Source organism: Microtus oregoni, unplaced genomic scaffold, assembly GCF_018167655.1.
Source record: "Microtus oregoni isolate MIOR12 unplaced genomic scaffold, Mior012 000037F_ref0000500, whole genome shotgun sequence".
Classification (NCBI taxonomy): domain Eukaryota; kingdom Metazoa; phylum Chordata; class Mammalia; order Rodentia; family Cricetidae; genus Microtus; species Microtus oregoni.
Genome location: NW_024543096.1, coordinates 12,309,097 through 12,597,454, shown reverse-complemented (window position 1 = coordinate 12,597,454; position 288,358 = coordinate 12,309,097). Strand labels below are relative to the sequence as shown.

Genomic DNA, 288,358 nt, shown 5'->3' with positions numbered 1-288,358 from the left:
CCTGGGCCATGTAGTGGGCTCCAGGCCAACCTGGATTATAGTGAGGACTTATCTTGACTTTTTTTTAATTAATAAAAATTTAATTAATAAAAATTCTCTTACCTAAGAATCACAGTGAACAGAAGTTACCTGTCTGGGTGTACAGAACTCAAAGGGTGGGAGATTGAGAACGCTGTTTGCTTTAAGGACTTGGGGACAGGGAGGCCATCCGTGGGCAGAGACTGTTTGCAGACAGCAGTTAAAAGCTCTTCTTATGCTTTGACAGAAAACGAAGGTCCTCAATCAGCTGCTCAAGTGAGCAGAGAGGAAAGGTGAGCCCAAGGGCAGAGTTCAGGAGAGTTCCTTATTTAAAAGGCCAGAGAAAAGAAAGAAAACAGAGAAAATGTTTTAGCACAGCTAAGAATGTATTTCATGTAAAAAAAAATAAATAAAACATAGAAACTGTTTTCGAAGGAAAACAGCCATCAGTAAGGCACTGATGTTCAGAAGGACTCAGGAAAGAGGTCTGCCTTTCGGCTTCTTCCAATCCTTGACAATTGCCTCCAAATGAATCTTAGAAGCTGTTCTTGGGGCAGCTGTTACCCTTGCCTTCAAATTATCTTCAACACCGTGGAAGATATCAGAGGACAAAATGTGTGGGGTAAAAGTCAGTTCTTTCTGAGATTTACTTCACTGAGAAACATTGTATCTCAAACCTAGATAGACTTTCAAGGTCCTTAGCATGACCTTCTCATTAATAGACACAAAAATGAGGCAATCACCAGCTTATCTGTCAATTAATTTTACATTTGAAGAGAATTAGTACTGAGAATTTTGAATGCTCCCTACAGAGCGAATTGGTCATGTGTAAGGTGATGGAAAAGCCAAGTACCTGATCTGCTCATTATACACTGTATACTTGCGCTACTCAAAATCCTATAAATATGTACAATTACTGCCCACTGAAAATTTTTAAAATTTGGATAAATAAATTAGCCACACTGATCATTCACATGGTAATGACAAACTTGCTTCTAGATTGCATCCCATTTAGATAAAAATTTGAAATGATATCTTTCCGTCCCTCAAATCTGTGCCATGTCTTGAGTCAGGCTTTGCAACACTGGCAGGAGATCTGGTCAATTTCTACTTCCCATGTAGATTAAATCCATGTATGTCTCTCTTAGTGCTATCTTTGAAGACTACGTTCTCTGGGATTGTGAATTGTAGGCTGGTTTTTCTTTCTATATGTATAAAATCCTCTTATGAGTGAGTACATATTATATTTGTCTTTCTGGATCTGAGTTACCTCACTCAATATGATGTTTTCTAGATCCATCCATTTGCCCACAAATTTCAAGAAGTTATTATTTTTTCCCTCTGTGTAGTATACCATTGTGTAAGTGTACCACATTTTCTCTATCCATTATTCAATTGAGGAGTATCTTGTACCCTGCTTGCTACATTACTGAAAGTGTTTATGAGTTATAGAAGCTCCATGGTAGAATTTTGGGGGGTCGCTTATGTAAACTATCCTATCATCAGCAAATAGTGAGTGTTTGACCTCTTCTTTTCCAGTTTGTATTCCCTTGATCTCTTTTTGTTGTCTTATAGCTCTAGCTAGAACCTCCAGTACTATATTCAATAGATATGGAGAGAGTAGACAAGCTTGTCTTGTTCCTGATTTCAGTGGGATTGCTGTGAGTTTCTCTTCATTTAGTTTTATGTTGGCTGTTGACTTGCTGTATACAACTTTTATTATGTTTAGGTATGTTCCTTTTCTCCCTGCTCTCTCTAAGACCTTTATCATGAAGGGATGTTGTATTTTGTCGAAGGCTTTTTCAGCATCTAATGAGACAATCATGCGGAGGTCTTTTTTTCCAGTTTGTTTATATGGTGTATTACATTGACAGATTTTAGTATGTTGAACCATCCATTCATCTCTTGGATGAGGTCTGCTTGGTCTTGGTGGATGATTTTTCTGATGTGTTCTTAGATTAGCTCTGTCAGTATTTTATTGAGTATTTTTGAGTCAATGTTTATGAGTGAGACTAGTCTGTAATTCTCTTTCTTGGTAATGTCTTTGCGTGGCTTGGGTATCAGGATAATTGTAGCCTAATAAAAAGAAGTGGGCAATGTTGCTTCTGATTCTATTCTGTGGAACAATTTGAGGAGTGTTGGTATTAGTTCTTCTTAGAAAATCTTGTAGAACTCTGAGCTGAAACCATCTGGTCCTGGGTGTTGTTGTTGTTGTTGTTGTCATCATTGTTAGAAGATTTTGATGCTGTCTCTATTTCATTAGTAGTTATAGGTTTATTTAATTTTATTATCTGATCTTGATTTAATTTTGGTAAATGATATTTATTCAGAAAATTGTCCATTTCCTTTACATTTTCCAATTTTGTGGAGTACAGGTTTTTGAAATATATCTTGATGATTCTCTGGATTTCATCCATGTCTGTTGCTATGTCCTCTTTGTGTTTCTGATTTTATTAATTTGGATATTTTTTTTTCTGCCTTTTGGTTAGTTTGGATAAAGGTTTGTCTATTTTCTTGATTTTCTCGAAGAAGCAAGTCTTTGTCTCATTGATTCTTTGTATTATTTTCTTTGTTCCTATTTTGTTGATTTCAGCTCTCAATTTGATTATTTCCTGACATCTAATCCTCCTAGGTGAGTTTGCTTCTTTTTGTTCTAGAGTTTTCAGGTGTTCTCATTAGTATGACGTTTTTCCATCTCCTTTAATGTAGGCATTTAGTGGTATGAATTTTCCTCTTAACACTGCCTTCAATATGTCCCATAAATTTACATGTGTTGTGTGCTCATTTCCATTGAATTTTAGGAAGTTTTCAATTTCCTTCTTTATTTCTTCCTTGACCCATTGGTGATTCAGGTGAACAGTGTTTAATATCCATGTGTTTGTGAGCTTTCTGAAATTAGTGATGCTGTTGAATTATAATTTTAAGCCATGGTGATCCAATAAGATATATGGTGTTATTCCATTTTTTTTATTTGTTGAGGTTTGCTTTATTACTTAGTATGTGATCAATTTTTGATAAGGTTTCATGAGTGCTAAGAAGAGGGTATATTATTTTATGTTTGGGTGGAATGTTCTATGGATGTCTGTTAAGTCCATTTGACTCATAACATCTTTTAGTTCCCTTATTTCTCTGTTACGTTTGTGTCTGACAGACCTGTCCAGTAATGAGAGTGGGGTGTTGAAGTTTTCCACTATTAATGTGTTGGGTTAATGTGTGATTTAAGTATTGGTAGTGTTTCTTTTACATATGACAGGACCTTTGTATTGGGGAAATAGATGTTCAGTATTGAGACTTCTCCTTCTTCTATCCTTATTATTCTTATGTTTGATCTTCTCCTGGTGTCCCATATTTCCCAGATATTTTGTGTTAAGCTTTTGTTAGATTTAGAATTTTCTTTGACTGATGAGTCTTTTGTTAGATTTAGCATTTTCTTTGACTGATGAGTCTATTTCTGCTATCGTATCTTCAATGTTTGAGATTCTCTCTTCATCTCTTGTATTCTGCTGTTTCTGATTGCTTTCTCATATTCATTCCAGAATTCCCTTGGTTTGTGTTTTCTTTATTGTCTCTATTTCAGCTTCCAAGTCTTGAATTGTTTTTCTCACCTGTTTGATTACTTTTCCTTAGTTTTCTTTAAGTGATTTGTTGATTTCTTCTAATTTTTTGTTTGTCTTTTTCTTCTTTTCTTTGAGATAATTTTTCTTTAAGGACCTCAAATATACTCCTAAAGTTATTTTTATATCATTCTGTTTCATCTATGTTGAGGTGTTCAAGTCTTGTTGTTGTAGATTTCACTAGGTTTTGTTGCTGTCATGATGTTCTTTGTGGTACTGAGTATGTTCTTATCTTGTCTACCCATCTTTTCCTCTGATTAGTGTGGTTGGGGCCATGTCTCTGGGGAATCACTCTTCTCGTGATCTAGTGCCATTGGATCCAAGACTCAGATGGTTGATCTTCGTGGTAGAGTTGGGGCCATGGTTCCAGTCACCTCGGAGGTAAAAGGCATTTCCTGAGGTCACTCAGCCTTCTCAGAGTTTGCTATGCAATCCTGTAAGTCATTTGGGCCTGCTCCCACAGAGGTTGCTTGCTTGGGCCTACTCCCGTGCTGGCTCCTGGTTTGGGTCTGCTTTGGAGGAGGTTGCCAGCTCTGATCTGCTCCAGCAGAGGTCACTAACTCAGGCCTGGTCCTGCCAAGATGGCTCACTCAAGCCTCCTCTGGCTGAGGTCATTGGCTTGGGCCTACTCCTGCAGAGGTCACTGTCCTGAGTCTGGTCCTGCAGAAGTTCCTGGCTCGTGGTCCAGTGGAAGTCACTGACTCAGGCCTGCTCCAGTGGTTGTCACTGGCTCTGGCTTGCTTTGGCAGAGGTTGCTGGCTCAAGCCTGCACTGGCAAAGGTCACTGACTCCGGCCTGCTCTCCTGATGTCCCTGGCTCTGACCTGCTCCCTTGGAGGTTGCTTGCTCAGACCTTGTCCTGCAATGGTCACTGGCTCTGGCCTGCTCCCTAGGAGGTTGCTCCCTTGTACCTGTTCCTGCAGAGGTCGCTGGCTCAGGCCTGCTCCCATGGAAGTCCCTGTTTTGAGCCTGCTCCCACAGAGATTGCTGGCCTGGTGCTGGTCCACAAAGGTTGCTTGCTTAGGCCGGGTTCCGTGGAGGGGCTTGCCCTTCAAATTCTGTATGATCCCTCAAACGAAGATCAAACCTTGCTCCTACTATATTCTCAAAACTTTCAAAATTGTTAATATTAAAAGTAATGTTTGAAATTTAATAGCAACTCCAGTTTAAGAGAAATCAAGCAATAAAGAATAGTTGATTGCAGGAATCCCTCCATGTTTACTTCTCAGACTCCAAAGGGAACCAAAGTGATATTTATTTACTTGCAAACAGGTTCCTACTACATGTTAATTTCAGAGAGCTTTTGTCAAATGCATTATTATAATGAATAACTTTTCTAACCAAAAAGAAATAAAATAAATAAAACTACCAAGAGAGGTTCTGGTCACTCACTCCCCTTCCTACCTAAAGGACTTCACCTCTGAGGAACAAGATTGTCTCTGTCCTCTCAAGAAACTTGAAGAGCAACATAATAACAACAGCAAACAGTACTAAGTGGAAACAAAGCCTTTCATGACTTATTCTGTGTGTAGGTACTTCATCCTAGAAAAATCTACAAAGTAAGACAACATGGTGATATTTTGTTTGTGCTTTAACAAATAAAACTTACCTAAAGAGGGAGGAGCTAGCCGCTTGTTAACCAAAGAGGTCTGGAGATTTGTACAGGCAGGAAGTGATATGGCTAGGCACAGAGAGGAATATAAAGCAGAAGGAAACAGGACTTCAGACCTTTTCTTTGGCTGAGGAGTTAGCGAGATAAGAGTTGCTTGTGGCTTTCTCCTTTGTCTTTCTGGTCTCTCAGCATTTACCCAGAGTAAGAGCAATTAGAATTCATGCTCCAAGACAACACAGTATTCATAGACATAAGATGAACTGCCACTTTGATGACAAAGTAGAGTTATTTCTGCTGAGAACCATAGAAGGCCTAGGCAAGGTAAGTTGTGAGGCTTTCTCTGGCCAACTCATCCTTCAGGTCCATTAGAAGAGACAGCAATAGCTGATTCACAGACGCTTGCATCTAGGGCTCAGAAGTTAACTTATTGTTCTCAGGTGTTAAAATTTGTAGAAACATAAAGGTTAGATGGTAAGTTCCTTTTTCTTAAAGTACAAAATTGTTGCACGTGCATGCGTGCACACACACATACACACTCTTTAAAATGGGTTAATTCTAAAGGATACAGAAAACAGAGAAAACACCCTCCATGTTTTCATATCTAACCAAATCTCCATCTAACTAACTTTTGAGTTTTGCTCCCTTGCGTTTTAAATGTTTGGAATCACTTCCTAACAGACTGAAACTTCAAAGCAACTGCTTGGTTCCATCTTTTCTATATATTGAACCAGTTAACTATCTTTTAGGAAATGATCTTCTTTTTCATATAATGATCTTCTTTTTCATATAATGATCTTCTTTTTCAATGTGATTACAAAACGCAGTTTCCTGTCACATCATTTGCTTAGTTCTTTGACTGTTCTTTGGTAATCATAAACTTCGATTATTTCTTTACCCATTCATTAAACTTAATCTTAATGCCATGCTTCTAGACACTGAAAAAAACTAAGATTACAGAGACAAGGAGTACCTGAATTTGCTTTCAAAAGAAATAAGTGCAAAAGCCAAGAACCATGCTGACGGACTGGAAACTGGTATCCTTCAGTGTAACTAAGCATTTAGAATGCATGTTTTTTTTTATTATTATTGTTTTGTTTTGTTTTGCTTTCCATAGAGTTACCATCCCAGCAAGGGCTTCAATGTCTGATTTTGGTGCATTGTTATGTCCAGATAAAGCAAGAAAAAGATTCAGCTTTTACTGCTTAGTCGTTTATTTTCCTTTTTACGTATGTCATTAAACTAATACCTCAGTGATAAGTTCTCTTTCTCCTACAGAGTCGGTTCCAGTCATTAACACACATGCTTCTTATTGAGGTTTATTTAGAAACTGCTCATCCAGGTCTGTGCACTTCAAAGCCCTAACTAGAAAATCAAATTTCTGGAGCCAAGTAAGAAAGATTGATTTCCTTGCCAATTAGTCTTCATCGCTTTAGCCAAGAAATGGTGGTTTTAGTACAATGCCTCCTAAACAAGAATTGGGACCCACTGATTTAGGAATATTTCTCATAGTGTCCTGTTGGGGCCACAGGTCTGGAGTTCCAGTTCCCATTGCTTCCTCATCAGCCCTCTCGTCAAAAATTACACCTTAAAGCTTAAACCTAATATCACAGCCTCTAACTTCCTAATGCCTAATCCATGTCTTTCCTTTATTTAAAGCATAATTGGGTTTGAATGAAATTTCTAGCACACAGTAGAATGAGTTATCTTTGCCTAGCTTCAAAGCTACCATGGAAGAGGGAAGAAACAGAACAGAAAGGCCTCATCCGTCTCTTTTAAAATGGCTGGTCTGGGGAGAACACTTGCTTTCTGTTTGTTTGACTCCATGGCCCCACTCCTGGCTTCATCAAACTTGACTTCATAGACTTTGTGATCCACCCGAGTGCAGCCTGTCATGGTTTCCAATGACGGATATTATTAAATATACAAAATCATTTTACCAGATGATAAAAGAAGCTGCGGTGTCTAAAAATTTCATATATCCAACGTGTTGTATAAACAGCCTAAATCCCTATACATTTTATAACTTCAGCAGTCTAAAGGTTAAAGCCTGTCAGTTGAATTTCACGAATTCCGGGAAGAAATGAGGAAGTAGCCCCAACTCTTCATTGTGTACCAGTGATCAAACATCTCCTCATTACACTTCAATATTGTTGCCTGTAAAGGTCACCATTGCTGAACATAATCACACAAAATCAAAACTGCAAACTTTATATATCATCGAGGTAGTAAATAGCTTGGAGGTTTATTTCCTGGTGCCTGAACAACATTCTGAACCCATTTATAAATTTCTGGGAACCATGGCATGAACCAAACATATTTGCAGTGTGTAACAATAGCTTCAATTAAATCAATTTCTTGTAAAGCTTTTTCAGTATTTTTTTAAAAAGATGGAAAATATAACTTCCCTATAGACAAAACAAAAATCACACTGTCTTTTTTAAAATGGATTTCCCTTCTCTTATCTTCCTCTAAAAATGGATGTGATAACTGTTTTTAAATTACCTTCAGGATAGAATATCCAAAAGCCTAACTCAGGGAGTCATGAAGTCATTTAGTAAAGGCTTGGTATGCCCAATAAATCACATATGTTCCTGCCTTCTCCCTCCATTGATTTTTCCGTGCAGTGTTTGGACAGCCTGCCACCTTCTAAGATCTATAGGCCCAAAGTTGAAGGCTGGCCTCGTTCACGCCAGCATCCAATGTTGCCTGCTGCAGTTCCAGCCAAAGCACCTGCACTTACTTTTTTAAACCTGTACTTTTCAACCCTTTGTTCATTCTCTGCTCAAAGTCAAAATTATCTCTTGAGCGTGTATTATGTCTCATTTACACAGAAAGGCTTCAAATTCTCCACCACCAGCTTGTTCAGACAAAATTCTAGCTGTTCACATGGTTGACAAAGCCCAGAAGAAAATGACCTTTTATCCTGAACTTATTTGCGTTGATCATGACAATGGCCATTGATGCCTAAAGATCTGTGCTCGCACCCATTACCCAGTGCAGGTGAATCCTGTTCCCGGGCATGACACGACAGTTTCTCTTATTTTCTTTTCCAGAATGTTCTTCCTTAGGAAGCATGTGTCCACCCAAACAAGTTATTTCTTGCTCAGGCAGTGTCCTTCCACCCCCTTGCATTATTTGTATCATAGAACTCACAGGCTACAAACATGAATGAATATTGAGGGTATATGCTAAGTGAGGTAAGTCCATCACAGAGGAACAATACTACTCAGATCTCCAGTAGTCAAATCAAATAAATAGAAAGTAGAAAGTTGTTTGGCAAGAACTAGGGGGGAATGTAGCAGGATCGTGTTGAATGGACCTAGAGTTTCCGTTTTGCAGGATGGCAATGTCCTAGAGACCTACTATACAGCAATGTGAATTTACTTAGCATAATGAACTGTTCGACCGAAAGCATTCAATGACAAGTTTTATGTTGCACATCTTTGATCACAATAAAACAATAGCCATAAGCTAGAAGAGAGCTTTCAGGTCTTGTCCCCTGAACTTTATAGAGTAAATAAGAATACTTCATGATGTAACTGATGCCGATTATTTTTCTACACTGTTTCTGTTGACAAAACCTTAGTAACACCAGAATGCACTGGTCACTCACAGTTTCTAATGGAAAACCATAAAATAAAAATTCCAAGAAAGTGCTGCACAAACATGAGCACCTGAGCTTGGATTTTTCTCTCCCTCCCATGTAAAAGGTGGTGTGTATCCTGTGGTGCTAGTACTGGGGAGGCAGAGCCCAGTGGGTCCTCCGAGCTTGCTGACCAGCCAATCTAGTCTGACAATAGGCTCTTAGTCAGTGACTGTCAACCTTCCTAAGGCTGTAACCCTTTAACATAATTCCTCATGCTGTGGACCCACAACCATAAAATTATTTTCATTGCTACTTCATAACTTTAAGTTTGCTATTGTTAATGAATTGTAATGTAAATATCTGTGCTTCCTGACAGTCTTAGGCAGCCCCTGTGAAAGAGTTGTTTGACCCACAAAGGGTTGACGACCAGATGGTTGAAAACCTCTGATCTAGGTTCAGTGAGAGGCCCTGTCTCAAACAACTTAAGTGGCCAGTGCTTGAGGCAGAGACCTGAGGCTGACCTCTGATCTCCCCATACATTGGCACACACACAGGAATATACATGTTATACATATCTTAAAATGCTACTCACCCCTGGTCATATCCCCTGGCTTCACTGTGGAATTGGTGGATGTTTTCATGTGTGCATGTTGGACTGTCAGTGCAAGAAATGGGAAGTATTATCTAGGGATTTCCAACAAACACCCTGCAATCTGTCATCAAAGAATTTCACCTTATGTGTCGCAAAGCATCTTCTCACTGATTTCATTTGTTCCTTAATGTTGTGAAAATGGACATTAGAGAATAAAATTGTATCTATTCCTTTACTCAATAATTTTATACATATATGCAATGAAATATCTCCCTTTTCCCCCCTCCAAGTCGCCTCAGATCTCTTCAACATACCCCCATTCCAACGCGATGATTTTTCTACATTGTTTCCTATTGGGTTTTGCTTGTTTATCTGTTTACCCACTAATTCCCACCAGTGCTATCCATATGTATGCAGACGTAGGGTCATATGCTGGATCATGGGCAAACATCAAGTGTCACAGCCCTAAAGCAAAACGATTCTCCTTTCCCCGCCAGCTGTCTGTTTCAAAAGCTCCTCAATGAGAGGTAGGGTACTCTTTCCCATCCACGCTGGAATTTTGACTTGCTTGATCTCATTTGGATCGTTGATAAATATCCACAGCTGTTGTCAGGGTTTCTGTCCTGCCCGGTTCCCACAGTCGTTATGTCCCAAAGAAATCACACAGAGGTCTACATTAACTATAAACTGATTGGCCCATTAGCTCAGGCTTCTTATTAACTCTTATAACTTATATTAGCCCATTATTCTTGTCTAAGCTAGCCACATGGCTTGGTACCTCTTTTCAGCAAGGCAGTCACATCTTGCTTCTTCTGTGGTAGGCTCACAGTGCAGAAAGAGTTTCCTTCTTCCCAGAATACTCCTGTTCTCATTGACCTGCCCTCACCATTCTCCCACACCACACAGCCGCTATGAGTTTGTGAGTATGATAGCCATATTGTGTCTAAAAGACAGCACTTCAAAACTCCCCCCATTTCCTCTTCCACAGTGCTCCCTGAGACTTAAGAGCATGGTTACTCCTTTCATTATAACATTAGATGATCACCTGAGAGAAATCTAAGGCCCTATATACATGTATGAAATTGCCATGCAACTAATTATAGTCCTTCCATTATAACATTAGATGATCCCTTGAGAAAAATCGAATGCACTGTACACATGTATAATATTGCCATGGAACAAATTTAATCAATTTTAAAAAGGAAAAAAAAGAGAATTCTAAAAATACATTTCTGAGCACAGTCTGTCTCTCATTTCCTGGTTCTTAGAGCATATGTGTGCTCACATGCAAGAGCGTATCTTATTATTCTTCACGGATATAGACCTGTGCCTGTAACTACATTACTCCATTCTGAAGAACTTGGGCCCTCGCCCTCTGTTGACCACACGTTATCAACAGTCAGCCAAGCATGAGTCCTCTTTGACAGCAGAATTTCCCTGGAACTCTCAGACTGACACACTTCTGACATATGGCTTTTGCTGTCTGTGTTACTTCCTGGGCCTGTGCACGTGGCGGCTTCATGATCAGGCTGGCTGTAATTGTGGGAATGAGAGACTTTCACGTGAGGGCAGACCCGAGTTTCCTGTAACCTTTGACTTCTTTTCACCCACCAGATACGTTCAGCATAATGACGTAAAACTGGGCCGTTACGCTTCCCACAGCTGTTGAGCAGTATTTCAAGGCGTTAGGTAGTTTTATGTGTCTTCTCTTATTTATATTTGTTTGGGGAATTTGCAAAATGCTTTTTGATCTGCAATAAGACGGGTTTCTTTTATATTGCAAAATAATAAGACTGCATGCGGCCTGAACTTCCTTAGCTTTGGTTCATTTTGTCCATTTTATTATCCCCAGTGGTAGCCAATAAATATGCCAACATGCTCTCATGTGAAACTTGCCGGGCTTCTGAGGCATGACTCCCCGTCATTGGATAGAAATCTGAAAACAAATTTCTCCCTGAAAAGAAATGACAGATAGGTTTGCGTATTTAAACCAGAAAGAAAATGGTAGCAACAATTTTCTTAAATGGCCGTATTCAAACACAGAACACTTTTTTCTACTTCAGAATTATTAAGAAAATGCAATCCATCCGGAAATATGAAAAGGAAGCACTGTGGGCTGAAGGAAAACATGGCTCCTGGGTAATCTCCCAGAGGCTAGAGTCCTGGACATCAGACTTCCATGGGTTTAAGTTACCAAAAGACATGGCAGCGCGGCATTAGTAATCACGCTAATGTTGCACTATCCAAAATAGGTCAGTTAGATGCTCAGTAATCACACTGTGTACATTTCAAGCCAGTCTATGACTAGCAGCTACTATATTGGACAGCAAAAAGGAAATTTTCCTCAACGCAGAAAGCTCAGCTGGACAGCACTATTCCGAAGCATCGTGTACACACCTTGCCATCACTTTTAACCTTGAAAATGTGCTCCAGCGTCCAATTGCTAAATGCCACTTGTCTCAACCTGCACCTGTCCGGTCTTACAAAGAATTTTAAGAAATCTCTAATTTGAGATAAAGAACACATATGAAGCTGCCTTGTGAAATCCAGTTTGAGAATTCCGAAACACTTTTTTTTTTTTTTTTTTTTTGGAAAATGCCTAATAGTCCATTTTAGACAATTGTTAGCCAATCTCATCTTTTTTTTTTCTGAATTCTAATTACCCGAGGGAAGAAACAATAAATGTGTTTCCTTTTAAATATCCAGAAGTTTGAGCCCTAAAAGATCTGGTACTAAGGAACTAAAATGTCTGCCATTCAATCCTTACCATGTCTTCATTATCTGAGAGTTAACTCCCTTCCTTGGCCAGAAAATAATTCACCATTTTAAGACGAAGTGCAGAATGGCTTTCTTTCATAGATGAAGCAAGTGGATTTTTATTACTCCTAAATAAAAATGTGGGGTGTGGGAAATTGTAGTTAATTGTAATGCAGGGACAATATAAAAGTCAAAAGAGAAATAAGATTTTCTCAAACCATTACGGGAAAGCTGCACATTTGTCACCGAAAGAGACATGCTTCTTCCTGCACACCTTCACAGCCAACCCTGATGTCCAACCGACTTCTCTTTGCTTCCACTCTCAGACTTGCAACAACATCTGACCAATCAGCTCTCACTGCCAATTTGTCAGGGGGAATCCATGTGGACCCTGAAGTGATGAGTGTCTGTTTCAAACCTGTGTCCGTACGGAGTATTTGGGGCACGTTATTGGTCCTCTTAAAGTGTTTCTTTTCTTTCTTTTATTTGCTTTTATTTTCAACTTAGCATACAAATATTTGGTTTCATTGTGGTAGATTTTTAAAAAGGGGGTGTGTGTGTGTGCTTTGTTTTGGTTTTCTCTTCTGGGACTGCCTCCCGAAAGAGGAACAGATTCTGGCAAAACACTCAGGGCTTATCAGATGACTCTTTTTTATCTTGTTTCTATTGAGCTATAAGTCTTTTTCCACTCTTCTCCCTTCCTTCCCTCTCCCCTTCTACCCTTTCCTGTGACCACCACACTCCCAGTTTACTCAGGATATCTTGTCTTTTTCTCCATTCTATGTAGATTCATGTGTGTCTCTCTGAGGGTCCTCTTTGTTGTCTAGGTTCTTTGAGGTTGTGGACCGTAAGCTGGTTTTTCTTTTCTTTATGTCTAAAAGTCACTTATGAGTGAGTGCATATTATATTTGTCTTTCTGAGTCTGGGTTACCTCACTCAGTATAATGTTTTCTAGCTCCTTCCATTAGTTTTGCTTCTCTTTCCTCCCTTCTCCTGGTCTGTCTCCCTTGTACATCCCAGCTTTCAAGTCAATGATTGTCCCTTTGTTGTACCCACCCCACCCTGCTTCCTCAATACCTTTTGATCCTCTCCTGGCCTCCTACCTAGTCTCATAGCCTATAGCCACTTTTACACCCCTTTATCTACTTACACACAAGTGCTGAAGTTATGATCTAGGATTTATATAAAAACTCTTTCTCTGTAATCTGAGGGATAAATGTTGAAATACACAGAGATATATAATATTCTCCCAAGCTATGAAATTGCCTTTCAGAGTTGTTTAAAAACATAAAACATTAAGCAATAAATAAATAATATATATATATATATATACACCCCTTACACGATTTCTATTATAATATCATGCATTTTAATTATTTAATAGCCACTCTTTAAGAAAACTCAATTTCCATTTTGGCAAATAGCACACTAATATTTTGAAATTCCTGCTACTTATCTGCTTCCATGTCAGCAGTTTCCCCCCCTTTATTTTCTGGAAGTGAGTAGTAAATCAGTAACAAATAAAAATTTGGCCACCACCTGCCAGAATTTTCCTTGTGCAACACAAAGATTCAAAAGAGATGAGAAAAATCAAGGCTAATAAGATTATCACCATACTTATTTATTTATTTATTTTTGTATATATGTATCTAAATCTGTGCCTTTCTTCACTGAGCATAAGATTGCAATCATTGCCAAAGTCTCAGGTTTTTGCTTCTCTGCACAAAAGCGAAGTCAGTGGTGTGTGCAGTTGAATGCGTTCCAGACAGCAATGGCATAGCATTAGCATAACAGCGACAGCAAGGAGAAACACAGGCAAACAAAACCTCGCATACAAATGAAGGAAGAAAAGGGTTCTCCGTGGAAGGGAAAACTGTTTAAAACAGGTATGTTTCCATTATCATATGAGAACCTGAGTATTCAAAACCTCGAAGCTTTAGGAAATTGATAACTGGGAAATATGGCTTCACCCATCCTTAAGTCACGCTGTGTAACTTCCTCGGACTCTTCAGCATTCAATTGACCAAGGCTAAAATTCCTTTTTTTTTTTTAAAGCAGTAAAAAAGGAACCCAATGAAACACAGAATCAGTATTAAAAGCAAGTGTATAAAGCATAAACTTGTGTGTGTATGTATGCCTATCTCCATGTACACACACACACACAAAAGCGGTTTCTCAGAGGCCAAGGCTGAGCTAGTTTTGCTAGACTTGCTTTTCCTGTGGCAGCTGACTGAGTGGCCATCATTTCAAGATGGAAGAATCTTCTGTCTTGTGGCTCTCCAATGTCCAGGAGTCTAATTGTCATCTGTACCCTGTAAGCAAAGAGTTTGAAGAGCAAGGGGGAGCCTTTGTAGGGGTCTGTGGACACTGGCACTTCTAGAAAGTAGGTATCACTCACGTTCCATTGACAAGGATGAACTCACGTGTCCACACCCAGCTACAAGACAGGCTGGAAAATGTAGACAAGCATTTGTCTCCCAGAGGAGGAGGTGACAGATTTATGGTGAACAACTAACACTATATCCTATATCTGAGCTTTCAGTACCTTATCCCTATGGCAATTTCCTTCAGCATGGAAAGCTATATTTTTTCCAATGGAAGACACACTGCTAGGAAATCAAATATGAGTCATGCTACTTACAGATGCTTTAGAGACGTCACAAGTCTTGACAATCTTCGTGATGTGAAGCTCCACAGCACTATCCGTAGACTTGTAAATATTGCAAGTTTGACTGTATATATGTGAATATGATTTAACAGATTACACAGAAAAAGATCTATTGCATTCATAAACACTGGCGATTCTTAAATATCATTTATACAGGATCCCTTTCCTGAATACTATTAAAGAAGGGACTGGAATTTGTTTTTGAAATTCGTTTCTGAGTTATTTGTCTGTATTTCCAACAAATAAACAAAGACTAGGAAAATATCCCTCGTGTCACACGAAAACAATAAAAGAAAGCTTTTCTTCAAATGTCATTTGGAGTTTATGATGGGACTTTAACCTGAAATTAGAAATTAGTAATATTTTCTCAGTGTGGGCATGACCCACTTTAATCAACCATAAAAGAAATGTTTATGAAGTCAAAATGCTTTTATTCTAGTGCATTCCCCTTCAGCTAATTAGACTTTATTTCTGAATCCATGACGTGAGCTCTGAACATTCTAAACTATTCATAAAATATATTTAAAGAACAGATTGAGGTTTCATTATTTATAACTCAGTCAAGATACCCAACTGGCTAAATTGTAAACCTGCTGATCCAGTAGCTTTTCTTACCACTCTTTAAGTTGCTGCTACTAGTTTCTAATTTATGTGCAAATTGAATTTGCCTAATGCTTATCGTAAGCTTTTTTTTCTCTGCCCCCTTTAGCAATTTCTATCAGTAGGGCTTAAAGCACCTTTCTCCGGCATCTTACAAAGAGATGTTTCACCAAATAGATTTGTTCATTTTCTTGTGTTTTATGTTACTCTTCGGATACCCCATCTATAGACTGGAAACACTTCCTCTTACCATGAACCAATCACGGGGAAGGAAAGATTCCATTGTGCTAACCAGGTTTAACTCATAGAGGACAATGAATTTGACAAACCAGGACTTCAGGGTTCCACTTGCCCTATTAGTTCCAACTTTCTCGGTGTAGCAATCTGTCTCACGGCATCCACTTACATTCTCTAGCAGGAATAGAAATAATTTTCTAGGATGGAGTTGCCTGATTTCTTTATGTCTGCATGATTTCTCCTTTTTTACTTGTGTGCATTTGTGAGTGTGTGTGTGTGTGTGTGTGTGTGTGTGTGTGTGTGTGCAGCAACACACACATGTACAGAGACTAGGGGTGGTTGCCTGACTTCCTGCCTCTCACTACTTCAACCCTGTCTCCACCCGCCTATGGACAGTTACCTTTGCTTTTATATGAAGGTGGGGACTGAACTCGGGCAGGTCCTCGTGCTCCCACAACAGATGTTCTTCCCACTGAGGAATCTCTGCAGCTCGTAGTTTGGTAATAGAAACACAGTGTCACTATGTAGCCAAGGCTGACCTCAAGCTAACAGCACTGCTGTTCCAGCTTCCCCAGTGTGGTCATTACAGATGGCACCATTGTACCTACCTCTGTGTTTTTTATTCTTGCTAGTATCTATTACCTTAGGTCTTGGGAATCAAAGAAAAATAAGGCATTCTAGAAGAGTGGCCAGTTCAGCAGACAAAACAGAAGTATAAAGACTCTTCTAGCAGCCTCTCTGTGTCTTCAGAATCTTGTGAAACACGACAGTCATAGATGGGATACTTAAAATGATGGAAAGCCTCAAAACATGTCACAAATCTTTTCCAAGGTGTCACTTATACTGAATAACAATTTTGCAGGACTGTAGGCGAGTTTTAATTGTATTTGCTTGGCAACTATTGAATTCTGTTGGTGTTTAAATAGACTACCCTGACCATATTCTCTTACATATTCACTAAGAAATTCTAACAGGAATTCCAGTAAACATAGAAGTCATTTGTGGGCCTCGGCCACCCACCTAACGGAGAAATGAACCTTAGATAGTGCTGAGCACCGTGAGTGTATGTTTGTTCTAGTCCAGTCATTGTGAATTTCAGGTCTGCTTGCGATTATTGTTTAACCTGCTCTAATACAACTTCCTAACTTCTCCCCCTTACACCTTTGCTTTCATATCATCCTTGTTCAAGCCACCCCAAGCAGCTAGAGTGGGGAAAAGGCTAAACAGCAGGCTTAAAAGGAAAGGCCGTCCTCACCTGGTCACTGAGACCCTTCTTGAAAGAGCTGTACACACACCGCCTCAGCCTAAGCCTCCTGAGCAACTGTCTGGTTCATACAGTTCCCAGATCCTCCAGTCGGTGGAAGGGGCATGCCTTTCTTCCGTTCTCTATCTTATACCGGGATAGGCAGAAGACGCCGAGAAGCCCAGCTTCTGTCCCTGGTTGTGGTACCGTGACTATCCTAAAACTCTACACTCTGCTGTCCTACATCAGTCCTGTGTAGGGTTGCAAGGCTACCATGGTGAACTCCAGACAGTATCAGCTTTAAGTGAGGTGGATATTTTTGTTCTTCTTTGGTATACTAGTGACAAGAGGTCACCGATAAGGACAAGGAGCTGTCTGAGGGACAGAAGTCAGTGCAGCTTGAATAAACACACCGAGTCAGAGCACCACTCTTTGCCTTTTCTCTTATATTCAGCCAGCTGAGGTTATTATTTTATCATATAAATTGTGCAAATTCACTCTAAAAACTCACATCCAACAAAACGGCATGCTTCCCTCTGTGACCAAGAACAAGAGGCCCAGCCACCACTTCTGTTCAACAACATATTAGCTATCTTACGTCATAAAATAAGAAAGGGAAACAAAGCCTATAAACATTGGAATTCTAAATAAAACTGTCTTTGCAGGTGATATGACAGAATAAACAACAAAGAAAAAAAAACTCTCTTGGAACCAATACTCAATTGATACAAGGTTGTAGAATACAAGGCTAATAATATGCAAAAGTCAGTTACTTCCTTATGTATTTAGTGATAAACATTTGGAAGAAAACGGAAAGTAAAACACACCAACATTTACATTAATACTCTCCAAGTGAAATATGTAGTTATAAATTATAACCATAACAAAACATGGTCCACACTCTTATTAGATAAACCTCACACTCTGATGGGGAAAAATTCAAATAGCTAAATAAATAGAAAGATGTTCATAGATAAGAAGGTTCAAAGTCATTAAAGTCAAAGATTTCTAACTCAACATTTAGATTCAGTGTAATCACAAAGTTCCACACTATTATTAAATGAATATTGACGAACGTTTTTACATTTTATATCGAAAGGCAAAGGATACAGAATTACTGGACTAAGAAACTGCAGTCCAAGTAGTTGACACTACCCAACTCCAAAGCTTCCTATAGAACTACTGTACCCAAGAAGATGAAAAATAGGCAAATAACAGGTTAGTGGAACAGAATGGAGAACCCAGGGGAAAAATACATCTATATGCACACAAATGTCAGTGACTCTTTGGTAAAGGAACAGTCTGTAGAAAAAGACTTGTTTCTTCAACAAGGTGTACTGGACTTCCGCATTCAAGAACCTGCATCTGGACAGGACGTTTAGCGCTCTCCCAAAGCATGACTCCACCCGAACTGCAAAACCAAAGGAAAGTGAAATCTAAAGCAGGAAAACGTCTAGATGACAGAAATAGGAGGAAATCTAAGTGACCTTGAGTTTGACAATGACATTTCAGAAATAACACCAAGAGCACGGTGCCTAGGAGAGAGAAGATTGATTAGTTGGACTTCACTAAAATTAAAAACTTCAGCTTTGCCAAAGACTTGTTTAAAGATTGAAAAGACATGCCACAGACCGGGAGAAAATTCTTGCAAAACACATATCTGATAAAGGACTTAGAATCAAAATATCCAGAGAACGCTTAAAACTCAACAATAAGCAAACAATCCAATTAAAAAATGGGCAAAGGATCTGAACAGACACCTCATCAAAGATCTACAGATGGTAAATAAGCATATGAAAATATGTTCAACAGCACATATCAGTACAAAGCTGCAAATTAAAACAACAATAAGATGCTACTACGTGTATTTTTAAATGTACAAGGACTTATTTTAATCAGATATGTTAAGACACGCAGGCATGGAAATGACTACCACAAAAAAAAAAGCAGTTTTTATACTCTCAGATCCTAGAAGCAGGAGGCACATGGTACATTACACATGGCCACGTGGGGGACACCAGGTCAGCAAGGAGCAGAGGGAACAAGGAATACACACGCAAAAACACTGGCTGTGACCTCAGCACAAAGAAACAGACACGTTAAGGCAGACAGGTTTAGAATCGACATATAGATAACAACTCTAGTAGGCTCTGGGGAAAAGAAGCTGGCCTGAGTTAGCTCATACCTGGCATTGGGTGGCTTGGGGCACAGGAATATTGACATTCAATGCAAGCACTCAATAAAGAAAGTGTTCAAAAGTCAGGCCGAGGTGGGTTGTTTTCTGTTGAGTTCAAGGCCAGTCTGGTGTACAGAGCAAGTTACAGGACAGCCATGGTTACACAGAGAAGCTCTGCCTCAAAAGAGAGGGGGGCAGGGAGGGAGGGAGCAAAGGAGAAAGGGGGCGAGAGAGGGAGGAAAGGAGGAAGGGCTCATTCTACTGCTAGTTGTCTTTAGGTGTTAGCCAGCTTTTGAATGAGTACTCTTCCTAAGCAGCAAGGGCCTGAATATCAAAACAAATGTAAATTACAGAAAAGGAAAATTGGTCTAAGACACATATAAGAATAACCACTGTCAGTGCTGGCAAGAATGTGGTACAAGATCAGTTCATTTGTTGGAGGACCACAAAGGTTCACAGGCACTTTGGATGAGAGTGTGACCATTTGAAAAACCGAACATAGGTTCTTCCAATTGACGTTAATGAATTGAATGTTTATGTCCATACAATGGCTTGCACAAGAATATCTATAGGATAATGTTTGTCAAAAGTTTGAAACAAACAAGATGCCTTTCAATGACTAACTTGATAAAATAAATTGTGATACAGTCATAAAGTGGAATATCATCATTCATGGATAAGAGACATGCTATGGGGCCACAAAAAAAATATAGAGAAATCCTTTAAATGTATTTTCCTAAGTGACAGAAGCTATTCTGGAAAGGCTACTTCATATAGGATTGCACTCTATGACATTTGAAAATGGCAAAACTATAGAGATGGCTAATAATCAGTGATTGCCAGAGATTTGGAGGTGGAGAGGAAAGGAATAAATAAGTAGAACTTACAGTATCTCTAATGCAGTGAAGTTAGTAAATTCTCAATAGCATGATAATTATACATATTCTTTGTATTTGTCAAAATGAATGGAATTGTACAAAGCGAAGAGTAAGTCCTGATATAAATAATGATCTTCAGTTAACAATAGTTTATCAATGTAGATTCAATAAATATAATAAACACACCACATTAATACTATATATCAATAATGAGGAAAACTATATAAGTCCACTATACTTTCCTTTTTCCTTCATAATTTTTTATAGGGGAAGGTTCAAAACAGGGCTTCTCTGTGTATCCCTTTCTGACATAGAACTTGCTCTATAGACCATGCTGGCCTCAAACTCAGAGATCTGCCTGCCTCTGCCTCTGGAATACTAGGATTAAAAGTGTGTGCCACCATGCCCCACCACTTCATGTTTTTAATCAACCCCAGTCCACCATAAATTATGTAGTCAGGTTTTCCAGTTCACTGTAAGAGTCATCATATCCAAGTGCAATAGATGAGTCTAGCCCTGGGAAAACCACCTTCTTGACCATAGTATCTCTGCCACCAAGTAAGTATCCCCTTATGCTCTCTGGATGATTTTTTTTATACTTAGCATTGCTCAGAGCTGGATACTATGGCATGTACCTGTAGTTCTAGGTATTCTGAAGGCATCCAGCACCCCAAGAGCAGTCTGGGCAACATACAAAGACACCATCAAAAGAAGAGAAAAGGGGTGTTTTAACAAAACCAAAGAAGCATTACCTAGAAGACATTTACATTTCAAAGAGCTGACAGAAAGTATATATTCCAAATAGTCAGGAAACAATATCAAATTAATAAGGATAAAAAATTTAAAGAGAAAGATTAACAAGAAACACAAAGAAAAGAATCCCAAAAGGTCATAGATTGAGTTCAACTGCAGTACTCAAAACAAAACAGACTTTGTTTTCATTGCTCAGACTATACAGATTAGATGATGTCAAGGGCAGGACATCGTGGAGCATCAAGTAGTCATTTGGATTTGAGCGTTGTGAGATGTGGTTTATCGCAGCTTCTGTGCATCATTTAACACATCAACTCCATCCCTTGAAGACACCCAAGAGAAATGCTTGAACAGGTACAAAATGAGAAGCACACAAAAGGTTTTGTGACAACATAGAGTTGGCGATATTGAAAATAAGGAATTAGCTAAGAATACCGAATAAAATATGTACAGTGTAATATAACAAAGCGTTGTCACTAAGTAAAGAGCTCATTCATTCATATTATAAATATGAAGAAACCCCAGAATAAGGCTGAATGGAAAAAAAATCTATAAATGTATTTTTGAAAAGGCAAGTGTTTAAGATGTAATTACCTGGTAAAACATGGATACAAATGATAAATAACAGGTTTGGTGAAGCAGATTCCTCTAAGATGAAAGAGAAAGGGGGTTGACAGGCATTCTAAAAAGACATATTGCTGATATTGGAGCACCGGACATAAATCTCAAGGTCCAAAGAAGGAGAGAGAGCACGAGCAAGGAACTCAGTGCACCCACACACTGAGACAATGGGGATGTTCTACTGGGAACTCACCAAGGCCAGCTGGCCTGGGTCTGGAAAAGCCTGGGATAAAACCGGACTCTCTGAACATAGCGGACAATGAGGACTACTGAAAACTCAAGAACAATGGCAATGGGTTTTTATCCTACTGCACGTACTGGCTTTGTGGGAGCCTAGGCAGTTTGGATGCTCAACTTACTAGACCTGGATGGAGGTGGGGGTTCCTTGGACTTCCCACAGGACAGGGAACCCTGATTGCTTTTCGGGCTGGGGGGGGGACTTAATTGGGGGAGGGGGAGGGACATGGGAGGCGGTGGAGGGGAAGAGACAGAAATTTTTAATTAATACATAAATTTAAAAAAAAAAGAAAGACAGTTGAAAAGAACTTACATGGAGGCCCAAATTGTACTTTGTTAGACACTGATGATAATATAAGAAATAAAATTAATATATTTTATATATCATTAAAAAAAATAAAATAAAAAGACATATTTACTTGTTTAGAGGAAACTAGAGAGCGCACTGGGAAACCCGAAGCTGGCTGGAAGAGGACTGCTTTGCTCCCTGGTTGTATGCTTTCCTGTGCATTTGATGTACTTCACTTTAATTAGTCATCAGATAACAACTCAGCTCCTCGTTGTTTATCTTAGAGATGATGAAGAGACAGCAAGTGAAGGACGTTCATTGGGACAGTACGCCCATAATAATATAATGAGCCCAGTGGGCTGCATTCAGGAGACAGTGATGAGCGCTCTGCTGTCACAAACACACGGCAGAAGCAATGTTCCCTAAAATTAGCAGCAGTGACAGGGTCAGAAACCCTTACACCCTAACTGTCCCCAGCAGGGAAAGCTGTCCCAAATCACTACTTGTGATGTTCTGATGGGAATGGGGGGCCTTCTCCCTATAAGGACTCCCCTGTTCTCAGAAAACACTGTCAACTGAGCCTTCACTACTAACAAAGCCCAAGAGGAGCCAGAAGGCTTTGTCTTCACCCACCCTTCTAACACGGATGAAGCTCCTCTGCTGTTAAATAGGCTCGTGAGCTGCACATTTGTACTGTGCTGGGAGGGAAGGAAGCGGAGGGTACTGTCTGTAATTATGAAGGGAGTGAGGGTGTTGTGATGGAGACAGCTTGGGACAAAATAAACTGATTGAGGAAGCAAACAGATACTTGACACGGCTTAGGGTAGAGAGATTAAGACTTAGAGGGTATTTGGCTTCTCTCCAAAGAAATAACCCATTTGTATCTAAAGGGGAGGGAAGGATGTCTTGGAGATCAAGCTGAAATAGAAAATGAGGCAAGAGCGAGAACTTGCAGAAAGAGCAGGCTTCTGAATTGACCTACATGAGGATCACAGAATAAAGTTTCGCTAAATGTGGGTAAGCCTGAAGTGGAATCCTGACTTCAGTTACTACATGTGGGTAATTCAGTCACTGCATCTCTAAAGAGAGGACTGGAACTAGATCAGTGTCTCTTGTGTGTGGTCCTTAACACTTGCACTGGAATGATGTAGGAAGAGTCAGAACACATAGCAGACTAGGCTATACAAGCCAGAGTGAAAAGATGCATTTAACATCTTCTCTGTAAACCTAAGTGTTCAGTTTAAAACCCAATACTGAGAATATCAAATCTTTTTCTGTTTTACATTATTTTAGTGTGTGTGTGTGTGTGTGTGTGTGTGTGTGGTATGTATGTGTGTCTGTCTGTCTGCTCCTCTGTGTGTATACCCCTTGCAAAAGATGACATCAGATCCCCAGAAGCTAGAGTTTCTACAGTTATGAGTTGCCGTGTAGCTGTTTGTGGGTCCTGTGTGAGAGCAGTAAACATTCTCTTCAGACACATATACAAAGTTTAAAATGCCTTGGCTAGGGCAGTCTTTGGTGATTGAACTTGACTCCTTCTGACAATCATTCTAGACATAATGGCATTTTCCGAAATGTGTAAGAGAATGAGAAGAGTAATTTATTTCCTTCAGATTTTGATGTAATTTTCTAAAGAATGTAATATGGTCTCTTCTTTGAGTAAAAATCTGTCCATTTTTCCTGCTATATAGAAAACTCTCTAAATATTGATGGAGATGGGGACAAATGAATATTTTGGAAACGTGACCATTTAGTTTCCTGGAGAGGAACAAGATGGGGGTCCTGATAATAGCTCTTGGAAAAGGGAAGGTAGGATTTTCATAGAAATACCTAGCATTTACATCTTCCATGTGCTCTGTCCTTGTTCATCTGCAATATTGCACTGTTGATTCTGGTTCGGTTTCTATAAATTTGCTTTCGATTCCTTTTCTCTCTTCAAATATTTGCTGAATCCTCTAAATACCAGGACTTTTGCTTCTTGCATGGGATGCTAAGACTATAAAACACACCACTCCTGTCTCCAAGAACTCATGAGTCGGGGGCACATATAGTATATTGTATAGTAGCACTGTGGAGTTTGTAGACAGATGTGAACAAAGTGACAATATCACAAAAAAGAAGCCACTTGCTTCATTTGGAGGAGTCAAGAGTCTTTCCACCACCTAGGTTCTGCTGGACCTGAGACAAGCTAAAGGAAGAAGACGAACAGAGAAGTCAAGGCTCATGAACAATATCCAGGAAGCACAGAGGCCTACGCAAACACAAGAAGATTCCTAGCGGCACTTTCTGATTGGGAAATGACGCTTTGTTCCTTGGTTTACGGAGAAAGTGGAACGTGAGTTTAGATAGTAAATCTGTACTCAAATTAGAAAGATTGTACAGGCTGGGGAGGTGGCTGGGTTGTATACACAAGGTCCCTAGGTTTAATGACCAGTGCCAGTATCTTCAAAGGGAAAAAGAAAGGGCTAGAAAGGCTTGAAGGTGCTAAAGGTTACCATGATTTTTAATTCAGTGCGATGGCACTGGTGTGAAGTGCTGGTAATATGCCCCTCCCTTTAAAAAAGAACACTCTCTGGAGCAAACAGGAAAAGCAGAGAGAAGGATGGAAACACAACGTCAATGGTAAGTCAGTCTTGAGGCCAGTAGAGGAACCCAGGTGTCACTAGCTTCAGGAAAGGAGCGGCTGCAGTGAGGGGAAGAGAGGTTAGAGGCTTTCCCAGAGGCAGAACTCGGAGGGGCTTAGAATCAGTCACCAGTGAGGGAAGAAGAGGAAGAGCTAGAGACTGTTAAAGATGTATCTGCGGCTTCTAGGTTTGTTGGTAAACGGGGCGAAAACACAGATCAGGTAAGACGGGGCAGCAGCATGCGCTGGTTGAACAAGTGTGAGTGCTGGGATGGCCCAGGGATCTGCAGAGCATGAAGCTGTGGACATGGCCATCGAGACTTGGAGATAGATGCATAGAATTAATACTGACATCTTCGTAATGCACAGCACCACCATTGGGAAGTCAAAATGCGATGGATAACCAGAAAGAAGCTAGAGACTTAAGGGTGTCTGTATACACCCCATGTTTCCTACTGCTAGCTATGCTGATAGATACGTTATGATGGGACAAGAGAGGAAAAAGTACATCTAGTGACCATGGCTAAAAGCTCTGTAGTGATAACTGCACAGAAAAGACATTTACTGAATCACCAGTTCTTTTTTCCTTTTTTCTTTCTTTTTTTCTTGATTATTTGGGAGCTCACATCATGTGTCCTGATCATGCTCACCTCCTAGTCTTCCCACGTCCACCCCATTTCCCTCATGACTTCCCCACCCTCACCCTGAGTAATTCCATTTTGTGTGGTACATATGTTCACTGGAGCATGGTCACATACCTAGTGATCAGTGCCCCCAAAGGAGAATGAATCTTTCTCTTCTTAAAACCACTCCCAGAAGCCATGCACTGAGGAGAGCTGATGGCATAATGCCTATAATGCCAGCACCAGGGATTCTAGGGCAGAAGCACAGCTGGTGCGGCAGAATTGTCTGTATTCTGTCAATCATGTTTTAAATAAACGCTGGTTGGACAGGCAGGACCTATAGGCGGGCCAACCAGACAGGAAGTATAGACGGGGCAATGAGAACAGGAGAATTCTAAGAAGGAGGAAGCCTATTTCTCCAAATCCTGTGCAGATCACAGAAGAAGCAAGATGTGACCTTCCCCTCTGAGAAAGGTACCAAGCCATGTGGCTAACATAGATAAGAATAATGGGTTAATGTAAGTTACAAAAGTTAATAAGAAGCCTGAGCTAATGGGCCAATCAGTTTATCATTAATATAGACTCTCTGAGTGATTTTCTCTGGGACTAAATGGCTGAGGGACCGGGTAGGACAGAAACCCCAACAAGCAACCCAGCCCTCATGTTACACACAGCAAGTTTGAAGCTCGCCTGGGCTACATCAACAGATACCTTGTTTATAAAGTTTTTAACAAAAACCAGAGTGAGAACAAGTAGAAAGTAAGGAAGTCTTGGGCTGGCATTGCAAACTATGAAAATGGCAGGAGCCACACAATGAAAAGGGAAACAATCACCAAGATGAGATCAGTCCAGTTCTGCCACAAATGAGGAAACCAGAACCTTAGGCTGCCATCTCTGCACCACATGCTACTGGATTAGTTCAACCACAAAAATCAGTTGGGCAACAGACTCTTCCCAGAAGACCCAGAGGCTTCTACAAAGAAATGGCCATCTCATCATCTTGATTTTGTATTGTAAATTATGGAAATGAAACCCAACTAGACAATACTTTGTATAGATTTCTGAACTATAAAACTGGAAGATAACACATACGATTTATGTTAGACGTCTAACTTGTGACATTTTGCTGTGGCAGCAATAGAAAACTAAGGGAAATGTGAAAGACCATTTTACTGGGAACAAAACTGGCACTTTATTCTCCTGTGAAAATGTTTTTTTATTCACCCTGCCTTTGAATCACTAGGTTCAGAAAACCCAAGGAGCAGCCAACAGACTGGAGAAATGACCATGTGTTGTTAAAGTGAGAAAACAATAAATGAGAAAAAATAGCTTACTATGGAAAAATTGGGTATGATGTCACATTCCAAATAATTTTCATTTTAATAGATTCAGAAAACCTAAAGGTCCTTAGGGGGAAAAAACAATGCATTTTCTTATGAGGAGTGTATGAAATAAAATGCTACCATAATATTCAAACTACAATCAAGAACCCCTAAGACTACAGAGTTGTTGGACAGAGAGGATGAACTCTCTAGCTCCCCCAAATGTCACCAGCTGTGGTCTTATGTATTTGTGGTTATTGTACAGCATGGAAGTGAAAGTTGCCCCATGTCTTGATAAGATTTTTATGAATACTTTGTAAACATGGGTGATCACTGACAATAGCCTATTTAAAACATGAAATATTCTTATCTACCACAAGTCTTGCTTAAACCACAGTGCTAGCTCCCTTCTGAACATCACAAACACAGGGCTAGATCCTTTCTTTCTGGTACATTGTGTGCACGTGTTGTAAGCCCAAGTCACTGATGTCAAAACACAGATCTAATGTTTCCCGAAAGATGACCAGGCCATTTTAAGACCTATCTAGAAAGAGAGAAAGGGCTGCCTTCACAAGTTCTAGTCTTTAGTGGTGATGAGGAAATACGCTCAGAAATAAATAGCTTCATTCAAAATAGACCTTAAGAACAGTAGATTGATCCATGAGTTTTAAATGGGTTTTCAACAGCAGCTGACAGTGGCATCCTGTGGAGCTCAAAGGATGCTCTTGTCTTACTTGAAACCGGCCTTTCAAACACAGCCATCATTTAGAGGACTCCAGAGAGCCCATCTCTTTCTCCCCATTTGTTTGACTCCATCCTCTCCTTAAATTCCCCTATGTACTTAATCAACTCAGCAAAATGCAGTCTAATCATCCAGATAAATTTCTTATACTTAGACAACCATTTATTGTATGACTGAACACACTACAAGCATTTACTAAGCTTCCTAGCTTCCTGAAAGTACCAAATATCATAATAATAAATTATAAATACATCTTTTGCTTTTGGATCATTTTAATTTAGACTATTGCATCTTCCCACTGCAGGCATGAAGTGCCTCAAAGAATGAATATCACACTTCACTACAATTGCCTATTTTTTCACTTCAGTGTAAATAATTTAATAAGCTTCTATTGACTACTCACTAACATGTACCAGGTTCTGAACTTGACACTGGGAATAAACAGATTAATAAAATGTATTCCTTGCTCAAGAAAAGTTTATAATCTACTTAATAAATAATTTCATATACACACTAATAAACTGATGCCTACTCAAAGCTATTTCTTCAAGAAAGACTAAATTCACTGTGGTCTAAAAATAGGAAATTTCTCAATAAATTATGACCTATCCCTTTCCCCTACTCTCAAACTGTTTTTTTTAATCATCTATTATTTATCAATGGATCTCTGAAGATGAACTAAATGTTGCTGTCTTCTTAAAGGCAATCATATTTCTTGGAACTGAAATGTCCAAGGCCCTGACCATTGTAATAATTAAACATTTCTTGTAGAGCACATAAAACTTCAACACCATTTCCACAAGGTCAAAATAAGTACCAGTAGATATGACTAGGCTAAGTGGAGCTAAATTTAAAAGTAGAGTAGTGTCTACTAAACTAAATATGTTTGAAAAATATTCCTCATAACTGCACATAAGTGTGTTCTCATATGAGTATTTTTAGTGTGTTGGTTATTCAAAGGGGGGAAAGTGTCTCCTCTCTCTTTCTGAGAAGAAGCAAAGGAAATGCCCTTCATAATTATGATCATTGTTTCTCAAGAAAATACTGCAAATCATCAAAATTCCTTTCTTTTATGTTGCCAAAGTTTTATAAGACTAGAGTTATGTGATTCATGCTTTTACATAATTATTGCTGCATTTGCCATAACCTAATAAAGGACTTCATTTCAATAAAACACTAAGCAGACCATATATGATTGTTAGGTTCCATATCAATTGTCCCTCATTAGTGTTGCAGAAAAGCGATTAGCATTTTGAGGCAAACAAGGTGTACTTAGTTAGTGGGACATGACCCTGCTGTCACTAAATTATATCTATGATTAATGATCTTCTCCAGTTTAAAGTTTGAATCACAATAAATAGATTACAAATGAACACGGAGGGGGAGGGAATAGAGGAATAAAGGAAAGATGCACCTTAAGACTTAAATCATACATGCTATTGTTCAATATTGAATTCAGCTCATGGTACAATTGACCTCAAGGTTGCTGCTCAAATTCCAAGACACATCAAAATAACCCAGGAAACATTTTGCAAACCCTAGTGCTTGGGTCCAGCTTAGACTAATTAAATTCTCTAAAGGTGAGACCTGGGTGCTATGAGGTTTTCAAAGAATAAATGCCATAATACCCACATTTAAGAAATGAAATTAAATTCATTACAAAAAAAACAGAAAACCAGGAGAATAGTACACATTAAATAGAGAATGTTTGTGCATTAGGTGTTGGATATTTTGTCCATCAATGGAAATTTTGTTCTGTGTAAGACAAACTTATTTCACTTTACAATCCCATTATAATCACAGAAAAACCACGGGAAGTTGAAGCCCTTCAGGGTGAGAACAATATAAGAACTGCAGAATCAGTGTGGGAATTTTACCCTGTAGGTGTGTCTGTGTGCACACTCATGTCTCTGATACACTATGGCTTTCTTTTACTTCTGATTAGGGAGGCATGCAACCTGATAACAGGTTTGTTTGAAAGAACCTTTGAAAAAAAGACAAAAAAGAGAAGACAGAACAAAGGGAAGGAGGGAAAGAAAGAAGAGAGGAGGGAATAGAACAAAAGAGAGAGACTAGAAAGGTTGAGATCAGATAAGAGAGAGGGAGCAAAGAAAAGGCCAAAATGGTGCCAACTATAATTTACTCTTCTCTTTTACCCCTACCTCTCCCAACCATGCAGGTTGACTATTTCTGTCACTTACTCTCCATCCCCCTTTTAACAAGCATCCCTAGCAATGTCTAAAGTTGGTGGATTGCTCATGTACTCAATGAAAGTTTCACACACACATAAGCACACATGAACACACATGCATACACATGCATGCCCACATGCACATGTGCAAAATAATGACAAACTAGATTCATGAGCAACTTTTTAACATTTTATGTGTGGGGGTGTTTTGCCTGCTTGTGTCTGTGCACCATGGTGTGCAGTACCCTCATATGCCAGAGAAAGGCAATGAATCCCCCGGAACTGGAGGTACAATTGCAATCTACACTGTAGATGCTGGGAACTGAACCCCTGGCCTCTGAAAAGGCAGCCAGTGCTGTTAATCATGGAACCATCTCTAGCCCCAGTATATATATCCTTTAGTAAAAGATCAGAATAAGATTTTCAACCTACCATGTTTCCTAAACCTTGTTAAAGAACTGAGAAGCTAAACTTCCAACATGTCAAAAAGGTCATTTTGGAGAAGATAGGAGAGACAGCTCGCTGGCTAAAAGCATGTACAACTCTTGCAAAGGACATGGACTCCGTTTCCAGCACCCACATTGGCATCTCACAACTGCCCATAACTCCAGCTCCAGAGGATCTGAAGCTATCTTTTGGCCTCATCAAACACCTGAGCTCACATGTACAAAGCCACACTCAAATGTACACATACACACATCATTAAAAGTTTTTTTTTAAATTTTTTATATGCCTGGCCTCCCACTTCAGTTCCTGTAGCAGTGATACTCAATACACCACACCAAGGCTCGTGGATCCAATCCATACAATCATCTCAACTACAAACTACAGACTAGGAGGGAACCGAGACATTAACTACAAAGTCACAGAGCCTTCTAGTATGAGGATGCCAAACTCCCAAGCCAGATAGTCCACTCATGGCCTGCAGGAGATCCAGCAGAAAGGCCTGGGATCAAATCAAGCATTTTAAACTCATGGGAAAGTTGTAGAGGACTGGCAAGATTTTCATCAGTCGCATGTGACGTGGTCTTCCTTGAAGAAATATCAGACTATGTTGATGATGATAAAATAAGAAAGATGGAGTGGACCGGCTCTCTGAGGCCTAACATAATCCTGCACATCTTGCTTACATCACATTCTGAGGAAGCTTCATTAGAGGAGGAAAGACCATTGATCCTGCCTGAGTCCTCACCTGAGCTATTTTAGCTGCCACAGATTGGGACCATCCTGATCATGGTTTTTCAGAGGAGCCTTCAATCACCAGCTGTATGCAGAGAGAGTGGAGAGAGTTTAACCCGTGGAGAAAGTTTAAGGCCAAATGGAGTGTGATCATAATAGCAAACCAAGGAGGAAGGCAGGGCAGCATTCCCACCCAGACGTTGGTTCTGAAAAGGGATGCCCAATAGAGACACCACAGGACAGCACAGTGGTAGAGGTCAGCAGAATCTATGCCAGAAGAAAGGGGGGGGGGTGAGGGTGGACCTGCCTTCTTTTAATTAAAAAAGCAAGTAAATAATTTTAAAACATTTAAATTCTGAACAATGAATGCAGATCATAAGCTAGAATTTGTATTCATGTATAAAAAGGCACAGGTTTCTTGGAATTTTGTAAAAAAAAATGCACCCTTTTAATTAAGAAAACAATTTTATTTATAAGACTAACAGAAAAATAAAGTGTTTAGGGCTGGGCAACAAGTACCTATACCTGCTGGCGATTTTGCCCACCCCTCACCTTACATTTTATTCAAAACTCAAAGTAGATTGCATATCTAAATTTGAGACTTAAATGTTTAAAACTCTTAAAAGAAAATATAGTGATACCTCTTCCGACTCCTAAACCACAGGAACCAAAGAAATGAAGAAACTGGGCTTCTTCGGTATTCAGAAAGGATATACATCAAAAACACTCCAAGAGAGAGAAAACAACCAACAGAACCGGGGGTGAGGGGCTGATAAAGGTAAAAACACCGTACACCATTCCTGAACTGTGAGTCAGTGCACCCTGCAGATCATCAGCTTCAGCAGCCCTCTTTCCGCTCATGCCCTCCTATAGGACCCAACTGACTCATGCATCCAAAACGGACCCTGAGTCGCTCTGCTTGCCTTGCTAAAGCTCCCTCCTAACAGAGTGTGCTGAACTCAATTCAACATGAGTCTGCTCTTCTAGGTGAATTCTTATGACTCTGAAGCTATGAGACCCTTTCCTGAGTCTGTATTCGACCAGCTTATTCCTTTTTTTCTGTCTACTGTTACCCAGAAAGTGTGGTATAGAACTGTCTTGTGCATGAATTGCCAACTTGATTGCAGGTAGAGAAGTCCTGGTTCAGGAAAATCAGTCTTGGGGCATATAAAACACTCAGGGCTTTGGACTAGAAATTATAAATAACTGATAATCAGATGGGTTTGATAGAAGAAAACTCTTTTGAGATTGGGTCTTGCTATGTAGACAAGACCAACCACAAACTAGCAGGAACCTCCACCGTGCTTCTGCCTCCCAAATGTAGACTGGATTGCGAGAAAGTGCCCCCGAGTCTGGACAATACCTTTATTTTCCAGTAATGCTTTACAGTTATGCTGAAAAAAAGAGTGAGGCCATCATTTAATTTCATTTAACAACAATAGAAACAACAAAATACTTGGGCGTGTAACTAGTTAACGTATTACAGAGTACCTTTATAAGAGACAAGGCCATTTAATTCGCAGTCTTCTGCACCTCGGGAATATATTAACTTTGGAAATCGTGGGATGAAAGTGTGGGCATATTGGGAAGGTAACTATAATAGTGGTATGTGTTATATAAATATGGGAGTAAATATGTAGGTAGAAATCAGATTTGGAAATGGTTGCAAGGGTGCATTTTCTTATCGGTTATGACTTTTTTTTTTAGATTCTTAACTTACTGCCAAGTTTTGTGCTTCGTTGGAGAGAGTTTCATATGATTTTTTGTATGTTTATTTATGGTATTTTTTTCACTAAAAATGCATCATTACCTTAGCAGCTGCTACACCACATGGAGCAGCATGTGTGCTTTTTAGAAGCCATCCAGTACACCTTCCCCCAGAATCCCTGAACCAATCTGCTATGGGAAATCACATTTCACCAGCAAGAGAGCGCACGCACGATTCAGATATTTTTGCAGGTTTTTTTCCAATAATAATTTTCTATACCATTTCTTCTCTCCTAAATTTTCTATTTAAAAATACTGTTTCAAAAAAGGAACAATATATACAGACATACATGGCGGTTCAGAGTGAGAGAAATCTTAAAATACATTCTCTCCTGTGCTGGGAGCCATTTTGAAAGAAGCTTGGGACTGAATCTACTTACAACAAGACACGAGGATGAAAAAAAGATATAGAAATGGGTAATGGCGCATTTTCATGAATGAGCCTGCCCTTTTTCGCGTAGTTAAGGGATTTTTTTATCCTTCCTTCCTTCCTTCCTTTCTTTCCTTTTTCTCTTTCTCTCTCTCTGTCTTGCCCCCCTTTCCCTCCCTCCATCTCTCTCACTCTCTTTCTCTCTTTCTGCTCTTCTTTTGTATGGTATGTGTACATGAGTGTGTGTTCGTGTGTTTGTATAAAAGTGCGTAGGTATGTGTGCATGGGTTCGAGTGTGTGTGCATTTGTGTGTGTAGGTGTGTGCACCTGTCTGTTTTGAGTGTATGTGTGCATTTGTGTGTGGTTTGAGTACTGTGAAAGTGTGTGCGTGTCTGTCTGTCTGTGCATGTGTGTGTGTATGTTAAAAGTGACAGGGGAGCAAAAAGGAGTTATTTCAAGTATACTTAGTCTTCTGCCAAGGGAATTGTGTTTCTATCCCCTTTTGCATTAATTTCCTGGCATCCTAGTTCAACCCCCAGTCTCAAGGCCTTCATGAGTTTTAAGACTTTTTTTGTTGCATTTTCTAGATTGCTTTTGGACATCTTCAAAGCTTCTGCTCAGGTCAGGAGTAAAGATCAGAAAACATCAATCAACAAAATCATCCATAAACTAATGCATTGTGTATTTTTGAACTTTTGTTAAACTTTTATGAAATTATATGCTTTTTACATAAATTTTTGAGATAGTGTTTCATGTAGCCTTGTATTAACCTCGAACTAACTGCACAGCTGAGGATGACCTTAAACCTCTGGTCGTCTAGGCTCTAAATCTCACGTGCTTGGACTCACAGGTATGAGCCACCTCACCTAGTGTGCAGTACTAGGGATTGGAATTGGGGCTTTATGCATGCTAGGCAAGCACTCTACTAACTGAACTATATCTTCAGTTCTTACATAAATTTTATTCTCATATATTCATTGTGTATAATTATAATTTTCATAAAGAGATTTTCATATTTTTAGATCATATATTTTGATCATATTTACCCCAAGTCTCCCTTTTCTCACTCTTCTCCCACTTATTATGTCCCTTTGGTTTGGGACTCTATGTCCCAAACAGTCTCATGATACTTTTATGGCATGTATATAAATGATTTTATGTACCTATATAAAACCTACAATCTACACATGAGAAACCACATATTTGTCTTTGAGTTTGACTTAATTGAGTGCTCTCCGGTTACATCTCTTTTTCTACAAATGACGTCGCTTCATTCTTCTTTAGAGCTGAGTAAAGCTTCAACATATATATGGGCCACATTTTATTTTCCTCTTCATCTGTTGACAAATAACTAATCCGATCCTAGTCGTTGGATATTGTGAATAGTTCTGAAATAAATATATGTGTGTAAATGCCTTTGTCGGATATTTTGAAATTTTTAGATTTATTTCTGTTTCTATCTTTGTGTATGTGTCTATGTCTGAGTGTCGCATATGTGCCACAGAGGCCAGAAATGGACATCAAGTTCATGGAAGTTATAGGCAGCTGTGAGCTACCTGCTGGGAACAAAACTCAGGTCATCTAGAAGAGCAAGAAACATTCTTAAGCACCAAGCTATTTCCAGTCCCTCCAGTGCATTTTAAAGGAAATATTTGTTTGTTTTCAAGTCATGTAGGCTTTAAAGATAGGTACAAATTTATTTTCTCAAAATGCATTAATTGAAAAAAGGAAAGTTTTTGCAAATTCCTCAACCACTATAATTCCCATGGTTTATAATAGCTATATCTATGTTCATGGAAAGGAGGGGAAAGATACAATTTTGAAGGATTATACCATAAACGTATAAAATAAATATCAAGATTTCCAAACCTGCTTATGTGTGATCAATTTTAATAAAGAAAATCAGTATATGAAAGTATTTGATTTGAGGTAACCATTGTTATTGCACAGTTTTCATTACTATACTCACTGTTGGGTCAGAATCTGCCCTGTAAATTTGATCCATCTGACACCACTTGTGTGGGCTTCAGACCCCCCAGTAGTAAAATGTGCACATGGACTACTTCCTGATCAACAATTTCAAGGACTGAGCAAGAAACAATAAATGGATGAAGGCTGGGTTGATGGTTAGAAAGAAAAATGTGAACTAATGCTTTGTTCTTTGCAGAATTTTAGCTCTTCCAGGATTAATATCTTTATGCCCAAATCCCGAGTGTGATGGTACTAGGAATCCAAGAGTGATGGCAACTTTGGGGACACAGTGAGTTTTAGACAAGATCATGAGTTTGGAGGCTCCAGAATAAGAGTGGTTTGTTTTTGTTTTTTTGGTGTTTTTTTTTTTTTTTTTTTGGTTTTTTGAGACAGGGTTTCTCTGTGGTTTTGGAGCCTGTCCTGGAAGTAGCTCTTGTAGACCAGGCTGGTCTCGAACTCACAGAGATCCGCCTGCCTCTGCCTCCCAAGTGCTGGGGTTAAAGGCGTGCGCCACCACCGCCCGGCTATAAGAGTGGTGTGCCTATAAGTAGAAACACAGAGTTAGCAACACCAGAGGAGAGAGGAGGGGAAAGGAAGGAAGGAAGAGAGAGGAGAGGGGAAAGGGAGAAAGGAGAAAAAAGGGAGGGGGAATGGGAGAGATCCATAGAGTAACACAACAAATGTGCCCTCTGTAGGACTGAATGGAATTCAGAAGCCAGCGACTCCAGCATGGACCTCAGATTTCCTACACACAGAACTGGTACTTTCTAAGGTACCTGATCGCCTGTTCTCTGGCATGTTGCCATGGTGGTCTAAGCAAACCACAACAGATCCTCTATCAGATAGTCAGTAGGATGATTCGGTTTGGAGAATTAGGGAGAGATTGTTTGGCTAACGTAGGCTAAATCCACTCTGCTTCCATTACTGTGCCACAAGGGAAAATGAATTCAGGTGTTGCACATCGACATGTTAAAGGAAACATAGAAATCCAAATTAAACATGAAATCTAAACTCTGCAAAGTGATCGTCAATGTAGTTCACTCTGTTTTGTGGGAAAAAAAATTATATACGCGGTATGGTAGTACAGGCCTATATTCCCGGTACTCCGGAGGCTGAGGCAGAAGGATGGAGAGGGGCAGGCCAACCTGAACACATAGCATGGGCCTATCTGAAAACCAAAAACAACAGAAACAGAAAGAAAAGCATCATCTAAGTCTGTGGTGCCTACCCAACTCACGGGTTGTGTGCACGTAGTAACTTTCACACTGGATTGTGGCAAGAATGCCGGCCAATGTGAATGTCAAAGGGCAAGAGTAGATGGACTGGTTTGGGTTTAGTATTTTTTAAACAAACAGTATTTTAAAAAAGAAAACAAAACAAAAAAAAAAAAACCACAGCCTTGAGCAGTACTGAAGTTAAGAACTTAGTGTAGATCTGGCTCAGTTAAGTATAAACAGAGTGAGCTGACCTGGCCACCATCTGGGCCCCAACAAGGGCCAGCCTTTCTCCTCAGGGATGACCCTCTCCACCCTTACCGAGAGCTCATCAGTGCTAAGCAGCTGGTTTTGTTGCTGGGGCTTATAACTGCAGTGTACTCTACCAGATCACCACCAGTCTGACTTTGGTCCTGCCTGGCCCTTCACAAAGCTTGCCAAGGTGGAAATGGAGTTCAAGTGAGAGCTGGTACTGAGAAATTGGACGTGGTTCTTGGCTTAGTCTGTGCTCCAGGAGGTAACCAGGGCCAAAAGGCTAGTGGCTGTGGGCAGGGGTGCCAGAGACACAGTCTAGCCAGAGCCAAGTCACAGACAGCAGAAGTAACCCCAGCTATGGCTGTGCGCCACAGGGCAAGCTGTTTGATTCAGATGGATCAACTCTGTGCCCACAGCTGCTGTGACCAGGTCTTGTGTTTATATTCGATTTCTTTGTTCAAGTGTTTCAGTGTGGCCTTTCCCTTGTTAGTAGAGTCACCTGCTTTTTTAAAAGTTATTTTATTATTTCATATATATGGGAGCTTTAGCTACATATATATCTGGGCACCATGTCTATGCCTCTGAGATATCAGAGGCCAGAAGAGAACACTGAACCTCCTGAAAATGGAATTCCAGAGTGAGGCACAGTGTGGGTGCTGGGAATCAGAGCCAGTTACTACACTGTGTACCCTTAACTGCTCAGCCATCTCTCCAGCTACCCTCCTCCCCAGCCTTTTGATTTTTTTCTGTTTTATTTTCTTTTTTAATCTGTACAATGAGAATAGCTTTACTTTTCAAAGAAAGTTGTAAATTCTAAAGGAAATACTGTGTGTGATGTTAACCATAGCATCATTAGTCAAGAATGAGTGTTCACTTGTGCCTTTCAGAGGGAAAAAGCTGACACCGAGAGAAACTGCTGTACTCTAGAACCTGTCTTACACTTCCTCACTGTGCAATCTTGGTCATTTACCGTCCCCCCCACCCAAAAAACCCCAGACTTCCCACTGGAAAACTGAGTATCCTATATACCTAAGGGAGTTGCTAATATATGAACATGAGATGAAAGAACTCTTCAAATAAAAATGGTTATCAAGTCTCTGGAAGATTCTTATAGGTCTGCTGTTCCTTTCATTCAAATAATGTTTCTGTCCATTCTATTGTACATTGTTGAATTTTATAGATATTATATATTTTATATATTTATAGATATTATGCAAATATGCTCATTTGGAATCATTTGTGAGCCTCAATATTGCAATGATTGCCCCCAAATACAGTCACTAAAATAATTAACCTAGTCCTATCTCCGTAGTTGTCACTAAAGCAACAGTGGGCTAGATGTATAAAATCGTTGTTATGGTAAACCATGTGACAAACATGTAGATTATGTGATAAGATGTTGTATATGAGACCATTTTTTTGCTAAGCATTCAACCACCATCTCATCATTGAGTCACAAATGCATCCTGTGGGGGTTTTGCTATGGGATAATGCTCTTGTACACTGTAAAGACTTGCCAGCCATATTGGTTATATAAAATGCTGATTGGCCAGTAGCCAGGCAGGGAGTATAGGTGGAGCAACCAGACAAGGAGAATCCTGAGAAGAAGAAAGGTAGAGATGCAGTCACCAACCAGATGCAGAGAAAGCAAGATAAGGATGCCTTACTGAGAAAAGGTACAAAGCCATGTGACTAAACATAGACAAAAATTATGGGTTAATTTAAGTTATAAGAGCTAGCTGATAATAAGCCTGAGCTAATAGATCAAACCATTTATAATTATTATAAGCCTCTGTGTATTTATTTGGGATTGAACAGCTGTGGGACCGGGTAGGATAGAAACTTCCATCTACTGGGTTTGAATAAGAATGGCCCCCAAAGGATCATGTGTTTGCATACTTAGTCCCCAATTGGTGAACTGCTTAGAAGGATTAGGAGGATATCGCCTTGTTGGAGGGGTGTGTTGCTGGAGGTGGACTTTGAAATTTCAAATGCCTTTGCCAGCTCAAATGCCCCTCTCTGCTTTCATGACTAAGAATCTGGAAGTAAAGCTCTTAGCTACCATGCTTCCATGCTTCCTGCCCTTATTAATGGTCTTACATTCTGAAACAATAAACAAGCCCCCAGTTAGTTTATCAGTTGCTTTGGTCATGGTGTCTCTTCACAGCAATAGAACAATGACTAAGACACATCCTCAGCCTAAATTCACTGGACACAAAAACATATCTTTCCTGGCTCTCTCTAGCCAGGATTATCAGTCATATCACTTTCTAAATAATACTGGAACACACAAGTATATATTGAGAACTTCTTGGTTTTCACTGAAATTTTTTGCAGTCAATGGCTGATAAGTTGTGTATTTCAGAGTTTTAAAGCCCTGAAAATAGGTTTGCATTCAATTCCTTGGCACATACATCAATAATTCAAGTTTGAGCATATACATGTATATGTACATGTTTGCATATGAACATATGTGTATGTACACATGTATACATGCATACATATTATTTACAGTCTATTAAAATTCAAGTTGATTTTTGTTTTCTGTGTGAAATAACTGCCAAAAAGTAAAAGAACTGGTCTCAAAACAGCAGGAGGGCAAGAAACAGCACACGTAGAGTAATAATTTATCAGGTTGAGCTGTGGCCAGAACGTTGGTGTCTGGTGTCTTGATCTTATTATTTAGTCACACAGCATGACCAGAAAACCAAGGGGGTGCAAGATAGGGAGGGAATGAATGGCCTCCTAGGGAGACAGACAAAGCCAGTCCTTGACTGAACTGTACCTGATTGTCCAGAGTTCTGCAACACCTGTGCCCTCTCCCACCCCTTTCCAAGCCTCCTTGGTCTTAAGGGTTGAACAGTGCTCATCTTGGAAACAATATCCAAATTGAAATCAGAAGAGAGATAAGAGCTAAATTTAGCCCGACACGTTCTTCATTCCAAGCTCCTACTTTCCTATGACGCACAAATGTCCTTTTCGATAAAGGAAGAAAAGCTATTTTCAATAATGAAAACTGGATTCCCCTGCCTACTGGTATCAGGACAACAGCATCCCACAGAAGGATCGCGTATGGAGCCACAGGCAGGAAGGCAGATGTCATTGTGCCCTCTCATATGCTTATTTTGCGTGGAGATTTTTCAGCAGAGGAAGACGAGAAACAGGAGCAGGGGAAGACTGTTGCAGCCTGACAGGGAGCATTTTCCTAGTCGCCCAAGAAGAATCGGCTTTTCCTTGGGGGGAAAAAGGCAAGGGACTACCTGTGGAATCATTGCTATGGCTCTGAATTTCAATCCAATTTCTATCAGGCAAGATTTTAAAAGAAAAAAAAAACCAACAGAATCAATTCTAGCTCAGTAAAAAACAAGTCCAAATAATCACAGCAAGTTACTGCCTGCCTTTGATTTGGAGTGACTGCTGTTTGTCTCCACAGTTTGTCCTCAAATCACATTCTTCTTTTTCTTTCAAATCGGGGTCTCTCTGTGTACCCAGACTGACCTTAAACCGGATCCTCCTGGCTCAGTCTTCCAAGCAGTACCACACCCCATCAAATGCTGGTAAGTGCACAGGCACTGTACGCCCACATCTAGCCCAAACAAGCTAACACAGTCCTCAGTCAGCTCTAAGTGAAAGTATTGTACTCAGACCTGAACCCTCTTAAGCCCAAATCTGGAAGTCCTAAAGCCAGGGAAACAAGGAACAATACGTTTCTGAAGACATTTACTACGAGCGTTAACATTGGCCTTGTGGGAAGAGGAAAGAAAGTTAACATTTATGTCCCAGCTGGCTTTACTTCACTTGTGTATTTCCAGGAAGAATGTGACTTTTCAAGCCGATGCACCCAGACAAGTAGAGATTTGACACAACGTCATCCCATTCACTTTATTCACCAAAACATAGTAATGTTGCTGAGGGTTGTTGAGACCAGCAAGTGAGTTGATAAATATGATTAATATCAGGCATTTTAAAAGCATTATGGTCTTAGTATTACTTTTATGAGGAACAATGTTAATCATATCACTAACAATATCTGTATTCCATGTGATTAGAATTGTGACAACTATTATTATAACTAATATTTTTCTAGTGCTTTAAATATTTAGTTTGACTCTGCAATGCTTTTCAAACAGAACTTCTACTATAATATTCTGTTCTTTCAGAAAAAAAATCAAGGAGTAGAAATTGAAATATGATGAATAAGAAAGAACTTTTTCCAGTGCTACATATCAAAGAAGTCCAGATTAGTCTAATAGACATAATAATTGTGCTCCAAAGCCTGTAATTTTTCTCTAAGAAGGCAGAGTAGAAAGAGAAAGAAATAGTCAATGATGTATAAAAAGAAAATCTCTACTCTTGGTTACTCCTTATTCAACCCTATTTCTTATAGCCACGCCTGAGTACACACAAGGAGACCTAGTGGCTGGCAGTAAAATCCTTTCCTGTTCCTCTGACAAGGAATGAATGCAGCAGGCTGTGACCAGGCTCCCAAGTCCTGAGAGGGCAAGGACACACTTCAGATTTTCATGAATTCTTGACCTCAGTCACTCCTCTCATTTGGGAAGAGACATCTTCAAACAGCTGCTGCTGGCTATGAGAAGCTAAGTTGGAAACAAAGCTGAGCTTACCGAAGTGCCCCTTCAACCTGCTCCCCAAGAACTGAAAGTGTACCAGGCACATAGGAAGAGCCAGAGGGAGCAGAGGATGCATTGGAAACCTCAAAATCGGGTCAGAGCAGCAGACCAGAAACTCAGAATGGAACCAATCAAAGGAAGAGCATCTAACTTTCCAGACAAGGATTTGTAAAACTAAGAGCACCCACAACCCACAAAGCTCAGATTAAACCAAAGATTACATTAGAAGACCCTTGAGACCAAAAATCCTAGTAAAATATGCCTGATTTCCCATGAGAGAGCTTAAATCTATTTTTAAATGAATTGGAAAGCTGGAGATGTCTTCAAAGGAGAAAAAAAGGATTAATTGACAATGATTTACATAACTTTGTGTATTTCCACAATTCTATAGAAAACTTCTCAAAATTGTCCTAGTTTTCTTTTACATTGTTTTGAGTTCTCATTAAAGCAGGGGGAAAAAATGGAAGAAATCTCCGGAGTAAAGCTTCTTTGCAATTTAGATTAGACAAAACTAGAGAAGAAAGTCTGTTTTGTCATTTGTCAAGAAATACCCAATTGTCGTATTTAATCAATGATCCATTTTGTCGAACAAGCTAGAAGGTGTCAAACTGACTCTGCAGAGGGCATTGTCAAGCCACACTGACAACATGGATAAGGGGCTTAGAAGGCAGGACCAAATGAGTAGACCATTTCAAAGGCCTAGCCTCAGTATCAAGACAATAACAGTGGTGAGGAGGAAGAGAATGCATGTCTGGAGCTTTCAGTGCCTCGTCCCAAATATATTCTCTGACAAGAAATATACAGGATACAGGCCCTGTAAAAGCCAAAGTCAAAGCAAGCCACTGTAAACTGTTTTTCACGGGGAGGTTCCCTGAGCGCCATGACCCTGTACAAAATCCAGTCCCAAGTTGATAAGGTTAACTCTGTTTTATATAGTCTAATTAACAATCCCATTAGCTGATGTGGGAGGAGCCACAATAACCTCCAAAGAAATTATCTGAACTTTAGAAACAACTTAATACTGCATATTAGGAACAAACAATTTTGTTATTTTTAAATATTTAGCTGACAGATTGTTTATCTTCAATCACAGCTCTGTATCTGCTGTTTAGTTCATAGAACTAAAAATATTCACTTTTTGGCACATTCTGGTGAAATGGTTGGCAGAAATTTCAAATTAGGTAGAAATCTTATGTTTCGAATGTAAAGGTAGGCTGAGTGTTCGGGGGTTGATTTTGTTGGGATGGAGAGGTTGTTGTTATTGTTTCTTCATTCTGGGGAGTTTCTAAAGACACTAGCAGGAAGGAACATGGAGACACAGAGAGTAGAAGAAGTAACGATTGCCAGATTATTGGGTCATATTATGAACCTGAAGTCATGCTTTCTAAGCAACAGATAAGCCAGGAGTTCTCTTAACCCTTCCTTACACTATGTTTTTAAGCAGCCCCTTTACTCCCTGCCATTTATAAGAACCCATGAAGATTTTGAAAAAGCTTGATATTTTTCAGTGGCTTTCATATATTCATAACAAATTCATATCAAATTGAAGCCCCCATCTAAGGGATCATATGCCCCTTAAGTCTGTCTTCTTCAAGAGAAAGACAACTTCCAGCTATGTCTTAAGCAGTAATTCACTCACAGCAACCCTAAGGAGTAAGTAGGTGCACTCATGGCCAGAGAACAGAGAGCGCAGTTACCTGTTTCTTCTGTTGAATTCCAGAAGAGTGGGGCAACCGAGCCAGAGAGCATGAGAGCATGTCTGGGGACTCAGCTGTCTGTATATTTCTGATATATGTATGTGTGACGTGTGTGTGTGTGTGTGTGTGTGTGTGTGTGTGTGTGTGTGGTGTGTTCCTTCTACTTCGTGTTGTTATATTATTGAGATGCCCAGTCCTCCCTCCATATGAGTGTTGATCCTAAGTGGGCTTGTCTGTAGCATATATAATCTTAGACACATGTTGTATTTCTTTTCCTCATGGCAAGCCATTTGCAAAGCACTTGCCCCACCTAGTACCAGCTGTCACTCTGGATTCTTGCTGCTTCCTGAGAATCCCTATCTCTGTTATGGGAAATAGTGTGGGAAATCTTGGTATTCTTACAAAATATCTATATTTAGTATCAGAAAAATGGGAGGTATTGTGGAAAATAAAAGTGGCATTAAGTCCTTGGACTAATCATAGTTAAATTGTATTTTTTTTTTTTACTATCAAGCACCTGAGGGTTTTAATAATTTATGTTCAAAGCTAACTGCGTGAGAGGGCCTCGAGGGAAGGCTGTTCATGGTTGAGTCGAAACAACTACTTCAGAGCTTGCAGGCTACGTACCTCTATGCTCATTTTCACTACTAAAGACCCTCATCCCTCTCCACCGCTAACTGAAATTTCGTTTACCGTCTTGTTGACTGGAGAGAAACCATTCTCTCCCTCAAATCTAACCAACAGGTAGAGGCAGCCAGTGAGCTCCTCTTTCATTTGCAGTAGCCAATCCCGAGCCTCCGAGCCTCCGGGGCACCATCTCTTCTAACAGACTCTCATATTCAGATCAAAATTTCCTGTCCCCAACACTACAGTATCGCATACCAGACAACATGAGATGGGCCTATACCACAGAGCCCACTAAAACGAGTCAAACCAAATGATTCAAACGGGAATCCCATTATCTGTTTTTCCTATTCTATCCCCAGAGAAAGCACAAAGCAGGCTCATGCTGCTGCAGGTCCCCCCCCCCCCCCACGCCCTCTCCTAGATGACTGTCCTTAGTGCCTGCCTGATGGCCCTGATTGGTCCCTTTGTGTCTCCTCTAGAAACATAGGAATAGCAACTGTAATTGTTTCTGTTGGACTTATCGTTATATCTAAAGAATAGATTTTTTTTTTTCAAGACGAGGTTTCTCTGTAACTTTGGAACCTGTCCTGGAACTAGCTCTTGTTGACCAGGCTGGTCTCGAATTCACAGAGATTCGCCTGCCTCTGCTTCCCATGTGCTGGGATTAAATGCGTGCACCACCACCACCTGGCGCTGAAGAATAGATTTTTAAATCATGACAAAGCCTTAGTGTCTGGGGCTTTCTGCAAAGACTTGGAAATACTAGAGATATCCGGTTCTGCAGAGTAGTGGCAGATGCGCCTCTTGCTGTCACATGTCAGGAGGTATGAAAATGTATAATCCCACCCCACCCCCCGCCGCGCACTTTAGCAAAAGTGGGGGGTGGGGGGCTCAGTGTCCTTATTTAGAAAATAAAGGCTCTGATGCTGATGCCAGGGGTGTGGGTCACCCACTTGGAGCCATGTTGGTGCCTGAGGGCCACACTACCACTGGGACCATGCCAATATAAGTGGCCTGTGCTGCCTATTGGGGCCATGGTGACATCCAAGCCTGGACTGTTGCCAAGGACCATGTCTGAGTCCATGGTCCTACCACAGTCAGAGGTTGTGTTGATGTCCGTGATCCAAGATGCCACCAAAGGCTACACGGATCCCTGGGGTCTAGGTTGCAACCTGTGGCCATGTTGGTGTCCGGGAAACATGTTGCCACTGGGGCCATACTGGTCTGGGTATGAACCAAACCTATGACTCACTGCAATAAATATTTTTATGGGGGGCTGATTTAACAAAAGTTTATACTGCATAACACACCTCAGCTTCCAGTGCACTAGGATGAATGGGCATTGGACAGATGGGAAAGACTGAGGAGCAGAGTGGATCTTTTGTTGGTTTTGTTTTGTTTTTAATTAATTGTGGGAGTTTCCTTTAGGGAAAATGCTTCAGGGTGACAGGTAGATATGGAGAGACTGGGAGGTGAATGGGATTGAGTGCATGATGTGAAATTCCCAAAGAATCAATAATAAATTTTTATGTATGTATGAATATATATATTATATACACACATACACATACATATGTATATATATATATATACACATATGTATGTAAAAAATGAGGGATTTCAGCTAGATAATCACTTAAAATTTTTCTGAATATATAAATTCCTTATGTTTATATTTACATAATGTTGTTAATTAAATCATTTTAGTTAATGCAACGCCACCAATCTAAAGAACAATGAAAATATTTCCTTGGTTACTTCCAATTTTGCCAATAAATTCAATTTTCCCCGTGACAAGCACTGGGTCTACTAGTTTTTCTTATCCTGATCCCTATTGTAGCCAGTATTAGGACACCAACCAGTAACACAGTGATTGGCTGGATCAATTTATAATGTGCTTCATGCTGGAGAAGCAGGACGTAAAATTATGAGAACCTGTATTTGAACTGTAGGCTTCAATAATCTAAGCCGTTCTTGCTTAGTAAGCAGTTGGCTATTTGGGAAGTGAAAGACTTGGTCATCTCCCACAAGGAATGCTCTCAACACCTAAGAGAAGTCAAATGAGGAGCCTTTTGGAAATTTGACTTCTGGTTTCTTGGTATTTGCTCTTAGCATAACTGGTTATGGGTTTACAGTATTATTTCATAGACTGGTTTAAATTTTTTCATCTACTAAAAAGCAACAATGGGCATTTTTAATTTTATAGAAAAATGAAAAAAAAATTAATCTTTAGCCATGCCAAAAAGGCAAACAAAAAGAGCCGGTTTTAATTAAATCCGGGGGATAGACGTCTTAGCACACTTTTTTCATTTCTCTCTTCATTCCTCTCGCAATCACTAGCGAATGCTGCATTGTAGCTGCTCCTGTCCTGATTTACATTTATCTCTCTTCAGAAAGAAGAATATTAAAAGTCACAATAGTATATATTTTAGAAGAAATTTTTAATTACTAATTCATAAAAAGTAATATTCACACACCAAGCATGTTACATGATTTAAATTAAAACACTAAGTTGAATTTGCTCTGGGTAATTTTAATACCAGGTAATAGAGGGGAGAGGCTATGTAGATGTATTCAGTGTACTGTAAAAAAAAATGTAAGTTTTCCTCTGAATGGATTTCAGAATCTGACTTACGGATTCAATACCCTCTATATTTAGGGAATGACTGCTCTCAAGGAAGGTCTGTTTAAGGGATCTGACCAAAGACCTGGGGGCATTTGGAACCTTTGTTTTTGTTTTTTGGTTTTTGGTTTTGGGGTTTGTTTTTTTTTTTCTGGTGGGGGAGGTTGTTTTGTTTTCTTTTCTGAGAGATTCTTCTCTTGGTTTGTCATTATGATTTACACATACAAGCTAAAGAGAAAATAGAATAATAAAGTAAGTAAAGCCAAGCCAGTGGCTCCTTTTGTGTAATTGTTTTAGTGTCTGAGTCTTTCAGTCAATAGCCTATACTTAACACTTTAAATAAGAATGGAAGCTACTAAAATAAGAATAACTAGCTTGGCTTTTTAAAAAAATTAAAGCTACAGAGAAACCCTCATTTGAAAAACCAAAATAAATATATCAATAATAAAAAACTTAATAAGAAACAAACCACTAACGGCAGGAATTCTCTGCATCTTCCTCAGCCATGCAGTTCAGTCAACTAAGCAGTTCCTTTATTTATCAATGGTAATCCCAGCATACAGATGGAAATCCCACATTACCTCCCCTTTTTTGTTTAAATAAAAAGGAAGGTTTTAACTTTAACATAATAAAATTACATATAACAAAACAGGTATCAAGCAAGAATTGTAGTTATAATATTTATATCTACTTTATCTTTTATCATAACTAAGGAAAACTATAACTATAAATTCGTTGACTCCATTAAAGACTCCAGAAGTATATAATATTACCTAAGTAAACAGAAAACAGATTGTAAGCAACTTTCAAAACTCTAGAAATGACAGAGACTTCTCATTTCCTGGACAGTCACCCAAAGTTCTTCTGTACCACTGGGACATCCACCTTCAGCTTACTGACCCATAATAACCAGCAGACTTTTCCATGAAGCATGAAATTTCAAAGACAGGTCCACCTATATTGGCAGTTTGTCAGCCACTTTCTCTGTATTTTGCAGAATGTCTAGCAGACTCTTTTTATTCTTTCATGAAGCAGGAACCCTGAAGGACCATCTCACTTTTAGGCAAGTTCAGCTGTCATTTCTCTGTGGGTCCTGCATGTCCAGTTCCTGAAGCAGTCCAGGAAAGAGCAGTTTCTTATCCAAATGGCTAGTAAACTTTGTGAAGAGCCTCTTTGATGCCCATTTTCCTCTTGAAGTAATTGGTGCTGCCAGGAACAGATGTATCTCATTGTTATGAAAAGTCCTAAGTTTTTAATACATTTTAAATGCCATATTCTGAAGGTCTTATCTGAAGAATCCCTATCCATCTGAAATACATTTCTGTACATCTTGAATCTAACTAACATGACTACAAACGACTATTATAGATGATTATCTATTAACCTAAATTTCTTACTTATACATTACATTTTTAAATGAACTACAGAAACACAATGCCTTAATCAAGAGCAGAAATATGTATATAACAAAATTGACCTTAAGTTTGTATCAATAAACCAAGATCCATACCAATGAAATCTCTATACCAAATAATCACACAAAACTATATTAATTACAGCACTGTTTGGCCAATACCTTAGGCATATTCCTGAATAACTCATATCATAAATTAACCTATTTCTATTAATCTGTATATTGCCATAATGCTGTGGCGTCCAGGTAAGGTTCTAGCATTCCGGTATCTTTCTCCTTTGGCACCTACATGGTGTCTCTTGACTCTGCCAACTCTCTCTCTCTCTCTCTCTCTCTCTCTCTCTCTCTCATATATATATATATATATATATATATATATATATATATATATATCTTTCAGCATAGCTATATTCTGCTCTGCCATAGACCAAAGCAGCAGATTTATTCTTTCACCAATAAAAACAGCACATATACAGAAGGGCATCCCACATCAGAAAAAGAGAAAGAAGAAGAGAAAAAAGAAGAAGGAGGAAGAGGAGGAGGAGGAGAAGAGCTAAAATCTATAAGTCTATAAGTCCTGGTATTCAACACATTTGTGAGGATGGCATGTGAGTTCCCAGTTTTAGTGATACCCAAGTTCCTTCTGCTATTGTTTGTCCTAACTATGAATCAGTCTTTTTGTCATGAACTTTCCCTACTGAGTCTCCTGAAGATAAACTTAAACATTATACTGTGTGTCTGAGCCCCTTCCTCTCATGGCAATACCAGATCCATCACTACTCACCAATGCTGCTGTTTTACTTCCATAGCATGGATTACTAGTGCTATGGATCATACAGGATCAATATTGTGCTGTAGAAAAATTTTAAAAACTCCTTCTTGAAACTTTCTTCACCCAATCATTAATGACTTACCCTAAGTTGAGATGTACAAATCGTAGAGCTTTCTATAAGAAAATAATGTTTACCTGCAGTCATTTCACAAGAGTATTGGCAGGAATACAAAGCCAAAACAACCCCATTTTTTCTTCTTCAATATAATATTTTAATAATTCTTTAAAAAACTCATGCCATGTATTTTGATCATATTCACCCTTTTCAGGTCCACCTTCTACCTGTTACTCATCCCAACAACATAGCATCTTTTTTTTGTTTTTTTTTTTTTGTTTTTTTTGTTTTTTGAGGCAGGGTTTCTCTGTAGCTTTTGGAGCCTCTCCTGGAACTAGCTCTTGTAGACCAGGTTGGCCCCGAACAGTGACCCACTAAATGCAGTTGTGCTGTCAGTGTACTCATGGGAATGAGGCAAGCTAAGGGAGCATGATCGAGCTTGTAGGGACCATACTCCTAAAGAAAACTGATTCTTCCTCCCCAGAAACCATCAACATTTAGTAGCTCCTCGGTTGAGGGTGGGGGCTTGTGAGCCCTTCCCTCTCCATGATAGAATGATGGCTGTCATGACATGTGCCGGCGACCACAGTTGCTGTGAGATTTTGAATAGGGTAGTCCTGTCATGCCCAAAGGATACGATTCAGCTCCAATGATCCTCCCTGATCTCTGGCTCTTACAGTATTTTCTCCCCTTCTCCCAGAATGATTCTCCTGAGCTTTGTGGAAGGTGGGAGAGGGTATAATACAGATGTACAATTTGTGAATGAGCACTCTATTCTCTCCTCTTTGATCAGCTGTTTGTGCATTCATAATTAATGTTTCCTTTACCTAATAAATAATGCTCAAAAGAAATGCAAACTGATGCTTTTATTTTTTTAAAGATTTATTTGTATCGGTGTTTGCCTGCCTGCATGTATGTGAACCATGAATATGCAGGAGCCCATGGAGCACAAAAGAGGACATTAAATTCCTTAAAAGTGAGGTTACAAATCTTTATGAGCTGCCATGTGGGTGCTGGGAACTGGACCAAGGTCCTCTGCAAAAGCAGTCAGTGTTATTAACCAGGGTCAACTTCCCAACCTATAAATTGATGCATTTCTTCCAGAGCTCAAATATGTTTCAAGAATCACAACACTTTTTAACCTGGTACTTCTGACTCAGGGAATTACTCCTGAAGAAAAGATGCAATATGTAGAAAAATTTAAATAATGAAGTTGTTCCTTATAGCATCATTTTTTTCCTGTGAGAGAAACAAGCTGACTGTAAACAGGGGAAGGGTGGCATTGATTCTGAATGCTTCACTTCGTTTGCCTTGTGTAAGAACTCCAATAGAAAGCTACAGAAAAATAGCACATAACTGAAGAGAATACTAGCATGTTTCTAGGCTTGCCCACATGGATATGAAAAGGCTCAAAATGAAACATATAAAAATTTTATGTGCTAATACTTTTTGCCTCTAGTTTTGCCTTTATAGAATTATTTCTTCACTTGGTAAATTATAACTTCAAAGTACAGAATAAATGACTATTATAAATTTCATTAAAGAAATTATATCCTTCTTAAGCTAAGAAGGCTCTAGTAGCTTAAATCAAACATATCGCCAACAACTAGCCAGTTGCCAACTTTCACAGAACAGTTATAATTGCCCCTCATCTAGTGTCACTGAAGTTTGACTGAACATCTCTTAAAGGCCCTGTCTTTCTCACCAATCACAACTCACTTAACAGGAGTGGTGGAGTGGAGGAAACACAAAGACCCTCCTCCATGGCCTTCATTTGCTCTCTGAATCCCAGCCAGAAGAGCACAGCTTCTATCATTGTGAATCACCTTCCAGGCCACTGATGAGAAGTCAGTGTGAAACACTACTGCTGGAAACCATATCGCAGAGCTGGTTGGGATATTTAAATCACACTACACCACAGGAAGGGTGACTTGAAGAAGAAGGGAGTTATAATGTCATGTTTCAGCTGACACCCGGATCATGTGAGGAAGAGATTTGTGGCCTTTGCTTCTGAGTGGCTCTCGAAGATCCTCAGGGATGAGAAACTTAGAGACAAACGGCAAGTTTGTAGGTAAGAAGGCTCCAGCAGTGTGAAGGCTTCCTATCCCATCCCAGGGAAACCGCTGCCTGCAAACATGCAGAGCCCAGAGTGTCCCCACAGGCAGACAACTTGTGTGAGGGGCCGGTCAGAGCACTGTTGAGCAGGGACAGCCAGGACTGACAACCGTTCTGAAGACCAAGGTGACCAGGGAGACCTGGGTGATTTCTCTGTTGTCTAAATCTAGCCCAGTTACTCCAGGTCTTTCCGTTATTTGAGCTATTTAACTTTAGGGGAAATCACCTGGCATTTCTGAATCTGTTTCTTCCCCTGCTATGTGAGGTCAAAGACTGGAAAATGTGTAAGATCCTGTAATCCCAAATACTCTGGATCTCTTATTTGACTTTATAACTTCATAAATATTTTAGGCCACTCTCTTGTTTCAGAGTACAGAATGCAACCAACTTGTAACTTGCATTGAAGCTTCTCTTTACTGTCATTTCAATGTATTTTCTGGGTCCTTCCTTCCAATTTGATCAGAAACTTGTAATCAACGCAATGTCCACAGAATATAGTACACAGTAAATGGATACTCCATGAAGGAAATAGAAAATGAGTTATTACACTGTCTTGTGCATCGGTTATTGAAAGACAAAAAAAACAACAACAACAACAGAGGAATCACCACTTAAAAGCTCATCCTTCTGTGTGTGGCTGGGAAATGACACTGGGTTCCCCTAGAAGTAAATTCGAGGGCACATTATTGTGTGTAAAACATAGTAAGCCTTGGTCTCTGGATGAGCACCTGTGGGCAGAACGTAGGAAGTGCAATGCAGTAGAAGGACAAGGAAATGGGGCAGTTTGTAGCCCCAGCATGGGACAGTTACTCCCACTGGGAAGACTCAGAGTGGAGAAGGTGCTCTCCACTTGTTCTGAGGGAGGACAAGGAGCATTTATGCCCACCTTCTCATCGCTGCCCATAGTAGTCTATGTGCATTAGGTACAGGTTGCCTCACAGAACTCAACCTCAGATGAGGCCCCCCAAGTACAGTTCCTCAAGAGGGCTCAGAGCTATACAACTTCGCTACGAAAAACTTATGTGAGCCGAGGGAATAAGTGGTTTACTGCTGAGAGCTAGATAGACCAGGCCAGGGAAGCCCAGCGGGCATCTGCTCAACAAGGGGATTCCATCCCACGCCACATTGATTGTTCTACAGAACTTAGCTACTTCCTATGTGTTCAGGAAACCTAGCCCTTCCATTCAGACAAGAATCAGGTGGGATATGAATGCAGTTGTCTCCAAATGAAGGTGATTGCTGGGAACATCAAGACCCAGGGGGAGAAATGTGGAAGTCCTGGGCTGTTGAGGAAGACTCATTCGTACTGACAATTGCAGATCAGATGAGTCCTCAAGCTGGCCTGTTCGTTCTTCTTGTCATCTCCTTCTGTTTACTCGTTTTCGGTTCTGTTCGTGTGTTTCTCAGCACTTTGACACATGAATAAACACTAAATCCCGTATTTGTATAGAGCGCATTTTTAGAAGCTGACAGCAGCTTTAATATTTACTCACTGTTATGGACGGAATATTTGTGACCCTGTCTGCAAAATTCAAATATTGAACTCCTAACCTGTTGCCAAGACTGGAGTTTGACTTGATTCTTTTCTTGTTAAAGGAAAAAGTTCAGCCAAGAGAGCTTGTTTAAGCATAAATTTATTTAGCAAAGCAAAGCAAAGCTAGAGAACACTCCAGAGAGCTTGGAGCACACTGGCTCAAGGATGGGCAATTTCATGTCTGCTATTTGTAAGGGTGTTTCATGAATATTTAAGAGGTGGTAGAATATTGATGAGGTCACCCTTTTTCCCTCCCAAATCATGATAAGCCCGATCTCCCTCTTAAGGTATTTTTTTCCCTATATTCCTCATAAAAAGCCCAAGTGGGAAACAAAACTGGAATGAAATGATATAATAATTAGGTCCAGGTCTTTGGGGACCTAAATGCTTTGTTAGTACGCATATGTAGCAATCGTAAACATGCCCTGGTACCTTGGTCTCTTTTTAATAAATTGTTTAATCAGTTTTGTGTATGTGTGTGTGTGCACACACACATGATATGGCTATGTATATTTGTATGTATGTGTGTGCACATTCATATATATATGAATGAATGCCAACAAATATGAGCCGAAAAGTATGTATGGAGCAAGGAGGAGAATGTAGGTGCCAGCCCTTGCCTTCCATCTTATTTGAAACATGGTCTCTTTATCATTTTTCTACTGGACGTGCCAGGCTAGCTAGCCCAGAACTATAACCTCCAAGATCCTTAATTCTAAAGGACCATTTGACTGTCAAATCACCTACAGAATACAGCTGCAGTTTCCTTGGTTACCTCACATCTAACTCCCTACCTACCTTGCTCAAGTGCAATTATATTTGGAGACAGGGTTTAGTGAGGTTGGGGCCCCATGGTGGAACTGATGTAAATATAAGACAAATAAATGCCACCAGCGTGTACCTTCTGCCTTGTGTGAGTTGGGAAGGGGCGGGGGCAGGGAACTAGAATAATGAGAAATGAGCATTTGCTGTTGATGCTACTCCAACTGTGATCTTTCATCTAGTGCCTGTGATGAGCGTGTTAACTGTCAACCTCACAGAAACTAGACTCCCTGGAGAGATGGGGCTCTAAGCATGCTGGGGTGGGGGGTAACCTTGATTACATTAATTGACATGGAAAGGCCCATGTTGACAGTGAGTTGAACCATTTCCTGCATAGGGAATCCTGAACTACATCAAACGAGGAGGTGGGTTGAGCATTAGCATTTATCTTTCTCTCCTTCTTGACAATGGATGCAAAGCTCCCTCAAACTCAGGCCACTGTGACTTCCCCACCATGACGGACTGTAACCTGGAGTTTTGAGCTGGAACAGACCCTTTCTCCCTTAAAATGCCTTGGTCAGAGTGTCTTATCACAACAGCAGGAAAAGAAGATTTGGCACAACCAGACTAAATGTCCATTAACATGAAAAGCAAAATTATAAATTCAAAAATCCCTTCAATTTAGCTATAACATTTTTATCTGAGGATGTTATTTTAGTCTCGATTTTGCTCTCTAGATAAAGCATTCTCGAGCATTTCCACCCACAGACTCTTCTCACCTGAGAAATTTTTACCTACACTTGGATATATAGGTATATTAAATGAGTATGCAAATCACGTTATTTCTGAAAATAAATTACAAAGAAATTACTCACTATACGTACAATTTCACCATTCAAAGGAGAAAGTAAACATGTAAGAAAGTAAAGACTAATGTGAAGGGTTCGTTTGTTTATTTTGACATAAAGAACTAAATCCTGGCTGAATGCTTGATACTGCAGGACGCAGAACATCTTCAACAGTCTACAGAGTTGGTCAATGTCTCAACTTTACTATCATCAGTCCTGAGAACACCGTTTGCATAAATGTGTACTATAAGATGACAGAAGCATGTTCAGGCCCACTTCAGGAATTGTTGTAATTGCAGCACTAATCTCAAGCCAAAACTCATTCGATGATTTTGTGTGTCCGACACAAGGCAGCAGCTCACGTTTAAAATCGAGGATTCTAGCACCATACAATCCTAACTTGGTACATCTGAGAAAGAATGGAAGGGAAATAGGAAGTCTTTGCTCTTATTAAATCATTAGGATTAAGAGAACAAAGCTTCCCATGTACTGTAAAAATAACTGCAGTTCAACACAATGCGGCCTCCAAAGCTACCACGGGACAACAGAGGCTTCCATTGATGTTGTGTGGGATGACGATGCAGGCAGTGCAAAGTGTGAATATCATGTGTTCAGGACCAAGGCTGCAGTGACGTCCCAAGGCAAGTGCTTCCAGGAGCAGTCCAGACACGATTTGGATCAACCCCATACATATTTGACTTGGATTGTTGTATGTTCAGAAGTTTTTCACATGTTAGAGACTTCTCGCTCTTGTTGACTCATTCAGAACCCTGACAGTTATGACCAAGAGCTTAAGAAAGCTGGAACTAGATGTTGCACTCTGTTCCTTCCTTGCTACATCCATATACATGGCAGTAGGTTCACCTTCAATAATTCATTAGGTTTTAATGGTGAGGAGAGTGGATTGTGGAGATTCCCTTTGACAGGAATCCACAGTAAAATCGTTTTAGCAAATGAATCTTACCTTCCGACATGAGACTCTGGTGTTTGTCATCGGAGATTGATTTTAGTAATAACTTGATTGACATAACATTTGTTTCAAATGAAGAAATACAAATAGTTGAAGGCAGAGCGATTCTGGTGCAAGGTGGTCTGGACTAAAGGGAATAGGTCTTGCCTGCTTTACTTCCCTATAGCAACTGATTTTTGAAAGAGCACTGAGCTGTTACCGTGGATACCCAATGGTCCCCAATTTGTACCAACAAAACTATTACACAAAACCCAAACTCACTCAAAAACAACAGCAAGAAGATTTTAATTTAGTTTTATTTACATTGTGTATGTGCTATGTGGGCTAAGGGGTAAGTGGTTGTGAATGCAGGTGTCTCCAGGGGCCAGAAAAGGATGTTGGATCTTCTAGAGCTGGAGTTACAAGTAGTTAAGAACTTCCTGGTACAGGTATTAAAAACTAATCTCAGGTCCTCTATGACAAGCAAGCACTCTTAACCACTGAGCCATCTCCCTAGCCCAGACATGAAGTTCTTCTTAGGAACTTTGTAGCATGTATCACTGAAATATACTGACTTTCTTTTGACTTGTTCAGATAACATACACACACACACACACACACACACACACACTTACACATACTCACACACATACATATACATATTCACTCACACACACATACACACACTCACACACACACATATAAACACACTCATACACACACAGTGACTTCCATTATTTGTTCTAAAGTCTGCTCCAATGAAGAGACTAATAACTGCTATCTTTTCCAAATCACACATCACTTCCCTGCAGATCGTACTTAGGAAGAAAACCAATCTTCTTGTTCTCTAGTTTCCAAAGCTCACATTTTCTACATTAAAATAAATAAATAACGTCTCTAGTTTCTCTCACCTCTTCAGTTCCTCAACTGTAACACCTGTGAGTTCTTCACAAATCCTGGTATATAGTTAATTTATCCAGGGCAGTGCTTTTCAAAGATGACCGCACATTAGAGTCCTCTGGGGAGGTGTTTTTAATAAGCCTGGGCCCTTACCTTAGACCAATTCAGTTAGAAGCCCGGGAAGTATTTTTCAAAACTTCTCCTGCAGTTGTAATGTGCAAGCTGGTTTGCGAGCCAGTGGTCTAGGTCTGGTTTCTCTGTTCCGTGTTTTGGCTCACCATTTCCTTCCTGAACACGTCTGCATCTCAAGGCTCCAATTTGTCCTTGCAAATCCTTCTCTGTAACTCCTGGGCCAAAGTAAAATCTGAGTTCGGTGGCTTTATTTCCTGCCCCTAAGTAACAGCTATGCTTAATTGCAATGTCACTTAAAACTCTGCTGTAACTATGAGAATTCCTCACAAGCCTCAGATGAATCCTCTCAATACACATTTATGGGGGACGGGCCCTTGGGGAAAGTCTTGCGGCTTGAACCCAGAGCCTTGCACATGTCAGGAAGCTACCCTTCCCTAAAATGGCTTAAGTTCCTCGTTTGCTCTTTCTTATCTCACCTGTTCCTCTTGGTTATGCTTGTGCCCCACAGCTCGTGAGAACCCCTTTTTGTTCCAAAGTTACTGGTCTGAAAATTTTCAGTGACGGCAGCTTTGCCCTTTTCCTGGCGTGTTATAAACCTTGCAGTTTTGCGGCCATTTTCTAGCACCGCGTCAATATCCCACCCGACGGATAGGATATTGACTCTGGATTCCATTCATCACGTATTCTCTTTAAGAATATCTCAGCATAGCCGGGCGGTGGTGGCGCACGCCTTTAATCCCAGCACTCGGGAGACAGAGGCAGGCAAATTTCTGTGAGTTCGAGGCCAGCCTGGATAAGAAAAGCTAGTTCCAGGACAGGAACCAAAAAGCTATGGAGAAACACTGTCTCAAAAATTAAAAATATATATAAATAAAAATAAATAAATAAAAGAATATCTCAGCCTGTCTTACATGTTGGGAGATTCTCTGTGATGCTTTGGGATTCTGAATTCCATTTACATGTGTGTGGGACTCCCTTTATCCCTTGTTTGCTGTTCCAGCTGGACAATGGTCTGCTTTCTCCTTGAATTTCACATGCCGTCATTTTTACTCAACTAAATATATCACGCTGAAAAATACTCTGTCCTTTTCCTAGAACCTTTCAGTCTGGAAATTTAAGCAATAGTCCGGAAATACTACCATCTTCTCGGCATCCTGTGGCTCGCCAGCAACTCCTACAGCCCTCCTGCTTTTTATTGTGTTCCTTGTATTACTACTATGCGTATGTGCTATGTATGTGGGCATGCGTGTTTGTCATAGACTCAGAGGCCAGCTTTTGAGAGTCCCTTCTCTTCTTTCACCACAGGATTCAGGGTGTCAGGTCTATGGAGTTATCCCCTCAGCCTTCCTTTTCTTGTAAGAGATAACCAAAAGTCCTTCCAATTCCCAACTTCAAAGCCTGTAGAGTCTTTAGCAAACCACCTAATGCTCTCTGTGGCTTTCCTACTGCCTCCTCCGAGAAAGGACAGAAGTAAGGTATGGTTGGTAGATGTTCTTTGGAAAATACATATTCAAGAAAGATAGGGCAGCTTTTGCAATGTTGTGTTGAGAGTGGGGGCCCTTTGTTTGTCCCAGCCACCCAGCTAGCTTACACCTGAAATAACCACACAGAAATTGAATTAATTAACTCACTGCCTGGCCCATTATCTCTAGCCTCTTATTGGCTAACTCTCACATCTTGATTTAACCCATTTCTAATAATCTGTATATCACCATGAGATTGTGGCTTACTGGGAAAGATTTAGCATGTCTGACCTGGCATCTCCATGGTGGCTCTCTCTCTCTCTCTCTCTCTCTCTCTCTCTCTCTGCTTTCTTTCTCCCAGAATTCAGTTGTGTCTTCTCCACCTACCTACATTCTGCCCTATCAGGCCAAGCAGTTTTTTTATAGAAGTAGAGCGATGCAATGATCACACAATGATCTGTGTCTGCCATGGTTTATCTCTACTATCAATGTGAATCACTTGGGAGATAAGCTTTCTGGACATTCCCGTGCAAGGTTATCTTAGCTGCTATGGGAAGGCTGGTCCACCGTGGGTGGCATCATTCCCTGGAATAGGACCGTAGGTTGTAAAGAAAGGAAAATGTGAGCTAAGCACAGCATCCATCCCTCTGCTTCTGTGCTGTGACTTCCCCTACGACAATAGACTCTTACCTCAAACTGTGAGCCAAATTATACTCTTGTTTCTTAGGTGATTTCACCAGAGTACTCTCTCACAGTGACAGCAATGTGCCTACGGCAATGCCTTACTAACCCTATGAGTCCTGAAGTCTCTTCTACACTCTTGAGGAAAATACAGTCTACATAGCTCCACACCCACAGTCCAGGTCTCAGTGATCCAGGGAGAAGTAGAAAACGTCACTGTCTTCATCTGTTAAGTGAACATGGTCATGGCAAAAAGCACCCAAAGGACTGTCACCAAGAGTCAATCTCTGATTTGCTTCAGGCATACCTGACCGTTTCTGCTCTCATTGTGGTCTATGGTATCTACTTGTATGTCTGCCTGTACGCAAGTGTGTTTGTGCAGGGTTATATGGGTTCCTGTGTGCGGGGGTAAGCACAGATGTGAGTGTGTAGGACAACCTCAGCTGCCCTCGGATACTGTCCATCTTGTTTATTTGAGACAAGGTCTCCTATTGGCCTAGACTTGCTCTGTAGGCTACGTTAGCTCTCCAGCAAGTCCCTGGGCTCCACCTGTCAGCAGCCCCAGCAGTAGCATTAAAAGCAGGATCCAGCACTTCTTTGTTTGCTTTTCAGCGTGAGTGCTGGGAGACAGAACTCAGTTCTTCACACTTAAAAAGCAAGCATTTTACCAATGGAGGTACCTCCCCAGCCCAAAGCTGTGTATTTCTGTATGTGCCTTTGCTTGCCCATCTGTACAATGGGAGTACTATGATTCAGTCTATCCAAGGGGATTATCAGACCCGGAAGAAAGAAAGAGTTCATTGCTGCTCATGGTGCTCACAGACCTTTAGAAGAAAAATGCACCAAGCAGAGTGATTTGGATATTTAGTGTGTTAATAGAATTTTCATCACCATCTTAGAAGGCTGGTTTTATTTATGTACACAATTAGTGAGATAGCATGTGGGAAATGGTGGGTAGTGCTAACACACAGGCCATTTCTCTGAGTGAGCGAAGGGGGTCATAACTCACGGGAGATGGACTGAGATGTGAAGGTCACTCACTTATTCACAGGAATAATTTATATTATAGCATCAAGTAAGTTTCTTCGGCTCGCCATAAAGAAGAATACGGCTACGTAATTTACTCGCAAATGATAGTTATAAACCACTCACACGCTAACAAATCACATTACACCAGACAAACCACATAGTCATACTTACACGAATACTGGCCTCCATGGGTGTGAGGAGCAGAGCTCCTGGCCACCCTGGCCACATCTCAGTTCACAAGAAAGATCACACCCAGTAACGGGAAACTGATACTTCAGGATGAGCCCACCCTTCTCTGCCTCCCATATTGGAGACTCCCACCTCTGAAGCTGAGGGCATATATGAGGATGAGTGTATTATTGGCCTGGGCACTGGGAGGTGATGCTTCAAGCAATCTGATAAACAATCCAGGTGCGAAGTGATCAATGAGAGGATCATTGATTTCGGAAACTGAACATACAGCAACAACAACAACAAAACAGGTTGTAGCCTTAGTCCATTGTGTTTCTATAACAAAACACCAGAGACCAGGTAAATTCTAGGGTACAAGTTTTTATTTCTCACAGTTCTCCTGGATTGGAATTCCAAAATCAAGGGGCCATGTGTCCTCAGGTTAACACTTTCAGCTGTGCTTGCTGTGAAAGAGCAAACGAGAAACCAGCAACTCGCTCAGACTCACCTGAAGCTTCTCTTGTAAATGCCCCAAGTCCATTAATGCCAAAGGAGGTTTGATGGCCTAATCAGATCATAAGCACTACCATCTTATGCTGTCACTTCAGCAGTGCCTGAATTTTCGAGTCATTAAGGTAGTGTTCCTCCTTTGCGCTCAGATTAAAATGGCACAATTCTATCCGTTTAAAACAGTAGCTAAAATTGACCCCATGCTGCCTATAGGCTAACTCCCCACCCCTCATTTTGCCACAGCAAGTTCAGGAGATAAAAAAATGTTGTCCCCCATTTTGAAGACAAAGGAAATAAATCTCGGAGAGGTTAATTCACTTGCCTCAGATTGTACAACTCAGTAAGGGGCAGTGAAGACCTTAAAGCCAGGTTTGCCTGTCTCTGAGGTCCAGGAGCTTTGTAAAACCATTATGGCTCTCTAAGTAACCTGAGATGACAAATACACTTTTTCAGGGATGCTAATTTTGATTGGCAAAATATAAATTTTCAGCACAAAGAGAGTGATGGTGGGCCACCATTGGTTGAGGGTTTAGAGAACAGGACTGTGTGCCAATTGCCTGTCACCCTTCACTTAGCCTGGTCCCCTAATGGAACAGGTAAGAGACCCAAGAACTGGAGGACTAAAGTCACTTCCCAGGCTCCCAAGGCATGAAGCAGCACAGTTGAGGTCGGCATTTACATGTAACATATGAGCAGAAACCTTCTCCAGCCACCAAGTGCTGCTGGTGATAAGGAATAGATGATCTGCATACTGCAAACTTATTGTGCCTGGTGCTCCCTTCCACCAGCTCACCAAGTTAGCATATTGTCCGTGACCCAGACGTGAAGGCAGTCTTACGTCACTCTTAGTATTCTAGTAAAGTTTTCTTAACTGTAGGCATATTATGTTTCCATTATCAAGAGCTTAAATACAGAGGTGCAGAGAGAAAATGATGTGGGAGTGTCTTTATCTATCTGTTGCTTTCATTGGTTAATTAATAAAGAAACTGCCTATGCCCATTTGATAGGCCAACCCTTAGGTGGGTAGAGTAAACAGAACAGAATGCTGGGAGAAAGAAGCCGAGTCAGGAGTCGCCATGATTCTCCCACTCCAGACAGAAGCAGGTTAAGATCTTCCCTGGTAAGCTACCTCGTGGGCTACACAGATTATTAGAAGTGGGTTAGATCAATATGTAAGAGTTAGCCAATAAGAGGCTGGAACTAATGGGCCAAGCAGTGTTTAAAAGAATACAGTTTCCATGTAATTATTTCGAGTGTAAAGCTAGCCGTGCGGGCAGCCGGGTGCCAGGGAAGCAGCCCGCTGCTCCTAATACAACAAGAAAAGGGGAATCCTCTCGCTCACATTCATTCCTCTTTCCCTCCCTCCTGCGCCATCAACAGTCTGGAGTCTTCATGAGGAGCTTTGTTAGGCATTCAGGCACAGAGACACAGCATAGTCGATCCTGTTGTGCAGTTCTGAGACTGACTTCAAGTGCAGCTCTGATCCAGAGAGTTCACTAAAGTGTGTGTGTTAATCACTATTTCACTGCATCATGCCTTTCAGAGGCCAGATTGGGGTGGGGGGGAGAGGTTGGGAGTGGTGTCTAACAATTTCCAGTTTTAACCTGGTCTGTCTCACATTGCTATAACAATGAAGTACATTCTGATCTTCTTCCCAAGACTATGTCTGCGTCCCCAGCTTTGTGGGACACATGAATGCAGGGAAGTGACTCTTACCTCTCGTGATGAGGCACAGGGCTATCTCTGAGCTGTGACAATTGTTGGTCCTCAGGGGGTATGTACTTATTTTATAACATTTCTTTCTAACAATGTGGATGCCCGTTCCTCTTGTGTAGTGCTAATTATAATCAAACCCATTGTCTGAAATGGCTGAGGTAATTATATGTGTATGTATAAATGCACACAAACACATTGCAATTATTGTTTACGTATGTCATTGATTGATTTTTTTTCTTCTCTGCACACATCTATAGCTGTTCACTTATTTCTACAAACTGACATGCTCAGACAAGGACCAGAGGGGTGGTCGCCACTTCTTTTTCCCAGTGGTGAGATTTGGGAAGTTCCATTTTCTAATTTATGGCATACTCTAGTAGACTTTGCTTCATGCCCACAGAGCTGCCTCTCTGGCTCCAAAAGGTGGTATTGTCATGATTGATGAATTAAGATCAGCTGTCGCTTGAAAAGTGTAGGTGGCTACAGGAAAGTACCAACGAGCTGCCTGGTGCCAGCAAGCTAGCAGAGCAAACCTGTATTTAGAAAGAACATAATTTATTACATCCTGCCTAAACTACTAAAAGTAGGAAAACAAAGCCATTGCCTCCAAGTGAAGGATGAAGTATTCTCCAAGATCCTTTAAGGCAGACTCAGTGCGGACAATCTGGAAGGTTCCATGAGAGGAGCTTGTCCTAACTGACCACAAGGCTCCTCAATACTCAGTCAGGTCGGACAAGAGTTCACTTTTGTGATGTGGGAGTGATTTTTTTATTAATAAAGAAACTGCCTAGACCCATTTGATAGGCCAACCCTTAGGTAGGCGGAGTAAATAGAACGGAATGCTGGGAGAAAGAAGCTGAGTCAGGGAGTCGCCATGGTTCTCCCACTCCAGACAGAAGCAGGTTAAGATCATTCCTGGTAAGCCAGCTCATGGGCTACACAGATTAATAGAAATGGGTTAGATCAGGATGTAAAACCAAGCCAATAAGAAACTGAAACTAATGGGTCAGGCAGTGTTTAAAAGAATACAGTTTCCGTGTAATTATTTCGGGTAAAGCTAGCCGGGTGGCGGGACACAGCCCGCAGCTCCGTATTTCAACTTTTGCTCTTAGTTTTTATTTTTTATTTTGAGATGAGGCCTCATGTAACCCTGGCTGGCCTCAAACTATAAGGCTGGATGGGCTTCAGTCGCTGTTCCCCACAGCTCCTGAGATTATGGGCATGTATTATCGTGCCTAGCTAGAACAAATGCACTACGATATTTGAAGAAATGATTAACTGATTTAAAAAAAAAAAACTACCCTTTAGAGCAGAAGCTTTCAAATATTTTCCTTCAGTGTTGCCAAATTAATGTTATTTAATTATACACATCATAGAACATTTATGATATATAATATAGTTCCATATGATTAATTGCAAAAGATGCTATTTCTGGCATGTTATAAATATTGATAGTATAGAAATAAAATGTTGCACAATTCTTTGAGTGTGTTTAATGAAATAAGAAAACACTGTAACAATTTGAGATCCATGTTATCCACTTAAAAAAAGAAATTTTATGATTCCTTTTTACTCTTGAAATGGTCTTTTTATTCTGCTTCCATTGAACATCATCCTATAGAATCTCACATCATGAATACAATTAAAATATTTCTTCAGGTTTTAGTTGTTACTTGGTCATCTAATAAACAATTTAGTGAAACCTCAAAGCATAATTATTAGAAGTGTTAATCCTAAGAAATAAAATTTTAGTGCAAACATCTCTCTTAGTCAGTTGTTCTTAGGATGCCTCTGCAGAGGAGTTCTCTAGTTTGCTTTGCTTTGATATGAAAGGATCTATACTTAGGACCCTTCCACTTGGAAGCTCTGGATAGTGTCAAGCTTTCCTTTAAACAACGTAAGAAAGGAAAAAGCACCATGGGTAAGAGCAAATCAGACCAGCAGATATGAAATAAGAGCAAACTGAACACCAGGAACCAAAAACTTATCCTTTTGAAATATTAACGCTCAGATTCCCCTGGAACGTTTTTTATACCTTGAGTTGATGACCACCACTTTATATTGGTCCTTCTCCAGAAAACTTTCTCCCTAGCACTAACCAGGATACTGTATGATCAGATGTCATATTCTCTTTTTAAATACTTATTTAACTTTTAAAAATTATTATGTCATTTCTCCCTACCCTTTCATTCTATGTAATACCTTCCATGGCTGTCCTTCAGATTCATGGCCCCTTTTGCTTCCATTGCTGTGACATATATGTGTGTACATATTTGTGTTTCAAAATAGATATTTGTAGTGTGCATATGTATGTGTGTGTGTGCTTCTAGATGCACAAATAAGCCTGCTCAGTTTGTATAATGCTCTGTGTGTATTTGTGTTTTCAGTGCTGATCTTTGATATTGGATAACCAAGAGGTATACTCTTCTCTGAGGAAAACAATTTGTCCTGCTCTCAGTATTCAGATGATGTCTCACAAGATGCTCTAAGAAGGACCTGACAAAGACAACATCCATAGACTCACTAGTATGGATGGGAAAAGCTTACAAACCCTAGCAAGGTCTCCCAATGCCTTAACCCAAGAAGAACAACTATAGGCAACTATCTTATTTATTAATGTGCATCTCCCTGAATGAGACTGGCCACACTCTCCAAGAAATATTGTCTCTCCATTGTAACAACTATTCTACACTATTCATAGAAGGCCACGTACCTTGTGAAAATGAAATGGTTGATCTATGGCTATTTCCAAGATAATTCCATCATTGAAAACTTACCACCATAGCAAGGTACACAGTAAAAAAACAAAGCCATGTCAGCAAGAACTCAGGTTGCGAAGGAATCCTTTGGATTTGTGAAAATATGAAAGAAGAAACAGGTGGGTATGTAATATATTTAGAATTCCTTGTCTGCTGACTATTGATTATGTATCATATATTCACACACACACACACACACACACACACACACACACACACACACCTTAAGTTGGGTAGCTCAGTGCCAAGCAAAGTGAAGAAAGTCGGAAAATAACAGGGCAGAGATTACAGCCAGGCTTCAGGTGGGGGAGGGGAGAGTAGCCACCACAGAATAATAGGTTTTAAATTGGAGGTCTTTACTTAAAACCCCCAGGAAATAAAACAGGCCAAAAAGAGGAAGTGATTGAGAGAAAGAAAATTGCACAAGGGTTATATTACTTTAAAAGACAATCTCGTTTCTCTTTCAGAAATTGCTGTATTTTTTGGAAGATGCCTCTGACAATGAATGTCATCACTTAAGGGCCATTGCTCAATAAAAGAGTACTCAGGAATTCTCAGTATTATGGCACTTAAAATGTTTCGGCCGGTTTGCAAGAAAATGGCCAGGTTTTGATCAATTTCCTTGAAAAAACTAAAAACTCTGAAATGTAAATGAAAAAAAATTAAACAACTGATTCTTGGTGCTTTTTTTCTACCTAATAGGAATACATTTTTAAAACATTGTTTTGAAAAAAAGAATAGAAATCTATAAACATAGTCACGTGGTGTGTCCCAAAAAGGTATAGGAAAAAGAAACAAATGTGTTATCAGGGCCAGTGTCCTACTGTTTCATATTTATATATTCATTAGTATGTATAAAATAGTATTATGTATATATAAATATTAATATGTATATACTTATTACATATATTAATATGTGTAAAATATGGTGGTAGCATAACCTAAAATTATGGTGTGGACTCAGGCTTCTCAATGTCAATCAGAAAAGAATAACATGTGTCCTGGTTAGTTGTTTGTTGTTGTTTGGTTGGTTGGTAGGTTTCGTCTGCTTATCACAAGCTGCAGTCATCTGGGAAGAAGAAAGATCATTGAGAAAAAGCCTCCATCAAACTGGCCTGTAAGCAAGTCTCTAGGGCATTTTTTTTTCATTTATTATTAATGTAGGAGGGTACAGCCCATTGTGGGCAGTGCCACCCCTGGGCAGGTGATCCTGAGGTGTATAAAACAAGGAAAGTGAACAAGTCAGGAGAAACAAGTAAGTAAAGAGAGTTCCCTCATGGCCCCTGCCTTGGCTTCTCTCCATGATGGACAGTAACAAGTAATCCATTCGAACCCTTTCCTCCCAGGTTGCGTTTGGTCATGGCCTTGATCAGAGCACTAGAAAGCAAACTAAGACACTGTATTTAAATTATTCTGCATGGATTCAACATGTATTACCTTAATAAGAATTCAAACTCATCCATAAAGTTCCATTCAGAATAGTGACAGCAAAGACACGGGCTATGGAACACCTTCCACATTGTTTCCTAACTAGATATGGAAAGGCTTCCTTTTTAAAAGTTATTGCATGAATCGTATGCCTTGTTCATTAATAAATTATCTTTTCCTATAATCACTAGCTAGTCTACTATAACTGTACCAATTCAAAGAAGTCATATTAACGTAAGTGATATACTAAAAATCAATTAACTATATTTCAATTAGGACTTTTTTTTCGTATAGTCATCATATTATTTATTCGGTGGGTATGAAGTTTGCATTAAGTTTGAAAAACTGCAGCAGACAGTCAAAGTGAGTTTTCTACGAATTCACTTACACTTCTTAGAGAATAAAAACAAGAAACAGAGCTAAGTCAGAGGAATCAGAATGGCCGCAGTAAAGGGTGACTGGTGAAACCCAAGCTTCAGGCGGCTTCAGGATAACTTAACACATGCTACGTACTCTCCCTAGGGAGGCAAAAATTGGACTATGTGTCTATAAGACAAACTGAAAAAAGCTGAGTTGATGTGGAAAGCAGAGGGAACCAGAGGAATTGAAAAAAGGCCACTCATCAATAGAACAACAATGAAAGAATTTGCCAGTTATTTTAGTAGATATACAAAGAGCGAAAGAAATTAAACTCCAACCACTTAATTTTGTCTGTGTTTCATAAAAGTTTTTTTTTTTTCGGAGATGGCCCATGAATTGCATTATAAACTTTGGTGGCTGCTTTTTCTGAACTGAAATGATTGACATTTGAGGACAACTTCCAATAAATATATACTAGGATCATTGTATAGCTCTCATTTCTCATTTGATCCTCAGACAATTTGAACTGGGAGACAGTATCACTCTCCTTATTGTTCTTGTCATTATTCCTTTGACTTCTTGAAACTGGTTCTCAGAGGTAATGCGGTTTGGCCTTGAACAGGCAATCTTCTGCCTCTGACTCTGAGTGTGAAGATCAGATCTCCACCCCACTCTCTTCTGCCCGTTTCACAGTGAGGCACCTGAACTTAAGCGTGTCAATGAAGCAGTGGCAAAGTTCTGTGAGTCAGTGTTTGCCACACACACCTGACAACCCGAGCTCAATACCCTGGGCACACAAACAGCTGGGTGAAGCGGCACGCATCTGTAATCCCAGCACTTCGATGACCAGATGGGAGGGAGACACGGGAAAACCTTGGGCAAGCTAAACTGGAGTAAACTTAGCAGCAGAAACAAGAGCCTTTCCCTCAACAAGATATAGAGGATTCCTCTGAAAGTTGTCCTGCCACACCCACCTGACATTTACACATGTCTTTCTACACATACAGAAACACACTGGGAGCTTAGTTAGGGTTTCCAGTGCTGCAATAAAACACCATGACCAAAATACAGGCTGGAAGGAAAGAGTTTATTTGGTTTACACTTTCAGATCATAGTCAGAACAGGAACTCAAGCAGGCCTGGAAACTGGAGGCAGAAGCTGATGCAGAGACCATGGAGAGAAACTGTTTACTGGCTTGCTTCACTTGGCTTGCTTAGCCTGTTTTCTTATAGAACCTAGAACTACTAGCCCAAGAATAGCACCACCCACCATGGACTGGGCCCTCCCTCGTTGTTCATAATGGAATATGTGGAGCAGTAGCTGAGAGCTCACATCTTGAGACACAAGCACAAGGCAGTGCTCTAACTAGAAATGATGTGGGCTTTTAAAACCTCAAGGCCTGTCCTCAAGACATAACTTCTCCCATTCCTTTTCATACAGTTCCACAAAACTGAAGATCAAGCATTCATATTTACGGGTTTATGGAGGCCATTCTCATTCAAACCACCACAGTGCCAAGATAATATATATTGTGTAGAAATTTTAGTTCAAGTTTTCAAATTTACACCCATGGAATGGTCCTTCTAGGGTGTGCAGGCTCCTCCAGCTCCCAGTCAGGTTAGTGGTTCACTGTGTGCCTGCTGTGTAGCAATTATCTCTAAATTGAAACCATATCCTAGAGGGAAGCCCCTTAAGTAAACGTCACTGCCAAGGCTCAGGAAGTAATCAGCTCACAAGTGTTGGGAAGTTCCTGAAACTGAAGAAATCCAGAAGGCTTCTACACAAGATTACATAAGCAGTAACTTCTAGGGACTGTAAACGTTCCAACTGATCCACCTGCCTTCCAATTGCACAGCAAGTCATAGGATGAAGCTTTTGGAGTTCTAGAAACCTAAAATGAAAGACTCTCTTCCGTCACGTAGCTGTTTTTGAGTCATCTGTGCTACTGTGAGCAACTCCCAGCTCATGCTCTTATAAGCAATTCCAGTAAGTCCACACATTCGCCAAGACTGACATAGGTGGAGTGTTTCTTTAGTCTCTCATAGGTGCTCCATATGGATGAATGAAAACTGGTTCATGTCTCCCCAGGTCAAGACACAATTGTTGCTCTGTAAAGTTAGGCCAACTAGGTGCAGGTTCAGTTTCTGATGGGCTTGTGAGCATGTAACCCCAACATAAGTTGAGATGAATCAATGTTCCCCCTTCCCTGCGGAGGAAGGCTTTTTTTTTTTTTGCGCCATTTTTCTAAATTTCTTTTATTTATTTTATGTATGAGTGCTCTATCGACTTTAGGCCAGAAGTGGGCATCAGATCCCACTATAGATGGTTGTGAGTCATCATATGGTTGTTGGGAATCGAACTCAGGACCTCTAGAAGAATAGCCAATGCTCTTAGTTGCTGAGCCATCTCTCCAGCCCCTGAGGAAGTTTTTCAAAGTAATTGTTATTGGGAAGGAATGTTACTTGAATTTGCTGTATTAGAGAAAGATTTATTTTAGCTAAATTTATATGCCTCTCACATCCCCCACAGAAACTACTTTAAATTAAGCTGATAATTTTAATCTTGGTTCCTGAACATAGAGAGCATATGTTATAAATATATTTCTTCAACTCAACTTACCATTTTTATATGTTGTATTTTCTCTTACTGGCATGATGGTAATTTTTTATTATGAAAAATTCAAACATAAGGAAAAGATGTGAGAATTGTATAATGAACAGGCATACATCCATAATGTAATTCATGGTAGATTTTTAAATTATTAATAGTTTGATTTTACGTATTTATCTTATCTTATGGGCATGAATACTCTGCCGACATAAATGTATGTGTACTATGTGTCCAAGGAAGACAAAAAAAAATGTGTTGACTCCCCTGGAATTAAAGTTACAGGTGGTGTGAGCCATACTGTGTGTATACTGGGAATTGAACTCAGGTCCTCTGCAAGAGCAACCAGTGCTACTAACTACTGAGCCATTCCTCCAGCCCCTAGTCTGCTTTTCTTGTTGACATATTTTGTATTGTCTCTTATGAACTAGTTAGTGTACCTTACAACTGGACTATATGAGATAGTGTTTTTACTGAAAAAGACATATTTGAGACTTTCCACTAAATTGCTATGTTTTAGCTAGACATGGTGGCACATGCCTATAATTCTAGTATTCAGGAGGCTGCATCAAGAAGATCATTAGTTGAAGGTGAGCCTGGGATATACAGCAAGACCCTGTCTCGAAACAGAGCAAACAAACACACCCTAACTTTTTTACGTCACTAAGTTCTAAAGTCAGGAATTGATAAACTAGGCATTGTATTCAAGATCATCCTCAGCTATCTAGTTAATTAGAGGCTTTAACTACATGAGATCTGTTTCAAAGCAAAACAAAAGGAATAAGAAGAAAGAGCAGGGACAGAAAGGAGGGAGGACTTGGTGACAGTTCTTATGGCCAGTAGCAGAAAGGAGGATATTATGACTGTTTGCTTTTTTGTTAAGCATCATTATAAGCTTCCAGATTTTAAAACATTAAGTTGCGCAAATCAGTTATAGATATTATTACTTTAATGCTCTGGTTTTTCAACGAAGCAATTCAAGACGGCCTTGCTTGTCTGCTTTTCATAGGGAAGACGTGATTTGCCAGGAAGGGCTGTAGTCACAGGGAAGAGGAAATTGGGCATGTGCTAAAGGCTTACAGGTGGAGCAATATCAAACACGACCACATTTACCAAACAGATGGCAGGGAGAGCAAGCTGCGACGAAACCAGAAGGGAAATATGAAGCTTTATTTTGACATGCCGCTGTCATTTTTAGATACAAAGAATGATTTTTTTAATGGCTACCTATAATTATTTTGTTCTGCTACCCATTCATTGGCAAAAAGTTGCCTGGAGCTCCATGTTTCTAACTGGATAAAGAAAGAACTATAAACATTCTCAGGAGCTTTATGATTTCATAAAGCAAGGTGATCTGTAATAAAAACACAACTCAAAATAATGGTAAATATCCCCCAATAAATACTAGTTCATCCTCAATCCATTCCTAAGTGAAACAAATATATACTATACTTCTCTCCTGCCTAAGGACTTTATGTATGATTACTCTCAAATCCTTCACCACAGTGACTGGTTTCCAGTAAGTGGGCCAAAAGGAATCAAACTACTAGGTCATTTGATATGTCAGTAGCAAGGAAATCAATATTTTTTAGTGCAGATAAATATAAGCTATCGGAACAATCCAAACAAATTATAAGACTAAAAATTAAAATGTAAATCGCAGTAATCTTTAAACTAAGCACTTAAATGTTCTAAGCCTTAAAAAGAAACTAGGAACAGTTTGCTAATACTTATTAAATTTGCTTTAATTATTTGTACTTCTTATGTGGGGCATATGATGCTGCCCTTACAATATCAACCGAATACAGAAAATGATTGGTAGAACTTCAACGCACTTAAGTGAGATTGGAATAATGTTAGACTAAAAGGAAGGAGGGTATACCAGAAGATAAAAGAAACTGGTCCCCTAAAGCATGGCCTCGCTGTCTCTGGAGATGTGTGTTTGAGACTTGGAGAGAAGGCTTGGAATTCGTTATTAAGAGCAATAGCAAATCGTTTTTAAAGTGTCAGCACGTTGGATCACCACATTCTGTTCCTAACATTTATAAACACAGTCTCTAAATTACAAATAATTTACCCCGCATCAAATGAAGCTTAACAAAACAAATAAAAACAAAAAATATTTATAGTTCATTTCTTGACTTTCAAAATTCTTCCTACTTTTAAACAGCACATGGGCATAAATGGGTTGACTGAATAAAATGTATTCATCGATTTATACATGTATATGCTTTTTGATAGAAATAGGGGAATTGTAGAAAAGGAGAAAAAAGAAAGGCAAAAAGGACAGCCACCCACCTGCCAAAGGTCAATAAGAAGGACTGCACTCTATAACTTTTCTTTGGTGACATCTCACTAAAGTTCACCATTACTTTATTATTACAGCATATGGGTCCTCCTAAGAACACTAACAGTGTGAAATAAATGAATGTGGTTTCAGATGCTATTGATGGCAGTGGGAGACCAGGTTTAATTCACTCTTACAAAGTCTTCCTGAACTGTGTCACTTGTAGAATTTGTACTTGACTTTCGAAAACATAAAATGTCCTTGCTGGTGAGAGCTAATTAAGATCTCTGGCCCTCTGCGACTGAGCTCATTTTGTTCAGGTTGACTGCATGCTAGAGTCTGACTCAAGATGATCATGCAGTGTACAGAGCACTCAACTTTTTCCGTTGAATTACAGAAATTGCCTAGCTCGGTGCTATCCTGATACATTTCACAAGAGTGGCATCATTTGAAAACCATTAGACAAGACTTCTGCCAAACCACCACTGCAGGCTTGAAAGCAGCTACAAGTTCAATAGTTCTACTTTGGAATGAATGCATAGTAATGCCAGGAAACTGTTAGCAAATCAAGAAAAAGCTATACTCCCCGTTCACTAAGAGGATGAATCTCACAGACATCGTGTTAAGTGAAAGAAGTCGTACACAAGAAGTAGGAACTTGGACATCTACTTGTATAAATTTCAAAACCAAGCAAATCTAATTACCAGTGACGAAGGTCAAAATAATGGTCAGTCTGAGTGGTAGGAATTGATAGAGTGTGCATGAAAAATTCCTCAGGGGCGCTGATATCCTTTCCATAGATGGTTGAAGGCACTTTCCAGCCTGAGGTGGTGATTTGGCGGAGGTACTATTTGATGGCTTATAAATAATGCCATTCAACCTCAAAGACAGACATTGAATCAGAGTAAAGGGTTGGGAAAATTTTTCCAATCAAATGGACCTAATAACCAAGCTGGTGTAGCTATCCAAATATCTAACAAAATAGGCTTCAAACTAAAATCAATCAAAAGAGACAAAGAAGAACATTTTATATTAGTCACAGGAAAAATCCATCAAGAGGAAATCTCACTACTAAACATCTATGCTCCAAATACTAAGGTACCCTCCTACATAAAAGAAACACTTCTAAAGTTTAAATCACACATTAAACCACACACTCTAATAGTGAGAGACTTCAACACCCTACTCTTACGACTGGACAGGTCTGTCAGACAGAAATTTAACAGAGAAATAGGGAACTAACAGATGTTATGACTCAAATGATCTTAACAGACATATATAGAACATTCCATCCAAACATAAAAGAATATACCGTCTTCCCAGCACCTCATGGAACCTTCTCAAAAACTGACCACATACTAGGTAACAAAGAAAACTTCAACAGATACCAAAAAATTAAAATAATCTCATGTATCTTATACCATGGCTTAAAATTATAATTCAAAAACATTACTAATTTCAGAAAGCCCACAAACACATGGAAATTAGACAATGCTCACCTTAATCACCAATGGGTCAAGGAAGAGAAAAGTAAAGAAATTAAAGGCTTCCTAAAATTCAATGAAAATGACCACACAACATAATCAAATTTATGGAACACAATGAAAGCAGTGTTAAGAGGAAAGTTCATAGTACTAAATGCCTACATTAAGAAGCTGGAAAAATTCCACACAAGTGAATTAACAGAACACCTGAAAACTCTAAAACAAAAAGAAGCAAACTCACCCAGGAGGACACAACAGCAGAAAATAATCAAACTGAGAGCTGAAACGAACATAATAGAATCAAAGAAAAGAAGACAAAAAAAAAAATCAATGAAACAAAAAGTTGGTTCTTCAAGAAAATCAAGAAAAAAGGCAAACATTTACCCAAACTAACCAAAAGGAAGAGAGCGAATATCCAAATTAACAAAATCAGAAAGGAAAAGGGAGATATAAAAACAGAAACAGAGGAAATCCAGGAATCAAGAAAATTAAAAAGACCAGCAATTCAGGCATAGATACACAAAGTACTCTCAGGTGGTGATAATTGCTGTGCATGCATGGCGAAGGGCACGTTAGATGGAGAAGTCAGACAAGACCTCTCTAAAGCCATGATGCTTGATCTATAACCTGAATGAAGAGGCAGCGCCAGCCATACAGAACGTCTGGCAAACAGAGAACCAGTGCAGCAAACCAAAGCCCCATGGCAACGGCAAGCTTGATAAGCTTCATCACTGAAGAAGGCTGGTGTGTCCTGACCCCAGGAATCTAGTGGAGACACTCCATGGCAAACTAGAGGAAACGGTCTTGAAGTAATGAATATCTAGGTTTAAAATAAAACAGCAGGTTGCTGGACGGTTTAAAGGGTGGGTATGGTTCAGATGAGGAGGCATTAGATGTCATGTTTCCTGGGACTGATAGGATCCATCTATTAGAATATGAAGAGGAAGGCAGTGGAATTTAATGCCACAACTTGGTCTTAGCCTTGGAGCAACAATGATGGGGTTGTAAGGATAGTTCCAATCACCACGTTCTAAGAGATTTGAAGGACTGACAAAGTTGGGAGGAAAGAAAGTCATTTTGGATAGATTGAGTTCAAGCTTCCTTTAGAAGCTCTTTCACAAATGAACATGGGTTCACCAGATGAAAGTGCAGTGATTTGATGAAAGCTGAAAACAATCATTCGGGTGGAAAAGAAGCTTGAAGTTTAAACCAGGAGATGGGAGTGGGCTAACTGTAGAGTTAGCTTTAAAAAGAAAATGGAAATATATAGAGACAGACAGACAAGACACACACACGCACATGCACGCACACAGGAGAGGGGATAGAACCCAGGGTCCACACGCACTAGGTGGTACTCTCCCACTGCGCTAGGCCAGACATGAAATTTTTGAGAATTTTAAAAATGGAGGTATTTCTAACATAATGTTGTTCAGCTCCTTAGAAAGGGTTATTATATCTTACAATATCTACACATGTCGTTGTCTTATCATTTATGGCAATACGCTACATGTTTTGGCAGATAGCTAAGTGTTAAGTTCTGAAGTATTTAAAATCTAGAAGTAGTGATGGTAAATTAACTGTTGGTAGAGACACCTGTTAACTGATAATACATTTTTTAAAGGCCAGGAAGCTGCTACAAATTCAAATTTAAATATGCAGGCCTTTTGGCAAGGTATTCTCACTTCCATTAATATTTGCACAAATGGTTTTTTTAGAATTCATTGGGAAACAGTTGTAATATATAACTAAAATACTGACTAAATAAGTTGTTTCTTAAACAGAATAATATAGTATAAAACCATTAAAAATAAGTGACATCTAAACTTGCTAGCATTTATACAAATACACACATACAAACATATAGATATGTGAATATGTGGGATATGGAAAATATAGTCTAACCTCAATTTAAATGATAAAAATCAAAATTTAGAAGATCAAATTATGGCACTTTTTTCTAACTTGCATGATTAAGACTTTTCCGTGTTGTTTAGATTTTTGTAAAAATCATGCATCATCTTTATAACAGAAATGAACCATAAAATATGCTTCAAGGCTCTCTGATGTAGAACTTTTTGGAATATCTGAAAGAAACACAGTTTTCTGGCATTAGGAGAGCAGATAGCAAAAAGCCATAGGAGCCAATGTAGTTTTGAAGAAATTGTAGTTTTTGAATAAACAAGAAGTTGGGGTGAAGCAGCAGGGGTTTGTTTGAGTCTAAGTTTGGCAGTTAGAAGAGTTGTAGGCAAATTGTATTCTTACCCATGTTCTTTCTTCCTTCCCCTTCAACATTATTTCCTCTGACCAGACTATGAAAAATTACAGGGCACAAGAGTTTCTCTCAAATAGTCAATCCCTGTGAGATGACTGTTTCATATCTCTTTCCTCTCGTGTGTGTGTGTGTGTGTGTGTGTGTGTGTGTGTGTGTGTGTGTGTGTGTGGAGAGGGTATGAGGGTCGGGGTAGATGCGGGTAAGGATGCACTTGTTTGTACAGCACATGCATATACATGTATGGAGTTGTGTGTGGAGGCCAGTGATTGACATCTGATTTCTGGCCTCTATCCCTCCTCACTTTTGTTTTTGACACAGAGTCTCTCATTAAGCATGGGGCTCACCAGTTCCTCAGGCCAGCAAGCTTTAGGGATCTTCTTGTCTCGGCCTCTCCAGCACTGGCATTGCAAGCATATACTCCTATGTCCAGCTTTGAAAAACAAGGTCAAGAAACCCAAACTCAGGTCCTCATGTTTGCATGGCAATTACTCTACTGACTAGGCCACTCCTTAGCCCCTAGGTTTTACAAATTATTTTATACAGGATTAAAGAGGTACATTAGAAAAATGCTACCAATACACATGAAGGCCTCACCTAATAAAAATTATTTTCAAGAAACAAATCATAAAAATGTCAATTCTCCCAAAATTAATGTATAGATTTCATGTAACTCTGAGAATCTTAAAAGCACTTCTTTTTACTAAGTTGCTTTTGGAAGAGTAGATCTGTGAGAATAATTAGAGCCAACTGCAAATAATTCTTGATAATAAACATACTATCGAGTGATTATATTCAAGAGTATTTCCCTGACTTGGGAATGAATAATACATTACTGGAATGAGAGGATGAAGAAATAAATCCCAATATACTTCACTTGTATTTCCTTTCAATAAGAAAAATGTGTTAGATATTAATAAATGGTACTATCACAACTGGCTTTTCACCTGTAAAAAATAAAGTTGGATCCCTACCTCACCACATGCACAAAAATAAGCTCCAGATGGGCTGACTGCTTAATTGAAGAGCAAAACGGTTAGCAAGTTTAAATAAAGTTAGTATATACATATCAATTAATGGTTGAAGAGTTTTACAACAAAATGAGAGATCGATGACCTATAGAAGATCTGTTTAACTGCATAAAATTAAAATAGACCACACTGCTCTAGTGACTGTCATACACCCATGAATGAGTATATGGAGAGCACCCTTTGGACTTGGTGGGTCTCATCGGTGGCTTTAGCTGTCAAATTGATACACCTGGGATGAGGAAGCCTCAGAATTGCCTCTACCGCATCGTCTGTGGACATGTTTGTTTAGGGATTTTCTTGATTGCTGCTGATGTAATAGGATACAGCCCGCTGCTGTACAATGACTAGGAGCTGGACCTGGGCTCTATACAAATGATAGCTAAAAATGAGCCAAGCAAGCCTGTATGCGGGATTCCTGCATGATTTCTGCTTCAAGTTCCTTCCTTGAGTTCTGGCATTGACTTCCCTCAGTGATGTACAGTGAACTATAAAATCAAATCAACTTTTCTTCCCTAGTTGTTGTCAGTCATGGTGTTGTTTATCACAGCAACAGAAAGCGAACTATGACAATGGGTTATTAAAAAATTATGAAGTTGGGAGGCGGTAGGGAAATGGTGGGATTTATCTGAGAGGGATTTGGAGGAAGAGCACAGTGTGAAGGTGATCAAATTAGAGTCTTCATCACAATACTTTCTCCAATGAGGCCTGATGGAGGAAGGTCATTGGCTAATAAAGGAACTACCTTGGCCCATTTTATTGGTTAGAGGATAGGTGGGAGGAGTCAACAGAACAGAACGCTGGGAGGAAGAGGAAGTGAGCTCAGACTCCACAGCTCTTCTCTCGGGAGCAGACGCCTGAGAGAGACGCCATGCCCCGCTCCCGGGATGAAGCTCCGACCCAGGATGGACATAGGCTAGAATCTTCCTGGTAAGCGCACCTTGGGGTGCCATACACAGATGATTAGAAATGGGCTAAATTAATATGTGAGAATTAGCCTAGAAGAGAATGGGCCAAGCAGTGTTTAAAAGAATACAGTGTCCATGTAATTATTTCGGGGCATAAGCTAGCCGTGCGGGCGACTGGGGTGCTGGGGACGCAGCCCCGCCGCCACTCTTATTACTACAGAGGCCAAATCTCATATTCCTTGTAATCCTTCCCATATAGTACCACTGCTTGATGACTAGGCATTCAAATATATGTATGGGCCTCTGGGAACCATTTTTATTTAAACTACCACACACTATGAAATTCTCAAATAATTAATAAAATATATTTTAAAAGAAGCTGAGAACAAACTGGGAAAGTATTTTATATTATAAAATATAATTAATATAGCCCAAAGATAAAAGTTGAATGTATTAAAAAAGAAATCTGTCATAAATTCATGTTATTGAATTTTTTACTAATTTTATTGGGCTATACATTTTTCTATGCTTTCCTCCCTTCCTCTCCCCTCCCTTTCAATCCTCCCCAAGGTCCCCATGCTCCCAATTTACTCAGGAGAGCTTGTCTTTTTCTACTTCTCATGTCAATTAGATCCGTGTATGTCTCTCTTAGGGTCCTCATTGTTGTCTAGGTTCTTTGGGATTAGAAATTTTATGCTTGTTTTCTTTGCTTTATGTCTAAAAGCAACTTATGAATAAGTATATATGATGTTTGTCTTTTTGGGTCTGGATTACCTTACTCAATATGATGTTGTCTAGATTCATCCATTTGCCCAAAAGTTTCAAGATGTCATTATTTTTCTGGTGTGTAGTACTGCATTGTGTAAAGGTACCACATTTTCCATATCCATTCTTTGATCAAGGGCATTAAGGTTGTTTTTAGGTTTTTGCTATGACAAACAATGCTGCGATGAACATAGTTGAGCACATGTCCTTGTAGTATGATTGAGTCAAAAGTAGTATTGCTGGGTCTTGAGGAAGGTTGCTTTTTAATTTTCTGAGAAATGGCTATACTGATATCCAAAGGGACTGCACCAATTCACACTCCCACCAGCAATAGAGTAGTGTGCCCTTTACCCCACATCCTCTCCAGAATAATTTGTCATCAATGATTTTGATCTAGGCCATTCGTTCAGGTGTAAAATGGAATCTCAGAGTTGTTTTGATTTGCATTTCTCTGATGGCTAATGATGTTGAGCATTTCCTTAAGTGTCTTTCAGTCAATAAATTCATGTTTTAAAGAACAGAAAGTCCCAATAAAAATGGGGATAAGGGAAAGTACACCAGGTGTAGTGGTTCATACCTTTAAACTCAGTACTTGGGAGACAGACAGATGGATCTCTGTGTATTCAACGTCACTCTGATCTACATAATGATTGATAGACCAGCCAGGCCTACGTAGTGAGAGCCTACCTCAGCACATGTGCATGCGCACACATGCACATCACACACACACACACACACACACACACACACACACCATGATAAGGCAGCAAAAGGAAGCCATTCGAGCTGAAGCAAGTCCAAATAGCCAATGCTTATATGAAAATTGCTTTAACAAACAAGCTCAAAGCGCCAAATCATCTACTATTGATTTTTATTACCGAGTATAAAAAAAATGCTTCCTGAGAAATAGCTCGTAATGGGCAGCATCATTTTACTAGCTATGTAAGGACAGAGTTAGTAGTTAGTAAAAATATAAAACGAGTGCTCATAAGAACAATGTATGTGATACATAAATCAGTACAAATATACAATAGAAAAGTGATACGCTTAAAACATGGTCACTAAAATGTTGTGTTTATCTATAGACAATGGGATTTTACCAGAGTTTAGCACTCTTGTAGGTTTTTTAATATTTAGGATTGTTGTTCTAATAGTATATAAATAATAATGTAGCAAATAAATTATATTACTTTCTTAAAATCCAAGTAAACCATCCCTTTAGTCTTTTCTCCTTACATTCATTTGTAATTCTAGCCTGTTTTATGTTCATGGGAGGGGGATTGAGGGAGAAATGGGGGCTTAGGAATAACAAACATGTCCAAAGAAGAAAGAGACCAGTTAGCTATCACTGAATGAAATTCAGATAAAATGACATAATGTTCTACTCCCCAAGTTCCATTTCATCTTTCCTCATTTGTGTTTTAGAATATTCTAGTGACCTTTGACATTTGGTGGAACAAAGGCCTACAGTACTTTTGCTCCTCTTTCCCTTTTCAGAGAATATTCTGGTGCTGACAGCCTCTCACCTGTCCTCCCTTGCTATCCCGGAGTTCAGGACAGCACAACAGAATTGGGGTGGGGGGTACCTTTCTGCTGAAGAAGCATCCTCCTGCTCTACTCCTAGCTCTACTCCTTACTCCACATCCATCCCCAAGCCAAAATCTGAATCAACGTCATCCATCCAGCTTGCTTATCTGCCTATAAAGACCAGTTGTAATTAGGCACAATGTGGGCGACAATATGAGCCTGTGTTGCTAATAACAAGTGGGACGCAGAGCAAAAGAGACAAGAAGTGCCCTTTATCCCATTCATGTTACCAGGAAGAAAAGACAGACATAGAACCACTGTCATGTTACGGTTTTTTTAAGGCAATAAAAGCGTTTTGAATTCCTAGACATCCTACGAGTTTCAGTTCTATAAAACATGCCATCTATTTTCATTCTTTCCCTTTGAATCTTCTTAGTGTCACACACTGAGCCTGGCTCTTTCCCTTGTCTGGAGGCCAGGGAGGCTTCCCAGCAGATGCTTATGCAGGAGGAGAGATGCTTGCCTTCTTTCCAACCTTGCCCCCGCAGTCTCTGCATCCTGGGAAGACGGGAAACAGAAACACTACACAGAGCCTGCAGAACCTCCTGTGTGCAAATTCCAAAGAAGTGTAGAGTTCTGGTGGGGGGTTGGAAGCATGATCTTTCCTTAGGAAAGTGTTCCCAGGGCAAATCCCTGTCTCCATGGATACCTTTCACTATGCCCAGAATGTGACCCCGTGGTCTTTCTTCCCATTGCTGAAGAGAAAAGAAGCCCGTGCACATAGCAGCCAAGATTGTATGGAAAAACTGCTGCGCAGGCACCTGCTGCTTTAGGATGCAAGTCTAGTTTGTTTAAGTTCTTTGCACATTTCCTGAGCAATACGGCATTGAAGGTAACTGGATAATCCTTGACCAAGAAAACATGGTTTCCTATCAGGATAGACTATAATTAGACCTGATGATTACTACAATAGAAGCAAAACCAAGGTTTGATAGATAATAGGGAAGGATGATTTATAAATTAGGAGAAAGAGACTTTGGAGTAAGAATTAATATTTGAAATGAGATTTAAAATATAGAAACTTATATAATTTAAACAAAAGGAACTGCTTAAGCTTCCAGAACAGTGTGCAAAAACAAGCAGGAAGTGGTGACAACTGGCCCAGGGGTGATTCTGGGTCACTGTGGTGAAGGGCAGTTGTGGGTGCCTGGATTCACAGTCAGAGAGTAGACTGAAAACTATCTCTTCATCTTGTTAAAAAGATGTTGCAGACTTTTGAAGATGTGAGAAACCTAAATAGTTAGTTAAAAATAAAGGAATAGCCATTCTGAGGGAGGCTCACCAGAGCAGTCATTGTGATGAGGTGCTGGTGTCTTAGAAAGTGTTAAGGAAATAGTTATAGGCACAGCAGATTTCCATTAGATGGAGATGGTGGAAACCAAATAACCCCTGGATTCAAATATGGGACAACTAGTGGAAATAGTTACAAAAAGAATGGACTTAACATACCAACAAACTAATTATAGCAGGTACAAAGGGGTAGAAGTATAAAGTAGCTTTATTCTCTTATTGAATAGGCCATTTGGAAGATATTGCAAAGATTTTTTTTCAACTTATGACAAAATAAAATTTATGCTTCATCTGTCTTGAGGATCTAGGAGACTATTACAGAGAGAATAAATTGGGATTGGGTAAGATTTTATCCACTGCTTAGTTAATGCAAAATAAATATGTATAATTCAGGGGTATTCATAAATAATATATTTTCTATGAATGTTGTACCCCCAAATAAAAAAAAGAGGCCCTCAGTTTGGGAAAATGCACAGCTGTTAGGTGAGATAGCGCCAAGCATTGCTATTTGTTTTCAGAACTGCTGATGAGACGATGTTGGGCTTGAGATATCCCATGTAGAAATAAGACACCATTCACATCAAATTTCAAAGTAAACACAGTGCGGGAGAGGGGTGCTGGTTTTGTTGTTGTTGCTCCTATTGTTTGTTCTTTGTTTTGTCAATGTGACAAAAGCTAGGTTCATCAGGGAAGAACGAACCTCAACTGCCTCCATCACATTGGCCTGTGAGGCATTTTCTTGATTAATGAATATAGGCCCATATATTTAAATGCTTAGTCATGAGGGAGGATGACTATTTTAGAAGGATTAGGAGGTGTGGCCTTTTTTGGAGGAAGTGTATCGCTGAGGGTGGGTTTATTTGGGGGGAGGAGTTTTTTAAGACAGGCTTTCTTTGTGTAGCCCTGGTTCTCCTGGAACTCACTCAGTAGAACAGGCTGGCCTCCAATTCACAGATGCCCATTGCAGGTGGAGACACTGCTCAGACCCAAAGAATCAAAGAGAAACTATATTAATTACAACACTGCTTGGACTATTAGCTCGGGCTTCTTATTAAATAACTCTTGCATCTTAAATTTAAAAAATCATTTCTATTAATCTGTGGCTTTCCAGTAAGATTCCATCATCTATCTCCTTTGGCAGTTACATGGTGTCTCCCAGACTCTTTCAAATGGACGATTCAATAAAGGAAATGAAGCTATTTTCTACTTCTACCCCTTTGTGCTCACTAAAATTAGTCTTTTGGTGTGTTAAACCCATTCTTTCTGAAATATTTCCTCTATATCTTTATATATCTTCCAGCCTGGCTATACACTGCCCTGCCTAGGCCAAAGCAGATTGATTCATTAACCAATAAAAGCAACACATACATGGAAGGACATCTCACATCATCTCCCCCTTTCTCTCTAAATAAAAAGAAAGGTTTTAACTTTAACATAGTAAAATTACATATAGCAAACCATGAATCAAGCAAGAATTACAGTTACTATATTTCTTTGTGAATCTAAAGTTTTATCTCTACTTTATCTCTTATCATAACTAAGGAAAACTATGACTATCTATTCTTCAACTCCATTAAAGAGTCCAGAAGAATATAATATTATTTAAGTAAACAGAAGTGCATTTGTAAGCAACTTCCAAAACCTTAGACTTGATAGAGACATCTTGCTGCCTAGACAGTCACCTGAAGTTTTTCTGTAATGTAGGGGCACCTATCTTCAGCCTACAGGCCCATAGTATCTGGCAGACTTTTCTATGGATCAGGAAATTTGAAAGTTTTTTTCACCTATTTTGGCAGTCTGTCTGTCACTTTCTCCTGTATCCTATAGAATGTCTAGTAGGTTTTTTTTTTTTCTGTGAAACAGAAACTCTGAAGGACCATTCTGTCTTTTCAGCAGTCATTTTTCTGTGGGTCCTGCATGTACTGGATACCATACAGCATACCAACAAGCAGTCCAGGCAAGAACAGTTTCTTGCCCAAATGGCTAGTCTTGTTACATTGAAGGCAAATTCCATAATGAGTTTCTTCAATGCCCATCAACCTCTATGAAATAATTGGTGCTGTCAGAAACAGACATGTCTCATTGTTGAAAAAAAAAGTCAAGTTCTTAAAACATTTTAAATGTCATATTTTTTAGGTCTTTGAAGTATTGAAGAATATCTATCAAATTGAAATGTATCTCTCTATATATTTCTACATATCTAGAAAACCTAACTAACCTAATTAAAAGTTTGATTATTGTAGATGGCTATCAACTAATCTGTATTTCTTAACTATAAATTACATTTTAAAATGAGCTGCACAAACATAATACCTTAAGCAAGAGCAGAACTACATATATACATTGTAACAAAATCAACCTTAAATCTGTATCAATAGACCAAGATCCATCCCAATGCAAAGTATTCATCTCTGTATAAATAAAAGCAAACATTTATAAACAATCATTTAGGGAATTTGGGCATTGTTCTTTAAACTACTTCCTGCTGATTGGGGGCACTGTTAGTCAGATATTTCGTGGGGTATCATGTATGATAGGTTCATCTCAGATAGCAGTCCTGAAGCTTTCATGGATGATAGGCCATCTGGGTCACTGGGTCAGGGAGACTTGTTTGATCAAACCATGTTAGCTGGTAAGAAATCCATAGCTTTCTTTCCTCTGTGGAAACAAAAGCAGAACCTTTTTTCCCAAAGCGACATATACTTTGATCCAAATTTTGAAGTCAAGATATCTTTAAAACATACATGTTGGTTTCTCTTAGGAGCCTGTACAATGAAATGTCTCTCTGTACTTAGCTCATTCATAGTTAAAAATTTAAATAAAACACAATAAGATACATAATCCAGACACTATGTATTTTCCATCTTTGTGTGGCTTACTTTTCTCTATTTCTTTAATCTACGACTGTCTGCAATGTTTTGCATTACTCTTATTGTCTCTTTAAAAACTGCCTTATTTTTTAAACCTATTTCTTTTTATGACTCTATACTCTTTTCTTCTCTCTCTCTCTCTCAAGCCTTCATACATTTATCCAACACTGTGACCTGTTCAGATAGTTTTTTAAATCTGAATCTGTCTTTATTGCATATCTATAATCATTTTCTGACCTGGATTGCCTTTTTGTTATAAAAAAAAATGGTAAACAGTCATGGCTAGGACCAATGCCACAACACTCTCTGCTTGTTCTACCCAGTCCAACGTAGTGGAGGTATGTTTATTGCCAACTCTGTGAGCCATTCTCCCCTTCCCAGTTCCAGGGATGCAGTGGGTCTATGTCTCCATTAAACAATTTATAACATGCTGCTAGCAGACCCCATTTTAAGTGCAGGACCTCCTGAAAGAGCCAGAGCTATTTGTGCCCCGAGTGCCAGTATAAACCAGGAAGCTGTTTCTTAATGAAGTCAGGAAGTATTTTGCTGTGAATGCTAAGTCAGGAAGCCTTCTCATAAAGGAGCTGTGCCTCTGCTCACCACCAGCAAACAGAACCTATCTGAAAAAAAATGTGACTGCCAAGAAGCTGTGCTTAGCTCTGTTCTTTTGTGCCTAGAATTTCTTCCCAAGCTCTCTCAGTTTTTATGTGGATATAGTGACCCCACATTGGTGTGCCATTTTGTAGGTAGAGACTACTTGCCCATTTCCTCACTGCTCAGACCCAAAGAATCACACAGAAAGTATATTATACAACACTGCCTAGCCTCTTAGCTCAGGCTTCTTATTAACTAACTCTTACACCTTAAATTAACCCATTTCTCCATGACTGTGGCCTACCTTCCATCCAGCATTGTCTCCTTCAGTGGTTACATGGCATCTCCATGACTCCACCTACTCCCTCTTTATATCTCTTCTAGCCTGGCTATAATCTACCTGCCTCTGACTCTCATTAATGCTTGCATTAAAGTTGTGCACCACCACTACCCAGCTGAGGGTGGACTCTGAGGTTTCAAAAACCCACACCAGGTCCAGTGTTGCTCTTTCCTGTATATCAGGAAGGCACTCTAAGTTACTTCTCCAGCAACATGCATGCTGTGTCATGTTCCTCACCATAGATCAAACCTCTGAAACTGTAAGCCTGCAATTACATATTTTCTCTTATAAGAGTTACGGCGAAAGTGACAAAGATAATGACTGATGTGGGAGGATCCAGCCCACTGTAGGAAATGCTACCCTTGGGAGGGTTGTCCTGAGTAATATAAGAAAACAGAGAGAGCAGAGCTCCTCCATGGTCTCTGCTTTAGTTTCTGCCTCCAAGTTCTTGCCCTGACTTCATGACTTCATGATAGACTACGGTTGGGATAAATAAACAAGCTGTATTCCCCCTGAATTGTTTGTGGTCATAGTGCTTATTACATCAGAAAGCAAACTAAGACAAGGTGAGAAGACAGGCCAAAGATACCAGACTAAGCAGAGCTTTGGCAACTGAAATCTTTTATGCTATAGCATTGTATTGAGAAGGTAATTAGTCAAGTAACCAGACCAGAAAAAAACACATTTTGTCCCTTGATCTTTTTATATGTTTCATATGAAGAAGGCATTGAGGTGAAATTGTATACAACTTAAAATACTGGCCTTAGATATTCCTGAGAAGGTAAAATTAGGCAGTAGCCATCACATTTCTGCCATAACCAAGGTTATTCTTTTGAAAGCGGATTATGTCTTTTGATATTAAGGTCACAACATTCTTTGTTTTCCATCTGTCTGAAAACTCAATGCTTCCATTTTCACTACTGTAAGAATATCATGGACCATACAACCATGCCTGTGATGAGGCAGGCTCAGGGCCTCCATCAGCCAGTCTTTTCTCCTTACCTCAGAAAGAGCAAATGAGGCCACCCCAAACCTCGCTTTGTCACTAGGCACATCTGTGATCAAGGTCACTCAATCTCTTTGCACCTCAACAGGGATGGTGGTGATAGTTACAAAGATTAGAGATGATATGTATAAGCCTTTAGAGAAGGGCTGATGTGAATGATGCCATGAATAGCACCTGGCATAATTCTAAACTTACTTCCTTGACCCATGGCTTTTTAGTGTCCAGCAAGACTTTTGTGGAGTTAAGACAACTGAAAAATAAATTTTATTTATTTATTTTTTTTAAAAGAGGAAGAGATAAAGAGGAAGAAGGAAAAAAATGCTATCCCTTGTTGCGGGAGGTCCTCCCACTCCTCCAGGTGTGGTAGCACACGCCTTTAATCCCAGCACTTGGGAGGCAGAGGCAGGCGGATCTCTGTGAGTTCGAGACCAGCCTGGTCTACAGAGCTAGTTCCAGGACAGGTTCTAAAGCCACAGAAAAACCCTGTCTCGAAAAACAAACAAACAAACAAACAAAGACTAGGGCGGAAGGCTGGTCTGAGAGACAGAGGAAGGAGGTGTCTGGAGAAGGTGGTGTCTTAGAAGTAGAAGAGAGAGAGGAGAGGGAAGTGGCCGCTTTTTTGAAGGGAGAGAGACCACGCCCCATGGGCTGGTATCTCAGCGGTGATAGGCTGGAGGAGTGGGAGGACCTCCCGCAACAATCCCTGTTCTTCTTTCCCTCCCTCTTTTTCTCCCTCACACACACACACACACACACACACACACACACACACACACACAATTTAGGATTGAACCCAGGGCCTCATACTTGCAAATCAAGAATGTTTCGAATTGCTCCTGCCATAGATTTTCGTTTGTTTGCTTTGTTGTTTATGATTTGGGTTTTGTTCTTTTAAAAAAGATATATACTTTTTTATTATATATGTGTATGTCACTTTGTAAGTGTGTGCCCATGAGAGCACATATCTGACAGAGGGCAGAAGAAGGTGTCAGGACCCGTAGATATCTAGCTCAGGGAGACCTGAGGTGCCCAATGAAGGTCCTTGACAAGAGTACTATGCACTAGTAAGTGCTGAGCCATTTCTCCAGCCCCAACTGCCCCTTGGCATTTTTCATCCTAATCCATGGTGTATGGTTTCTATCCCCACGGGCCTTGGACCTACCCTCCGCAAAGACAGAAGCCCATCATCCAGAGAAGCCATGGTGAAGCAGTCCCAGCCTTGGTTCAGTATGGTTTTCCTCCCTTGGTTTTAATTTCATTTTGTAACAGTATAATTATTCAAAATGTTTATAGACAGGAAACTTGTTGAAAATGTATTAAAAGGTATGAGATTCTGGTTTATGTAAGAGAAAAAAAAGTGTCCTTCTCTTTAAAAAGAATTATCTTTGTGGCTAAATTAAAAATTTTGAAACAAGACAAAATTATGCCAGCTGTGTTGACATATCACAATGCTGCAAGGAGTCCTCTGAGTATGAATTTCACATTTTTGGTTTACAGTTTCAAAAGTCTATGTATCTGGAAAGTACTATAAGGGAATTTTTATAGGTTGTCTCACTGCAATTGGTTGATTATGTATGTGTTGCTTCATTCAGAACTCTGTGTGATTTTATCACAGGAAAACGAGTATGCTTTAGACCCTCAGATCATCTCTGGGCATTTGAGAAGGGACCAGAGGTCATGAGTGAGGCCTAGAAGCCAGGATTCTAGCCTTGGCCTTGTTTCCATTTATAGGGTGAACAAGTCTCTGACCTCCCTCCTTTTCTCTCCATGGAAACAATAAGGATTTCAGTGCTCCCTCTGGCCTTCACAGGGGAGGTGAGTGCATTAGGAAATAAGCAAACTAGTTTCTTCCCATGTAACCCTTTAGGAAATGAGAAGTTAATCAAAATATTCTTAAGTGTGCTGAAAGCAAAACCAAAAGAAGTGATGGGTACAGAGGACAGAGATTATATAGTATGTAAGACTTGTAGAAATAATTTGTTAATTTTAACCAAGCAGGAAAAAAAAAGAAAATGAAGAAAAATCTAAGAATATTTAATTCTAAACAAGATCTCTCTCTGTCTCCTCTCTCACACAGAAACACACACACACATGCTTGCTTACACACAATTCCTTTCTCATTCATACCTATTTAAAATATTTCAAGTATCTTGTCTCAAAATACGAGCCCCCAAATAAAATCATCAGCCTTTAATAATGTTTGAAACAATTAAGACACAAATTCTGGAGCCCTTGGAAGTGGCTACAGCTTTGTGACTCCCTGTGCATCCCATGCATGGCCCTATTAAATGTCCCAGGCGCCAATGTTGCCGGCTGTCAAGAAGCAAAATGAAAAATAGTTTTAATAGCTGCTCTTTGACCTGTTTTATATTTTATGTCAATTATAACAGCACACAACCATGCATAATTATGAAGCATAGATGCATTAAAATGTACACATAATTTGTGTTCTTATGGCAACCACTGCATTAGGCTCTAGAAAACAAACCTATTGTTAGAAGTCATTTGTGCATTAATATATTAGTATTAAATATCAAAGACAGATTTGTCTGTCCATCTGTTTTGAGTCATTGTGAGTAAATATATCTTTTTGGAGGGGTGGACAAAATCTCTACATAAATGCACTGTAGGTGCCATCTGTACCATATATTATAATACAGAGCTATGCACCATCGTGCATAGCAACTCAAGCGAAGACAGTGCCATGTGATTGTCATTTGAATGTCATTTTTAAAAAATGATCTGGTATATGGACATAAGGAGGAATTTTTTTTTTCCTGGCACTGCCATGAAAACTCCTTCATTTGACTATCCTGCGGTTTTTGGATTTTTTTTGTCTCAAAAGCTTATAGTTCCCAAGGATAATGGAAAATAATCACCGTGATACTGAACAGCGAGCAACGACAAAATATTTCCTTGTTTTATATACCGGGAAAAGTCGTGTAAGATAACACAGTGTCTATTGGGGACCCTGAGAAGCAAATGGCAAGCCAGAAAATGACCCTGTCTCCGCAGCTCATGGAGAAACCAATAGTTGTTCAATTCGATGACCCTACAGAGCTCTCACAGCACTAGGAGACTACAATTCTTACTTTTTAGCATTCTCACGACTTTGCGGGGAAGGGGTAATAAGAGGCCAATGGCAAATAAGAAACAGAATGTAATCCTTGGTGGGAAGGATTGGGGAGGAAGCGAGCCTCCCGATATGTCCACTTCAATTCCCTTTCCTTACTTCTGAGCAGCTAACTTTGGTTGTCCATCTGACTTCCATGCTTGCAAAGGGTGGCCTGAAAACGGAGAAATCAAGAAATCAGTCTGAGGGTGAGGGAACTTAGGGAGCAATTGGCTGTTCTCCCAAAACTTGGCCTTGAACCCATGGCAATCCTCCAGCCTCAGCTCCCAGGGGCTGTCACATCTGCAGTGTCTTGGTCTCTTTGTTTATCTCCCTGAATTTGTGTAAGTGTGGACGTTAAACATCTTGGTGCAGTGTCTGCGTTACTGGACACTGAATTCAGAGACATTTTGCCAGTGACATCTATAGTTCCTTCATCCCTGTAGTTAAAGATGCAATTTCCACTGAAAGGTATTATCCAGATATTTTTAAAGCTTTATTATTGTTCATTTCTGAGAAGTTTCTCTAGAATCATTAAAAATCAGTCCCTAAATGTAGTGTTTCAGTTTTTAAATAATCATATCAGACAAAAGCACTTGGAAGGAAACTGCAAACATCTGATTTCAATAAACTGTAAACGCAAAACAAAAAACTTGTGCCAGGTGTGGTCACTGAAAGAGACCCTCCCTCCCCCTCACACAGCCAGGGCTCCCTCCTGGACCCCAGGATTAGACTGAAATCGCACAGACACCTGTTTTCCCAGAGATCCTTTATTAAGGATCCTTTATTAAACAGGTAAGAAAAATTAAAGCGGATGCTTTCTGACTCAGGCAGAAAAACCTCAGCAAATGACCTTGCAGATGTACTTTTTAAGGGGAGAAAACGGGAAGGTCTTTGTAAGAATGGGTAGGATGCAGTGCTATGTTTTGATTGGGCATGTCCATTAGGTGAACCAAAGGGGAGTTCGATAGCTGGACTTTAATACACTCAGGAGGCCAAGGCAGGAGAATCATGAGCAACAGGACATCCTAGGCCACATACTGACATGCTAGCTTCAAAGAAAGCAAACATAATGCAGTATAGAAAGAAACACTACTGCACACCAATATTCTTCAATAAAGAGAAGTGACTTTCTGAAAAGAAAGCTATTGATGATGGAAAACAGAAACAATGAGAGAACGAGATTGGTGGGCGATGACGCCACGAATCAGAGCCACAAAGTAAGAAACTGTACAGTGAATCTGAGGTCCAAAGTTCCAAAGAGCTGGGAAAATTCAGATAATTGATGTATAGGGTATTGGAATTCCTGCTTCCTTCAACACTGAGATTAGAGTCAGCCCAGAGCTTCAAGAGCCGCTAGGAGTGTTTAGGGGACCAGAATTTGAGACCCAAGGGCATTAACAAAGGACTGGGGAAGAAAGGGGAAGAGCAGCACGCAGGTAGGCCAGACAGACAGACAGACAGACAGACAGATTTCCTTGGGAGAGAACTATTAAATGTTGGGAGATCAACAATTCCTGGAAAATAGGCCATCTTATGCCTCAGGAGGTACAGGTGGTGTGGCCAATCTTGACAGCCTGAGTTTGACTCCAGGGCCCACATGGTAGACTAAGAGACTGATCCCCACAAGCTGTCCTCTGATCGCCACGTGTGTGCTGTGGGGTGCACCCGCACTTTAAAGAAGTGTACTTACTAGCGTACAGAAAGTTACAAATGGTAAATTCTTTGGAGGATACATTATTGACTCCTGTCTTTGGAGTAGAAAGAACACAATCCAGTGTCGTTTATTCACGTCATTTGGACACTGTCTCCTCAAATCCGTTTTCACAATCCCATTTCCCCCTGTATTTAACTCACACCGGCTAAGGAGGTGGGCGGTCTAAACTTTGAAAAACTGTCACTACTGACTCATCCGCACCATCTCAATCCCGCAGGAATTGTCTTGCCTGCTATTGTGCCAGGGGATATCATGTGCCAGTTTGACAAAACAATTCACTAGCTTCCAAGGCTGCTTCGTTTTCTACACCTAATTATCCAATCTAACTAAAATTAACTTTTCAAAATAACATTCTTTCGCATGCTAGCTATAATGCTAACTACAAAGAAACTTCTCTACATTTTGGTGGGTATTTCAGACCAAACTGTTTAAATTGATAGGACATCTTTGCCATTATATTTAAAAGGCTTGAATTTTTTTTCTTCAGTTTGTTTTTCTTAACATAATTTTTTTTCCTTTGCTGAATATTTTATTCGTCTATCGCCATTTCTACCTTTGGTCATGAAAAAAACAGGATAAAGCTATTTCAGTTTAAATACAAAATCCTCAGTCACAAGTTCTTGTCCAAGTGCTACATTCTTAATCTCTAATTCTCCTTGAATTCTAAAGAATTTTAATGAAAATTTTTTTATTTCAAAAATTTTTTGAGGCCAGGCATGGTCCCACCACAATAATCCCAATGCCTAGGAGTCAGAGGAGGGAGGATCTCTGTGAGTTCAAGGCCAGCCAGAACTACACAAACCCTGCCTTAAAAAACTACACAGACTCACAGACACACACACACACACACACACACACACACACACACGCATGCACGCACGCACACACACAAACCCTACCTCTTACCAATTGAACTTACCCAGTCAATAACTTACCCATTCCTCTTTTCAGGGCTCAACTTCACGCTGAGTCAAGTTCAGGCTAAGATAGGAGACCCTATGACCAGGCCCACTGTTCAAGCTTGCAGCACACAGTAACACTTCTTATTACTCGGAGCTTGAGAAGTGGTACAGTATTGAGAAGCATACCCTAATTTCATTAAAAATTACTTACCATACAATTGTCGGAGAACTGAACCAAAAGCAAATAAGATTTGGGGAAAAGAAGGTATGCCCCTTTAAATATCTTTACAAATTTTGTGAAGTGCCAAGATATTTTTCTTATTTGACAAAGAAGAACTTTATTTATTTTTTTTTTTTATTTTATGGGAGTGAGTGTTTTTGCCTGAAAGGTCATGTCCATGCCTGGTGCCCACAGAGGCCATAAGAAGGTGTCAGGCCCCCTGGAACTGACAATTGTGAGCCACCACGTGAATGCTGAGAATAAAACCCAGGTCCTTAGGAACAGCACAGCCAGTGATCTTTAGCGATCTTAACAGCGGAGTCGTTTCTCTAGCCCAACAAGTAAGAAATTTTTATAAGATTACATGTAATTTGATCCAAGTGTTCTGATCATCATTACAGAAACAATGAATGCATTGGTATCTTTTCCATTTTCATCTGCATTTGTATTTTGCTTGCATGTATGTATGTACACCATATGCACGCAGTACCCACAAAGGCAAAGGGGGGTGTGTTGGAACCCTGGAACTGTACCTTGTGGGTGTTGGGAACCAAACCTGAGTTCTCTGAAAGAGCTCTTAACCACAAAGCCATCTTTCCAGTCATCATATGTATATTTGGGTAACTACCTGTACATGTGAGAATTTACTCAATAAAAATCTGAGGTCCTTGCATGTATTTCAGCTGAATGAAGTACTTTCCATAGCTTTATTTACTTCTTCAAGATCAAAGCTTAGAACCACTAATCTAAGGAGCCCTATTTGGTTCCTAAGAGAAAACATTTTGGAAATTGTAACTTTAATTTTCCAAAATAGCAAAAATAACTGTTGACTATAAGTATCAAAAAAAAGGAGTGAGTTTTATACTGGTCAGGTCTTCCACCTAGCTGTCCAGCTTGGGGGGGGGGGGGGGAGGTATAGTCTTGAATGAATTAGTCTTGAATGAATTTGAGAAATAGGCCTTTGGTTAGGTTCTGTTGTACTTTTATAGAGGCAGAAATTTCTAGGGTTGATTCAAACATAATTTGATCCTGATTTATCTGCAATATGCAGAAATTAATAAGTTATTAATCCCCTATCAAATCGTCGCAATTGTGAAACACTGTTGGGTCAGGAAAATGGAGCAGGCTTGCTTTAGATACATGCTAAAAAGTCTGCCTACACAACAGAGAGCTGCAGCCTCTGATGAGTCAAGTGTGGGAATTTGTTACCGCTTATTGGGGGGGAGGGGTGAAGACTTCCATAATCCTTTGCACTCTCCTCCTTGGGTTTGAACCTAAAAGGGGCAAGTAACAACTCTGCCCTGGGTCCTAGCCAGCTGACTGAGCAAGGGGAAAGGTGGCAATCACCCACAATCCCGTCCGGTCAAACCAGACTGGGCCAGTCAGTGGTACACACCGCTAGCATTTGAGAGCTGTGGTCATGGGCTGCAGGGCGATTTCTTCTTCAGCTTGGCGCGGCTGGCCGGCAAGCTTCTGCAGGGGTCCTTTCCTCCTAATCCTTACTGCTCAATTGTCAGGAAAGCTTGTAAACAGGGGCCTCCATCAGTTACCTCAGAGTGGTTTGAACAAACTAACATCATAACAAGAGTGTTTATGGAGAAATGCTTAGGCGCTGAAGCGGAAAGGGCTTAGCACCGAGCAGACCCCTCTCCCACCTTTATTCTTCACTCTTCACATTGAAATGCAAATACCAGCGCAGGGTCTCCACTGGCATGCCACTCACAAATTGAAAAGCAGTTTTTATCTATGCAAATGTAAGCATGGTAATTGAAGTTAATCAATCAATGCTAGCTTTCACTAAAACCTTGAACATGATTGAATAAAGTAATTATCATTCAGTAGAAAATGATGAAGTTGTAGACAGCATGAACCTTATTAAAGGAGGATTTTGAGTCACAATGGCTTAATTTAGCTAACAGCCCAGCCTTAGCCCAAGCCACATACTACTCTTGCTGCCGAAAATGGTTTTAAGATGAAGCAGCCACAATAATGAGGGTGGGGAAAGTAGGTTGAGGTGAGAGTATGGGAGGAGATCTTATTTTCATACAGTAGATTCACTTAGAAAAAAAAAAATACCTGGCATACTATGAGGGGAAAGCCATAATTGATACCTAAAAAAAACCCCACGAACTACATCAGCAAACAAAGATTGCTGTGACATTTTTGATTTGCCCGACAGCAACAACAAACTCCTAACGTTACTGTGTTTAACACAAATACACGAAATAGAATGGAATTCTGAGAAGTCTCTATGAAACAACATAAAATCAGAAAATATTTCTCCTGCATATAATCTCTCTTATAAATCGAGCCATGTATTCTTAAAAGCGTGATATGAAACATATTTGCATCTTTTTTATTCCACGGCTTTCAATAATGGACTGTTCACTGAAGTTCCAGCCTTTCAAATGTTTCATTTTTCTGAAGCTATACACAAAGAGATATATTTAAATTTATATTATGTTTATATACCTCCATATTCAATTACTTGTTTTGATTTATAAGCAACAGTCTAGCAGAGGTACCTCAATATAATTCTAGGGTGATTTTTTTTCAATTTCCTTATATTCATCTAGTCTCACTGATTACATAAATGTTTTAAGAAGCCCCCCCCCCCCAACTCAAACCAAGATGATTTTATTTAAGCCAGTCTATTAGTACTGTCAGGAAAAAGTCATTTCAGGTGGCGTAAGGGCAAGAATCCCTCTCTGAAAGATGCAATCAACAGTTAGTGGGTAACATAATGTAAACTGATTACGGAAAGAGGCACCATTTAGCTTTTTCCTATGTATTTTTGAAAAACAAGGTTAACTAGCAATATTTAGATGAGAGTAGCCCAGCAGGATACGGCGACTCTTAAGAACCTACAGTAATTCTATTGGATTCAATTAGACTGAAAAAAAATTAAAGGCCTGTAATCCTGCTAATATTATTGTACACCCTTAGGGAAGCCGCCCCCTCCCCCTTTCCCCATTTTGGTTGATGCATTTTGCAGTTAGTGTATTTTGAATAACAATTTGTTGGATTAAAGCCACATTCCCAACTGCACAGTACAAAAGAAAATAGCATGCATGTGTGTCTGTGTTGATAGACACATATTTCGTGAGCTACTTAATCATACACTGTCTCAACCTACCCACATTTCTGAAAGCTTCAGGAAGTGCATGTCCCAACACATGTACTATGAACTTCGTAGGCAAAACAGAAATGAATTCTCCAGTTTAGGTACCAAGGTGGACTACGACAAAAGCAGCTGAGATTTCCCTGGCTGCGTTTCCTCTGAGAAGAACACTTCTCTCAAGTCCTTATTTACTGTCTTCTGTTTCATCCACAAAGCACGTAAAGAATCAGGGCAACGGTGGCAAAGGGACATTACAGGGCTATATAAAAACAGTTAAATAGAATCAAAATGTCATTTTTATTTGGCTAGTAATGTACGTTAAATGTATGCTATTGACTGTTTACCTTAAAGGCCCTAACTGCAGCAAATTAGTCATTTCTGACCTTTTGTGATTATTTCCCACTGCAGCACCAGTCCAAAACATAAGTGAGTCTATCTCGCTTCTTATTTTTGCCCAGACATGAAACTAACATGAGCAAGAAAGATCATAGTAGAGGAGTAAACCTTTATAATTCTGATCTGTCATTTTCTACAGCAGCCTAGAGTTGTCATATTCTGGTCTGTTTCTAAAATTAAAAAAAAAAAATCCTAAGTAATAATCCAAATTAGTATATTAACAAAAGATCCAAAGTCAAGAGAATACTTGTTTTATTTTCCTTAGAGTTAATATAGAGTAATAAGAGCATTCTCATGGCCTCAGGAAGCCCGACTCCATGAAATGACATCCAGACTTCTGGGAAATGACGGTCTATTGAGTGAGGACATTCTAGACAGCTATATATATATGTGTGTGTTCATGAGTGTGTACACACGTGTTTGTTTTCCTAGCTGTGATCTGTGATGGCTGCGGGTCTTCACTGCTACAGGAATTGAGACAGTATAAAGTTTTGCTCTGGCGCACTTCTCTACCCTTGTTACGTTGCAAACTCAAAAGGGACTCTGAAAACTCCAATACGTGCAAATTAAAATTGATTTGGAGCAAGTCAACGGCTCACATTTTTTGTTCCAAAGATACGTTGCATGGCCAAGCCATCCCTGCTGAGGGTTTCCTATTAATTGAGCTCTCGGTCCAATAGTGGGACTCTCTGGCTCTAGCCTTCACTTGTCTACCATAGCTGTGATGGTTAAAAGCTTCTCCGGTTTGTCACAGAGTTTAATATGCACCCTACATAATTATGCAGGATTCACTGTGCTATCAAACTGCAATTCAAATTAGTTCAGGATTAAAGGCACAGAACAGTACTGCTTCCTTAATTGCATTGTACTGTGCTGATCACATTCAAATACCCATTACTCATTCCCTCTGTGGAGCAATAAGTCAGGGGGATTAATATTCAGGCAGGTGACAGGGCCAAGCCATTAAAAGGCAGTTATGCAGAAAGCATGGCTGGTTTTATTCACGTTAATGAAATCAGTGAAATGAAACTGTAATAGATTTATCAAAGCTCAGATGGATTTGCTGTAAATCAGTTTGATTCAAGCAATCAAACTGGACAATAGAGATAGTTTTCAGCCCTAGCAATGGGTGTCAGAAAGCAGCACGTGAAAACCGCTGATATTCTTCACGTATGGATTGGAGAGCCACCTCGAGCGCAGGCCTATTCCCAAACCGCGGCTGCTAATTTTTTTTTTGTCTTTTGAACTAGGTGCCAGTGGCTGATAAAACATACAGCATATCATCTTAATACAGCACTTACACTGTTTTTATTCCTCATTTTTAAGTACCCTAGAACATCAATTCTTTACAATTGCTGGCAAGGAAAAAAAAAAAAAGGAAAGTTTGACAGAACACGCATTAGCATTTGCTGTCTCTTTACTGTCCAGATGAGGAACGCAGCTTTGGCCAGGGCAGCAGGACACAATTAACACAAATGTCTCCTACACCTGAACACGTGCAAAGGGCAAGCAGGTCAGATCACCATTCCCAAGACTGATGGGCTGGCACCGGGAGCCCCAAGAAGCTGAAAATTTACTTTTGTTCTGGGTCTAATGAAATAATTTGGTATCCATTAGAGGGCAGCATAAGAACAAAAACTCGACCCAGCAAGGGAGACCTCCCCTGCAGACAGACAGCACCTCAGAGGTCACTGGAAACTTCTCCAGTGTAGTCACATTTCAAACGAATGGAGAAAGCTAAGTCCCAGCGATGGAGATGCAACGACTATTAGGGAAATGTGACTCCGGCAAGAGCACACAGCAATTGAGTTTTCCTGATCTCAGTGTATACATTAATACCTCTACACACACACACACACACACACACACACACACACACACCTCACAGGTCCTTTTAGGGCTAAAGGAGAAAGGCTCCAGGCTTGGGCTCAGTGATCTTCTCAATCTTGTGTGCTTTTGTGGCTGAGATCACAAGGAATTGAGAAATAGTGAGTTAGGTTTTCCTTTTCCTAAAAAGTACATCATGGCGACCAGGTTATATGAAGACTACTCTAATTGGTCTAATTTTTAATTATTAGAAACAAATTGTTCCAGAACTAGAGCCAGTTTTTAATGACCCAAAACAGAAGTAAATGTTCTGGTCTATTAGCGTCCTATATGGAATAAATCAGTATTAAAGCTAATTAACCCTTTTCAAAAGCATTTTGTCTTGGTTTTTATTTAATGGTTCAGTGCTGCTTACGGCATGCATCATGCTGGAGGAGCCCCATTTCAAAGATAGCCCATTTTGATGGAGGGCAGCAACTCACTGGAACACACCTCTTTACCAAGATAAACTTGGCTTCTCAGAACAGACCAAGGCTCCTTAAAACCCAACCCTATTATGGCGGTTAAGAGTAAGGGCCAAATCCATCCACTCAGGGACGCTATGATACGGTAGCTGATTTCATGTGTTGCTCTTAAAAAATATTTATCTTTAGGAATTTCAGGGTCTTTTTACTCTTAAGGATACTTCTTGCTGGAGACAGGGTGGGGTGGGGTGGGGGTGGGGCTCCTGCAGAAATTATTTCACTCTATATGTGAAATACAAACCCAAGATTTGGCCTTTTTGGAAGAAGCTATGATTTTTTAATAGTGTTCAAACACATAGTGCCAAGCACCCACCTTTCAGGACATAAATGACTACTTTGACATATGAAACCAATGAAAATTATATACATTATTTAAAGAACTCAATACCCATCCCCCTTTTTGATACAAGCAATTGTGGGGCATACTTTCATATCGAGCTACTTTTTGACTTATAAAATAAATGATATATTTTGTACACGAATTAAGTTCTTCACAAAAGCACAGGAATTAATTTGTAATGTTATGAAATTTTGATTAGCCTGCTGCAAGACCCGAGATGTTTACCCCACGTGTCTACAGTCTGACTCCGAGTCTCCCCCACACAGATAATGAAATGACCCAGCGCAGTGGGGTGGGGGTGGGGAAGGGTAATTTATGAAAACATGGTACACCATAATTTTGCCATTTTTCTGCAATCAGGATGGCAAATGATTCATGGGCTAAAATGAAATATTTCTCACTGTCATTTCAATGGATCTAAGATTTACAGCTTCTTAACTTGGATAGGAAAAACTCCGTGTGCATAAAAATGAATTGTAAATCAATTAATGATGGGGATGTGGGAAAAAATGGGGAGTGAAGCAACGGTGAGAAAACCTAACAAGCAACATACAAAAGGGAGTGGCTGTTTACTCTACCTCTTCGAGGAAGGGACCGGCAAGGGCAGAAGACCTCGATTAAAAGAGGGCACTGAGGTCAGGCAAAAGAATAGTGTGATGTTAATTGAGTTTATTACATTTAGATTATTGAGACAAACAAAATCAAGTAAGTCTAAGTTGGAGTTAAAGAAAAAGCTAATAAAAATTAGACCCAGGTGTTTAGGATATGCTAAAAGCTAACAAAGAACGCTGAGCATGAAGTATGAAGGGTGTGTGTGTGTGTGTGTGTGTGTGTGACTTCCCACTTCCTCGCTCTTTGATACAATGAAAGAAAGCTAGCAGCAGCTGATAAAGAAGCAAGATGCACATTGCCCTATTGGAGCCATTTACCTGATAGATGAGTGCAGGGATGGCTTGCTTCAGACACATGCCCACGAGTCTGTAAGGCTCAGACGTCTGTAGAACAAACCAACTGTACCATGTACCATCCTCCAACATCCACGGCACATTCTGTGCACTTCAGTCCTCCCCCGATTCCACTGAAATACAAAATGCAATACAATACCTTCCTAACGAAGGTACCACACAGCCTTCCCCTCGGTTCAAGTAACTACAACGTGAATACTTCCAGTGGTAACATACGCTAAGCAAAAGGGTCGAGGCCACACGTGGAGCATAGGGGTGACTCTACTAGCAGCATTGTTCTCAGATCACGTCCGTTCCTGGGCAGGTATTTAAGGAGATGGAAGGACAGCAACTGGCTTTACGCCGCACCTCTCAGCACAGGGCTGTCTGTGGCATCATCAGGGCTCACACACGTCATATTCTATGCCTGCATTGCACACGTTGGGTAGCTAATTAGAGACCTAAACCACAAAGTACAGGCATAAAATGCTCATCATTTCTGCCTTCTTACAGAACTGTCTCATTATGAGGAGCCAGACCAACATAAAGCTCCTGTTGCTCCTCCTCTCCTTCCTAAGTCACGTGTCGTCAGATGCGGTCTGACACCAGACAATATCCTGTTGACAAACACTGCAGAATACTGAGGCCACTCTCAAGCTTCCTTCTTTTGAAAGTAACCATCCATTTTACATAGTTTTGAAAACTATGAGGAATATTTTGACAAATTTTAGTTAAGTCTCATCAAATTGCATAAGCTGGATCAATGGAAAACATTTTGAACTGCTCTGTATTTTTTTTTCCCCAGATGTATTGTTGCATGTCTGTCTGGGAGGAAACCTTCTCTCGGGATATAGTTTTGAAGGATTGTAAGGGACTCACAAATGCACGCTCAGCCTGGAAGTAGCACTTCTAAGTCGCAAATGGAGAAAGCACTCCCTGTACGTGTGCAAATTAAAACCTATAAAATAACATGGGCATTATAAAATTGGGCCAGTATTAAACTGATAACAGCTTTACTGACTTACTGACAATGAAAATATATAGCATTTTTTTCTGTCAGAGCATTTATCAACGCTTGGCAACCCTGCACTAACTTGACATGTAAGATGATCAAAATGGATTATGTAATCTTTTCCATTCATTTCTATTGATTTTAGTTATGATAAAATTCATCAGCAAGCCTGGAAACGTAAAAGCTGAGAGGTTCTGGCCTATGGGGGTGGGTGGGAAGGAATTCGATTGAGCTGTAATGGGATAAATGCAGACTAGGGCCACGTAAAACCGAAGCAACAAATTAATAAATAATTTGGTAGTCACATAAAATAATATCTGTCTACAGACACTTCACTTAAGATAAAGTTACAAAATTCTAATGTAAAATAATTAATGGGTGTCATTTAAAATACAGTTTCTGAAAATATTTTCAAACTTTTAAAAACTTCAACAATAATTAAAGTTATTTGTCTGACCACAAGCAACACAGAAATGCCAGCAAATGGACCATTTTAATCAGCTTTTATTGATTCATGCTTTCGGCTCTTACTCAGTTAAAAACAAGGCACATTAAATACATCTTCTTATTGCTCTATAAATGCATGCGGCTCATTCTGTATATCAAAAGTAATAAATAATGGTGATAAAATACCAAGACAGTTATAAAAATGACAACCCAGCCTCAAACACAGCATTTAACAGTCCAGTCCAGAACGATAACCCAAACACAATACATAAAAGTGTGACAGTATAAAAGCATGCAGTGAGGGAGGATGTCCTCTCTGGGGCTGGACTAAGACTTGATAGCCTTTGAAAACACAGTAGGGCTTTTTTACTCCCTAGAGTCAAATGCAGTGAGAGTTTACAGCATCAGCGAAGTCAATACATTATTACATTCATATGCAAAAGACCTTTTAACAAAGAATAAAAAAGAGGGTAAGAAAAAAATCAGTGACAATCCCTAAGCTGTACTGAGTTAAAAATCAGAAGGAACATTTTTGTTGTACATATTTTGAAATAGACCAAAATCAAGCCGTAAACGAAGGCAGAATACAAAGCATGCACTCGATGGCAGAAATCGGAAGTTACCCTCAGTGGGAACAGACTGAAAGCAGGAATACGCAGCATGATGGATGTGAGGCAGACAACCTTAGCTAAACAAGTAATCCAGCCTTATCACTGTTATTACCACCGAGGCGGAGGCTAGTTAAAGGGGTATGCAGCCCTCCAGCACAGATGCGGTTCCTTCACCTGAATCCCCTCAGAGGCTCTTGAAATAAATCACTTGATAATAAAAGGTAATCCCCGCTCACCCACTCCCACACCGGAACAGAGTCAACAAATACCAGGGCTATATGAAAAGGAAAAAGTATGTTTCATTTTCTGAATTAGTTTTAAAGGGGCTTGTTCCCCTATTTCCTTTCTCCTTTGCTTAGCTGTCCAGGCTTAATGAGACACTCCTAGGGAAACGCTGGGGTGCTTTCCTCACAGCGATGCCATTTCCACAAGGAGTGAGTCTCTGGGATTGGTGAAGGAGCATGTCTTAGAACAAGCAGATTTTTAAGCCAAAGCAGATAAGCGCAAATGAAGAAAAGTGCACTTCTCTTTGTCCTTAAAGGAACTTCATCCATAGCAAAGCATGTACAAACAAGACCGGCTTTCCAAACACAGATTGGCCTGAGCAAGTCACATTCTAAGCCCAGTCCCTACTGTAAGAGAATCAGGGGTGACACAAGCCATGGTTATCTTGATCTAACTAGAAAGAGAGAAAAAGAAAAGAGAGAGATGTAGAGTATTGTGATATATCATTTGGGGTACCTTTTTTTGGGGGGAGGGATGTCTTAAAGGACAGCTTTTCTGCCATCTTAACTGTCACGAGGTATAAAGTGAACTTAACTGTCATGATAGAAAAACAATCGCAAAGCCACGTGCTTGCATTTATTAAAAAATAATTTTTTTTTTTTCGAGACAGGGTTTCTCTGTGGCTTTGGAGCCTGACCTGGAACTAGCTCTTGTAGACCAGGCTGGTCTCGAACTCACAGAGATCCGCCTGCCTCTGCCTCCCAAGTGCTGGGATTAAAGGCGTGCGCCACCACCGCCTGGCAAAAAATAATAATTTTAAAACAGTGTAAAATATTAACACTTTGAAAGAAAAACTTCAGCGACACCTGCTATGATGTCACTTGCTCTCTGTCAGGTTATCCTGCAGAAATGGAAGTATCTAAACTTCATTTAATAATAAAATGAGTTGAGCTGTCCCTCCCTGCAGTTTCTGCATATTTGGGGGGAGGGGCTTAGGTAAGTGAACTTCCCAGTTTATATTATGATATGCGGACTCATAACCCATACTGAACGAAGCAGAAAAACATGCCCGCATAAGCAGAAAGAGTAGCACGAAGGTGCTTTATGTACCAGTTCACACAGCCTGCCCCAACCTGCCTGGAGAGGAGTATGAACCAAGGGCTGCATCTCCTCTTATGCACACAAAACCATCATTGGCAGCTTCAAAAAAGGGAGCACAATTAATAAATATTAAGATTACTAGTTATAATGCCAACAGAATATAGCAGAAGTATCTTCCAACTGGCATCTCTATTCAGTGCTTTATTTGTTGAATTCAATGCACATTCAGTTTTGTTTTTTATTTGTGTGTGTGGGGGGGGAAGTGTCTTTCTTTGATTTATTTTATTTTTTTTATTTTTGGTAGAATGAGAATTTTTTCCCATTGAGTACACAAAGAGAAAGGCTTTGGCAAGCAGATTGTCCTTGGATATTAAAGTGGTATGTCTTATTTTGATGTTATAATTCATGTTAACTAAAGTCTGCCCAATTCTTTTGTATTATCTCTTTGCAAATACTGCCCACCCCAAGAAGAACAGGTCTGACGATACCACCCACTGCAAGATTCAGGACTTGTGGGATTGAAAACTGTGTTTTATCATTACTCCCATAAGAAATGGAAAGATTTGGTCTCATCCCATTATATCCAACTTGCCACTCAAATGCTGGTTTTAAAGTAAAAAAAGCAAGGATTTTTTTCTGGCAACTATAATAGTCAAAGAAAGCCAGCAGTGCCTGGGGAAAAAAATGAACTGTTGAGAAGCAACTATCACTGTACCTCCCGGCAAATGTCAGTGCTGTCTTTATATTACTCCTGTGATTCTGGAAGCTTTCAGACTTTTTCTTTTAGAAATGTAACCAAATCTTAACCAGATCTAAACTTTGTCTTCCCTCTCCAGATTAGGCAGTGTTACCCTAAACAGGAAAGTGTGCAGGAATATTTGGAAGGGGAGGTAGAAGGAAAGGGTTGAGAAGTCTCCCCAAACATGATTATGTCTAAGAAGAAAACCATAATGCTATCTGCGTGCTCACATTTTCTAGCTTCTTTTCAAGCTTGTAGAGTCTGCCTCCAAAACTGATGTGAATGAATGAATGAATGAACGAATGAGTGAAAAGGCAGAGTGTCAAGTCTAACAGGTTACACAATGGATACACACATTAAATCAGTGTGCTCTAAAAATGAGAAAAGCACTTTTTAGAAGCTAGACTGAATAACAAAAACAAAGGATTGGCAAATTAAGTTGGCAAATACACCAACATCTTCAAAGTTTTGGAATGTTTTCCAGTGTTTGTTGTTGTTGTTGTTTGAAACACGCTACCATAGCCACTATGTTAGAGCGGTGTGAGTCGTCTCCGCTCGGTGCATGGTGCTGGCTGTCCTATGCTTGCTGGCTGTGGACTGACTGGTCAGACTCACAATCCTCCACAACTACGATCCACAGGAATTGGAACTCTTCGGTCCAAGTTCTCTTCAGCGGTTTTCATCAGGATGGCAAGTCGGCTTCCAGACACCCTTCCTTTCTGAATTGCGCTCATCAGCTTTGAATCAAAACAGAGAACACACTCAGCAAGCAGGCCAGCTCACATCAGGCCCCTCTTCTCAGCACCTACACGTCACCACCATGCCAGGCAGAGGCGCAATGAAGGCTCCATCACATCCCGAGCACACACCCAACCTTTCCAACAGTTCAAAAAGAGGTGAAGGGAGACAATGTTTCACACTGCTGATAAAGACGGCACCAGCTAAGTAGATCAGGCTACCCTTAACGAGCACCTTAGGCCATAATGTGCCTATTGGGTCACTTGGATCTTGAATTCTATTTTTAAATCATAAAAAGGAATCTCAGGGATAGAGCAAAGATAAACCACGACCTCCTACATTTAGTTATGATCTTCTCAGTGTTATTATAGTTGACAACTTCAAGTCTCAGTCTCTCTCTCTCTCTCTCTCTCTCTCTCTCTCTCTCTCTCTCCCCCTGAGACAGGGTATCTTTCTAGCTTTGGGGCCTGTCCTGGAACTAGCTCTTGTAGACCAGGCTGGCTTCAAACTCGCAAAGATCTGCCTGTCTCTGCCTCCCGAGTGCTGGGATTAAAGGTGTGTATCACCACCGCCTGGCCAACTTCAAGTCTTTTAAAACCCAATTTTCTTAGTCTTTTTAAACAAATTATTCATGAGTCATTAAAAATGGACTAATAGACCTGCCCTAAGAATGAAAGTACTCCACCACCTAGATTGTAGCTAATTCACTTTTATCCAATGGATAAAATCAGTATTAGCTCTGAAAATGCATGCAGAGAGCAAGCAAGCGACTTTAATCTGGAAAGCACCTTCCAATTCTCAGTAAAAGGTGCGGCCCCTCCTTCACAACCATGTGGAACTAAATCTTGGCTTTTCTTGATTTGTTTCTCCTATTAAAAAAATGTACTCAGTAGAGTTAGTTATATTTAAAATGATACATATAAAAATATTTTTTAATTTAAATTTATTTATTTATTAAGGATTTCTGCCTCACATATAAAAATATTTAAATCATTTCAGAGTTAGGGTTTTAGCCTAGGGAGATGCATTTTAAAAAACATCCTCCCCGAGGGCATCCGGGGCAGCTGCCCAGGGGTTGGATCTGAATCTCCTAACCTTATTCAAGGCTGCTTCACTAGCAACTGCTTACGAGAGGCCGACTTCTGCACGCACAAGTGTCATCAAGCCCAGACAGGAAGAAACAAAGTCCTTCAACCAGGCACTCTCCATAGTACCCCCCATCACAATGATTGAAACTGCATACCCATATTCGAAAGCAAACCCTTACCAGGGTAAATGTGGACTCTATCTCTTCAGAAAAGGACAATATTTCATCAACAATAAAATGTGAAAACAGACTTTACATCTGAGAAACATTTACAATTTTCTGTTTACTGCTTTCTGATTCTGGAAGATCTTTGGAATTTAGCAGAGGTAACAATGGTCAGAGATAGGCATCTCTCACAGCCACCAATTGGGTTTCTTGTACCAACCTCAACCAACTAAAAGTTTTCCATCAAGTATTATGTATATCTGAAAACCATACTACAAGAAAAAATATCTAGGTCTGAATAGATTGCATGAGAAAAGGCGCCAGTGTTTTATAAGCTGGAAGTTATGCTGTGTACTTATTGAAGGCATGAATGGTTGCTTTCATTTAGAACTGGACAGGAAATACTCAATTATTTAAGAACTCTACACGAAAACCTGCAGGTGGTTTAAATTATTTTCTATGTGTTTAACTCTACTACCGTCAAGAAATCTACTTAAAACCCAAGCCACACAACTTATCCATTAAATTAGATTCTTATCATCTCTAAAACCCTGGGTTTTTTAAAGTTTAAATGCTGTTGATTGTTTACAAAACACAGGAAACGAAGGATAGCTATTCCTTTGAAGAAGAGTTTTCTAAAATTCTGAGACAATAAAATATACCCCAGAAAAATTATACAAAAGAGGCATTAGATGTGTTCTAATTCCTAACCATAAATCTCAAATTCAATTTAAAATTGGCATGCAGTGAAACCGTAAGTTAAAGAACTAAACATTCTTTTTGTGATGCTGGACACAACCTGTAAAAATGTTCTGCATTTAGATTCCACAATGCTCTTATCTGTGGCTCATCTCTGGAGAGACAATTACCATTTCCTTTGCCTTGATCTTGTTTGTTTAAGTTGACACAGTGAAGAAAGGGATGACATTGACCAAAATCCCAGCATTAATTTATTTCATGTTCAGCATTCATCATTGCCATGGCGCAAGCAAGACCTGGCATTCATTTGAAAGAGCTGCCCAAGAAACGCTACAGAAAACAACCTGGCTGATTGGAAAGCAATACATTCTTCAAATGACCGGAGACTATGGGCAGCTAGGGATAGTGTTCAATATCTTTCCTTTACAGAACTATAAGGGGTAATGTAGAGCATCGAGTGTGAAGTTACAGTAACAAAACATATTTCCTTCATGGCTATAATGACTGAACATTTGAAACTTTGGTTACTTCAACGACAGAAATAGAAATGTTTAAATTTGCCATCTTGATGTTTCTTCTCATTTGCTTTTCTGGCTCTTCAAAATGTAACAAGTGAATAATTATATTCTTAAGTGAATATGATTCTTCAATGAATAAAACCAGAGGTTGTAATCTCTCCCATTAAAAAAAAAAATGACAATGACTTTCCACACTGGATATATGTCGCCTCTCAGTGTGGCAATGGTCCAGCAATCATATTCCATGGAATCAGTCTGTAAAAAGCATAGTTCTTGTACAATTCTGTAAGCCACAATGAATTTGGATTTAATCTAAATTAGCCAAAAAAACTGATACCTCCTATAAACAGGAGGAAAACGAGCAGGCCTGAACAGAGCCTCATCCTTGAGGGCAGATAAGTCCACTGTTGCTGGCTACATTTTCAAGATGAAGTGACTAATTGGGAGGTGGAAGAATTGCATCTTACGACAGTGATAAGCAGGAGCAAACACAAAAGCATCTATCTATCCCATCACAACTCACCTGCAGGAATTCATTGAGTTCAACTTGCCCATTCTTGTTCAAATCTACTTCATTGAGAATTTCGTGCAGCGTGTTTTCATCCATTTGCACATTGATGTTCTAGACAGAAAATCACAGGAGTGAGGTTTAGCTAAACGTAATGCATAGCCTTCTTCTGATGTGACTAGACTGTCCAAGAGTTGAAAGATGGCTTGTGAAAAATGCTAATAAATATTATCTTTATCCATCTATACCTGAAGCTGATAATGAAAATAAATGTATTACCTCTAGTACACGCTGAACATCAACAATGGTAATAAAGCCCTTCTCGTCTTCATCAAACTTAAGAAATCTCTTGGTGTACCTGTAACACACACATTGAATAATGGAAACAGATTTACATAAAAGAGGGAAAGAAAGAGGACAAGGATATGGAAGAGGAGCAGAAGGAGGAGGAAGAGTTATTAGAAGTACCTATCAATGTCTGAAGGCAGCAGGCTGATTTCAGAACGATCTGTGAGCTGTTCTGATCGAGATTTAGAGCCCATTTCATAATACAGAAACTTTGTGGCTATTTCAAGTTCTTCCTGAAAAAGAAAAGACACGTACACAGAGTTCACAGATTTATAGGAGCTATTGATATTTCTCTCTTTCTCTTTTACTGCCAGAAACTGATTCTCACTGAACCAGCATCCAGTTTCGGTGTAGCGCTACCATTCCTTCTTAAGCAACTTAAGATGCAGTCTAACACAGATCCAAAATACTGCTGTAACCTGACACATCCAGTATGCCCAACTGCGTGTGCCTGATTCTTCCTGCCCTCTGGTTCCAGGGACCCGCTGGGGGGCCCTGGGCTTGGTTCATCTTTTCTTCCATGTCATAGAGCATGTGTCACCTGTGTTGGTTCCCCACAGTATAAGGATGCCTGTTCTACATGCGCTAGCTCTGTTGTTCCTTTTACGGTAGTGGACTCTCCTACGCTATTGACTACCAAATTCTACAAGATCAAACTCCTACAGCGTGATGGCAATGAAAGAGAAGAAGAGTGAAACAGATAGGGCTTGAACCCCCAGTGCGCCACACTCGACTTACCGTGTCTGTGGTCAGCTATGTGGAAGTTCTCTTAGAAGCTTCCAACAGCCACAGTCTCCACAGTCATTCACACTGCTTCCAGTATCCCAAGTCGCTACTGCACATGCGCTGCCATTAGCTTCCATTTCATTACTGTTACATCTAACTACCTCAGGCAACTATAGTACAGTGTATACTGTATGCAAATCTCTTTTCTCACACGTATAAATGCACACACATGCACACTCCTCCCCCTTGCATATATTTCTTAATCCCACTTTTATGAGCTTTGGTCATGTGACTTACTTTGGCCAATAGAATAGGAACAGATACAAGATATTCCCCTTTTGAGTGGCAGCTTTAAAAGAGACATCCTAGTTTTCTCTCTTGTTCCTGTTTCCTGAGAATGAGCATGGCTTAGACAGACACAAGGCAATCTAGATCTGAAGGAGAGACATCAAATGCTGGCTGAGCTCGATGTGGAGGGACACACCTTTGATCCCAGTGTTGGGGTGGGCAGAGGCAGGCAAATCTCTGAGTTTGAGGACATTGTGGCCTACATATGGAGTTCCAGGATAGCAAGGGCTACATAGAGAGAACATGTCACAAAAACAAACAAACAAACAAAAACTGATGGCTGTGTTAAGCAATTGAGATAGATTTCAAGATTTATTTTCATTATATTTTAATTATGTCTATATGTGTGTATGGGTAGGCGCACGCGTGGGGTACCCATGGTGTCCACAAGAGGGCATCAGATTCCCTGGGGCTGGAGTTACACAGTTGTGAGCTGCCTGCCCAAAGTGGATGTGGATGTGTTCTGCAAGAGCTCCAAGTCCCCTAAATTGCTGAGTCATCTCTACAGCCTAAGCCACTGACATGTTCTCACGCAAAAGCAAATGGATACCTTAAATTCCCAACTTTACATCAAATCATGCTACAAACTCAGCAGGTCCCAAATACTGAATGTGAACTCAAATGCCCATGAAGTGAGGCATAGGAAGCTAAGCCACTGTGTAGACGATGGTAGTAACCAGGCTCGGTACTCTGTTTTCTTAGGAAGACAAACTGGTTTTAAGATTATTCTTTTCCTACTGCCTTTCTCTTCAGAAACAGATGCAGCAAAAAAAATAACATCAAAAACACCATGAACGCTGCATTTTAAAAAAAGTAAAATGTATCCACACCAACATCTGTATGGTTAAATTAAACATGAAGTCTCTATCTCCAATGACAGTCTTCTCTCTTCACACAAGAAAATGCACCAGTTGTGGTTTAAAAATGTTTTTTTTTAATCAATTGTTTCCAGCCATCTACTAAAAACTATTCTAACATTCACGTCCCTGGACATGCTGCCTCTGAGCCTTGCTCAAATGTAATTTCTTACTCAATTCATATTGCCTCATTGCTTGTAAAGTTTATCCACATTCCATCAAATAACCACGATATTTCTAAGAAAGCAGAAATCTTGCCATCCAGGTCACAATGTAGCTCCCTGCACAAGCAGAACGGAGGAGCCTGTCTAAATCACACTACAGTAGGACTTAACTCTACTCAGTGTGGCTCATGAAAGGACGGTGTGCCTGTTAAGACATCTGATGCTGAGATGCAATACACCTCTTTCCAACTCTTCCAACTCGCTTGGGATGGCCAAGCCTTTGCTAGGTAGAGCCAACCGAACATGTTTCTGTATCACAGGTTACATATGAAAGCAGCATCAATGACTTTTCTCTTTAGAGATTTTCTAGCCAAAAGCTTCAGCAGAAGCGACTTCAAAGCTCTATGCCACGTTGGATGTTTTCTTCCAGACCACAAATTCTGTTACATAATCCAAGAGTTAGAACAAAACATGTTCCTACAGGGATGTACAAGTACCTAGATGGGAGCAGCAAGCCTTTCCACCTCTCTAGTTACATGGCCTATGTTAACACAACGAAAGAATACATCAGAGTAGGGGACAATCGTGGTCCACTGTCAACTGATTGGCAGTCACAGTAAACTAAAGCCTCCTTCTTTTGCTTTTTTCATGTGTGCTATATTGATAAGCCCTGGCAAACCTAGCTTAAATAAATGAAGTTAGCCTAACCTAGCACAAGGTTTACCATTTGCTTCTACAGAAACATTCCTAGTACACTTTTGGCTATTTCATTTTGTCATCAAATAATCACTCCTCTGCTTGCTGGCATACCAAAGCAGCACCGCATCAGCACTGTATGGAAATGCTGGAACCAAAGACAGGATGGACATGCTGGAACCAAAGACCAGGATGGACATGCTGGAACCAAAGACCAGGATGGACAGGCTGAACCAAAGACCAGGATGGACATGCTGAACCAAAGACCAGGATGGACATGTTGGAACCAAAGACCAGGATGGGCATGCTGAACCAAAGACCAGGTCAAAGGACAGAGTACTTACAACCTGCTATCACAGACCTCTTCAGAGGTCAAAACTAGCGATTTAGCCATAAAACCACTCGTGTGGCAAACACTTATGGGGCTGTATGAAATACCCTATGGAGTCCCTATGTATCGCCTCTATAGAATTTTCCTGATCTAATAATCCTTACTCAAATATGAAAATGACATATATGAAACATTTTTTCCTTGGTGACCCCTTATTAACCTCCCATAGCACACAATTCTTGATAAATGACAACAAACTTAATGAGCATAATTTGGAAAATCAGTCTGGGTCAATATGAAGACCATTCCTAGATCATGAAGATATATTTTGCTTTCTACTTTTTGAAACTGGTATTGCATTCCCTGACTAGAATGAAACTCATGGAGAGTTGCTTCTTACCTGACTATGCATTCTGTTTTAAATTTGAAATTTAGAGTCTCACGATGAAAATAAAAACGTACCTCATATGAAAATTACAATATCTACCTGTCTCTGTGGACAGCGTTAAATATGTTCTAAGTAAGGCCCGTGCCCTTTCCTGCTCAGCCCTCCCTAAAAGCAAGTTACTCTGAGGTCTCCAAGGAAATTTCTGTTGGAACTGACAAAACACACAGCATCTCAAAAGTTCCAAATCATCTGAACTAAGTTTCTTTTGTTTACTTGATGCGAAATCTCCCTTGCTTGACCATGTAGTCATCCTCTCACACACATTAATTCATCCCCTGGTGTACACAGTTTGGCAAGGGCACTTGACTTCACGTCCGTTCCTGTTCAGTCACTCCCTATCTCACCAGACAGTGCTGTCCTACCTACTCTATCCTTCCCGTCAGTTGACTTGCAGTCCCCAAGAACGACATCTCTAAGCATATCTGTAAGCTTTGAAAACATACATGCATTTCTGACAGATGCATGGGTTTTATCCACCCATTTAGAGTTCAAGGTCCTTGAAACTATGAGCTATTCATTATCCCCCTAAACTATTCGGCACCACATTCAGTATACGGGTCACTCATTAGGTATTGACTGTAGAAACAACACAATTCATCTGCGCAGAGTTATTTATCACCCTGTTCCTCTTTCGCTTTTGCAGGTTAAATAATCCCAAAGCTTTTAACCTTTTCTCAGAAGGACAACTTCCTAACCTTTTCACTCACGCTTCCCCTCTCCTCTGTGCTCTCCAGACTGTCCACTCTTCTCATTAAGCTCCTGTACCTCACACGCTGAGTGTCTTTAGCTCTTTAGTTTTTGCTACTTTAAGGAAATTAGGAGTGTCCCTAAAAATGTCTGTCTACTCATAAAGTTTGGAATAAAGTCAAATCTCAGTTTACCTGGAAACATTAAGCATAACAGGTTTTTAGAATTTTATCTTTCCTACCTCCTAGCACAAAATATGTTCCTATCTAATTGTTGCAACTATAATTTTTATAAGAACATACCTCAGATTCTTCTACACAGAAAAATGATAAGACAGTGGCATTCTTGTGTTGTCTCTATGAAGAGCTAAGTTTCAGAAACTGGAGGAGTTATACGCCAGTTCTGAGGCAACAGGAGGGGATTGGGGAACAGGTTTCAAACTCAGCTCTATAGTTTACTACTTGGAGAAACTGGGTCTGCTTCCTCAACTACAATCTTAAGAGGCAGTAGAACAATGAGTTCCAGGTCAGCCTGATCTACCCAGTGGAGACTGCATTAGCAGTCCAAGGGCAGGCCTGCTCTTCACACAGACACAATGAGGTCATCGAAGCACTCACCAGAGATTTCTACCATCAGTTCATTTCAGAAGAACCACTACAGTAGAATTTTAAAGACATAGGGCCACTGTGCCTTTGAAGAACGTAATAAAGTCAAGCCATTAAAACTACCCTTGCACCCAATCTCCCAGTTATTCCACCTTTAGGAATCTACATCCTAATACGAACACTTGAAGGTTAGGCTAAAAGCCCAATCCTGTCTGCATGATCAACACGTGACAGATGCTCAATAACGTTCACTCACTACATGTGTGAATATGCCAAGGAGCCTCCCATCCACGAACGATAAAAGATGGTTAGACCTGGGTCTTGACCTTGGATTTCATGTTAGAAAGTGAAGAAGTGAACTTGAGAAATAAATGTTTGCTATTCAAAGCACCCATGGACAGTATTTCTGTTACAGCAGTCCTAAGGTACTGTTACCTTCTGATACACAACTCCCTAAATCCTCTTACACCTCCCCCAATATCAGCAGCCACTACATTCTATTTCTCTTCTATCCCTCCTAATTGCTCCAGTTTCTACACTTTGAAGTGTTCCTAGGCAAAACTCAGAGACGCCTTCCTCACCTACCAGCGTTAAGTCCTTTCATGATCCTATCTAATATATCAAAATATATCTAATAGGTCAAAAGTCAATTTAAAACATACATTCAGCTAAGAACTCTGAAAATATCCAATTGATAAGTCTGGGTTATATTCTCTCAAAATCCTCAAAGTTGTTAAGATGGGAAGACTGGCTTCCCTGGAGAGAAGCCAGGAAAATGATCCCGAGAGACCACCAGTAGCCTACATCAAAGTGACAATAATGAATGCGATAAGAAAGGGGAGACTCAACCATGATCTGAAGATGATTATGGTAAGATTGTCTGAATGGCTTTAGATGGGATCTGAGTGAACCTACAAAGTATGATGCTAAAGCTGAGACCTGAGCAGCTGAGAGGCAATGAGCTGTTATAATGTAGAGAAGTCTCTAGGGACAATACTTGAAGGAGCTATAAAGTGACTCAAAAGAAATATTTCTGAGCATAAAAAAGTAGTTCAAGCCAGGCATTGTGGACACCCCTACTCTCCTAGTACCTCAGAGGTAAAAGCAGGATGGAGACCTCAAAGCCAGTCTGGACTACATTGCAAACTCTCTCTCTCCCAACAAACAATTCAAAAGGAAGAGTTGAATCAACTTGCGAAAGGCAAGTACCTCGCCAAATACAGTAAGCATGGAAAGCTGACATGTGTATCATGTCATGCAGTATGGACATCTTCAATGAATTTGTCCAGGGTTAATCAAGGACATATTGCAAAAAGCTGCATAGATTCAGCTAAAGGAAGAACAGGACCCAGGAAATGAAGAAAATATTTTTTTAGTGTTTGTAACTAAAGTGTATTCCTTTGAATATGAAAATAGTGTGGGCTAATTAGGAGGAGGACACAGAGAAGGGAGAAGATTTTCTGTGTATTACCATAGCCCAGGTGTGTGTGCGTATGTGTGTGTGTTGTTTGTGGGAGGGTGGGGGAGTTATGTATATATGTATGTGTGTATGTTTTTATGCATTACTGGAATTATTTTTTAATTTGGTAATAAATATAAGACATCAAATGCTACTTTGCTCTTCAGATTGTAAAGGTCTCTCATCTTTTAAAATATTACAATACAAATAATAAGCCCGTGGTGGTCAGGCAGTGAAAGCACTATTTTTATCAATGGATTATCCAGAACAGAAACTCCACTGATTATGTCCTAAGAGTGTTTTCAATGAGACCTAGAAAGGGCTGCACCCTACTATTTTTTGTTATCTTTCTTTTCCAGGAGTTACGACCAGGGATTAAAAAACATTCTCTGGATTTCTGTAACAGTGAAACTAATAAAATATCTCCTCATTTTCTTAAGAAAATATTAGGTATGTATAATATAGAAGTGAGCAGGAAACCTAAAACCATCAACAGTTATGCAAGCCTTTTACAAACAGATCAAGCTCTTACACGTTTATAAGCGGGACAGTGGTTGCAAAGCTTTTCTACAATACCTGTTTCTTAGACTCGCTCCAGTTCAATTCTCTGCCCATTAATTCAACAATCCTGGGCAGGGCTTCCTCTGCAGCCTGGACATTGAGGAAGGCCAGGCGGGTGCGACGTGAAATCATGTCAACTGCGGTGCAGGCATATTCCTTGATCCCGTATTTCACCTAAATAAAAGAAAAATTGCTGGCTTGACCCTTTCTTTTAAAATATGCTTTGAGAAAAGCTGATCTTTTTCTCTAACTGTTCTGGTTCTCTATTAGGCACAGACACTCTTGTGGTGCACATGTGCCCTCCCTCTGCCTTCTACAGTAGGCTGGAAAATGGGGTGAGTTGAGTAAGAGTGGATGCCTTCTTCCTAAATAGGAGGAGGCACGGACACGCAAACTGCATCACTTCCCTTTGCTAATGCGTAATGAAAACATTTATTCACCTAGCTAAATATGCAAAGGATGAGGACAGAAAAGTCAGTTTCAATTCATCAGGCTGTAAAGGTTTCCGTCTTAGAGACCAACAAGAGGAGCTGACTGGACACTATGATTTCAATCACAATGAATTACAAATACACAAAGCTTGGTGTCTGGTTTCATAGTATCAGAAAGAAAGCTGAGACAAATCGAGAAATTATCAAAGCAGGAGGACAAGGAACCAGTCAAGATGGAAGGAACATGAACTTAAAGAGCTACAGTTTCTGGGACACACAACCAGATTTACAGAGTTGTGGTTCTCTGAACAAACTCTGGAATTCACACTCAAACTATTCTCACTATTAAATGTCTAGGAAAAGCAGACACTTGACTGCAGGTTTTGGCTGACGTGTTAGCAGTACCTAACTGGTAGAGGTAGGATGAACAGAGATGAAGGGCAGATCACAAGTACACAGGACGCCCCTGTGACCATCACATACCTCTGCTTCGATGTACGGAAACTCTGACACGAGACGCACTCCCACAACAGGCCACCGTTTTCCAGTCACACTTGCCATTTTGGCCACCTCGAAAGCTTTGTCACCGTAGGTGGTGGCAAGATGCTGTGCCACCTACAGAAATAAGACCGCATTAGACAGGCACTCTGGGTGTGGCTCCTTTAAGGCACAGGACAAAACGCTACGTCCTTAGGTTGCAAGTTTTCTCATGGCCTGTAAATAATGGTCCTTAGGGAGAATTAGGTTCGGACTCTGTGGGAGGAAACCACTCGGGTTTGGAATGCTTAGGCCAGCACTGACTCAGCATCCATGCGGCACCAGAGCAGTGACGGATGGAGCTTCAGCTTCACTTTGGTCCTGAAGAGCAGCAGCCCTTCTCACACTCATGACATGAAGAAGTTGGGGGAAATTTGTACACTTGAAACAACGCAAATAAATTGCAGATTTCAAAGAGAAACCAAATGTGCATCGCTTTTTAGGCAACTATCATAAAGCTGGATTATTATTTTTTTTTTGCTTGTTTTCTTTTGCAGAGCCAAGAGTAATAATAAGCACAGCAAAGGGTCCCTCTAAATTAGAGAGGTCACACCCTGGCCACTGAATATGATCTCGGCAACATGAAAGCCAGGTAGTGTGGCGGTGCCCACGAACCTCACTCTCAAGCCCGTAGTCCTGGACAAGCCTGATGTAGAGTGTGGGGCTCCAATCTTTGCCTCCTTGAAGGAACAGCCCAACTGTCCTACTCGGGCCTGCTTTCAAGTTGTGGACCTTGATAGCTGCATTCACAGTGTCTTCTGCCATAGAGCGATACGTCGTCCACTTCCCACCTACCAAGAAATTGGTAAGCTGTTAGGTTGGCATTCTGAATTTTTCTTATAATTAACCATTTGCTAATAATAACAGTGGCCACCTCTTGGCAAGAAATTGGGCAAAAAGGTTCTACGAGGAATCATAAAAACAAAATACTTGTGAAAGAGTAAGTCAGCCCCTCCTCCCATACCTGCTATTGTGATGAGGCCACTCTCACTGACATCGACAACATGATTTCGGGAGATGGACTGAGTGTCTGCAGACTTGGGATCAATGACAAGGGGACGAATGCCACTCCATGCTGCCAGGACATCCCCTCTTCTCACTGGCAGGAACCAAAAACATGGAAACAAAAGTATGAATGCAGAGGAAAGCATTAAGTAGAATCAGAGGCACAGGTAAGATCAGAGAAAGAAACCAGAGATGTAATAACTAACTATGAGTGTAGGAATTCTGTGACCCAAAGATAATTTGCTTAACGGAACAAAGGACCTGAAAATCACAAGCAAAGGTGTCAAAGAGTAAGCCACAAAAGTCAGTGTCACCAACCCCAATAGGGAAAAAAGATTACCATCAAGAGAAAATAAGACGTTTATAAATTGTTGCATTCCCTTCTAGCTCTTTCCTCAAGAATTGCAAAGATCTTCATTAGGAAACCCTGTAACCCTCCAATCCAGTCACCTATGAGCAGCTGCAGCAAGCCCAACTCTGTGAAAGACAGTTGTTAGACCCAGCCTCTTCACCCACTGATCCCCACGCACTGGGGATTATTCTCCTTAACCAACTATCATGAGTAACAAACACATCCTGGGCAAACATCCTTTTATGGTGTACCAGCATCAAACTCGGTTCTTTCTGGCTTTATTCCTCAATATGATGTGTTCCTCGACTGCTGACAACTTCTATTCTCTGGTCTTTTCTCAATCTTAACCTCTGTAATTGACCCAGGCATGGGCATACTGGCTCTACCCAGGAGCTATGTAATCCTTGTATTGTAAGGAATAAAAGCAATATTCAAGAAGCTATAAAATTATTCTTTCTTATCTCTGGCAAAATACTACTACTGATACCAAAAAATCATTTAACTGCCAAAAAGCATTTGTTATTGAGGCGAGGAGCACAGGTCAGTGGTATCTACCATCAAGGCAGGAACCTGTAACCCTTACTCGGGAAGTTGAAGCAAGAGGATTAGTACAAGCTATAGAGAGGCCAGCCCACATATCTTAAGTTTCAGACCAGTAGCAACTATGTAGATCCTGTTTCAAATGCAAGCCAGCTTTCTGGTAATGATTAATTCAAATAAAGTAAGGCTACCATATTTTAATGTAGTTGATTAAGGGCCAGTCTTAAAATGACTATACTCGGAAAGAGGGAATGCATGTCCAACAGTTCTGCCCCAACAAGGGAAGCAAGGACATATTGAGTTGCTGAGGAAGCCTACAGCTTCAGTCTGCTCAACCAGACGCCACATAGGACCTTATGCTAGGACTCTGGCCCCAGATCTAGTCCTCTGGTGCTTGTATCTTTTTATTTTTACTTCATTTATTTATTCTTCTCTCATGTATTACATCCTGACTGCAGTTTCCCCTCCCTCCTCTCCTCTAAGTCCCTCCCCTCCACCTCTCCTCTCCCCTAGATCCATTCCTCCTTTTCCCTTCAGAAAATGGTAGGCCTCCCAGGGATATCAGCCCAACATAGCATAACAAGTTACAATAAGACTAAGCAAAACCCTCATATTTAAGCAGAACAAGGCAACCTGGTAGGAGGGAAAAGGTCCCCAAAGCTAGCAAAAAAGACAGAGACTATCCTCAACCCCACTGGTAGGAGTCCCACAAGAACACCAAGCTATACAACCCTATGTAGACAGCCTAGGTCAGTTTTATGCACACTCCTGATTATCACTCCAGTATCTGTGAGCCACGCGTTTTCTCAAATAGGTGTGATCCTGAGATTCCTGTGGCCTAGGGGTAACCCAGCTTCACAGAGTTCTATAGGTCTTAAAATTTTTCAACATAAACAGTGTAAAGTGCTTTAATCCTTATAAAATACCTAATTAGGAAATTACTATGATTTCCATTAGAGTTTACACAGTCCTCAGACGCAGAAATAAAACAACCAACCCACCTCCAATGTCACTGGGGCCAGTGCACAGTCCCACCCATGCCTGTAAAATTTCCCTGGTAGCTACAATGAACGGGAATCTGGTTTAAAATCTTGAAGCTCTGTGACTAAATTCTGAAGCACTTTCAGGAAAATTAAGAGTTTCCTTCCTGAGAAAATGTAAAGCATATGCAGAATGGCTCTCTGGTCAAGGCTTTCCGTCTTCCATTCTAATGGACCAAAAACCCCACACATCCAAGGCTATACTGTCTGAAACAGAGGAACACGGAATTCACTCATGAAGTTGGGTGGAGTAAAACAGTGAGCAGATTAATCTCACCTCCATCCTTACTCCTGGGACTAGTCCTAACTCACCATCAAGGACACAGAGCAGGTGGATCTCTGTGAATTCAAGGCTAGCCTGGTCTACAAGAGCTAGTTCCAGGAGACGTTCCAAAGCTACAGAGAAACAAAGAGGAGGAGGAAGAGAAGGAGAAAAAGTCGATGACCAGGAAAGTTCTTCATGCTTAGTATCTTAGCATTCAATTTTTTAGCTTGAAACTTTTATTACAAAGGGAGTAGGTGAGGTACAAAGCAATTCAAGGGGAAATGGGGTAGAAGAAAGCATCTATTATAATCATGTATAAAATTCTCAAAAATACAATCTAAGTTAAAAAAAGTAGGTAAATAGATTAAAAACAAAATAAAAAAAGAAAATTTATCAGATGGACATTGGAATTAAATTACTCAGAAAGATACATTTTAAGGATAATAAAATTCTACTTAAAACATGAAATATTCCTTATGACCTACAGGATTTTCATGCTACTAAGCCAGAGCTTACACTCACGTCATCTACCTAGCTAACACAAATCTATCTATGTATCTATCTATCTATCTATCCACCCACCCACTATCTGCCCATCCGCTCCAATGCTTGACATAACAATTTTTCTGGATTTTACTCAAAATGTTACTTGCTCAAAAAGTTTGTAGTCTGTGGCCACTATCACTCAAACTCAGCAGTACTGGCTAAGCTCACACTGCAGCTGGACGCTCTATCCAGGGAGTACAGAACAGCTCAGCATAGAAACATTAACTCTAACCTTCAAGGAAAAGAACGGCAGCTAACTACGCTGGCAGACATCCCAAGTGATGATCCATTTAACCAACATGTAAACCTGGCACAAGTGTGAAACAAACCCAAACAAAGTTCCCTCACGAAAGGAGAGTCTAAGGGAAATGGGCAGTGGGGATAACAGGTCCCCATTAGGTCTTCTCGTCTTCCCTATGCTATGCAGTCATGCTGTAACCAGGAGGGAAGCAGTGCTGGGGAAGTGCGAGGAATACTTAGAGGTGGGAGAGTTAACATCCACCTAAGTCATCGCTCAAGCACTAAATTAACCACACTTCTTCTGCCTTCTCATGTCTGAATTTCTGCTTTATAAGCTAGTGAGTTGTAACTGCCTCCCTCAGTTCAGTGACTCCATTAAACTGAGCATCTCTTTCTCTACAATATTCAAATGTTCTAGACTCTGATGAGCAGGACAGTTCTACAGACTGGCTTTGAAGTGTGGGGAAGTCCGCTATTGGCACTGTCCAGTTCCCTAGCCAATTACAGCAGCAAGCAGCAACTAATCCATGGGAATATGATTTAGGCCAGTAGGGAAGTAAAACTGCATTTAATTTAAATAGCTAACATACATGTCTCTAAAAGCTCCCTAGAACATAGGCAGGCTGATCCCAATAGACCACCAAGATGGCTGGACCACCTTGTCCTCATCTCTAAGGCATAGCCACCCACTGACACTTGAGTAGTTTTACTCAGAAGAGTGTGCTTTTATACCTAATGCTACCAGCCTTCATGGTCCTAATGCTACCAGCCTTCATGGTCCTAATGCTACCAGCCTTCATGGTCCTTCTTTTCCATTCCAAACAATCCCCTTTCTTACTAATCTCATGAGATAAAAGAAATAAAAAATATTTATAATCAACTATGTTGTGGTTTGAAAGAAAAATGGTCCCCAATGGGAGTGCACTATTAGGAGGTGTGACTTTGCTAAAGCTACCATCCGTGTGACACCCAGTTGCTTCTGCTCCCAGGGGATCAAGATGTAGAACTCTCAGCTCATTCTCCAGTATCATGTCTGCCTGCATGCACGCCATCAACCATGACAAAAGTGGGCTAAACCTCGGAAACTGTAAGCAAACTCCAACTAAATGTGTTCTTTTGAGCCGAGCGGTGGTGGCACAAGCCTTTAATTCCAGCACTCGGGAGACAGAGGCAGACAAATCTCTTGAGTTCCACGCCAGCCTGGTCTACAGAGAGAGTTCCAGGACAGCCAGGGCTACATGAAGACACACTTGTTTCAAAAAACCAAGAGTTTTTGTGATCATAGTGTCTCTTCACAGCAATAGAAACCTTAACTAAGACACTTCCTCTCAAATTATAATTCTGAAACTACTAAGTGTCCACAGGAAAATCTGTAGAAAACACAGCAAATTGGGGCTTTTGGATCTTGGAACTCAGCCTCATCCTACTCACACGGCTAAGCAGAAGTTCATGACTCTCTCATATCTTGTAATGTTACTTGTCTTTAGCACTAGAGATTCTAAGATCTCTCAGTATCTTAAATGTTGTGCCATGGACAGTTGCTGTAATACTGAACGGTTCTCTGGGCAGCCCAGAGTGGTGTCTAAAGTATGGTATCTCTGTACTTGGGAGGTTGAGACAGAACTACCTTGAGTTCAAGACTAGCTTAGGCTACAAAATGAGATCCTGGCAATAATGATACTAATAACAACAACAACAACAACAATAATCATCTGGGAGCAGGGCTGTACACTTTTAAATCCAGCACTCAGGAGACAGAAGTAGGCAGGTCTCTTAGTTGGAAATCAGCTTGGTCTATATAGAAATTTCCAGCCAGTGTTACATAGTGAAACGCTGTCAAATTCCTTTCTATTATGTCTTCAATAAACCACTTGGTTCAGTTTTCGTTATGATCTAAAGAATAAAGTAGAACTAGGAAAGGTGGACAGAACTTATCACAGCTCCTAAAAAAAAAGTAAGATCAATGTGATTGTTTCAGATTATAATTAATTCTTTTCCTTTCATATCCTGGGCAAGACAAGTGTTTGTTTTAAAATTAATAGAAAATGAAGGCCAGAGGAAGTGACAATAAAGACTAAATGTGTGATTCTGCTTAGTATTAGTTATTGAGGTGTGTATTTCGGGGTGTTCTTTCTCATGCTTGCCACTTTGAAGAGAAGAAAAAAAGAAATCTGAGCGAACGATATGAAAACATCTAAGTGAATACAGGGAAACAGTGTCAGAAATCAATACTTCTCCACCAGCGTGTTTAACCTGCTGGAATGAAGTGTTAATCACAGAAATAAGATACCATATTACATTTATAAACTAATGAAACTAGAAAAAGCAAGGCGCATGACACTCTAATTAAACAGCTGGAAGACAGCCAAGCCTGTGTAAGTTGATAACCCTAGTACAATCTCTGGCAGGGAAAAGGCAGGTCTGCAGTGAGTTGATATGGCCAGCTCGGCTGTTAATTGAATAACAGGCCATCTATAAACACAACTAATTGCACATGTGCAAGCCCGTGTGCAAGTGCAGAGGCTGCCTCGAGAAGCACCCCAAACGCTGTGCGCCTGGAGGAAGCGCCCAGCACGTCTTCTGTCTCTCAGTCCGCTGCGGTTGTAGCTCGACACCCACCGCGGCATCCCTCTGATTAACCTCCGCACAGTAACTTAATGATACATTTCTCAAAAGATCATTTTCCTTCCCAACTCAACACGCGCGGCAGAACTATCAATTACCCATTTCAACAAAGAACAAACAAGCAATCTAGAAATTTCAGCCTGTGAATGGAAAGCTTTCTAAACTGTAAAGAAAGACATAGACTTATTCCCAACAGGTGAAATGCTCTGCAGAAATGTTCCCAGGCATCCTGCAGAAGCGCAGCAGTGGCTGTGATCACCATGGAGTGATAGAATTTGACACTTTTCTTCTCCCTCTCTCACTTAAGGTTAGAGCCATTTGAGGAGCCTCAGAACTTACTTATTCATTTAATGAAACCTTTTCATATGATTATATCATCTCAATGAATGTAAAACATCTTAAAACTGCAGCTCTGAGCTAGCAAGATGGGTCGGAGGGCAAAGTCAAATTGCTGTGCAAGCCGGGGAATCTGAGTTCGATCCCTACAACCCACATAAAGGGAGAGAGAGAAAAAACATAACCAAGTGGTCCTCTACCCTCCATACTTGTCCTACACACACACACACACACACACACACACACACAGGCACATGTCATCATAAACGTATCTGACAGCTTCCTTGAAATGAACAAAGAAGCTTAATCCACTCTGTACTGGACCCCATATCATACCGTATAATCCAGAACCACTAACCAAAGTACTGTACAGTAGTTAGATGGTCATATCAGAGCAAGATTTACTTAAGATTCATCATGCCCCAAAAGCACCAAGTTATGAGGGGGAAAAAAAAAGTCCCTATCACTCAGCTTCAACAAATGCAGGAATTACATCTCTCTTAGAAGCAGGGGGAAAGATTGACAATATGCTTGCCTAGCAAGTGGTCTAACACACACGGTACGGTCCTCAACGACAGAAGAGCTGGGAAAGACAGCACAAAGGGGCAAAGGGTTGAACATTTCAAAAAGTGACTGGAGAGTGGCAACGCTTGCATCTTTCACATTTTATTAGTACATAAGAGGATATGGGACTCTACCAAAATACCTAAAGAAAGTCCACAACTCTGAAAGTCTTCACCGTAAGCTACAGTGAGCTCCCGCTAATCCTTTTGCCAGTCTAAGTGTGACGTCTCAAATAGGGGAGTCCAGTCAACTAAAAATGAGAAAGCAAAGAAACCATGAAGAGCTGCTCCTAATTAAACTTTTAAAGTATAAATTTAAGAGGAAAGATGCATACAGCTGACAAGCTGTCACCTCCTGGAAACTAAACCTAATAGACACCAAGTCTCTTCAAGATGGTGCCTACGCCACCAAGAGAAAAGCCTGCTCAGTTGTATTCTACCACTTTTGTAAACATTAGAATTAAGAAAGTAGACTTTGTTTCTCCACTTCCCTGATCACCACAGGATAAGGGATTTGAAGAGGACTCTAGAGACCAAGCAGGAATGGCCAAATCTTCTCTCTACTTATAGGCAGAGTAAAAATGCCAAGGCTCCTATCTGGAACCTATTTTCACATTCATCCTGGATCCACGGCTGCCTCCAGCACGGTGAGCAGCAGGGCTTCTTGTCCTTACTGCATTTACACGGGAAGGCTCAAGAAAGTGTCCATATTCTTGTCTCTACTCTTGAATTCATTCTATACTTTGTTCTGACCATCTTAGAGCACATCTGTAATTCTGTTTGTGACAAACTCTATATACAACAAATACAGAACAACAAAGAATATCATTATTATATTGAAATGCAATCATGGCCAGACATCTAAGCTCCATCCAGATCGACAATGGACAAGCAAAGTATCAAGTTTAAATTACAAAAAGGTTTAAGATACATAAATAGAGATGTTAAAGAAAGCAAGGCTGCCTCCAGGTAATATGTGTTGAACATAGATACTGGTTGAGAAAATTAATTATTTATTTAATAAATAAAAGTGTCTACTAATGCTGCAACTACCCAAAGAGATTCTATTCAGAGTAGAATCATAATGTATATTACTTTAAATTAGGAGGAACTAATAATATACAATACAGAGAAATCAATTAAACTAAAACAGTAATCTGAACCCTTCTCTAAAGCTCTTTGATGTGTTCAAAAATACATGATCACACAATGGAACAATCCTACAGGGGAAGAAGGCTTCATAAATGCTAGTGAGCTGCATCCAGACAAAAATTAGCTAACAAGCTTTGTAGATGAAGACTCCCTTCCCATGGGGAGTTCCAAGAACACATCTTAGACTAGCACATATAGTCATCATATGCTAGCAGGATGACCACTACCCCTGAGAGACCACTGACTTCTGAAGTATAAATATTTATGCCAAGATGAGATGTGGTGATGGTACGAAGGACAGTTCAGAAGAAGTCATTACTAAAACAAAGGGACAAGGGCTTAAAAGTATATGGCCTCAATTGGCAAGGATAAATAATAGAACCAATTAGACCACAGAATACATGGAAAGGGAGGGTTTAGATGCAAACCAAGAGGCCATTTAAGGGCCACTTCCAACTGTCTAAGTATGAAATGGCACAGTTGAACCAGACATGATAGCATACTCCTATAATTCCACTAGAGAAACTGAGACAGGAGGATGGTTATGAGTTCAAAGCATGCCTGGGCTACCAATAATACTCTGTCTGGGAGTAGGGAGAGGAACAGGTATAAAACTGGGCAATAGCCAGAGATAAAATGGGAAGGGGGATACATGGTGTTCTAGGTATCCTAGCTAGTTTTATGTCAACTTGACACAAGCTAGAGTCATCTGAGAGGAGGGAACCGCAAATGAGAAGACGCCTCCATAAGGCTGGGCTATAGGCAAGCCTGTAGAGCATTTTCTTAATTAGCAATTGATGGAGGAGGGGGGAGGGAGGAGGGAAGAGGAGGGGAAGGCACAGAAAGGAAGGGGATTGAATGAAAGGGAAGGCTAAGGAAGGCTAGGGAAGGGAAGGGGAGGGGAGGACGGGAGGGGAGGGGAGGGGAGGGGAGGGGAGGGGAAGAGAGAAAGTTAAGCATTATAGTATGGAAGATATGGTGATGTTTCAAGTTGAAGGCAAGAAAGGTCTGGAAAAGTCTGGGAGATACCAAAGATGGAAGAAACATTGCAAGAACATTTATGTTACCTTCAACATCACAACTTAAGTAGTTCCGCACTTCATTCAAGATAAAGTTGATGTCTTCTTCTGAAGGAATAGGATGGCTAGTGATGTCTGTTGGTGAATCGGTAGTGCCAGCAATAGTCATCTTCTCCCAAGGCAGGAAAAAGATAACTCTCCCATCACTGGTTGCAGGATCAAGAAGTCCCATGTTCTCAGGGCTGGAATAAAAAGAAACGTATTTCTTTTCTGTTTGACATTAATGTTCAAATAAGTAAAATAAGAAAGAAGTAAACTATTATTTATTATTTCATTCTAATTGAAAGACATTCCTAAAATTTTTACAAAATGGGAAAAAATAAGGACCTGAACAAATGTGGTAATAGTATCTTGCAACCCTCCCCATCTAACAGTGCAAAGCTAATTAATTATCTTTCAGTTGTTTTGGTTTTTATACTTGGGATCATTCACATTAGATAATGTCAGTGGAATAAACGCCTATAATTTCTTTTATTATGGCCAATTAACGATGACTCTTCAACCTTTCTTGGAGTCTATGAAAAGTATTTTCCTGGGACATTTGACATTTTGTACAACCCACAGTAGAAAACCTGGAGTATGTGAGAAAGCAGAGCCAAACTTTGGAGAATCTGAAAAAGAATCACAAAGTAACTCCTCTGTTCCTTGATGCTTCCATGAACTCATGTCACTTTGTCAAATGTGAGACTTCTCACCTTATTTCAAGGTGACAGGAGTGTCAACAAATGCATGGAGAAGAAAAGAGGTTGGGTTTTTTTTTTGTTTGTTTGAGTTTTGCAATTTGCTAAACAACAGTGTTATTGAATGGGCCAAATGGAGAGAATAGGTTAGCAAGGGGAGTCTTTCAAGCAGAGAACACTAATGTATTATGTCAATAATTAAAGTAAAACACAAGCCCCTCACACAGATGCAAGAATCTTTCTAAAACCTAACCATGAATTTTTACTAACACATAAAAAGCAATCTCACAAACACACTTGAAAGAATGGGCGACTGTAAAAAAGCATTAATAAAACTTGTAGATGGGGCTGGAGAGATGGCTCAGCAGTTAAGAGCACTAGCCCCTTTTTTAAATGATATGATTCAATTCCCAGCACCTATGTGGCAGCTCGTAGCCATATATAACTCTAGTTCCAGGAGAAAGGATGTCCTCTTCTGACTTCCTTTGGCACCAGCATGCTCAAGGTGCACAGACATTCATGCAGGCAAAATATCCAGCCCCATAAAATAAATAAATTAAATGGAAAAAATAAAATCCTTGGATTGTTAACTAAAAGTTATTGCTTGAATTAAACATTTTCAAGAAAAAGTGAAGTCGTTAAAGAAGTGGGAAGGAGCTGAAAAAGTGGCATATTCAAATTGAGTAATAGAAATCTTTACACAGCTGTTACATTTGACTGAATTCTCCCAGTTAGTGTTAAAGGTATGTTCTACAATGAAATTCCTTAGGGAGGAAACAACCACATTTGTTTTAAGTGATTTTCAAGAAATCTCTCCTACACAAGTAGATTTAAAGAGAATGTAGTAGGCTTCTTATGTTTATTATACCCTTAAAACATTCCAAAGATTTGTTCAAATGGGTAAGGAGATGAGAGGCTAATATCTTTATAATAGCAAACCAAAAATATTTTACATAAAACAGAAATCATTTATCAACTTCGTTAGTGCTTCTTCCCTATGTAAACTACAAAGGCCAGTCTTTCTCTGCAAGGCTGCCAGCCCTGCCTAGCTCTCAAAGAGCCAAAGCAAGAGCACCAGTCATTCTAAGTCTAGCCTTTAAGGCTCTCACCACCATCCGAGGTCCCAGAGGAGAAGTGAATTTCACTCTAACATCCTGAAAAACAGTGTCTGATATTTTATCAGCTATAAAATGGATTAAATCTTTTGAAACCACAATTCCTGATCAATCTCATGTCAAGCTCCAAATTGATACCCCCTTCGATTAAACCACCAGTCACTTTAGGTTGGAGACTAACTTCAAATTCCAAGATTTGGTTTGATATATGGCTTTTTGTTGAAAAAAAAGCATTTGAGAGATTTCAGAGACATTTCATGTTGGCATAATTTATATACAACCATCTCACAGAGTAGACAACTCCTGACAGGTTTCAAATAATGCAAATGACGAACGTAAGCACAAGATTCAGAGCTAGACAGGAAGCAAAGTCAGAAAAGCACAACTACTGAGACCCTCAGAAACTTCCGCTGCAATAAAAGCCATTTAAAGGGTGAAGGTGACAGTTACCAGGCGACATGTACCTGGAACCTGTAGAGAATCAGCTGCTTAAGTGAAGACATATGTGTCAAGCATAAAGTTAACAAGCACAGAGGGAAGACAGAACTACTCACAAACGGTATAAAATTTTAAGAATCCACTTGGAAGTACCTTTCATCAGTTCTAAATTACCTAATTCATAGTCTCCCTGGAGGGAAAGTTTGTTTTCTTATGAAGGATTAGTTCTGCAAGGTCACCCTAAAGAGTCAGCTCTGGTGACGATCAGTATAAAGTGAGAGGCGCCCGGCTCTGTTCAATCTGTATGATTCATGTGGCATCGGCAGGGGAAGCTTACTAATTTATGTGTGCGTCTAGGATTAAAGGTAATGAACATTTTTCTCATGCAGACCATTGCTTTCCTGAAGAACCCTTAGTTAAACTGAAATCAATTTATTGTTAACCACTTAGCAATCAGTGTTAGAGCTAACAGTATGTACACACATTACAGAAAAAAAAAAATTGACCTCTTGTCAGGAGTAAAAAGCAGGCTAAAAGGAAGAGGTGATTGCATTAGCGCACCGCAGTCAACTGGAGTGCTAGTGTTGCTGTAGGAAGAAAGCACGGTTCTGAGGAAAACTCTAGGCTGGTTTTTAAAATTAAATTTACAAAAATGATTTCTGTATATTGAGTTTTCTCAAGCTGAAATAATTCTTCTGGGGCTGGAGAGATGGCTCAGTGGTTGGGAGCACCGGCACTCTCCCAGAGAACCAGAGCTCTATTCCAAGCAGTTTTATTGGGTGGCTCACAGCTTGGAGCTCCACCTCCAGGGGTTCCAATCCTTTTGGGCACTGCAGGCGCCTGCATTCATGCGTGCATACACACTTTACACTGACACACACACAACTGAAATAATAAAATTAAAATACTGGGGCTGAAGGGATGGCTCAGTGGTTAACAGACTGGTTGCTTTTCAAGGAACCCAGGTTTGATCCCTAGTACCCACATGGTGTCCCTAGTCCATCAGTAACTCCAAGACCAGGTAATCCAACACCTTCTTTTTGACTTCCATGCACAAGTTCTAAGAGTGCATGTGACGCAAAGACAGACATGCAGGCAAACACCAACACAGATAAAAGAAAATACATCTCTTAAAAAAAAATACTAACCATCCCTACTTCCCCCAAACACACGCCTAAAAGCTGTTCATGGTAACAGCTTTTGGAATTTATGGTCATTCCACATGTGGAATATTAGTTAGGGTTATATCAAATTTTACTATTCCATAAAGGTACTTCTGCAAATAATCCAACAAGAGTGCACACGGCTTAACTCTTTATCTACTAGCCTATACTCAAAACGTCTATGGCTACCAAAGTTAGCAAGCTTCTACACTAACCAGACATTAAGGATATAGCAGCTAAGAAAACAAGATAAAGCTGAGTGCGGCAACAGATGCCTGTACCCAGTTCTAAGCAGGTTGAGTCAAGAGGACTGTAGGAATTCGAAGCCATTCAGGACAACAGATTAGATGCTGTCTCAAAATGGATCCTTGCCAAACCTTGTACAAGTTATGTGCTAAGATGAGGCAGGACCAGAAGTCCACAGTAGTTTCATGAGGGGTCGATGCTGAAAGGAAGGTAGTAACCAATCAGGAGGTTCAATAGCAAGTAACAACTGCCGCTCCTTAGCTAACCACTCTACAAGAACATGGCAATTCCTTTCCCAGTAATGGGTAAACTAGAGTTCAGGAAATAAGATTTGCCTGCCAAAGACATGGCTGAAGTGTCAGGATAGCCTAAGACCTCTGTGGGTGAGTGATACAACAGAGAAGGAAACCTAAGCCCACAAGGCTGCTGCTGAACAGAAAGCTTGCAATCCCAGCACTCCGAAGTTGGGGCAGCAGGATGCAGAGTTGGAAGCCAGCCTGGGCTACAGATGAAACTCTGTTTAAAAAGAAACAGAGAGGCAAGGGAAAAAGAAGGAGGAGAAAGATGTAGAAAAATCTCAGCAGTGAAGATAAAAGCTGCGTCTGTGTTCTCATCTTTTAAACAAGCTAGTAGGCCAGAAAAACGTGGGTGGTTAAACAATGCAAGGTGCTTCCCACAGATCTACTTCATCAGATACTTCAAATATTTAAAGAACACTTTCATACAAAATCATATGATCTAGACATTAATCTCCAACATATTTCTGATCTTTCTGCAAAAAAATCTGTAGACACATGTATGTCTTAGATCCTACTACACAATGTCTAGGTATGTATTTTGAAGGACCATTGTATCATTAGACCTTTTCTAGTCTACTAAAGTTATTTGAAGTTATAGTTTTAATATGAAAGTAAGCCATAATCAATTTATTTCTCCAAAATAGAATGGAAGTAGTTTCTAATCTTTCTTAATAATGTCAAAATGAACAACTTTGTATATAAAACATTTCATGAAGAATTACTAGTTACTAGATGATCTGTACTCTTAGCATAGTCTTACAGACTTTTTCACAGATATATTACATATTAATGGTGTTAATAACAATAATTGAGATGGAATATAGAGAACACAGATTAAAACCTACTCAGATACAGTCAGGTGATCTTTGACAAAAATGCCAAAAATACACACACACCAGAGACAAGATGGCCTCTACCACAGATGGGAAAACTGGACATCCACATCCACAAAACAACTTCAGATAGGTCAAAGACGTCAATGGAAAGCATGAAGCTAGATACAGACACAGGCAAGGACATTCTGAAGAGGACTCCAGTTGCTCAGAAAATAATGCCAACAGCTGGCAAATGGGATTTCATGGAACTGAAAATTGCACAGCAAAGAAGACAGTTAATCAAATGAAAAATGTCTGCAGAATAGAAGAAAGTTCTTGTTAGTCATACATCTGACATAGTGCTCATTTTTAGAATATACAAAAACTCAGAAAAAAATAAATAAACAAACCAGGAGCAGACAAAGGTGTCTACTGCCAAGCCTGATGACCTGAGTTCAAACACATGGACCTACACAGGAGAGAGTAACACACAAAGTGTCCTCTGACCTCCACACACATGCCATGGCATGCATGCATTCACACTTGCACATGATCACCTGTAGGCATGTGTGTGTCTGTGCGTGAACACGTCTACGCATATGCACACAACATGCACACACACAAATATGTAAATGTGATAAAAATGTTTTGAAATCAATCAAGGAAGCCAGTCAATAAGTTGACTGGGCCAATGATGGAGAAAGTTCTCAAAAGACAAAAAACAAATGCCAATAAATTCATGAAAAAAAAACATTCACTGTCATCAATTATAAGTGAGAACTGCAGTTATTAAGAAAGCAAATAATCACAAATGCTGGCAGGAATACGAATGGGGAGCCCTAGTCACTCCTAGTAGGAGTATAAACTAGTCTAGTCACTATGGAAACGAGCATAGAGGTTCTGAAAACCAAAAAAAAAAAAGCTAAAAACAGAAAAATGTCTACTATATGATAATTCCATTTCCATAATGATAATTGTTGGATATTTATCAAAAGACTCCAAGGCAACATGTGACAGACGCTTGCATATCCATATCACTGTCACACTGTTCTCAATAGTTAAGAAGCCAAGCTAGGTGTCCGGCAACAGAGGAAAGGGGATGAATACACGCTGTGCAGTTTCTTTCATCCTGAAGAAGGATGAAGTCATGTTGCTTACAGGAAGAAGGACGTGATTGGACAGAATCGTATCACACCAATTCCACCAGTCTCAGGAGCACAAATAGCGTGTCTTCTCTCGTGTGTTTCCTAGATTTTTATAAAGATCCTTAAAATTGTGTATGTATATACAACATGAGAGAATAAGCCAAGGGGGACGTGTGGGATGGGGGGGAGGGGAGAGAAAGCCAGAGGACACAGGAGGAACATACTCAATGTACAATGAATGTCAGAAAGTGTCCCTCATGTATCAGAACCATAGACCAATATACACAATGAAAAAAATGTAAATAAACCACAGCAAACACTTCAAAAAAATTCTAAGAGTGTAACAGAAGACACTTAGTGTGTTGCGAGCCTTTTTCTTGGGCGATGGGTGTCATCACTGAATGGTGTTACCTGTAGTACCCGGGCATCACAATGTGGACACCTGCACTGGCCTGGCAGATGACAGGGGCATTGCTGTCATCCATTTTGCGCACGGAGTCTGTGAAAGGTCCGGTGGCATTGATAACACATTTGGCTCTCACGTCAAACTCCTGCCCTGTGAAGAAAAGTGGCATCGATTACATACTCCATTTGTTCTTTGCTCACCAGCGCTGGATTCTTAGTCCATCTATTAACTTAACTGATGGCGAGGAAACGCACATTCCACACTACGTGACATGCACATCCACAGTTACTGAAGGAGCCAACCAAAAGTCTCACTTCTGAGTAAATTTACCCCAAACAAGTCTGAATTAAAAAGGAAGAAAGCCAACCACCTTTCCATTGTGGTTCTCAGTCTATTCGTAAAGAGCCTATGATCTGGAGGGAGGGGATATAGCTCGGTGGTAGAGCTCTTGCCTGGTATTTGAAAAGTGGGGATCAATCCCCAGCACTGGGAAACAAGAGCCATATAAAGTGCCTATGACCAAACTACTAAACACAAAGAAAGTGGCAGGACTAAATGGTGTGTCCTTAAAATGCAAAAGCAAAGAGAAAGAGAAGGAAAGGAAGGAAGGGAGAAAGGGGAAAGGACATGAAAGAAACAGCTGGCTACAGCAGGGGATTAAGACACCTGACACCAAGCCTGGCAACCTGAGTTCGATCCAGAGAATCTACATGGTGGAAGGAGAAAAAGGACTCCAAGCTTGTCCTCTAACTTCCACGTTCACGCTATGCCATTGTCCATATGGGCACACATGCAAGCGTGCATGCACGCGCGCGTGCGCGCGCGCGCGCGCACACACACACACACACAGAGAGAGATGAGATGAGAGAGAGAAAGAGAGAGAGAGAGAGAGAGAGAGAGAGACAGGAAATGATGCGGTTTTGCAGCTGCCTACCCAGGGCTAGGGCTGTGGCAAGAATGGAAATCTCATTGAGTTATAAGTGATTGACTCAAAGGACGTGTAAATGCCCTGCCTGTGCCACCTAAGTGATGCTCAAAGACTTGGCACATTGATTTAATTTTATTAATCACATGTTTCTGCAAGGGAAATGAAAAGCATTCACAGCTGTGAGAGTTCTGCGGGCATTTATTATTATCCTTATCATTAGTGTTACTATTTAACACAAAAGGGAAAAATTGGCAAGTCCCACAAGGGAAAATTTTCATGTTAAACCAGGCATTGTTGACAATAAAGAATATAATTAATATGACTGAAGTCTGCCTTCACTGAAAGAAAAGTGACAGAAAAATCCTAGCTCAGTCATTATACAAGCACAGCCAAATGCTAAGAAATGCCTCCCTTGTGGACCCTGGCATACCTGTGAGGACATCCTTGCACCGTGCGCCGCTCACACGCTCTTTCCCAGTTTCGGGGTCTTTCTTCTTGAGCAAGCTCACCACCTCCATGTAATTGGCTGTGGCAGCCCCATACCTGGCAGCGGTGAGGGCAATGGCGAGGTTCATCCGTGCATCGTTGTGTTGTCCTGCAGCAGAGAGAAGCACAAGGGGAGGGACAGGAGTCACCTCGAGCCACGGACTTGTGGTAGAGAAGTGTGTCACAACAGATATGTCACGAAGGTCCCTGTCACCTGGAATCTATGTGATGGCTAGGCAGCTCTACAGGGCACCATCTGCAGATCTGCGCTCAATCCCTGGGCAACATTTACCTGCTTCCTGAGCAAGTGCATGTTGTGTGAGATTAAAGTGATGGGACTCGTCCTTTCCTACCGAGCTGACACCAATTATCGGGAAGTTTTAAACTTATTTCTCAAATAAGTAATTATTCTCTCCATGTGGGAACATATGTATGTGTCAGACTTTTTCTAATACAGAGAAGCCATAAACATGGAAGCTAAGCAATTCAAATCCTTGGAATATCTGACACCCCAACTGGTGTTGACGAACAATTTTTATGAGTGCATGCCTATCTAATATTCAAAATGAAGACTTTCCTCTTCCGTAGAGAGTCTCAGTATTCCATAAAAGGATTTCTCTTGCTTTGAATTTTGATCAGGGCTCCTTAAAATGTAGCATTTTTTAATAGCACATAAAAGGTAAGAAATTAAGCAGGGCAAAATTTAATTACAGAACAATTCCTACCTGTGTTGTTAGAGATTTATTGCTGAAAAATCCTAGTTAAAGAAAACTAAGAGGGAGGAGAAGGGGGACGAGATGATTAATCACTTTAAAATACTGGCATCACTGGAGACTTTTCCTATTTATTATTGCCAGTGGAGTTAACGCTGACCAGGAAGAATTACTCTACATCGCAGGGCCAGGTTCTCTGTGCCCTGAATAATTAATTATCCAGGGCTAGATGTATTGAATCAGAGTTCAAATTCCCACACATCGGGCCCGGTTCTATCAAGATAATACTGATACAGGGAGGAATCTGTAATGGATATTGTTGTTGATTTATGCCGCCAGCATACCAAACATGTAGTATAAATGGTTTATGTAAAGTTTCTTCCTTGTGATTCAGTCTGGGAGCCCTGCACGAGTCATCTGTTCCTGGGAAAAGGGCAAAGTTATAAAGAGAGAATCGATGACTGAAGATCCTGCGGCCCCTCCCCTCAAACATCTTATTCGAAAACCGCCTGAAGAATGCCTGGAAGAAACTCTCCACCTACGTACAAGCACTATAAGGGAAGAGTCGGTATTAATGCCTGACGTGCGAATGTTTATTGTTCTGGGATGGCTTTATCGAAAAATGCTTCATTTATTACCCTTAAAATATTATATTGGATTTCCTGTATCAAAAATCTACAAACTAAAGAAAACGTGGCAATGGCAGCAGTAAGGCCCGGGATTCTGGAAAACATGCAGGTTCCATCAGCCTCCAATCAGTCTGATCCTAAAGTGGTTCAAGACAGCCACGTTTAAGAAGCTGACCTTCATTAACGTAAGTTCTTTAAATCCAGAAGAAGTTGCGCAAGGCTAGATGGACACACACAACCCAAGGAATGAAATGGCCTCTCTCTATGCACTTGCTTTCTCTCTGGGGTAGAGATGACAAGAACGCTGGGTTTGGTTGTACACCTTCAATCCCAGCACTCGGCAGGCAGAAGCGAGTAGATCTCTGTGAGTTTGAGGACAGCCTGGTCTACATATTTAGTTCCAGGACAGCCAGGGCTACAGAAAGACTGTCTCAAAATAAAGTAAGTAAATAGAAAATAGGATACATCCCACGGACCTTTCCAGTGATTGAAGTGTTTAGCAGGGCACTGCCTTGCTGCCTCCCTGGCACAAACATGCATTTGGTAGCACAAGAAAGCCACACCATTTGCTGGCACGATAGACAGCCATGTCACAAGTCACTTTTGCCTTGGCATGGAAAGTGCCGAGTGGGTGAACTACTTTAAACCCTAGATGAAGGCACCGTGGCAGCAGAACCTCCAGTTACTACCCAGCGGATCACAACTTCTCATTCTCCTTCAGCTCGGACCTCCACATCCAAATTAAAGGCACCACCGCTTCCCTACCCTGTCCCTCCACCCAGAAGCTGCTGAGATTTATACTCTGCTTGCCTGTTGTTTGCTTCCAAACTCTAAGAGAATTGTCCCTGATATTAATGACAGCATCAAAACAATGCATTCCTGAGTTTATGTGGCAAATCAACAACACAGTCATCACCAACTCCAAGCTGATTCTGATAGCACCCGTTTTTCTTCACCTTGTTTTAAGAGTACAAAGGGTACGTTACACAAGCATTGCTTACATTGGGGTTCAATGGAAGCATCAAGGGCTGCTCCTTCCACAAGAAGAAATGCCCCTTAGCTAGCTCCTACATTCCAGTACAGTTTAAGGTATAGATATTCTGCAACTGAGAGCAGATGAAAGAATGAAATCTGCCTTCTTGCTCCTAATCTTTCCTTGCCCTCATTCCCTAGCCAGACCCTGCCTTGATTCAGGACTGTTATTTACTGACGAAATTCTTCAAGATTCAATGCTGGTCCACCACATTCCTACCCCTACTAGCCTTATAATCTCAAATTGCTAGAATTAGCTGCAACTACCTTGTATCTAGGCCTTCTCGTCTTTACCCCTGCTTATTACTCTTCTGGTTGGGTACCATTCTGGAAGTTCCAGGAAACAATTCTAGGATCCAATTCCTGTATCTCCCCATCAAGCCTCCCCTTATCTGCATCTTGTCCCTTCCAAGCAAATTGTGTGCTTTCTCTCAGCTCAGCATTGTGTCTTAAATGTACCTTTTCTACAGACTTTCTGAGAGTGTATTCATCCATACTTCATCTGCTTTTATCTTTTGTGGAAGGAGGATGGGTTCTGATACAGGGTCTCACTATATAGTTCTGGCTGCTGTGGAAATCACTCTATAGAACACGCTGGCCCCAAACTCACAGAGATCCATCTGCCTCTGCCACCTAAGTATTAGGATTAAAGGTGTGCACTACCACAGCCCTGACAACTCTTACTTAGAAAAATAGAATTCCTTTCCTATGAGCTGAGCACTAAGACAAATAAAAGGAATGAGGTAAAGACAGAAGGTAGCCTGCCCAGCTAAAACTGATCCTCCATTACAATAACTGGGTCGTCTCCCTGCTGCAGAACATAGCAAGAGTCCTATGTTGATTCTTCCCCTTTCCCTGTCCCAGAACAAAACCAATATCCAATAAATGTTGCTAATTTTTTAGAAGCGAGTAAGTGGTAGCTAGATATTTGAGGGCAGTAGAAAAGCTAGCAATATATAAAATCTAAATTTAATCCCAAACTAACTAGCCCCTCAGGTAAGATGAACAAACAGGGAATGAAGGGACAGTGTTTCTGAGAGTGTCCCTAAGGACTAGCTCACATGCTGCCCTTGCGCTGTGGAGACACACACATAACCATGATTAGCTCCTACAAGCTAAAGAGCAAAGAATGGGCTTCTGCCTGACCAGGGGCTCCTGTCTCCACCCAGAAATACTGTGTCCAGGCATCTCTTCATCGCTTTCCCCTTAGCTCCTCTAAGCCCGTCAACTTGCCCTTCACCGTGGACACATCAAACCCTGCAGCGAGCACTTCTGGAGGTGTGATACATTTTCATCATTTTCAACTAAATTACCCCACTCTGTTTCCTGACATTTTGAAAAGTGTCTCTGTGTGTCCTGTAACTTTATTTCTAGATAAAGAAGGTTTTGACAACACTGCCAATCATGAGACCAAGATGGGATAGCCTAAAACGCCCACACAATTGATCCACTCATGAAGTTTAGATTTTTCCAGCCCATTTCCTCAGCACCAGGCAACATCTCCTGTTTCGTTCAGCAGCACTACCTTGGCATCCACACAAGGGCCCAGACGGCAACTGTGCAAATCTGTCTCCTGCTCCGTTCGCGTCTGCACTTGAAATCTTACATATGTGCACACGGTAAGCATACAATCTGAAGGACAGAACCATAGAAAGGGGGAACTGCCCAAAAACAGGGCATGAGATGCACCCACCAAAAAGAATACAGGTTGTTGGGGGAGCTTTTGTCTTCTCTCCCAATGGCCCCCACAGAAGAGTGAGAGACTGTGTCAGAGACACACGTGTGAGTGTGTGTATGTTAAGGTGAGCCACCTAAAAGACAGGCTCTGTGCAAAACCTCCTCACAAATACTCAGTTCAGAGCTAAAGCCTGGCAGCTAAGTTAAAGGACGAACAGGGGAGGAAGAAAGAAGGGGGAAAGGAAGGAGGGGAGGACGAAAAGGAGAGGGGAGGGGAGGGAAAGACAAGAAGGAAGGGAAAAAGAGGGGGGAGGGAGGGAAGAAGGAAGGAAATGACTGAATGTACCAAGAATATGAAGGATAACTACATTTGAAAAGATAAAAAGGTAGTAAACTAGCTGGTACAATTCTGTGGTGCTCTCATGATCCCCTACAATCCCTTTAGTACAAGATACTTTTAAATAATCCCTGGCTGTGTAAAGACCTATGCATAAATAGACGTGACTAACTCCCACCTACCTACTAGCACAGAAAGTCTAACATTTACCAATTTATTAAAATTACACCTGTCCTGATTTCCTCACCCAACTGCCAGTTTGCAATTAAGAGAATTTCCTCCCATCAGCCTATGCCCTGACCTGAGTCTGAAACAATCATTTTGATGAGCAACGGGAGCCAGATGCCTGCCAGAGAGAATCTTCTCCTACAGCCTTGGCCCTATTTCCAACAAAATCCTCACGGCCTGCTTCGTTGTCTCAGGCTGCCTGGGTCACCGTGACCTCTCCAGCAGCTTCCCCTTTCCAGTTGCGCTAATGTACAAAAGTCAAGCTGATCTAATGCAGCCATTACATTTAAAACTTCCCTTTCCAAAGGAAGAAGGCAGGAAACTGAGCAAAATAGGTGTGTGTGCATCAGAGTGTGGAGATTCTTAACTTCTGCTTTACGTGCATGTGAGGAGTACAGTTAAGAAGGAAAAGCTGAAATGAGAATTCGTTTCATTCATTCATGAAGAATTCTGACCACACAATTTCCAAAATCATTGATTGAAAGTGCTTTCTGTGTTAGAACTGGTGGGGTCAGGATATGTGGAGGGAATGAAGCAGAGATAACATGTTACAGGGTGATGCTGAGGTTGAAATGCACCGGGCTGGAGGGATGTGGATAAGGCAAAACATTTGTATGTCTCGTGTCCTTTGCAGAGAGGCTGGGTGCTTCTGAAATTACACAGCTCCTGTGAGAGTCTGTTCTTCTCAAGGTATTGCTTCTCAAACTTTGTATAAATGTCCAGTAAAAACCAGTCAAGCCAAGCATGGCAGCACATTCCTTTAATCCCAGTACTCGAGAGGCAGAGGCAGGTAAATCTCTGTGAAGCCAGCTGGGTCTACATAGAGAGTTCCAGGCCAGTCAAGGCCACATAATGAGAGAGTGTCAAGAAAAGAAAAAAGAAAAGGAAGAAAAGTCAAAAAATAAAAGTGCCTCACCGAGGAAACCAGAAGAACAGGAAAAAAATAGAAATTATCCTTTTTCACTGGTCTAGAAATTTTAATGATGTTTCATTTGTATAACTGTGTGATATATTACAAATTCTATCTCTTACCACTTTCTTGTAGCCATGACTTTTGTCATAAGTCTTCCGTGTCCCCTTTCTTTCTTATTCTAGATTCCACACGGGATATTGCTTAGTCAGTTGAATACTAGTAGCCATGGCAAAAGCAGAGTTTCAAAGGATTAAGCTCCTACTTTCTGCCAAAGCTGTGAAAAGGAGGGACATTCTCAGGTGAGCAGGACACAGGGGAAGACGTGAAGTGTGATTTGTACCAGTCATCCCAGTCCAGGCCACATTAGCTCTGTCACTCAGTCAACACCTACTTCACAAATAGATTCAGGTTTAGCAGAGAGCAAAAGATCACCCAGTCTACCCTAGACAAGAACAGAGGAGCCGCACAGATAAACGCCAATGTATGAGCAATAAGATTTAAGCAATCAAAGAACGGTCTAGAGAGACGGCTCAGTGGTTAAGAGATGGTTTGAGAACCCGGGTTCAATTCCCAGAATCCATATGAAATCTCACCACCATCTGTAACTCCAGTTCCCTGGAACCTGACACCCTCTTCTGGCTTCCAGGGACACTGCCCCCAAGTGATACATACAAATACATGTAGACAAACTCTCAAACATATACATGTTTTTAAGAAAAGGAATTAAGGAAGACCAGTTATGACCGTCTATCATGGCTATTTCACACTGACACCCAAAGCCTATACAAAAGTACCAAGTACAGGAATACAGGTCTGGTATCAGTATAACTCAAATATGTTAGGTAGTACCGACAAAATGACTTTTCTCTTACTGAGATTGTAAAGTATTCACCTACATCTTATACATGTTTACCAGAAATTAAGTTTTTTTAATCATCCCGCATTGCTGTACATTTTTCCAGAAAATGTCTTCTAATATAAGACTATAGTCTTTAAATATAAAATAGAGAAAACCAAAGGCATAATATTCCAAATTGATGAATTGAAGTAATTTGCTGTCACTTATCCATACTATAGTTCTCAAGAAGGGACACCTGTTAGCACTGAACATGCAATCATTTTTATTATTTAATACAAAGGTACAATTAAATGCAGGCACAGGATGTGACCCGCATCATAATTCTGCCTGGCCTTTCTCTTCACAATATCTTTTTCATTATCCAGGGCCTTTTGTTCCTTCATGTTTCTTTTGTCTCACCCTAAGTTCTCGAATAAGCTATTTACAGTCTGAATAATTAGCAATCAGGGTGGATCTGTGGTCTTTGGCCCCATGTAAAGGAAACACTGTCAAATGCCTTAACATGACATACTGAAGTAAGTAAAGTTTCTATACCCCCGGGACTTTTTCCTTTCTTGAAAAAAGTTTTAAATAAATCTAATGAGGAGTGAGTTTTCTACTTCTCAGACACTTAGGAATCTAACTAAAGTAACAAAAATGAAACTTCATTCCAAATGCAAACAACAGAATGCTTTGGGTATTCATTAGCTATTTCCGTACCGAAATGTTCTATACGTTAGTTTACAATGAACACTCCCTGTGCCTGCCTACTTGAGGACAATCCATTCTCTCCAGCACAAGCCAAGAGTGGTTCTTTTTCATTTTTTCCCTTCCTTCTTTTCCTCTCAGTACTTTTTAGGAGAGTAAAAGTGAAAAGATTAAAGTCACAAAAATCAGTTGAAATGAAGTTGGAGAGTTACAGTGAACGCTGTAATTGTGAAGCCTCACAGCCCGGGTTTACTCTTCCGGTTCACAAAATGCTCTGAACTCATTCCATCCTGAGGGGTGCAGTCCTGATGGAGAAGAGCTGCCTTCACTGAGCCGCCGTCCAGACATCAAGGCTGTAGACAACATAGAATCGTCATCCAAGAAAACTGAGCTGAAGATTTTTTGAGGTTCATTCCTTCTGTGGGTATTTATTCAAGTCACTCCCTCTGTACTGGGTACCAAAGTACCATTTGTGGAAACAGAAACCAAAAAGTTCAGATTGATCCAATTGCTGTGGATGTGAGCTATGGGAGTAAAATCACAGCTTCTTGACAGCATGCGTTTCAATTCTCCTGGTGTCAAAGCAAACTTTCTTCCTCTTTACCCTGAAGTTTCCTTAAAATGCGACCAAACCCAATGCTCCAGACATATCAATGCTTCTTTCCTAAATCTGGGGCAGATTTGCCAAGTTTTTTTTCCACAGGGAATGTGCATTCAGTGTCAAGGTTGGTTTCTACAAAGCACCACCTGACTTCGCTGTACCAGAGTCAGGCTGAAGCCCCTTGACAAAGGAGATTCCAGTACACCAGCACAATTAAGGACATTCTTCCTTCCCACGAGTAAACATCATATTTTAGGAATCTGACCGGAAAACTTATTTACAGTAAAAGGCATGTCCTAAAACCCTCGTGCAATACCTACGGATTCTAGATCTTACCTCATCTGACTACAATCCCATCCAAGGCCCCTTTAAAACCACCACTATCATCAAATTTATCAGAAGAGAGAAAAAGGGGCAGGAGAGATGACTCAGTGGGTAGAGTCCTTGCTATATAACCATGAAGTCCAGATTCCCAGAACTCATGTATATACTGGGTGGGCTTGACAGACTAACGCCAGTGCCCAGGAAATAGCGACAGGGGGCCCATGGAGCAACATAGCTGATTAACGAACTCAACCAAAGAAATCTTTGTTCAAGTGAGACCCTGATTCCAAACAAGAGTTATTCGCACCTGCTGTCATGTGTGCCTACACACGTGAACACCCATGCACACATAACACATGCATGAAAGAGAGAGAGAAGGGAAGAGGAGTTTCTTAGTAGTCCTTTGAGATGTACCTCAACAGTCAGTGCTCCACAGAGAGATGATCTCTTGACATAGTTATGGTTATTGTCAAAATGCTTTAAAGAAAACTGAATATTTTTCAATTCTAAATGGTTCAGCAGGTAAAGGCGCTTGGTGCCAATCCTGATGACTGAGTTCAGTCCCAGGGCCCACATGATGGAAAGCCAGGACTGACTCCTCCAAGTTGTCCTATGACCTGCCCATGCGTTCCATGACATGTGGGAGTCCACACATACAAAAAAATTGTTTTATTGATCATCAGTCTGACAAATATTTCCTCCCTCAAACATACGACAACCCATCTCTAAATCTCTGAACTTCACTCCAAAGAAAGTTGCTTTTCCTTTTTTACTCTCCTTTCAATATGATTGACGAGTGACGGGCGGTAGTGGCACACACCTTTAATCCTAGCACTCGAAAGGCAGAGGCAAGTGGATCTCTGTGAGTTTGAGGCCAGCCTGGTCTACCAGAGCTAGTTCCAGGACAGGCTCCAAAGCTACGGAGAAACCCTGTCTCAAAAAAAAAAAAAAAAAAAAAAGACAAGTGGATTTTTTTTTTAATAAATCAGAAGAGACAAGGATGGATTTGAACCCAGAAGAAACTGATACTGATGAACTGATAGAACAATAGATCACTTCAAAATACTAAACTTATCAAATCTTTATCCAGGACTCTTCACTCCCTCTTAAAAACAAACAAACAAACAAACAAATAAAAACAAGCAAGGAATTCTGTCAGGTTTTTACAGAGGAAATCAGCATTAGCTATAAAACATGGTATCACAGGCAAATGGTAGTGCTGGGTTCCAGTCCCTTACATAGTCATCAGCAGAAGGCACCTGCCTAGTACTTGGTGTGGCGTCTTGTCTGGCTTCCTAATGTCTACCTGGTTCTCTGTCTCATCTATTAGCCTTGCCAAGAGGCTCCCTTCCCATAGAAGAAAGGTCAGCCTCCAGTCTGGCTCCCTAATCACAGGCTTTCCTCCATTCAGGGCTGAAGATTAAAGAAAAAAAGTAAAATAGCAGTGAGGTTTGGTGGCAGCGCTGCCCACTTTCTAACTGCAACAGTGACAGATGGGCCAGCAGCGGAGGCAGCGCCCCTGGTCACTTGCCTCGGCGAAGAGAACACACGTTCTGCGACAGGGTACTACAAATCATTTTTGGTCCCTTATTTTTCAAGCTAGGCTTTTTTGACTTCCCAGCATTTCTGTTGTCACGGGAATCTTCCAAAGAAAATCTCTTTCCCTTGCCCGGCACCGTGGGTCAAAACTGTAATCCCAGCACTGTGGATAACAACACAAGGGAATAGCAGATTCAAAGCCAGTCTGGGCTAGATAGTGAGAAAAGTCAAGAAAATGTTAGAAGAAAGGCTAGGCATGGTGGTGCATGCCTTTAATCCCAGCACGCAGGAGACAGGGCAGGGAGGTAGATCTCTGCGCATTTGAGGCCAACCTGATCCATGTAGAGTTCCAAGAAAGCCAGGACTTGTAAATGAAGACAGTTTTATTGTTCCCTGGCTTCCCAGACCTGAAACTATATTAATTACAACACTGTTTGGCCAATGACCCAGGCGTATTCCTAGCTATCTCTTACATCTTAAATTAACGCATTTCTATTAATCTGTGTATCAACATGAGGCTGTGGCCTACTGGTAAGTTTCTGGTGTCTTTCCCCTTTGGCAACTACATTGTGTCTGATTCCACCTTCTTCCTCTCTATCTCTGCATGGATTTCCCACCTTGCTATATTCTGCCCTGCCATAGGCCAAGGCAGCTTCTTTATTAACCAATGGTAATAAAATATATTCACAGCATACAGAGGGGAATCCCACATTAAGGTCTACACAGACAGAACCTGTCTGAAAGATCCCCCCAAAAAAGGAGGACTAGGAAAGAGGAAGGAGATGAACAGAAGGGGGAGTGAGAAGAATGAGAAAATAATTCCTTTTCTCTTAGTATCTTCTGCATGTCACTAAAGTGGGTAAGCCCCATACTCTGTGCTTCAACTTTCTTATCATGCCCTGCCACAGATAGACCCAAAAGAGTTTTTAGACATTGCCCAGCTCTACTTATTAAGGTTTCTGTTAGTATTCAGGAATCTGCCTGCCCTTGGGTTCTGACAGGATATGTTCTCAGCTGTAGCCACTAAGAGCACCTCCTGTGCACATTCACTATGTTCAATTTTAAAAGGGCCCTGCCCACCTTCCATCTCTCTCCTCTCTCTCTCTCTCTCTCTCTCTCTCTCTCCTCTCTCTCTCTCTCTCTCTCTCATCTGTCTGTTACTTTCTGTCTTTCTGCCCGTCTCTGTCTCTCCCCTTCTTTCTCTGCCTCTCTCTTCTCTTCTGCTGCTCCTGTCCCCAGAGGCCGGTCTCCCCCTCTGCTTTCCTCCTTTTATGTTTTCTTCCCCTTAATAAAACAAAAGAACCTCTACATTAGTTCTGTCACAAGGTGTCTTTCTCTCGCGCTGCCTTTTAAATTACAGCCGTTTCTATTCCCAAATTTAACATAAACCAACTAAAAAACTAACAACTTAATTACATAACAAGGTAAAAGAGTTCCTTTTACGTAACTAAACCTTTCCTCACAGGACCGGCCAACATAAATGAACTCCTTCACTAACGTAACGCAATACCCATCCTCTTTATTTTTCTGAATACTTTACAAGACGCAAGAACAGCCAACCCCAGGGGTGACTCAAAGTGTGACCTACATAATAAACACGTGGAACCCTGCACTAAGGACCAGCCAGGGGATTCTAACAACAAGCAGCCTTCTGAGAACCTTTATCTGTTCTGTCCCTGAGTCGGTTTCTTATCAGATTTCTCTCTAATCACAGAAGATTCCACCCCTTATCAAGTTGTTATCAAATCATTCTGACCAGGGCCAAGGGTCCAGATTATCTGAAAAGCCTGTTGAGGTAGAGTTGGCATTCTCCAGGGAGAGTGGGCCTGAAAACTGGCCACACCTGGTCGGGACCCTGCCCACCACCACTAGGCTCAGAGCCTCCCATGGTCGGCTTTCTCGTCTGAAACTGCAGCTGGGAGCAACTTCTCTGCGCACCGACTAAGCCTCTGAAATGATCAAATTGAGAACACATGACTGTGGTAGTTTCTTAATATTTTTCAGCAAAGATTGCCTTCTAGTAAATTGATCTTATCTCTCCTTTTACATAATGTTCAAATGAAAAATATTCTACCTCCACCTCCCACGTGCTAGGATTATAGAGGTGTGCTACCATCCCAGTTCTGGGATGAAACCAGGGCTTTGTGAATGTTGGGGGGAAAAAGTCCAAATAAACAAAAACTATCAACTCAACTACATCCTAGCACTGTCTGAACCTTTACTGACAAAATCTTTATCTTAATTTGATTACTATCATACGTTTTATTTCGGAACCTCCTTTTTGAACAGCAACCCGAGTCACTGATTTCGTGGGATGTTTAGCTTCTTGGCAGAATAAAGAAGGGGAAGAACTCTATGCCCCAGCACCACGCAAGACTTGATCTCTGGCTAGGACAATGCCTAGCAAGCAGGGAGGTAGTGAGGCTTTGTTTCCTGCTTGTTTGGTTTGTTCAAAGTAATCAATTTACAGACTGAGTTGTTCTAATGCCAATCAACTTAGCATAGCCTGATCACCGGAGGGAAATGAACAATCAGGTGTTCTGGGCCTTTACCAATATTCATGCTCAGGCAAACACGGTGCAGAGATGAAAATATTATAAAATTGCAGTCTAATTTCACTCCCTGCTAATAACAGAATATCTGAATTGTCTTCCAGACAAAAAGACATGGTGTTTATATACAACACAGTTAACAAGGAAAGGCTATCAATACTGTAACTATACAGCAAATAATGTGCCAAACGCCATAGCCATATATGAAAACAAATATGTTGATGAAAATAAAATAAACATGTAATATAGAACGTCCCCCTTTGGGATAGCAGGAGGGGGGAAATCGCTACATATGCAATCAATATTTCCCTGGACTGGAGAAAAACGTTTCCAATAATCTACAGCTTGGAATTTACACTCAATAATTATCTGAGGTTACAAATGAAATGATTCAATAAATAAGCTGTTGTTTAGATAAACTATTACATAAATTACAATAAAACAATATTATGAACAGTTTTTGCTTAAAATAGTGGCACACGCCTATAAACCCTTGTTCCTGGAAGCTGAGACAGCAGGATTAGAAATTGCAGACTGGTAGAGGTTACCCAGCAGAGCCCTGTCTCAAAAAGAAAAAAAAAAAAATCCTAATAGCTCTTTCAAAGAAAAAAAGGTTTCAGTTAATGTTAAAAATGATGAAATGATGTTCCCTTTATCTATGAAGTACTAATATGTAATGAGACTCAAGTTAAAATATATATGTGTATATAGTACCCCAAAACTAGCACCTTAGGCTTCTAAACACTACAATTTAAAAAAATAAGTTACAAATGTAAGATATTATGTGACTCCTCTTCAAAATAAAAATGTCAGTTCACTCTCAAGTTTTAAGTATAAATCTGGGATATACTGCTCTCACCAACGTTTACGCTTTCATTTTACAACAAAAAGTAAAAAGAATTGAATACTGTGTTTCTGTGTGTAGGGCTTCTTGTCCAGGCCCCTGGCAATTCCCAAGGTCTCTCTGGAAATGCTGGTTATTGTGACAGAACAATCCTATTAGTCCCTAAGACAGTCCAGGTCACCTTGTCCTATTGTCATTCTTGCCGTCCTTCAACGGGCAGGCTCCACAGTCAACCTTCACCACACCTGACCGTTTACTCGGAGCCCCCACCTGTCCAAAGTGATCACCTGCCCCAAACTGTTGTTTACCTTCAGACCACGGGGGTCTAGTGGTTCCCACAGCGACAGTCCAGTTCGCCATAAATAAAAACCAAACACAAGTCTTCCTGCCTCCATGCCCTCCCTGTTCCCATAGAGCCTGAACATTCTGCCTAGTCTTTCTCCCAAGGACTGGCTTCTCACCACCACAAAGGATTACCTGGTTTGCCTTACGCAGACCCCTTCCTGCAGCAGAAAGTTGATTACCATCATGCCTTTGATTCCACTGAAAAGACCACTGTCCTGATCAGAGCCGTACACTGATGGGAAGAGGGTGGACACTCAGTGTGGCTGTCACTCAGGGCTCCTCACCATGGAAGGCTGCTCAGAGCCCGGATGGACATTAAACCCATCTAGTGATTGATTCACTTCGCTACCATCTGGCGTTAAGAGCCCTGTCTTCAAATGTCAAAATGTTCCCACACTTTAAGGATGAGAACTTTGTTCATGGGACTAGAAAGACGATTTCATGGTCAATAGTGCTGGCTACTCTTGCAGAGGACACAAGCTTCGTTCCCAGCACCCACAGCCTGTGGCTAACAATCACTGTAAGCCAAAGGGACTCTAGTAGATCTGATGATGTCTTCTGTCTTCTGCAAACACACACACACACAAACACACACATACACACACACACTCACTCAGACACACACATACATATAAATAAAGAGAAAATGAAACAAATGTTTAAGAGAAGAGCCTTGTTAGCTGACATTGCCAAGGCTTAGAGCTGCCCCAAAGGGCTGCATAAGTAGGTTCTGTGAATTTCTCATCGACAGGCAATATGAAAAGTGACCTATCTATTCTTTGTCAGCAACAAAAGCTCAGTTTACAGATTCAAAGTCAATTTACTTTGTGGACTCTTAACTCATCTGGTCACAAATAAAATTTATAATGTCAAAATGTTGAATTCTAATTAAAAATGTAAGCCTAAGAATCAAGACTCAAACAGACGATACTAGACTATTCACCTTAAAGAGAGAGCAAAATTATAATATATTACACCATTAAAATGCAACTTAAAATACAGCATATTAATCTTCGACAAACTTCGGAGGAGCACTGCACAAAGATGCTTTTGTGAAACACTCTCGACAGCACTTTGATGTGACCGTATGTTCATTAAAAGGAAGTATTACTACTTACATACATAAGGTACATAATGAATTCATTCTGTGTCTAGAGTTGGCTAATGCCATTAAAGCACAAGCCAAAAGCACAGACTATAAATCAAAATGCAATTTGTCAAAGTTAGATCTTAATATGATACAGGTTAAAAATAAATAAATAAACTACCAATGTCACGGTATGGGATTGGTGAGGAGAGTTGGGCCCAAACTGCGACCAGGTTGCAATTGACATGCCTTTGTTCTATCTATAGCTTTGGCTATTCCTCTCCTTCTTCCACCTGGATAAGTACAAAATTAGCATGCACCAGGCATCCTTAAGACTCCAGGGGGTTTACATCACTAATACTGCTCTAAAGACTACTATGCTTTCCAAAACGCTGACATAAACCAGTTGGGCAATCACAGACTTTTTTCCTTATTGAAGTTTTAAAGATCTAGATTATTCTTAAAACAGAACTTAGAAACACTTGAGGTTACTTCATTCATTCATTCATTCTCATGCTGTATATTTTACAAGAAACCAGAAAGCATAGACTTACAAATATAGAGTCAAACCAAAAAGACAATGACGAACAAAATAAGAAAACCTAGATAGTGGATACTGTGAGTTCTGAAGGAAACGGAAGCAAAGTGGTGCACACCGGACCGGGACTTAACCTCCTTGTCCCATCCTTTTCCTGTGCAGGGTGGCTCCCTCCTGGCTTCCTGCTCACTCGGCATTCCTTCCTTTAATCCCCGAGTCCTTAAAAATTTCCCTTTAGCAGAAGGTGAGGCTCAACGAGAAAACCTGAGGCAACAGTGTCTAGAGGCCTTTTCTTTTTTCCAGGGGACAGATTCTCCACCTGATGCAAAGCGCTGTAGCTTTATGGATCGTGAGTTAGTTCAAATGCCTGGTTCTTTGGGTTCCTAGACAGGGCATGAATCCCTCATCAAACACAGGTCACACACGCCAATACAAATCACTTCTTTCCCAAACCTTTCTTTCCCTTACTACTCAATGATCTTGTTTGTTGAAGTTGGTTACACCCAGAATTTCCAACATGATTTTGTGTACTTTGTGGAGAGCAATGTTCAGGGCAAATCCTAAACTATGAATAATCTCAAGACTTTCTGGGGTCATAAACCAACCTGATTTCTTTGAAAATTTAGGTTTAATATTTATAAAAATGATGGTGAACATGCCAGAGCTCAAAGACCGTTAACAAGGGCACATAGTCTGAACTCTACAGGAGAAAGTGCATACATCACTGAAAGACCTTCTCCAGAGTGGGCAGAGCCAGAGCAGCTGGCTCATAGAGGAGTCCTGGCACAGGGGACCTTCAGCTACAACCTGGGTGTAGTTAAGAGCTGGTGGGACTGAGAGCCAGAGAAACAAAATGGAGAAAGGAGAAGCCGAAATTAAAATTTATGGGGTAAATTCATTCTGTTCACATTTGGGTAGGGTAGGAAGCAGACAGGGCCAAGATTAAATTAAACAGCAAATTAAAATAATTAGACTTTAGTGAGTGAGGTGTTTAATTGCATCTAGGTATTTATATTACTTTAAATATTACTCTAAATTGTATATGTATTTCATTATGCTTGCGCTAATAATGTTTATGCTTAGCTTTTTTAATGATGTCTTCTATTACTCTAAAATTTGACCTAAGTGAGTGAAAAAAAATTGTTCTGTTTATATTTAAAGAGCATGATGATATAAATTTTACCCAGAGATATAACGAGAAAAAATACACTAGAAAATATTTCTTAAAATATTAATCTTACTTTACATACTAGACATACATATTTCATCTAACTAGCATGCTTGTATGTGTACAGTCATGAGTATGATCTAGCTTTAGATAACAGACACACATATTTCATATAATCAGCATATTTATATGTGTACAGTCATGTTTATTATCTTGATTTATGTAACAGACATACCTATTTCATATAGCTAGCATGTTTATATGTGTACAGTCATGTTTATGATCTTGCTTTACATGAGACATACATATTTCATATAGCTAGCAATTTATGTGTATAGTTGAATATGATTTTGCCTTACACAATGACATATATTCTCATATAATTAGCATGTTTGCTTGTACAGTCATGTTTGTAAACAAAGTTGAGCTTTTAAAAGTAGGTGGTATGTAGCCCATACTTTCTGTGACTAATCTAACAAGTATTTTATTAATGGAAAGTATGATCTGAGTAAGTAATCAAACTGCTTTGAAAATTGTTATCTGGAAATAATAAATCTTGTATAATCGGTAGAGTATAATCTGTCAAGGTGTTACTTATATTCACAAGGGCTAGGTCTCTCTCAGTGACTTTTGCACAACTTACCTTATTTTAGACTTAGTTTCATTATTATCATTATTATTATTATTATTATTGGGTAAAGAGGGTACATGCCACATTTCGAGTATGGAGGTCAGAGCACAACTCTGCAGAGTCAGTTCTCCCTTCTGCCATCATGTGGGTTCCAGGTATCAAACCCAGTTATGTCATCACTGGGTGGCAAGAGCCTATAACCAAGGAAGAGTGACACTGACCCCATCTTTCACAGCTTCCTATTACACGTCTAGCACTTGCTTGTAGAAGGGTAATTGAAACTGCAGTTTAGGGTTTTGGAATTGAACTAATACTCTTGCTAATATTGCTGTTCATAGGGGGCCAAGTGCGTATTACTAGTCTGACTTTCTGTTCCACCAAGACAGCTGCTCCCCACCATTGGCAAGAACTCCAAAATGGATTGTTTGGACCCCACCCCCTTTCTGCCTTTGCTAAGCATTTTCCTAGACAAATACAATGGATTACCCAGAAAGGCTACTACAGTGGTTAGAACTTGAGCACCTACCAATCCCACCACCAGTTAGCTAGGCATTAAACTGTATAACAAATTAAAAATAAATCAGTTCCTTAAACACCAATCCTTACAGTTTCCTGATGATCAGTTATTACAGCATTTTATCTTCTATTTGTGTCTTTAACTTTGTCAAATCTTTCTTACTTCCCTTCTTCCTAAATGTGTCCCATACTGTATTTCTGAAGCAGTACTTTGAGATGAACACAACTGGAAATTTACATTAAGTTTCAAAACGCAGCACTCGGAGCACGGTCTGTACCTGACCGTGTATTTTCCCCAAGGTCTCTAAAACAAAAGAAGGAAGCCTCCTGAATCTTCAAATCTTAACCTCAAACTAGAATTAATTAGCATCATCTCTAAAATTTTTAAATGTACTATTATATGATCCATATCAAAATGAGATTTTTTCCAACAAGTATATAATTTTATGTATTAGTGTAAGGCCGGCCCATCTATTCAAAAGACTATAATTAACATGAGCACTGAATCTGACTAAGGAGATTGGCATTCAGCACAAGCAGATGATAAGAACTAGGTTTTAGCAAATTTAAACAAATCAGAGCATATTTTATATAATGATAATAATAGCATTTCAGACTCAAAGACTAATTTTAAGTTTTCTATAGCGATGAACCTGGTAGGTGTGCCATTTTTATGGTACCTGAAGAAAGGAAGCAAGATTCATTTTCACTTATCAAATGAAAAATAATTCAGCTGTACGGTTTACTGATCCATATATAACACTGTGTACACATGGGTATTGTGTGCGGTGCACGTATACATGTGCCTGTACAAGTACAGTCATGTATGAAGTTGAGGATGGAGGCCAGAGGCTGACAATGAGTATCTTCCACTATTATTCATAATTAAAGAATATATTAAAATTCTAAGACTAATTATTAGGAGCTTGGGAAGGTGGCTAAGTAAGAGGTTTTTCTATGTAAGCATGAAAACCTGAGTTTGAATCCACAGCCCTCACATTAAAAAGCCAGGCATGACCATGGGTGTTTGTTACTCCAACATAGTAGCAAACAGACAGGAGAATCACTGGGACTTGCCGGCCACCATCCTACAACCCGTTCAGTGAGAGACCCTGTCTCAGAGGAATTAGGCAGACAGCAACAGAGCAGGACACTTTAATCCTCCTCTGGCCTGCGCATGTGCGTGTGGACATGCATACCTGCAAAAACATGGACCACACGTGTCCATACACACACACACATGAGCACACATACACACATGTAAAATAATTATTAACTTTGAGAAGAAAGGGAAAATAAGAAAGAAAAATCTCTCCCTGCTTGAATAATTATTGACATTAACTCTTAAGCCTTGCATTTTATGTAATTTTAAAATATAAGTTTAAGAAGACATATCTATAATGGTCTAAGGCAAAAATAAAATGAATTTTGCTAATTCACTTGGTAGCATAACCACAGTAACAGGAACTATGTGATGTATCTTCAAAAGAGAATGATTTCTATGTATTCATTGATACATACCCTAATGACAGTAATAAAACTGAAAATAAAATTAAATTGTGTTTTGTAGGCATACAAGAGAGTTCCACAATAGCCTGGATTATAACAAAGGTTTATTTATCTGGGGATAAACTTACAGAAAGAGTAGTGATCCTCAGTCCTCTGTGTGCATTGGGAACTGGAACCAAAACCAGCAGCCGAGAAATTTGCATACACTTTTTGTCTGCATTTATAGTACCTGAGACCATGCCCAACGTGGGCTGCTGAAAGACTATTGACTGAAGGGTTTCCACAGCAGCAGTATGTAGGAAGATTTGGAGAGAGGAAAGGGAAGGGGTAAATGATGTGATTATATTGTACCCTTAAAAAATAAAATAATTTTAAAAAGAAATTTACAAGTCAGGCATGGTGACACATGCCTATAAGTCCCAGCACTCAGAAGACAGAAGCAGGAGCCAGCACAGACTGTACAGCAAGAGAATATCTCTAAAAGCAAAACAAAACCTAACTCTATTGAAAGACTTAAAAAAAGAACCAACCATCAATGAATATCCAGTTGCTAGTGAACATTCCCCAACATTTCTTCCCTAGAGAAATGGCTACTTCCAATGATGGCTAATCTCATAAAGGTACCCTGCCAAAAGGCTTTGTGACCTGAGTTAAGGTCCCAGAATCCTTGTGGTAGAGATGGCTCAGTGGTTAAGAGCATTGCCTGCTATTCCAGAGGTCCTGAGTTCAATTCCCAGCAACCACATGGTGGCTCACAACCATCTGTAATGAGGTCTGGTGCCCTCATCTGGCCTGAAGGCATGCACACAGAATATTGTATACATAATAAATAAATAAAAAATATTTAAAAAAAAAAGTAGAAAACTCATTCCTGCAAGTTGTCCTCTAGCCTCTGTATGCCACCACAGCATGTGTCCATACACAATAAATAAATAAATTAATTAATTAAATAAACAAAATGGTTTGGTTTGTTTTTATAAAAAGAGGAGCATGGGAAAGTTTCATGGGAAGCTCCAAATACCTTGACCTAGAGAAGAGCACATCTATCATGTCAGGTCACTTACAGAAATCAGAAGTGCTCAGGAGCCACCTTTCAGAACTGACAATGTGAACATGGGTACCGCTAATGGATAGACTCAGCAAATATACACACCTAATTGAGAACATATTGCTACTCCCTGAAACAATTTCAATACTTTTACAAAAACCATGGAAAACTACTTTGCCATTACTTTTGAACACTCATAAATAAAAGGAAAGAAGCAAAACAGGGTATACCTATATGCAAGGTTTCTAAATGAAGCAAAAGGTTGAAACAGGGAAATTATAATTAGCTGAGTTAATAAATATAAACAGAATCAGAAAAGAACTATTTTTAAATCCCCGCTCTAATGGAATATTCCAATTAGCTAAGCAACAATGGCTGAAGAAGGGTGTGAGGTCCAAGCATGTGCAGTAGATACCCACATGCCCTCCTAGAGGATTTCTGGCAAAACAGTTTGATTGTGCCTCCTTAAAAGGTGCCAGCAAAGCCACTCCTTCTCTACCCAATAAACTCTGCCTCCTGTTTTTCTTCTCTTGTATCATCCTGACCCTTAAATCTGGTGGCCTCTGGGACTCAATTCAGTTAGCAAGGTGTAAAAGTGACACTGTGATTCCAGGAGAAGTATGCTTTGGACCCCTTATGGGTTCTGTGACATAAGCCAGCTGCCAATGAAGAAGTCTGAGTATCCTGTGAGAAATCCATGCCTGCCATGTGATGAGAAATATGAGGATGACAAGGGAGAGAGAGAGAGAGAGAGAGAGAGAGAGAGAGAGAGAGGAGTGGGGGTGGGGGAAGTTAGATGGTTCAATGCTAAAGGTACCTGATGCCAAGCCTGGCTACCTTAATTCAATATATTTTAAACTTGATTTTATTTTACATATATCAGAGTTTTGCCTGTGTGCAGGCAGGTATGTGCATATGTATGTGTGTATGTGTAGGTGTGTATGCACCACATGTGTGCCTGTTGCCCATGGAGGTAAGGGAGGGCATAAGATACTTTGGAACTGAGGTAACAGATGGCTGTGCCTCACCATATGGAGGCAGGGAACCAAACCCAGGTCCTCTGCAAGAACAAGTGCTCTTGATCACTGACCTGTCTCTAAACTACATTCACACCTTGCTTTGTTTTGTATATGAAGAAGAAAACAGTGTTGCCCACGATGGCTTCTTATTTCAACCATCAGCCTTCACCATTATTGGCATGCCCCCATTATCTCTGGAAAATTTTGTCTGATTTATAAATTAAATTTATAAAATAAATTCTCATTCAAAAGTTCATTACTATTATGCAGCCACAAAGGATATATGAATGCAACCAGATATGCTAGCTATTAAGATATATTATTAAACACTGAATTGTGGTTATATTTAAAATAGAATCTTTACCCTTACGGGCATAGACTAAAGACTGAACTATAACTTAACAATACTGTTCTGGCACAGCATACACAATGAAGGCCCTGGGTTCGGGTCCCAAGACGGAAGCAAGAAACTATCAATACAGATTGTTCTAGGATTTAACTTTTGTGGAGTTCTGCAGAGAAGACAGAACGCAGGTGAAGACTGGCCATAAGTTAGCTTAGTAAGTTTGGAAAGGAGCGGTTGTTGTGTTGTATGATTCTCATTTCTTTTCTATAGATAATAAAAATATGTCTTATTGAAATGTCTTTTTTTTTAATTTTTAAAGAAATATGGGGGATGTGGTGGCGCACGCCTTTAATCCCAGCACTCAGGAGGCAGAGGCAGGCGGATCTCTGAGTTTAAGGCCAGCCACGTCTGGAGTGAGTTACAGGACAACTAGGGCTACACAGAGAAACTGTCTCAAAGAAAATAAATTGATAGATAGATAGATAGATAGATAGATAGATGAGGGAGGGAAAGAAAGAAAAATGAAAGGTTATTATTTTGTGTATATGCCTGTTTTGCTTGCATGTATGTCTGTGCACTACATGCACACAGGGCCCCTGGATACCAGATGAGGGCTCAAATGCCCTGGGACTGGAGTTAGAGTTGTGAGCTGCCATGTGGGTGCTTCGATGGAATTCATTCCTCTGAAAAGCGGCCATTGCTTCAGCGCCTCATTATGTTTTTAAGTGTGCGATGAATTAAAGAACTAATTGTGGTTTGCATGTGAAATGATCCCCATGGGCTCAAGTATTTGAACATTGGTTCCCAGCTGGTGTTCCTGGACAAGTTGCAGACCCTTTAGGAGAGCCTCGCTGCAGAAAGTGGGCCACTGGGGGAAAGCCTCCAGTTTTCATAGCCCACCCCCCACTCCCCATTTACTCTCTGTGATTAGCCAATTTCCTGTCCCTGCCACCAATACTTTCCTTACCTATGATGTCTTTCTGGCTACGACAGATACCTGTAGAATGTAAGCCAAAACGAGCCCTTTTCCCCCTACAGTTCCTTGGTGATGTGCTTTATCACATCGAGAAAGGAAAGAAGACATCAATGGCGGATAGAAGTCATTATAGAAAAATCTTCATCTGTAATGTTATTATTTCTTTTTTTTATTTATTTTTTTTCAATTTTAAGCTTGTTTATTTTAGGGACATATCATCAGATCTTGATAAGTATTTTTTGCTTGAAGAAGAGGAACATCCATAAGCTGGAAACGTATAGGTAAATACATCAGGTAGTGACAGTGAAGAACCAGGATGGCAGCAAAGGCTTCATAAATCTTGAGGTTTCCTCTATGGAGGGTCTCGACACATTTTTAATCATATTGGTGTGATGCATCTTCAAGAAGCCGCTGAAGGGGCATTCCCATTGGCAGAAAGGAGGGGCCCAGCCCCAGCAAAAACGGAGGATGCCTTAGTTTAGAATTCATCTACCATGGATGAAAACTCTTTTTATTTGTTTATTGTTTTTATTGCTTTTATTTTGGTATGTATTTTTCTCTGCTCCCCTTCCTTCCCCTTCTTTCCCTCCTTTACCCTTTTCCATGGTCCCCTGTAATGTTATTATTTCAACCAACCAATACCTTCACAACTTCATGTATCCGAAACATTGACCCAAAGATTTATATAAATACAGCTGCATTCTTCCTTCCTTCCTTCCTGAAATACATGGATCGTAATATCCTATCTCAGCTTACATATATAGGGGTCGGTTGACTAAAATGACTTAGGAAAATCACTTAGAAAGCGTACTGTTATACAAAAGCAAAACACTGTTGGTCGTAAGGGTGAAGGGTTGGACAAAATATCTGCCACATATGTAGTGAATTATTTCAAAACCCATAGGTTCATAATTTTATGTTACTGGCAGATACAATGACTAGTTAATAGGTTCCATATTTACTTTACGAAAAGTAAGCAAACCGAGAGGGCAAATGCACAGGTTTATAACATAATAGCTTTTGCCTTTGATCCTTTCCCCGACTCCCCTCTCCAAGAGCCATTTGAGCAAGAGGGGGAGAGGAAGAGAGCTTTCTCTTGAAGCCATCAGATCTATCCACTCAGGAAACTTTATACATACCGAGATTTTGGACTTTTATATACAAGGTGCAATATGGTTAACTGCTATCTCAGGATGCTACACCTGATCGGGTGTGTGTGTTTAAATGACTATAAGAGAATGAGAGCCTGGTGTTTAATTCATGCTTGCCAAGTGAGCAATAAACAATTGCCAAGTTTCCTGGGGGCTCTGCTCCTCTGCCGCGTCATCAGGAAGCTGAAGCATATGCTGGATGTTAGCCTGGGTGGACAGAGTGTGTCCTATTTATTCAAGGTTTCCTTTGAAGCCACAGTTTATAAGTTTTGTTTCTTAGGGGGATATGTCAAATTTCATTTAGCATTAGTTGGTATCCAGATACACTGAATGGCAAAAAGGCAGCATTTGAGGGCAAAAGGAAAAAAAAAAGGCCTGCTATATGAGCAGTGGTGTCAGCTTCGTTTATGTAACCCACAGAAAACAAGAAGAGCAATGCAACAGGGAGGGGGACAGTAGGAAATCAAGATGAACAACTATGCAGTTAATTTAGAAGTGTAAATTGTATATGGACAAAATATTAAAAAAAAAACAAATATGCTCTAAATTGACATCAAAAAAGGCAAATAATTCTAATGAAAGCTTTTTGAAAACATCTTGTTTTAAATCCTGAAATTATAAACATTTTCTCTTATTTGGAACATGCTTATAGGCACAATGCTTTTCCCCAAAAAGGTTTGGCAAATGGTTTTTTTTTTTTTTTTGGAAAAATCTTGAAAATTTAAATACACAAGTGGATGCTTGTAGAACACTCACTTCAGAACATCCTCAATAAAAAAGAGAAATGTGGTAGGGTAACCAGAGAACCAACAGCAATGCCTGAAAATGACTTGTCTCTAAAGTTCTTTTTCCATTTATTTGCTTATTTAAACTTCAAAATAGTCTGTAAGTTAGATAGCATAGACTAGTTTTGTTTTTGTTTTGTTTTGGCTTTTCCCTGAGACACGGTTTCTCTGTGTAGTCCCTAGAACTCACTCTACAGACCAGGCTGACCTTGAACTCACAAAGAACTACCTCCTCTGCCATCCGAGTGCTGGGATAAAAGCCGTGTGCCACCACCACCCAGTCCAGTGTCAATAGCTTAATTCACTGATACACAGTGATCACAGTGTGTGATTCAAACTACAGTAAATTTGTTGAGCAGCTGTCCAGGGTAACATCAACCAAACTGCACCATCCTGTTTCTAAGACTCCACGGGGTTCAGTTCACAGGCCATTCGCTTTCAATCCTGCTTTGATTCCACCTCGTAAACTGAAATAAATCATTCATTTGTGTTTCGATGGCTAATTCCCTGACTCCCATTTCTTCACTCAGACGTGGTGACGTGGTGAAGCTCTCTGTATGTTTCTCGTGGTGGGCATATGTAAGGACGGTCTGGGTCATAGACAACGACAGTGCCCGGATCTAGTTCACACTGTGCATCCATCTGCTCTGCAAAGGCTTTGCGGCAACTTTCACAGCACACTGAATAATTACTTCACAAAATTTAAAAACAAAACTAAATAGTATTTTCCTGAAAACTGTCTGTGTGCTAAGATACTAAACAAAAGACGGATTCATATCTAGGAAACAGGAAGAACGATGGCATGTGGGACGATCACAGACAGCTTCAGGGCTGGTAACAAGCTGGACTCTAGGCCTGGCTGGAAATTCCAGTCTGTCCTGTTATGCCCTATTACTTACATACAGCATATGCATGCCCTATTCTAGTCTATGTGTAACTATTCATGTAATTTTAAACTTTCCATAAGAAGAGTCTGAAAATGGTAAGAACCATGGGGATTATTTGCAAATAGAACTTGATGAGTTTTTTTTTTCACTTAAGACACTACCATACAAATAGTATTCACAAGTTTTTATTGTATTGTACCAAATTTTGACCATCTGAGTCCCCAAGATGACATATCCCTCTACTCCAGATGAGGGTGCATTCAGGGAAGTGTGGCCGTAGAAAATATCTCTCTTATCAATACCTTGGTTTCTTTCCAGTTATCCCAATAATCAATACTTATAGAACTGGTAATGTTCATCTTTCAGATTTCAATATTTTTTCTATTGATATATTTATCTTGAAAACATTTTTAAAAAAATGAAAAACTGAGTACCTCAAAAGTAAAGTGAATATCAATATAGCCTGAACTGTTATGGTTATTTCTAAATTACATACATAGACCACTGTATTCATAAGCTATACACATTTAAATCACAAAAAGTAGAAATTTTAAAGAATTTGATTGTAAAAAACAAAGGAGTTATAGCGTGTTCTTTCTAAATCACAGTAAATGAAGCTCAACCTCTCCACCTGGGAGACAACATTCCAGTTGAGAGAGCTGTGTTAAGCAGCAAAGGCAGTTCAAACTTCAAAACAGGCCATAGGCCTTTTTCATAAATCAACAACGTTCAGTTATCTAACCAGCCTATTTCCATTACTCTGGAGAAGTCAGTGTGTCTCTGTGTTAAAGTGGGTAACCCCAAGAAGCTCAGCCTCTTTGCTTACAGGTATCGTACATTTTGATTTCAAAACTCAATTAGGGGGTGGGGGGAGCATAATAAAAGAAAAAGAAACATTTATAAAAAAAGAAGGAAAGAACATCACCTTTGAGGTATTGAGTAATTGATTTTCCTTTAAGCTTTCAAAGGAGATAAATACCTTAAAAGACTTGTCTTTAACTTGGGCTCTCTTTTATTAATGCGCACAGTCTGGGTGCATGCCTACAGGAGTAATAGGCTGTTCCTAACAAAGAGGCTAGATGCCACAATCTGCCTTTTGCCAGAGGCACACTTTCCCCAAAGCGCACCCCTAACTGCAATCTCCTGCTGTACCTGTAACAATTTAATTGTATACGTCAGCCTAGTCAAGCATCTTCAGCTCATGACTGGGAGACATGAAATTCATTGTCATTATTGTCCCTGTCATTTTGGATCATTATATCCTGCTGCAGAATTTTCCTCACTTCAGTGAATTTTTACCTCCAGGAGCCAGGGATTATAGCTGAGGTTGGAGTGCGGGCAGGACCGTGAACTACAGTTACCTCAGGGGAGCCAGAGATTAAATTGGCTTTGCTCCCTCACCAGCTGAATGCATCTTTGTATGCTGGGAGTTTGAAACTGGAATGGAAATGAATATTCTAGTCAGCGATAGGCTTTAATTCCCCCTTCGAAACATGGCTGTAACCACCTTTTATTTACACTGGGAAAGCCAACACAGTTTCCTCGGGTTGCTATTTTCATATGTGCATAAGGTGCACTTATGAGTATTGTTAGGTATACAGGAACAGACATCTTTCTCGGTCAGTGTCTCGACTGGCAGAAAGGAAAAATTTAAAACTATAACTTTGTTCCCCAATTCCATTTCACAGAGGTTTAATGGAGTTATTTAATGACTTTAAATATTTAATGATTTTTAGTTATATCTCATTTTCTGTGCAGAGGATTGGAGGACTAAAGTCCAACTCGAGTGGCAAGGCAACAGGAATCCACTCTGGGAACTAGTATTTTTATTTTGAAGGCATGGCCTTGGGTGTGGTGGCACGTGCATTTAATCCCAGCACTGCAGAGTCAAAGACAGGCAGATCTCTGTGAGTTCTAAGCCAGCCAGAGCTACATAGTGAGAACTGGTCTCAAAACACACACACACACACACACACACACACACACACACACAGAAGGCAAGGTCTTATGTAACTCAGGCTGGCCTAGAACTGAGTACGTAGCAGAATATGATCTTGAATTCCTGATCCTGCTGTCTCTGTCTCCCGTGTTGGGAGATCACCAGGATGTGCCACCACTGGGAGGAACTACAAGACTGGACCAAAGCTGACAGCAGAGGAAAGAAGCTCCTCAGGAACAGACTACGCCCCAGCAGCAGTCAAATAATCTAACAAACTGCCAAGCCCCTAAGCAGAGATGCTTTCAACCCTTTTCTGCTTTCTTAGAGAATGGCTTGGACACCACTCTGGGAACCTTAAAGCACACACCGTAGCCAGGATTATCTAACTAGTAGGTCTCTAGCAGTTAAGGATTAGGAGCTTCAGGAGACATGGGGCTATGGTTCAGAGAGAAAGCTAGGGCATGAATTACATAGTTTCGATAAAGAATATAAGAAATTGTAACTGGAGGAAAAATCTGGTATGTGACTTGTATCCTTCATTTCATATGGATTTAACTGAGGAACTTGACATTTACTCTGCCTACATTTAAAAAGATAGCAGTTATTCCTCCATATGTATCAGTTTGTCTTTTAACAGTTAACAGTGAAATATCACAGTGGGTCATACTTATGCCATACCCAAAAATGCCCATGAGAGAACATCAGGAAGTGTGAGAAGCTATGTGTGCTGGAGCACACCTGCAAAGCCAGCAGTGGGGAGGCAGGGAGTAGGGAGAAGATGTCAAGGCCATGCTGGACCACATAGGAAGAGCATGCCTCTGAAAACAAAAACAAGCAAGTAAAATGCAAGAAAGATGTATTCCACTGCTTGTAGGAACTTTTTTGGAGAAATTTATTTTGATTTAATCATATGCAGTAGCTATCATAATTTATTTAGGACTAACTATGGCTCTGAGTAATTAAAAACTTTTGAGCTAGGTAGAGTAGAGCACACCTTTAATACAAGACCTCAGGGGGGCAGGAACAGGTGGATCTCTGTGAAATCAAGGCTAGCCTGGTCTACAGAAAGAGTTCCAGACTAGCCCAAATTACAGAGTGAGACTCTGTCTCAAAATTAAAAGGATAAAATAAGGACAAAATCTTTTGATATTTGTACCTCTAGATGTATGCCTTAAAGCTCTAACAGTTCAGTCGTGAACAGACCGTAAAGGTTATATTAACCCCTAGGCCAACTTCATAACAAAGTCGACTGGTCCAGGTCACTATGTTTCCAAGGCATCATAGTCACAGTGGCTGATGTAACTCTGTTGATGTAATACTAATGAGAGTTCATAGTTAATACAACGCTGACATCATTGAAAACTTCATTTTATGAATATGCATGATCTTCTCATTAGGATCAAGAGTCTCTTTAGGTAAAAATTACACAAGTTGTTTCTGTTTACGTTGAAATAGGTAACTGTATATGAATGTAAGCATGGATTTTAAAGTTACTTCAAGCCTGAATTCATTTTGAAATGACTGGATTGTCTTATGGTCTTGTAACACAATGGTTCCTCATTTTTCTCTTTGCATGTGTGTGGCATGTACATCTGTGCAGAGGCCAGAGAAGACATCAGCATCTCCCTCAGTTGCCTTCACCTTATTCCCTTGAGACAGGGGCTCTCATAGAGCCTGGAGCTTGGTAGGTTTTTCTTAATTTGTTGTTCTTTTCTAGGGGAGGTGGGGGGTAGAAGGCTAGGCTGGCTATTCAGGCAAGCCCTAGCAAGCCTGTTTCTGCTCGTGCCCTCTCCTACCTCCCAGGATCACAGGTACTCAAGGCCATGCCTAGCTATTTACTTGAATGCTAGAGATCTTAGGTTTTAATGCTTCTGAAGTAAGTGCTCTTAGCCAATGAGCCATGTGCATGAGCCCACATGATGGTTACTTGTGAACAAGAGAGTATTCAGTAATAAAATGTTTGTAAAGTATACATACAGCTTTGCCATGGTTCAAAACGATTTGTTTTCTCTCCAAAAGGCTTTGAGTCAAAAACTAGGGTTTTCTTTCCCACTTCTGAGAAAGTGGTTTGGTGCATGAATCCCTTTGCCTTGGTGTCTCTTTCCTCTTCATTTTCACAGGGATACAGCCTGCTCATCACACCAGAGTGGATAAAACAGGAATTGTCAAGATCTGTGAGCACACTGTGAGTGCACATGAATAATCCTGCCCTCTTATATTTTTGCTTTGTCTCACCTTAAATATTACATATTATAGTTTGAATAATTTCAGAACAAAGTGAAAAGGAAAATATTTGATTTCAAGTGGCCAAAGCAATTATATTTCACTTCTTCCATTCAAGACATAAGGTTGTACAATTTAGAAACATCTATTTGAAATTATTCTAAAGGAATTTTCAATAATTTTTGCTCAACTTCTATTTCTGTAGCTTCTAACCAAGAATAAAGATAAATTTATTCTGAATTAGAGGAACTTTTGCTCTTTAATTCTGATAGGATGTTTCCTCTGTTTTATAAAACACAAATTTTCCCTGGATTCACCACAGCAAAAAATTTACTCATAATAAAGTCAAACTAAGACAAACATTAGATATGACATTAATATTCTTCAATGGGTATGAATTTGGAAGGGTTTGTGTGGAAGGAAGAAGAGAAGGACAAGCCCACAAGCATTTCCACACGAGTATAGACAGGATGCTATTTACAGAATCCCTACTCCTCCTGGGCCAGAAGCCTCTTTACAGTAATCACCCAATAAACTACAATGGATTAATGTTAAGGGTCTGTTGCAGAGAAAGCAGATTCACAGTGAAGGTTGTCCTTTAACATGGAGGTTCCATCAAGGGCACCAAAAAAGTAGTTAAGTGCCTTCCCCTGTGGTGTCTCAGATGCTGAAAAACCCGACAAACTGATAATTTTCTAGCTCTTAATGTTTGTCTAAGACCCTTAACATTTTTCTTATATTGTTGCTCCTAGGACATTTTCTTAAGTTTGATCCCTGTTGCCCCTTTTGCACATATACATTCTGCATTTATATATGAAAGCCTGCCAGACAGCTGAATTGATTCAGAAGAGTGACGCTGGAACGAAAAGAGGTTGGGGGGGGGGGGGGCGGATAAAAGAAGAAGAAAGGAAAGATGGGCTTAAAAGCAGATATAGTATCAAATAATATAAACATATGCATCAAATATTCTAAAGCAACACAACCAAAAAACATTCCCTTGTGCTAAGAATTTCTGTATCTAACACCAGATATAAAGACCACATAACGGGTGAAGGGGGGGATCACTGAGATTCAGAGTCTGAGATGTCTCTGTGTAATAAAATTTCTAAACCTTTCAACATGTGCCATCGCCTGTGTCCAGCTAGTTTTCTTATAAATGAATATTCTTACATTAATTTCTAGTCCTGTACACACTTTAAAATGACCAATGAAGATCAATAAATGGCTTTGATTGCACTGGTTTGTATTGTTGCTGTTGGTTGTGGTCTATCCGGAAATGTATTGTTCAGTTTCCTCAAATAAAAATGTACACATTATATTGTGCACACGCATACAGAACAGAAGTCACATTGAACACATAGCAAATGGACATTAGGTAAAGTCGGGTCAGAAAACGTCCACCAGCAGGCAAACACGTAAAAAAACACAAAAGTTTGATTTAACAGATGCATCTATCCTCAACACATAAATTACACGCTCAAGAATGGTGTGTCCTATGCAAAACAAAAACATGTCAATTTTCAGCCCAAGGGGCATTTTTCTCTAGGTTTATAACCCCTCGAAAATAGAGGTTTCATCTAGAAAATCTAACAGATCCTCAGCTGCTTTCAACATCATAATATATTCATAAGGCAAGTATTCACTGCCGAACACAGAAGAAATTGAATGGCATGAGGGTGGGGTGAAATCCATTGCTATGAGAAATGGGCCAAACCAACCATGAGACACGCGTAGAAGTCAAAGAGGGAAAACAATATACAACACAAATAGCCAGGCACCGCAGTGCACACCTGTAACCCCAGCACTTTGGAGGCTGAGGCAGGAGAATTGCCACAACTGTGAAGCCAGACTAGTCTATACAGTGAGTTCCAGGGCAATCTGATCTGGAACATCTTTAAAAATAAAAAATGTTTTAATTAATTAAACAGAAAGAAGAAGCAAAGTACCATGGGTAGTTTTTCAGCCAGTACTGAAAAAGAAAAATAGCTGTGGGTACATTTGTTTGTTGCATAAAGTTAACATTAAAGGCGAGAATGCAAACCGATTCCACTGCAGTGGACTCTAAGGGTCAATGCACTCACGGGGTCACCACTGGACAGCAAACTATCTCGAACAAAGGAAAGGAATGTCACATACCATCATAGTAGACGATGGCTCCTACCAGCTTGTCCTTCTGCAGCATGGGGAAGTGCTCCAGGGCTCTGGATTTGCTGAGGACGTAACTGCTCTTCAGGCAATTACTTCCTGCAACCAGATCATACAGCTTGATTCCCACCCAGTAATAAGGCAGCTGCCACCACCTACAGCATAAGCAGGGAGAAAGGGGTGTTCTTTTAGAAACACAGTATAGCACTATAGAATGTCACCTTAAATTACAAAGAAAGCCATTTAGGGAAAGCAAAGGTAAACCTAGAAGTACTGGTGTGAAAGGAAAAATAAAATTAAAAAAAAAAAAAACCCGAGTCTGTACAGCTGCTTCCGACACTGGCTCAGCTGCCATGCAGGGGAGAACCAATGAGAGTTTATGACCAACTCCATGCCTGGTGCCTGCTGCATCTTAGAATTCTTCAGGTGCATTCAAGATAAACACCCATGCCTGGGTCTCAGGTCTAAAGATGGATCCAACCAATGTAGGTTGGAGGCCTTGGTAATGTAAACCACACTCAGGTTGAAGAGGCCCTCAGCAATCTATAACTAAACACGGGCTGGATGACTAAGTCTGTTTCCAGCCCTACACCACCCGTGTGGCTTAAAGAATTACATAATCCACCTTTATGTGTTACTGGGCCTGTCTCCCACGTAGGACAACGTCACACCCAGTTCTACCATTAGGGGAATGAGTTTGATCGCGTGTAGTCACACCTTGCAGATGAATTTCATCTATGTGAACTTGGATAATAAAAATGCCCAGTATAGCTAGCTGGGTTTTGAGTTGCTACACAGTAGCTTCTGATTTTGCGTCAGGATAATTTGGGGCGTGGCCAGGGAATCACATTTTACGCTGCACATACGACCTCATTCAAATGCCTTAGTAAACACAACTGTTCACCTATGTACTCCAAAAACCTGGAATAAGATTCCATTAATTATAAACAGGGAACTCAACCTCTTTGACTTCAAAATCTGGCCCTTAGACATACGTCCACAGAGAGGATTTAAGAAAACCTATATTTTTAAATACACCAAAGAAAGTATTTGAAATGCATTAAAGGTTAGGGCCATTAAAACCACATTAAGAAATACACACAGAAGTATTGTTTCCACGAGATCCACATTGCTCTGCTGACCTCAGACAAGCACATAGCCTACAGGTTATAGCAAAGGCTTACTTGTAAATTGGAAGCATTATAGGCAACGGAGATGATAAGTGGGGAGCGATTTCTAGTAAGTTGGCACGCTCGTGGAGGGCTTCTTTCACCATCCTATACTGAAAATCAAAACAGAGAAAATGAGTTTGGCAGTAACAGATCATAATATTTTCAAATGGCAAATAGACACCCTGCCAACTGATTGATATACAGAAACCTTCCACCTCCAAGCGAGGAGCGCTCCCTCCTAATCAAATCTCTAATAATACATCATGCTGTCAACCTCAAAGATTTTTTAGAAACCTTAACTGTATTTGCATAGGAGAAAAACATGCTGTCAGAGTTCCCAGGCGTACGATAGTTTCCTGACTTGAGTTACAAGATTATTGTAACCATTTATCTTGCTTTCTCTGGATTGTCCCCTTTCTCAGTTCCCCGGGATGTTTTCTCCAGGTAAGAGATAACAGATTGCTCAAATTCATGGAAAGTTCTCTTGCCTTCCCTAAACCTCGCAAAGATGATCTGTAGCCCTGAACAGCTATTTTACAGATGGTAAAGAGGGCTTTGTCTCGACTCCTGGGGCCCCCATTCTACTTGCCTAAAGAGCGGGCATTATTATTATAATACGAATTTGACACGTGACAATAAGGCTGCAGATATTACAAAATCAGCCAGAACACATCTGAAATCAGTGGATCACGAAGCCCACGCTGCTTTCTTTGCATCCATCACAGGTGCTGAAGAGAGACATAGGAAAAGGGGGACAGATTCAAAGCTGACTTGTCAAGGCGAGAAAGGGGGCCAGGCTCAAAACTTGACAATGGCAAGTCCTTGCTACTGTGTTTTTCCTCGTAAGAAAAGCAGATATGGAGGGAAGCTGATTTTTTTCTCACCCCTCTGGGAAATGTCATTTTCCACACGGCCTTGGCAGTTTTCAAATGATGGCAGACTGGACACAATAAAGTGCGACACACGGAAAGTGTGACTCAGATCATTTTTTTTTTCTCCTGAAGAATATGTCAGCGACAATATGAGTGCATGATCGCAGTTGCAGCTGAGAGACCAATTTGCCACTCGGTCTGCATTACAGAACAGCACCCCTGAAACTGCCCAGAAGTAGCAATTTGGTGGCCACTGGCAAAAACCCAATCACGATTGTTAAAAGGCAACACTTCCAAAAGTGATTCTGTAAATCTGCTACTTTGACATGCTTGTACAGAAAAAGCCCGATTACCCATAAACATGATACGATACAGAACGAACTGGCCCACCTCTCATGAAAGATACCCCGGCAGCATACACTAAACAGGAATTCTGAACAGGAAGAAATGTTTAAAGCCATTAAAAAAAAAAAAAAAAAAAAGGCCTGATTTAATTGGGTAGAGAAAGCATAGTGGCAATTTTTGTTTAACAGCCAGCATACACAATTACCTGCTCAACATCCAACTTCATGATAGCCTTCTGGAGGTATCGCACGCCACCATGGATCAATTTAGTACTTCTGCTGCTGGTCCCCGATGAGAAGTCATCTCTCTCTACAAGGGCTGTTTTTAGTCCTGTGTAACCAGAAAACCAAATTAACTTCTTAAATTACACAATTTGTATGTAATTCATTAAAGGCACTTCTCCAGGGTAGAGACAATCACTGGAAAAATTAGTCTGAACATGGATAAATTTGTATTCAAAGTGTAGTACACTGTCTATATTATAATGAAGAGATTTTAGGCTCTTCCTGAGGGAAAAGCCAAGCCAGAACTAGCAGCATATTAAACTGTGAATGAATCACACCTAGAAAACATTACGGTACAGTTTCATGGCAGCAAGGTTCTCTGGAGTATTTAGGGGGTCAAACGGGGGAGGGGGGCACCATCTTTTCCCACATGGAAATGGGTGTTGTCACTCAGCCCTCAGCATGCAAACTGCTCCATCCCTGCACTCCGTGCTATTGCAATGCATTCACCAGCAAAACTAACCTGACTCCTTCTGTGTGCTGGCTCCTACTTGCAAGTGAGCCTGGGGGGTTATCCAGTGGATACAGTGAGGCAGCCATAGAGAGGGTATGGAACAAGGGACACCCGCAGGTGGGGGCTTCCACGTGATAAAAAATGATGGGAATATGGGGAAGTGCTTCACGGGGTAAAGGACTTCTCACACAAGGGTGCAAGCATGGGGATCTGAGTTCAGTCACCACAACGCACAAAACTATGAACAAAGTGGCACAGATCTGTAATCCCAGCACTCTGACAGAAACAGGAGAATTCCTAGAGACTCATGAATGAAATAGCTGCTGTGTGCAGTGGTAAGCAACAGAAGCCATCCTGCCTCAAACAAGATTGTCCCCTGACTCTGCACACATGAACACTCACACACATAAACATAAAGAGTGAAAAATCAAAGAACTTCTACTGTTGTATTTACAGTGCAATTTAAAGTATTTTCTGATGATACAATTTCATGATTAAAAAGAAATACAAATTAGGACAAATGAACCAGTGCAAAAGATCCGTGGAAAAAGGAAACACTCTCAGGTCTGGAAAGATGGCTCAGTAGTTAGAAGCACTTGCTACTTTTACAGAAGACTTGAATTCAGTTTCCAACACCCAAATCAGGTGGTTTACAATTGCCTGTAACTCCAACTCCTTGGAATATAATGTCCTCTTCTGGCCTCTGCAGGAACCTGCGCTCACTTGCAAATGTACACATGCGCACACACACACACACGCACACACACACACACACACACACACACACACACACACACGAAAAAAATTTTAAAGATAATATTCTTGCTAGGATGAGGCAGAACAGATATAGGCACATTCTAGAAGCTAACCTATCCCCTTTAACTGAAGAGTACTACAAATCTCATAGGGTGAAAATCTACTTCTGATTTTTTTTCTTGTCTTGCAGAGACACCCCGGCATTTTTAAGACTGCAGATGGCAAGCAATGCTCCAAGTTAGTATCACACACCAAGTGAGTTATTAAAATTCACAGATACTGTGGTGTACAGCCATGGACACCACTGGGAAGGCCTGAGGGCTGGTTACCCCTTAGGCAATAGGTAATGTCATGGAATTTAACTGCAGTCATAATATGAGGCAGAAGTAATTTGGAACCTTGCTGCTAGAATGGGAGGAAGTGCATATATCTGGTCCAGAACCATTTAGTGTCAAACGGTTGCTTTTATGACTTTTAACAGTTTAAAAATTCAATGGAAATGCCATCATAAAACCAGAACAATTCCCGTGACTTAAAAACACAAAATATTTGGAAGCAGTGAAGATTGAAAAGTAGAGATTTTTTTTCGCCAAACTGTGGTGGTGCATGCCTTTAATCCCAGCACTCAGGAAGCAGAGGCAGGAGGATCTCTGTAAATTTGACACCAGCCTGTTCTACAGAGTTAGTTCAAGGGTATCCAAGGCTACATGAGGAAATCCTGTCTCAAAAAAAAAAAAAGAAAGAAAAAAGAAAACGAAAAAAGAAGTAACTTTTGATTCAATATCAACGTCCAGCCTAGTAATAACAACAGAAATTACAAGTAAAATGGACCCACATCACTCATTTTAAGCATATATGTCAGAAGAAGTTCTGCAATACCCTAAATTATTAAAACATTACTCATGATTAATTTATTCTGGCTGTCAGTGCATATTTTAAAAAGTATTGAGGGTCCAAGTACAGACACTGGATATGAATGGGGCATGGGCCAGCTGTCAAGAGGCTCTGCTCAGGCAAACAAATGAAGAACAGCAGAGGCCTGCCAGGACCTCCTTCCGAGACAAGAATCTCTCGTCTTCCTGCAGATCAGAACCTGAATTCAGGGCGTGAACCCAGAATTGCACATGCTCAAAAATCACATTCGCCAACCCCTTCGGCACATACTCTACCACCTTCACTTAGTAAGTCCGACAGAGTCCTTTTGGTATTCTAAATTGGTCCTTTTTTTTCTTCAGTTGAAGATCAGACGAGGGAGTTGACTTTCAGATGGTATTTAGGAGCCACATTATTTAAAATGTGCCTCTCTTTAAACCCTAGCATCACCATTATTGCATCAAGATGCTTGTACCAGGGAAGTGAGCCTGAGAGGACAAGAAGAGGGTATCCAACCTCTGCTGCCTATTTGGGCAGCCCAAAATGTTCTCCAGGCTGTGATCTTAGATCCGCCAGATAGTCCTCACTTGAGTGTGGTCTGTGCGCAGTGCCCCCCTCCTGAGCAGAACATAGCAGCCTTGAAGGCAAGCTGCTCCCCATACTCAAGAAGTCCACCTCTCCTCACCTCACTACACGGGGGCGCCAGCACTTGCTCTAGTGAAGCAAGTTGTCAGGCAGTACATGTAAGGAACCAGGAGGCCCCAGATGACAGGTCACGAGGAGTCCAGGCCTCAGTCCAGCAGCTAGGGAAACTGAACCCTGCTGGCAGCGTGTGAGTGAGTCACAGAAAATACACGGCCTGTAGACACACAGAGCTCGCTGTGACTCCCGACCTTCCCAACAGACATGAAACAGGCATTCCTGTTTAAGCCACTCAAATCTGTGAAGAGATTTACTGGTAATAAAATTCCTGTAGAAGGAATGGTGATGTCCAGTTAAGGTTGATTTTTTTTCCCCCTTCATATTTTACTTATTTTACTGTGTGTGTGTGTGTGTGTGTGTGTTTCTCCCTTGGTGTGTGTATGTGCACCACATTTGTGCAGTAGCACAAAAGGTCAGAAGAGATACCCGATCCCCTGGAGTTACGGATGGTTTTGAGCTACCATGTGAGTGCCAGGAATCAAACCTGAGCAGTAAGCACTCTGACCTGCTGAGCCATCTCTCTAGTACGCCAACTTGGTTTTTAATCACTTCTGGGTAGGCAGCCTTCAGCAAAGTCTGAGTTCACAGGGCCTTGATCAAGATGGGTGAGTGAGAGAGAGGGCCTATCGTAGGCAGAGGCCAACTTAAAAGCAAGCTGATCCTACTAACACCACCCGTCATTCCAGCCCTGGGTCACTGAGGCTGGAGAATTATGAGTTCCACACTAGCCTGAGATGTATAATGAAACCATGGAAAAGGAGAGGGAAAGATGAGAAGGATAAAGGGGGAGGGAAAGAGGAGGGAGGGTGTGTGCCTAGCCTTGTCCCACGCAGCTTGCCCCTGGGGACGGGAATCCCATGAGAGAATGTGATAACACACTGGGGCATTTGAATCCTGTCCTAAAAGGCCATTATTGGCCTCAACAGCAATTACTGGATATCCTCAAAAGGAAAACGCCTCCGAGAAGACGTCTACGGGACACACTTCATTTAAGTAATACGCATTAGTGCCTAGATGCACTACACTCTATTCAGTTCTGGGTGGCCAGTTCCAGGAACCAGAGTTTGCTTGGATTTTTTTTTTAAGCAAATTTTAATTTTTTTTCCCCACAAGTTCTCAGACTTAGCTGAAGTACTATTATGTTGGTCATCAAGGGAAATGCTGAAGAAATCTGATGGACTGGGGTTCTAGAAAGATTTCTTTGGGTGAGGGGGTGGGGATGAGGCTGGAGAATTGGCGATAGCAGACCCAAGGCCCACAGTGTAGTCCTATCTCAGGAGTCCTATCTCAGGAGGCAGCTCTAGCAAGAGGTCTCAGGGACCTTCTTGTCACGGTGGATTTTTCTTTCCCAAACTGACTCTGTGAGCTGTCCAGGGACTTAGCAAACCACTTCAGGCAGGTATTCCAGGACACTTACAGTCAAGTTCCAGGTGCCTGCTTTTTCCTATAATAGGTGTTTTAGAAGTTATTCATATGTATTTCCGTGAGAAACCACAGTGAGCAGCAACGAAATTTAAAGCAAGCCTTTCCATCACACCAGGCTCTCTTCTGTGGTGCCATCTTATTATCTCTTGTCAAATTACCAAGCCACCCACCAGAATTTCTGCAGAGAAATGAGGCTGCTTTTCTCAAAGCGAACAACAAATGTAGTCTCCAAAATGACTGCCAAATAGGTGTATGAAATCACCAGGTTACCAAAAAATCACTTAAATTACAAAAGAAAGGACGCAAGCCTAAAACATCAGAACCATGACACGGTCGACTACGCCATGCATCAAGTGTTCCAAATCTCTTGAATTTGCTGGATGGGAATATAGAGAAAAAGTAACAGAGTCAAAACATGACCAGATGTCTCAGCCGAATCTGTGACTCCATTCTTTGATTACTTAACTAAAAGTGTGAGCCTTTAAATGTTTATGGTGTGGGGGGGAGGGGGGCATTGGTTGGGGGCATAAGTTCTTGCTATGCATCACAAGCTCCCTTGTAACTCACTGTGTAGCCCACTGTGTAGCTGGAAACACTGCCTGCACCAGCCTCCCCAGGGCTGGGATTACAAATTTCCATCACTGGATTCTAATTGTTCTGGTTATTTATTTGTTTTATCTTCTTGGTCTAATGCCCCCCCCCCCAAGATGGTTGGTTTTGAATGAAAGGCTTTGTTTCCTAAAGATAAGGTAAGGAAGTAAAAGAGGGTCTGTTGATCCTCTTAGAGTAACTGCATGTATTTTCGATGTGGCACTCAATCCTTAGCCTTTGCAATTTTGGGTAAGGCTGGGTTGAAGAGATCAAAAGGAAGGTTTGTTCCTAGGATGCAAACAACCTCTTGCTGAGAGCTGAGGAGGCCAGGTGGTGGTGGTGCACACCTTTAATCCCAGCACTTGGGAGACTGAGGCAGAGGGATCTCTGTGAGTTCAAGGCCACCCTGTGCTGTACAGACTGGACCTGTCTAAAGGAGGAAGAGAGCTGACACAAAGGTGACCCCAGCACTTGGGATCCCACACCTTTAACCCCAGCACTAGGGAGGTGGAGACAGGAATGATCTGAGGTTGCAGTCTGAGGAGAGGATCGCCCCTGCGATCTGAGCATTGGTAGAGGTGAAAGGTCTCTCTTGTGGCCGGTCACACCACTTCACTGATCCTTCGGCTTTCACCCCCTCATATCTGACTCCGGGTTTTATTCATTACGACAATGAGAATTGGTGCTACAGTCTGCTTTCGTTCATCTTCACCCCGCGTGTCAGCACACCTAAACCCTATCTTCCAGGGAGGGTGCGGGATGAGCACCAAACACATCTCTGTTCTGACTCGTCCGGCCTAAGGGACACTGTAGAGCTATTTCCAACTAAAACAACTCATGGATCCAGACAGTCGGATGAATGCAAGGGAATAATTACAACCTAAAGGGAGAAACGATACGACATTTAACTCTCACAACATGGAATAGAACAGAAGTATATTTTAATACCTTTTACTGATTATCTTATTATGCATGAAAACATGCTCAATATAATAAATGCGGAGATGCGCAGAGAACAAAATAAAACTCCTGTAATTACACCACTCAGAGATAACCACAGTTGACATTTGGGCGTTTAAACATTCACATTTTCTGTGCATGTATATAATCACATACGTACAGTTTTGCAAAAACGGGATCATATTTAAAGTTTTTTTCATTTAACACTGTTTATTATAAACATTTTGTAATCGATAAATATTGTATGTAATTTCATTGTTAGAGCCTTTTAAAGTATTACATTAAACGTTTACTATGCCTTATTTATTCAGTTCCTTGTTTTTGAACACCTGTCTTCACTCTTTCAGGTTGTGCAGCGCGATTATATTTTCCTTTAAAGTCCCTCTATCTGTAATTATTTCATTAGGATTAAATTTCAGAAATGTGACTGTTAGAGTTTGCTAGATGGAAAGCAGGAACCATCGCTATGAAATAATCAGAGGCCCCAAGGCAATAACACAAGTCAAAAAGTTACGATTGTGCCTTAGTAATGCAAGCATATGCACCAAATCTGCGTGCTGCATGGGGAAAGATGAGGTTTTAAACAAAGATGAGATTCTCTTTCTTTAAACTTTGGGCACCTATTTGGGTTTCTGAGCCACTGTCATTACTAATACAGAAGACTACCCCAAAGGCCTAATATGATGGACTCCTTCCTCTAGGATGGCACCTACAAGGAGCTAACAGGAACCCTGGCAAGCCAAGGTCTGGATCCAATACTTTGTCTGGCATTCTGACAGTGAATGTTTTGTACAGGTGTATAAAATATTAGATATTCATTATTTCAATTCCTCTGGCTATGCCCATATTAGGAAATGGATAAACACATAACTAATACATAACTGGTAACTTTGACTATATCATTAACATATTTTATGTTACTTAAATATACATTCAATTGTAAAGTCACAAAATTGTGTTCATAACATAATAATATAGTTGCAGGAAATGAGAGGTTCTACTCTAGTTCCTTCTTTTCACCTTGTTATTATAAAAATGGTCTGTATCAAGTGGGGGAAGTGTAAGACAAAATGATAAAAATAATACAATAGCCAATGGAAACTGAGGTTAATTATTTAAAATGTTTTGTGTGTATTACTATAATCTTACTGAGCTTAAGTCTATAGCCTGTATTCATTTGTGCTTAAAATATACGTGTAATTAAGTTATTCTTCCATAATATTCTTTTCCGACTTATAACTTATCTTGGCTATTTTCTTGGCAATTACTTACAGGTCTATCTGATTTTCTTTCTTTCGTTTTTTTTTTTTTTTTTTTTTTTTTTTGTTTTTTGAGACAGGGTCTCTCTGCAGCTCTGGAGCTTGTCCTGAAACTAGCTCTTGTAGACTAGGCTGGCCTCCAACTCACAGAGATCTGCCTGCCTCTGACTCCCAAGTGCTGGGATTAAAGGCATATGCCTCCACCACCTGGCTTTATCTGATTTCTATAACTGACTAACATCTTTATTTATGAAGTCATTCCCCAATATCTTGCTACCATAAATACTGTTATAAATAAAATTCCGAGGGCTAGGGAGGCCAGGCTCTGAAAGTACTAACCATACAAGCCAAATTGGATCCCCAGAATCCACATAAAAAGATGTGTATAACAATGTGATTCTAATCCTAGCATGCCTACTGTGGTCACGCATTCACACACAAGTACACACAGAGACACGAACAGAGGTGCATACATGCAAACATTAGTTTTTTAGATAACAAAAATTTAGTTAGTAGGGCCATTACACACCCATCTTTGAACAACTCCTGCTTTCTTTATTCAAACAAAACTACTTAAAAAGATGAGGTTGATTCAAAATTAAGATAAACACTCCCTGGACCAGAAGTGAGACAGAACAGAGTGCTCGGGTCAAACACGTCTGTCCCGGTGGGCTCAGAATCTGGGAATACGATCCTAAAGGATAAGAAATAGAACTATTCACTGTGAGGAAACAAAAAAGGCAGATGAGCCACGGAAAGTTGAGACTGAAGAAGGGTTCTGCACTTTGTACGGGAAGTTGCCCAGCTACTCCTGACCACTGTCTAGGGCTGAGGACTATCTGCTGGGTCCCAGCCGGATGCAGGAAGATAAACCCAGCCAGAGCACACCACCAGAGCCAAGGCTGCAGCTGGCTCATCATATAGTCAAGATGAACATGGGACAGGCAGAAGACCCAGGGAGAAGAAAAGTTCCGGACAGATCTGAAAGGCAGCAGCAACTAGGAACGGATGAGAATAGAAAACTATCCAAGGAAAAGAAGAACCAATCAGTGAAAAGAGAGTTCAGTGGTGAGCCCACCAGGCTCCAAGCACAGTCCCACTCAGGGGCCACACAGCCCTGATTAACTGAAATGGGTCACAAAACAAATACAAAAGTTATAAACCTGGGAGAGCAATGAATGCGTAAGGAGGGGAAGTGTTGACAATGGTGACAGAAGAAAGGATGAGGAGAGACAACGATCATAATACATTACATACATTTATTCAATTGTTTAAAAACTAAGTTCATTAATAATTAAAAAACAATCTAATATGATAGAAAGGGGAAACAGAAACAAAATGAAAAGGTTAAATTGGACCAGAGCAATGGTTGAATATTGCTCTTCTAAAGGAGCTAAGTTCAATTCCTAGCACCCAACTAGAAACTAACAAGCATCTGTAACTCCAGTGCCAGATGGTCCGGTACCTTCTTCTGACCTCTACAGGCAAAACACCCATACATATAAATAAAATAAATAAATAATAAAAATGTTAAAGAGTGAATAAATAGACAGTATTTATTTAAATACTGTTTATAATACACAAAGCAAAGCACTGAAAATATTTAAACTGGACATAGTGGCGCATGCCTGTAATTCCAGAACTCAGGAGGTAGAGGCAGGAAGGCCAGAAGTTCAAAATGACTCTCGGCTACCTGACTTAATTTGAAGTCAATTTGTGCTATCTGAATCCCTATCACAAACAAATGCACTACTTTAAACAAACCCTGTTTGGTATAACAAGTGTTTTCCACATTTCATATGGTCTTACTTTATTGTTTTTTGCAACAGATAAAAACTCTTGTTGTTTTGTTTGCAGCAGCGCAGGCTCCAACCCAGAGTCTTGCACACACTAGGTAAATGCTCTGTAAGAGGACGCTAAACTTTCCATCCACTTCTAAACTCTTCCTTTCTTTCTACTCTTCTTTCTATTACGTTGCCACAGAATTCTATAGTAGTTTTAAAACACTTCAATAATTGATACGTCCTCTACGATATATAACAATAGCCTAGTAATCTAGGAGATGGCACAGGTTTGATTCCCAAGTGAGTCTGACACCATTTTTCAAGTTTTTCCTGCCTGACTCCTGACAAAGGAAATCACTGTATTAAAACCGTGTTAAAGATCAAACAGAGGGTTGCACACCGTTAATCCCAGCACACAGGAGGCAGAAGCAGGCAAATCTCTGTGCATTTGAGAACTATCTAGTCTACATAGTGAGTTCCAAGGCTATGCAGAGAGACCCTGTCTCAAAAAAAAAAAAAACCCACAAAGAACAAAAATCAAAAACGCAAAAAGTTAAATTTCCAAAATAACAGTCAGAAATTTGCAACATTACACCATTTCCAGTGTCTAGCAAGGACTGAGCTTGCTTTCTGCTGTTTAAACCCCTGAAATGCGATTTCCCTCACTGTTCTAGCTTTATTCTTATTGCTGTAATAAAAAACTCACCAAAACCAACTTACAGAAGAAAAGAGTTTAGTTCACTTTATAGCTGATAGCCCATCCTCAAAGCAAACTAACCAGTAACTTGGAGTAGAAACCATAGGAAAGCAGTTTACTGGTTTCCTCAGCCACCCCTTTTATACATCCTAGACCCGAAGTTCTCAGCCTTCCTAATGCTACGGCTCTTTAATACAATGTCTTGTGTTGTGATGAAGCCCAAGCATAACATTATTTCACTGCTGTTTCACAGTTGTAATTTTGCTACTATTATGAACCATAATGTGAATATCTGATATGCAGGATGTCTAATATGAGAACTCCATAGGGATCACGACCCACATGATGAGACCCACTAGCTTAGGCCTACCTCTGTTGGGGGTGGTACCACCCACAGGGAGCTTGACCAATCTGATGGATCAATTCCTCAATTAAGGTTCTCTCTTCCCAGGTGATTCCAGTTATGTCAAGCAGACAAAAAGCTAACTGCACACCCGACTCCCAGGAGCAGTGTAACAGAATACTCAAGCATATAGGCCTATAGCCTCCAGAAAGAGTCAAAGCTCACTCAAGGCTCTCCTTCTTTTGCAATTTTTTTCTACAATGCATAAACCTTTGATTATGGAAAAGAATGTTACTATTACACTCCAACTATCCCTGAAAGTCTAGAAGTTCTATGTAAGAGACACTTACTGAAAGTCAGAGATAAATGGCAGTGAGACCAAACTTGGAATTTGCTGCATCCCGCATGCATAGTCTGTGTCCTGACTGTGCTGCACCGCCCAGACTTAAAAGCAGCATGGTGAGAGTCAAGAGTGGCCAGTCGTACACCACGTTATAAACCATAAGTACCTGTACATTGTTTTGTCTTTAGGGTTTCTTTAAAAATTTATTATTTTTATGTATCTGCCTTTGTGCGTTCATATGCATCATATGTGTACAGAAGCCCATGAAGAACAGAGGGCATCAGGGCCTTTGGAGATACCGTTGGCTCATGTACTGGTAACCGAACCTGGGGCTACTTAAAGAGCAGTGACTGTTCTTAACTGCTGAGCCAACCTCCCCGTCTCTCCAGCCCCTGGCATTTAGGCTTTTGAAACATGTCTCAGAACCTTGAACTGATCCTTCTGCCACCTGTCACTCACAGCTGTGATATACACGCAGGTAAAGTCACATAAAAAGAGACAAAGGAAACACCTTCAACAGCTGGGAGAGACTGCAATAATCAAAGTCTCCTCCTTTCTGTTACCTTGGGAGCAAAGCCCCCACGATGGTGCCTGGGGAACCATACTTCAGTCGAGAAACTAGCCACAGATGTGAACAGTGAGGCCATTGCTATTGATCATAGCCCTGCAGAAGAACGTCAGCCAAATTGGGCATGTTATGTTTATGAAATAATATTCCCAAATGAAACAAAGGAGAATTGATTCCTGAAAAGCTGTAGACGGGTGAGAATGTAAACAAATGACCGTTATAAGGACTCCACAACTTCGCCTCCACTGTCTTTGTTTTACCACTGCGGAAATTACATTTGCGCATAGGATTTTATCTAAAAAGCTAGTGTAAACATTTCTATACAAATCCTTTCATATCTAGTGGTTCCCCGCAAAACTTTGATGTCCTGAAGAAAAAATCTAATTATTACTGGTAACTTTAAAAGATCACAGTAATTTATTTTTGTCAAATGTGACTAAAGATTAATGGATACAATCAGGAATAATTTGGTAAAAACATATCATACACAGAGAAAGCAAAATTTGTTGTTAAGTGAAGCATCAAATATAATAAAAGAGCAAATTCCATGAATGAACAGCAACAATGCGCAATTCATTAACCAAAGGCCCATGGTTATTTCACACTTCAGAGGGCCACTGATATAATCAGAAACCACAGTAAGAGGATAAATACACACTACCTTCAGCACCTCCTTATGTTTTAATTATAAACACTATGACCATCCCATCTGTAAATCATAAACTTAGAAAAAGACAGGCAATTATTCTAAGGTGGTGATCAATATGTCACAAAATATTAAGTGCATATCATTTTCTTAGATGTTATTAAATATAAGACTCTCATGAAAACTCCAATCATCATCTTTGTGGTCATCATCACTACCACTACCTACAATGCACTACCACTACCCACAATTCTCTAATCATTACCGAATGCCTACTTCACTGCTCAAAGGAAAAAACTGTATTAGTTAACATCTTACTAGTTCTTGCATGTTCAGAGCTTGTCCAGAACTTAACTCATAGCAGTAGGGCTTTAAATACGGAAGAAAAAAACATGAGGCTGGAGGTGCAGTTCAGTCGTTATGTACTTAGCAGGCCTGAGGCGCCAGGTTTAGCATCCAGCACACACACAAAAACACAAAAATAGCCGGATATGCTGTCACATGCCTGAAACCCAAGTGTCTGAGAGGCTAAGTCAGGAGCATCTAAATTTTGAGGCCAGGCTGGCTGACCTAGTCAGCTCATGTCTCACAAACAAGTATGTGGAGAGTGATTGAGAAACACATCCATCATCAACTTCTGTCCTCAGTAGACATGCATACTTGCAAAAACCATACACAAGTGTGCATGCATACTACACACTCACAAAAAGAAGCAAACAAAAAACTTCATTCGCTTACTGAAAACACACAAAACGGCATTTTCCATTGACAAGAATAAATACAACGTACACAAAACCCTACTAAATACAGTTATTGAAAGAAGCCCACTATAGGAGAGTAACTACAACTGATCTTGTCTACATTTTCAAACAGAATAGAGGAAATACATGAAGAGAACAGAGGTGACACTTTGCAATAGGAGAAAAGAAATAAGGTTGTGTGATGGTTTCATTGGGATTCCCTCAGGGTCCTCCAGTCACCCCGGATGTCAAGCTTCCTCTACCTGCCACCTTGCCTTCTTCACCTCTAGATCTGTCTTTAAACAGTTCCCTCTGCTTCGATAAATCCTTCCTCATTTATTATCATTATTATTATATTTCTCCATTTATTACTGATAACTAGTAAATTTGAGAATTGTTCTGGGTTCTAATCTACTTTCTCTGGTTTATATTTCTCTGCTTCTTGGCAGTACTAGATGTACACACAAACATTCATATTCTCTCCCTCTTCTCCTTCTCCCCCTCCCCTCCTCTCTCTTCTCTCTTTCTCCTCTCTCTCTCTCTCCTTCCCTCCTGCTTCTCCCTCATGGATAACAATCTCTATTTTCCAACTTTGTTAAAAAAAAAAAAAACTTTCCTTCACTATTATCTTCTCTATACGGTGGCTGTATGTATTCCCCTATTATTTTCTCTATAAGATGGTGGTATGTATTTCCCTATAATCTTCTCTATAAAATGGCTGTATGTGTTCCCCTATTATCTTCTCTATAAGACAGTGGTATGTTTATTCATCACTTAAGTTTCTTCCTTCCACACATAAGTGGAGCATAGCACACAGACGTTCTATATCAGTTCTCAGGTCCTTTCTGCAGGGTCCCTTTCTTCTGTTTTAGAATCGTTACCCCTGTGCAAACTAGGGCACATCTGGGACAGCCCCTTCCTCATTTTTCCCCAGGACTATGCTGCACACTCTCTTCTTCGACTGCATATTCAACTTCAGTCCTGCACTGAATTGTTCCTCCTGCCTTCACAAAACAAAAACAGAGAAAAGAAAGAAAAAATCCTTCCACAGATGGCTTTCTTCTCAACCCCATTTCACCATGGCATTTATCTCCCTCTGGAGAGTCTGTCGATGTGTCTGCACCCTCCAAATTACCCTTTCTTCACCTCCAGGATCTCAGGAGGCCTGCTCAGGAAAGTCAAGGTCTTCACCTGATATACTTCCTGCCTCTCAACCCCTCCCTCTTCATCTTCCTATCTGGCCTCGGGGCTCCCAGTTAAAGTACCTGCTGTCTCCACATGAGCTGATTTTATGCAGTTCCGCCAGCATATTTCTTCGGTCCTGGTCCTTCTCAGAAAGTAATAGTTGCCTATTAAACTGTTATATGTGCTGGCAGCCTTTCAGCTCCTGTGCACTCTATCGATGAGAGAGTTTACACCTACAGACGGATGTACCTATGTCTCTAATCCACACACTGAAAGGTATGTGTTCTGTATAATGTGATCTATACACAAAAGCTCCCTAAAGCACTGACCACAGATCATCTTTGTATTCTCTTGCAGTGCCTTGTATACGATTATGCATGCAGGAACTACCTCAAATAGTTACAAAATTGAAACGAAAAGAATGATTATATGTTTTTATGTAAATGAAGAAAACAACTGGGAATAGGAGGAAAAATAAGTTCTCTGGCTGACTCCTACTAGAGAAAGGATTCTCTTTGGCACAGAAGATTGTCACCTACCTAGAAGATATTAATTCTTCTGAGTAGAGCAGTCCCAAGCCCAACCTCCCATAAAGATAGAATTATAGCCCCTTTCCATTCTCCTGCCCAGGTTGGCCAGAAAGCTAAGCTCAAGCTGCCTTGTGATGACTGGAAGCTGTTCTTCTCACCTGCTTTGGCATGTTTGAGCATAATCCCCCTCAAATTATACACCATGATTGGAGATGTGAAACTTGACAACTGAGGTCAGTGGGATAGCAGAGTAGACTCTAGAGTGTCTATATTTTAAATGTATCATGATTCAAAATAAATAGAAAAATATTAGGCTATGAGGTTTACACGAATGAATTTTCAAGACTATAGAGTTTCATTTTTAAATAAATCTGCTGAAGTGAAATATTTTTAGTTATATTTAATTTTAAAACTATATAAGTGCCTAGATTTTTTTTAAAATTGCGAGAGTTTTCATGAAGGATGGAAAACTGGGGAACACCAAGAGAAATGTGAGCTCAAGAGTCAACACTGTCTTCACGTACAATACTAGAAGATGACTCACCTCTGGTGACAGCATCTAGTGCACAGCCACTTCCTGTGGCTCCTCCTCCAATAACAAGGATGTCAAATTCCGATGTGTTCTGCAGCGTCATGAGCTGAGCTTCTCTGGAGGGAGGCTCCCTGTTCACAGGCTCTGTGAGGCACTCTGCTGCTTCCACATAAGCCAGGCTCACCTGAGGGAAAGGGGGAAGGTTCTGGTCACACATCTGGAATGCTAATTCAGCAAAGCATACAGTGTACTATAAAGAGATTCATAATGGACACAAGGGCTACCAGTCCTAGCCCATGGTCCACCTGCAGTCACAGGAGCAGCGGTGATGGGGCCGGCTTTAGTCCTTTACATAGGTCTCAGTTATTTACACACAGAACACGTGGTTTCACATTCAATATCTCAAATATTTGCTTGTGTTTTAAATATAGCAAAGTTTAATTATTTCTAGCACTATGTAGCAATTCCGAAATGTTTTACCTAAACCAATTTGAGGAATCAGAAGGAAGGGTTTTACCTGGTAGTATCAAACCATTCAGACAAGGTTTAAAAGTACAGACATCATGTGTGAGGGGGAAACAGAACTTTATAACCATTGTGCATTTTCTTAAAAGTATATGTTTCGTATGCAATTCTAATGACAAACGTATACTCTTAATTTTTTGATTTGTGATTTGTTGACAGTACCTTGTTGAAATAAGCAAGGCTGGGTTTGGTGACTCACACCTTTATTCCCAGCATTTGGAAAGCAGAGGCAGGTGGGTAGATCTCTGTGAGTTCAAGGCCAGCCTGGTCTATATACTGAGTTTCAGGACCACCAGCACAACATAATAAGGAGAAAGAGAGACCACATGAAAACGAGAGAGTTCCAGAACCAGAGCTTAAGGTCAAGCACACAGAAAAATAGGTATTTGGGACTTGCCTCTCACACTACTGTGTGGATACATTTAGCACAATGCAGAGTAATTGATGCATGTTGTTCCTTTAGTTATCCAAAGATGACAGCTTCTGTTTCCCTCGATTCCATGGCAGTATCAGCACAGTGAAGGTTCTCCTTCCACTCTGACCTAAGTCACCTATGAAGCTCGGAGTGACGAGGGCCAAGCTCGCTCAAGAAGAGGAGCTCTCTGGTCTTTGCAACATGGTCTTTTTATGTATCTACAAGATGGCTTGGAATTCTTTATGCAGCCCAGACTGGTCCCTAACTGGCCCCACACTGGCCCCAAACAGTCCCAAACTGGCCCCAAACTGGCCTAAGGGCTGGGCTTACAGTGTTCACTCGGATATCCAGCTGTGGTTACTGCATGGAGACTATTCTGTTCATTCAAGATAAGGTATTTAAAAAAAAAAATTCAGATAAACCAAACTACTGCCTAGGACTGGATTAATTATTATCAAGCCAATTGCATTTCTATGGAAATAAAGCCAGAAGTCTAGAGAACATTGTGGAAAGCCTGTCTTGGATCACAGAGACCCAGCTTGAGTCTCTGCACCCCTGTCTTGAAAGTCTGATAATCTTGGGTTCAGTCCGTAGGACCCACATAGCAGGGAAGAACAGACTCCAACAAACTGTTCTTTGACCTCCACACTTATAACAGAGTGCACCCATTTTTAAATTATTAATTAAAATGCCAAAACTCAAAAACATCCCATTCTGCATGTAACTCTTCCTGTTCATGTATTAGTAACTGTTCCCTCATGTAACAAGCCAAATAAAAGAAACTGCTAAGTTCTACGAAGGACTGGGCTCCTCGAGCTATGGTCTGTCTTCCTCACCTAATGAGAAGAAAAATAGAACACACAGAAAGATAGTATATACAGACATAACACATTTGTAGAAAAAGCAAATGCCAAAACAGGGGGTGGGGTAGACTCTGACCACTGTGGGGAGGGAGGCGGAACTGTGCCAGGACAGATGGGGAAAACTTGGACATGGGACTGACAAGTGACTAAACCGCCCGAGCGTTTTCACACGTCAACAGAATCGCTGACATTTTCTGCCTGGTAAGTTTTCTAGAAATAGTCGAGAAATAAGTTTAAAGACCATATCACGGTATAGTTCATTAGAACTTGTTAATTCCAAAAATGCCCTAGTCTGTTCTAACCATGAAGATTCAACCAGGGCTTCTCCTCAGCAGGTGGGGGAGATTTGAGGAGCATCCGTCGCTCCCCATTGGTTACGTGGTCCTGCAAGCTTCCTGACCTTTTGTGGGAATAGTCTTAGCCTGCCTTATCTTAATATGAAAAACACCTCTTTCATCTTTATGGTGGCTACATGCCTGTCATCTCAATGCCCAAGAGGCAGGGAGACAGGAGGATTACATACTTGAGGACAGCATGGACGACTACAAACAAACAACCTTTCCTTATATGGAATGTATGTCTCCAACATCTCATGTTCCCAACATTTACCCGAAAAATTCACAAGAGATTCAGAAGCCCCTGAATCATCCGGCTTTAGTATTTACTCACTAAACTCACTATTAACTAGGTTTTTACATGCACACCATTATCTTCTTCATCACAAGACACCCCATGCCCACAACACAACTGACTGTCACTCAATTCGGTATACAAGACAACTATTTTTCTCCCACTTTTTGTACCTCTCTTTCTTAGCTTCCTTTGGATACCACTCAACTGCCCGACAGTAATGAGTGAGTAACCTGCCTCTTAGGTGTGTCCTGCTCATTCTTTTCAGATGGCTAGGAACTCTCTAGAGAATCTCAAATGGTCCATATCATCCTATACTCTTCATGACACAATAATTTCTAATTTGGGGAACTCCATATATCAAATGGCTAATTAATTATCACTTATAGTTGGATGTCACATGTGTGTCTCAATATTGGTATCATGGCTTTATCTCCCCAAGCTATTTTTTAACCTGCCAGCAATCAGTGTTCTTAATAATTACCCACAAGAAATGACTTTATTTGTAATGCTGCCAAAGAAAGAGTTTAGGGTAGTACTTCGCCTAGTGTCTTAGATACTTTTCCAGTTTCTCTCTCTCTCTCTATCTCTCTCTCTGTGTGTGTGTGTGTGTGTGTGTGTGTGTGTGTCCATACCTTAGACCCAGTACACCAGAGGCAGATGCAGATGGATCTCTGAGTTCAATTCAAAGCCAGCCTGATCTAGAGTGAGTTCCAAGACAGCCAGAACTCACGCAGGGAAACTCTGTCTTGAAACCTCTCCCCTAAAAAAAAGGAAGGAAGGAAGAAAGAAAGAAGGAAGGAAGGAAGGAAAAGAAAGAAAGAAAGAAAGAAAGCTAGACTTAGAATCCTGTACTACATGATTGTGACCATTCTATATAAACAATGTTCAGCAAAAAACCAAGAATGGGATCAGAAAACAGGTCAGTGATCCGTGATTCACCACATTTTAAGCTGTTCCCCAAATCATACCTCAGTAAAATTGACTTAACAGTAGGAACCAGCTGTGGGCACAGCACTTGTGTACTGGGCAGTTTTATAAGGCATGTAGCTTTTTTCTGCTCATTGAATCTGCACAGTAAACCTTCGTGAGGTCCATTAATATCGGGGGGCTGCTGACTGTTGCAGAAGTTGCACTGAGGAGTTCCTCCAATTTAAAAATATATATTTATATACACACAGTCCAATTGAGGGTGATTTATTTAATTTCTGACAGTACTTAAAAATAACATTTTATTTTTGTTTATTTCTTTCGAAAAAAGCTGGAAACTGTTGCAACTGAGAAGCTAAGCACCACGCTTATTTTAGAGGCAGTAAACACAGCCTAAGGCCCTACTTAGAATTATGACAGGAAAAAGACTCATTTTGGCTTCAGATGGCTTTGAGTAACAAAAACACATCTGCACTCTACCTTCTCGAGAACATGCTAATTTCAGGGAACTAAAGAAGCGGGCAGAGATAACAAAGCAGGGGTGGTAAATTATGACACCCTTTAAGAAAAGGATCTTTGCGCTCTCCTCCTGCCTTTTCTGGGTCTCCCTCTGCCAAGCCTGACAGGGTGGTTAAACAGGGATCTGGGGGATGAGCTCTGCTGATGGATAGATCCAGAATGTCCTAAGTTGACTGAAAGACCAAAATGCTCCTGAGATGATGGACTCTGCACCACTCACTCAACAAATGACTATTTGGGGAAGTCCCTCAAGCATTCTATAGACTAGGCGGCAAGAGGACACAGAGACAGTTCTAATATGACTTTCACCGGTGTTTAAGGCTGAGAAGAAGCTAAAAGGGTGTGTGTGTGTGTGTGTGTGTGTGTGTGTGGTGTGAAGCTAAATCAGCAGAGTACTCACCTGGCATTTATATATTTGCTTAGGTAATATATTCACCTGGCATTTATAAAACCCTTGGGTGTTGGGTTCAATCCCCAATACTACATCAAACAAGTCGGGCAGTACATGCCTGTAATCCTAACACTCATCCACAAAAGAATCAGAAGTTTAAGGTCATACTCAGTTACACAGAGAGTTCAGGGCCAGTTTAGCTATAAAGGAAGGAAGGAAGGAAGGAAGGAAGGAAGGAAGGAAGGAAGGAAGGAAGGGCCAGTCACAGAAGGCATCTCGTATATCCTGGCCAAGCTTCCCTAGAAAGGCCAGCTAAATCAAGCCAAGAGTGGTGAGCATCAGCTGGGTGAAACCAGGAAAGGAAGCGGGAAGAGCATGTGTTAAGTCTAGAATATACTATACATGTCTGCTCTTTGCTGTCACATACTCCCTTAAAATCTGGCTTGCATATCCAACTTTAAAAACTGCTCAGTGTCACATAAATCTCAAGATTCCTAACTGAGATTAATGACAAATAAGAGCCAGCAGTTATGGCCCGTAGATAAGGCAGAACTTGTAAGCCCCAGGATTCTCTCTGACTAGCGTCATGGTTTCATCTTACCAGACTGTCCACTGGAGGCATGTGAGTTTGCTGCCCTAGGCCTAAACCCAGTACAAACCCAGCACTACAAGCTTCAGGATTACAGATTCAGAATTGCTGTAGGGATTCCTACTGCCAGTAGTCTTTAAGTTACCCACCCACTTGGGCGTGGTCTCATACTATTTATGCCTACTGTGGGATTCGGTTGCTGTTCCCCGTTCCAGCAGAGGATTGTGATCTGTGAGTCTACCCCTAAATAAGTAACCCTCCATTATATTCAATTCTGAGCTAGTGTGGGATTTCTTTTAAGTGTCCTTCTTCACAGGATCAGCTAGCTACCTAACCTCACCAATGAAACTATCCCTGTGGCACCATCCCCTGGGAAGTCAGAAAGTAGATAGTTCAAGGCCACGATGGGCAGCTTAGTGAGACCCTGTCTTAAAAAGTGAGTTGGGGAGCTGGATGGGGGGAGTGCACGCCTTTAATTCCAGCACTCAGGAGGCAGAGGCAGGCAGATGTCTGTGAATTCAAGGTCAGCTTGGTCTACAGAGTGAGTTTCAAGACTGGCTCCATAGCTACTCCGAAAACCTGTCTTAGAAAAAGGAAGGAAGGAAGGAAGGAAGGAAGGAAGGAGGGAGGGAGGGAGGGAGGGGGGAGGGAGGGAGGGAAGGAAGGAAGGGGGGAGGGAGGGAGGGAAGGAAGGAAGGAAGGAAGGAAGAAAGAAAGAAAGAAAGAAAGAAAGAAAGAAAGAAAAGTGAGTTGGGGCTGCAATTCAGTGGGAAAGACTTGGCTAGCACATGTAACACCCTAGATTCAATACCCAGTACTACAAGGAAAAATAAAATAAATTCCTCCAGCACTGTGACAAAGATTTGCATGGAACTTGTAGAGATTGCTAAGTGGTTAAGAGCACATATTGATCTTGCAGAGGACCCAAGTATGGTTCCTAACACAAACATTAGGTGGCTCAAACATCCATGTAATTACAGCTCCAGGGAAACCCATCTGACTCTGGCTTCTGAGGGAACCTGCATTTCTGTGCACACAGACGTATTCAGACCCATAAGTACAAACAAAATATCTCCTTTTAAAATGGAGAGAAACTTGAATCTACATAGAATTGGAAGTAAAGTTCATAATCTGAAGTTACCAAGAGCATTTCCCTTGAATAGGATTTCGAATGAGATCAGTTTTACTATGTCTGAGCAAAATTAGACTTGCAAATTAAAAAAAAATCCTAGACATTTGCAACTTCGGGTGAGACCGAAAACAAGATCTAATAATTAGTGTCTATTTCTGAAAGAAGCGCATATTTAAAGACCACAGGCAATTAACAGCCAGGTTGTCCTGTAATCATGTATAGTAATAATTGGAGTATAAAGTAGGTTTCATGCAAATCACTTCAGACTGCAACAATCACTCACTCGCCCATATTATGCCATTCAATCAGTTAGACTGGAGAGAAATTGCTTCCTGTTTTGTTGTCATGGAAAAAGACTAACCGCATCTGTGTGTTCCTAGAGGCCAAAGGTGACAACCATCTTCATATGGTTTATCTTCATATGTCTGAATGATCCTCACCTCATAGATCCTCTTGTGACCCAATCGATGGGTTTTCTTGTATTTACATGACAGTAAGCCACATGTTTCACTATAAACAGATTCATGAGGGCTTCGTGCTTACTCTGTAGCCAATTAATGCAAGGAAACTCATTTTCACAGAAAACCAGGCAAGTCCCTTGCTGTCCTTTAAATGTATGATGTCCCCACAGGCTAACGTGTTTGAAAATGTGGGTACCAGCTAGTGGTCCTGGTTTGGTTCTGTGGGTCTTGACTGATGGAAGTGGCTCAGTAACCAGATGCAGTTCCTGTTGACTCCTACCACCAGAAATCCTTTCCATGGCTCTTTCTGGCTCAGAGCCCTTGGTCCCCACCCTTTACGTGACTACCCACTGGGAGGCTTGTGCCAGTCTAGTCCTTCGGCCCCTGCCCCTTGATTAATGGATAACCCAGCAGCCTGTGCACTTCTCATGATCCTTGCTTGATAAAAAGCCATTGGATCCTGTTCTGCCTCACTCATGGGGAATAAGCCTACCAAAACTCCGCTTCCTGATATTTTATGGGACTTTTGCAACATTCTGCCAGAGGTCCTGATAGATGGAAGGAGGTATTACTCCTTTACCCTTTCACTCTTCCGCTTCCCCTCCCCCAATAAAACTCTTACACTAACTCTGTTGCATGCAGCATGTTTGATCAGTGGCAGAGATCACCGAAAGGTAATCACTTCACTCTGGGACCCTACTCACCTGCTCCGCCCTCAACAGCTCCTCTTTTCCACCTGCAACAAATCTGCTTCCTCCTTCACTGGTGGTTTTCCCTTCCATTCAATATTGGCAACTAGGTCTCTGGCAGGGCTCCCCACCTCTGACCATTCCCCTGGACATGAGGCTTCCTTTCTCTAGCACAGACTTCTTGCCTTATGGCTTTTCTTGAAGTCCTGGTATCAGGTGACTGTGTCTCTCTAGGGCTCAGAGTCCTTGACCCCTGCCCTTTGTGTGACAAGCCACTGGACAGCCTGTGCCCGTCTCAAAGTCAACCCTCTCTGAATTCCTAGGATGTTAGGAATTTCAGACCCTTGGGTCTTACTTCTCTGCCACATTCATGGGAACTGTGTCACCGTTTATACCTCTTTGCTCCCACTGGAATGAATTTTGGACCCAATGACCATTCCTAATCAACTACTGTTGCACGATTACCAGCTGCTGGCCATAGAGCTTGAGGTGCAAGACCATCAAATATGTCTGGGTGATGCTGTGATGGGAATGGACCAGTTGCTTTAAACCCTAGGGAGTTGACTTAGATCCACCCTCAACAGCATTTTGTCAGGTCCTAGCATGTGCTTGACAGTGCCACAGAGCATGGACAGTGACGTAAAGCAGTCAGCACCCAGCTTTCTCAGCTACCCCAAAGATGAGCGACACCACCAAGTCAGCAGGAAGTAGTCTTGAGAACACGGCATCCTCATCCCCACCTCACCTGTTACCTCTTTCTAACTCCTCACCTTTTTATAATAAATAAAAGGGAGGACTGTTAGTATTCAGGCATCTGTACTGGCCTGCCCTTGGGGTCCTGACAGGATATGTCCTCACAGCTGCAGCTACTAAGAGCACCTTCTGTGCACATTCGCTGTATTTCCTTTTAAAAGGACCCTGCCCACCTCCCATATCTCTTTCTCTGTCTGTCCCCCCTCTCTCCCCCTTCCCCCTCCATGCCACTCCACTCCTGCTACTCCTGCCCCCAAAAGCCAGACTCTGCCCTCCCCTCCCCCCTCTTCCCATTCACTTTCCCCCAATAAAAAACCCCCTCCACCTGAACTCTTGTCACATGGCATCTTTCTCTCTTGCTCTGTGTTTTGCTAAATTATAACAGCATTTGCTGATCATGCAGAGGGTCCATATGGCTGCTTAACAGAGACTACAAGTCCAGTTCCAGGGGATCTGATCCTCTCTCCTGGCCTCCTACTACACCAAGGATGCACATGAGTACACCTACATACATGCATATAAAAAGAAAGTGGAGGGTCTAGGGAGCAAATCCGGGATTGAAGAGGACAGAAAGGGAAGGGAAAAAAATAATATATATATATATATCAATCAATCACTCTTGGTTGTCCAGTAGCTGCTTGTCCACCCTATCCCCCACATAGCATCTCATAAATATAGAGGAGGCGTCTTTTTACATATTTCTTTTCTTTTCTTTATTTTCTTTTATTCTTCTGGGCATGGTAGCACACGCCTTTATCCCCCAGCACTGGAGAGGCAGAATCAGGTGGATCCTTGTGAGGTCTAGGAAAAATTGTTGTTTGCTTTTGTTTTGAGATAGGGTCTCTCTATTGCATAGCTCTGGCTATCCTGAAACTCACTAAGTAGAACAGGCTGGCCTCAAACTCTGAGATCCGCCTGTCTATGCCTCTCAAGTGCTGAGATTGAAGGTGTGAACCACAACGCACCTTCTACAATGCAGAACATTCCATGAAATTAATGAATTCTAGAAATCCTAGCTCATCTGCAGAGCCTGCAACCAGCCAGCCATCCTGTGCAGTCGCAGAGAAGACCCAGATGTCTACCAAACAGCACTTGGCCTTAAAATTCTCCATGAGGCACTGAGCTGGAACTGAAACAGGGTTAGTGGTCACCTCTCTCTCTCTCTCAGAGGAGTACTATACTGATCCATTAGCCAAGGGATGAGTCTACTATACTTGAACCTTACGTTCCAAATAGTTCATGTTCAAACTTGAGATACACATTCTCCATCTCTGTGGCTACTTCATCAAGTACAAGATGTGTACAAGCCCTCTCATATATACATGCTATGACACAATTAGACCTCATAAGTTTTTGTTGAAAAGTGACAGATTTCAAAATAAGGTAAAATTGAGACTACCTAACTTAAAAGCATTTTTTATCCTAAATTTAGGGGGGAAAAACCCACCAAGAGAAAGCTTTCCAAACAGAAACATGTAACTATCAAGCTGGAAGGATGGAAAAGGAGACAGAAGCAAGAGGGCTCTCCCGGGGCATTTATAGAAAGTTTCCTCTGTCCCACAATATCCCTAAAAAGTTTCTTTAAAAGGCCTTAAAATGAATAAATAGTTGAAAATGAAATGCAAAGTCAAATCAAAGTGAATGTCAACGCTGCTCAGTTAGCAACAGCCTAGCAGCTCACCAGCTGTCAGCGCTAATCCTAGCTCAGCCGTTGACTCACGGGTGACCTATAGAAGTACAGTTAACCTCGCCGATTCTGTATGCCAGCCACAAAATAGCATCCCAAACTCCTCGAAGGCCCGACGTGAGTTAGAACCACAAGTTGCTGCCGCGGCCCCACTTTAAGGGCTAAGTGTTAAATAAAACCCAGAATTAGAGAGAAGCTGATAGGATGCTCTTCAGAGAACATTCCCAGCTCTGTCTGCATAATTTCAGTGCTTTGATGAAGCATGTCTCATAAGAAACAGTTCACCATACAGAGCGGTTAAGAATAGTTTCAACTGGCCTTATCTAAAATACAGAGTATTCGGAAGCCTCATCAAGCTTTGGATGCCAGGCACATTCCCACCACACTTAGTTGTGTTTCTAGGAGAAAAAGCAGCCTTTCCAGGAATCTATGCACAGGGTTCTAAATAAGAAAAGCAAATGAATGATGAATGTCTTTGGAATAAACCCTAACAATAAAACTCTCATCATAAGAAGCAGCTCATTAGTCAGCTAGATTCAAAAGTGACATTCAGGATACATGTAGTGCCTGGAGGCTCAACAACATGATTCTCTTCCTCCAGAGAAATGGGACTGTAGGCAGCAAAGCCCTACAGATAACAAGTTCCTGAACCGCGGGAACAAATGGGTCCCCTACCTTCCCATACTGAATGGGGAAAGACTACAGTAAGAAACCTTTGCTATACGCATGGGTTTTGAAGCTTGCTTGCTAAAGTAATTGGCTTGCGTTATTCTGGCAATTCAGTTCCAGGATTAATACGTAACTATAAAGGGACAGGAGAATGATTTAGCAATTAAGGACACTTGTTGCTCTTGCAGGGGACCTGGATTCCATTCTCAGAACCCACATGGCCACTGACAATCATCTTTAACTCCAGTTCTGGGGGATCCAGCTCCCTCTTCTGGCCTCCATGAGCACCGAGCATATGTGTAGCACAGGCAAATCACTCATTCACATAAACTAAATATTTAAAAACTACAACTGTAAGGTCGGAATGGTAAGCCAAGGTTCCACTTACCTACTTTGTATACAGTTCATAATCTTGACTCTTTCCCTACTGTATGACACCTCATCCTTTGTAGACAAATGTAAGACACACACAACATAGAATATCATTTAAGTAGTTAAAAAGAAAGGAAATCCCTGTATGTGACAACCTTGATTTGCCTGATGGGTATTATGACAAGGTGATAAGATGACATAAGCCTACTTGATCTCATATGTTGACTCTAAAATAGTGAAACACACAGAAGCAGAGAGCAGTGGCCAACAGGACCCTGCACTGTAATACCAGGATGTGGTTAGATACTGCTCAGGGATACAACGTTTCAGTTAAGCTCAAAGAAAGTAACAGGGTAGAATTGATTAGGAAGAGCTGAATTATTATTTGTTGCGTTTTTAGGTTTTGCTGTTCTCTGGGTTTTTTGTTGTTTTGGTATAGTTTTTGTTGTTTGTAGGTGAGAGTTCAGGTAACCTAGGCTAGCCTCCTACAGTGTAGGCAAGGCTGGCCTTGAACATCTGATCTTCTGGCATTTACCTATTTTCCCCAGCTTAGAAAATTTGCTTTTACCCTTTCAAGGTAAAACTTTTAAAAAGAAAGGCTGCTTTCAAACCTATGGAAAATGTATCTATATATGGAGGACTGTTTTCCTAGGGAGAACAGACAAGTGATGTCACAAGTTCAAGGCTATTTAACAAATAAACAAATGTGGCTTCTGAACAATCTCTCTGGTTGATTCTGACTCCAAATAGCCTCAGCTCAGGAAGCTTCCCCCAATGAAGCTAAATTCTTTTTTGTTAATGTGCATCGGTATTTTGCCTGCACTTAGATCTGTACGAGGGCATCGGATCCCGCAGGAGATGGAGTTATAGGTGGTTGTGAGTCACCATGCGGGTGCTGAGTCCTCGGGAAGAGCAGTCAGGGTTCTAACAACTGAGCAACCTCTTCCGCCCCGAAGTTAAAATTTTTGTTTGTTTATTTTGTTTGAGACAGGGTTTCTTTGTGTAGCCTTGACTGTCCTGGAACTCACTCTGTAGACCAGGTTGGCTTTGAACTCACAGAGATCCACCTGCCTCTGCCTCCCAAACGCTGGGATTAAAGGCGTTCACCATCACCCGAATTTAAAATCTTAATGATGTTAAGAGTGCTTAAAAAGCAGAATGATATTCAAAGATGTTTACTACAGAATAGCAATTAGGAGCAACTTTTTTTATTTAAATGTCATCAGAAATCCATCCAGTATTTCTTTTTTTTTGTTTATTAAAGATTATTTATTAAAGATTTCTGTCTCTTCCCCGCCACTGCCTCCCATTTCCCTCTCCCTCCCCCAATAAAGTCCCCCTCCCTCATCAGCCCAAAGAGCAATCAGGGTTCCCTGCCCTGTGGGAAGTCCAAGGACCACCCACCTCCATCCAGGTCTAGTAAGGTGAGCATCCAAACTGCCTAGGCTCCCACAAAGCCAGTACGTGCAGTAGGATAAAAACCCATTGCCACTGTTCTTGAGTTCTCAGTAGTCCTCATTGTCCGCTATGTTCAGCGAGTCCGGTTTTATCCCAGGCTTTTTCAGACCCAGGCCAGCTGGCCTTGGTGAGTTCCCGATAGAACATCCCCATTGTCTCAGTGTGTGTGGGTGCACCCCTTGCGGTCCTGAGTTCCTTGCTCGTGATCTCTCTCCTTCTGCTCCTGATTTGGACCTTGAGATTTCTGTCCAGTGCTCCAATGTGGGTCTCTGTCTCCTTTCATCGCCTGATGAAGGTTAATATTCAGGAGGATGCCTATACGTTTTTCTTTGGGTTCTCCTTCTTTTTTAGCTTCTCTAGGATCACGAATTATAGGCTCAATGTCCTTTATTTATGGCTAGAAACCAAATATGAGTGAGTACATCCCATGTTCCTCTTTTGGGGTCTAGCTTACCTCACTCAGGATAGTGTTTTCTATTTCCATCCATTTGCATGCAAAATTCAAGAAGTCCTTGTTTTTTACTGCTGAGTAGCACTCTAATATGTATATCTTCCATACTTTCTTCATCCATTCTTCCATTGAAGGGCATCTAGGTTGTTTCCAGGTTCTGGCTATTACAAACAATGCTGCTATGAACATAGTTGAGCATATACTTTTGTTGTATGATAGGGCCTCTCTTGGGTATATTCCCAAGAGTGGTATTGCTGGGTCCAGGGGTAAGTTGATCCCGAATTTCCTGAGAAACCGCCACACTGCTTTCCAAAGTGGTTGCACAAGTTTGCATTCCCACCAGCAATGGATAAGTGTACCCCTTTCTCCACAACCTCTCCAGCAAAGGTTATCCTTGGTGTTTTTTATTTTAGCCATTCTGACAGGTGTAAGATGGTATCTTAAAGTTGTCTTGATTTGCATTTCCCTGATCGCTAAGGAAGTTGAGCATGACCTTAAGTGTCTTTTGGCCATTTGAACTTCTTCTGTTGAGAATTCTCTGTTCAGCTCAGTGCCCCATTTTATAGTTGGGTTGATTAGCCTTTTACGGTCTAGTTTATTGAGCTCTTTATATATTTTGGAGATCAGACCTTTGTCAGTTGCGGGGTTGGTGAAGATCTTCTCCCAGTCAGTGGGTTGCCTTTCTGTCTTAGTGACTGTGTCCTTTGCTTTACAGAAGCTTCTCAGTCTCAGGAGGTCCCATTTATTCAATGAGGCCCTTAATGTCTGTGCTGCTGGGGTTATACGTAGGAAATGGTCTCCTGTGCCCACATGTTGTATAATACTTCCCACTTTCTCTTCTATCAGGTTCAGTGTGTTCGGACTGATATTGAGGTCTTTAATCCACTTGGACTTGAGTTTTGTGCATGGTGATAGATATGGATCTATTTTCATTCTTCCACAGATTGACATCCAGTTTTGCCAGCACAATTTGTTGAAGGTGCTCTCTTTTTTCCATTCTATACTTTTAGCTCCTTTATCGAAAATCAGGTGTTCATAGGTTTGTGGGTTAAAGTCAGGGTCTTCTATTCGATTCCATTGGTCGACTTCTCTGTTTTTATGCCAATACCAAGCTGTTTTCAATACTGTAGCTCTGTAATAGAGTTTGAAATCAGGGATGGTAATGCCTCCAGACGATCCTTTATTGTATAAGATTGTTTTGGCTATCCTGGGTTTTTTGTTTTTCCATATATCCATCCAGTATTTCTGTCTTCACTCACTTTTCCATTATTTCCATAGGCAAAACTGCGTAAACCAAACCAATTATCTTGAAGTTTGGTATTCCATTCTTTTTCTTCTTTTTCTTTTTGGTCTTTTGTTTATTTCGAGACAGGGTTTCTCTGTGTAGCACAGTTGTCCTTTAACTCACTCTGTAGTCCTGGCCGGCCTCAAACTTGTAAATGTCCACCTGCCTGTACTTCCCAAATTCTGGAATTAAAACTATGTACCACCACTGCCAGACTTGTATGCCAGTGTGGTCCAAATAGAAGCTCCCAACATTAAGAGAAGGGGAAAAAGCTGCATGTGAATCTAAAGACCTACCGTGTGCCAGACCACAGATAGATGCCCTGAGAGTATAGAGGGGAAAGCCTGGGAGGAATCCTTACCCTTATTTTATGAAAAGCCAAAGTCTTAAACTTTCATACCTGGTGCACTCCAACAAGCTCACCCAAACCCTGCTGCACTTGAACGAAAAACTAACACATGAAGCTATTGGTATCGCTCTGCCCTGTGAATCCAGTGCTGGGGAGACTGGGGCACCAGGATTACATATTCCAGACCAGATTGGGCTCACAGCGAGACCCAGTTTCAAAACAACAACAAAAAAAAAATGAAGCACTTATTTTGACTAGAGTTGATCATTCTGTTTTTTGCTTCTCTAATCTTGTCTCTTGCTACTGAAAAAAAAAAAAACCCTTGTGTCCATCCTAACAATAAGAAAGCACGACTTTCTTACAACTTTACAAATAGCACAGTGAAAGGGAAAGACTGAAATATAAGTTAAAACAGGGCTCTCACCATCCTTGTGGGCTTTAATTACCCAGGCATCCCTTCACTCTTCAGTCCCGTAAGGAATAAGCTACTGCTGCACTCATTGTTAGAGAGAGAAAACCGAGGTCAACATTCAGGAAAACCGTCTACAATCCTAAACTGCCAAAACAGACGTCGTGGGGGCGGAGGTGTTGAAAGCGGGCTGCAGGAACTACTAGACAGATCACGTGCTTCAGAGGAAGACTCCTCAGCAGAATTTCCTTCCCTGATCCTTAAAAGACCACTCCAAGCTACACAGACTGTCATTCCCAAAGCCCGCCCCCTGCTTTGTGTTTGAGTGGGGGGGGGGGGAAGAAGTCAGTCAATCAATTTCACCTCAGCGTGAGCTCACAAAGTCCACTTCAACTTCAGGGTGGGAAATGGAAAGAACACATGTACCACGTCACCCAAGAAGGGCCCCTCACAACTAAACTGACCGGTCACAGCAACCACTGTGGGTTAGCGAGGAGACCACAGCGTCTCATCAGTTTTTCCACTCCATACCTTCACAGGTGTGAAATCAATGATAAGCTAATTATTTTTAAAAAAAAAAAAAAAGATGCCTGTGTCCTAACATGAAAAGAGGCTGGAGTAGCCCTGAGATAAATTCTTCTATCTCAGCCTATTCCGCTCCATTCTCCACGGCCCACTCCATTCTTCCTAGCTACCTGGGGAATGCTCCCGCAGTCCTATTGTAATACTGCCCACTTCTGTTCCTCATAAGCCTACCCTGACAATGCTCCACGGCTCCCTCTTTCCTACACTCAGTTTCCCCTTAAACCTACTCCACTCTGTAAGCTGCTTAGGGCTAGAAAGTCGAGGCTCTCCCAGAAAAGGCCACTTCCTTTGACTCCACTGTTGGACCGCATAAGAAAGTCATCTAAGGCCCTTTCAACTAAAAGTTTATCATTAAACCCACTTGGACTAAATAATGAATCAGCATCGACTTGTTCTCGACAAATCACACACCAACAGAATGTAGAGGTACAATTGTTTACCTGGCACGTGGGAGGCTCTGGGCTTAATCCCGAGCACACCAACAACAATGAAGAATAAGTTTAAAAATGAGAGAGGGGGCAAATTTAAATAAAGATTAGCCAAATGGACACTACCATCAGCCTAAGAGGATAGAGCAAGATCAAGGTTGGCTTAAGCAATTTAATGAGAAGATATTTTAAAGCAATTTAATGAGAAGCTATTTCAAAACGGAAAGTAAAATAGAGGCCGAGGGGACAGTTCAGTGGGAGAGTGAGTGCCTGCCTAGCTTGTGTGAGGCCTTAGACAGATCTTCTGCATTGAAAAAGAAAGCAGAGAAGGGAGGATGCACTCCCTGGCCCCGTGGTCTTCTATGACTATTATTAGTTATGTGAATGCGTGTATCTTACATATTACTTATACGCACTAGAGAGCAGGTGCCTACAAAGACCAGAGGCATCAGATCCTGCAACGCTGACAAAGATGCCAGGAATCGAACCCAGGTCTTGTAGAAGAACAGCAAGTGCTCTTAACTTCTGAGCCATCTCTCCAGTCACTGCCTGTGGTCTTTTGAGGGACTTATAGGGAGAACTAGAAGGAGACTGAGGCCATCTTTATTGAGAATTGTTATTTTTGAGCACACAGCTGGCTGAACCAGGGAGCAATCCACATACTTTATGCAGGCTTTTTTTATGCTTACTTGGAGAGATAATTCTGTCAGGGGAAGGGTCATGATGAGTAGGTCCTGATTCACACAGACCCACCCTTACTGCCTAAGGGAGCTGTCTTGTGTCTCACTACATAGTCAGTATGATTTAAGATAGTGGTAGGCAGCTGGAGATGTAGCTTCCTTGGTGGAGCATGAGCCTAGCATGTCTGATCCCCAACAATGAAAAATAAGGGGGTAGCAAGATGAAGAAACAGAAAGAAAGGAAAATGAAAAGGCCCCTCAAAGACTTCTAAAAGCAGAATAGAGAAGAGGGAAGGGGGCTGAGAATGTGGATTCTTTTGCCATAAGCCCCTTCCCTTTAGGCCAGCAGATCAAAATAAATCAGCCAACATTCATCTCCTTTTTCTAAAAGCAACTAAAGATACAGGCTCTGCCAGCTCCAAAAGACCCAACACTTCTACTGAGAGTTACAGTCTTGTTCCTAAATGTGAAGAGCCTCGCGTTCCACCGTCACTCCTAAAGCTGACCTGTTTGCCTCAAAAAGTAGATGAGCTATTTCCTAACTTTCACTTGAGCGAATACTATCACTGGCAAAGGTAAGCTAAATACTAGCATACACCTGCAATAAGAAGCACCTTAGCGCCGATGAGATGGCTCAGCCAGCGGTCTCAGGAAGGAGAAAACTGACACCCACAGGATGTCCTACGATATCCACATTTGTGTAATGGCGCATGCTTGTACACTTATGTGCATAAATACACACAAAAACAAATAAATGTAAAAAAGGCGGGCCTTCTGTGAAGTCAGTCACTACCACCACCTCACACTTTACCTGTCTTCTAGACAGCCACTTCCTGAGACAAGTAATTGACTTAAAGACAAATAAAACCGAATCTTGTTCAGTCTCACTGTTTTCCCTTTGAGAAGCTTTCTAAAATCTAAACAGCCATTTTCCTCTTATTTGTCCATGCAAATACAAGCTAATTTAACTAATTAAAAAAGGCTTTGTGAGATGGCCAGAACCTAAACCCACACAGATAACACCAAGCACATTTTAACGATTTACCAACTTTTCAGAGTCTACCCCTTTGTATTTCACTCAATACTTTGCCTGTATTTTGAGACAAAAGCTCTATGCTGGGAATGGCCGAGGTGCATACACAAGCCAGGACCAGGGAGACAGAATTCAGTGATGAGGCCAAATGGGTTGACCTAAAGTATAATGGATGGTACCCTAGGATATCACTATGTCGTGTTTTTCCAACACCAACTAACACCCCCCTCCCCCACCGCCCAGACAGGGTCTCACCACGCAGCTCTAGCTGTCCTGGAATTTACTATGGAGACCAAGCTGGACTCGAACTCACAGAGATCCACCTACTTCAGCCTCCCAAGTGCTGGGATTAAAGGTGAGCTTCACCACACCCAGCCTTCGGTTTATACTTAAAAGGCAGCTACTTTCCAGTCTGAACCATCTTAGAAAATTAGGCCTGGGCAAAGGCGGGGAATGGAGACAGCAGGTGAACACACCTGTCCAATGAGGCAGTACTTCCTACAACAGACCGGTTTAATGAGGCAGTACTTCCTACAACAGACCGCAGGAAAACGAGCACATCTAAAAGCCTTACAAAAATGTAGCCAACACACAAGGCTCAAGGGGCAGATGATTCTGTTTCTTTCTTTCCTCTTGAAGTCAGTCACCATCCCCCCACACATCCAATGGCTCTGACTGGCACACTTTGAGGGAGAAGAGAACTCTATTACAGGTGGCCTGTGGCCATTTCAAGTCAAGCCACTAAAATAAACTGTTCCCTCTCTCAGGAGTTTGTTTGTCTATCTTTCCCCAACCATCTCCAATTTAGGGTCAAGGTAGTGTCTTTAAAGGGCCAGGAATCCCTGAAAATGCAGTATATGAAATCCAAGTTTCCTATGCAGGTCACTGACTGCAGTAGGCCTGTGGCGGGGTTTTTCCTATGCAGGTCACTGACTGAGGTAGGCCTGTGGCGGGGTTTTTGCTATGTTTGTTTGTTTTTCCAACAGAAGCAGTCAGTTTAAAATGATAAATGACTTCAAGCAGCTGGTCCCCATTTCCCTGGGCTCTTAGGACAGTCAGGCTGCCTAACGTGAGGGGCTACAGTGACAAACACTCTAGAGAACAGCAGGCCCTTGCTATGCTCTCATTCTCTAAAGTCCAGCCCTGACTCAGCTGTTCAGGAACACTACTACAAATTTATTCTGTGTGATCAGTTAAAAAAAAAAAAAACAAATTTACAAAAGATGGAATAGCTAATATTTCGGGATAACATTAAACCTTAAACTTCAGAATAAAACAGGTTTACTATGGTTAAAAAAGACATAAGCCACATTCGAATTTAGCAACACCTATTAGATATCATGACCTTTGGCACTGGCATTTCCCAGTTTCGGTTCAGATAACCTGGGAGTAGGGGGAAGATGAGGGGAGTAATCTAATCCCTGATGCCCAAGTCCCAGGCTTCTGAAATAGCCTCTGCAGAGCAGCATCTTTCACACTTGCTCTTGAGAAACCAAAGCAACTTTTTCAAAGAAAACATATCAAGCACGATCAACAGACAAGGAAGAGACTCAACACCATGACAGCTAATATGGGCACCACACACACCCTAGGAAGCCCTAGCGTCCAGTGCCCATGGCTCAGAAAGAAAATAGAGGGTGACACATTCTCTCCAATACCTCTCTGCTTTAAGAAGAAATGCAATAAATAAATAAATAAATAAATAAATAAATAAATAAATAAATGAGTTTGGGGGCCTGGGCAGGCACAGTGGTTCAGACCTGTAATCCCTGCCTAATTACATTTCCCTTCCTTCCTTCCTTCCTTCCTTCCTTCCTTCCTTTTTTTCTTTCAAGACAGAGTCTCACTACATAGCCCTCACTGTCTAGGAACTCACTACTGGAGCAGGCTGGTCTTGAACTTTCAGAGACCTACCCACCTCTGCCTCCTGAGTGCTGAGGATTGTGAAGCACAAAGCATGAGCTGTCTGAGTTCCAGACCTGCCAGCCTAAAGAGTAAGACATTGTCTGTCTGGGAAAAAAAAAAAAATGTGAGGCGCTTATTCATGGTAAGGATAAGGCAACTGTGAAGGAATACGTTAATTCTTCTTAATATGTGTTTTTGAGGTGGTATTTCTGATTCAGGATAGAAACCTCCAAGCAGTATGCCTGGCTTTATCACCTTCTAACACAAAGAAACAAAGAACAAGAATGTGTAGAGAAGCATGTGGCTTAAAGGTAACCACAGGCATGGCGAGGCGTTTACAGCAAGCTGGCCTTGTCAATAAGCTCTCCCTCCTGCTCTCCTCCTGAAGCAGGACTGTTGGCCCAAATGACACAGGAGAAGAGAAACAGATCAAAACGAAGAAAACAAACCCTGCAATGAGATCATTTCCAGCTCTCAACCTTAACTGTACAAAGGCATGGCTGTGGTACAAAGAAAAAAATAAAAGGGAACTGAACAGTCTTCAGAATGTTCACATTAATCCCACAGTTGGAGTGTCCCACACTGATCTCCACTCCTTACATAAGATGATGTCCTTCTTATGTAAGTAACTGAACCTTTAAGAAATATAAAGGCACTGTGACAGATGCCTTTAATCCCAGCACTCTGGAAGCAGAGGCAGGTGGATCTCTGTGAGTTTGAGATCAGCCTGACCAATACAGTTCCAGGACAGCCAGAGCTTCACAGTGAAAGCATGTCAGAGAGGGAGAGAGAGAGAGACAGAAAGACAGAGACAGAGAGAGAGACAGAGAGAGAGACAGAGAGAGACAGAGGAATATAATGCTTTTCTACTTCTTTTCCCAGTCTCCTGCCTTCTAATAGGACAAACTTGGCAGGAGCAAATAAGCACCCAAGCATCTCAATGAACTGAACAAAGTAAAAGTCTAAATGAACAAACCCTGGCACAAATCAATGAAGCAGTTTTTAAAAAGCAAAGAGCCAAGACAGAGGCTTTTGAGAAAACACGGGGCATTCAAAGTTCATGGGCATCACAAGGCAGTATTCTGAGGGTCACTTTAAACTGAGGAACTTTAAGAGTAATTCTTACAGGCAGCCGTGAGCACACACAGCTGCTCACGCTTCCCCACCAGTTCATGCGCTTACTCACTTGCTTCCTTCTGTAATGAGCAAACTGAGAGAGTCCCAAAACAGTGGCCAGAGCTCCTCCGCCCACAAGAACAGTCCCTTTCACTGCCTTTTGAAATGCCATTGTTCAGCCTACAAAGAAAAAAAAGAAAGAAAATAAGTTAATTTCATTGTATAATAATCTTAATAAGACACTGTACAGATCATGAAGCTATATTAAGGTAGACACGAAGACATTAGAAGACTCCTAACATGCCAATGGGTATACCACGATTCAAAAGCAATAATCCAAGAAACCAGGACGAGGAAATTGATTATGTAAACATTACATTCAGAGCTGACGGGCATTAAAGAAAGAAATGCAAATTAAGAGACAACTCAGGGTATTTAAACAGTATAAAGTCAAGAGAGCTGTGAAAAGAAATGTCATTGTGGAGTTGACAAAACTACAAGCTGTACTTGCGAATTTGTTCCACTGCTAATCCACTCCACACGGGAAACTGGTGGAAGTCCTGGGTCACTCTACGGGACAAAAGACCTCAGGCCTGCTTCAGGGTTCAATTTAAACTCTGAAACGACTTTCTGGAGTTTTCCCTTCTTAATGAAATCCTTCCGGAAGCCAAAAGCCAATGTGCTGAGACCTCCGTCACTGGACCGGTGGATATTTTACAGATAGGTGGTCAGCAGACACCAGGCCCTGTTCTTCTAACAAAACGCTAACTTAACCTCCTGTAACCCCTTTTGTTGGAGGAGCTTTAAAAAAAGACAAGGAAAGGGGGTGGGGGATAGAGAAAGGTTTTTCTATCCAGCGACATGGTGGCAATGTCAAAGAGAAGACTCCTTTGTGTTCACAGTGTATTGCCAAATAAAGTGCTGTATTGTGTGTGAGCTTTCTTTCTTTTTCCTGGTTTTCAATGACTGGATTGATTGGGACTTTAAAAAAAAAAAGGAAAGAAAGAAAGGAAGGAAGAAAGAAAAAAGTTCTGTTCTTTAAGATTTAAAATTTTTTCAGACTCCTTTGGATGCCAAAAACATTACAAGAAATAAGAATCCCACCAAAGTCTTCTGATCTACTTTTACTCTGTTAAACATAGAAGAATCACACTCTGTGAGCACCTTTATTTATTTTTTAACTTAGGAGCAAATAATTTGACCCACCTAAACCTTTCCCTCCACTAAGGCAACTGGCACACCCACCTCTTACAAGGAAGCCAGCCATTACCCTATTTTCCAGGACGGGTGGTGGCCAGACCTGTCTGAACAACTCACTTACGCTCTACTGATATGGAGCAAGTCAAGAGCTTGCTAAGATTAAAGGTAGTTTTAACTTAGAATAGAAAAAAAAGTTCAATGTAAATATGTTGGGTCCCATATTGGATGTAAAATATCTGTTCTACTCTCCTAAATTAAAGAATTTCAGTAGAGTTGGTAACTAGATTCTACAGAGAACTCATTTGGGAATACTATAAATTATACACTAAAATAGAAGTTGGCATTTCTTACATTTTTTCATTCCTTTCTCCTTTACAAATGACAAGATTCCAACATGGCTTTTTTATTGCTATTATTAACATTCTTATCTAAGAAATATTAATAAAAATAGTAAATACATTAATATATTAACTATAAATGCCCTGACATTGAAGGTCTCTTCTTTACTATCTTTGTTGCTGCAAGTTAGAAAGACAGGAAAGACCCAGGGGACACAGGAAAGAAAAGGAGCCCTCCCCTGGGAATAGCTGAAGCCCCTCAGCAGCAGAGAATCAAGATTCCAGCTCAATCAGCATTTGCTTAAAGCATCCTTCCCTAGCTGTAAATGTGCAACTTTCCAGCAATCTCTCCAAAACCACTTACAGTTACATGCCCTAACTTCCTAGCATCGTTCCTTTGGTTTCACCTGTGGACTGTAATCCTGTCCAAGAAACCTCTAGAGCCCTCTACAATCTCACTTCTCAGGAGAGGGAGAGAGAGAGAACGGGGAGAGGGAGGAGACAATCAGGTTTCTTAGCAGTCTTTTGAGATATAAGTTGAGAGTCACCAAAATAGGGTTAATGACAAGAGACTCCTTAAGGGCCTCATATCCACACCTGGGTGTTTTTTATCTGTTCCCTGAGCTTCTCTCCCTTGACCTCTGTGCTTAAAAATCTGTAAAAATGTCTTGTAATAAACTAATTATTCTTTGAGAAGCTCACATCCAGGCTCTTGGGTGTTCCTTCCCTGAGTACTTTTCTAGTTTTAATCAACTCCAACTCTATTTCACACAGACTAGGACTAAAATTCTTTTCTGGCCAAAGCCAGGAATCTTGTGTTGACTTGAGTCAGGATCCCTAAAAATCTACGGGAACTCTGCAGGCTGTTTTTGAACAATGTGGAGCTGCATCTCCACCTCTGCCACCACCAACACTTCCCCTACATAACCATCCACTTTTGTTCAAACTGTGGAAGATCCTGTGTGTGCTCACTATGGAAGTCAAACATTCAGTTACCCTTAGGCTAAACCTTATCGTCTTTAAATGTTGAAACCACACAAGAGCAGACACCCATTTGCCACAGCCTTACACTATTTAAAGTGCTGAGACAACTGTTCACCTGGATGCCTGTCTCAACAAGAGAAATCATGGATGGAGGTTCTGGGACAGCCCACTATCAGACGGTTAGTTTGATCAACTTGGGACAGATCCAAAACAATGCACATGCCTACCCCATGTAGACAGAAGCCTGATGGTCCATCGGATATGAGTGTGGTGGCTGGTTGACTTGGGGTAGTATCACTATTTGTCTTGCTGATAATGTCATTCATGACCTCACAAAGGAAACCACACATCATCAAGACAACTGTGGGGTGGGACATGTAAGTCAATGAGAATGTCTCAGCATTAGGTGTTCATTCATTCAGCCAATTAAGCGTGGGGTTTGTTCTTCCGAAAGTGTGGCTCTCCTACGTAACTAATTTTAATCTTTCAATTTAACTTTCCTATACCAAAATTTGCAAAAGATTATTTTCAATAACCTACTAGTACTAACAAAAACCTATATTCACATAACATTGGAGTTAACAATAACTTTTACTGTAATTATCTTTTTATAATTTTATGAAATAATTAAAAGATTGTTTCTACTAAGACTCTGACTCAAAAAACAATAATGAAGATTATTTCTACTATCATCAAATCCTTCTATAAGGTCAGCCAGTCACCTGTAATGAGTAAAACACACAGGCAGTCCAAAGTCTAAAACATAGACTATTTCACCCTGTTTTCCTAAAATCAGCATTGATAGGTTTGGTTTTTATTAAGAATGTTGACATGGGGCTGAATGTGGTCGTACATGCCTTTAATCCCAGAGTTGGGAGGCAAAGGCAGGAGGATCTCTATTAGTTCCAGGCTAGCTAAGTCTCCTTAGTGAGACCCTTTCAGAAAAAGGGGGAAAAAAGTCACAATGGCAAACAGCTGTCATTCAGAGAGTGCTTTACTACTTTTTACCTTAAAACATCTAGCTTCAGTTGCGGAGATGGCTCAATGGGCAAAGAGCTTGCCTCAGAAGCATAAAGACCTGAGTTCAAATCTCAGAACCCACATAAAAGGCAGAAGCTGGTAGCATGTGTCTATGATCCCAGCTTTCCTGCAGGGAGATGGCACATGGAGAGAGACGATTATTCCAGAAGCTCACTGGCCAGCTAGCCAAGTGTATGCAGGAGGAAAAGCAAAAGGCCACAACTCAAATTGGAAGGTACAGGCTAAAACCTGTGGTTATCCTTTAACCCACCCCAACACACACAGGCACACCAGCATACATATACTCTCATAGATGGAGCCCCTGGCACAGTATCTACCAATAGCCCAGGGACAAATAAAGCAAGTGTCTTGTTTTAATGTTCAAAGAAATATATTTAAAAGCAAAAAAAAAAAAAAAAAAAAAAAACCTCTACACCACAGACATGTATCCATTATATGTATCCATTATAGTACCTTATAAGGGAAAAGGTCTCACCGTGGTTACAAAGAAAAGATGATTTCCAAGTATCAATTTTTAAAGTAACTAGAAGGGGCAGGATAAATGGCTCAGTGATCAAGAGCACTGTCTGCTCTCCCAGGATTTGATTCCTGGGGTCAACATGGTGGCTCATAACCTTCTTGAACTCCAGTTGCAGGGTAGAGAATCCAAATGCCATCTTTGGGCACCAGAACCTCATGTGGTACACAGACATACATGCAGGGGAAACATCCATATACATAAAATAATATTTTAAGTAATAAAAGCTTCAACTAGAAAGCTATCAAATAAAGACAGAATAGAATATCAGGAGAAATGAAAGGGGCATGGGAATAGAAAGCACCCTCCCGCAGAGCAGTGGTGGCACACGCCTTAATCCCAGCAGAGGCAGGGGGATCTCTGTGAGTTCAAGGCCAGCCTGGTCTGTAGGAGTGAGTTCCAGGACAGGATCCAAAGCTACACAGAGAAACCGTCTTGAAAAAAAAAAAAAGAAAAGAAAAGAAAGAAAAAGGAATAAAGAAGGAAGGAAAGAAAGCAGCCTCCCACTTCAGAACCTGCCTTACCAGAAACTTCAACACAACCTAAAAATCAAAAAGATCAGAGAGAGGGTTTATCCTCAAGACTAAGATGGTATCACTGAACTGTACTCACCCAAGGTCAGGATGTTTATGGCCCTGAGTTCAACTGTATCACTGCTCCTCTCTCTTCATAAATCTAAACAAAGCACCTCATAAACAACCTCAACATTTTATCTACAGATAAAAATCCTTCAAGGGTCTGGAGAGATGACTCAGCAGTTAAGAGCGTGTGCTGCTCTTGCAGAGGGCCTGGTTCCCCATCACCGACGTGAACGATTCCAATTGTCTAACTCCTCTTTCAGGGGGTCTGGCCTCTGTAGATAGCAGGCACGTGTGTGACGCACATTTATGCACCCAGGCAAAACATTCATACACGTAAAATAAAAATGTATCTTTTTAATTTTGAAGAAAATTCTTTTTTTTTTTAGGCAGTTTCTTTTTTTTTTTTAATTTATTTATTTATTAAGGATTTCTGCCTCGTCCCCACAACCGCTTCCCATTTCCCTCCCCCTCCCCCGATCAAGTCCCCCCCCCCTCATCTGCTCGAAGAGCAATCAGGGTTCCCTGACCTGTGGGAAGCCCAAGGACTGCCCACCTCTATCCAGGTCTCGTAAGGTGAGCATTCAAACTGCCTAGGCTCCCACAAAGCCAGTACGTGCAGTAGGATCAAAAACCCACTGCAATTGTTCTTGAGTTCTCAGTATTCCTCATTGTCCGCTATGTTCAGCTAGTCCGGATTTATCCCATGCTTTTTCAGACCTAGGCCAGAAATCTCAAGGTCCAAATCAGGAGCAGAAGGAGACGGAGCACGAGCAAGGAACTCAGGACCACGAGGGGTGCACCCACACACTAAGACAATGGGGATATCCTATTGGGATCTCACCAAGAAAATTCTTTAAAGGTAAACCAGCTCATATTTTTCCAAATTTTAAAAATTACTTAATTTCTAAACTCTGCTGAGTTAGTAAACTTGGTTTGACATTATGTCCTTTGACTAAGGTAATTGTGTTTCACTCTGAATTGTTCTGAAATCCTTTCCTACTCAAAGGTCCTGTCTCAAAAATCTACCCTGGGTTCTGCTTTCCCTGAGCAGGGAAGCCCATGAGAACTCTTCTAGCAACTGACATCAAGTACAGAGCTCCGTCTCCCTGCCACCGAAGACAGAGGTGAAAATACTGATGAATCTTCACTTTGGGCATTAAAAGTACAAGAAAACCACCAAGAGAAAATGGTAGAAACATAAAACTAACTAGCTTACCACACAGCTCAACGTCCATGTTTTCTGGACTGTGAATTAAATCACATGCACAGTGACTCAGGGCTGGCTCCCGTGCTGGCATGTCCCAACTCTAATTCTTCCAAGAAGACTAGCTCAGCTGGCCAAGCCTCAACAAAATGGTCCTCGCTCACACATGCATCTGCCTCAAGATGCATGCCTCCCTTTACAGTAGAATTCTGGGCACAAGGTTATGAGGAAGAAGAAGATAAGCTGACAGTGAAACGGTCCCTGTGGGAGGTGAATGAGCCTGGCTTAAGGCAACCTTGGGAAATGTGGCCACAGAGAAATCCCGAATTTCTCAACAAGATCTCACCAATGATGACAGGAGGAAGTGGCCAAGAACAAGTATGTAAGGTGAACAGTCCCGGAAGCTGGGGGTTGGCCCCAGTGGTTCTGATCTAGAAAGACAAACAGACCAAAGCAGGGAAGGAGACCAGTTCGGAACTGAGGAAATTTGAAATATTATCACAACACTAATTTTTTTTCCTTTTTTTAAAAAAGATTTTATTAACTATTTTATTTGCAGTGTTCTGTCTGCATTTATGTCTGCAGGCCAGAATCAGATCTCATTACAGATGGTTGTGAGCCACCATGTGGTTGCTGAGAATTGAACTCAATACCTCTGGAAAAACAGCCAGTGCTCTTAACTGCCGAGCCATCTCTCAGCCCCACTTATTTGAAGAAAGCAAAAGCATTCGTCATATTCATCCTAAACTTATAAAAGGGTCACCAAAGTAATCAGCTAAGGGTACTGGCTTGGGAAACATCCGCCTAGAACTCAACATCACAACTGCCACTTGAACACTCACAGACATAAACCACAGTGGCCACTTCTCAAAGCCTACAGGCTACTGTTTGAGTTTACTGTCTGTCCGGCTCAACTGAATGCTTAGTCATCCCTTGAGAACTCCCACTACCGCAGTCACTCTGACCAACATGAGAAGCACATCTCAAAACAGTCACTGGGTGTCCGCGGCCTGTGTCCTCCTACTCAAAGGCAAGACCACCATCCCAGCGAAATCATATGTTTTAAACAACTTAATCAAACATCTACCTTCAAAAGCAAGCAATAGCCACCAACTGAGAAATGCAAAAGGACCAGCAAGGACACTCAGTAGTGAAAGAGCTTGCACAGGACCTGCCACCTGAGTTCAGTCCCCCAGATCCTAAAATGGAGACAACAGACTCCCACACACACATCGGCTGCGGTCTGTGCTCGCCTATATGCATGCATGAGCACAAGCACACCGACACGCTGTAGACATACACACACATAATAATAATAATAATATTATAATAATATTAATAATATTATAATGAAACAAAAAACTTAAGAAAGAAAAATATAAAACAACCAGAATTCTCTATCTTTAGCATTAATGTTACTCTCTCCTCCAGATCTTCCTCTAATCTTCTCTCTCAGCACTCACCAAGATGGAAAGGTAACATAAGAAAGATTTCATGAAACTGTATTTATCTCTTTCCCTGAGAGAAGCCCCGGACCTGTTGACAAAGTGTCCTCTTTCTGGACTCTTAGAAAGCAATCCCATTGACCAGCAATGAGTGTCTAATCTCCCTGTTCTCCACTAACTGCAGAAAAATGAGAACTTCTCAAGCAGTTGATTTGGTAGCCAGTGCAGGAATAAGCATCCCAACCAAGTGTTATCAGTGCGTGGGAACAGTACCGTTCAAAGGACACTTTCGGCTGGGTGTGGCAGTGTGTGCCTGTCATCCCAGGACCAGGAAGGAGGCCAGCTCCAGATGAACAGCAAGCCCTGTATTGAAAGGCAAAGGGCTGAGGATGGAGCTTGGTGGTGGAGCTCTTGTCTAGCAAGGAGAGTAGTCCAACCACCAGCCTTGCAGTTTTTGGGGGCAGGGTTCTCCAGCAAGATAGCAAAACGTTCCAGGCCCTTCTGACTGCCTATCTTGAAAAACCCAGCCACACAAGGCGTTTCAGTTATAAATAAGATCCCCAGGACATAACTCAGAGGTAGCACAAACTATCTTACCACCACTCACAAACTAAACACACAAGGAGGCCCAAAGGTAGCACAAAGCCCCCCACACTTCACTCTCAGTTTGCATCTGAGCCCGGAAAGCCACCCCCTCATCCCACTGAGTCATGTCACACTGTCACACCCATGAGAGGCACAAGTCAGGGGCCCAACCCACATGTCCAACCACATATTAATCCAGTGACTTTAAAAAAAAAAAGGTATGTGAATTTTACAAAATTAAACTGCTGCACTTCCTCAGAGGAAATCCTGCCCAGTATGTCTAGAACCCTAGAGACTGACAACAACCCACAGCGAAATAGAAGCATCTTCCCTTCCAGTTACCCATGCTAAAACAATGGCGGGGTTTCTGGATACATGGAACTAGAGAGGTTTTATTTAGGGTTTGTTGTTGTTTGTTGTTTTCTGAAACAGAGTTTACTGTAGCACAGGCTAGCCTTAAACTTCTCATCTCCTGCCTCTGCCTCCCAAGTGATGAGACTATAGGGAAGCAAAAGCAAAGCCAGCTTTGGCAGGTTGCAAGGAAGTGAACTCTTGATTATCCTAACTCCCCAGAGAGTAGTCCCCTTTGGTTCAGACACAGAACACACAGGTGAAGTGCTGACACAGTCAAGCAGCAACCCAAGCGCAGAAGACTGGTTGGAAAATGAATACCAGAGTACTTCCCAAGACACGACTCTAAAGGAAAGAAAAAAAGATGTGAATGAATCAAGTTCTGAGAAAACAGTAGATGCCTATCCTTGGGTCACCCTCGAAAGTGTGCGTGTGTGTGTGCGCGCGTGCATGAGACAAGGAGCTGCAAATTCTAAAGAACACACCACTGTGCATGATAGCAGAGAACAAAGATAAAGCTTTCCAGAAGTCAGTGAGCAAAGCATTCTCCTGGTAGCACAAGATACGTGAAAGCTGCGGAAACTGAGACCATCTTGTATCCTCAGGTTTCGGCGGATGAGATGCTAGGCTGTGGCAGAAGAGGGGAGTTTGCACCATTGCCTCACGGGACTGTGTCCCATACCTCCACACCCTCACTGACAGCAGGGCTACTTCAGGAAAAAGCAGAACTTTCCACATCCTATCTACTTTGAAAAATCTAGGCCAAGAAGGCTCAGACCCACCCAACAAAAAAAGAAGGGGGCGGAGAAGAAGTATTGACAGATTAATAAAGAAAAAGGAGGAAGAAAAACAAGGGATTTCTATGTCTGATTTACCTTAGCTGCCATGAAATGGGAACAGATCCCCTTACACATATTAAAATGACTGATTGACACTGAAAGTTGGCCCTAACACTTCACTGAAAAGCTACCCTGACATCCATTGCTTGGGTTTCTACTCAGCATGGATGGAAATGAGGCGGCTACGCTAGACCTTGCTTGATCTCAACCTATATACAGACTGCCGAAGTCACTGCAGTTCTTACCTATGCTATCCTACTTACGTGCAGAATCCTGCATTGAAATCTTAATGTGTTCATTTTTGCAGCCCTGTCCTTCTTTGTTACTTTTGCCCATGCACATATATTTAGGATAAATGTGTTACTTTTTAAAAGTTTATGACATTTGGAAATAAATTTCAAAAGGTTTCTAAAGTTTTTGAAATTAAAAAAAAAAATATTGCTTCAGCCAGGGAGGACTTTGAAATAACTTTCTGCAAATCTCTCCAGACAAAACTGGGTCAGCTATATCATTTTAGGAGCTAAACCAGTGACTCCAGATGAGTGAAAATGAGGCTAGCCCAAAACCTCTCTCCAGTCTCAGAGAAAAGCAGGGGCCCCAGAGTCTGGCCGGGGGAAAGACTGGGAAGGTGAAGACTCCAGTTGCATCCAAAGCTTGTCAGAGTTCAAATGGTGTAAGGAAAAGTCATAAAAGTAAAGGAGATAGGTGGTCAGGTGGTGGCGGTGAATGCCTTTAATTCCAGCACTCATGAGACGGAGACAAGCAGATCTCTTCATCAAGACTTGGTCTACAGAGCAAGTTTCAGGACAGCTAGGACTACACATAGAAACCTTGTCTCAGAGAGAGAGAAGAAAAACAGCTAAGGGAGCCAACAGAAAGCCTATTTAAAAAGAAAATACCAAAAACTTGAATATGCAATTTTTCTTTTTATAGGTTAATACACAGTATGATAACAATTAAACAAACATTTATTTCAAATTCCTCTAAAATGAAAATACTTTGAAAAAGGAGAGGTCTTAGGGGAACAGGTAGATTCTGCTCAATGGCCATTTGTTATTTAACATCTAACTTTGTAGGAAATACATGGTGCTTCCAAAGTAATTGCTGCACTGTGTCCTGTGTAAATGCACACAGAACTAAGACGTGAATTTGACCCCGTATTTTATTTCCTTATTTTCAAGCAGCCACTGTAGAAGCACGAGAAATCTCTTCGGTGTGGAGAGTGATCTAAGGCAGTCGCTGTGCTTTTGCTCCAAACGAGTGAGTCTGTTAGGCATGTGGCAAGTAAACGTGAGAAAACCAAGAGCAAGTAGCAGCTAGGGAGAGGCAGCATGCAGCTAGCACAACAGCACCCAGTCAGGCCTACAGCATCTGCAGAAATGACTGGCAAGGCATGCTGGGAGACTCTGAGCAAAGGACAATTCTCTTCAGGAGACAGAGCTCCTGGCTTCTCACTCTCACCGTGGGCATTTTTATTCCATGGAATAAACAATAGCAACCTCTGTCAGAAATGCTTCACCCTTGGTGTATTCTCGAGTGCACAGTGTTTTAATACCCTTAGCCGGTGGCTGGTCCCCTTTCTCCTGGTCACTGAGTTAGAGTCAGCTTGGCCCAGAGGTTTGAATGAAATCTTTCTTGTTCCTAGATTCCACTTTCAAAAAGTTTAAAGAGCATATGATAGTTACCAACATAAAGTATATTACATCATCTCAACAAAACAGATTTATATTAAGTACAAATGACCATAGTTTAATTTATAACAAAATGGTCTACCTGCTTTCCATGGAATTGCTATAAAAATCATAAAGAACTACAGTTCACGAAGTCAATCTGTTGAGCACTTTAAGTTCATTTTAAAAGCAAAGTTCAGGGACTAGAGAAATGGCTCAGCAGTTAAGAGCACTTATTGCTCATGCAGAGGACCTCAGTTCTGCTCTCAATACTAACATATGATCTCACAACTGGCTGTAATTGCAGTTTCAGGGGACCTGACTGACACACCATGCATATATACAGTGAGCATGCACACGCACACGCACACACACACACACACACACACACACAGACAAAGCATTCATATTCAAAAATAATAATAATAAAACTAAAAAGAAAAACACAATTAATATTTACTGTCTATAGTCCTAGAACTGTAACTTAAGGCAGTCTTGAGAAGGCTAACATAAAATGACCCTAACATGTAAAACTCTAGAATACAGCTCTTAAAAAAAAACGGCCATCCCAAAAGCTAATGAAGGTAAGAACTTCTGTAAATAGGAGGCCGATATAAAAGTAAATAACCTTTCATTTTTGCACATCACCTGACAAGAAACTCCTCACTTAATGTTAAGAAGTGTGATTTAAAAAAAAAATAGAGTATTCAACCACTACAAAAGAAACTTCAATTCCGCCTTTAAAATAAAGGGATTAGAAATCACATAAATTTGCTTAATCGTGATTCCCTGTCTCTTTTAGCATATTTGTGTGGTTGGGGAACAGTAGGCACCATTTGACAGCACAGGCCACTTTTTGGAGTTTATTTAGGCAGTACAGGATCTACTTTCATAGCTGAGAAAAGCCATTTATTTTGTTACAGAATAAAGTGCTGTGTGCTGACGATGGAGTACAAATGTTTGTCTTCACTCTGCAATATTATCAAGCCTCTAATCCAAATTCATTAGCACTGTAATGACTGACAGTAGCAGCTACTGAACAGCAGCTTCCTGAGAAAACAGTCTACTTCCTTATATACCTAAATGTGTTCCTAAAAGTCTTAGATGTTGGTTAAAAAAAAAAAAAAAAAAAGAGTACAGAGCAAGTCAAATGAAGATTTTTTTTTTTACATACTTAAGTGATTAATTTTGAGGTTCTTGTATTTTGGTTTCTGTTATGTTTTGCTTTTTATGAGACATGGTCTCTCACTCTGTAGCTTAGGCTGGCTAATATCCTTGCCAACTGATTTTTTTTCTTTTATTATTTTTACCACTGAATCAGTTTTTCCAATTATGATTACATATTTAAATTACAACTATACCTTAGGAGTTCGTTTCTAAAATCTTGAGCTCACTGAACATCAGTGATGGAAAGGCAAGCCTAGTGGTTACATGCCTTGTTAGCCCAGAACTCTGGAGGAGGAAGCAGGAAAATCTGTTCAAAGTCATCTACAGCTATAGAAAGCTTAAGAGCAATTTGAGAGATAGGAGACCCTATCTTTAATAATAATCATAATTTTAAAACACATTATAAAACTAGGTCACTGTGATGGTACAGGGTCAACATTCAAGAGACAGGGAAAGAAGGATTGCCACAGGTTGAGGCCAATCTGAACTACACAGTGAGTTCTAGGTAAGAGAGTTACATGGTGAGACCCTGTCTCAAAAGAGGTACACACCTGTAATCCCAGCCCTTGACAAAAGTACAGGCAGGAGAATCAGGAGGTCAAGGCAACCCGTAGCTATGTATTTGGTTCAGGTCACCCTAGACTATGTGAGGACCTGTCTCCAAAACCAAAACAACAAACCAAAAGGCCACACTTGGGTTCGTATCATAATTAGTATTTTCAGTCAACTTTTTACACTGTAAAAAGCTAAACTGTTTAAATAACGATTTACTACACCACTATTACAAATACTTCAGCCTAAGCCCTGGATGAAAGCTGAATTAAAGAATAATTCTGCAGCCAGGAAATCTGCAGAGGTGAGGATCCAGGCACTCTGCTGCTTACAATAGAGATGATCCCGGAGAACAGAGCTTACCACATTGTACATATTTGCACCCTATAGCCTGCTGAAATCGACATTCAGATTCACTCTGCACATCAACAGTCTACAAGTATAAATATGGATGTCTAGGCTGCACACACAATAGATGTGTTTAGAAAATGCACTAGGCACAGGAATCTTGTTCTGTATCGTTTTTGGTAAAGTGATCAGACTTCCTAAAAATGAAACAGTTATCAGAAAACGAGAGATTGACAAAAAATGGTTGCCCACAATAAGCCTATTCAAGAGTATGTGCGGCAGTACAACATTGTCGGAATGTTCAAGCCCCTTCACCCTTGCCCGAGAAAACACTCAGTTTCCTTTCACCTGAGCAAACATTATGAACAATGTTGTTCGTTCCATCTCAGTCATCTTAGCTACAGAAGGCTGTAATCCTAGGACTAAGCATGCTGAACAAAAGGAATGCCATACGTTCAAGACTAGCCTAAGCTGCACAGCAAGAGGAAGCAGAAATCCTTAATAAATAAATAAATTTTAAAAAAAATGTTGGCTAAAATAAACTAGTCTAGGTCATAAGATCTTATTCATCCCACCCCATCCCCATGTGGCTTCGCCCCTAATCCTCTTTTCAGATCCTTTTCTCCCTTATGAGGTCTGGCACACACCCTAAAATGAGAACATAAAAATAGACATAAGAAAGTCTAGTCACCAGGATGAGATACGCATGGGTATGGGTATGAACAATACACAGCTAACAACAGGGGCAGTAGAAACTAACATCCTAGAACACAGAGGATAAAGGTTTCTCTTCAAGAGTCTAAGGCCGTCTTTAATTTAAAAGGGGGAAGCAGAGCCTGATAAGATAGCTCGGTGGGTAAAGATACTTGGCGCCAAGACTGAGAACCTGAATTTAATCCCAGGACCCTCAGGTGTAAGGAGAGAACTAACTTCTGCAAACTGTTCTCTGATCTACACAGAAGTGCACACACATGCAAATTAATCTAATAAAAAAAAACATTTAAGAAGCTGGAGAGATGATTCAGTGCTCAAGAGCACATACTCTTCTTGCAGAGGACCGACCTGAGTTCGATTTCTGGATCTCACATCAGGCAGATCACAACTGCTTGTAACTGGAGTTACAGGGAGTTATGAACTACCATGTGAATGCCATCTCCCCAGGCCCAATAAATCCCCCCCCCCTCCTTTGATCACTATACACAAGCTATGATACAGGGGTGCCTCAGCAACAGTAGAAAACACAACACTATCAGTATCTTCATTAGACAGCCCAGCGTCCGATCTTAATTTTTCTTTTATCTGCATTGTAAAGATTTTTCTGTTTCTTCCAAACTATCAGACTGGCCGGGCGGTGGTGGCGCACTCCTTTAATTCCACTTGGGAGGCAGAGGCAGGCGGATCTCTGTGAGTTCGAGACCAGCCTGGTCTACAAGAGCTAGTTCCTGGACAGGCTCCAAAAAAAAAAAAAAAAAAAAAAAACTATCAGACTGATGATAATTTAAATTTTAAGCCCTCTAAGTACTTCCAACATCACTATGGTTAGAAACCCGAGAGCCAAATTAGCTAAAACTGTGTTCCAAAAATAAACAAATAGTTCCAAGCAATGAAAGAGGCTACGTAGCAGCATCTTAGCATTTTAGACTTTCACTTTCTGCCTTTTTTTTCTTTTTGTTCTTCTTTTTTTTTTCTCTCTCCCAGTTTGGTTTGATTTTTCTCTGTGTAGCCCTGGCTGTCCTGGAACTCACTTTGTAAATCGGGCTGGTCTCAAACTCACAGACATCCACCTATCTCTGCCTCTGGGTGCTGGGATTCAAGGCGTGCACCACCAAGCCATTCAACCTCTGGCTTTAACACTTCGGGAGCATTTCTCGCTGTCCCTTCTCCTGCTCTAGGTTAAATAACGTGTGGATTTTGCTGTACACAATACATATACAGCAAACTAACCACAGCTCTTATAAAGATGAAGAATTCCAAGTTAGGCTTAGTGGAAAATGCAAGTAGGCGAAATCCTGAAGATCATCCCATTGTGGGTTGTGCCACTCTAGGCTCAAGGCCTTGGGTTCTGTAAGAAAGCAGGTTGAGGAAGCCACGAGAAGCAAGTCCGTAAGCAGCACCTCTCCATGGCCTCTGTCTGCATCAGTTCCTGCCTCTAGCTTTCTCAACAATGGACTATGACAAAGAAGAGTAAGCCAAACAGATCCTTTCCTCCCCAAGTTGCTTTTGGTCATGGTGTTTCATCACAGCAACACTATCCCTAATTAGAACATCACACACACACACACACACACACAGAGAGAGAGAGAGAGAGAGAGAGAGAGAGAAAGAGAGAGAGAGAGAGGCACAACAAAAGAGTATCTCAAAGCATATACACACACACAACTCAGTTTTTATCCTCAGCTACATAGACCCACACTATCCTGAAAATAAGACAGCAAACCTCTGCTTCTGCTCCAGAAACAATCAGAACATTTTTCTATCCTCACACGAATTTAAAGAAGTCTATTTTTTTCACTTGTTAGAGTAGATAATGCAAAGCTGTCTTCTAACCACCCACACATATGCAGATCAGATCAGCTCATCAGAATCAACATATTCATTTGTATGGCAAAGTAAAGAGGTCATCCTAATTCTAGGCAACGTTTTTGCCAAATGGCACAACTATACCTACATTTATACTCTGTATCTTTAAAATACAAAACAGGATTATGTATAGCCAACACTTCTTTATAGAAAAGTGCCATACATACGTATGTAACGAGTACATGTTCAACATAACTGATGACTGAATTACTGTCAGAACAATATATTTTCCTTTGAAGTCTTTTTCAATATATTCAAGTGCCTCCAGGATAAAGTGAGTCCAATTTTCATAATATGAGCAATTTTTGCTCTTGCTATTCTCTAGAACTTAAACACACCACACACACACACACACACACACAAAGGGAAACAAAAATCTTAAGTTCTTAGAATATAAACAAAGCAAGAATTCCACCAAATATTCAGAAAAGTATCCCTGAGCCATCTGGCCAAATGAGGAAAGCAGGTGGAGGGCCGCTGGGAGATCGGAACGCTTGCTAGACCCCCAGAACAGCTCTGGGGGCAGAGGGCCCCTGTGTTGTCACGGATTGGGAGTGTTTTATAAACATAGGAGCAGCGTTTGAAATTGGATATGTTTTACATGGCAAGTGCTCTGAAAAGTAAAACGAGTGACGGTTTGGAGAGTAAGTGGCAGGGTGAAGGAATCACCGCTGGATAAAGTGCTTGCGAGCATGATCTGGGAAAACACAGTTGAGGGGAGGTCAGCCCACAGATCCTGAGGGAAGGGCTTTTGCAAGAGGCCAACAGGCAAGCAAAGATACCCAGCCGGTATGGGCTCCACCTCTCTGGTAAGCCAAAGGGCCACCGTGACTGCCACAAGCGGTGCCTGCAGTGGGTTCCAGCCAAGGTCATAAAGACAGACAGATGCCAAGCCACACATGACCTCCTCCTGGCAAGGTTTTCATTCTGACAATACAGAGACAGAAAGTCAATGGAGGGCTTTAAGCACACAGTGCTCTGATGAAATGTGTGTTTCAAGAAGGAATCGGCTGGTAAGGCTCAGTGGCAGAGCATTTGCCTACCAGGAAGGGTCCTGTATTTGACACCCCGGACCCGGGGGAGCAGAGAGCTGAAAGAGTGTATGTAAAAGCAGTTGTCGTTCTTGTTGTTTTCAGTAGGAAACAGCCATGTTTATCAACACGGAAAATGTATGGAAAAGGAGGCACAAGAGGAAAGAGAAACAAAAAATGAAGAGCCTCTCCGAGAAATAAATTAAAACACACAAACCACAATCAAAAACAATATCTACAAAAGGAAAACCCACAGTTCCAGGATTGTCTTGAGTACAAACACCTACTGAACTCACATATGTGAAAAGCTGTCCCTCTCACTCAGTGGGGCAGGCTGGTGCAGAGAACAGGTAGGCTGAGAGAATCTCTCCAATCCCCACAGAGGAAGCCGTCTTCATATCTAGTCCCCCTAGGCCTGGGTTGTTTGCAGGTTTCCCATAGACACACACACTACTCATAACTTGAACTGATTTGGGACATGTATTGGAGAAGAGTTTCAGGTCACATGACAACAGAGGAAGGGACCCAGGACAGCACCTGCAGCCTAGGAAGCGCCACTGCCGTGTGAAACTGAGGGACCCAGTTAAGTGCAGATTTAATAGGAAGGAGAGCCGGCATAGGATTAATTACAGTTACTTATTTCTATAGGTTTGAATCTTGACGAGGAGGATGTCCGGCCTCTCCCCCATTTTATTTCATAATTTCCCCCCAGTTGGAGACTGAAGAGCGGAAGTCAATTGCCTGAGCGCTGTCGTCACACTGGCAACTGAAGGGCCCAGCATTTCAATTCCAGCTCAGAAAACACTCTGACTGAGCAGCTCAATTCGCCAGACCCCAGTGGGCTAGGCAAGCACTGTTGTCAGTCAAGTCACACAGCGGATGGAAATCAGCAGAGCACATTAGCAATTTAGACTCCACAGCCTCTCCTCAGCCAGAAACTCTGAGATACCGCTGAAGGAACCGCAAAACTAATCCAAAAGACTTAGCCCGTAGCTTCAGCCCATGCTCTTAACCAAGAGGCAGGCAGGAGGCAAGTGACTTGTAAAATGGCATTTCTAATAGGACTCTTGTCAAAGCTCCAGGTTCCAATATCAGTGCGGTGACCTTCAGGCCTGACCTCACCCAGTGCACTTCTGCCTACTCCCTGGGCCATTTACCTTGGCAGCTGCCAACAGTATGCTTTGTTATGAGAGTATGTTCCGAGGCAGCTGAGTGCTTCCACGGAGCCTGTGGCCTGAGTTGTTCACCCCACCCTAAAGCTCAGCCTCAGCAAAGACACCTGATTTCTCTGGGCTTCAGTTTCTTCGAATAGAAGATCAAGACTGGGGGCGGTGGTGGCGCATGCCTTTAATCCCAGCACTTGGGAGGTGGAGGCAGGCGGATCTCTGTGAGTTCGAGACCAGCCTGGTCTACAAGAGCTAGTTCCAGGACAGGCTCCAAAACCACAGAGAAACACTGTCTCGAAAAACCAAAAAAAAAAAAAAAAAAACCAGAAGATCAAGACTGGGAATGGAGAGATGTACCTGCATCCCAAGCAGAAGAACCAGCATTTGGCCAGGTGTGGTGGCAAGTGCCTTTTGCCCCAGCGATTAGGAGGCAGAGGCAGGCAGGTCCCTGAGATCAAGGCCAATCAGGACTATAAAGTGAGTTCCAGGACAACTAGGGCTCCAACATAGAGAAACCCACCTCAGACACACAGATACACACACACACACACACACACACATACACACACACACACAAATGGAGTTTGGATCCCTAACACATAAAACTAGGCATAGTAAGATGTGACTGTAACTCTGATTGCTGGTAGGTGATGAAGACAAGTGGATTTCCTGCCTAGCCAAGCCAGGTAATCTAGAGTAAATGTTTAGATTCTTTTTTTTTTTTTTCTGATTTTTCAAGACAGCATTTCTCTGTATAGATTTAGAGCTTGTCCTGGAACTCACTCTATAGACAGGGCTGGCCTCGAACTCACAGAGATCTGCCTGCCTCTCTCATCCAAGTGCTGGGATCAAAGACGTGCACGACCACCGCCAGGCTCAGCGTTGAGATTCTCAGGATGAAGAGAATGTAGAAAACTAATTATGAAAAGCACGACAGTACATAAAACAGCGACCAGACTCAACATGCTTATGACATATATGCCTATAATCCCAGCACTCAGAAGGCAGAGGCATGAGGATCACTGCCAATTCTAGGTGAGTCTAGTCTATATAACAAGTTCCAGGACAGTCACAATTACTTACCAAGACCCTGATTCAAAAAAAAAAAAAATTAAAAAAGGTGTGTGCTTACAAATTTCTGTTGAAGCTGAGGTACATATGCTTACATGAAGACCCGAGGAGGAAATCCCCCAGATTTTAAATTCTCATCTTTGACTAGTAATGTTTAGTCATTTTTTAAATTTTCTTCCTTGTGTACGTAATTTTTAATATCTTCATAATGATTGTGTTATTCTTGCAATAAGAAAACTGGTGTACATGGCAACCAAGTGCTCTAAGAGAAGCCTGGGATGGACAGCTGACAACTGACCCAGTCCCAAGTCATCTGACTTGGGGAATTTTCCTGTTACACAATGGTTCTTGTCTTTAAGAAAAACGAGTCAAGAACCACACAGAGAAAGGAGAAAGATGTTTCCCCTTTGCAATTTATTCGGAATCTGGGGACAGGGACTAGAGAACATTACAGAAGTATCTGCCTTTTTCTCAGGATCCTAGAGTACCCACCCTAGCTAAGATGAATTCGCCTTAAGCATTGGGCACAGAAACTATTTAAACTAGTTACTTAAAGCTACTTATTTAAAACCACCCCTGCGTTTTTTAACTTATGTATGTGTGTATGTGATGTGTGTATGTGTGTGTGTGTGGATGTGTGTGATGTGTGTATCACCAGGATGTATCCAGGGGTCAGTGGACAATTTTCAGGAGTTGGTTCTCACCTTCTATCTTGTTAAGGCAGGATCTCTCATTTCTGCAGCTGTGGTGTAGACTGCAGGCTACCAGAGTCTAGAATCTCATAGGTGGACTGCTCACACAGGGGCCCCACTGTACTAAGTCACAAAGGAAGCTCGCAGAAGTCAGAGTCTCTCCTGGAATGAACTCAGCCTTGCTTTCTACCCTGCCAGTAGCAATCTACTGCTTGTTTGCGAGACATAGTCCCTTCTCTGGGTGCATCCAGGTTCCTGCTAGTCACACTGATTGGGCACATTCAGGGTGGTACGGCATATTCACCCGACACCACTGTCCAGTTCGGTGTAACATCCATACATCCATTGTAGGAAAACATTTACCACACACAAGACGCCAGCAGTCCTTCAGCCCAACTCAGACACAGGCTGTGTGACAGTGAGCTTAGTTACCTTGTCTATAAAATCTCATCTGCATCCAAAGATACAGAGTTTGAGATTATGTAAGCAGGGTGAAGCATACCTGCCAAACTCGCCCAGTGATATAGAAGACTTACAAGAAGCTCTCCCTCACATTCTCGTACCTTCCCAGTGCAGGGGCCACTATGCAAGTCTATAGGGGAGAGATGGGAGCAACAGCAGCAATCTGCCGTCTCTGAGCTACAACCTAGCTTTGGCCTACTCAGCACCTGCCCTGGCCCAGGTACACTTAACACTCTCAGATAAATCCTGCCGCTTCACTGGTAAAACAGCCACTAGGCCTCCTCTCGCTTGTCTCTAACATTGCTGTCCAAAGCAAACTCTAATAGAGCAGAGACGCTGTTATTTGTGGAGTGTCCTGTCATAACTCCCTACAAAGCCCAGGACCCACAGCAGATCTGGGCCACAGGTTGCTGGTTGCAGAAGTCACAGAGAGGGAGCTGACTCTCCCTCAGGTCAGGCTCCAATCACGTGAAGTCCAGTGGCCGTACCTCCAACACTGTCAGTAGGCACGGACTGAAAGCATTCTCCTGTAAGAACCCTGATCAAAGGTTTGTGTCCTGAATTAACCCAACAGGGCTAATCCACCAGGACAATGTACCCAAGTGTGGCTTTTTTGTCCTTTCTTCAGAACAGTTTTTTGGGGTCCTTATTTTTCATTCAGTTCAGAGAAACTGTGGAGTTGCTTTTGGCTTTGTCATAGCTCTGGACTCCATCTCTATTAGGGGTAAAAAAAAAAAAAAACCACTAATATAAGACCAAAAAGCTACACCAAAACACTTAGCTTTGTAAGTTCATCTTTTTAAAGAAACCAGGGTATTTCTTAGGAACGCATTGCCTAAAAAGTGATACGCTGACCTCAGGCGCTGAAGACATACACCACTCAGAATATGAAGACACGCACCACAACTGATTACTCTTACAAGGATTACCTGGGAACAATCTGTTCCCGAGTGTCAAAATGGGTCTTTCTCGCTCACTCATTCAGAGCATGCCAACTTGGGGCCAAAAGTCCTACTAGCCAGTTTCCTGTCATCCCCTCCCTACCATTCAGCCTGCACTCCTGAGCCAGCCCCAAGCTGTGCGCACCTCCCCTTTACTGTCACTCCTGGTCCACCTGTGCTGAGCAGTGACTCACGGCTGCTCTTGTGCTTCACGGTGACTCAGGGCATTCGCATTGCTGGTATCTGCCTTACATTATCTCAAACCTTGGGAATACAGACGTAATTATTTGTTCATGTGGGACAAGGAAACTGACATTTAAAGAGACCTTAAAGGAACTGGACGTTGAAGCAAGTCTCCAGAAAGTTCTACACACTATCAGCAAGATCAAGTGGACAGTGGAAACAGCCCAATCAATTATACTTACACACATCAGAAAGTCACATTTGTGTTCATTAGGCTATATAACTAAAGAAGTTAATGATTACAACTCAGCCCAAAGCAAAGACACCAGCGAGTGAGGCAGAACATGGATCGTTAGCTTTCCATCTTAACCACCTTGGTCACACTCAGGTACCAAGTATTTCCTGCACTCATCATTGCTTTCAACAGATCCTCCTTAGCCCATAAGAAGAAAAAAAGAGCTAAAAAACAGGAGTCTAAGCAAAATCTGGAGAGTGTATGCACTTAGGAAAGAGAGACAATAAACTCAGCAGTCCGGGACAACCTTGACTACAGAGTGAATTCAAAGCTAGCCTGGACTATGAGATACTGTGTGAGAAATTATAAAAGTAAAGATAGTGCTCACAGCTATGATGTAAAGGACATGAGAGAGGGAGCCAGCTAGGAAAGAGAAGGCCTAATTTCTTTCCTTTAGGAATGGGTAGAACTGTCCTAACACTGGCATCTATTTTTATTCTTTTTATGTTACATCCAGTGGCCAACATGACACCTGGCAAGGTCAGGCACTGAAGGACGCATCATTTACCATGCAGGTGGGACTATAATAAAGCTAGAGGTTGTGGCCTCTGGCAGACATCTTAGCTCTAGCCAAGTCTGGCCAACCTACCTGAAGAAGGACTTCTAGCTGGGAAGCACCCTGTCCTCAAAGGTAAACAAGATTAGAATGAGGTAGAAGTCCAGCATGGTCACCTAGGCAGGACTCGTGAGTAATAAAGCAATCACAGCTGAGAAGGAGATGAAAAGAAATAAGCCAGGTGGGGTAGCTATTACTTATCTCATAGGATACAGGTGAAGTCAATGGAATTTGAACTTTGCACAGAAGACAAATTATAGGCAGTGGAGTATATAGCTCCATACTGTGTTATGAAGGTCATTCTAGTCGGTTTGCACAATACAAAGTCTCACCACACACCCGGGAGGATTGGGAAGGCTCAAGGCAAAAGGCAGCCCCTTTATACTAGCTGCCCCGTTCTCTGAAGCATCACCAGAAGATGAACTAGAAGGGCACAGCTGGGTGTGGTGACACCTACCTACTGCCTCATTTTCCCAACCTCACTCTGTCCTCTGGACCTCAGAATCTACCCCTCGAAACTCTATCATGTTCTCATCTCTCAATGCTCCTTTTCCAGCATAAACTCTAAGATTACTAAGGAAGTGAGATTTATCCTGAATTTTGAAAGTTGATGCATCAATCAATGCCCTCCCTTCGCAGCATCCAAATAAAGGTGTGTTGCTTTATTCTCACACTGGGGTCTAATATTTCAGCCAATAAAACAGGAATGACTGTACTAAAATGTCTGAGCCAATTTTGGTGAGCCCCTTTCCTGGTCTTTCCTGTAATGAAGTGATAGAGTTAGTATCTCACTTCCCAAGAGGCTAGTCTGCTTCCATTGTACTTGAGTTTTTAAATACTTTTAGTTAACAGCCCTGCTCTTATCCCCCAAATCTCCCAACCTCACCTTCCAATGTTTTCTCTATATTTTTTTTCTCTTTTTTTCTTTGTTGTTGTTTTTGAGACAGCATTTCTTGGAACCCTAGCAGGCCTGCTATTTACTATGCACGTAGCTCAGGCTGGCCTTGGGACTGGCAGGTATGGGTTATTGCAGTTGGCCCTTGATATGCTTACCTAGCACATACCTATAATCTCAGTGCTCAAAGGCTGAAGTAGGAGATTGTATATTCCAGGCCAGACTGGGTCACTTAAAAAGGTCAGGCGGTGGTGGCGACTGCCTTTAATCTCAGCACTCAGGAGGCAGAGACAGACAGATCTCTGAGTTCATGGACAGCATGATCTACAGAGCGAGTTTCAGGACAGACTCCAAAGCTACAGAGAAACCCTGTCTCAAAAAAAAAAAAATGAAGTTTATAAGTATTAAACTTTACCTCCTTTATATTTAGGAATATATGTGTATGCATATATTCATGCAATAACAATTAAGAAAAAAAGAAAGAAAGACCATGAATTTTAGGGAGAGCAAGAGATGGTTTGGAAGAATGACAGGGGAGGAAGAAATGTTGTAATTATATCACAGTCTCAAAAACAAAAAGACCATTTGCCAATCATACAAAACATGAAACTTGGTTGCTCTTATTTTTTTTTAAGTTCTAGTATTCTTTGAAACAGACATGCTGCACAATTAAAAAAAATAAAAAACAAAGCATTGCTTCCTCTTTCCCTCTATTTCTCCTTGCAGCCATCTAACCGTCTACCCCTCATCACCGATGACATCAGCACCTATTTCTTTTCTAAACTTTGCTTTGTGTATATTTATCTGGAGGCTCCATCCCTAGAGCCCCTGACCTCTGATGACCTTTTCTCTGATTCGGTCTCATTCTCATAGCCCTGCTTTAAGCATCAGGGTTCTTTGCACCAGCTCCCGAGCCTTCTCCTTCACAGCAGCGGGTGTGAGCATCACCACCCCCTTCTCAGCTCATCTCCTTCGTATAGTGTTTTAATTTCAACATGGCAGTTGTGACTGGTTCCCAAAACCATTCACTTTTTGTTTTATTCGCAGTCAATTCTCACAATTTAGCTTAAGACAAATTTTATCGTTATAATTTCTCTCATGCACGTGCCCTTCTTCCTCTTTACCTAAACTCTTCCAACTGATGAATCTCATCAATCTGTCTTCTCAAGACCTTCACCCAAATAACTGAACAAACAACCTGGACAAAACCACAACCACAAATGCTCTCAACTTAAAATCATGAACCCTAAATATCGAACGGGAAATGCTCATTGGCCAAAGAGCTCCATGTCAAATCCCTGCTCAGCCCTCCAGACTCCAGGAACATCACCTCAGGGAAAGGGTAGGCTGTAAAGAGGGACAACCCCATCCACCCCACCCAAGATCTGCCCCATCATCCCTTACCCATCCTCTCTACGGTCCTCCCTTGCCGTGAGAGTACCCTGTTTCCAAGTATCCTGTTTCTGACAAGGACCAAGCCCTCCATTTTACCTCAAGTCTCCTCCCTTTCTTACTCTTTAGCAAGTTTATTCCTACTGTTGTCCAGCACTCTCTCCAACTGTCATCACCGGACACTCATCCCACTGTCCACTGATTTTAACGAACTTCCCTCTACAATATCTCCTTTCAAGAATTATTTGAAAGCCGGGCGATGGTGGTGCACGCCTTTAATCTCAGCACTCGGGAGGCAGAGGCAGGCGGATCTCTGTGAGTTCGAGACCAGCCTGGTCTATAGAGCTAGTTCCAAGACAGGCTCCAAAGCCACAGAGAAACCCTATCTCGAAAAACCAAAAAAAAAAAAAAAAAAGAACTATTTGATTCTCTTTGTTTTTCCTCACATTTCTTGAGTTTTCTGAAAGCACCGTCTACACATCCACAACTCAACCGAATAAGCTTTGACCCAGCTTCTCCACACATCAGTCAAAATCAAAAACGAACTATTTCACCAAGTACAATCTCTACAATTGACGCAAAACCATCTTTTAAAAAAAAAACAAAAAAAAACACTCTGGGCTCTTGTCTTCAGCATGATCACATTCTCCCGGTTTCCCTCCTAGCCAATGGCAAGTTTCCTGTGTAACAACTGATCACTGGCCCCTTCTCTAACAGAACATTGTCTATAGGAAACCCCATGTAGTATCACGTATAACCTCTGTAGGGGGAAAAAAAAACTTGTCTGTTCAGACCAAATGCCTTTCCATCTCTCCAAATTCTATTTGCCCAGCTGTATGAAATGTCTAATACAATACACACCTCACACACCAAACAATGCTTTTTGCCTACCAACAACCCTGTTTCCCTACAAATTCTCATTTTCTCAGTAATTAGCCTAGATGTTCAAGTAAAAAATGAACCCTTTATTTTGATTCTTCTTTTCAATCTACTATCGTATTTAGTCACCAATCTATTTCAAAAAATCTCCTAAATCTGTCTATTTCTTCCCGCCTTTAACACAATGCTTGTCCACATGGTAATTTCTCAGCTGAACAACTAAAATAGAATTTTAACTGAGATCCTCTCTCAGTGTCTTCCCCTTATTCCAAAAGTCTGTCTACTTTGAACAGTCAGAGCAGACTCTGATAGTGCTCGGTCTCAATGGAATCACTACCACCCACCATTGGTTCTTGGCAAGCTGACAGTCTATATCATAAAGGTCATGACCTTCCCAAGCAGCCCAGTTCTAACTGACAACAGTTAACTACTTCGTGGGTAGAAGATAACCTCATGTCAAAGAAAATTAAGCTTTAAAATAATTTTAATTTAGTCTTTTTTTTTTTTTTAATTTTCGAGACAGGGTTTCTCCGTAGCTTTTGGTTCCTGTCCTGGAACTAGCTCTTTTAAGAAACGAAAAAAGACTTCTGTCTTTTTGTTCATGTTGTTGTGATACAAGGTTTCCTTCTGTACCCAAGCCTGGCCTGGAGCTCACTACGTCCCCCAAGCTGGCTTCAAACTTAGGGCAGTCATCCTGCCTCGGCTCCCAGGTTCTGGGATTGCCAGCACGAACAATCATGCTCATCTGACGGACACTATTCTGCGCTGCGTCACTTTAATGGTCTGCATGCAATCGCTCTCGGATGCAACTGAAGCATTGTAACTTGAATTAAGCCTTAATCTGGCCTCGAAGACTTTACGAAGTTTCTCTTGAATGTTATGAAAATTTTCGTACAGACACACTATAGATGCTCACATCCTAATCTAGTTGTAGACAGCTGTGGGCCACCATGTACTCAAGTCCTCTGCAAGAGCAATCAGAGCTCTTAACCCTGAGATATTGCTTCAGCCCCAAATCTATGAGAAGGGAACATTGGCCCAATTCTATGAAAAGGGCATGTTGGTGCACACACTTTGGCTATTTTACTTACTTGTTTGTTGTTTGTTTGTTTGTTTTTTTGTTTGAGGCAGGATCTCATTATGTAGCTCTCGCTGGCCTGGAACTTGCTTTTTAGCCAGGATGACATTGAACTGCCTCTGCCTTCCTAGTGCTGGAATTAAAGGCGTGAGGCCACCACATCTGGTTACACTTAGAATTTTGATGCCACCTGTCCCCTCTGCCTGGAAGACGTTGATACTCATCTTTGCACACAGAGATCTGGTCTTTCAGGACCCAAGGAAAATGTCAGCTCTTGAGACATGCTCTCCCAAGTCAGACAAACCTGCAATAATCACAGAGCACTTGCCATCTCAAATGCCCATTCTTCATTTAGTAACAATCAGGCCTTTCCCCTCCACTAAAATCTAAATTCTCCAGGAGTAGATAGTGATCTGTAGACCACTATAGTCCCAATTTGTGGGGAAATGGCCAGCATGCATTAGACTGATAAATTTAATGAATAGATCACATAGGTGGTGAGCAGTGAAACAGCCCAAAGCAGGAAGGGGTAGTCTTCATCGGATTGCAGGACACACATCAATGAGGGAGTAGCCACCGATGTCAGCTCCCAGTTCCCCAGAGGTGTGGCCGGAGATGCTACTCTGAAAATCACCCAAACGGAGAACAGGGATAAATCAGGTGAAACGAGTAACCGCAGAGAAAAGCCAGGGAGCTAGGAATAAGTCTGGGAGACAACCTGCACACAGCCAGAGGAAGACTCCAAAGGGAAGCAAGTTGTCACAGCAACCTGGTGAGTTCAGTTTCATCCGGGAGAGACTGAGCAGAACACAGAAGTTTCAAAAGTAAGAGATTAAAAACTCACTGGCTTGCCAGTCAGGATCCCAATAAACCTGACGGAACCTGTGATTGGACCCAGGTCTCCAAAAAGCATAGAGTGGAAGGCAAGAAAGTTAGCAAAACGGTCAAAGCATACTTTTACAAAGCTCAGCTTAAAGGCAGGAAGTGAGCGTGTAGCTGGCCGTGTGGGTGACTGCATGGTTAGAGTTTGGTCTTGTCTGTGTTGGGCCTTCTTGTAAATAGTTATGATACACATGAGCTGGCCTGTATGGTTGTACCTGTCCAGAACCCCGGCCACCAGAGGCTAAAGCAAGACCATTGTGTTAGAGTGGATCTGAGCTACTCGGCAAATCCCTGTCTTGCAGAAAGATAATAATAAAAGTAATTTTCTGTTGTTTTTTTAGAGACAGGGTCTCACTATGTAGCCTGCCTGACCTTAAACTCATTATGTAGGCCAAGGCTGGCCTCAAACTCACAGAGACCCGCCTGCCTCTGCCTTCTGAGGTCATGCGCCACCACTCCCAATAGTCTTTCACTTAGTAATAAAAATTAAATGTGAGCAGGGAGAATTTTCACAAAGTAACTGAAGGGAATGCATGTTTTTAACCGAAGCATTCAAGAGGCAGTGGTAAGAGGATCTCTGAGCTCAAGTCCAGCCTGGTCTACATAGGACAGACCATACCACAGTAAAAATAATACAGATAATAACAGGAAAAGTATGAACTTGGGTGGCTCAAAGCTGGATGCTGATAGAGTACCTAGGTTCAGGTGCAAGAAGAAATGGAGAGGAAAATATTGACAGTTTTCATGCTATCTCTGTATTACTGGTATAAGATGGCAGATCGTATGAAAAAGGTATCATTTAAAGACCTCTATTCCCATCTTCTTGGGCTCCTATATAGAAGATACTGGCAATCTTTTTTTTTTATGGTTTTTCAAGATGGGTTTTTTTCTGGGTAGCCCTGACTGTCCTGGAACTTGCTCTATAGATCAGGCTGGCCTTGAACTCACTGAGATCTGGCTGCCTCTGCCTCCCAAGGGCTGCACTTGAAGGCGCGTGCCGCCACTGCCCCGCTGGAGGAAATAAGATTCTGTATCTGATTTCCAACCAAGCCATCCTGAGCGGAGCTCACACATTCACTTGAGTACACCACGCTGGGAGGGTGGAAGTGTCTCTTCCCTTTCAGTTTCCACTAGCTAGATGGCATTGAAAACGAAGCTAGAAGGAAGTTCTACATCATAAACAGAAGGACCAAGTGTCTGGACCAAGGGCAGAAAGCCATGCCCAAAACAACACGTGAGAAAGAAATGAATGTGTCCGTGAGCTTGGGTCTATTTTCAGATCTCTCTGTAACTGCAGTTTAGTCTTGCTCTAACCACTAATGAGCATCTTTTGCAAAAGAAATGCATGAGTGGGATGAAAGGCTCGATGATGCTGAAAGTTTGGGAGAGCTGTAGCAAGAAAGGAATCTGGAGGCAAGAGAATGGTAAATTCAAGGCCAGCACGATTTATAGATTGAGACCTTGTCTTCAGAAAATACAGGGAAGAAATGGAGAAAGAGGCTAACAGTCAAGTGAAAGACGTGGCTCCTACGTAAGGTAGGGAAACAAATTCGCAGGTGCCCCTGACTTGCATGATTATGTTCCCTGTCCCCAAGGCAGTCAGCAGCCCAGATGTGAGAGTACAAAACAGATGGATGCTAGGGTGCAGGCTGTTCAGACAGTCATCAGATTCAAGAACTTTGTCACAAGTCATCGGTTCCTGAAGTCAAATCCAGAGACAGCTACCTAGTCACCAGGTGAAGTGTTAACAAGCCTTAAGTGCTGAAAGGTGAAGTTCAATGGAAGGAGCAGCAGAAGTCAAAGGAGCAAAAATCAGGAAACACCTTACCAAAAAGAAGAAGAAGAAGAAGAAGAAGAAGAAGAGGAGGAGGAGGAGGAGGAGGAGGAGGAGGAGGAGGGGGAGGAAGGGGAGGAAGGGGAAGAAGGGGAGGAAGAGGAGGAAGAGGAGGAAGAGGAGGAGGAGGAGGAGGAAGAAGAAGAAGAAGAAGAAGAAGAAGAAGAAGAAGAAGAAGAAGAAGAAGAAGAAGAAGAGAGCTAGGTATATGCATGCCTGTAATCTCAGCACTCCAGAAGCTGAAACAGGAGAACCAAGAGTTCAAGTCTAGCTTAGGCCACCTAGTGATAAGGGCCAGCCTAAACCACATTCCTATCTCCAAGAGAAAAGGCAGGGGAAGGGCAAGGAAATAAATGGGCATAGGATTATCTCTTCATAACTTCCTTCATGAAGATTTCCGGAGTCTCTGCTGAACCAGAAAGAAGCTGTGTGACTTTGAATGAGTAACTGGATTTCTCTGATCTCCCTTAATCATCAGTACAACAAGATTCCCTGCTGCTGGAAGAAACAATAGATACAGAGTGAACAATAAAAATGTCTCACCAGGGCCAAGGGCTAAGAACGAGTACCGTGGTTATTGGTTGCCTGGGCAGAAGTGGAACTCACTGTGATCCTCGCATCTCAACCTCCCAAAGGCTGTATTACTTTTATTAATAGTAAAAGCTACAATTGGGTGAAATCTCTGCATCCCTTTTATTTTAATATGCTGTGAATCTGGCAGCGTGAGTGGTACACATGTATCTCAGATACTTAATGGTAAGTTGGAATGGAAGTACAGGTTAATGTTAACAAGAATGCTTTTAAAAAGTGAAAAAATAGATAGAAATATATTTAAGACGAGCCATATGGGGGCTGGAGAAATGGCTCAGTGGTTCTTCCAGAGGACCTGGATTCAATTCCCAGCACCCACATTGCAGCTCACAACTGTAACTCCAGTTCCAGGGATCCAACACCCTCACACAGATATACATGCAGGCAAAACACCAATGCACATAAAAGAAAAATTTTAATAAAAAAAAAAAAAACAGATGATCCCTGTGAGCATAGGCCTAGAGGGAGCAGCAGGGCATATAGCTTCATGTGGAAGGGAAGCCACATCCCCAAAGGCTAGAGACAGGATCTCTTAAGTGCACACAATAAAGAAAGTCAGGCGAGGGTCAACAGTAAACAGCACCCTTGGCAAGACTGGCTTCCTAGTAAACAGGATAGGAGTAATACCACTTTATGTTTTCTGCGGGCTTCAAATTCCTGAAGTCTAAGCTACTTCCCTGAATAGAGGGAAACCGCGAGGTTCAGAGACTGGGCAAAACCATGTCAGTGGTGCTCAGAAGCAAAAGCCTCCCCTCGGGGTCACCTTTGACCTCCTACATAAATGGTCCTTGAGTTTTTGGTTCCTTACAATCCGGAGAACTTGGAGGCTGGAAAGAAGGCTCAGTAATTAAGAGCCCTTCCTTGCTCTTGCAGAGACCCCAACTTGGGTTTCCCAGCACCCATGCTGGATGGTTGTAACTCCAGCTCCAGAGGATCCAATGCCCTTTTCTGGCTCCCATGGACACCCAAAAATGCAGGACATACCCTCACACACATGAATAAAAACAAAAATAACTAGCTTTTAAAATGAAAGGACCAGAAACTTTATTTGATAATGGTGACAAGCTTTTAACAACTACCTCCTTAGAATTTGCCAGATTCTTCAGTGGCTTTTAGTTTTTGTTGCTGCTGTGGCTTTTTTTTCTGTTTTCATTTGGTTGGCCTTGGTTTTTTGTTTTGAGACCAGGTCTCTCCACACCTGGCTGTCCTGAAACTCACTATGCAACTATGTAGCCCAGGCTAGCCTAGAACTCAAAGAGTTCTCACTTTACCTAAAGTGCTGAGACAAAAAGATGGCCTATCATGTCCTCCTTGTTTTTATTTTTTCAAACAGGGTCTAAGTAGCTCAGGCTTTGACCTATGTAAATCTCCCACACCCCTTTCCCAAAGTCCCAAGTGCTAGGTTTATCCATGGACACAACCCACTCAGTTAGGATTTTGTTTTCCTAAGAAACTTGATTAGGTAGGGAGGTGAGGAACGGGGAAACCAGTGAAGTAAAGGAGCCTCCAAGCCTCAGTAGCGCTGACAGAGATAGGAATCATGTGTCCTCCTGGTTTATAGAATCTTTCAGTAATTTTTTTGAGGGATTGCTTTTAGAATATCAGTTTGACTGATGCAATTGCCTCTTCGCAAATATCCTAGAAACTGCCAAATGTGTAGGGGAAAAGAGAAGGCGTTTAACGATAACGCTTATAATATCCAATTGGGCTAATTATCTGAAATGTAGCTAGTACGTGTCATCCGCTGCCCAATCACACCCAGCTCAAACCAACTGCTTACTTCTTAAATAAGTAAAGTTTACTCTTAAATGAGTAAGCTATGAGAGGATCAGATATCCAACAGTATTTGGTCTGTGTCCTGCAAGTAAGTAAGCTATGAGAGGATCACATATCCAACAGTATTTGGTCTGTGTCCTGCAAGGCACTTGGGTAAGACACCTGAGGTCTATAAATCTGTTATCTGTCATATTGGTGGCACACATCTTTAATCCCAGCACTTTGGAGGCAGAGGCAGGAGGATCTCTGAGTTCAAGACCAGCCTGGTCTACAAAGTGATTTCCATGACAGCCAGAGCTACAAAGAGAAACCTAGTCTTGAAAAACCAAAAACGGGTGAAGATGGAAGAGCACAGCAAGCCACAGCTGTAGAAATACGTAGGCTTAAAGAATTCTAGCTAACGCCCACTTTGACAGGACCCAAGGAGAGAGGCAGAACCCAGGAGCAAAGCTGGATGTTTCCTGACCTCCAAGACAAATGCTTAGACCTGATCCCACAGCACAGGAGAAGGCCAGGAAGGGTGGAACAGAGAGGAGAACATCAAAAGCGCTTCTGACTGTACTACAATGAAACATAACATCCTTTATTTATTCAGTTTAAATCAAAGGAAAAGGACCTTGAGAACCTGGTACTCTAAACTATTGTTTTTGTCACTTTGAAATATATTTAGAAGATTATTGGGTTATATTGGCATATAATAGCATAAAATCTTAGCCAGATGTTTCCGAATCTCTTTTCATTGAACATAACGTTCCCTCTTCACGTGTATATAATTTCCACTAGGCCCTGGTGACCATCAGCAAAAACAAGGGAATAATTCCAGTTGTAACACTCAAGTTTCTCCAAGTCTGTGAGTACTGTCACCAAATCTTAGGCAGAGACAATCTTGCCCAACACCACCAGCTTCCTTAAATCTCATCTTTCAGAAACTGGCCTCTCTGTTACAGGTTTGAGGTCTCCTTTCCCTGACAAGTAAAATCAGTCATAAAATTGCATATGTGGTCAGTCAAAGATAAGAGTATCCACAAGACATCCCTATCTGAAGAACAGAAAGTTTGAGAAGTCTAAAGTCATTGCTCAAAAGGTACCCACACTATTACAGTAGCTCACTGTTCAGAAATAAATTAGTGTTTACATCTTCCTGAACAGCTAAGAGATGCTCCAAGTAATGTCAGATTGTTACTCCAGATGAACAAGAACACTGCCCCTCTACTCACAGCACTTCTGACACCAAATGTATAGGGTTTTTGTTTGTTTATTTGTTTACATGAATTGTTCTTCCAGTTCCGCAAGAACACCAACCAACGAGTCCTATAATTTAACTCGAATTCTGATAGCACAGCCTTCATCGGTTAGGGGTTCAGATCCACAAGCTGCCCCCTCCCCCAAACACACACAAAAGCACTTCAGACAGCGGTCACACAATCGGTTTCCCAAGTTACCAACACTTCTGCCAATTTACCTTCAAGTCTAGGATCCCCACCCCGTCTCAGGTTTAGTAACAGGCTATGATAACTCAGATCCAGAGAAAGGCGTTTATAAGTCTACTGTAAAGACAGCATAAAGAATGAAAATGAACTGGGCGTGGTGTTGCATGCCTTTGATCCCAGCAGAGGCAGGGAGATCTCTGTAAATTCCAGACCAGCCTGACCTACAGAGCAAGTTCCAGGGCAGCCAAGGCTACAATAGTGAGATTCATTCCGGATATATGAACAGGGAATAAAGTGCACGGTGCAGTATGGGAACAGGGCCAAGGAGTTTCCCTCCCTCTCAGGTCTTCTCACCCTTCAAATATTCAGAAACTCCAGTTTTTTCCAAATCAAGTAACTTAGCGTTTTAAGAAGGCTTCATACGTAGGCAAGACGGTCAGACCACAGGCTGTTCCTGATTATCTCTAGCCTCTTGGTCCTCCACAGGCAGCGAGGTGAGATGGAAGTTTCAACTCTGACCTCAAAGTCTCCTGCACTCAGCTACCATCCCTGAAGCTATTAACTACGAGACACTCAGCTCCTATCCCTGACGCTGTCTACAGACTCATTAGCAATCTCATGAATTCACAAAAGTGTACTCAGCCCAGAAATTCCAAGAATCTTAGAACTTAAAACAAACTTGGAACTTCCTGGGTCAGAAACAGGGAGACTCTGTGCCTCTTCTTTTCCTGCTCTGTTTGTTAAGACAGGTGGCCTTGAACGCCAGACTCTTGAGTGGTGGCATTAAATGTGTATACTAACACACCCACCTCCTGTTTTCAATATTACAAAATATCTGAGAATAAATAAGAATTAAGAAGAATTAAAATTGCTTATTTGCTATTTCTTCACATCAATTTTAATGAGCTAACCAAGGCTTCACCTATCAATATCACAAACCATGCTTTCCTGCACAAATAGCAAATCTGATATTGCAAGAATCAGAACAAAACTCTTAACTGAAAAATGGGAAATAAGTGTACAGATAAGGCTGAGTGGGTTGGATCGCTGTGAGCACTGGGCTAACCTGGTCTACATAGCTAGTTTCAGGCCATCCAGGTTTATAAATTGAGATCTTGTCTCTATAAATAAATAACACAGATGATACATGATATCACATACAATGAGTGAAACAGAAAAGCAAAAGTCACTAACAAAAGACAAAAGGGCTAGAAAACAAGCAAATAATAATAAATAATAACAGTCACATTCACTGAGAGACTCCAGTTAGAATTCAAAACAAACTGGTCACAATCACTAGCTACACTCCTCAGGTATTCCCTCAAACCGTTAGCTTCCTTCCGTCAGCATCTCTGGGTATTTTGTTTTCTTTTGTTTTTTTCAAGAAAGGGTCTCACTATGCAGCTTTAGCTGTCCTGAACCTCACCAGGCTGGCCTCAAACTCACAGAAGTCTGCCTGCCTCTGCCTCCCACGTCCTGGGATTACATGCATATAACACTCCATTCCACTCCACCAGCATCTCTTGCTTTCTCTCTCCGGTGACTCTGAGACATCTCTCTGGCTGGATAACAAAGCAGCGTTTCTCAAGCTGTGTGTGGATCAAAACCTTCACAGGGTAGCATATCAAATATTTACATTATTATACATAACAGCAACAAAATTACAGCTATGAAACAGCAACAAAATAATTTTATAGTTGGGGGTTACCACAATATAAGGAACATCACTGAGAACCACTGTAATAAAAGAAGAGGTCTATCCTAAAGCTTTCAGGCATTTCCTGGCTTGCAACCATCTTGGCTCTTTTCTTTCTCCATAAAAGATCAATGTGATCACCAGCCAATCGTTATATATGTTTTATTCATCTTGTCAACAATTCAAAAACAAGGCACGTAAACACAATAAAGTATGTCCTTTGCAATTCACAGAAGTAACATTTCCTCTACCTATAATACTACCTTTTCTCAATGTAGTCGAATTAGCCAAGTGTTTTCATGAGCATTTAAAACCTGTTTCAAAGCCATGAGTGATAACACCTTCTTATAATCTTAGTATTCCAGAGGTTGAGGCAGGGAGGATTTCCATGACTTCCAGACTTAAGTCTGGACCAATCCTACCTCCTAAAATGATCATCTTGTTTGTCTTTAGGCAGTTTTAAGCCTGTTATCCATGGTACTCTCAGCAACATCACTTGTCTCTAAAGAGTTGAGCCATCTACAGTCATCTGTAGGATCAGGAATAACTCCTGAGAAATTTCTCATTAGGTGTTCTATCATTCTGAGAAACATCACAGGATTTGCATAAACTTAGGTGGTTTCCATCTCACTCGGCAAGACTTTCGTGGGACCATAGTTACATAGGTAGCTGGTTAAAATGTCAGGGGGCAGCTGAATGCATGTTTTCTCCCACTAAACAAACTCCATACATTAATAAAAAAACAGATAACATGAATTTTGCTTTATCTACTATTTATTGCTACATAATCCTACACACAAAATGCATAAAACTTCCTTTAAGAAACCAAATGTAGCCAGGCGGTGGTGGCACAGGCCTTTAATCCCAGCACTTGGGAGGCGGAGCTAGGCGGATCTCTGTGAGTTTGAGGCCAGCCTGATCTACAAGAACAGGCTCCAAAGCTACAGAGAAACCCTGTCTCAAAAAAAACTAAAACGAAAAGAAAAAAAGCCGAATGTACTACCTATGTAATTTCTGGTGCCTTCTGAAGAATTGTTTTTGCGCTGGGGAACACAAAGAATCAAGCTTCAGAAAACATCAACATGTTCCAAAACTAAAGAAAAGCAATTAGATAATGGTCTGGGAATTGTTAATAATCATAGCTGCCACTAGCCCTCCTCCTACTGCCCCAACTAAAGGGGAAGATTCTGGATAATTCATGCTTACCATATGAGAACTGAATTACCTGCCTAGCTGTATTCTTTCCCCAAAATTTGCTTTTTCAATACAAAAAAAAAAAAAAAGGAGGAAGGAAACTAACATTTTAGAAACAGATTGCCTCTGGAGCATATTCCCAGGGATTGTAGTTCTGCTCTACATTATAACCCATGGTTTGCTTGTGACACTTAGTGAGTTTCAATATGTTCCCTCAGGCCAAAAAAAAAAATCTGTTTCTTAGATTCTGATACATTGTTCCAGGTTAGTCAGGGCTTGAGAAAGCATTTGTGAGAGCTTAGTAGAAGTCAGTGGCCGTTCCAGGTCCTAGAGATCTCAAAATGTCTAAGACACACCATACCCAAGTCAAAGCTTACATCCTGGAGCTGCACCGGACGTAAATAAAATAACCACATAGGATTATGTAAGAATTATATCAGTTTGGCATCGTGATTTATCCAGAGTGGTCTTCAAATCGTGATTGCCCTATAAATATTAATTACAAGACCTAAGCAAGAAGGCACAACACCCATTGAGAACTGCTAACTCTGTTTTGCTCATTAACAGAACCACGCAATTGCCTTCCCCTGGTGTCTAGAATGACTTTATAAACTTGACTATGTGACCTCTCCGAACACAGAGTTCTAACGATTTTGTCTCTCTTCTCACCCATTACGTCACTGGGGTGAAGGGTTAAACTGCTAAAATAAGGGAAGTATGGTCATTTGACTAATGTCCCTATGAGAAACATGGGGAGGTTTCAACACACTAATCATTAAGGCCCCCGAGACAGCACAATGCCATTGGGCAATGGCATCCAGGCTTCGTGGTCTGATCAATAGTGACTGAGTTGTCCCTGGTCCCAGGGTGGCCATCGCCAGTACTTTCCACCTTCAAAAGGGAAACTCCGAGGCGCTAAACTTTGGAATATATGCAAATTACAAAGTTTTGTTTTAAGCAACGAGGACATTAATTTACCAACTTCCTTCTCGCACCCATTTGTACAAATTGACAAATTTAACTGTTGGCTGTTTCTGTAGCAACCTCCTGGGATATTTACGGGTTGTGTCACTTGGATGAGCCTGTCAATGAGATTTTGGAAGAACTTGTGTCGGTGCAGAAAAGCTGTTTCAGGGGTACCTGTATCTCCGCACGGGGAGAAGGAAGGTCTCGGGACCACTATCTGCTAAGACCCTTTGAGCCACCGCACTCAGCAAACTTTCTTTAACTAGAAGCAGTTGCCTTGTGGAGAGTGGAAGCTGTTGCTGGTGTACACGGTGCGTTTCCTCATAGTCCAGTCACACCCTGGCAATTGAGTTTCTCAAAGAAAGCCTCCTCCCTCCTCCAGAAGGGTCTTCGACCCTCACCACAGAAGGAAACAGCAATCCTCCTCACCGGAGGAGCCGCGTTCGCAAGTGAAAAGTTTGCATAAAGTTTCACTGATGTGCAGACTCCCTACCTCTTCCTAGGGAAAGTGGATTACAAAGGTATTCCAGCCTCGTCTAGCCCTGACCGAGAAGAAAGTCTCAAGCCTCCCCCAGTTTCCCGCCACCACCACCTCCACCTCCGCCACACCTCAGCCCCACAGAGTCCGAGTCAGGGTGCTCAGAAAAGGGACCACTTTCCCCTAGAAGCCAGGGCGGAGGAGAAGCGGGTGGCCAGGACGCACACACCTGAGATCAGTCCTCACGCGCGAGGGGACAGCGGGTGGGCAGGGGCGCCAGGATCCTCCAGCCAGGGCGGAGTCGGCCTCGCCGAGAACCAGAGTGGCCCTGGGCTCGCGGCGAGCGCGCCGGGATGTCACCGGGTCAGGCGGGGCCACGGTAACCCGACCCGCCCGCCGACGCCCCTCCCGGACACTTCCTCCTCCCACCTCGTGCGCCTCCGCCTCCCCGGGGGATGACCCTGCGACTCCCCCACCGCGTGCGCCGCGACACCGCGGGCCCGGGCTCTTTGGCCCGGCGGGGGAAACGCGGAAGTGCAGGCTGGTGTGCGAGCCGCGGGCGGGGAAGGGCGGCTGCAGACTCGCGCTCTGGGCCTCGCGGGGACGTGAGCTGGCCCTGCCCCCCGCCCCGGGGTGATCGATCCTGCTCTGCGCCGGGGCGGAGAGGGACTCCAGACCCCGCCACTCCTCGCCAGCTGGAGGGAAGACGAGCTGGCTGAGCTAGGCCCTGGAAGCCGGCGGGGTGTCGGGTTCCTGTCCCTCCCCACGCTGGCCACCCCCCCCCCCCACTGCCATCTGCCCGGGAAGGAGGATGTTCGCCCTCCAGCTGCCCGCCGGGAATGCCTTACCTGATCACGCGTCGCGCGTCCCCAGATCCGGCGCTCCCCCCCCTCCCCCACCGCACCTCTCAGTCGCCAGGCTTCCCTGGGCCTACAAAGGCGTCTAGGAGTCGGGGGACCCTGGGGACAGGGCCTGCAGCTCTCGGCCCGGCTACCCCAGCGCGTTCTGCGGCCGCTCCAGGCCTCTTGACCCCAGGCCTGAATGCTATAGCACAGTGACCCTGGGAGAAGACCAAGCCCGGTCAGCAGGGGTGGGATGCTGAGCACTGGCCCAACAGGGCCCAGCCCTCGTACAGGTTGGGGGAGGCGGAGAGCCCTGGCTGCGGAGCCACAGGCTTCCCACTTGCACCCCCTCCCAACCCGACCCTGCCCACTGAGCATGCCCAGCTCACTTGTTGCTACTACAAGGGTTAGGCAAACCCAATGGTACCCAAAGAGGGGTTAGGTTGGGTTCCGAAAGACCCCGCTTTGTTAAGGCTTTAAATCATGAGATTTAAGTGTTTCCACCCACCGTGGTGTTAGAAAATTATGGAGGTACTGATCTGAAAAGCTCCTCAAATAAAGCAGCTAAATTAGTTTGAGGGAAAGTGTAACAGTGTTTAGTAATCGATTGTATATATATATATATATATATATATATATATATATATATATATATATGGTTTTTCGAGACAGGGTTTCTCTTGGAGCTCAGTCTGTAGACCGTACTGGGCCTGGAACTCCTTCCTGCCTCTGCCTCCCAAGTGCTAGGATTAAAGCCCTGGGCCACCAACGCCCATCTTTTTTTTTTTTTTTTTTTTTTTTTTTTTTTTTTTTTTTTTTTTTTTGCTTTTTCGAGACAGGGTTTCTCTGTGGTTTTGGAGCCTGTCCTGGAACTAGCTCTTGTAGACCAGGCTGATCTCGAACTCACAGAAATCTGCCTGCCTCTGCCTCCCGAGTGCTGGGATTAAAGCCCTGGGCCGACAACGCCAACCTTTATTTAGTATTCTTAAACACTGAAGAATTCCTCGTAGAAATGTGTGGGGTCACAGATTCCTAGTAACTTCCGGGAGCCCACCACAGTCTCTGGAGACAATCCACTGACTCCCCACCTTGGACCTGATAAAATGTTAAGGCCAACAGCTCTCACTGTGAAGCTTCCATCCCTGTACCACTGAATGAGTTTGGAATTGGAGCCTGGAAATCTTTAGCATTTAAAAATATGTTTTTCACAGTACAGCTCTCGTGCCTCGGTACAGCATCATCTGAGAACTTGGCAGAAATGCAAATTGTCTGCACGGGAGACTTACCTGAGGTTGAACACCAGCCCTAAACAGCCCTCCTCCAGATCCGGCTTCACCCTAGTGGTTGAGAGCCAGCCAGCATTCAGTAGCTCAGTCCTAGATTATTCTGGTGTGAGAATCCTCTAAGTAAACCAATGACTTTGGCTTGGGGTGGGGGTTTGTTTTGTTTTTCAGATCCCAAACAGTTACTTAGAAGTTCAATGGATTTCTCACAAAGAACTAGGTTGAAATCAGGTCCCTCCCATACTGGCTTTTCTTCCCACCAATTCACCTAGAAGAGTTCAGTTCCTGGATATGGGAAACGCCCCAACATTCACTTTTGTACTCTGAGGCCTATAATAGCTATTTAAATGTTTGTTGATTTTAAATGTATGCTTGCGTGAACAGTTTGTTCCAGGCCCTACTAAGTCCTCTTCCTCGCCTCCTTGTTAACTACCACCCCCCCCACTCCCCACCCCTCCCCCCCCCCCCCCCCCCCCCCCCCCCCCCCCCCCCCCCCCGCTTTTGCTCTCAGGAAACCTCAAACTGAGCTCCCTTCAGACCCTGGGCCTGAATGAGAGAGGCTGTAGAAAAAAGTCAGAAGCACTGGGTAGCATTGCACTTGACAAACACTGGCCTCAAAATGATAAAGATCAGCATAGTAAGTATCCAGTTGGATTCCAAGAGCCCAAAGGGAAAAGGTGTGTGGGTGAGAGCCGCGAGCCAGGAAGCAATCCTGAACAGCCCACATTCTGTTGTCAAAACCAAAGCATTTCAGCATTCTTCGTGAGTGTGTGTGTGTGTGTGTGTGTGTGTGTGTGTGTGTGTGTATCACATCTCATCTCAACCAGTGCTTTGAATAAAAGGAGTAAAATCCAAGAGGAAAATGTTCCGCGGCAGATATTTCCATGAATGAAAATGATTGTTCAGGCCCCAACTAACTTAGAGCATGTTCAAAAACAAAACTGAACAGCTTTGTTCTGTCTGCAGATAGAGACAGAGGAAAGCTATGAGTTCAAGACCAGCATAGCAAGTTCCTGGACAGCCAGAGCTACAGTGAGGAATAGCTGGGGGGGGGGGGGAGTGCGGAGGAGGGGAGAGGGGCGCTATAATTTTCAAAGCAAATGCCATGCCAGATAATTTTTAAATGTACAGGTTTAAGATAACTTTAAAATCTCACAGAAACTCATAAAATCAAAGAGTATTCTTGTTTATTTATTTTTGAGACTGGGTCTCTCTACAGTTCTGGCTGTCCTGGAACTCACTGCATGGTCCAGGTAGATCTCCAACTCACAGAGAGCTTACTGCCTCTGCCCTCTGAGTGTGAGGTTAAAGGCATATGCCACCACACCCGGCTCCATCAAATATTTTTGGGAGGAATACCTTATATAATATAAAGGCATCTTTCCCTTCTCCGTCTAACATGTAATGCTTTAAAGCCATTTTAAGGCTGCTGTTTGTAAATGACAGATTGGGCATTTGTTCAACATTCCTGTCTCTGCCCAGATGTCTTGCTTTTATTGTGAAAAAAAAAAAAAAAACACTCCACGGGAAGAATTGGCTTGGGGATCGGAATATCTAAGAGGAGCACAGCTTTCCAAAGGCCTCAGCAAGTTCTTGTCATAAAGATAGAAACTGCATAGGGAATGAGAGGACACTTGTTGGTTTAGGAATTGCCCTTTGAAATTAATTTTTTACAATAAACTTACAAATAACATTTTTATTTTAAGTTTTTTTAAAAAAAAATAAAAAAGTGGCTCGAGAGATGGCTCCGTAGTTAAGAATATTTGTGTTTGGCTGGAAATCTCCAACTCACTCCTTCTTGACCCAGAAAGCCCCATTTCTCCCTTCAAGCCCCGCCCTCTCTGAGGGTACCAGCAAAGCTTCCAAAAAGCCCAGTTCTGTATTCTTAGTGGCTGCAGTGGCTCCTCCCCTGAAGTTGCCCATGGCCCAGTCCTTGCCTAAAGCATGTCATACTTGGGCACAAACCCAGCTTGTGGAGGACATGACATCATCACCCCTCACCTACAGGGTATTGAGGCTCCTTGCTTTAGTTCAGGCAGTGACTTCTCCTGCCTCAGCCCCTGGGGCTGGAGAATTCACTCGGGAGTTGTTTGGCTCAAACTAAACCTGTTCTTTTACTTTTTTCAATTCAGCCTGAAATGGCTTTCTGTGTCACAAGAGAAACCTACTATCAAGGTATAGAAAATCTATTAATTTACTTTTTCCAGAGGACCATCGCTCAATTTCCAGCACCCAGATGGCAGCTCACAACCCTCTGTGACTCCAGCTCCAAGAAATTCAACATCTCTGGCCTCTGAGGATCTATATCCATGTGTATATACCCACATACAGACACACACAATTATACATACCTAAAAGTAATAATAATAAGAAGAAGAGTACTTTTCTTTTAACATCAGATGCTTGCTGCTGCTACTTTTGATCATGGAATTCAAACCAAAAAAGTGAGTTTAGGGATGGGGAACAAAGTGGGTGTTGGGAAAGAGGTCTGGATCCTTACCAAATTGAAAAATGTGAAGCTGTTGTTGGAGCAAAGGCAGTCCTGAAGAACATTATCTTGGGGCTATAAAAGTCTGAAGGACTACTTGCCATCATAAGCATGACTAAGCATTTGGAAAGCAGCTGCGTTTTCTGACTTACAGATTGCCGGTGTCAAACAACTTTGGTGCCACCTAACTTTGCTTGTACTCCTAAGAAAACAGGCATAAGCCTGTAGTTCCAGCTACTTGGAAGGCTGCAGCAGGAAGAACACTAGTTCAGGACCTGCCTGAACTCCAAAGAGAATAAAAGGCCCATCTGAAAGGCTGAGCCAGACTCTGTCTCAATTTTAAAAAGTCAAAATAAGAGAGAGCCAGGGCTATCGTCCAGCAGCAGCATCTGCCGATGGGCTTAGCATGCTGAGCACCAGCATTGCTCCCTGAGCTTCCTGCCTGCACAGTGGCCCCAGCTCCTGGAGTCACAGCTAGAGCTGCTCCCCCATCCATGCCTCCCCACTACCCTCCATGATGGGCTCGCCTCAACCTGTGGGCCACAAAAACACCCTTCCTTCCTGAAGTTACTGTTGTCAAATATTTCGCCACAGTAAGGAGAGCAGTGACTAACACTTCCAGACATCCACCAGATCCTGTCACAGGCAAGTGAAAAGCTAGTGAATGTCACAAAAGCCTATTTGCAGTTCCTGCTCCTACCCCAGACAAAGGCTTCCTTCAGAGCCCAGCATGTGGGCCTCCAAAAACAGTGATTATTTTTTTTTAATTTAACTAAAAAGTAAACAAACCCATAGGGACTTACTCAGGTTTTCCCTCAGCTTTCCAGATGTTTCTTTCATGCACTTGTATGTTTGTTTGCTGCTTTGTTACAGTTTGGGGACCTGCATTTAGGACACCCACAGCATGGCTGTATATGGCTACATTAGATCTTGTTCATTTTCAGAGAAACAGATTTTTCCCCCTTACCAAGCATGTTCACTGTTCATCAACGCCCACAATAAAATTTATTAAATATTAGAAGTAGAAAGAACCACAGATGGCATCGGCCTCCCAACTTCTGTTTTACTAAGGTGCAGAAGTAAACTTAAATAACTTCCTTGAAACTGTATTATTAGCTGAACAGAAATAAGAGTGAAAGGGAGAAACTGGGTAGTATTAGAACACCGTATGAGCCTCCGGTACATCTTCACCCATGGTCTGCTTCTGTATATGGTGTCCTCATCAGTGACAGATGTTAATAGGAACCAGTCATGTGCTGTTTACTCTATACCAGACACTACTCTTTAGTGAAACATACATAATTTTTATATTTGTTTATTTGTTATCATTGCTATAATTTTAATAATAATAGTTATTATTATTATTGACAGTGTTGAGGATAAAACCTGGAACATTATGCTTATGAAGCAAGTGCTTTGTCAGTGAGCTCTAGCCCTAGCCTTGCAGGTAATTTTTTCCTTTCTTTTGTTTTGTTTTCTGAGACAGGTTGGTCTAGTGTTTACTCTGAAGGCCAAGCTGGTTTTTGAACTCACAAAGATATGCCTACTTCGGACTCCTCAATCCTGGAATGAAAATGGGGGCACCACCACGCCCAGCAAATACTCTTTAAATCTTAGGTTAACTTGGTGGTTCTTTTTGGTTTTGTTTGGTTCATTTGTGACAAATGAGTAAACTATAGGTAAACATGCCACCCCAACCCAAGGACCAAACAGCCAAAACAGGACTGAATGTGATAATATATGTAAAACACCAGAAAAGCCATTGGATGTGTGCTTTGAGGACTTGGGAAGAGTACTAAACTACAGTCATTCTAATACTTTTTTTATTGTTGTTGTTGTTCATAGTGATGGTGGTGGTAGTGTGTGTGTGTGTGTGTGTGTGTGTGTGTGTGTGTGTGTATGATGGGGTGTGTATACCATATTATGTATCTGATGTCAGAGGACAACTTTATTAGCACCTTGTCCTTTCACCTTTCTGTGGGTTCTGGGGGACCAACTCAAGTGTCCAGCTATGTAGCAAGGACCTATCTGGCCTGATCTATCTCCCTAACCCTCATTCGGACTCTAGGTTGAGCATCCTGTCTAGACCCTCTATCCTAGGGCTCTGTATATTCACATCTCACTTCCACACATTGTTTAGTGGATTTTAATCCATATACCCTAATAATCTCACCTGTTATGTGTAGGAGTGGACAACACCAAGAAGCTAACTAAAAACTAAACAAAGGCAGGCTTACTGCGTCCAAATACAAAAAAAGACACAGCATCACTGAAAGATTAACAGCATTATACAGGGAAATGCTTCATCCTTCCGCGGATGGGGCCAATCTCTTTGAGACCTTAAGATTCAAAGAACTCAGCTAGTAAGTCCCCACCTACTTGTCACATGGATTCTTAACAGCGGAGTTTTAGATGTCTAAAATATCCAACAGCAAATCTCCCCCTATCAATTCACAAGGAGGTAAGATCAGGAATCAAATGAAAATATACGATCCTTGAAAAGATGAAATAAAATACTAAATATATTTTAAGATGGGCACTTGTGGTTTTATGCCCATTTTATAGGAATCTGGGAAAGTGTTCTTAAAATAAAAGTTTAAAGCATCAATATAACGTGGCAGCAAGAAACTTGCCTCGATTTGGAGGCCTTGGGAGGGAAGACAAATGAGTTCTCCCTTCGTGCACAGGCTCAAGCCCTGTTTCTAGGTCTCAGGAAAGCACTGACAACAAGCCTTTGCAAATGCTGATGAGCTAACCCAAATCGTGTTTTCTCTGGAACACAGCCTTCTACTTCAATAGCTCCAGGAAGCTGGCGAGTAAGCAGAAATATCCCAGGAAATTCATGCAGAGAGCAGGGTGAAAGCATTAGCTGAAGTGGAGAACTGGGCTCAGGGCAGTCCGTTGTCATCTGCATGAAGTGGGTAACTGAGCCTAGGACAAGTTGCCCTGGGAATTGGAGATTCCTTCAGTTCTGTGTAGGAAGACTTTATGTCACCTGAGGTCATTTAAAACGCAGCAGATCAAAGCTTAACATAAACTTGATCACAGACTGTGAAGATGAAGAGGACTGGGAGTATTCACTCAATGGTGGATTGTTTGCATAGCAAAAGTAAGGACCTGGGCCTCGTCCCCAGAACTGCACACAAAAGCAACGTGATTAATTAACTAATTTGAAGAGCAAAAATAGATTACAAACAAGCAAGAATGATGTCTTTACATGATTAACTTAAAGATTAGACTGTTTCAGAGGCAGAGGTAGGGAGCTCTCTGTTAGTTCAAGGCCAGCATGATTTACATAGTGAATTTCAAAATGGCTGGGGCTATGCTTTGTAATAAGATTCTCTCTGTCTCTGTCTCTCTCTGACTCTTCCATAGTGTTTTGAGATAGGATTTCTCTGTGCAGCCCTCGCTGTCAGGGAACTCTCTTTAGACTAGGCTGACCTCAAACTTAGAGATCCACCTGCCTGTGCCTCCTGAGTGCCCCCCCCCACCTCCAGACACTAATGTTTCATAGAACTTTGTAGGAAGTATAAGACAGAAGAGCACCCTGTAACACCCTTAAGGAGAAGCTGCAGTTTAATGGATGGTTGTTTGGTTTGGTTGTTTGGATATTGTACTGGGGACTGAATTCCAGTCTCTTCTACTTTTTTGTTGTTGTTGTGGTGTGTGTGTTTGTTTTGTTTAGATACTACATGAGAGAAGGAACATGAAATTTTTTTGTCTTTTGAGTCTGGCTTATTTTGCTTCATATGACGATCTTCCCATCAAATGTCTTGCAAAGCACAAATGTCATGTGTATTTGAGGCCAAATAACAACCATCTATGTGTGTGTATTCATCACATGACAGTCTTTGTCCATCACTATGTTCCCTATAGGCATAATATTTTTATATAAGCTCCCTCTGTAGCATAGGCTATCCTTAAATTTACAGTCATCTTCCTTCTTCAGTCTTTTGGATTATGAAACTACAGATTATGCCACCAATGCCTGGCTGTTTCTACTCTGTCATGTGAAAAACGTCGTCTTCAGATTAACGAAAAGTGAAAGCAAAGACTTAGCTGGTTGGTGACCTAAAAGAAAAGGCCTGGTACACTAGAGAGTCGCTAGAATAACTTGGGCTGGGGGATCATGTTGTAAAGTTGATAAAGCTACAGTCTGATGTATACTGACAGTAACAGCAGCTGTGGATGCTCGGACTCAAGAACAGAGGTTGCATGTGTTATGATTTATGGCATGGTGACCCTGGCAGGTCCCACTGAGGATAGAAGTCCACAGCAGGTGGGAGACAGATACACCATGTCGCGAGAGCTTGGGTATAAAGTTTTTTTTTGTTTGTTTGTTTGTTTTTTTTGTTTCTTTTTTTTTTTTTTTTTTTTTGAGACAGGGTTTCTCTGTGGTTTTGGAGCCTGTCCTGGAACTATTGGGTATAAAGTTTATTTAGTGGGTATTGGGAAGGGTATAAGGGTAAGCGGTGGGGGGCAGAGAGATACAGAGGAAAGAGAAAGAGGGGAAAGGGAGAAGCAGAGGCTGCCTCTTAACAAGAAAGAGAAAGAGGAAAAGAAAAGGCACAAGATCAGATTGCTTTGACAGGAAGGAGGCAATTGGAGGTGGGCCCACTTTACCTCTTAGACACGGTACCCAGGTGACAGGCCAGGCCAGCAGAATTATAACAGCATGAACCAACTGCTTCTCTTTTCTCCATGTTTAGTCCAAGCAGTCCACCAGCCCATATTCAGAAAGGCTCTTTCCCACCTTCATCGCTCTCCTGTGTGTCAACACACTGAGGAAGCAGCCTCAGAAGCCCAACCAACAGCGTGTTTTCTCCTCCAGGTATCTCTCCCTGCAGATTCAGCTGACAATCAAGACTAACCATCACACTGCACCACCCAAAGTTGCATCTTCGCCTAATGGCCTTGGGCATTCAATCCCTTCCAAATCTGCCCAGGTCAGAGAGCTAACACATTCCTTTGCTGGGTTGGGTCTTGTGACTGAGGATAGAGGAGAAGTTAAATCTGAGAAAGATAAACTCCTACTGAGTGAGTTTGCCGCGGTCACTTCCCTCAGAGGTTAGCTGAGGCTCTGCTGGGGTTCCACCTCTAATTTGCTTCCTTGCCTCTTCTTCCACTTCCTCGCACAAACATGAAAGTCATGCCCTGTTTCAAAACCCGCTTCTGAAAATCCCAGTCTGCTTCAGGGTTCTTCAAATAATAAAAAGTCAGCTAACAAAAGCCCTGACTTCTGCAGAATTTTAACCGCCTTCTTCCCTCTTGTTCTGATTTCCCCACTTGAGCTATACATTTCTCTTCACTTCAAATAAGATCCCCACTGCAAGAGCCACGTCGTCTGCTCTACTCTGATAAGGATACAAGCTTCCCCAAGCCACTGCGGTTCAGGAACTGGAGCATCTGAAATACTCCACACACTACTTCCTTTTAGGCATTTCTAACTTTAATCATTCAGTGGGCCATCACTGGGCACACTATGTACCAGGCACACAGGATATATATATATATATATATATATATATATATATATATATATATATATATACTTTCGTTCCACAGCCACTTTAACACGTGAAACATTTAGGTCAAGGTCCAAATATGTCTCCCAGTCAAGGTAATTGGAGTATATCAGACAAGTATAAAGAAAATGAGGAGGGATAGAGATTGGGGAGAGCAGGAAAAAGCTGTTTCAAACTACCTTTGCCTACAATCAAACTTGGTGTAACCAGCTAAGGCAACCAGATATTACGCTCCTCCCTAAATAGATCTGAAGTCCCCTGAATCACCTCTAAATTGTATTTGCCTTAGCTAGGTGTGATTTCTCAAGGATCTCACCTTAGCACTGGTGAAGCAGAGTCAGGAGCATCAGGAACTCAAGGCTACACAGAAAGTTTGAAGCCAGGCTGAGCTGTATGAGTTTCTGTTTCATAAGAGCAAACAGTAGAATTGTTTTTCCTCTAAGATTTGACATGAATTAATTAAGGCTTTAGATTTGAATCATTGAGACAACTGACACCTTCCCTTTGACAAGACAGCAACACAAAAGGGGATAAAGCAAAGGGTAGTGGAGAGCTGGCCTAAATAAGAGAAATTTACACGACATGATAAAATGGCTTTATTCCAGCCCCATGGATGGTTTATTTATTTATTTATTTATTTATTTTGGTTTTTTGAGACAGGGTTTCTCTGTGGTTTTGGAGCCTGTCCTGGAACTAGCTCTTGTAGACCAGGCTGGTCTCGAACTCACAGAGATCCGCCTGCCTCTGCCTCCCGAGTGCTGGGATTAAAGGCGAGCGCCACCACCGCCCGGCAGCCCCATGGATGGAAAAGATGTAATGGTTTAAATAAAATGCTGCAGATCCTCAAGTGGTGGCAGTGGGCCATGAGACCTCAACTCAGCTCTCCGAAGGTGGCTGGTCTTGGGCAGGGAGCTATGCAGCAGGTGGGAGACAGAGACATGGATAGGCATGCCATGCAGAGTGAGGTTGGATATTTATTTAGTAGGTTATGGAGGGGAAAGGGAGAAGGGGGAAGAGCAGAGAGAGATGCAGAGAAATAGAGAGAGAGAGAAACAGGGGGTGAAGGGGAGAAGTGGGGAGAAGGGAGAGACAGACACTGCCTCTTCAAGAGAGAGAGAGAGACAGAAAGGGAAAGGACTCAGGCTGGAAACTGAAGATCTGCTTGCCTTGGTGGATGGGGGAGGGAGTGGGTGTTGCTTGTCTCTTAAAAGGACAGGACAGATTATTACAAAAAGTATTTAGGAGATGCTTTTTTGGGTGCTGTTTTGCTCTAAAGGTCTATGGGTATTTGGTCATCAGGGTTGTAGGACTGGGAAGAAGTAGAATCATATAATGTGGGGACCTCCTGCGAGTGTCTTACTTAGGTCAGTTGGTGCCTGGCACTGCGGCCCCTTCTGCGCCTTATGCGCTAGAACCCAGTTCGCTTGCTTCGGGCAAGGGGCTGGAGGTTGGGAATACACATGAAGAGACAGACTGACATGCAGACCTTCCAACACTGGTACCAAAAGCCTCCCTTTAATAGCACCATGGAGGCTTAAATAAACTGCAGTCAATGGCCAACAGGTGAAAATCCCATCCTCTGATCCTCTAAGCTAGGCACAGCTTCTAGTACCTTCAATTAGAAGGTTCTAGCAGGGAAGAGCAGCTGAAGGCCAGGACTCATTAGTCCCAACAAGTTGGGTACATACCTTCTAGCCTTACAGTGCTTCCCGTGGGGCTCTAGTTAGATCTACAGAAAGAGATTGTATGAAAGACTAACCCCATGCCTCCTAGTCTGTCTGACTTGCTGTTTCCATATGGGGCCCTTGCCTTTACTTTCGGCCCCATCTCCAGATCTGCAAGAGGTGACATAGTTAAAGGAAAGGCCCTCCCCAAAGTCTGTGCCATGAGTTTGAGTCTGAAACACCCAAACAAACCTCTTTCCTTTATAAAGGTAGCCTGCCACTGTTGTTTTGTTATAATAATGGGAAAATGAACTAATATAGGAAATTTGACTATTGGCTGAATAAAACAGTATTTGGAGGACTATAATTAATCTTTTCTTATTAAGTATATGTGTGTATGGGAGCTGTGCATGTGAGGGCAAGTATAAGGTGGCTAGAGGAACACAGCACATCCCCTGGAGCTGGGGTTGCAAGAGATTCAAAGCTGACATCTGTAGGTACAGGAAATCAAGTTCTCTGGAAGAACAGCAAATGCTCTAAACTGCTAAGCAATCTCTCCTGACCCTAAAATTTAGAATTGTTCAGTGTAATAACAATATTGCTAATATATAGCAAATGGTATTTAGTTTCCTCTTTCTTTTTTTTTCTCCTTTTCACTTTAAGAAAATATTACCAGCCAGACATGGTGGCAAATCCTAGCAGGCAGAGACAGGCTTATCTCTGTGAGTTTGAGGTCAGCCTGTTCTACAGAGCTAGATCTAGGGCAGCCAGGGCTACACAGAGAAGCCCTATCTCAAAAAAAAAAAAAAAATGACCAAGCAAATATGAAAGGAAAGAAAGTCAACAGTAATACCTCTGTGTTGGCCCAATATATGCATTTAGGTGCTAAAGCTGTTCTTTTTGTTAGTTCTTATGAATCAGGGTCCAGGATCTTTTTATGTAGTCCTGGCTGTCCTGAAATTGGCTTTGTAGAATGTCTCAGACTTGAACTCTGAGTGATTTGCCTGCCTCTTCCTCCCAAGAGCTAGGATTAAAGGTCTTTGCCACCACACCAAGAGCTATTCCCCGGACTTCCAATTTGGTAGTTTTGGTTTAGAACCTCCGAACCATAACCCATTTCCTTCTCTTAAGTGATTTCCAGCTAATTCATATATTCCCCCACCTGCCAGTTGTTGGGCTATTGGGGGATAATGTTAGAACTAATCAGGCTATGGATTTACCTGAATATAGGGTGATTTAGCAAACTAAGAATTGTTTAATAATTACCCTAGAGCACTAAACGTTATCCTAACGATCTAAAATAGTTATTAAACCCCACCACTTAGGATTATTAAACTGCAACATCTGTCTTCAGGAAGCATTCCTAGCACCCGCCGTATTTGCAGAACATTTACAACTGCTTTTAGTTCTATCTCATGTCCTGCGAGAAGTTTACAGCTTTTCCTGAAGATAACCGAGTAGTCAGGTGTGAGGAGGTATCTGACCAAGGCAAGCTTCCCGGGTGACAGGCTGCAGCTCTTCCTGCTGGGCCAGGCTTCTCCAGCCCCTGTACGCTTTATTAGCTAATTACCAGACTGCATATTCAACCCAGGCTCCAACTATATTAAGGGCTATTTACTAGCTAAAATCAATACCCTTTCGATTAGCCACCTGGCGTGGCTTTTGGTAACTAAGCATTGTTTGGGCTTCACTACCTTCCCTCCATTGTGGAAATGGTAAAGTGTTTGTTTTGATTTTTCACACTGAGTGGCTACTGCTCTTAGCAGTAGGGGATAAAGGGCAACGGAGGCTGGCTCAGCCCTGGCAGAGCCCGAGAGCAAACTCACTGCTTGAGAAGAAAGGTGTAGGAGACTGCAAAGATTCGTGGGTCCCATTGATCTCTTTGGGCATTGTCTCATGTTCTAGGTCGTGTGCTACTTCCAGATGAGAGAAGAAATAAAACAGAATCCCTACCTCCCGCTAGTGAGTATGGAAGATAAGCACAGAATCAACAGCTGCTAAGAAAGAAGAGAGAGCAGTTGTGGTGCAGGGTTGTGAGATGACCAAAGAGACCTTTTCATCCTTTCTTCTAAAAGGCAAGAGCCATAAATGGCCTTTAATTGATAGAGGCTGTGATGGATAAAACGTCAACCAAAAAGACTGTTTTGGTAGACTTGGCCTAGGCAAATTCTTAGCACTAAGCTACGTTGTGCTCCAGTGGCACCTTAGTAATGTATTTTATTATAGAAATAATTCGTGTTCATTTTGGAAACATGAAATTATATAGATTGCAAACAAAGAAGCACACAAACAAAAAACCCAAACAACTCAGTTTAAAAATCATCTATAACCCTACTGCATCACAATTTATCAGTGTTAAGAGTTTGCTATAAACATTTCTAGATGCTTCCTATGATATGCACATTTTTTTCCATTTTAAAAAATCATTGGGCTGTTGGTTCAGTGGTACACTTGTCTAGCAAGCATGAGACCTTTTTCTTTTCATAGTTCTGCCAGAAAACCAGAAAAGACAACCTACATTTCTGATGCTGGCCTTGTTTATACCAAGTATACTCTCTTCCTCTGAGCTATATCCCCAGCCCACAAGCAATTAAAGAAAAAGACGTATCTCCATAAAAGATCCTGAAGGTCATGCATGGTGGAACATGCCTCTAATTTTAGTGCTTGGGTGGCTGATATGGGAGTAGAGTAGTTTGAGGCAAACCTAAGCTTCAAAGTGCAAACCTACTTCAAGATAAGAAGACTCTGCAGAATGCTCGACTGTGGGCACCATGAGTGTTGGGGAAATAAAACATGCTGTAGAATGCTTGACCTTGTAAATCACAAATATTGGAGAAATGAAGATTGCAGGTTGAAAGCCAAAATTATCTTCTGTTAGCTTAGTCTATTGAGTAGCCATTTCTTCCAAATTTTGCATTCAACTTAATTCCTATGACTCTTAAAGGAAATTCTCAGAATATACCCCAACACCTCTACCTGAGAACCAAGAATGTTAGATGACAGCATCTAAAATTTGTACAAAAGAGATCTCCACTTAATTTCTCCACCAATGCATTTGGCAAATGATGCTCTTGTTCTCTCTCTTTGAAAGGCCACGTAGCCTTTTTCATGGCAGAACATGTCATTCAAGTTAGGTAAAATCTGCTGACAGAGGCTGTTATCTTTCCACTAACATCAGTCTTTTCAATTTTAATCTCTTATTCAAGGTTTCATTTTACCCAACCAAAGTCTCCAAGTTTACTTAAACAACTGGTATTAATCAAACAATATTTTGTAACTTTTTTGAGATCCTTTTTTTATTGACATTCACTTCATCAATAATAAGTTAAAAAGAAAAATACTAAGCTGTCCAGAAACAGATTTTTCTGAGCAGTTGATCAATGCTCCCTCCAAAGAACATCAATGGTGAGAGAAGCTTTGTGTTTGTTTAAGAAGTACAAAGATAAGTAGACCTTAATATGATCTCAGATAGATTAGAAGTTGCTTGAGGAAGGAAGCCAAGCATTTTGGTGAAACAAATACCAATTTATGGTGATAATGTTATGAGAGATACATGTCAGTGCCTCAGACTGCAAAGGAGTGGATCACTGTTAAGAGACAGGCAGGTGTTAGCAGGTCTGAAAGTCATGGAAGATGTACTGTCCCCCTCCCCCATCATATTCAGCCCTAGACCCTAACTTCTGTTTCCTTGGCAACACCAGTTTTAAGAAAGAGAAGCAGGCCAGAGAGATGGCTGTAACTCCAGGTCCAGGGGATCCAATGCCCTTTTCTGGCCTACACAGGCACCCACACAGGTACACGTACACACACACACACACACATACACACTCACTCACACATTAAATAATAAATTTAGCTAGGCATGGTGGTTCAGTCTTTTAAGCCTGCACATAAGGAAGCAGAGTCAGGCAGATAGTCACGTGAGGGAGGCCAGTCTGGCTGGCCTTGAACTCATGGAGAGTCTCTTACCTTTGTCTCCTGAGTGCTGAGATTAAAGGAATGTGCCACCACGCATTGTGAAACATGATATTTGAAGCCATCTAAAAACTCACAGTGTTACTCTGATATGGATATCAGAGCTTAGTTCATGAAACATGACTCCCAAGATTGGAATGTGAGTTTTCAGCCAGGGTGAGTTTTAGCCAGGGAGACTGGAGACCTAAAGGACATAGGAGAAGCTCTAAGGAACCAAAGTGCCTCTTGAACTGAGGTATTTTTTTAAAATTTTTTTGAGCAATTACATGCAGAAATATTAAAGAGTCATTTTTCTATGTTTACAAGAAATAGAACATTTTGTTTATTAGATCACCATGGAGAATAAAGAGTAGGAAGTATGGATAGAAAAATATATAGGAACATAAATTTTACATTTCCAGAAAGAGCACATTCCAGCTTCCTTGAGGTGGAAATGTCTGTGTACAGATCATTTCCTTCTGTCCTTAGTGTGCCAAGGGTTAGAGCTCTTTGATGCAGAATGTGTTTCTTTCTTAAACAAGACTACTGGCAATTCTAATCCAACTGGACCTGTCAATCTTCTGTCCAGGAGGCCACCCTTGGGAAACTGATACAATTAAAAACATGCTAATCATTCCCTTAATGAGATAATCTATTTATACTCCCAGAAGCCTCAATGCAATTGCTTACAGATCTTCACTTGCAGATCTGATCACTTTTCTGAGTTCTCACGAAGTGTAGCTTTTCCTTCCCTCTTTTTCTATCTTCTCTTTGGATATCAGCCAAAACTCTAAGCATTTCTGCTCTGATATTCCTGCACTGTTACCATCTCTAAGGAGCCCCCACACCCACTAGCAGCTGTGTAGATACTTTGTAATATCCGCCTGTTTGCTTTGATTCTGACTCAAAGAGCAAGTCCTTTTCTTCTCCATCATCTCCCCACCCTGCCCCTAAGTCAGAATTTACAGCTTGCCATCAGTAAGATGAAGAAAACACAGAAAAGTGTACTGATTCCCCAGTGACAAGACCCATGCTGCCCCAGGACACCCAAGGTCATATTTCAGTTCAGTTACATAGCAGTTAAGATCTAGCATCTTGAATCATGATATACAATTTTTTTTTAAAAAATGTATTTTTTCCTCTCTCTATTTTAAGACCAGGCTCATATAGCCCAACTTGGTCTTATACTGAATAACTGAATGAGCCTGACCTTGAGATCCTGATTCTCCTGCCTCCAATTCAAAAGTGCAGAGAATACACATGCACACCATGCATAGCCTCAAAATCTTTTCTAAATTAGATGACTAAGTGAAAGAATAGAAGAAGAAGAAAAGTCAACCAATGTTTGCTCTGACCACTATGTCCAAAATGCCAACATATACTTTAGGATAAAATGACACAAACTATGTGAATACTAAACTATTCTCAGTTACTTTTTCTCTTTTTCCCTCCTTTCTTCCCATCTCTCTTTCCCACCTTTCTTTATCTATATACTACTAAATACTGAAACCCAGGCCTCACACATAGCATCAAGTTCTCTACCACTGTGCTATGCTCTCATATCTTTTGATTTGTTTTATTTTTTTAAGACAGGGTATCACTAACATGCTCAGTCTGCCCTTGAACTCATTTCGTGTTCAGGGAATGACCTTTAGGACACCTACACAGCTGTTATTCTAGGCCTTTGTTCCCATGCCCAGTTCCGTTTAATTGTTATTTCCCCCTATTCTGCCTCTTATTGTTGCTGTATTTTTGAGACTGATTATCACTAGAAAGTCCAGGCTAGCCTTTGGTATGGGAAATCTTTCTGTCTATGTGTTGCTTTTATTGGTTAATGAATAAATCTGTTTCAGCCAGTGCCTTAGCAGAATAGGGTAAGGCAAGAGTTCCAAGCAGATAGGGGAGGAGAGAGTAGGCAGAGTCAGACAGAAACCCTGTACCCTGCCAGAGATAGATACCTTCACTGGAGCCCACAGAATCCTTGATGGTAGGCCACAACCTCGTGATGATGCACAGATTAATGGAGATGGGTTAGTTTAGAATGTAAGAGCTAGCCAGTAAGAAGCTAGAGCTAATATGTCAAGCAGTGATTTAATTAATACAGTTTCTGTGTGGTTATTTTGAGTCAGGGTGGTCAGGGAACGAACGAGCAGCCTCCGACAATAAAATGACTTGCCAGCATGGGCCAAGAATTTTCATGTAAAGTCTAAAAATGCTTTAAAAAAAATGTTTCTAAACCCATAAAAATGGGAGCCAAGCGTAGTTTCTTAGTAACAGCATTTTTTTTTCAGATAGGCTCTGTTTGCAAGGGAGATACAGTAAAAACTGTACGACTTCTTTAAAAATGGCAGCTTCCTGGTTCGCCAACACAAATGGCTCTGACTCTTTCAGGAGGTCCTGCTATGGAGCATTTAAATGGGGTTTGTAAGCAGAGTGCCACAACTTACTTAATAACAACACAGACCTTCTGCGACCCAACCCTGGGTCTGGGGCAGAGAGAATGGCTCTCAGAAGCAGCAAACGTCATGTTGAATGGGGTGGAGCCAACAAGCAGTGCCATGGAATTGGTCTTTGCCACGCCACTTAACATTTTTTTAAAGGCACTTCAGGTCAGAAAATAATTACAGATACAGAATAAAGGCAGATTCAGATAAAAAAAGACCTCTAACTGGGTCACAGTGTTGGATAAATGTATGTAGGCTTGGGAGAGAAAAGATAAAGAATATAGACAGTTATTAAAAAGAAGTAAATGTTTTTTTAAAAAATGGTAAAGTCTTTAAAGAGACAGAGTACAGCCAGTCTAGATTAAGGGAATAAAGAAAAATAAGTCATGTAAAGATGGAATATACACAGACAGTCTAGATTATATATATTATTGTGTTTTCTTTAAATTATTTCACTGTGAAGGAGGTAAGGGCAAAGAGACATTTTATAGTATGGGCTGATAAGCTAAACAAATATATATATATATATATATATAAATTTTTTAATTTATTTATTTATTAAAGATTCAAACATATATATTTTAAAGGTATCTTGACTTCAAAATTTGGGTCTAAAGATTTGTTACTTTGGAAAAGAGGTTCTTTTGTTTCCACAGAAGATGAGAACCTGTAGATTTCTCCCAGAATAGTGTGATTTGATGAATCAAGACCCCCCAAAGTTTGCCATGAATACCCCCAAAATTACTTTACCCACAAAAAGCAAAAAGCAGTTTAGAGAGAACTATGACAAATTTCCTAAACATTGTGTATAAATGTTTGTTTACATTTAAATGGTGATATGCTATAGAAATGAATATTTTGCTTTGGCATGAATCTTGGTCTATTGATGCAAATTTAAGATCAATTTTGTTATACTGTGTATATGAATTTCTGCTCTTGATTAAGGTATTGTGTTTGTGCAGCTCAGTTAAAAATGTAATATATAATTAAGAAATACAAGTTAATAGTTATCTATAATAGTCGAAGTTGTAGTCATGTTAGTCAGGTTTTCTAGATGTACAGATATGTATTTCAGATGGATAGGAATTCTTTAAATCTTTCAAAGACTACAGAATATGGCAATTAAAATGTTTTAAGAGTTTAAGACAATGAGACACATCTGCTCCTCACAGCACCAATCTACTTCAAGAGGATTATGGGCATCGAAGAGGCTTCTCATGGAGTTTGTTAGCCATTTGGGCAAGAAATTGCTGTTGCCTATACTGTTTGATATTATGCTGTGTGAACTGAGTATGCAGGACCTACCGAGAAATGATTACTGAACTTGCCTAAAGGTGAGATGGTCCTTTGGGGTTTCTGCTTCATGAAAGAGTCTGCCAGATGTTCTGCAGAACACAGAAGAAAGTGACTGATTGCCAATATAGGTAGAAGTATCTTTGAAATTTTCCTGCTTCATTTAAAAGTCTGCTAGATACTATGGGCCTGTAGGCTGAATATGGGTGCCCCAGAGATACAGAAAAAGTCTGGGTGACTGTCCATGCAGCAAGATGTCTTTGTCAATTCTAGAGTTTTGGAAGTTGCTTACAATGCACTTCCTGTTTACTTAGGTAATATTATATCATTCTGGAGTCTTTGATGGAGTTGAAGGATAGTTATAATTATTCTCTTACTTACTTAAGATAAAAGATAAAATATAAATATTGTAGCTGTAATTCTTGCTTGATACTTGTCTTGCTATATGTAATTTTACTATGTTAAAGTTAAAACCTTTCTTTTTATTTAAACATAAAAAAGGAAATGGTATGGGAAGTCCTCTGTCTATGTGTTGCTTTTATTAATGAATAAATCTGTTCCAGTCAGTGGCTTAGCAGAATAGGGCAAGGTGGGAGTTCCAAGCAGATAGAGGAGGAGAGAGTAGGTAGAGTCAGAGAGAAACTATGTAGCCCTGCCACAGATGGATGCCTGATGGGACTTTACCCAATAAGCCACAACCACATGGCAATACAAAGATTAATACAAATGGGTTAATTTAAGATATAAGAGTAAGCCAGAAATATGCTTAAGCTATTGGTCAAACAGTATTGCAAATAATATAGCTTCTGAGTGATTATTCCGTGGTCTGGGCAGCCAGGAACAAACAAGCAGCCTCTGCCTACAAGCCTTGAATGTCTGTCCCTACTTCTTGAATGCTAGGATTCATGGATCACCTTGCCTCTGCTTCCCATTTAATTCTAAACCAGAAATGAATGTCCTGACATTCACATAAGTAAAATTCCTCATTTTCCAGGGTTAATACGAAGGATTTATTATTTTAGCTCACATAAGGATGAGGTCAATGGGGGAAAATCTAGGATTTAGCAGGCAGAAAAAAACCACAAACAAACCTGAGATCCATGCCAGCCCTGCCTATAACAGGGTGTCTTGTTCAAGCTACAACTTCTCTGTGCCTGCATTGTTCTCAGCTAGGGACAATGCATCACCGGGCTTCATTGCAGAATGTGTGCAGACTTTAGCTACTCACTGCTTCCTAATCATCACAGCTACTACAATTCTGCCAACCACAAAATAAAACAAGGCAAACAAACAAAAACTCTTAAATCCATTTATTGTTTGTATGTGTGTGTTCACCACAAAGCATTTGTTCAGGTCAGAGGGCTTTCAAGGGTCAGTTCTCTCCTACTATGGATTTTGGGAACCAAATGCAGGATAGTAAGCATTTGTACCCCCAAGTTTTTCTGTTGGTTCCTGTATTTTGTTTTGCTTTGTTTTGTTTGGAGATAGGGTCTCATTCTGTAGCCCAGGCTGGCTTGGAACTCACTATGTAACCAAAGCTGACCTCATATGTGCAGAAATCCTGTTTTGGTCTCTAGAGTGCTATAATTAAAGACAGAAGCCACCATGACGTGTGTGTTTCTTGCCCTTGAATCATTGTTCCTTTGGTGCCCTTTTTATTCCATATCCAACTCATAGCCAGACTATATGGGTAAGGCAAGAACCAGCTTATTTCTTTGCACACAAACTTCCAATTGTATCCCACACCATTTAGAGCAAAAGCAGAAGTGCTTGCCCTGGCCGACCTCGCCATTTCCCTACATTCATGGCTCATCACTTTCTTCTCCATTTCATCACAACTTGGACCCCTCAGGGCTTATAACTTTGCTTTTTATTGTCTCTACTTAGAATGCATATTTGTGTCTATTTGGCAGTTTTCATTAAAATATTACTTCCTCAGAGAGGGCTTTCTTCATGGCCTAATTCACAATCTGAAGTCTCTTTCCTTATTGTCTAATGCCCATCTGAGGCTAATCAATTAGTTTATTAGATTTATTTACTTTTACTGCATGTGTATGAATGTTTTGCCTGCATGCATGCATTTATATGTACCACATGTTTGCCTGTTGGGTTCCCTGAAGCTTGGATTATGGATTGTTTTGAGCCACCATATGGGTTCTGAGACTTGAACCTGGGTACTCTACAAGAGCAACAAGTACTCTTAACCACTGAGTCATCTCCCAAGCTCATCTGGTTTATTTTAAATAAATGCGTTTCACTATTTATCGTTTTGTAAATGTGGTTATATTATGGTTACTGTCCATCTCCAATGTTAGAATGTTAGTGCTGCTGTGAGGGCATGGTTTGTGTTCTTTGATGTATCATTGGTGATGAAAGAAAGAAATGTGGAATCCCCTAACAAAGTATTTAATGGATGACTGTAGTAGTCAGTGAAAAGTAGAGTTTGTTTTAGACGCCCTCCATGTTCTTCTTGTCCACAGCTGGATGATAGTACATTTTATTATCTAGATGATAGAAGAAGCAGCAGAATACTTAACACAACTCCTGGATCTGGTTGGATGGTATGCAACATCTTCATACACTTACTTAACAACGTGTGTTGAAGACTTGTTTGTCTCTTCTGGTCTGTCGTTGCTTAGAACACACAAGGAACAACTGATGATGTTCCTCATTTTGAAGTGAAAATGGAGTGAATATAATCCTTTAAAATACAACTACTCGCAAAGCAAGGTTAGTACTGAATAACCGTTGATGATTCTTAGAACTCATTTGAATGTAAGAGGTTGCCTTCCTCTTCCTTTTTTTTTTTTTTTATGGCATTCTGTGCTGATAAAACTCTGGTAAAGCTACTGGAACAGCTCAGGCCTGGAGAGCTGGAAAGTGACTGGGGATCATTTGGTTCATGCCTTTTCCATAAAACATGTGAATAGAAAAGCTATTCAGGTTCCATATATTTCTTAGGATAGAAATACATTTAGATGTATCTGTGAGAATCATTATGAATACTTTCAGATAATAGACTATCCTTTACATTTTAATGTGAATGTTTGACCTCACATCCATTCTTTCTCCATGGGCTTCAGCATCAATTATCACAGAATGGTTAGGCCTAACTTGCAGTTCATAACAAATCTGAAGAATAAGGAAGACAGGTTGGTAGTCACGTGCATGTTATTTATGCTTAACAATGATAGTCGACTTTAAAATACCAAATCCGAAAGCAATTTCCTTTGGAATAGTCAAATGTGACATGCTCACTGTGTTTGTAGTATAAACTAGAAATGACTTTAAGACCTATTCTTTACTATTAAGGAAAAATTTTCAAATTGTGATAGAACACGCCTTTGATTCCAGCCCTGGGTGTGTGTATGTGTGTGTGTGTGTGTGTGTGTGTGTGTATCTAAGGTGCAAAGATTGTCACCAATTCAAGGATAGCTCTGCCTACAAACAAAGAAACAAAAGCAAAATCAGAATATTTATTAATTAATCAATTAATTAAGAAAAATCAAGCTTTGTCCCTAAGTACATTTACAGTACCTCTTTAAAATCTAGTATTAAACTAATATATGTAAGAGTGACTGAATTTTGAAACAAACTAAGTCAAGTTTTATACTCTGCTGATTCAATAATTATATTGCTGCTTTGTCCTTTTTCCCATATTACATATTGTTCTATAGAAGATTAAGAAATTTGGAATTTATAAAGCCTTTGTCTCGGGCCTCTTTTAAAACATCACCTCCGCCATTCAGTCTCAGATCCTTTATGAGTAAAATGCTGCTTATCCCACCAACATTTATTTATTATTTATCAAAGTGTCTGTATGTGTATCCATGTACCACATGTGTGTGGGTACCCACAGAGTCCCAAAAAAGAACAGTGGATCCCTAGAACTGAGTTTCAGGCCACATGACTGCCCCATGTGGGTTCTGGAAACTGAATCCCTGTCTTCTACAAAATCAACTAGTTTCCACAACGATGGAATCATCTTCCCAGCCCTCATATCAAGTTTTTACAAAGCAAAATGCTTATAAAAGTATTCTATTATCATACAAATATCCTGAAGGCCCAACACGAATATTACTTCTGCTATCACTCTTCTCAATGAACCCCTGGATGTGACACATGCTACAGTCATTTAAAAGAGGGACCTTTCTTGGGGATTTTTGGGACAGTGTTTCTCTGTGTAACAGCCATGACTGTCCTGAACTTGATCTGTAGGCCAGGCTGGCTCAGATTTACAGAGATCACCTGCCTCTGCCTTCTGAGTGTTGGGATTAAAGGCATGCACCACCATTATATGGCCGGAAAAGAGAGAGCCTTCATTGCAACAATGCCCCCACACGATGGCCCGTGGGCAAACCTGTGCTGCATGTTCTTCACTGATGATTGACATAAGAGGACGGAGCTCCTTGACTGGTGCCATCCTTGAACTTGGTGGTCTGGGTGCTGTAAGAAAGCAGGCTGAGTAAACCATGAAGACCAACTCCGTAAGTAGCACTCCCTGTGGCCTCTTCTTCCGTTCCTGCCTCCAGACCCTTGCCTTGAGTTTCTGAAAGACTTCCTTCCATGAGAGATTGTGATATGGAAGTGTAAGTGAGATAACTCTTTTCTTTGTTGAGTTGCTTTTGGTTATGGTGTTTTACCACAGCAGTCAAAACCCTAACAATGACACACCCAAAAGAACACAAGGAAGCTATAAGTAGAGAAGCACCAGTTTTGTTGTGGCTACTAAGTTGACCTTACACTTGTTATAAACAAACGTCCCTGTACTGCTTCTCAATTGCTGTTTTAACAATTAGCATTTACTGCTCTGAGCTTATTAGATACCAGAAAGTGTGGGAGAGTTTTCTATGCATTAGCTCACTTACTTCTCACAGCCTGTGAAGGCAATACAATTATATGCCATTATACTAAGTAGGAAACTGAGACAGAGATGCTAACTACCTTGATCAAGGTTACAGAACCGGTCAGAGATGACGACAGGATTATTTAAACTTGGGCAGCCCAACAGTACTGTCATGTGTTTGTTTTGTTGTTGTTGATATAGGGTCTCTCTTACTCTGTTCCAAGCTGGCCCAGAACTCACCTTTCAACACATGCTGGCCTTTAACCCATGGCAATCCTTCTGCCTTAACCCTTCTGGTATTGGGATTATAGATAAAAGCCACCACACCCAGCTAGATTAGTCTTGATCACTATGTCATTATACAGGGATCTCATGGCATTTTCTGGTACATTCTATGTCTGATGGATAGTGTCTACATTTGTTACTCGGCAGCTAGTTTAGGCCTCATGAGGTTACTTTATTTCTTGACTGATTTAAGTAAGCCCTTCATTCAGGAAGGTAAACTGAGTCAGAAAAACCTTGAACTAGATGATTCAGGACATCGGTGATGTTCCTAAAACCAATAAAGAGTTCTAAGGAGAAAGCATTCTGACATTTTATAGAACATATGTATTTCTTAACCTTTTTAATATTTATTTATTTTGTGCGTGGCAAACTTATCAGAGACCAACACACTTAGTTCTCTCCTACCACACAGGTTCCAAAATTAGAACTCAAGTTATGTCTGATGTGAGCAAGACAACAGTCCCTAAGCTATCTTGAAGGCCGCTTATTTTGCTTTTAAATATGGCCCATGCTAACGTGAAACTCAAGGAGACTTGAACTTGTGGTGATTCCGTTGCCAGCCTTCTAAGTACTGGGATTCCAGGTGTGCGCTATTATGCCTGGTTTTTATTTTTATGTCTGTTAGTTCTATAATATAGGCTCTTAGGTGGGGATATGACAGTAATATTTTCTAATTCCACACAGCCCCTGAAAAACTTAAGGACTTTTCCTTTGTGCTTGTTTATTTGTTCTTTGAGACAGCATCTTACTATGTAGCCTTGGCTAGCCTGGAACTTGCTAAGTAGACCATGTTAGTCTCAAACTTGGAGTGGTCCTCTTGATTCTAGCTCCTGACAGCTGGAATTACAGGTCTGTGTCAATATATTCAGCTAGAATTTGATATTTAATGACCCATAATGTCACAGTAGATGATATCTGATTAGGTTGGTGTCTTTCAGGTACTTGGTCTTAAAAGAAAAAAATGCTAGCTAATTTTATTGGTACATCATTTTTCACCAAAAACTTACCTGACTAGGGAACTGTACAAATAGTAAGCACTTTATGGAACACAGAATAGTTGCCAGAAGTATTAGCATAGGGTCATAATTTCATCCTCTGCTGACTGTATATAAAGTTTAGAGAACACACATTTTCTTGGGTATTAATCGAAGGTTAATGGTAATGATATTTTCTGTTAGTTTTCATTGAACAAAGTCTAGTTTCTTATAAACACTGTTTTATTTGATATAACCAGTCTTTTACTGCTAATTAGCTTTAGAAGTTAAGAAAAGAAACCACATTAAATTGGAAATAGCTTGTCTACTAATCATTGAAGCAATTGACAAAATGGATTGTTCTTTTCACCAGTCCAATCCTTTTTGTGTGGATACTGTATATTTGAAAAGATAGAAAAGAGTAAGAGGTCTCTAAGTCATAACAGTGTTGCCCTTGTAAGCATGAAATCAAGATACAGTGGTCAGGAGTGTTAAGAAGAAAGGCACAGTCAAATGGCACAGGACTGCAGTGCTGCATTTACAGTGAACGAGTGACCATAAGCATGTATAAATGTGTCGATGACTCAAGCAAAGGTAAGCCTGGAAGTTTCAACCACAGTATCTTATTCACAGTTCACACCTACACTTCTAAAGATGACTCACATTCTGGGTAGAAAAGAATCAAGGTTTTTATACACAAAGGTGAATTCACCATCCTTATTATCATACACTCAGAGAAAGCTCAATGGAAAATTGTTGAAGGAACATCAAATTGCTTGAAATATTACCTTGACCTCATACAGTAGACCAACAGCGGTTAGTCTAGGGCCTTAGGAGCACAGCTGAAGTATGCCTAGGAAGTATTGGGTTAAAGAGATAAACAGACCAGATGAAGAGAAAGTAGAATGCGAAGAAGTTGAGAGCCACAAGAATGAAGGTCAAGTCCAAGTTTAAGGTCCGTGGGAAAGAAGAGACCAAAGAATATACATCAAAAGGACTCCAGACTAGGAGCAGAGACCTCGGAGGTGTCAGAATCTGTAGGCAGGCTCCTTTTGTGTTGGCTCTGCTGTAGAGCAAGCAGGTCCTTCTGATTCATTATATTAACAATAACAAGGTACGGATTATTTATAGCACACCTCCCCTAAGTCCCACATTGAAATTCTAATTCTTAGTGTCATCGCATTAGAAGGCAGGGCTTGTATTGAATACTTGGTTACCAGCTGATGGTAGGTTCTGTCTGGGAAGGTTTAGGGCCTTTTTGATATGGAGTCTAGCTGGCAGATATAGATACACTGTAGTGAGTCTTGAGGGTTGTAGATACCCTCTGTTTCCAGCTCAAGTTCTAGCTGTTTCTTGGCTGCTAACATGATATGATTTGCCTGACCAGTTCATGCTTTGTGCTGCCATAGTGATAGCTGCTCCAGCCTTCATTCCTTCCCTGTGTCTTTTGAACCATGACCAAGAAGGAATGCTTCCTCTCTTAATTTGCTGCTGGTCAAATACTTGATCGTAGCGATGAGAAAAGTAACTAACAATAAGGTAAGTAGTAGGCCATGGGATGAAACCCTGAAGAATGGGAGAGGTACCCTTACCAAAGGAGCAACCTGTGTGCCTCCTCCACTCTTTCTGCCATGACACAGGAAATCATCAGTCTGGAGCTGAGAAGAGGCCTGGTGCAAAGACCTGACCGTGGTGGCTCCAGGCTTGGACTTCCTCATTCCAGAACTGTGAGAAGTAAATTCAAGCTCATTAGTCATGCAGCCCGTGGCAGGTTGTGGTAGCAGTGCTGGCATTAATTCAATATTCTTATCATGACTTTTCTCCAGTGTCGGATGAAGGAATGAAATGTTTGGCCGAGACTTCTTCTTCAGAGAGGGGGTCTGAACTTGTTTCCTATTTTCCTCATATATTATATATTCTAAATTTAACCTGGCAAATTCCAACTAATGTAAAATATCACTAATTGCATTATAGATTAAAAAAATATACTAAGCAAGTAGCAGAGAGTTAACTCTATTTTTACCAGTGATTGTGTGATATGAAAAAAAATCTATGTGAAGGGGTTAGATATTTACTATGGGTTAGAGGGGCAGTCATCCAAGGGCAACTATGATCTTAGACTTTCCAGTTTCCATAGTGAAAATGTATATCTATCACAAATGTGGAAATATTAAATATTTTATGAACATATGCTATCTAATTTTCAATGATGTACCATGCTCAAAATCCAGTTTCCTTGTCTGAGTCTAGCCTGATTTCCCTATACTTTGAGCATAAGAAGAAAAGCATCATATAGAGACAAAAACAGTATTCCTGGGGAATAGTGTAAAGCAATCTGTAAAGCAACTGGTTGTGGGTTTGGGTCCATGTATGTGGACTCAGAGATACAGTTTCTTATTCCCGGCTTCTTCTTGTTATTGTTGCTTCGCTTCCTGTGGGATAAGCAAAGGCTGTCCTACTGAGCCACCTCTCCAGTCTGAAGGGACTTTCTTCTGATAACTCACCAAATGAAGTTTCTGAACTTGGAAAATCAATGAACAGAACAGTCATCCTTTTTTCCCCCAAGCATTGAGGCAGCATGAGCAACCACTTCACAGGTCTGTTCACCCCTTCCTTGTCAGGAAGGCCTGTATCCTTAGATGGTGAGCAAAATGAAACTTCACCCTCCAGCACACACACACACACACACACACACACACACACAAAACAAACAAAAAATTGAGGTGTACCTCATAAAATGCCAAGCTTACAGCTAATAATGGCCTTCTGAATTTTCATATTCAGATGGATTTTGTTTTTAGTGATAGGGATCAAACCAAAGGCCTTTGGCATGTGAGGCAAGCAGGCAACCACTGAACTATATCATTAACCCCTGTTTTTGCTGGTTTGTTCTTGTTTTTTCAGTCTTATTATGCAGCCCAACCTGACCTCAGACTCATGAGCTCCTTCTTTTAGGCCCAAGTGCTACAGATAACTGATTTGTCTATATTTAACAAAAAGGTGATATGCAGTAGAACTTGAAACATATAAATAATAGGAATCCCCCAATCTAAAATGTTATTAAGAGGAACCTAGTAAAGGGGAGCTGTCCCCTCTGTTTGATAGGAGGAGAACTAAGGCTGAACAACCTGCTAACCCCACAGCTGGTCAGCGGCATGTATACTTCTCCATCTACCACTCCGCTAATGCCAGCCTTTTCCCATCAGTCTCCCTTTTATCATTAGACACATTATTTTCTTTGCAAGAAGGTTAATATAAAGTACCATTTCATAATGAGCCTTTGTTCTCCTCATGCCCCTCCCCCAAATATATCATGAAGATTTGTGTGTGTGTGTTTCTGTGTGTATGTTTGTGTGTGCTTGAGACAGAATCTCACAATGTCGTCTTTACAATCTGGATACTTACTGTATAGACCAGACTGGCTTCAAATTCATAGGGATCCTCCTACCTTTCCTTCCCAAGTGCTGGTAAAGGTATATGCTGCCATTACCAACTAAGCTTTGAAAGAATGAAGACGCTGGCTCTATTGGGTATTGGTGCATTTCCCCACCCCACTTCCTTTTGCAGTGTTGGGTTTGAACACAGGGTTCTGTGCTTGCTACACAAAAGCTACTGAGCTAAATTCTCATCTCTAAAACGTGTGTGTGTGTGTGTGTGTGTGTGTGTGTGTGTGTGCATACGCAGGTTTTGGATCTCCTGAAGCTGCCTGCTGTAGGCACTGGGAACTGAACATGGATCCGATGTAAGAACAGCAAGCTGTCTTAATCACCGAGCTTTCTCTAAGCCCCAATCATTTTTTGAAACAGAGTCTCTCACTGAACCTGGAGCTCACCAATTAATCTTCATTGACTGGTCTGCAGGCTAGTGCTCCTGTGTCTCTTCCTCTTCAGAATTACAGGTAAGGCTTTACTTTCTGGCTGTTTTCCTCTTTTCCTCCCTCCTTCTCTCCCTCCTGCTCTCCCTCCCTCTTTCTTTCTCTCTTCTTCCTTCCTTTGGCCACCAACTGGGGACCAAATATTCAAATGACCCCCAAATGTGAAGGGCATCTCATTCAAAGCACCGCAGAAAGCCTGGGACCTCTTTGAATTTCTACCTCCCTTCGTTCTTTTAAAGACAGAGTCCTCCAGGCTGGCCTCAGACTGGAAACTCTCCTAGCTCCACTGCCTAGCACAGGCCATCACCTGCTTTGCAATTTTCTTTTTCTACCAGCAAGCCCTCTAAGTGCTTAAAGTACTGTCATGCTATTGGACTTTATTCCTTTGTGTATTTACAGTAATATTTTAATATACCACCACACTCCGGTTTCTGTTTGTACTCACAATTTAGAGTTTGCTTTCTACATCAATTTTTATTAAATTTTAGCATTGTAATATTTTTAAATGGTCCAACATTAGAAGCTGTATAAAAGTGAGCACTAAAGGAAGTCTACCTCTCCTCTACTTCAGTCCCACAGAACGCTTATGGATTTCTCCTCCATGATTTCTTTTTTTCAGGGGTGTGTATCAGAGTTAATACATGTATGTGTGTGTGTGTGTGTGTGTGTGTGTGTGTGAGTGTGTGTGCATGCACATTCAAATCAGGGAATTTAAAAATAAAGATGATTCATAAACAAAGCATACACAGATTTTGCACAATAGCTACAAGATTGATGGTGCAAATAAAAAAACTATTTCATGCCCTCCTAAAACTCCATGCAGTCTGTACTTTGTAGTTGATCTCTGGTGGAAACCCTTTGGAAGTACTGAGCACACTTGCTTCTCCCTAGACATGAAACTAGAGTTGGAGCATTTACGCTAGAAATTTACACTAGAAATTATTAGATAAGCTTATTCAGGGCAAGCGGTTTCTGTTTTACTTTTCCATTTTTGTGTTCATTTAGTTCGTGGTACTAGGGATTAGAAAGACTGTTCTTTAAAAGTTTTTGTCAAAATTATTTTATTTGAGAGCCTTCCTGCAACAGCTGTACTATTAACCTGTTTAGAGTACTAAAGCATTGTGAAATAATTCAAAATATTTCCTAAGATTTCTTAAATTACATCTCTAATAACTGGGATATTATCCATTCCTTTCTTTTCCTTTTTTCCCCCTCCAAAATCAAAATGTTATTCTCATCTTTATTATTAGACATGGTAGTGTTTTTACAGATTGGTGTTGTATGTGTCGACAACATTAAAAGCAGTAATGTCTTTTCCATTAATTCTTCATCCATGTTATTTTCACTATCAAATAATTGTGACTGGTGGGGGCGGGTGTTTCCACAGACTGACCAGTGCAATATTGCAATTATAATTGAGGTGCCTTGGAGGCCTGAAAATGAATCTGTCAGACAAATGAGTTTATTTCCACTTATTCAAGTAAACAAAATAATTCATACATTATACATTTACACAGGAAAGCCATTATCTTTCAATTCCATTTTCATTTTTTTCTCTTATTCTCTCTTTTTAAAACTTTTTATTCTTTGTGTCTTCTTGGTCCCATTCACTTCCCTGTTCCTTTGTATCTGTCTTTTGCCCTTGCAACCTCTCTCCCAAAATAAGATAAAATGAAGAGAAAAGAAAGAAAGAAAGATTTCATCATGGAAGCTGCAGTGTGACCCACTGAGTCACACAGTAGACCCTCTAGTCCCCCCTTTGTATCTGTCTTCTGCCCTTGTAACCTCTCTCCCAAAATAAGATAAAATGAAGAGGAAAGAACGAAAGAAAGAACGAAAGAAAGAAAGAAAGAAAGACAGACCTCATCATGGAAACTGCAGTGTGACCCAGTGAGTCACACAGTAGACCCTCTAGTCCATATATCTTCACTTACAAGTGTTCATTGCAGAGTCATTGGGCTGGCTCCAGGCCTCTGGCTTCTGTTATCAATACTGGGCCCTCACTGGGACTCCTTTGGTTATCCTGTTGTTGCCTTGTGTCGCAGAGATCGTGTAGCTTTGGATCTGCGGGACCGGCCCTTCCCATGCTCCAACAGATCCTAGATGGAGCAAATGTTGGGTTGGGCCAACTCATAGCCCTGGTTCTGGGCTTAGTGGGTTGGTCAGCCTGCCAGCTCTCCCCCATCCTCACAACCAGCTCTCCATGGCTGCCCTGGCTAGTTTCACCCTATGCAGCAAGGAGCAAGGAGGTTCTACTGCTTCCGCAGCCTCCCAGTCGGCTCACCCACATCTACACCACTAGGGTCAGTTCTACTTTGCTGCCCAGGCAAGATGCAGGAGTCACTCACCTGATTGCTGCAGCTGGTGAGGGGCAGGGCCAGCTCTCCTGTTCCCGTAACATCAGGGCCAGCTCTTTCACTTGCCAGAGTTGATGAGGGGTGGAGGAAGTGGTATATCTTTCCCTCACCCACAAATAAGAGGCGGGGCCGGACCTCCCCCTCTCCTACCGACACCCCCACGAAAGAATCAGCTCTGTAGTGTTGCCTAGGCAAGATGTTGGGCCCACTCTTCCTAGTATGGCAACTGGTGAGAGGCAGGGCCAGTTCTCCCTAGTGTTGCAGCCAGTGACATACGGCCCAACTCTATGCAGACCTATCCTCTTGGCCTTCTGTGGTAACAGAAGCCACAAAAATGAACACCGTAGCTGCAGCAGCCTAAGCCCGAACATCACCATGACTCTGAGGGGCAAGCAAGCCATCCACCTTAGCCTGCTCCTCACCTCCTCTCTCTCTCTCTCTCTCTCTCTCTCTCTCTCTCTCTCTCTCTCTCTCTCTCCCCTCACCACCCAGGGCAGGCTTCTCCGGGTAGGCATGGTGGTCTCCTTCTCCCACCCACTCATTGTATTTTCATCTTAAAGAACTGAAGTAGTCGACAATTGACAAATTCTAGAAGCAACTATAAATGAAGGAATTGTAGCGTAGAACAAATAAAGTCAAGCGCTAAGCACACAAGTCAATAGTCTACCGTGAACACTGCAACTGTTTGTTTCTTACCTGTCTCAATGCACAAAGTTTTGAATGAGACAGAATGGTTTGGACTGGGTCATTTTTCTCCAATAAAAGATGCTCTAACTTCTGTATTTAATTTTTTTTTCTTTTAAATGCAGTCTCATGCAGCCTAGCCTGGCCTTCAAAATTTCAATTCCTCTGTCTCAGATTCCCAAGAGCTGTGATTGCCTGTGTTCCCCAGCACAAGAAGTAGCCAGGATATTATTGGAAATAAATCCAGTCATTTGGTCTTGGGAGAGACAGTACAGCGGATGAGAGTATTTATTGCACTTGTAGAGGGTTCAGGTCTCAGTACTCATATGGCAACTAGGAACTAGCATAAGTCTATTTCCAGGGGATCAAAAGAAGCTCTCTTCAGACCTCTGCAGGCTCCTGCACTCACATCGGGCACATAAACACATTCAGGCACACACACACACACACACACACACACACACACACACACACACAGTTCAGTCCTATGTCTTGGCTTTTGCTGTTAAATATTTTGCCACTTTTGGTTTCAGAATACTGCTTAATTTGAAAAACTGATTAAATCAATAATTGTAAGAATAAAGCTAATATTATTAATAAAAAAATACTACTGTCTCTGCCTAGACAAAAGTTCAAGCCTACAGAGTCCTCCTATGTGGTTTGGTCTCCTTTCTCTTACAACCTGGCACTTTATACTTGGTAATTGTGTTGCTTAAAGTGCAGAATCCGTCACCCCAATTCTGGAGGCCAGATTCCAGAATGTGGTGTTGGAATATGTGCTTCCTCCTTTAAGCTCTGAGGGGGATCTGGTTTTGTGTTTTTCTTTTACTTTGTGATTTTCTATCAAAAGATGGATTGCTATTGGATATTGGTGAATATCGATAGGTGACTTTATATATTCAGTTGGCAGTGTTGCCCGGATAGACATTACATCAATATTGCATTAGCAATTATAGAGAGGGAGGCAAGCAAGTGGACATGCAGATAAGCTTTCCAGCTGTGCCTGTTTGTGTGCACAGGTAGCCGGGGGCTGTGAAGTCTGGAGAATCTTGATTGTGAAGTCAGCAGGGAGTGGCTGTATAGGAAGACCTTGTCTTAAAAGACAAATCAAAGGACTTTTGACCACAGGGACAATGTGTTAGGAAGGTTAAGGCAACAGCAAAAAAATACAGGCAGTAAATAGTTAGGAACTAAATTTTGAAAGGAACCCAAACTATTGCTGAAGCTTAGGAAAAGGGAATAGCAACACAAATCTGTGAATATACAAAAACCCCAGAAAAATCAGTGAAAAAAGCCAGAACCATTCTAGAATACATGGACCACCAATAGAGGATTGTGCTATATTATTGTGCATTTATGATTTTATTCATAAACGGTGACAAAATGCCTGTTGACAGAAATCTAAGGAAGGTTTCTAATCTCACAGTTTGTGGGTAGCTGTGATGGGGCAGGCACTGCGGCAGGAATGCTGGCAGGGTCTCCTAGATCCTGTGCAGTGAGGAAGCACAGAAAAGGGGGAGCTGCCCCTCAGCCAGCTTTCTCCCTTTGCTCAGTTTATTCTGCCTGGTGTGCCAGCCCCTGCATGGTGCCACACACATTCAGGGTTTGTCTCTTGTGCTCAGCTAAACCTCCTCGCAGACACCTCATAGACACTCCTAGAGGTATGGCTTCTAGGCGATTCTATATCCGGTCAGGTTGACACTGAAGATTAGTTAGCACAATGCATTTACTTTATTTTTATCTTCATCCTTTTTCTCATTTGTTGCACACAGAAGGTAACTTAATGGCTCTCCTGTTCATGAAAGGTTATTATCTTAAGGCCGAAGCCTCTCTTATATTGTGTGGAAGTTGTGCATACTATTTACTTAAGATCTCACTATGGAGCCCTAATTGGCTTTGAACTCACTCTGTAGATAGTCAAACCTCACACTCACAGAGATCTATCTGACTCTGCTTCCTGAGTGCTGGGATTAAAGGAAAGCGCCACCAGGTCCAATCTTGAAAATTATTAATTTTTCTCATATCTTTATTACATTTCCTTTGCCTTCCCAGAAGCCATCCTTGTGGGTAACAACACACATCTTATTGTTTATATGAGATATAGAAAAGCATGTACTATTGGTTTTTTTTGTAAATAACTTTAAACTTCTGCCAAATATAGAGTTATATCTCATTTCATAGTATATATTGTTCACTGGGAAGTATTTTTGAAAGTTCCATGTTACTCTGGGATACATCAGTGTGAAGAATGTACCCAGGACAGGCCCATCTAATTTGCATGGTTCTTAGCAAGATGAAAACAGAGAGATCTGTTTAAGTATTAAGAAACTTCAACATGGCAACAGAAGAAAATTATTTCAAAGCCTTGCTTGACCTCATATGTTATATACTCATGAAATTCCCCCCCCCTTTGAATCTAGCAAAATTTACACAAATGGTAGAAATTTAATACCACTGAAGTTTGAGAATGAAAAGATTGGTTGGTTTAGGTCAGCTTGACTCAAACTAGAATCACCTGGGAGGAAGGAACCTCAATAGAGGTGATGCCTTCTTCGTGGTGGCCTATAGATATGTTGGTATAGCATTTTCTTGATTGTTGGTTGATGTCGGAGGACACAGCCCCCTGAGAATGATGTCACCCTTTGGTTAGTGGTCCTGTGAGGTATAGAAAAAATAGCTAAACATGAGGCTAATGCAAGCCAGTGAGCAACCTTCTTCCATGGCCTGTCTCAGTTCCTGCTTATAGGTTTGTGTCTGGAGTTCCACTCTGCCTTCTCTTCATGATGGACTACAACCTGTAAGCTGAAGTAAACCCTTTCCTCCACAAGCTGCTTTTGGCATGGTGTTCACTACAGTATTAGAACACAAGCCAGGACAGCTAATACAATGACATGTTACAAATGAGGAAAACCAATTCTCTGAGATGTAATTCTACATTGTGTATCCAGATTACTCCTAGCATGGTGGGGCACGTCCTTAACCCAGCACCTAGGAGGCAGAGGCGAGCAGATCTCTGAGTTCAAGGCCAGACGGGGCTATACAGTGGTACTCTGTCTTAAAAATAAATGAACACTCAACTCTCCCCCAGTAATTTTATTTGCAGGAATTTATTCTGCAGCTATTATAATCATGCACTGACTGTAGCATTGGTCCTACCACACAGCAATAAAAGCAGGGTGAGCATCCTCTGCTGAAGACCCACCTGAAGACTCAGCCTCTATGACATGCACTATCCTACCGTCCTTACACATCTTAGGACTGCAGCCGTGGTCTTTACTCCCATGCCTTGAGTGTAATCTTTAGGAAACCTGGCCTGAGGATTCTACTTACAAATGAGAAATGGAAAAGTTAATATCTTAATTCCAAACCTATAAATGCAGTTAAAGGATGTACGGAGGTCCCTTTCCTGCCTCTGTAAAATGTAGCTGCCTATGTTAAGGTAACTTTTTCTAAGATGATTTTTTTTTTTCTGGGGTAAAAAAAAGCAAAGCTTGTGGCTACAACCATATGTATTATGTCATGTGCATACACCATGCACCCTCTCCGCTTTCCAGTAAATGAAATATTTGTATCTCCTGAGATGAGGGGGGACAAAGACCACTTTCAGTGACTAGGCTTTCAGTTGAATTTTGAGTCATAAGCATAAGGTACTTAATGCATAGACGTGTGTGTGTGTGTGTGTGTGTGTGTGTGTGTAGACACTTTAGACACAACATGACTTGGGAAGAAGAGAGCCATCGGTAAGGAAGGCAATAGTGACTTCTGCCAAAAGATGGTGGTGGTTGCATGGCACCGAGACTCTTTGAATAAATGCTGCCCCCCAAAAAATAGGAATCAGAAGGGTGATGAATTCATACTCGCATCTCCATTCCACACTCTGTAGGGCTTGGAAAATTCGGTTTTAGAATGAAATTTTCAAAAAGTAAGGGAGAAAGAAATGGGAGAAGAGAGAGGAATTGGTGAGGGAAGAGAGACAATTCAATCAGTAGCTGCATGGACCATGGCAAAAGAGATGCAGGTATTCTCAGTCTAGGGAGTAAGGTGGTAATTTTCTACCCCAAGTAGAAGAGACTGCTATGAGGAGGAGGAGCAGAATTCAGTTCCCTTTAGGACAGAAACCTCAGACTTGCTGACTGACTGGGTATGCCTGGGATCTGGGAAATGCAAACAGGTGACTCTCAATGACCGCCTTCCAGGAAACAGCGGGGCATCCTCAAAGCCTGCACGTGAGAATTATACCTGGGTTCTTCATTTCCATGCCCTGATTTTCATCCTTAGGAAAGTAGGCCTTAGGGTACTACTTGTGATTCTAAAATGGAATAAGTAATGATTTAATTCCCAGCCAGTAAAGGGCAGTCCAAATGACAGGCTCCTCCATTTCCCCAGGGCTAGTTTTTAACCTGGGACAGAAATAAGCCACGTGTATTAAATCAATACAATCACTCACAGCTTTAAAAAAAAAAAAAAAAAAGGAAGGAAGAAAAAAAAAGGGCACTCTTTTGCTGAGTGTATTATACCAACTACTTCTTGCCTCCTTCAGATGGCCTAATCCTAAACTGCCCCTCAAAGCCAAGCCAACTCCATCCTTGGATTTGGTACCTTGAGCAATCACCCAAAGATATTTCTACTTTAATATAAGCCCCAAACCATTATGTAACATTTTACAATTCCATGCCACTCCTGTGCTTTCTCATCCTCTCTTTCTCAGTGGGGACAGTCTCTGTGAATTAGAGAGGAGACCAGACTAGAGACAATGGGACTGTGTGCCCATGCTCAGGCGCAGTGGGCCAGCCTCGTGAACTTTGCATGCATTTTGATCACACAGATGGCAAAATCACTGCCCACTGAAACATTTCTGCTGCTTCTCTGGTGGCCACTGCCCACAGGCTCAGGGTTATGTTCTCAATTTTCTAACCATCGGCTCTTGAATCATCACTTTCCTCCTCAGCCACTCCTGTGATCAAAAACCCCTTTCAGTCGTCACTCCTTTCTTTTTTCCCTTTTGCTCTGGAGACTACATTGGCCTTGACTTTGAGGCAATCCTTCTGCTTCAGCGGTCCAAGCTCTGGGATTATAAGTGTGTGGCGTCACCCCCAACTTCTCATTTTTTCATTAAAAAAAAAAAAGGACTTCAATTTTGACATTTTCACATATGAATAACACACTTTTCACACACACAGTAAATCTGGATTATACGTATTAAAATATATATTTGTCTTTCTGCATATGGCTTACTTTGCTTAATGTTATGATTCTCGGCTGTAGTCTCAAAGTTCTCTCTCCCTCTCTTTCTTTCTCAAGTTTCTGGCTTACAAACTAATAAGCAGATGCTAGTGAATGAGGGGCTTAAGATGATCTGATAAATTGAGGTGCAGGACAAGGAAGCAATGGCTTTCCTCACTGGCCTGGAACAACACTGGAAGGTCAGGTCCTTTCCACAGTGATATTTTAAACCCCATTTCTGCCCCCATTTCTCTCATTTCAAAGAACAAACTGTGTTCAAAGTAAAATGGTTTTGACCTTGTTCTCTCACAGGTGCTTGGGATTGGAGTTTAGATTTTTTTTTCCAGCGCTCTAATACCTTATAGTTTTCACTCGTTGTGATTCTGTAATTCATTGCCTTCAAATTCTGCTGTTTACCCCCACACTCAAAGCTCCTTAGGAACAATCTCATTGTATAAACCCTTACATTATTTCAGGGGCTGCTTAGGATCGTTCGTGATCAGCATTCAACTATTCTGAATGTATAGCAACCCGAGTTACATCGCAATATTTCAGGGGAACAGATTGGGCAGTCGCCAAGTCCTCAGACATCAGACATGATCGGTGCCAATCATGCCCCTAAATGCCCCGGTCTCATCATTTAAGTTGCAGCAATTTACTTCTCTAGGATGAAGTCCACCTGCAACATAGGCATCGAGTCTCAGATATAGTCACTGCTAGTATAGCTCGTATTTTATTTTCTCCTGGAATCTTCCTCAACTAGTCAAAAGCCCATCACAATTTTTGAAATTTTCATTCAAAAAACAAACAAGCCAGGGATGCCCAAATTCACAGTCTTCTATGAATTACAAACACATATTTACATTGAACTCATTTTTTTTTTTTTTCCTGTTACCTGATTCTTGATACTGGTTGTTCCTCGGCAATTCCCCTTTCCAAGAAAACAAGCGCAGATTCAGACTCATTCTGAGTTGAAAGGGATCCTGGGACTGTCATTCCACAAACGAAACAGGGACAATTTAGAGAATCCAGGTCACTTGGTTAGAGTAAGTAATGATTCCCAGTTCTGTGGGGGTCGGTGTGACAGTTCGGCGTTCTCCTCATAACTCCAAGTTTCTGAGCCGTGATTCCTATTCCCAATTCTGAAAATTTTCCACTGTGTAATTTTGTCTGAGTATTTAAAACAATTGATGAAAACCAAAAGGGGTGGGATACACAGGCCGGTGATCATGTAATCCTTTACAGAATACAAAATCTTCACTTGTGTCCTTTGTCAAGAACAAGAAAACTCAAAGTTTAACAAAAGTTAGAACAGTGAGAATTTTAAAATGTTAATGTTTTGCCAGTATTTAGCAACCATTGAATTAAAATTACTGTGCCATGTTCTAAATCCTGTGGTTGGCAAAAAATAAATCCAAATACAACGTATGTAAGAGATAAAAACTAAACAAGAGTAAGAAGAAAATTCTATTTTTTCTGATTTTTGAATGAACACACAATTAACAAATTTAATGGCTCCTAGTATAGTATGAGAGAAGGAGCTCTTGTGTGCTTGCATTGGTGGTTCAGTGGTAGAATTCTCGCCTGCCACGCGGGAGGCCCGGGTTCGATTCCCGGCCAATGCAATGTGAGATATTTTGAGATTTTCTTGGCGCACAAATCTTGTTTTTGTGAAATTATCAGCATTAATGAGGAACAGAAGTACGAGTTTTCTTTCCGAATCTTTCGTTTCACTTTCTCTTCGAGCAAACACGTATCTGTTTTCCATATTTTGTAAATTTTTCTTGGCCTTTTTGTTTTGTTTTTTACTTTTCGGTGTGTTAGTTGTGAGCAAAACGTTGGTAAAGATAGAAAAAAAAAAAATCAAATCCCTTGCGGCTGCTTGGAGATGCCGGGGATTGAACCCGGGACCTCACACATGCGAAGCGCGCGCTCTACCACTGAGCTACATCCCCCAGCCTGTAAGAGCGGTCTTAACAAGAGTACTCATTCATGCAACTGAGCGCCGCTCTAACGCGTAGAACAAGGATTTGGTCTGACTTTATCCTAGTACAAGTTTCTACGGCGCATTTCTTTCTTTGTGCTCTCGATTTAGGCTGCGCTCCTGTTGCCCCTGAGAGAACCAGCAGCTGAAATTTAGCCACCAGGCGAGTCGCAGCGAGGGTTGCGAGCCGGCTTCGCCGGGGTCCGCCGGAGCCGGGAGCCTTGAACAACCAGAGGGCCTGGACCGTTCCGCCGCCCAATTCCTTACCGAACCCAACTCCGTGAGCCTACTGCGCAGGCTCCGGAGATCCCTGCGGCCTGTTGAGTGGTGCTGAGTTTTTTTGTTTTGTTTTGTTTTGTTTTTCCGGAGCTAGGTTACAGACCCGGACTTCTACCAGGCAGGAGGTCAAGTCAGCTAGGGGAGGGTCGGTGGTGGTGGTGGAGGAGGAGGAATTGCGGGCACCACTCAAATGACTCAAAAGACCTATTGCTGCATAGGCCTGTCTCTGCATTTAAGAGTTTTATAGATTTATCTAGGCATCCTGCACCTTTGGAAACCCCCTACGTCTCAGGAAAACCACATCAAAACTCCGTTTTACCCAGTGACTTTAACCTTCCTGCTCTGCCTTTTGGAGGACCAGATCCACAGAGATTCTTTAGATGGAGGTTATGGCCACTTTTTGCAGCTGAAGAATGATTTTGCTATTTGTTCTTCTTTTGCATGAGGCTCAGGCTGAAACAAAACCATGCTGTCCCCCTCTTGGTGGCTTAGGCGTGTATAAAGGATAAGTGGGCTAGGGTAGAGAACCTTCTCTAGATAGTCTTTCCAGTACTTTGATATTTACACCTTGGGCCAGTTGGATTGGCTGATGCACGTTTAACTAGTTGATATGCATATAACTCTTTTAACGCCCTCGACATTCCCTGACCTAATCGTGTCTCGGCCCTAAAATTTCAGCAAGCTAGATGATCCGATGGGCCGGCTATCTTTGAGTGAAGTAAGGTGTGTGTTCCTTCCAGGTGCATTTAAAACAGATTCCACTCCAAGAGTAGAGGCGTTGTGGTAGCCGTTTCTGATGCTAATGGCGGCAGGGTAAGTACCTGGTGTAGATGGGGCTGCGTCAGTTTATTTCCGTCAACCTGTAAGGCTGAGGCCAAAAGGCTGCAGCAGAGCCTAGGCCTGGAGTTGCCTCGCCCTTGGCTCGTGCAGAGGTCAGCTCTGCAAAAGGCAGAGCGGAAAGCAGAAATGTCAAAGTCACTGGGTAAACCACAAGCTTCATAATCACACCCTGCATTAAGAATAAGTAAATGACCATGTTTGCTCACAACAATTTAAACAAATGATAATTCCGATTCGGGTTTTTTAATGAGAACAAGTCTCACTTGGTTCTAATTCAGCTGTAGAAAAACGGAGTTCAGGGGAACAAGTTAGACAGCTATCAAGGAGGTCTAATATACCTAAGAATGCCCAGGTGTTCCTTCCCAAGTCATCAGACACACATTTCTTAAGCTGTTCCTGAATCAGAAATCGGAGGCAGATCCAGGTCTCTATCCCAAGGTTTTCACCAGGGAAACTGGGGGTGCTTGCTGTTGCTGGGTACTTGCTCTGGAATTCCTTGGGGTGCCTTTCCTCGTCTTCTGTCTGTTTTACCCACTACCTGAAACCTTTCCTTTCTCATAGTTCTTTCTCAGGTAATTCCGCTTTTGTGGTTTCTAAGGCAGAATCTTAAATGTAGCCCAGGCTGGTCTTGAACTTTGGACAATCCTTCTGTCTACCTCCTAGGTGTTTGGATAATAGGCACATGCTGCTAGGCCGGGCACTCGGTAATTCTGAAGATTTCAGATCTAAGTATAGGGAAACCTCATCTTGAATGCTACTCCTCCAATTCCACAGACCCCAAGTCCCTAAAGCATCAGTTCTCAACCTATGGATCTCGAAATACGTGTTTGGTCTTAGGAAATGAGACACCACTCAGTAGCAAAATTACAGTTATGAAGTAGCAACAAAAATAATTTTATGGTTGGGGCCACAACATGAGGAACTGTATTAAAGGGTCACAGTGTTAGGAAGGTTGAGAACCACTGCCTGGAGATTCACCTGAGAAGGCAGATGCCTAGGCTCCGAAACCAACAGGGACTGTGAAGCGGTATCACAGGTCTGGCTTAGCCCAGGAAGATAGCTTTAACTTACCAGACCATTTCACGATTGTGTTGATGGAGAGATGAAAAAGGAGGCGTGTTTCAGAAAACTCCTTGAACCACATCTATTTAGTATGCAAATAAACCTTGAAAGGTTGATCAGATATCTCTAACTATAGAATTTAAGAAACAACCAAGCTATCCAAACACTCAAACAGACCAGTCTGTCTCCTATGCTCCTTACATTCCTTACATTACATTCGGTTGGAGAATATTTTCTTATATTCCCAGATTTTTTTCCTACCAAAAACCTGATACCGAGATGTATATACACATGTGTACACATGTTCATGCATGTGCAACGCTACTCTGAGTGCTCCCCCCACTCCCAATAATGTATACTGAACTTAGAGATAATAGGGCAGCTATTCAGCTCCTGAGCTGAGATGCATTCCCAGTCCCCTTTTCATTTTCTTCTTCTGGGACAGGGTCTCACTTGCCCAGGATGGGCCATGGACTGTAGCTCAAACAGACCTTGCGTTTTCAATCCCCCTGCCTCAGCCTTCCAAAAAGCTGGAAACTCGAGCCTGCACCACTAGAAGCAACTCAAACCTCTTTCTAAAGCAAGTGGTGTTTGTCTCTGGTACTGCGTTCGAATCAGCTCTGAGCACACATGATCTGGCAGGTATTGCTCAGCCCTCCGTTAGAGCCAGCCACAAGTTAAGGTGTCTGTTCTTGGTCCAGGAAGTGGACTTATTCTTTATTCCTGACCGTGCCTTGAAATCACTGGCACAGCTTTTGAAAAAGATGCAGTTGTTTATTTGAGCCCAAACCTGGACCAACTGAGTTAGTGTCTCTGAGGGTGAGTCCAGCAGCAATGTGTCCATAAACACATGCCTCTATTTGATAAAGAGTCCATGTATAATGTGATGATTTGGAATATATGCACATCATGTGAAGACTGCATTTTAATTAACATATCCTTCAAAGTTTACATCATGCTTTAGATCCCAGGACTTGTTCATTTTATAACTGAAAATTGGTCCCCAGTGTTCAACTTTCTCCATTTTCCTCACAGCCGTTATCTTTTGAAAATTCTTCAGATGATTCCAATGTGCAGCAAAGGACTTAAAGCCGCACGCCTTCCGTGTAAACAGGAGAACCCTATCACTAAGTCCGTGGTTCTCAACCTTTAGCACATATTAGGATCACGAGGAAGGCTGTGAAACCAAACTGGTACTTGCATCTCATCTCCAAATATTCTAATTTAACCGGTTTAGGGTGGCCTGGGCATGGGATGTTGGAAAGGCTTCCAGGTAAGTCTCATGGGAGCCAAAGTAGAGTATCATTGCATTCAAGCGCATACTTTCTCAAGTTCTCCACTTGTGTGTGAACATCCAAGGCTGCCATAATTCTGCAAGTGGAAGGCTCATTGCCCAGAGCTCCCACACACACAGGAATTAGTGCTGCTGGAGGATGGAGCTGACTCATTCCAAGTTCTCTTCCTTATTTTCCTTAATGTAAAATCAAACTGGTGGAGGCAGGTGTTTTAGTGCTAAAAATGAGCATTTCTTATCCTCGGGTTCTGCGTTCTCTACCCCACATTCTTATGAATGGATTCCTTAAGCGGGGCGACCCTGCTGATTTGCTGCCAACTCTGAGGCTCAAGAAGGGGCTGGGCAATAGGTGGGAGGGGTGCGATTTGCACTTGGCACGCGGTATGCTTGGTGCGTGTAACTTCCTGAGTTAAAATCCCGATTGCTTTACTCAAGCAGCTTTTCCAATACATTTTTTTTTTTGTTCCTTGGGGCCATAACCATTGGTAATTCTTCACCACCACAGTTAATTATCAATAATACCAATCTGAGGGCCAAGAAAGCTGCTGATTACATTTATTACAGAGAAAGTTAATAAACATTACTCTTTCCAATATGTATCCCAAAGTGAAAAATTATAGTGATCATGGTCGACATGTAGAGTCAGAAGTGTTCGTCAAACAGTAATTTAGATCTTACATGGAAAGCTGCAGATTTAGATTCTAATCACAAGAAACTTAGAACAGAAGGAGTAATGTATTGAAGAGGGCGTTCACAAAAGTCTCATACATCAGGAAAGTGTCAATGGACACAGCTTTACAGAGGGTTATTTTAAGATTAGAAGGAGTCAAATAATAACTGTCTTAGTGTACAATGAAACATTTTTTCTGAAGTTAAACGATCTTTTCAACCCTAGGAGTTTCTGTAGTCTCTATCTCCCATCATTAGAAATGGAATGCATAGTTTCTCATGGTTGTCTCTGATTGAGACTTGTCACCACTGGGTATCTGCATGTCTGTGACACGTGTTGCCTTACAGTTCAGTGAGGACAGTGGTACAAAGAACTCCTAAGGGTAAATGCGCACACGGGATTCTACCGGAGGATAAAGGTGTTATGAAACTGGGCTATGCGATGGCTGCGCAACGCAGTAGACGTCCTAAAAGTCACATGATTGCAAGAGGAATGGATCGGTGGCAACATGCAAACTGTAAGAAGAGGGAAGTATGTAAGGGATGGAATCCTATGGGAGGTTCCTCATACACACTGTGCTTTTATGTTGATAACAGAAAATAAATCTCTGAAGCACAGAAGATGGAGAGCGGATGATGACAGCAACCATTTCCCATGGATGCAGAAGGAGAGGAACGCATCTTCGGCAGAGATAGGAAACTGCCATTCAGGTGACATCTTACCCATGAACTGCAATAGTGAGTGATACCTGTGTTGGCTACTGAATTGAGCCCAGGGGTACATTGCAGCACAACAGAAGCCAACATTCACGAGCGTTAGAAATCCCCTGTGTTTACAGAAGGAGAGCAGCTGAAAACAAAAATCAACCCAACTTACCTCAACCTCATGCCTGTACCCCAAAACTGTACCTTCCAAGAATACTGCTTGCCCTTAATATCTGCTCCTCATTCTACGGCAGGAGATCTTCTCACCCATAGCTGGCCTCATGGCCACAGAAAACAGTTAAGGTCTTTACTATCCCAAGGTGTATCTTCCCCTAAAGACACACTCAGAAACGTGATCCTCTCTCCCCTCATATTCTACAAGCCAAACCCTGATCTAAGTCAAGCTTCACACAAGTGCAGAAAGAGAAAGAGGAAGGAGAGGAGGGCTCAACACACTAGCCCTGAGCTGGCTGCTTTGGGACTTCAGTGGCTGATAAATACTCACTGAAGGTTAAGCAACTCTCTCTTTTTTTCCCTTCCTCCCTTCCTTCTTTTCCTCCCTCCCTCATTCCTTCTCTTTCCCCCTCCCTCATTTCTTCCCTCTCTCCCCTAAATTGTAATTCATAAAAAGGAAGCTTGTCATGATTCTCTCTGGGCCAAAGTAAACACACAGAAAAATGTGGCTCACGTGACCCGGCAGACATCAGATATATGTGCTTGAAGCAGTGTTAGCCAAACTTTATAGGTCAAAGGGGGAGGTGCGATTCTTGTCACTACTAACAAGGCTGGTGCAGAGAAGCCTACCAGCAGCCAGCAATTTATTTATTCCTCTCCTCTCCTCCCCTCCCCTCCCCTCCCCTCCCCTCTCCTCTCCTCTCCTCTCCTCTCTCTCTCCCCTACCCCTTTCTTTCTGTTAACTCTAGGTAAAGAGCATCTATACTACTTTTTTGCTTGCTTAGCCTCCCAAGGAAAGGAAGCAAAGGCAATGTGCACAGGAAAGAAATAATCTTCCTCGACACTTCCTCTTGCTTTCTACTTATTTGTCACTGGCCATAGCCGAATCAAGAGGGGAAAGTTACCACAGCCTGTCCTCTGAGTTCAGAAGTTTAACTTCCCAAAGACAGGCTTCTGGTTGCTTTCTTCTACTTCTTTTCTTTCTTTCTTTTTATTTTTTATTCTTTTGGTTTTTGGAGACAGGGTCACTCTATGTAGCCCTGGATGTCCCGAAACTTACTATGTGGAATATGCTGGCCTCAAACTCACAAAGATCTGCTTGTCTCTGTCTTTTGAGTGTTGGGATTAAAGGCATGTGCCACCATGTCCCAATTCTCTTCCGCTTGTATAATATATATGTGTGTGTGTGTGTGTGTGTGTGTTTATTTATGTGCGTGTGTGTGTGTAAGTGTATCCACTGAAGCTGGAGTTAAGGTAGACGTGAGCTACCCCACATATGGGTGCTGGGATCAAATACATCTTCCTTGCCCCGTATTATAGTCCCCCCTCCCCTTCTCTTTTTATTCCGTGGTGGAGATTGAACTTGGGACTTTGAGCATTCTAGGTAAGCTCTCTACCAACGTGCTATATTCCCAGACACTAAGTTCTTGAATTTTTTAAAACATTTATTTATTTACTTATTATGTGAAACTGAGATCCAAGGGATCCAGTGCCTCTGGCCTCTGTGGGAACCTGCATATAGACCAACATAAACAAAATGGAAATAAGATCTCTAAAGAAAAATGAATGTTGTAGTGAGTACATTGGTTTACCTCTGTAAATACAGTGTTTGGGAAGTTGAGGCAAGAGGAGGAACAACATAAGTTTGAGGTTGAGAGGCCAGCCTAATCTACATCATGAATTCCAGGCCAGCCTGGACTAAAAGATGAGACTCCATCTCAAAAACAAAAAATAAAACTTCAAATGTCATATTGAATCCCGAGGAAAAAGTTCCATTGCAAATAAGCCCAATACATGTATAATTAAACCGCATAACTAAATATAATTATGCAACGATTACATAGCTATATATATGCTTTAAGACAACTATACAAATTTGCTGATGTAAGACATTTCTAATACCAGCCCACTAAATATTAATTAAGACTATATAATGGATGGGAATTGTGAAAGAAGGAAGTGGTATCTAGTTTTCTGGCTTGAGAAATTATATACAAAGTGCTCATGAAAAAGAAAGCATTCAAAGAAATATATGTTTTATTTTTGAAGCAGGAACTGACTATGTAGTTCAGGCTGGTCTTGAACTGGTGATCTCCCTGCCTCAGTTGCCAAGTGCTTAGGTACAGGTGTGTGCCGCTGTATCCAGGTGAGTGTTAGTGGTAGTCATTAACTCCATTTCTCCTCTGTGCAGCTTGGAATTCATCCATCTCTCCCTTAGGAGAGCTTAGGTAGATACTAACATGTCTTTGGAGACAAGAAGTAACATTTGAGCTGGGCATGGTGGCACATGCCTTTCATCCCAGCACGCAGGAGGCAGAGACATACAGATCTCTGAGTCTGGGGCCAGCCTGATCTACAAAGAGAGTTTCAGGACATCTAGGGCTGTTCCAAAGAGAAACCCTGTCTTGAAAAACAAAAACAAAACTTCATCATCATAATAAAAGAGATTTTGAAATATGTGTATGTTCTTGAATCTGTCAGGCTGGGTAATAAATGCCTAAAGAGGCTAAAACAGGAGGATGCTAAATTCCAGGACAGACAAGGCAGGGAGGGACAGTGAAGCCAAGAGGCTCTGCTATTGAGAAAATAGGGTCGTAAAATGAAAGAGAACATTGAAGAGGAACATCAAGAATGAACAGGAAGGAATAGGGAACCTAGAGACCAAGAAAGAATGAAAAAGAGGGGCTTCAAAGACAGGAAATCTGGATCATTTCAGAGATCCCTGTAGGAAGAGAAGGCTTTGAAAGGGTGATTACGGTCTGGGAATTGGTATCAGTGATAGAGTGTTGGTCTACCATATGAGAGGCCCTGAATTTAAACTCAGGAACTAGAAAGGGAAGAAAGGATAAGCTTTAAAAGACCTGAGGAATCAGGTAGAAAACTCCAAACTTAATGTTTCCATGAGCAACATCTGGTTATCTCCAGTGACAGCTATTTCATCAAAAGACTGAGTGCTAATTCTTCTAAGAAGTGCTCTGCAATTTACAGTGGTTTTTATTTTCTGGAACAAGTCCCTGCCTTTCTTTTACTAAAGCAGATGTTTCATGTACTTTACCTTTTAGTACCTACCTCAAAGAAATTTCCTTCGAAGCAAGTGAATCTGGATATAAGAAAGAACAAGAGGCACAGATATCTTTAGGTCACCAGGACCTTCACAAATAGTAAAGTTTCTTTCTATTTTATTTTTGTTCCTACCCCCAAATTTATTCATTGCTCAGTAAACAGATCTCTATTGAGCACCTACCACATACTAAGCCCCATTGTAGAATGGGACACCTCACAGCAACACAGCTAGTGCCATTCCTATCCTGACCTCAGTTAAGGCCAAAGGATTAGCATCCAAATGCAAAAGAATTATTTGCCAGACAAACGCGGGTAGTCTTTGCCCATACATACATATAATCCAAGCACTTAGAAGGCTGAAACAGGAGGTTGGCCATGAGTTTGAGACCATCTGGATCTACATAGAGAGACCTGTCTCCAAAATAAATATAAATAACAAAGAAATCATCAACAGTGCGAAAGGATATGGTTGAAATTGCTGAGGGCTGTACATGAGCACATGGGGTGGGAAACTTGGTCCATATTTAAGGCGTCTGGAACAGTCTGATGAGAAAAATGTGAGCAGAAGACACACAGGGGGAACAAAAGAGCATTCTAAACAGAAGGATCAGAATAGACAATGACTAAGAAGGCAAAACCATGAAGATGGGTTTAAGGAAGGAGAGAGAGAGAGAGAGAGAGAGAGAGAACACAAATGTGCACTGTAGTGTGGGCTATGAAAAGCAAGAGCTGGAACTGAGAAACAGGCAATTTCCAGCTCATGCAAGGCCTGGGAAATATCGCAGGACCCAGAGAGCCCTATGTACAGTTCTGTAGAGGCAACAACCTAAAGTTTATTTTACAAAAATGGGGGCTGGTAATGTCATTATGTGCCTGCTACCAAGCCTGACAACCTGCGTTGATTCCTGGAGCTCACATGGCAGAGAAGAGAACGGACTCCCAATATAATGTGTTGAAAATATAGAAAGGAGACTACTGGAGGCTTATATAAAAAAGGATTTGCTTTTAAATTTAATATATATGAGGTTTTTTACCTACATGTATGTAAGTTCAGCACATGTGTGCCAATGGAGGTCAGAAGAGGGCTTTAGATCCCCTGGAGTCAGAGTTACAGCTGATGGTGAGCTGCCGTGTTCTCAGGAAGAGCAACCGGTGCTATAAAACCACTGTGCCATCTCTCCAATCCCAACTGGAAGCTTTTCAGTGCCCAGTAAAGAGTCCATTTTCAGAAAAATATTAATCTAGAGAGCTTACGCAGTCCACTATGGTGACAACTAGCATGATATGCATAAAACTTCATAGTGAATATTTATGGAAAAGACAATGTGTTAATATTTGCATTAAATGAAATACTTTATTAAATTTATTATCTAATAATAGATCTGTGATGTGGGATGCTCCTCTGCATGCTGTGAATATGTTTTATTACCATTGTTTAATAAAGAAACTACTTTAGCCTTTTGCAGGGCAGAATGTAGCTAGGTGGTAAATCCAAGCAGAGATAGAGGGAGAAAGAAGTCAGAGTCAGGGAGAAGATGCCAGCAACTGCTGGAGAAGCAGGATGTGAGATAACAAGCCACAAACCTCATGGTGAAATATAGAATACTCGAAATGGGTTAATTTAAGTTGTAAGAGCTAGTTAATAACCAGCCTGAGGTAATAGGTCTAACAGTTTGTAATTAATATTTGTAATTAATTTTAAGCCTCAGAGTGATTATTGGGGAACTGATGGGTGCGAGAGAAACCTCCATGTACAGGTCTGCTATATGTGTGGCACGATATAGTACTGCTATTAAATATATCTATTGTGGCTTTCAGAAAATTAAAATAAATCTGCATGTGTGGTTCCAATTTTATTTTGGCTGGATGCACAGGTTCTAATCTTCACAGTGGAAATGGAAAAAAGCCTAGGAATACTGAGACAGAAGGTGGGTTTGTAGACCTCACACACTCTTTTACTGAGGGCCTCTATTGCTGTGAAGAGACACCATGACCATGGCAACTCTTGTAAAGAAAACATTTAATTAGGTTGGTTTGCTTACAGTTTCAGAGGTTCAGTCTATTATCATTGTGGCACAGAGCATAGCAATGTGCAGGCAGATATGGTGCTGGAGAAGTAGCTAAGGGTCCTGCATCTTGCAGGCAACAGGAAGTTGACTTGACACTGAGCAGTATCGTGAGCATGGGAAACCTCAGAGCCCACACCCACAGTAACACACTTCCTTCAACCAGGCCATTCCCACTCCAACAAAGCCACATTCCTAAGAGTGCCACTCCCTATGAGATTATGGGGGCCAATTACATTCAAACCACCACACATACCAACGGGGTCCTTGGGGAGAAGCAACAGAAGGAATAAAAAGACTTTCTTAGTTCTCACTTGAGTGTCTCAATGAATGTAGAGAACACTACAGAAACCTTGGGGTAAGAAAGGCTTTGTTCTGCTTGTAAGATGAGAGAAGAGTCAGTATATTTAATGGAAGTAAAAGGTATCAGACAGAGGAACTCAGTCTGTGCTAAATGTTCCTCACAGAGAAGGAAGATGTAGTAGATACCTTATAAGAAAAGAGGAGGATAGGTGCTGGGCAAAGATTGTTAGAGACAATGGAATACAGTTGTATGAAAATGATTTTATTTAACAAAAGAGGGAGGGAGGAGAGAGAAAGGGATGGAGAGAGAGAGAGAGAGAGAGAGAGATACAGAGAGACAGAATGGGAGAGGTGTTAATCATGAGGGAAGCTGATTTATAAATTTTTAGCCATTCAATAAATATTAGTTTCTTTAAACAGCTTACATAGAAATTAATAAGTGATTTCATATTAGAATCATATTCTACTCTTCTCCCCACAAACACATAGCGATGGGTCTGTCTTTCTCTCAACACACACACAAACACACATCTCCCTACAAACAAACATGAGTCCAGGTTTTAAGACAAAAACATTCCTGAAGATTTAGGAGAATTTTATCAAGTTTTATGTTTTCTTTCCTTGTTGCAGATCGAGAAAAGATGGTCTTGCATTCCATTAACAAAGGAACTTCAAAAGCGTGCTAAAATAATAGCTCTAAAGGTTAAAGGCGGCCATTCCCAAGCCAAAGCAGCATTGTTAGTAGTGGATTTTGATGCTGAAGACTGCTGAGTTAGGAGTCGGAAGACCTGGTTTCCAATCAGATTGCATAATTTTCATTTGTGGTTTGGGAGACAAGGTGCTTCCCTTTGCTGAATTTCCACCTTCCTGTTTTTAGACAATGGTGGTGGTTTTTACAGTTCATAAAAGGAAACAGGTCTTTGTGAGGATTCAGTAGAAAAACCTGTCAGAAAGTTATCTGGAGCCTGTGCTATGCACGCGGAGTTTGCTATATGACTGGGCTCTTGCCTTCCCTCCAGTGAGGATGTTTTACTTTTGTTTTGACACAAGGTTTTACATTGTGGCCCAGGTTGGCTTTGAACTAGCTGCAATCCTCCTGCCTCACCCTTCAGAGTCCTGGGATTAAAACTGTAAATCACCACACCTGGCTAAGTAAACACTACACTTTTTTTTTTAAAAAAAATCATGACTGCTATTGTATTGATAAAATTCACTTTTAGGATTAAGAATGAAATTATAGAACTATGATTTTAAAATTTTTATTATTTATGTATGTATGGGTGTTTTGTATGCATACATACCTGTGCATGCTTGGTGAATGCAGAAGCCAGAAGAAGGTCTTGAATCCCCTGGAACTGGAATTACAGATGGTTGTGAGCCAACGTGTGGGTGCTGGGAATCACACCAGTGGAATACCAACCAGTGCTCTTAACCACTGAGACATCTCCCAAGCCTCTAGTATTATGATTTTTGATAAGTGGGCATTTGCTTATTGGTTACTTTTGAATTTTGTAGGGTTTCTGTAAGATTTTTTAAGATTTATTTTTCAGTGTAGATGATTGAACCCTCAGCTGGTGCTTGGTAGCCAGAAACACTAAAATAAATAGATATTAATTTGAAAGAAATCCACATGCCAT

General features: G+C 41.2%; 1 protein-coding gene, 2 non-coding genes and 1 pseudogene across 5 annotated transcripts; 1 reads left to right on the top strand and 3 right to left on the bottom strand.

The window, feature by feature from the left end:
• Positions 1 to 20,410: 20,410 nt before the first annotated feature.
• On the bottom strand, positions 20,411 to 20,546 carry LOC121433324 (annotated as a pseudogene).
• Positions 20,547 to 99,010: 78,464 nt separating this feature from the next.
• On the bottom strand, positions 99,011 to 275,283 carry Gpd2 (glycerol-3-phosphate dehydrogenase 2). Of its 3 annotated transcripts, none has more exons than XM_041631438.1 (17): positions 275,178 to 275,283; positions 199,727 to 199,836; positions 179,345 to 179,516; positions 164,866 to 164,990; positions 163,456 to 163,553; positions 162,263 to 162,426; positions 130,968 to 131,132; positions 129,615 to 129,759; positions 123,291 to 123,484; positions 114,524 to 114,658; positions 114,175 to 114,350; positions 113,506 to 113,637; positions 112,607 to 112,765; positions 105,830 to 105,942; positions 105,641 to 105,719; positions 105,377 to 105,475; positions 99,011 to 102,383 (listed from the first exon to the last, which is right to left on the bottom strand). In XM_041631438.1, exons 2-17 carry the CDS (start codon positions 199,826 to 199,828, stop codon positions 102,258 to 102,260), a joined length of 2,184 nt encoding a protein of 727 aa, XP_041487372.1. In that variant the 5' UTR covers positions 199,829 to 199,836; positions 275,178 to 275,283; the 3' UTR covers positions 99,011 to 102,257. The 3 variants fall into 3 exon arrangements, with proteins under 3 accessions (XP_041487372.1, XP_041487370.1, XP_041487369.1); XM_041631436.1 differs by lacking the exon at positions 275,178 to 275,283 and adding an exon at positions 237,395 to 237,726; XM_041631435.1 differs by lacking the exon at positions 275,178 to 275,283 and adding an exon at positions 236,776 to 237,257.
• Positions 275,284 to 275,836: 553 nt separating this feature from the next.
• Trnag-gcc lies at positions 275,837 to 275,907 on the top strand. The gene has a single exon. It is a non-coding gene; the product is annotated as a tRNA-Gly (tRNA).
• Positions 275,908 to 276,165: 258 nt separating this feature from the next.
• On the bottom strand, positions 276,166 to 276,237 carry Trnaa-cgc. The gene has a single exon. It is a non-coding gene; the product is annotated as a tRNA-Ala (tRNA).
• Positions 276,238 to 288,358: the final 12,121 nt, after the last annotated feature.

Bases quoted from the DNA above. Each gene is read 5' to 3' on its own strand.
- Gpd2 (XM_041631438.1), bottom strand. From the start codon at position 199,828: ATGGCATTTCAAAAGGCAGTGAAAGGGACTGTTCTTGTGGGCGGAGGA. The intron at 114,351-114,523 runs GTATGGGAGGAG...ATTTCTTGGTAG, and splicing joins TGGCCTCATCACAATAGCAG to GTGGGAAGTGGACGACGTAT. The intron at 102,384-105,376 runs GTGAGTTGTGAT...TTTGATTCAAAG, and splicing joins AACTCAATGAATTCCTGCAG to CTGATGAGCGCAATTCAGAA.